Genomic DNA, 252,859 nt, shown 5'->3' on the forward strand with positions numbered 1-252,859 from the left:
TGGCAGGTTGAAATCCCCCATAATAACAAGTCTGGGGGTGTCCACCGCCACCTCGGCTATAACGTTAAGCAGCTCGGGCAGGGCCGTTGCCACGTGGCAGGGAACCAGGTACGTGACCAACAAGCCCATCTGTACTCCACTCTTGATTCTGTCCCTCAGTTAATGCAGCCTAGGATAGTGTTGGCTTTTTTGTCAGCTGCAGCACACTACTGGTTCATATTTAAGTGATTGTCTACTAGGGCTCCAAGATCCCTCTTGCAGTTACTACTATTGAGCCAGTACCACCTATTCTATACCCGTGCATTGATTTTTCTTGCCTAAATGTAGAACTTTATTTTTCTCACCATTGAACTTCTTTTTGTTAGATAGGGTCCAGCGTTCAAGTCTGTCATGATCCTTCTGTATTTTGAACTTGTATTCAAGTATTGGCTATTCCTGCCAACTTGGTGTCCTCTGCAAATTTGATGAGGTCCCCTTCTACGCCCTTGTTTAAATAATTGATGAAGATATTGAAGAGTACTGGGCCTAAGGCAGAGTCTTGGGGTACCCCACTGCATACTTCCCTCCATGTAGATGAAATTCCATGGATCACACGTTGAGTGTGATTGGTCAGCCAGTTATAAATCCATTTATCTCATTATGCTTCCATGGAGTTAGGTCAAACTTTAACTGAATGTTGTTAATCCACCACCAATTACAATATATTTTTTTGTTTATCTTTTATTTTTTACTAATTTTTTTACTATTATTGTTTTAATGCTTTCATTTAGTGGTCTGTGACCATAATAAAATTTTATATATATTTGAGTACTTCTTCCTCATTTGATCTTGGGAGTAGTCTTGTGACAAAGATTAGATTGAAAGACAGTGGTCATCAACTTCAGAGTTGGTTTGGACTTTGATTCTAGGATCTTTTGCACAACATATAATTATCTAACCTCTATGATACACTAGCTCACAAATATTTTGGTACCAATTTAGTTTGAAAGTGTTGTCTCTGTCAGGACAAGCAAATATGAATATAATTATTCTTATAATTTTATAAGAATTTACTTCTATAAAGCATTTCCAGTGCTTTGTGTCCTAGGTTACATATGCACTATATATGTGCTAAACAGCTGTCATTCTTGTGCTATGATTTATACCTTTCTTTCTCTTTCCCCTGAAATTGTTTTATTAGAAAATACAAATAATTAGAAAGTGGAAGCTATTACTATGGTGGTGATAAACTTTAATATTAAATCTTGTAACAGAAAAAATATATAAATGTTAAATATGATTTCTAAAATATAAATGAACAAATTTCCTTAAATTATACAGTGAATGCTAAATATGGCATTGATAAGATGTTGCAAAATGAATCAAATTATTTTGTAATATGAAAAAAGTTTATACTTAATACTTAACTTAATACTAAAGTCTCCATGGTATTATTATTATTTGTTATTTATGAGTACTAAAAAAAAGAGGAAAAGAGAAAAAAGAGTGGAGTGGAAAAGGTAAATATTTAATTCCTAACTTCCCCATTTTCTGTACTCAGACCAATTTGCACTGTTTATAAGCATTTAAATCCCTTTAAAAGCCATACTATAAATGTTTGTATACCAGCGAGATGTAATGTACGTATGGAAGTCATTCTTGCTTAAGTTCTTTATTTGTTTCATACTTTGGTCTAGTTCCTGCTGCTCTGTCCACATTTTCCACTCTAGTTCTTCTCCTTCTTTGCCTAATTACAATAACTGTTTTTTTCTACTGGACACTGGCCTTACATTTTTGTGAGTCTCGCAATTACTGATATTTGCATCCAGCTTTGCTAATTTGTCTTAAATACTGATTGCTAATGATCTTAGACAACTCAGTCAATGGCATTTGCCCCAGTGATGCCAATATAATGACACATGCTTAGTCTGTCATCACATAAATGCTGCAAGACTGCGCTTGTGTCCTGACACCTAATGCATCATCTAAGTATGTAAACTGTCATTTGAATGATGGCATCATCACATGTTTTGCCATTGGTTGATATAATTCTCCTGTGGATGCCAATGAACATAGCATTCCTGCCCCAAATCTCGGCCATGACTCTGCAGTTTTGTAGGACTGCATGTAAGAGAAGCTGCCAATGAATTGACTCCGTCATAACAAATGTAATTAATTAAGTCTTGGACTTTGAAGAAATGAAATTAGCCATTGGAAAAAATCCATCTTCATTACTTAAGTTCCTAATTCAGCTATCACCAGAAACTCATTCTATAGAGCATAATAGAAAATGATTTTGGCCGTTTTCTAATTGGTTTCTTGCTAAATATTGCTCACATAACTGTAGGAAGTTGCAAAATAAGAACTGATGGTAAAGGAGAAGAAGAAGGGCAAGTGGGAGAAAGTGAAAGAAACTAAAGGAGGAGATTGTTGGCTTATATGAGAAATTGTATGCATTTTTGTGATGATGTAATCGGGCATATTTTGTCTGTTGCTCTCCCTTTTGCTAAAAATCCTCAGCTTTTTCATGTTGCATTCAGAGCACACACAAATGTGTGTGGTTTCATTTTGACCCTCAGTTTCACCCAAAACCTGAAATGCACAAGGAAGAGTTTTAGTAATGATAAAGTTAGTCATGACCATTACTTTGATCTGACTTCTCCGAGCTGAAAAATAAGAGAAGGTGCTAATTGCATCTGAATATGCTTGTGTGTATAACCAGTTTCCCAAAAGTAAGATTGCTAGTTGACCGCAATCATTTTAATTAAAGAAAAACTGTTTTTTTTTGTTGGACCAATCCATTAAAATATTTACATAATGGCCAGCATGAATTGCTCAAATACAAAGAGTTGTATTAAATGTACCCCAAACACTAACCACGATGGCTTTTTTTTAAATTGCCCTCAAGTCTATTTCCAATGCTGCATCGGGAAAATGGAAATTTCTTTAGTTTGATATGTAGATTTGCATACATATTTTGAAACCTTGACAATATATCATGATTTGGGGTTATTAAAGGAAATATGTCTACTTTATATGCTAATAAATAAAACTATAGGGCATTGTCAGAAGCAGCAACATATAGTGTATTTTTTTCCTTCAATCTGCTATTCAGGTAATTCACCAGGGACAATATGGTTTTAAAAGGCAACTTATCTGATTAAAAGTATGCTTTGCTAGTCAAACAGGAATTAACCAATATAGTTACATTAATTAAACAGGAATTAAATAATCAATTTTGTTGTTTAGATTACTGATTAAAGGTAGAAAAAAGTATGTGCAGTTCTACTTACACAGGAGTCGTTTTATTTGTAAACATTAGTTTAACATTGATCTTTCTGGATAAATCACATAAAGCGTCTCTGTAATCCTGCATATTCTGAGTAACCCCACTCTTGTGATTCTTCATGCAATTGGATTAATCTTTTCTAAGAGGAGTTTGCAAACATTTGGCTTTCAACAACGGGTTGCTCTGGCTGTGAGAACATTCTCAGAGTATTCCAAAACAGTTTACTGATGCACTGGATTAAATCCTGGCAGATAGCACAAGCAGGGAGCTTGTTCCAAAACAACATCTCACATGCAAAAGGTCTTGGACACTGAAATCCTTTTGAATTGAAAAGAGAGCTTTAACTAGAAAAAGCTTGGATTTCCTCTGAATCTCTTTACCGTGATGTTGTTTCACTTTCCCAAGATCACAAGGTTGAATCTTGAATCTTGAGAAATGAACACAGGTTGCGCCTCCAAATCATGCAACTTTCCAAGTATAGTAAATTGTCCTGAAATCATTGCATGCTAATTCAGGTAACTTTTAGGTTTGCCTATGCCCAAATATACACTGAGTGTAGAATGATTGAAATGGTGGAAAAAGACACAGTAGCTATTTTCTGGAAAGGAGATGGGCATGGAAAAGAGTGACTGGAAAAGAAAGTGATGGGAAACACATTTTGATACATGTTTTACAGGGACAGACTTATTAGTCCTGAGCAGTTCCATGGCACCTTAACAATGAGCTGATTATTATTTGAAATAATTCTGCTTCCTTCCTTTATTTTCAGGATATCTCTCCAGCAATAGTTGATGCATTTTGTATTTCTCTCATAAAACTACCTTCTAGCTATCTTATAAAATGAAGTAGTCAATGGAAGCCTAGGTGGTAATACATTTGTTTATTTTTAAAGTGCCATAAGATTCTTGATCAGTTTTGACCTTTCTCATTGTTTGCACAAGTTATTTTCTCATTCATATTGAGAAACCAGTTTTAAATGTTCCTAGGAAAGGAAGAAAAAACTGGCCAGAGACTTGAATGGCAATATCAAAGCTTTAAAGTACAGTAGTTAGGATTGGACATAAGTGTATTTACTTCACCCTTGCAGAATTATTTTTGGGGGTTATATAAAATTGCTATATTCATTTATATTATTTTGGCTTCCTAATTACTAGTATATAATTCAAAGTAAGATTAAAATATACAAAAAACAGATGGAAAGTAATACATAAAACAACTTTTATCCAGAAGAACCCACTGTAGCATAAAAACATGACAAATAAACCAGTATTAAATATTGGATTATATATCTTCAACAATTATCTGGATCCATCAAATATTTTCTTTAAAAGATGCTTATAGTTGTGTTATGCTCCTTGATCGTATCTAGTTATCAAAATGATATTTTAAATAAAGATATTGTTAACTATGAAATTTTGGCAAGCAACAAGGGTATCTGATCCTACTAAAGTTCACACTTTGCTCATGTTTTCCAAATAAGCATTGTTAAGGTTAAGATTATGTCAGTTTAGCATGATAATAAACAGTGAAGTGTTTCAAATAACTAAGGAAGAAGGTAATTGTAACCCAAACCACCCTTACTTCTAAGTAATTTAAAATATACTTTTCCAAAATAACACATGGATGCCACTTTTCTGTAGGCAAAACCTGTTATTAATTCATTGAAAACTTTATACTCCCAATTGAAATCTGAAAAATGAAAATCTCCTTCACAAACTGAGAATTAAGCTGAGTAAAAAATATAGATAAGATTTTTTTCCAACTAAACCTCCAAAACAGGGCATTACATATCTGAATGTACCATAACAAAATGAACTTTATTTCATGTGCTGTGTTTAAATGAGGCTCATCTGTCTTAATATGTTGCTGTTTCTAATAACAGTCCAATAAAACTAAGTTTTATCATTTGAGATATATCTCTAAGTATTCTCAAATATAATTCAATATAATTAGCAGTCTCAGTCTGGCAAAAATAATCATATTTCATATTCTACTGAATGCATCTTTCTCATATATAATAGTAGTAAGACTACATGAGTTGGGAATATTTCCATTCTGTATTAGTTGAAATGCAGTTCTACAGTACTGGTTGTGACTGAGATTTATGATGATTTCTTTCTGGGTTTTCCCTGGTGCATTTGAAAGTAACAGTAAAAATAATCGCTCTCTTTTTTTTTAACCCCATGGTTCTCTAAAGCTCTACAATCCAGTTACCCACTGTATTTGCAGGAGCTTCATCTCATTATGTCTCCCTGATTCTTGGCTTCAACAGAAAACATGGGTTTTTACTCTCCTTCAGAAGACACTTAAAGTAAGACTAAATGAGGGAGCATGCTTTTTATTTTATTTGTCTTTTATGCATGAGTTAGTGGGAAGAGGAATATTTATTAATATTCCTTGCATTTTCTTTGTGAATCTTCTTCATACTGTTTTTTAGGGATTGGGAAATAGAAACAGCATTGTGGAATTGTTTATTGTATAAATATTATACTCATCTGAAGGATCGTTATTTTGGTCTCTGTGATATTTCCAGTACTGATTGACTTTATATAACGTGACATATAATTCAAAATTGAACATAATTATTCTGCCTCCTGTTTACAGAATTAGTTACACAGGTTGGGTTAGAGATGTGTATTAGTCACATACCAGCTGTGCCATAGTAGCTATTTTCAGTCAGTGGAATTACATTCCACTTTTTGAAGATGCCAACTTCAGAAAGATTCACCATTGGATTTGGATATATTTTAACTCTCAATGGAAACAACCAATATTAAGTAATACTTGAATATTTCTAATGTATTCTAACAAATATATATGCTTCTCAATGATAGATAGATTTACAGACAGATAGCTAGATATGCATACTCAGCAATTAATTTCTTATGTTTCTTGTATGTATATTTATTCATTTCTTTTATGGTCCCTTGTGCAGGCACATCTACATGAATTTAGGGAGTAAAATAAATTGCTAGTGCAGTCACTGCATTTTCCATTTCAATTTTCTGCTTGAGAAAGATAGCCTTATGCCAATGAAGTGGATAGTATGGTGATTGACTTTTAAATTGATACTTATCCATGCATCCCCATTGTGAATCAAGTCAGGAGAGCAGTGGAAATAAAAATGTGTAATCATCATTTGGCCTTTGTAACAGGAGTTTTCAGGATACTGATAACTCCACACAAACCGCCTTTGAGTCAAAATTTCATGGAAATTACTGGTAGGATTTCACAAATGTTTGAAATTAATATCGACATAGTCAGACTCCCACAAATTGAGGCTTTGGATTCTGACCTGGAACTTAGCCTTCAGCCATGGAATAGAATGCCTGTGACTTTGGCCCATGGGCAGAAATGACCCAAAGGGAAATAATGAATAAGAGGCCATTAAAATTGCCCTATCAGGAAAGGGAAAGGGAAAGGGAAAGGGAAAGGGAAAGGGAATCGAAGTGAAGCGAATCGAAGCAAAGCAAAGCAAAGCAAAGCAAAGCAAAGCAAAGCAAAGCAAAGCAAAGCAAAGCAAAGCAAAGCAAAGCAAAGCAAAGCAAAGCAAGTATTATGTTAAGGTTCTTGCCACTGCTCTTGACAATGTAAGGCTCTAATGAGCAATTGCAGTGTGTGTGTGTGGGCAGGGGAATATGGCAGCAACTAGTGATTCACATAGAGCCAGGTCTTTGTCTCAACCAGCCCAGTTACTCTCCTTACATCCCATTTATCTTTTAGGCAGTCTTACCTCAAGCAAAAACACCAGCGATTTCATGGTAATTACTTTGATAGCTGCCCAAGGCATTTTCTCCCCTATGGCACAATGTAGTTTGGAGATTGTAGTCCAATTGTAGATGGAGATTGTAGTCCAATACTTCTGCAGATCTCAGGTTGAAGAATGTCAAGAGGAATTCATTATAGTTGAATAAGAACAGCTTAGGATACAGATTCCTTTATACCTTGTTCATCACAAGCTGAAAGATGAATTGCAGAAGGATTATTACACAAATATGGTAGTTAAAAAGATGACTATTTTGTTCACTACAAGCTTAAACCAAGATCTGGCATGATTTGAATGGCAGACTATAAAGTGGCTACTTGTATTCCTAAGGACCACATGCCCCACTTGGCTAGATGTTGCAAAGCAACCCAAGAAAAAATGCAGAAGAAAATTTAAAAATTAAAAGATTTGCTGCTACTGGACAGTATTATTACAATAATGTTTTCTATGCTGCCAAATGTATTGTCTCTAAGCTTAATTATTAAAATAATCTGGAATATAATAAAATCCATAAGCTTCCCCAATGGAAACAATGAGAATTTCCCAAAAGCCACTAGATAACAATAAAATGTGAAAATAATTATTAATATGACCCAATTGAAATAATATAATAAGCTATAAATAAAAGCAAAATGGATACTAAAAGAGACTGAAAGGGGACATAGAGAGGGCATGTAAAGACATTCTTAGTGCAAATTTATAAACTTATCAATTAGCTCCTCAAATCAAGGCACAGAATGCTGACTGGAGTTTTGCTTACTATCGTGTGAAAGTAAGCAATTATTACTTAGTATTATTTGCATACAAGACATTATGATTTGCTCATAAAACTATGCTTTAAAATATTGACAATGTTGTTTATTCTCTTTTCCGAACTTATGCTTCCCTAGCTAATCTACATTTCTTGCTATTCAGTTTCTGGAATATTCACTGAATATTGAACTTTATTTCCCATAATATCAAAAGCCATCAGACCATGTACTATGATTAGTTTTTATATTGTTTTTTTCAGACAGTTGTAATGATGTGGTTCACATGGCATACTAAGTCACAAATGTTTTTAGAAATCATAACAGCTGAAGTCACAATCAAATTAACCTACAACTAAACAGGGGAGGATTTAATGAACACAGAGCTAATGTACAGTATAGAGTACATACCTCACAGTAATTACAGTTCCTTTGGTGGGCAGTGTCTCCGCATCATAAATGTTTCATTCAAAATTTCTCAGGACAATGTTGCATTTTTTTTTAAAAAAAATAATCTTTATTTACATTTTCCATTAAAAAGAAAAAACAACACATCATATAAATAACACACAAGACAATACAACACATAACAAAGAAAAAAAAAGAAAGAAAACAGGCATACTTCTATGTAGTACCTTAATAACCTAATATTCGGTACTATGTTTCCATATTATGTTCCGGAGAAGATAGAACAACTTATATACCTTTATACATCAATTAGGTCTATCCGACCTCACTTTACTTGTACAATATAAGTTTCTCAATATATACAATTCCTCATCTAGTGTGGGTTATAATTTCCTTTTCTCTAACCATTTATAAAAATTTTCCCAAGATAGACATATTTGTGTTTGGTCTCTGTCTTTTAGTTTTTTGGTCAATTTATCTGCTTCCGCACATTCTAAGATCTTCTTTATAATTGTCTCCTCTGTTGGGATATTTTGATTTTTCCAAAATTGAGCGTACGCCAATCTCGCCGCTGTGGTGATGTATAATGCAAGATATCATGAGTCTCTTTTGATATTTTCCAGTTTGGAACCGAGCAGGCATGTCTCTGGTCACCAGACAATGTTGCATTTTGATAACACAAATTTGCAATTGTCATTAAGGTCTCACCATGCCTTTGTGATCGCTGAAGGTCTGTAACTGGACTGGGTCTTCAGTAATAATCTCCCTGCTTATGCATAACATTATCCCAGGTACTCATAATGTAGCTGTCAGGATTAAAATGTAGAAATAAAATGGCTTATTGAAAGCCATTGTGCCTTTAAGAAATGGAATAAGATATTAGCATTTCTTAAAACCATATTTTTATAAATGTAACTAGAACTGACTGGAATCTTTTCACTCAGCTGTTCTTGATAAATGATTTTTTAAATATGTAACTACAGCTTCCTTATGGAGCCATGCTCCAAGCTTCAATGTTTCACTGAGATCAATGATTTCTCCAGGGTTTTTTTTCCCTATTTCTGCTCTATTCCACAACCCCTACATATTTTTCCCTCCCTTTTGGGGGAGAGATATTTGTAAGAAATATCTACTCTAATGGCAAACTTGGAGTAATTTTTTTTATTCTGTTTTAGAAAATCTAGAATGGTGTTTCATAGTATTTCCACACACCACGTTTGTGTTTTATCCTGCTCCAAACAAAGCCTGGTGCTGGCATAAAGAGATAAGCATAGGTCATATCTCAGGACTTCTATCTTCCAGCTTTGTAGATGAGACTCACTTTCTTCTGAGGCTTCACAACCTTCACCGTCAGATGAGAGACTAGCTGATAGCAGTGAAAGTTTCACAGATTATACTATAGAGCTATGGATGCACCATAAAGGCAGTTGGCAAGAATAATTTGAGCTCAGTATTTGTGAGGAAGTCTGATTCTGAAACTGATATTTTTAAAATGGCAAATCAAATTCTTGAGTGTGTAATTTTTAAGGTATTTCCCTAAAAATAATAAACATCATGGCATTCATTTAAATATTTGATATTTTAGATGGATAATTGCTTTTTATTGTTTTCTATATTTAAGCAGTACAAAAAAGTGATAAAGGACAGGAGAGAGAAAGATTGAGTTGTACACAGGTGAATTAGTATACACTAAGTCAGTGATGGCAAACCTATGGCATGCGTGCCAGAGGTGGCATGCAGCGCCCTCTCTGTGGGCACCCGAGCCATTGCCCCAGTTCAGCTCCGTCGCACATGTGAGCATGCTCCTGCCGGCCAGCTAGACTTCGGGGTCTCTGCCATGTAAGCATGTGGGGGGGGGCGTAATTGTGTGGGGGGGTCGCTCATGCATGTGCATGGAGGCGTGTGGGGGTGCATGTCCATGTGTAGGGGGTGCATGCAGGAGGTGTTGCACATGTGTGGGGGGTGCATGCATGGAACCCGTGTGTGCATTGCATTTGGGGGATTCAGGTGCACACGCCTGCATTCATGCGCATGCAAGCGTGCTTTGGGCACTCGGTCTGGAAAAGGTTAGCCATCACTGCACATAAGTGATCAATGACTGGATAAGAAACTATTATAGTATTTCAACATGTATTTACTTTGACACCCTAATTTTTAAAAATGTTCTTATAGTAATAGCACTTAGACTTATATACCGCTTTACAGCCTTCTCTAAGTGGTTTACAGAGTCAGCATATTGCTCCCAACAATCTGGGTCCTCATTTTCCTGACCTTAGAAGGATGGAAGGCTGAGGCAACCTTGAGCCTGGAGCCTGCCAAATTTCAGGCAGCCAACAGGCAGCAGAAGTAGCCTGCAGCACTGCACTCTAACCATTGTGCCACCAAGGCTTATGTTGGAATAGTAGTGATATATACATATGTATATATGTGTGTATGTACAAATATAGAGATAGACATGTATATTATTGCTGTTTCATCAATACAATTTCTACCTATCAAATCTGTTGAGTATTCAGTGACAGTTTAAATGAGCCAATCAGGAATTAATCCTAAAAACGGGAAATTTAGAGAAACGTCAGTAGCTGAAGCCGCGGACAGCTCCGGTTTAAAAAGGGCTGCCGCGGCTGGAATTGCCATTGCTGTTACGGAGCTTAAATAAAGCATTGATATTATACTTTGTGCCAAGTCCTTTCTTCAACCGCCTGCTATTTAACAAAATCAAATTGGAACATGTGATACTTCTTTCAATTTCCGGCCCCTCAGGTAATTCTTGTTAACAGGTGGATTAAACACATAATAAAAATTAAGCAAACAAATAAAATCATTCTGAGTACAAAATAACTTACAAGTGTTTCCTTCTGATCAAACTCATTATTGATGGCTAGACTGACATACTGAATGGTATCACTGCTTGTTGTAATAATGGTTTTGAATGCTGTGAACAGTTTGAGTGAAAAGCAAAATTGCCTGTTTGTAAGTATTTATCAAAACATTTAGAATCCAGGAAATTCTTTAGGTTAACTAGTCTACTAACTGTCAGTTCAGATCTTGAATTCAGAACTGTTCTATATCATTTTTTAAAAAATGCCTATATTACAGTATAACATGTTTTCTTTTATACACATTTGAGATATGCAGAAATTTCATTCACTTTTCACTAATCACCCTCAGCGATTAGCCCAAACTTGTAATTATTTGACAAAGGAATTCTTTAATGATATAAAAATTTCATTCTATGGGATGGGGGAATCCCATTGGCATAGGGAATCTTCTCCCACTGAGATTTCTCCATTTTGGGAGAGATACAGAGATGTCCCTAGTTATTATTTTTTTTTTTTTTGAAGAATAAGAATATAACTTTATTATGGTCATAGACCAGCAATAGACATCACTGTTTACAATACATAAAAAAATACTACTGACTTTAATAGTGGACAATAACATCCCTGTTAAGATAATACATGTTCTTTTTATATATATATATATATATATATAATTTTTATTAATATATTCTTTACACTAATACACAAATAAAATATACAATCCTGCCACCATGGTATAATATGATTACATTATCCATAAGTATAAAATCATTCCTTTATACATACATATTTGCCATCATATATATACATCATCATATATCTATTCTATCCCACCTTTTCTGGACCCAATCGTACCATACTTTCCAACTGTTATAAAATTCTGAATCTTTTTTACCATTGATCAATCTAGTTAGTCTATCTGATTCCGCACACTCATTAATTTTATATATTATTTTCAAATCTATCGGTAAGTATTGATTTTTCCACTCCTGCGCATACGCTAATCTTGCTGCAGTGATAATGTGAATCAACAAGAACCATATATCTGATTTAACATTCAAAGGTTTTGCCCCCAATAGGAAAATCTCAGGTCTTAATTCCAAATTAATCTGTGTAATTTCCAAAATCCATTGCCGTATTTTTTTCCAATATTTAACCGCCTGCGGGCAGGTCCACCATTGGTGAAAATAGGTTCCATTGCTGTAACCACACTTCCAACAGCAGGCAGATGTCCCGGGAAACATTTTAGCTAATCTCGCCGGGGGTAGATGCCACCGGTAGATCATTTTATATATGTTTTCTTTATATGAGGAGGCCATGGTTAATTTCATATTTTTCAACCAAATCTGTTCCCATTGCTGGAAGTCAAGGGGATATCCAAAATTTCGCCCCCATGCTATCATACAATCCTTCACTACATCCTGTCCTATCTGCAGAGACAATAAATATGCATAACATTTAGATAATATCCCTTTCCCTCCTTCTAATAAGATCTTATCCAATTCTTGTCTTTTACGGTAGATTCCTTCACTATGTAAATCTTTTTTATACCTGGAGTGCACTTGCGAATAAGACCACCAGTCTATCTTATATCCTTGAAGAGTTAATAATTCTCGTGACTTCGGATTACCCTGAACATCCAAGAAACCTTCATACATCAAGGTTTTCTCCCCTTTATACAATGTTGGGTAAACCTGAGCTTCCTGCGCCGAAATCCAACATGGAACTTTTGTATATACTCTTCTTCTAACCTTTTCCCAAGTGTACCCAAGCGTCCTACGTAAATAGTGATCATCAAAGTGTCTAGGACGTTATTTTTTTTTAAAGTACCCTAACAGTAAATGGTAGTGACATATGATCCTATTTTACCATCCCCAATAACTATCACGGTTTCCTGGAGTCAAGTCTTTCCCTTCTCAAGGGGCTCGGAAATTCAACCTGAAGATGCTCAAATCTCCCCCGAGTTTTGGCCTCCGAAATCGTCCCGTATTATGTTCCTTTGGGCAAATCTCAGCCCAAGTCCCAGCAACATAATCCCTAAGTGGACGCTGTGCTGCTTTATCAGAGGCTTGATGATAAATGGCTCGGAGTGGGACGTTAAATGTAATGTATGTGTATGAGTATGTATGTGCGCGGCGTGTGATGCTCCCAGGCGGGCTGACGTCACCAGAGGGGCTTCATTCATTCTTCTCTAGCTGACCAGCTGCGAGTTGACCGGGTTCCTTTAATCCGGAGAAGAGAGCCAGCTCGGAGACAGCAGCGATCCAATCAGTTCTAGGTCCACGAGGCAGAAAGTAGCTGAGAAAAGGGGTGCGGGGGTTGGGAGAAGGCATGGGACGGGCTCCCAGCAGCAGCTGCTCGGATTTGCCGTGAGAAGTCGTCTCTCCTGCCTCTTCGCTTCCCCGTTCGGTCGTTGGGCGGCAGATCGAAAGCGGGAGCCAAGCCGGGTCATTCCTTCCGAGAGGCAACTTTCCCATTGAATGACTCGCTGCCCTAGAGTCGAGGAGACCCCCTGCAGACCCTCTCGCTTGGCTGGGACGCCAGCTGGAGTGATGGGCTGAAGGAAGGAGGGATACACGAGAGAGAGAGAGAGAGAGAGAGAGAGAGAGAGAGAGAGAGAGAGAGAGAGAGTGTTAAAGGAAAATATGAGGGGCTGCCAACCAGTCTGAGCCCGAGCAGCGAATGCCGAAGCAGGAGGGAGAAATGTGGCCGAGAGGTTGAAGCATGCACCCAGCCAGAGCGTGAAGAAAGCGGAGAGAGTCCTTTGCGAGGAGCCCATGGACTCTGCCATGGAAGCCGGCAGGAGGTTCTTGTTTCTCCTCCTTTATCTTCGCCTGGGCGTCCTTCAGACTTCCCAGCAAGTGCTCAGGATCGGTGAGTGCCGGGAAATAAGGGGCAGGGAGGGTTCGTGAATGTGTTAAGGGATCTTTCCGGTGGTTTTGGTTAGGCTCCTATGGTATGGAAACAACCCCCCAGCCCACCCCCGCAAGACAAGCACCAGGAGATCAAGCTTCTGCTATCTGCTGGTTGCCCACAGGGTAGAAGGAATCGGTCCATTCCAGTTTGGCCCCAGGTACTTTGCTCCAAAGAAATGCTAGAGTACTGGTCAAGAATACCTGGACCTTTCTCTTTTTCTCTGGATTTAGACCAACCTCTCAGACACTCCTTGCTTGTTACAATTGCTGGCACTGGATTGCAGTGTGACTATCTGGGCAGGCTGCTAGTCCAAGGATGAAGCAGCTGGTTCAGACCAGCAGAGAGTGCACACTTGACCTTTTGCTCAGGGATGGCTGCCTAGGTCCCTCTTACCCAGGAGTTTTGTTTCAGTGGCTGATTTCCTCCAGAGTGGTTTTGTTTCTCCTTATTATTCACTTACTCAGAAGCTTTTTCTCACAGACAGTTGGTGGACAGACTTAGCAAAGGAAGTTTGTTTCTCTCTGTGTTGTGTATGTATACATGTCTCTGTGGGTGCACATGTGCAAGCATTTTTTCCTCTTTAAAAGAATTTTTGGAATTCTCCTCACCAAACCTTTAAAAAGTACCTTTAAAGTCACCAACCATCTTTAGATACATTTTGTGTGAGATCCTTTGCTTGTGTTTTCCAAGGAAAGAGAGAGAGTTCCTTCTCTTTAAATTTATTTTCCCAACTTGGAGCCCTTCAGAGGTATGAGATTACAATTCTCATTATTCCTACCAGCATCACCAGGGGCAGAGTAATTCAAACATCTGAAAGGCACCAGACTGGGAAAGCTGTTCTGTGCTAATTCAAAATAAACAAATATTGAGTGCCATCTGCTTAACCGTTCTTCATTTCGAAGTCACCAAAAACCAGCTATTTCCCTTTGGCCATGTCAATATTTATATTTGCTTTTTGAAGATGCCAACTTCAGGAAACAATCTAGAAACTGGAACTGTGAATACACAATGTAATAACTAAAATATTAAAATAACTTTCTGACTGGTATAAGATATTGGCATGGTCACTTAAAAATTAGGAACCAGAAATGGCTACATAGCCTATTCTTCTTTGAGACTGAAAGAGTTAGAGTTGAAATATAAAGAGATTGTCTTTATATTTTTATATATGCCATACTGTTAGATTGATAGGCAATTATGGACTATCTTGATTATATCCTCCTTAGCAAGAATATGCCACTCTATGGTTGAGAAAAAGAGCAAACTTTGTTCCATGGAAACCCAACAAAGTTCATAGGGAGGGTTTCTTTCTACAGTGGGCTTTTTGGGTCAACAGGACAGTGAATATCAGTTATCAAAAATGTAGGTAGAAAATTAAGCAGGCACTAAGCAATTACACAAAGGGAAGCCAACTTTCTGAATTCTGTTTTTTTTTTTTTTGCACTTAGTGACTTATAAATAGTAGACTAATGTTCTGAAAACCTGACCTAAATTACTATATATTTTAAATGGCTGTAAAGCTATGCTGAAAAAGTTGTTCTCAGGGTATTGTGATAAATTCAATGAAAAGAAGGAAATTCTTGATGTACTTAAGGAGAAATGAAAGTATTGGATAATAAATTGACAAATAAGATTACCAATAAAAAAAAAAAGATTTGTACCTCAGGGTTGAAATAAGGTGTCTTTGGTGCTCTCTGAGCTTAGTAGTTTTCTTGCAGACATTTCATTACCAGACTGGGCAACCTCAACAGTATGAGTAATGAAACATCTACAAGAAAACAGCCAAGCTCAGAGAGTATCAAGGACCCCACATAAATACCATGTTTCCCCAAAAATAAGACCCTGAAATAAGCGTTGGCCTTATTGCCATGTGCTCAAAAGGCCAATTGGGCTTATTATCAGGGGATGTCTTATTTTGGGGGAAATAGGCTAAGTTTATTGTTGTAATCATGTATCATAACAAAGTGATGTAACATAAACACAAAAAAGGAAAATCACAATAAAATAAAATAGAGTAAGAAAATAAGTGCGAGATACAAAGAAACAGCCAGGTTAGGGTAGTGTTTTAGGGATCAGGTTGGAAACTGGGAAACCATGAGGGGAAACTGTGGGCCAGTCACTCTCTCTTAGATCTAGGGAGGAGGCAATGGCGAAACCACTTCTGAAATCTTGCCCCCCCAAAATAGTAAGAACTTGCCCTGGTAGTCACCAGGAGTCAACACTAATCTGAAGAATGTAAGTGTGCTTGGGTGCATGGGTGCATGGGTGCATATGTGCACATACACAAACAGAGAAGTTAAACAAGATATAATAAGGCCAGAACTTTAAAAAATTCTTTCTGCGTTTAAATAATAACAAAATATAATTAGCAACCTGACTACGGTTGAAAAATTTGAATATTATATATTTAAATCTTGGGATATGATCTCTTTTTTGCCCTATAAACTATAAAATGATTTATCTTCCTTTCTAAACAGTTATTATTATTATTATTATTATTATTATTATTATTATTATTATTATTATTATTATTATTATTTATTGAATTTATATACTGCCCTACTCCCGAAGGACTCAGGGCAGTGAATAGCCAAATAAAATACATATAATACAAATGTTAAAAAACCATTAAAATACAATTAAATAATTGGCCCGAAAAACGAAATTTAAAACACCCCAATTCATAAGACAAATTTAAAATTTAAAAAGTTTAAAAAGTTTAAAAGAGAGGTTAGGCCAGGCCGGCCTGCTGGAAAAGAAATGTTTTGATGGCACAGCGGAAAGCGCGCAGGTCCGGGATCTTCCGTATCTCCGGGGGGAGCTCGTTCCAGATGGCGGGTGCCCCCACAGAGAAGGCTCTTCCCCTGGGGGCCGCCAGTCGACATTGTTTGGCCGATAGCACCCTGAGGAACCCCTCTCTATGGGAGCGTACTGATCAGTGAGAGGCCACTGGTGGCAGAAGGCGGTCTCGTAGATACCCCGGTCCTAAGCCATGGAGCGCTCTAAAGGTGGTAACCAAAACCTTGAAGCGCACCCGGAAAACCACTGGGAGCCAGTGCAGCTCGCGCAGGAGGGGGGGTCACATGGGAGCGCCCTGTCGCTCTCATAACCACCCGCGCGGATGCATTCTGGACCAGCTGGAGCCTCAAGGGGAGCCCCATGTAGAGAACATTGCAGTAGTCCAGGTGGGAAGTGACGAGGGCATGAGTGACCGTATTTAACAAGTCCCGATCCAGAAAGGGACGCAACTGGCGAATCAGGCGAACCTGATAAAACGCCCTCCCAGCCACAGCCGTCAAGTGCTCTTCTAAAGACAGCTGTGAGTCCAGGAGGACCCCCAAGTTGCGAGCCCTCCCCGTGGGGGCCAATGACTTGCCCCCAATAGTCGGTGATGGCACCAACTGACTATATTGGGATGTCGGAAACCACAGCCACTCGGTCTTGGATGGGTTAAGCCTGAGTCTGTTCCTCCCCATCCAGATCCGTACAGCCTCCAGGCACCGGGACATCACTTGAAGGGCATCATTGGGGTGGTCCGAGGTGGAGATGCCAAAACTACATGCATAAATATATATTATTTTCATATATTTTAATCTTGATTGTAGTGGATAATATGAAAGTCATACAGTTCAATTTAAATTATAAGAATGGCTTCAAAATTAACACTGAATTGCTTTTACAACTAACCTTGATCATGAGAATACTTGTGCAGTTACTTTCACGATATTGCCAGTAAGCCAATGAACTTCTTTGTATTATTAAACTAAAGCTTGATGTGCAATAATAATTTATCAGCTTTATATGACCTGCTTTAGAAATTACTCCAGGAAGAATTAAGGTTACAGCACCTAAAGTCCTTATATTTAATTATTGCACAAAAATTGCTATGAAGACTTTTTCTGATTATCTAACATGAAAATGACAGGTCAGAAGCTCAGCAATCTACTTCTTCCTAAATTGCAGAGCTTCGTTGGAGATCAGCTATAGCTATTCTTAGAGAGCAGCAGGTTCTTGTTATCCTTGAAATCCATGTTCTTTATCTCTGGGGAAAAACACATCGGCACTTATCTTTTTTTATTTTTACGGGCTATAAAAAGCTTGCCTAGTCTTAGCAGTTAAATGGCTGGATTTGAACAAAAGACAAAGTTTTATTATTTTTAAATCGATTATTTTTTGCAGTGTTTGCAAATCCATTAGTTTGAAATCTCTCTCCTGTTCATTCACCCTCATACACATGCACTCTCTTACACATATTCTCTCTCACACAGATATAGGGAACATATAGATTGGTTGTTGAAGCATCCTATGAAATAAATAAGACACTATTTAAAATAGCAGGAGGCCTTTTTAACTACACAAGATGACTAGGGGGAAATGCTCTTTTCCACTATTGCTGTTCTACAGCTAATATTTAAGATATGTGTGATTCAGGAGTTATTACAGGTAGTCGTCAACTTACAACCATTTGTTTAATGACCGTTTAATGTTACAACAGCACTGATCATAGTGACTATTGATCAGTTTTCACACTTATGACCATTTCAACATCCCCACAGTCATGTGATCAAACTCTGGGTAACTGGCATGTATTTAGGATGATTGCAGTGTCCCTGGGTTTTGGGATTGTAATTTGTAACTTTCTTAGGGAGTTTCCTACAAGCAAAGTCAATGGGGGAAACCAGATTCACTTAATAGCTGTATGCCTCACTTAAACATTTCAGTGATTTGCTTAAGAACCATAGCAAAGAAGTCATAAAATGGGGCATGATGAATTTAACAACTGTCTTCTTAGCAACAGAAATTTTGGGCTCAATTGTGCTCATAAGTTCAGGACTGTAACTATCAAAAGTAGCTGCTGTTGATAGATTAATCATCCATAAAAAGGAATGGCTTGTCACATTATCAACAAAGATTTCTGCCAATTTGATAAATGTCTCAAGCAAAAGAAGACAACATAAACTGCCAAAGAAAGAAAACGTAGAATTCATTTGTTCAGGATCCTGGAGAGCACTGCAACTACACCAAGTGAAATCCAATCAAAAGCAAAAATGATAGTTCTGCTTAAACCGCAGACATGTAATGTGATGATTTTTTTTTTTTTTTTTTTTTTTAAGAAACAGAAGAATTTGGTTTAGCTAATGATGTAAATGTTTGGAATATATAAATGAATTTGTTTTTGCATCTCTTCTATAAAGTAGAGATAGGAATAACTTGATTCCTATCTCCAGCTAGGTAGTTCAAACCAAAACATCCGGTTTTAAATTAGAGCTTTAAACTGTAGCAATAAGAGAATATTTGTAGCTCAGGGTTGAAATGAGGGGTCCTTGATGCTCTCTTAGCTTGCTTGTTTTCTTGCAAACGTTTCATTACCCTAACTAGTCTGACCAGCACTGATGATGTTACCTAGTTAGGTTAATGAAACCGTTGCAAGAAAAGTGTGGCAGCCCTGAAGATCCAAAGAAAAAGATGGCCTCCAGGACTGACAATAGTAGTTGAGCTATTGGACAGCCTACAACACAGTTCTATGTCTTCAAGGACATATGTGTATAAAATCAATCCAGTACACATTTATGAGGTTACTTCTACTTAAGGTTTGGTTGAACCTTCCTAGATGTCTGAATGATAGTATTTGAGGATGAGTTCTTAGACTCATTCATTCTATCTGATAAAATTATCACTTGTTGGAAGAAATCTCTGTTCAAAACTTTCAGCATCTTTACTTAATAAAACAATCCTTCAGTGGAGAAATCATCTCTGAATATAATGGAAATTTGACTGTAGCCAAATTTAGAAAGTAAATACAATTGCAAATTGTAGAAGGTAAAGGTGCTAGAACTGCATATGTAAGGTTTTGATAGTACTAAAAATAAATGTCAGATCTTGCCCTATAGTCATGTAGTTTAGGACAGGGGTCCCCAACCTTTCGGACCCCAGGGACCACTAAATTCATAATTTTAAATCCCACAGACCACTAATACAATCTGCCTAATGACCGGCTGGGTGGGCGTGGCTAGGTGGTCATGTGACTGGGTGGGTGTGGTCAACTCAGTGTCACTCACATTGAGGGGCGCCTCGCCAGCCTCTACTCACCCCTCCTCTCCCAGCCCCTCCTCTCCTGCCCACCCGGGCTCCTTAGGGCCCCAACAGGAAGCAGTTGTAGGAGCTAAGCAGCCACCATGAGAAAGAATTGGCAAAACAGCTGTTCAGTTCAAATTGGATCTGACCGAGAAGGAGGCTCAGCAGAAGCACCTCACTGAGGACTATGAGCATAGGTTTTCCAAGCAGAGGGAAGACCTGCGGGAGTGCAAGTCCAGGTATTGGCACCTGGAGGCTCAGTGGGCTGAGATGGTCAGCTAGTTTCAGACCATGATGCAGTCCCACTGGAATAAGGCCCTCCAGTTCTTTGCCACCAGCGGCGCTTCCCTCCAGCCTTCGCCCAAAGCCCCGCACCAGGAGGCTACAGGAGATCCCATGTCGGAATTTCTGTCCCCCTCCAACCCACACAAAAAGACCCTAAAGGGGGAGACTCTCTGCAGCAACACAAACGTTCATTGCACGTATCCGTCCCAGGGGCTGTAGTTTGAGGACCCTTGATTTAGTGCAATATAAAAATGCAAATAATTTTTCTGCGGACCACCAAAATTTTCTCATGGACCACCAGTTGGTGACCGCTGGTTTAGGAGACATGAACTACTTTGATTATCCCAAAGCTATATACAATATATTTAACCATTAAAACATTTGCAAGAAGTAGAATGCCTAGTAGTGGAATAAGTATCCAAACTGCAATTTATTGAATGCATTTTTCTAGCTTCTATTCATTCCAAATGGTGCTTGGGCACCATCTTTTTGAAAACAAAGTGAAAGGAAAGAAAGAAAATTACACTGGAATACTGATAAATATAAAGAGTGTGGCATTTTTATTATATAATATTTTGATTTCAGCAAGTATCTGACTTTATTATTATTTCTAAGTATGTTGAACAAAAGCTTTCCTTTGATAGATGAGTTTACAACACAATTGCTAGCAATAACATATTTTGTCTATATAACTACACACCCACAGACATTCAATTATATTACAAAAAAACAAAAACAGAGTTCATGCATCCAATACACTTGATTTAGCATTAAGCCATTTTCATTTCTGTTCATAGCAGGAAAAGCATTCAGATGTTATCATTTCCATGCTATGATATTTTCAAGGAGATAGACTGGGATACAATTCTATTCATTTCCTGAATGCAAAAAACTTTTATGCAAAGGATGGATGTGCACAGATTCACTGGTCATCCTGAGGTTCTGATTTGAAGCTCTAGATTTTTGCAGAAGTATCCAATTCATGACTGTTGTCTCCTGTTGTCCAGCACAAGGAAAAATGTCCATCATTTCATTTTTAGTAGAATAAAAACATGACATGTGTGACATGATATCATTACAAAGTGGTAGATTTTATAAAAACCAGTGTTAAATGCTTTTAAGTTACCCATTACATTGTTGTTTGGGTTAGAGCAGGGGTCGGCAAACTTAAACACTTAAAAGAGCCACAAAGGTCCTAACTGGAAGCCCCCCATTCAATTCTGGAGCCAACCAGAAGTCCTGTTCCCCCCACCATAGAGTCCCCTCCCAGCACGGCGTTCTTTTTCCTCTATCTGCCCTAACTGAAAGCCCCCTATCAATGGTGGAGCCAGCCGGCGACAGGGAGCTGCAGCAGAGGGATGAAAGAGCCACATGCGGCTCCAGAGCCACGGGTTGCTGATCCCTGGGTTAGAGTTTGATTAAATCTGAAGTAAAAAAATATGTTTCTTCTGTCTTGCAAAATTTCAAGCATGTTGTGAGTAGGTTCTTTTGTTTTGTTCTCCAAAGTGGCATTTATCAAGGTGATATTCTCTGAATTCAGTGAATATTTGTTTGTTTGTTTGTGTGTTGATTACTAATTTATATCCCAGCACAATGTCATGACTCTGAATGATGGACAAGAAATGAAAAGAAGAAAAAATGATTACACATTTATAATAAAATTAAAATACAAGCAAAAAAAGGAAAATTAGGAAAACAAAAATAAATTAAGGCTCACGCATACTGTAACAGTAAAACCTTGCCAGTAAAAGATGGCACAGGCAATGCAAATTCTGTCCAGGGAAGCTTAGAGAGTGTTTTCCATTATTAAGGGAAGTATCAAGGGAAATAAGATGGAAATGTGGCGGGGGGGGAAACATGTCACTTGTATTTTATTTTATGAAAAGAGTATAGAATAAATAGTTAAGGCTAATAAATAAGGCTCACAAAGCATGATAACACAGTTGCTCACTTTGGGGTATCATTTGCCTCCAAATGGACCTGAGGCAAGACTAGAACTCATAGTTTCCAGGTTTCTAGCCTAACCAAACTGACTCTCTCTCTCTCTCTCTCTCTCCCTCTCCCTCCCTCCCTCCCTCCCTCCCTCCCTCCCTCCCTCCCTCTCTCTCTCTCTCTCTCTCTCTCTCTCTCTCTCTCTCTCTCTCTCTCTCTCTCTCTTCAGCAAAAATAAAAAATGTTTAATTGTCAAAAATACACTAACGGGCAGGAAAAAACAATGAGAAATGATGAAAAAGGAAGTATGTATATTATCTATATATCTCTAACCAAATGAAACAAAATCCAGATATAGTTCTAGAGCTACTGGGAACCATATTGTGGCTTTATGTGTAGCCCTTGACTTATGACCACAATGGAGATTGTAATTACAATTGCAAGTTGTTGTGGTTGTAAGTTGAGGCACCACATAACCAGACTCAATTGTTCAACCTTTTTTTACAGAAGTTATTATGTGAAACTGGTAAAAAAGAAACCATAAAGGCATCACAAATTGCTGTGATTATAAGTTACAGATTACCACAAAGTGCTGTGATTGTGGTAATCTGTAACCTATTTGGTGACAAGATGGTCACCAAAATGTGGCCAGATGACTAGTGAAGGGGTTGGTGTGACGTTTTATGATGGACAGAAGTGCTTTATGGACTGTAAAGCACCCCTTACGAAGGTGTTGTAGCTCTAAAAGGTCTTTCAAAGGCTGGTCATAAGTCAAGGACTACCTGTAAACCTTTAATGTTCAAAATAGCAGCAGAATAGAGATAGGAGTCTAAGGGACCTCGCCTCTATTCTACATCATGAAAAAAAAAATGTAGATGGGATGATGCATCCAATGGTATCTGCATAATTTCCCATATTTAAAATGGAATATTAAGGAGAAATATGGAGAAATATGGGAGTTTCATCCCACATTCATGCTCTCTGGTGCCTCTTCTAGTTTTTTGGTAGCTGCTAGGGTAAAATATCCTCTGCATGCTTCTTTTCATTCAGACAATTCACATTGTCTTTCTGCTGTGGTCATTGTCCATCTTTGTTGCTTTGGAGCCCAATCTGGATAGCTGCCTTCTGCCGGAGGAACAATGAAGCAGCTGGAAGTTGCTGCCCTTCTCTGTTGCTTCTCTGAGTATTTCTATTGAGGAAACAGAGACATTGTAATGACAGGAAAGTTTGGGAAACACAGTTCCGGAGAACCTCCGGCCATGGTATTGACAATGGTTAGTAAGCTTCCTGTCTGTTGCCATTGCACGTTAGACTTCTTCACACATGAAACGATAAACACATTGCACAGTAGTCTATAATATGATCCCAGAAAGACATTCTGCAGTAATATACGCTGAATGCAAATTCAGTTAATTTAGTCATATTGCCCAACATTGCAGGCTATGCTTTAAAACAAATATGAATGTTTGGAATTTATATTCAGATCCTTCTGCTGGATCATCAGTTACACATACACTCAACACAACACACACACACACACACACACACACACACACACACACACACACTGCATGTTGGTTCAACTAGACTAAGAAGATCAGCACAGCACTAGGTGATTTAACAAACCTGACATCTTATTTGAGAACTACCATCCCTTCGCTTTCCTCTGATAGATGCTCAGTGATAGCAAAGCGCTGACAATGTGAGCCACCAGGCAACAGCGTACCCAGAAATCTATTTATCTGGATTGGAACTCTCCTATATCATGTTCATTTCTATAGCCCTCCCTTTTCCTTCCTCTAGACGTTCTTATACATAAAAATGACTAAAAGGGAAACAATACTCATACATTTGCTTCTTTGACATGAAAAGTACAGTACTTATCACTCCTATGAAGCTTATAAGGAAACCCAGATATTACCATAATAGCATATGGTCAGGTATTCTGCTTTGATTAAAATGTATTGTGTAGATAATTGTGTATATTTGCTAACTCTTTTTTTTTTTTAATTTGATTTATATGCCGCCCTTCTCCGAAGACTCAGGGCGGCTTACAATGTGCTCAGCAATACTCTTTAAAGTACTCCTTAATATTTCCTAGCAATGAAATCCCAATGGGATTTTTTTCAATCCAATAATAATAAAATAAATAGAATAGAATAGTTGTAATAATTAGCTGTGCTAGTTTTTTAAAAAAACTGATTTGATTTTTTTGACTTTTATAGTTCTCATTCTGTTCAATATGGGTTACATGATGTGAATAATATACTCATTTAATTCAGTTCTGTACAGTAAGTGTAAGTGGAGATATTTTCATATATAACTTTTTCTGCCTCTCTTAATGTTTAAGTAAAATGTTGATTCTGGCATCAAATTTGTCTTCTTTAGAATTCTCAGATTGAGTTGGCAATGAATTTCACTCATTTTGCAACAAACACCTGGACTAAACATCGTATGAAAAATTATTCTCAAAATTAGGGCAATCTCACATTTCTTTAAAGTTGATGCTATTCTTTGTTGCTTTTTATTATAACAAAAAATAAAAATAAAGAAGTAAACTGCCACAATGCAGTACTGTAGCCAGGTTTTACCTACATAAGATAAGATGTTCTACAGCCCTGTATGTATATATGTATGTATATAACATGTCATGGAATTCTTATATTTGTAGCTTGAATTTTCTTCAGGAAGTTGTTCTTTTAGGGAAAAAAAAGTATATTGTAACAATGCATCCTTACAATTTTGATTGCAGATATCAATGATCAGGCTGTAGTATTCCAGCTAGCATAACTAAAGATGGTCCAAATGAAAAAGCATTCCAAACAATTATGCCTACAACAAGTTGTCAGCATAATTATATGGCCATGAAAAGCAGAGGCAGATTGTAAGGTATCACAAGTCTACAACATTGAAGTAAACCACTATTATCACATCTTCCAGCTTTCATCACTGTTTCATTCAAAATTTCATTCAAGATGGACTACATCTGAAATTGTCTTTTTGCAATTATGTTTAATCATCTGTATGTAGATACTTATAAAGGGCATTCAAAACTATTTCTGAAGATGTAATATAACAAAGAACTATCTTAGCATATCTTTGTACCTTAACTACACATGCCTAGTTAGAGATCCACAGGTAAGAAATCATTAAACTCAGTATTTGAGGAATTCTATTTTACAAGTTCTTTCTTTAAGCAATTGGGGATATATATATATACATACATACATACATACATACATACATACATACATACATATAACTGTAATTTTAGTTTGGTATAAAAAAACTAAAGAACTATTAAAATCTAATTCTGTTCTTTGGATTTGTGGTAAAACAATCTAGGAAGTTATCCCTTAGAGACTTATATCTTTCACTACTCATACTATCCAGTATGGATAAGCTTCACTGACTTATGAAAAGGCAATCAGATGGTAATTTGTTTTTAGTTTTTAATCTTGTTAACACATTAAAAAAATCAACACAAAGTACTGCATTTAGAAATAATGTTTTATGTTTTCAAAGCATATTACAATGTTTCCCCTCCTAGAAACTAAAGCAATTTAAATACAGCTAGTCCTGAACTCACAACCACAATTGAGCCCAAAATTTCTGTTGTTAAGTGAGACAGCTGTTAAGTGAATTTTGCCACATTTTACAACCTTTCCTGCCACAGTTGTTAAGTGAATCACTGCGGTTGTTAAATTAGTAACAGGGTTGTTAAGTGAATCAGGCTTACCCATCGACTTTGCTTGTCAAAAGGTCGCAAAAGGGGATCACATGACTCTGGGATGCTGCAACAGTTATAAATATGGGTCAGTTGCTAAGTGTCTGAATTTTGATCATGTGACCATTGTGATGCTGCAACGGTCGTGTGAAAAACGGTCATAAGTCTTTTTTTTTTCAGTGCCATTGTAACTTTGAACAGTCACTAAATGAACTGTTGTAAGTCGAAGGCCACCTGTACATTCAAAAGTAGGGCTACCAGACCTGAACTGCAAAAACCCATGTAGCTACAGTTCTCTGTACTGTATCTGTTTAATGTCATCTGGTAGTTATATACATTTTTCATCCAAATTCTGGTAGCTTCATGTAAAAAATACAGATGGAATATAGTGCATGAAATTCTCATTGCATAGACAGATGTATGACAAATAATTTAAAAACTAAAGAGAAATTAAATGCAGAACTGAAAAAATTCTGGCTGAAGGGGAATGATTTGCTTTTAAGCCTATAAAAAACAAAACAGAAGATTCTCTAGTTACCTCTGACATAAATTACTGAGACTTGATCTCATCATAAATAAGAGTTATAAAACCACAGAAGAATGATCTTTTTTGTCTTCAATTGCATCAATTATTGATTTTTAGATGTCAGCTGAATTCCGTGTATTATTAATGAAGGTATGTATTGTAAATATGCATTTAAACAAAGTAGATTTGCTCCTTATACTTTTCCAGTTTTTTGCAGCTCACCGAAAGTTGTAGCAGGAGCATCTGCATGTACACACAAATACAGCATGGAGCTAGCAAACATCTCTATATCAATCTGGCTGGGCTACGAGCCATCTGGTGGTCCCAGGAGCTCCTTGGCAAATACATGGAAGGCAATTAGGAATGGGAACGAAATTTGCTTGATTTGCAGCTTAGTTTGAACTGAAACGTGATTATCCTTTGATATTCATAATGTTATAAATTTTGCAGTAGGATTTTGTACCATTCCCAAATGTGTCTAAAAATATTCACTCACAAAAATTCATATAAATTAAGAATCCATATCTTGATGAAAAATAATTTACAAAAATGACTTGCTGCAAAAATCTTTTACTTGGAAAAAAAAATGCAATCATAGGTGGAAACAGAATAAAATATTGGTAAAGCTGAAAAAATTGAGTAAAACCAGACTTGACGAATCTATTCACAGTTAGAAATGACCAATTTTAGTGTACTTCTGAAGATGATGTAGATTTTCAACTTGCTTTATATTTTTGCATTGTGATCTAGTTAGTTTTGCCTTGTAGTTGTTGTAGAATTAATTCATAACCTATCGCATAATACATTTCTATATACAACGTTTCTCATCAATAATTGTGCATAAACCAGTGCTCTAAATATAATACTTTCCCCACCTAAGATCAGGAAGTATCAGGAAATTGAAAGGTTAACCTTTATCTTTATAACTGATCTCATATGGCTCATTGATAGTAGATTTTGTCTACTGTGATAGAACACAGTCCTTTTTAATATGTTCTGTTCCCATTAAGGGCTGAAAAACATGCTGGACTGTAATGAATGTTAAATCTTTCCTCCATGCATTTTAAGCAACTGTCCTAATCTTCTTAGAAATGCTTGATTTGACTGACTAGTCCAGAGATTGTTCAGCAATTTAAAAAATAATGTTAAAAATCCTGTCCCCAGAACAGATTAGTTTTACTGGATGGTTTTGGAATTGTGACCTCAAAGATCAGTTTGTCCTAGTTTATGCTAAGTTTATGAATATGGAAAGGTTTAAGAAGTAAATGGCCTCATTATTTCACATTCTCCTTTCTCTGCTGATGCTAATTAAACTTTAGAAGCCAAATAGTGGCTTTGAAAATCAGTGCTGTTGGAAAGATGCTTGAATTACACCGATAATCTGTAAAGGATTGATACCATGTTCCTGCTGAATTGAACAGGAGCTCTGCAAGAGCCCTCAAATGAAATAATGCAGCAAAAACTTGCTGCAGTGCTCTTGTGCAGCTCTTCTCCTCCCATAGAAGAGTTCCCTAGGCATGCATTAATGGTAGCTAATTTTTAAACAGTTGTTTCTAACCTCTATCAAAATCATAGTCCATCATATTTTAAATAATTGTTTATGGATGTGCATTTATTCATAGACAAGTATTTGAAAAAGCCCTGAACAATCTGCATTTTACTGCCAGCAAAATCTGGGTAAGAATCTGTCAGTATTTATTTCATTCCTTTGATTTATCTTTATTTATAGATTGATATATGATTTTTCTTCAAGACATTCAAGGCACATGCAGCTTTTCTTTTATTCTTATTGAAGCTCTTGGAGGAATGCTACAGTAGAGTTACTGGTTTTTAAATAAGATAAACAAATGCTGGGCTGACTCCTATTACTTTCTTTACACCTTTTGAATAAGCATGTCTTTTTATCCCTCTTTTTGCAGGGACTAAAAAAATAAATAAAACTGAGGGATCCTTTTAAAGTAAAGGTAAAGGTCCCCCTCGCACATATATGCTAGTCATTCCTGACTCTAGGGGGCAGTGCTCATCTCTGTTTGAAAGCCGAAGAGCCAGTGCTGTCCGAAAACATCTCCGTGGTTATGTGGCCGGCATGACTAAACGCCAAAGGCGCACAGAATGCTGTTGCCTTCCCACCAAAGGTGGTCCCTATTTTTCTACTTTCATTTTTTATGTGCTTTTGAACTGCTAGGTTGGCAGAAACTGGGACAAGTAACGGGAGCTCACCCCGTTACCCAGCACTAGGGATTCAAACTGCTGAACTGCCGACTTTTCGATCAACAAGCTCAATGTCTTAGCCACTGAGCCACCACGTCTGTCTTGAGGGATCCTTTTAAAAAGTAATAATTGGAGAATGTCTATCTGTATTTTAATTTAAGGTAGCTTGGTGGTGGTGATGGCATCTTCTCTGATGCAGCTGGTGGTTCATGTAAATGTAGTCTTATTAGATGATCAAATGTTGGTCAGGGAATTAAGCAACTTTGGTGGTCACCTGGATCAGTCATGAAGGAGAAAGAAAGTACAAGAAACGAGAAAACTCCCCATTTGTTGTGGTGAATGCATATAATCGGGTGGGTTTTTTTTTTTTAAATGAAGGAACAACCAGGTAGGCAGACCTCAGTCTCTCCCTGAATATTCTGAAAGAAAATCTCACCTTCATACTTCACATTCTGATCTTTTCTAACCTATGCACAGCCTTTCCAAAAGTGCCAAATTAAAAAGAAAGGAATATTTTGCTCCACAGTCTTTGAACTTTACTTTTTTAGTCTGACACTCTGATGAAATATAGAGGAAAAGACTCTACATTAAATGGACGGATAGATAGATGGAACTTTCAATCATTGACTAATAAAAATGGAATCGACAACATGAACACACAAAACTATCCCCTAACAGCAAGAACTATTAGTAAACTATTTGTCGGAGAACCTTACACACAAAGTAGCAATTTTTTTTTTTGCTATTTTTGAAGAAATAAATTTATCTTGTTTATTTAACACATACTGCAGTTAAAAGCTGTCAGAATGCCCTGGAAATTTAAATAAAAGAAGAGAAATCCATTGGTGGCAAATGTCCCTGTAGTACTGGAAATAGAAGATGAATATAGGCAGTGGTGGGATTCAGCCAGTTCGCACCACTTCGGGAGAACCGGTTGTTAACTTTCTGAGCAATTTGGAAAACTGGTTGTTGGAAGAAATCATTAGGGCAGAGAACCGGTTGTTAAATTACTTGAATCCCACCACTGAATATAGGTTGTGGTTTTGATGGCATCCACATCACAGGAATATGGGTAAATATTCCCAATGTCAGTATTGGGAAAATATTATAGCTAACAATCTCAATGCAATACTGAAAGATATTCCTAAAAAGTAGAATTTATAATCTTATGACAAGCTTTGGTTCTATCTAGCCTAATTATGATAGCTATACTGAAATGTGGCTTTTCTTTGTTAGTTGAATTTTTTTATTAATTGTATCCCATTCTGAAATCTCTTGATATGCACTGAGTTGGGAATATTTTAACAAATAAATAAATAAGCTATGTTTTTATACTGCACTGTTTATGGATTAGGGAATGGTCCTGGGACATTCAATGAATTGAAATTGAATTCATAATCTCATATTTTATTTTTTTTAAAATATAAATCTAAATTTTAAAATATAAAATGCAGTGAGAATATACCTTTTTGTTATATAATTTTCTGTATAAACTGTAAATTTACAAATGGTGGTATACTAGAGAAAATCTGAATTTGACTCTGGTTAATGGATGAAATGGTCCTGAGTTCAAGATTCTATTCTTTGTATCATCTGGGATTAAAATATTCTTTAGCACAATTCAGGCAATTAATAATTATTCTTAAATTGCATTACCATAGAAATTACACATATTGGTCCTTGACATCATGAAAGGTAAAAAGGGTTAACACACATTCATTTATTCATTAAGATTGAATAAAGATTTTTGTAAAAAGAATAACATTTAGCTTTGTTCTAATTTATATGCATACCATCTTTTCCAAATAGTTCAATGTTCAATAGTTCAAATAGTTCAATAGTTCAATGTATTGCTACTTGTCTACAAACAAATCTTTAAATAATTTGGTTTTAATGGTCAAAATGAAGTCCTATTAAAATTAATTATAGAGAAATTAAATTAAACTAAAAGAGTCCTATAACAAATTTTTGGCATCATTTGATGCACAACCTAAAATAATGCGTTCATAGAACAAGCGACGAAGTCAACTGATCAATTATTCTCAATAAGAGGGCATCAATGGAATAATGAGAACAATAAAATTATGGATTAGGAAATCTTCGTTTCTGATATTCTCTATTTAAAATACATATGGGCATAACATATTATTAATTATGATTGTAGTCTTAGTGATTAATTATTTATTGATTAACCGTCTAAACTTAATGAATGAAATGTGATAATAATTATCAAGTAAAAATGTTTTATTAGTACAATTGAATTGTGTGACTTTGTCTCCTTTTTAGTTGAATTTCTTCTGATAGGTTATTGGGTAGTGATTAAATTAAAAGATGAACATGAGATAGCCTTTCCTTCTAATATAATGTGGAAACTTTTATTTGGTAGACTTAGAAACTTTAGTAACTGAATTGTCACATTGTATTAAACTATGAAATTTAACTGTTGCTTGCTGACTTAATCATAGTTATTAACATCATATAATGTTAAATGGTAAATAATGCTGAATCATGATTTATAAAATGCAATGGCTGTGAACAACTGTTGCACTAATGCAGTACAGGTAGTCTGCGACTTACAACAGTCCATTTGGTGACTGTTTGCCATTACAATGGCACTGACTTATGACCATTTTTCACACTTATGACCATTGTGGCATCCCCATGGTGATGTAATCAAAATTCAGATACTTGTGACGGTTGCACAAATATAGGTCATATGATCCCCTTGTGAGACTTTCTGACAAGCAAAGTCAATGGGCAAGCCAGCTTTGCTTAACAACTAATGGCTGTAGTGATTCACTTAACAACTGTGGCAACAAAGGTCATAAAATGGGGCACTTAACAAATGTCCACTTAGCAACAGAAATTTTGGGCTCAACTTGGTCATAAGTCAAGGGCTACGTGTATCAAAGAAACCACATTAAGGCTGAGAGGACTGTCTCAACTCACTACTTTATCTAAAAGAATTACATGGGCCAAATATTTAGTATAAAATATCAGTAGGAGCACAATCTGTACCACTGTTATAAATATTAGTCCTTGTGAATTTGGGTCAGTGTTTTATTTTGCTTAAAATTTGGTAAAATAATATCTCTATTTTTTTAACTAATTGTGATCATGGTTCGCATCGCACCCGCCTTTAAATAAAGATAAAATTATAGATTTGCGAAGAAGAAGAATTGCTTGGGTGTACAAAAATCCAGCTGAGAAGCCTTCTGGGATATTTGTTGTATTTTGCATGGTATCTGAACCTAGAAATCCAATTTATTGTTGCAAAATATTTTAGGATTCCTAAACAAAGCAAACCATTATTTCAGCTCATACGTCTTTACAGTCTTGGTTTGTTTAGGTACAATTAGTCTTAATTCTGGTTTAGAAAACCATCTCTTCCCTAGCTTAGATATATCAGCATGCTTTTGTTCACATTGTTGTTTATAAAGCCATAACTTATTACAGAAAATGTATGAACATAACATATATTTCAGTTCATTTAGAATACTATTTTTCCATTATAAGAAAACTGCAGCAAAAATTAAACATTTCATGAAAAGGTTCATATGGCTTTTCAAAACCTGGATGCTTTCTGAGCCTTCTGAGATATCTAATGAATTCCTTCTTATTTGATGAAATTATGTGCCTATTCCTATGATTTTAGGCACCTCATGAAAAATTTAAAAGGCCATAAAGTACAATAGGTGAAATCATAAATTCTGCCCTTTTCCCAAATACTTAAAAAACACTGCTGCATTCATACCCTTTAAGTCTTTAAACATATCCATTTGGCCAAAAGGTTACATGGCCTCCTATTATGTCAAACTTTCATGTAAAGCTTTCATGTATTCCATCTCCTTCAAAACATCTTATTTTTTTTCCTAAGGCCAAATTATTTGGTCAAAATATTTGATCATAGTGAGTAGTAAACATAAGTTTACCACTGAGTGTAGCATGACAAGAATCAAATCTTAATTACAGATTCATTTGTGATTATTTTTCACGCCAGTCTGAGTAAAAAAAAAAAAGGTATTTATAGTAGACTTTCACTAATTTAAATATTGACAAGAGCAAATGTATTCCTTGCTAGCCACCCTTGTTCTTCTGGGGTTTGTCCTGGATTAAGATCATTACAGCCCCTTTACTGAAGTAGATCTTCAGGCATGTGCTGCTAATTATACTAACTACTAACTCTTTTCAAAAAAAGAGAAGAGGAAGTTAAGTTTTAAAGTATTGGAGATGACAGCCATTATTTTGCTATGCCTCATTTAGCAAGAAAAGCTATGAGCTTCAGGGGAGTCTCCACCTTCTATTTTAATGGAAAAAATTGCATATGGTGTTTTTCTTGGCATCATTGTTGTTTCTTCTTCTCATGCTTAGAATTCTTTGGATTGCCTGATAAGACTTTGCAAACTTTGTAGACAATGGGTGTCAAACTCACGTCATCACAGCAGCATCACATGATGTATCGGGACTTTTCCCCCCTTCACTAAACTGGGCCTGGGCATGGCCAGCGCGTGACGCATCTGGCCTGTGGGCCGGGGGTTTGACAGCCTTGTTGTAGATTATTTGGAAGTAGGACCTAAGCTCAGCACTCTTCTGTGGTTCAGTAAAGTTGTCAGACTTTTTGGGGGAGGGATCCCTCATGAGCCTGAAAAAATGGACAAATGACTTGTGCAGCAGCCACAAAAATAGATTGGCTGCTTTAATGAGTAGCAGAGATATGCTGTGCACATATAAAGTCCACAACATTTCTTTCTAATTAGTCTTTAAATCACTCTATTGCCTGTTTCTTACTAGATTTCCTACCCAGCCATTATAAAATATAGTGCAGTGGTGAAATCCAAATTTTTTTATTACTGGTTCTGTGGGCATGGCTTGGTGGGCATAGCGGGCATGGCAGGGGAAGGATAATCCCCATTCCCACCCCACTCTGGGGCCATCCAGAGGTGGTATTTGCCAATTCTCCAAACTACTTAAAATTTCTGTTACCAGTTCTCCGAACTGCTTAAAATTTCCATTACCGGTTCTCCAGAACCTGTCAGAACCTGCTGTATTTCACCCCTGATATAGTGGTGGTCTTCCTTGTTTTGAGGAAGTGGCTTGCTCCCTTTAGCCTGTATGGTCTTCATGTGCCAATACAGATTATGTATATTGGAGCCTCTCTCGTATATATGGAAACTAAAAACACTTGGTGACCCAGGGAAAAGCATGCATCATTGAAATGGCTCTATTTTAAATCTACCATTACCTTTGCTTCTATTTCTTAAAATTTTAAATGACTCCTTTTAATCTAGTGCAAATTAAATAATGTGGAATTGTTTTTATTTTATATAATAAAATAAAATAATGCAATAATGACCTGTGTTGCTGAAGATCAAATCATCTGCCATGAGCTTTGTGTACTAAAATGATTGGAGAATGACATGTGGCTTTTGACATAATTTTGCTTTTATTATTTGGTAAATGAGCATATATCATTGGTATGGGCATAATTATTATGCTGAAATGCACTTTAGGAAGATATTGGAAAAATGCTAGTTTATCTTGTTCTGCTTATCTACCTGATCCTAATCTAGAGTTTACATTTGCTCCAGTTTGCATAATAAGGTTCCAGTTGTTGTTTCTTTAAACCATTTTAAGACACAATCCAAGCTATGTGAAAGAATGGGTTCTGTTCCATATAAATATTTTTAAATGGGATATTAAATATAAGGTTACTCTAAGGTGGCACCCAAGACAAGCTACGAACCATGAATGGCCTAACTGAATTATATTGATCTCTAAGCCCCACTGGATCACTTACAGCCAGCTATTCTCTCTTAGTTCTACATTACCTCCCAGTGTTGTCTGGGCAATGGAGGAGGAATTGCTTTAATACCACGTTGAGCTCCTGAAGTAAATGCAACTCGCAATCTAACAAATACATAATATAACATGATTTCCATGATTTCAGGCATTTTCCATTTTTTTTTTTTGGCTAATATTATTACATTTAGTAATCTTTCCCTGTTCAAAATCCTTCTTCATAAATTTGAGGTATTTACTATTACCATATTTTTCGGACTGCAAGATGCTCCAGACTATAAGACGCACATTAGCTTTAGAGGAAGAAAACAAGAAAAAAAATATTTGCCTCAGCCTCCATGGCCCATTTGCTGTGGCCCATTTGCCGCTGCCATGGCCCGTTCTCTGCAGCCTATTTGCCGCGGGCCATTCATTGTGGGCCATTCATGCAGGTGCGGCCCTTTTGCCGTGGCCCATTCAGTGCAGATTGCTGAGAATGAGCAGCAGTGGTTGCAATAGGCGGTGGCAGCAGTCCCCATCACCTAGAACAGCTGATTGGCGCCGCACCAACCCTCCTCCCCCCACCGCAATATTTGCTCTATAAGATGCATAGACATTTCCACCCACTTTTGGGGAGGTGGAAGTGTGTCTTATAGTCCAAAATATATGGTACTTATTGTACCTACAGGTAGTCCTTGACTTGTACATACAGGTAGACCTCGACAACAAATGATTTGTGATCATTTTTCACACTTCTGACCATTGCAGCATCCACATGGACACATGATTTACATTTGGATGCTTGACAACTGGTTCATATGGATGACAGTTGCAATGTCTCAGGGTCATGTGATGACCTTTTGTAATCTTCTGACAAGCAAAAATAATGGGGAAGCCAGACTTACTTAACAACCAGGTTACTAACTTAACAACTGCAGTGATTCACTTAACAAATGTGGCAAGAAAAGTTGTAAAATGGGGCAAAGCTCATTAAACAAATTTCTCACTTTACAACATAAATTTTGGGCTCAATTGTGGTCGTAGGTTGAGGACTACCCATATCGAGTTTCTGTTGCATGGTAATGATAATAATATACATGGAAATTTTGAACATATTAGACCTGAATATCCTGACTTTGCGCGGGGGGGGGGGAACACCCTACACGGACCTGCCTATATATTCAGACATTATCTTAAGAGCACGTATGTCCTTAGATAGGACTTGAACTGTTAAGTTTTTACCAATCCCAGACTATGACTCACCCTGATATAATAATAATAATAATGGTATCATCTTTGAAGATCAACAAGGTGTTTTAGAACATTCATTAGTCTATTAAGGTGCTACCCAATGCCTTCTGATTTTTGGATAGTATTGATTTGCATGACTTTTCTCCATGAATGGAAACTCAAATTTAATGTGTCTTCTTTGGCATGATGGACAAACAAAATTAATAAACAAAACATCCTCTGGGAAAGAATCTTTATTTCTTCCTCAGTATACAAGTTTAGCTATTTCATATGATGCCACCTCATCACTGTCATTCAATTTAATTTAATTAACTCAATTTAAAATGGCTGCTTTCTTTAGAAGTCTCTGGGTAGAAAAAACCAACACAAAAGCAGATAGTCAAGACAACTAGAAGGACAAATAATATAAATTATACCAAAAAAAAAAAAAATACAACGGGCTCAACTAATAAATTAAAGCCACATTAATTCCAGTTCTGGGAACAGACTTGTCTGTAGCTATTTGTTGTCTACAGCCATTAAATTATTTCATATTTATTTTTGAAGGTCTTGTTATTGTTTTTCAAGTCTCTTCACATTTGATTGGATCTCTACCACACTTGAGACTTCATGTCATTGTGAATTTGACTTCTGTGGCTATAATGTCCTTCTTAAAGCACTTGTGTTGCACTGTACAAAAATGAATCTTTGGGATGGAAAGCAATTACTTCCAATTTTGTTATATAAGATGATTTGGTGTCTTTGTAATATCCCAAAACACATGTGGATAAAGAGTATTAAGAGATAAATTGGATGAAAGAATAAGCATCTAGCTCTTAATCTCTCCTTCTGTTGCCCATGTTCTGCAAATAGCAATAAGGATTGGTGTTAATAAAATATACACAGAATCATCCTATTCTTACTTCACTTCTTACTTCCTATTCTCTTACCTTCCTCTGAAGTGTTTTGCACCATCATTAATGCAAAAATATACAAGCATCTAGAGAGCACCTGTGCTGTGAGAGACATATATATTTCTTACAGAATGTCCAGAGGCTCTAGAAAACTTAAGGAAGAGCTTTGCTGTGAATTTCCCAATCTTACAAGTCAGGTTTGATCACCTGAGACAGATTCCAGCAGTCAGGCACATTTCACCAGAGTGCATGAACTGCAAATGACTAATGATTAATAGGAATGCGTCAGGTCCACCATTTCTTTCTAGATAAAGACAGAAAAGGCAAAATACCAAAAAAGTAATACCTACCCCACTTTAATCACTTATTTTGTTTATTTATTATTCAAATTTGTATAGTTGCCCATCTCACACAAAGTGACTTTGGACAGGGTGCAGAAATTAAATAAAACAACAAATAGAAAAAAATAGAAAACCCACAATCAAAGCTAAATATTATAAAAATGAACATACAGACCCTAGGCAAAGAGAGGATGGAGGCATCGAAATACAGCATATCTCATTTTAACATCTAATTAAAGTACGGTATCTTGAACAGACAAAAAACATAGCTTATAAAGAAGACTCTGCTGTGATACTCTCAACTTTAAATGGTCACAGTAGAATTTTATTAATCAGATTTTTAAAAAGTATGAATGTAAAAAAAAAAAAACCCAGCATACAGAAAGAAACTAGTTTTGTAGGTAGATGAAAATATTTTTATAAGAGGCAGTCAGAATGTCACCAGAATTTATCTATTGCAGTGTGAATATAAATCAGAAGCAAATGGGCTTTTTCTTTGAGATGGGATCCTTCCCAAGAGCAAGTGTTTATCGACCAAATCATCAATGTGTCAACTATGGTTTATTCCTAGTCCAAGGAACTTGCTGCTAACCCACTCCTCAGCAGTACACCACAGTTTCCTCGTGTTTCTTAATGCTAACTGCTGTAGAAAAAAGGAAAATGAAACTATTTATGATGTGAAACACCTGAATTTGAGCAAATAAAAACTGTTATCTCCCATTTGAAAAAAAGACTATCCAGATAATTATTTATTTAGCAACACAAAGAAATTTTTGTCACAAATTTCTGTTGCTTTCAGTTGTTATTTTCACTCATCTGAACTTCAAAAGTAAATTGCTGTAATTTTTAATGTTTAATTTTATTCTGATTAGATTTACTGTTTTATCTATATTCATAGACATATTAGCTTCTTGTCAATCACAATAACATTATTGCATCTAGTGAAGAAGACTTTATGCTGCCAAGGTTTCATGAATGTCTTCCATATTTCATTTAGAGATAGCATTTTGAACATATTTCATTTAGAGATAGCGTTCTACAAGGGTAAAATGATTGAACATATATATGAGGTGCACGTGGCAGAAAAAGACATTTAAATCACTTATGTTTTCAGTCATTAACAGTTGAATTGATCTCAGAAATGGGCACCCAATAGTGAATATTCTATATAATATGTTCTGAAGGCTTGCCTCCAATCAATGGTGTCATGGTAGCAATTCACTTTGAAGGGTAGCTCCATATAGAATACATTAGGATGGAAGCAATTAGGGCATAAATGAGTACATCAAAATGTAATTGGTCCTGAAAGATTTAATTGGTTTGCTGCTCAAATCTGTAAAAAGATACGTATTGCCATCCATGCCAGCAACACACCCAAATGTTTGCTAGATCATAATTTCCTATGATTCCTTTTCTAAACATTCACTTTCCTGAAAAGAAACTATCTTTAATGCCATGTTGTCGATCAACTTGTGGGTATCATATAAATATGATTATGCTAGCCATTTGGGAAACCACAAGATATTATAGCATGCAACAGATTTTTGCTGAATTTTCCACCATGGTGAATGAAAATTCAATGTAAACTGGAAAAAATATATTGGCTCATTGTTATTTGTCATCATAATTGTGCGATGTATAATGTCTTCTGTTTTTAATTCTAAAGCACCTAGAATACGGTATCCTGGAGAATATCTATCATAATTAAATTTAAAGTATACGCTGCTCCAGAGTTATAAAATTTTAACTCAGAAACTGTATTGTATGTGAACCAGTTTGGTCTAGTAGTTCAGGCACCAGGCTAGAAACCAGGAGATTGTGAGTTCAAATCCTGCCTTAGCCATGAAGGCCAGCTGGTTGACCTTGGGCCAGTCACTTTCTCTCTCAGCCCAGCTCACCTTGTAGGGTTGTTGTTGTGAGGAAAGTAGGAGAAGGAAAGAGTAATTAAGATATATTCTCCACATTGAGTTTATACAAATAATAAAGATAGGATACAAATAAAATGAATAAATAAATAAATTCTAGCTCTTCTGGCATTTACAGGAATAATTAAGGGCATTCTATAATTGTCTCTCCATCATCCATAAGAAGCCTTGGTGGTGCAGCAGACTAAAGTGCTGTTAAGTAGCACTTAGCTGCCAGCTGCCTGCAATTTCTGCGAGTTCAAATCTCACCAGGCTCAAGGTTGACTCAGCCTTCGTTCCTTCCGAGGTAGGTAAAATGAGGACTCAGATTGTGGGGGCAATAAGCTGACTTTGTATAAAAAAGAACACCGCTTAGGGGGGGCCAAAAGCCCTACTAAGCAGGTATATACAAAAGTATGAAGGCTATTGCTTAACGCATTGTAAGCCGCCCTGAGTTTATGGAGAAAGGGCGGCATATAAATCAAACCAATAAATAAATAAATAAATCCAACAATAATATTTCTCTAAAAGGTTGGAGGATTGCAGACTGGGTAATAATAAACAAATTGTGCCTATTTAAAGTAATATTTTTCCTACTTTAAATGGGATAAACTCCAGTTTTCACTTTCTGAGTAGCCAAATAATCCTTTCCCCAAGATTTCCATAAAACATATTTTAGGACTTCTAGGAAATCTTAAAAACAAAACCCATGTACCTATTGGCTCTGTATAAGTAATGCATTAATTGGGAACTGGTACATACGATTTCATAATATAATCATTATGATGAATCTTTAACCCAACTTGCAAACAATTAATTGAGAGAAGAAGCAAACTCATTAGGTAGCATGAGCACTAGAAATATTACACTATATGTTCCTGTGGAGGCTACTATTTGGGTTTGAGATGCAGAAATGAAAATAGAAAGGACAAGCAGTGGAAACAAATATGAACAATTACATACTGCCAGTGGTAATGTCAGATAAGGGCGAATGAAAATAATGCAGGTGAAGGGCCAAGGCAATGAAAAATAACACAGCAAAATGAACACAAAGTACAAAACACAGATGAGCTCAAAACCCAGGAATAGATTCCTTGGAGACCCAATAGCTTAATTTAATAGATAAGATTTAGAACTGGTTCAACTTTCCTTGTAACAAAAGACCATAATTTCTGAGGCTTTTGTCTCAAGAGAAGCTAAGAAAAGCTAAGTGAAGAAGAGAAAGCAATTGTCAATTAGAAAACTTGAAAGCAGCAAATATATGAGATATGGGCATCAGCACAAATTTATTCATAATTTCTTGGAAGTGAAAATAGCAGGATAGATTACTAAATGAACATGCATAAGATTGTGATGTAAATGAAGAACATCCAACATAAAACTTTAATTCCACTTTAACTGCAGCTTTCAACTGCATTTTATAGGAGATGTATAAGAAGTCATAATAACACCTGCTAACGAAGGAAAGATCCTAACTCATGCACCTTAAAAGATTAGCAATGTTTGCATAGGATAAATCCTTTCATCACAGCTATGCAATAAATAATGTAAAGAATACAATAGTGCGTTCATGAATAACATCAAACCCCCCAAAAGAACAGTTCAAACATTGCATTGACGTTTAAATGTGATAAAAGATAAAATAATTAGTACTCATTCATTTAAAAAAAGAATGAATTAAAAAGTGAATTCAAGTCATAGATAACAGATCTGAATTATCTGCTAAACTGTAATGTAATGAGTTTCACATTAGTCTAGCACTGTTTTATTGGTTCACAAAACAGTACTTTAAGGTCAGTAACAGAATGGTGTTGAAAATTGAACTTTCCTCTAAATAATATGTAAAATTGCTTACTCTGATGGGTTACTAATGTACTTTCTGTCCAAATATCTGCTTGAATGCACATATAAATATGAAAACATAAAGTAATATTTTTCCAAATTATATAGCATGTACACCACAATTTTAGCACTGTTTTTCAACAAATGGGGCATAGTCATTTCTAACATAATAACTGCTTATTTCAAACAACGAACTACTGCAATTCTAGCAAAAGACGTATTTTGTGATAGTGGTGTAGAGACTAAATGAAGGTTCAACCATTTGTAGCTGCTCAGTCTTGAGAAGACAAATACACTAATTTTTCATTATTTTTCAGTGAAAAAAAATACAGTACTTGGCTTGGAATGTTTGGGAGTCTTATTGCAAAATAACTCAAATTTTCTCTAAGAAAAATTAGTAGACAATATGTTGATTGAGCTGTTATCTCTTAGCCTAACCCAGCATCATCAGAGTAAGTACTTCCCTTCCATTCAGAAATATTGAGTTGGAACAAAACTATGAAAGACAGTTCTTTGTTGAAAAGGTTTCCAATGGTTGGACAGAGGAAACCAGAGAATTGAGAATGGGGCTTTGATTAGATGCAGTCACAAGTGGCTGAGCAATCACACCCAAAGAGGGTGCATTAAAAATAAATAAATAAATAAATAAATAAATAAATAAATAAATAAATAAATAAATAAATAAAAAAAAAAAATAATTAGTGGCAACAGCTTCAAGGTGAAAAGTGGAGCCCTAGGGGACTCAGTCCCAATTTTTATGCTCTTTCTAATTTTTCTCAATGACTTGGATGAGACAGTTGAAGGGACACTTACAACATTCCAAAACTGGAAGGGTGGCTAATATTTTAAAATGAAAAAAAAAATGTAGATTTGAGCAATAGGCTGAAACAAATAGAATGTAATTTAGAGGTTTTGCAGCTAGACAGGAAAATAAAAAGCACAAATATAAGATGGGCTAAACTTGATTTAGCAAGGCTATGGATTTCCTTGCTGCTAATAAGACCAGAACTGTCTTGGAGTGCATTAAACTTAACATCATGGGAAGTAACTGTTCATATTACTCTGTCCTACTTGGACTCCTTTTGGAGTATGGTGCAGACTTTGTGACACTAAAAGAGTAATGATAGTTCAGAGGAGTGCTGCTAAGATGGTGAAAGGTCTAAAACCAAGCTCTATGAAGAATGGTTAAATGTTCTGTGTTTGCTTAGATGATAGAAAAGTTTGAGAAGAGACATGATAGCTTTAAATATATCAAATGTTTTCACACCAAAGATGAAGTAGACACATCCTCTGTTGGAGGAAACAGAACCAGAATGAATTTGTTAAAACTATAAAGAACATTCAAGCTAGACATGAGGAATAATTGTAATCTCTTAGATATGCTCTAGAGAATCATATATTGAGCAAGACACTCAATCTGTCTGTCTGTTTCTGTCGCCTGCCTATCTCTCTCAGATACAAATCAGATTAAAAACATCCCATTTTAATCAAGTAAAATTAGGAATCATATTCAAAACAATAAAAATAATGCATTATCTGGAGGATAGTTATATTGACCTCTCATTGAGAGCCCACCCTGCTAGAGATAATCAGATAAGTAGATGTTGCTGGGAAAAGGGGAAGAAGGTTTTATTTTTGACCTCTAAGATCCATTCCAATTTTATGATATTACGATTATTAACTGGTAAAATTCTTCTAGACTCAGAGGAAATGGTTTAAAGGAGTTTGTGAAGCGTGCTAGGTAGTAGGAACGTACTGAACAATTGGAGATGTCATCACTTATAAAGAAAAAAAAAATTACTTAAAGAGTTGCTGTTTTGTTCTACAGATTACTTCTTGATGATTTATGAATTGAGACCTACTCTTAGAAGTTTTTAAGCAATGGAGTATTTTAAAATATCTAGTTTTCCATTGTATTTTAAATTATAAACAGGTTTTCAGGATGGTTGATTCTCAGTAGGTACCTATTTGTTTTGATATATGGCAACATCAATATAAGGAAGACATGATAATTCCTCAAACCAAGTTCATAACTCCTCCCCATCCCAATCTAGATATATACAGCATGTACAATAAATTGCAATTTGTATAACAGATGTCTTTCACTGGAGCTCTGTGTGTAAGTGGTAAAAATTTAGTAGATTTTGGAATAGGTACAACAAAGGGAACACTTTCCTCTCCATCTAAGTGTTACTCTCTTTATGTATTTATCAGAAATCTTTCCAAGGCACTACATGACACGATGGGGATTAATTTGGATGTAGTTTAAACCAGCCTACTGTTTACTGAAAAATATTTTTTAGCAGTGAGAAGATGCTGCTGAATGTGGATCTGGGCAAACTGGTGGATCAGAAAGGCAAATTCTGAGGAGAATAACACACTTTCTCTCTAACTTTAGGGGGAAGTATACAAACTCTATAGTTTAACACAACTCTAACACATATCCTTCTTCCCCTCTACTGTAAACACCAAAGTTCATCAGTGATGGTTAGTGTATATGAAGGCTGATGGCCTATATCCTGTCAACAGAGGTCATAGAAGACAGAGGAAAGGGATTACAAATTATGAAGTCAAATGGTCTTCTTCAAATGCCAGCGTTTCTCTCTCAGATCTTCCCCAGGGTCCCACAGGATTGCAACCCAAGCCTTTACCATTGCTTATTGTTCAGTTGGTTAATTTTTTTTTTTAGTCTATGGACCTTATGATTGTTTCGTGCTTGTATTATGAATTATGCAAGCTTCCAATTTCATCGCTACAATGATGTGTCAGCAAAAGCTAGCTTTGTGGCTTTTCAGAGATGTATCTGCTATAGGATGATCCCTTATTTCTATTGTTGAGTACAGAATAAATTTTATGATATTCTCCAGCAATTGTTTTATTTCTAAAGAGCAGAGCAGCCTATGAGACATTATGGGAGTAATATTATATTTGCTGGTCTTCTTTAGTTCATTCATTCATGGTTTTCAGACAAAGAAAAAATACAGTTTTTATCAGTTTTTTCTTTAAAAATGGATATTCGTTCCTTAGGACTTGAAGTAATTACAAAATGGATTTATGGAAAATTTAGTTTGAATTTGATCATGCCATGATCAGTAGAGCAAACCTTTATGTAAAAGTAGTTAGTTACCTTCTTAGAAGATACCATTAGTGGGGATTTGTAGTCATTAATCTCCTTTTAGAAGAAATAATAAAAAGCTCCCAAGTTAAACCCCAGATTAAGGATTGTCAAAAGCAATATCACATTTAATCATTCAAGGATAGGCTTCAGTATTTAAGTACATTTCTACAGAGTGTATATTTTTAGTTTAATAAATGAGATAATACGGTATCTTAACATCAGTGTATACAATGTTATTAAATCTAGAAGTCAGTCATTTTCTATAGGCTGAAAGGCCACAAGAACTTTTCATAGGAATTGTTCAGATTTTCGTATACCAGGCTACTATTTTTAGTTTGCATTTTTAAGACATATTTACAATATTTTAAAAAGGCAGTGAATATGATATACATTGAGATGTACAGCAGATTCTGCTACACTTAGGCTACATATTTTATCTGTATGCAGATTTTGATAATGCTCCCAAATTAAATAATAGTATGAATTCACTGGAATTTCAATAACTTTAAAAAAATTATCATTCATTGTCTATCATTTTTCCATATGAAACAACGTTTTCTTAATTCATCTAAATTAAGAAAATTTTGTACATCATACAAAAGTATGAAGGCTATTGCTTAATGCATTGTAAGCTGCCCTGAGTCTCCGGAAAAGGGCGGCATATAAATCGAACCAATAAATAAATAAACAATAAATAAATAAAGCAAATGCATCTTTTTCAGGATGGATCACTTAGACAGCTCAAAAGCCATATTTTATCCTCCATGTTATTTATGTTAAACTATAAAGTCATAGATATGGAAAAAGTCCTTTTACCTTTGTAAAAGGTAAAATCCCAACTAGGCATTTAGGCAAAAAAAAAGTACAAAAGGAGAATATGTATTAACCTGCTGCCACTTCCCTTATTAATCAATCAATACAATTTAAGATGTTATTGTACCATGATCATGTACCATGAACATTTTATCAATCTGCTATATTCTTTTCTTTCAGTGGGAAATATGTTATTTAAAGACACACTTTTCAAAATGTGTACATAAAAATATTCATTCTTAAAAGAAGAAGAAACTCACATATACTAAAACATACATCAATTATTGTCCAATGCGGGCTACTTCTTATTGAGTTCAGCTTCTAAGTAAATGCTCCTTTTTAAAATATTTGCTGACTTAGTTTAACATCAGTAATGTCAGCCTTTGAGTACCTTCATGAGTGATCCTTATAAATTTATCCATAGTACAGAATACGAGTCATTCACGACTGTCACAGCAACTACAGCCCTTGCCTGAATGGGTTGATATTAGAAAAGCTAAGTGGGGTCTGATCTTATTATCAACTAGGTGAGAAACTACTAAGAAATCACAGAATCATAGGGCTATAGATTGTAAGTGAAAAAATACATCTTGGAAAAATGAAATAGCTAATACTTTCATACTGTAGTCAAAGAAACTATGTAGGCATAGACATGTATTTAGCAACTTGAGGGAGACTTTGGCTTTAATTTACGTGTAGGGATTGGTAACAGATAATGACAGATCTATTGAATTTGGCTTGAGGAGCTAGTTTAGATCAAAATAATGGGGAAAAAAGGCAATATCTACAGAATAGTTTCAGCATTGAGTTGGAACTTGTGAATCTCATTGAGAAGAGAAAGCAGACCCTTGCAAATTATAAGATACATTTGCTAACTGCCACTCTGGAAATAGATAAATAAAAAAGACTGGATCTTTTATTTAGTATAAGTGCAATTACAAAATTATCTCTTACTCTATAATTATGAAAGTTCCCTCTGAAATTTTAATTGGGACCATTTGGAGTAGACAGTTTATCGTAGATAGTACATTCATTGTGGTAATTGCAACTGATCACAACCAAGATAACTTTATTCAATTTTCAAAATCTCTTAATATTTTGCCATTATTTAACATAGTTATTTTGGCATATTCTTGATTGTTGCCTGTCAAATGAAAACAAAGGTATTTTACTGAGTGAGTTATCTGACAACCAGATTCTTTTTACAGAAGATTGATTTTTCCTTGCATTCAAAATCTTGTAATTATTTTTGGTTTCTGAACATTGATTTTATAAACATTCTTAATCTACCTTTTTTCTTCTTTATAAAAGGAAATTTGTTTATAGGCAATCATTCCATTGAAAATAAATTTATTGGATATGGATAGAATGTTTAAACAAAATATTTCCTGAATATTTTGATTTCTAGGAAACCTGAAAAAGAGAAAAAAAAAAAAAACCCTTAGGGATGAAACAATGAAAGCATACGGAAATCAGAGCAAAATTTTATGTCTCCAATCAAGCATCAATCCATTGTTATAAAGGTAGCACAGCACTTTATTTCTCCTCCTTTTTCTTCACCACTTCAACTACAGGTAGTCCCTGATTTAGAACCGAAACCAATGTCCTTTCCAAAGGATTCAACTTTGCAGTCGCTCCCAAACACATCCCCACTGAAACCATTATATGCGGAGTTGAAACCAGCCTGACCAAAATCAACCCCAACGATGCTAACAGAATCAGACTCAAAATCACCAACATCCTCTGCACCAGCAAGCCCACCCAAAAGCAACTTACCCAAAGAGGAACCGACAGCACTACTTAACCTGAAAGAAGACACCAGCATAATAATCCTACCAGCAGACAAGGGAAATGCCACGGTGGTTATGAACACATCTGACTACCAAACCAAATCAACTTACCTACTCCAAGACTCCACATACAAACCCCTAAACACAGATCCCATCACCTACCTGGAAGAAACCACTAGATCCAAAATAAAAGCCTCCCCCATCAGCAAAGAGATCCAGGAAAGAATCATTCCCAGAGAGAAATCATCCAGATGCCCTAAGCTCTATGGTCTCCCCAAGATACACAAAGAAGGAATCCCACTTAGATCCACAGTCAGCTCCATAGGCTCACCTCTACAAAACCTAGCCAAATTTCTCGCCAAACAACTACAGCCCTATGCAGAATCCATCAACTCACACGTAAAAAACTCATTCCAGTTCATAGAGATCATAAAGAAACAAAACTTACAGCCCAGTGATCTACTTGTGAGCTTTGATGTCATATCCCTCTTCACCCAAGCGCCAATCAAAGAAGCCTTGACAGCTATCCAAAACAAATATAACACCCCCAAGCACATCCTAGATCTGACCAACCACTGCCTATCCAACACTTACTTCATCTATAACGGACAAAAATACAAACAAATAGAAGGAGCACCCATGGGATCACCCCTCTCACCTGTCATTACAAACCTCTACATGGAACACTTTGAAACCCAAGCTCTAGAAAAATCTGATCACAAACCCAAACTCTGGCTCAGATACATAGACGACACCTTCATAATTTGGCCACACGGGAAAGAAAAACTGGACAACTTCCTCACACACCTCAACAGCCTACACCCCAAAATACAGTTCACCATGGAAACAGAAGCTAACAACCAACTTCCCTTCCTGGATGTCTTAGTCTACAAGAAATCCAATGGCTCCCTAGGACACACCATCTACCAGAAGAAAACACACACAAACTGCTATCTGCACGCACTCTCACACCACCAGCCAGCACAGATCAACTCTGTAGCCAAGACACTCATCTCCAGAACAAAACGCTTAGCTGACGAACAATACCTTAAAACTGAACTACACATTCTCACTAACATCCAACGGATTCCAAAGAAATAAGATTACCAACCTAATCCAAAAAGAAACCCCCACTAAAATCCAAGACAGAGAACAAGAAAATGGCAAAGCCCTCCTCCCATACATAAAAGGCACCACAGACAGAATCAGCAAGATCCTCCACAAACACAACATCAAGACAGCATTCTGCACAAACCAAAAAATATCCACCATCCTAAGAAACCCCAAAGACAAAATTGAGTTAGAAAATCAAGGAATATATGAAATCCCATGCACCGCCTGCCCCACCACATACATCAGACAAACCAACAGAAGAATAAGTGCACGCATTGAAGAACACAAGAACTCAGTCAGAAAAGAGGAACCAACTTCTTCCCTGGTCCAACACCTTAAAGCCACAGGACATGATATTGACTTTAAAAAGACCAGAACTATCGCCAAAACTGAACACTTTAACAACAGAATAATCAGAGAAGCCATCGAGATAGAAAAACCACAACTGAGCCCAAAATTTCTGTTGCTAAGTGAAACATTTGTTAAATGAGTTTTGCCCATTTTATGACCTTTCTTTTATGACCCACAATTGTTAAGTGAATCATTATAATTGTTAAGTTAATAACACAGTTAAGTGAATCTGGTTTCCCCATTGACTTTGCTTGTCAAAAAGTTGCAAAATGTGATCACATGACCCCAAGACACTGCAATCATCATAAATATGAGTCAAATGCCAAGCACCTGAATTTTGATCATGTGACCTTGGGAATGCCACAACAGCCATAAGTGTGAAAAATGGTCATAAGTCACTTTTTTCAGTGCCATTGTCACTAAATTAACTGTTGTAAGTCGAGGACTGCCTGTACTGGCAAGTGATAGCATTCTCCACTGCAGCAATTCTATCCTTATTAATCTGCTACCTAGACTAAATGATGAACTTTCATGACATAATATAACCTTTGGATTGTTTGAGATGATGGTTTGAACATGGTAAGAAAGGAACTACATTAAACATGTACAAACTCCTTTTTAATATCATTAGTTGTGGCCACTAGACTTTTTGCATGTAATTAGGTTTTAGTGCATAAATAGGGAAATAGTCTGATAAAAGTCAATAAGCTTTTTGTAAGTGTTGTGCTTGATTAGAATCCATATGGCAAATACATATATTCTTTCTTCTGCTCTTATTTCTTTTCTTTTTTGTGCTTAACAAAATGACAAAGAAAATGTTTCTATTTTTTCTGTTATAATAAATGTAGTAATGTAGGATGCACGAATCAATCTTATCTGTGCAGACCCAGCAAAATGAAAGGGATAATGATGCGAGAATAAATTGTCAATGCATAATTCATATTGGACAGTACGCTGTATTGAACTCTATCAGACAACACTTCAGAGCAGAGAGGTTTTCAAAAAACGTCTTGAATTCATCCAACATCAGCGCCTTGTGCTTCTGCTTGGGTGCCAGAAACAATCATTTGGAATGAGCAAAGTGCCATTCCATTCTGTTGCTGAAGCAGAGAAAGGTACCAGTAGAAAGGGCAGGATGTTACTAACCAAGGAAATCTTGGAGAACAAGCCAATAAAAGATCATCCCACTACTACTTTTAAAAATGCTTTATGGTCAGTAAAATGAGATAAATGATGGTACTTTGGGAAGACTAGAGAAATATTGCTTTCTAATTTGGGCCAAGGGTGATGTGATGAAAAAGTGATGAAAAATATACCTTTAGATCTGGGATCTCCAACTCAGATCATTATGAATGTTGTATAAGAACAATTACATCAGCTCAAGGTACTCAAACCCTGATAGAAAAAATTTCCATCAAGAAAATAAAGATTGTTATGGTATGTCTTAAACATATATTTATTAAATTGAAAAGACCTAACCCTAAAAAAAGTTAGCAAGGTGAAGTGTGAAAACTAGATTTGGATTAGCTAGAGATCTCTTGTGTCTGTTTAAATTTAATACTTCAATAAATGATAAAATTAATACATAGTATGTTTAAACAAACTAAGAGTCCATTGGAGTTGGGTGGCCAATACATTCAAAGAAAGAAAGAAAGAAAGAAAGCATGCTTTCTGAGTGGAGATGTGAGCAAAGACATACTTAGAAAAGATAAGAATCTACCCTAATTTATCTATCCTAGTTGGGAATCTATGCCAATTCATATCCAAAATGTATTTTACTCCATATTTCTGCACTTCCACTTTGGTTTTTCATCACCAGTTATAAAGAAGAGTGGGAACAGGAGTTTTTTGTTTGCAAAGAATTTCCTCGCTTGTTATTTCAACAAAAAAAATCTTTTTAATATAATGCCAGGGTGAATTACAGAGCAAACCTTTGTCTTAAAATCAATATATGGAAAGAGACAAATTAAGCACTTTAAGCAGCCTCTGTTACCCTGAAGAACATAAGTTGTTTTTTGTTTTTATTTGATTTATATGCCACCCATCTCCGGAGACTCAGGGCGGCTTACAATGCGTTAAGCAATAGCCTTCATACTTTTGTGTATTTATACAAAGTCAGCTTATTGCCCCCACAATCCGGGTCCTCATTTTACCTACCTTAGAAAGGATGGAAGGCTGAGTCAACCTTGAGCCTGGTGAGATTTGAACTTGCAGTAATTGCAGGCAGCTGATGTTAATAACAGTGCTTTAGTCTGCTGCGCCACCAGGGCTCTTGGAATATAGGAATAAGTTCCTATATTAACATAGGTAAATGCCTGGATTTCAATTTATCAGCACATTTGTGAGTACCACCATGCCATTAACACTATGGTTGTACTTATGTTACAGTCCTTCATGTGTTTTAGAAAGGTTTATGTTTAATTTGACCATTCTCATAAATTAAACAAAGACCAATAATTGTTACTAAACTAGGCATGTGCACATATATGTATGCCACACTTCATTGGGTTTTGTTCTATAATTCTCATTAACTCTCACATCTCTTTTTACAATTCCCTTCACACATTTGCTTTATTCTTTCATATTAACAACTATGATTCTGAATGTGTCTATATGAATGAAGACTATACAACTAATGAGTGAATGGTGATTGACAAATATTTATATGCTAATTAAGTGGTAAGATTTTTTTTAGATGCTAGAAAGTTCAGTTTAACATTTTCTAGAGATGCTAGAAAACTCTAGATATACTGGATCTAGAAAATTAATTAAATTTATAATTAAAAGTAATTAACCATTCTTAATTAATAATTAGCCCATTCTTCTCTATCTCACAATCTCTTTTCCATTTTTGTATTTACTGGTAGAATTGTTGAATAGCATAGTTTCTTTTCTTTCTTTTGAAACTGAATTCAGGATCTAATTCTTTGACCAAAAACTGCTCATCTGTGACTTCAGTCCTAAACTTCATAAATCTGAAAATATTAGTCACAATTCTCCAAACTGTGCTTTGGAGCAGAGGAGAGGCCGTTGGCCTTTAAAATCTATATGAAGTTATTGGGTGAGTCAGTTATGGTTCAGATATCTTTAGCATGCTAATTACCCCAGGTTTACATCTCCACTGTTGATCATAAAGTGATGCTGGCAATGCTGTAACCTGGGGCTTAGGGCTATAGGGGTTGGAATGGGAAAGAACAGACTGACACTGAACCTAAGTAAAATGGAATTCTATTTATACATTTGTGCTCTCTGTCAAAAGAAGTGCTATTTCTGGATGGATAGAGACTAGCTGTAAGGGAATAGGATCACAATTTGTTCTAGAGGCACCTTTGCCCAGTTTTGACTGTCTAAGCCAGTGACGGAACAAAAATCATGACTTTGAATGTTTCCATTTTAAAGGTATATTTGAGATTATAATAATAGAAAATAAGGGTATTTGTATTGTAATGTTTAATGTTAATTTATTAATGTACCTATCATCTTGCTGTCACAATTCTGAAATCAGATTTGCTGCAGCTATATTTTTGAACTTTTTAAGTTGTCTCCATATAGACGTTGTTTGCAAGAACAGCAAAACCAGGACTATTCAGAAAGTTATGTTTTACCTGAGGAAAAAAAGAAGCTACTTACACTCATAGACTTCAACTTAGATAAAAATCACTAACAATAATTTTTCTCTTCATTAAAAAAAAACAACCCAAATCCACTACAATCAATTCTAGTATTCTTCACCAACCAGTAATAAATTATATCATCACTGCCTGCCCAGCCACTGTTATTCTTCACAATTTCTATTAGTGATTTTATTGTTTTATGGTTCTGTTTTATATGATGCATTTGGATAGTATAGACTTACTGAATTATTCAAGAGCTGAACTGATCTGCATTTCAAAGGTACTAAGTAAAACAAAACATAAGAAATTACTTACTACAGGCAGCAGGAAATCAAAACTTTATTACAGAGAGAATATTCTCATTAATATGAAATATTGATTCCTAAGGCTGGCAAAACAATGGCTTACACTCTAAAAAGGACTGACATAAGGAAGTGTATGGAAGAATATGAAAAATATAAAGATTTATTTATTAAACAAAGAGATAAAAATCTATTTTAAAAAATCCTTTCAGTACCAATTTCCACTTGCATCCTTCTTTAGGTATTTTCAACTTGACCAAGGAGAGACTAAGAAGAAAAGGAAAAAGGAAATTTTTTTTCCTATGTTTATGCACGAAAGGATACAATGCAATGCCATTTGTAGGATATGGTGGCCTAATTTAAATATCTGAGACAAATTGACTTGAGCCGTTTCACAATTCAAAATAAAACAAAACAAAAATGTATCCCCAGGCTATAACTGTTTTATTTTTCTGCAAAATAAGTAAAATTATAAAAATTGTATACAGTATTATAATACAATACGATAAAATATATACAATATATATTATATTTTTGGTTAAATATCTTCAGTCAAAAGAACTGTTGTTAGTTTGTTTTGTTTGAACAGTAGAAAAAAACCAATAAATAATTTCTTCAACCTCTTTTAAGCCAAGAAATAGCAGGATTGCAGATAGGACAGTGTTGTGATGCTAAATTATTCAATTTAAATTGTTCACTTCCTGCCTGGACTACTGTAATGCTCTCTACATGGGGCTCCCCTTGAGGAGCACCCAGAGGGTCCAACTGGCGCAGAGTGCGGCCGCGCGGGTGGTTATGGGAGCAACATGGTGCTCCCGTGTGACACCTCTCCTGCGCGAGCTGCACTGGCTCCCGGTGGTCTTCTGGGTGCGCTTCAAGGTTTTGGTCACCACCTTTAAAGCGCTCCATGGCTTAGGACCTGGTTATTTACGGGACTGCCTACTACCACAAACAGCCTCCCACCGGCTGGTACGCTCTCATAGAGAGGGGCTCCTCCAGGTGCCATCAGCCAAACAATGTCGACTGGCGGCCCCCAGGGGGAGGGCCTTCTCTGTGGGGGCACCCACTATCTGGAATGAGCTCCCCCCAGAGATACAGAGGATCCCGGATCTGCGCACTTTCCGCCGTGCTCTTAAGACCCTCCTATTCCAGCAAGCCAGCCTGGCCTAATTTTCTCCCCTATTTTATAATTCTTTTAAATCGAAATTTTAATCTGTTTTAAATTATTGGGATTTTTAATTGTCTTGAGCTAAATTATTTAATCTGGTTTTAATTATGTTTCTAACTTTTGTATCTATGTATTTTATTTTGTGCCTGTTCACCGCCCTGAGTCCTTTGGGAGTAGGGCGGTATATAAATTTAATAATAAAAAAAAAAAAATGACAGTTCAGTTTTCTGGGATGCCAGGGGGGCTGACTGAGCTAATCAAACAATTCAGCCACTCCTAAAAAGACTTCTCTTATTACTGACCACACTTAGTTGTGTCAGGGTTCTGGCTTGTTGGCAGTACTCAGTTAATTATTTAGCAGAAGCCACAGAAACCAAAAACAAGAAGTGTGATACAGTGCTACAAAGCAGGTCATAGAAAAAGAGGCTGGCATGGAAAAATTGCATTCATACTTTTGCTGTCCCCAGTCTTTAGAACAGTAAATGTTTCGGTTAGGACCAGTATTAGGCTGGCACCTATTCACATATTACTGAGAGACTTGAACTTTGTGTAATAATACATAATTTGAAAGTAAGATTTGATGCAAGAGCATCCATATTGAGAAAAAGGAGAAGAACTTCTGGGAGCAAAGTGGCTGGCCACATAAAAAACATTGTGAACTTAGACACTGAAAGAATCCCCAATTAGTGTCAGCCTTATTGATCCTCAAAAGATCTCTACAAGGCAGAGAGATTAATGGTGAAACCAACTGGTAACTCCCCATAGTAATGTCAGAAAGGCCATCAAACCAGGGGTGCTATTTAGCAGGTTCTGACAGTTTCTGGAGAACTGGTAGTGGAAATTTTGAGTAATTCGGAGAACTGGCAAATACCACCTCTGGCTGGCCCCAGAGTGGGGTGGGAATGGAGATTTTGCAATATCCTTCCCCCGGGAGTGGGGAGGGAATGGGATTTTGCAGTATCCTTCCTCTGGAGTGGGGTGGGAATGGAGATTTTGCAGTATCCTTCCCCTGCCACGCCCACCAAGCTACACCCATAGAACCGGTAGTAAAAAAAATTGAATTCCACCACTGCATCAAACCATTCAATTTACCACCCACATCATGCTTAGAGACGGGGAAATATACCATTGGGTATTGTAAGAAGATGTGAAGCCCTTTGAACTTGGTCTCCTGTTTGCAAAACTGCTTCAGTGGGTACAACTTGACTGAAACCTCCTTGGATTTTGCACAATCCTAATGAAAATTGAAATACAATAGATATATGTAGTTATCATGCTTTAGGAAAAGGTTTTTCAGGATATTTGTCTGAAAAATAATGCAGTGGAATATTTAATACAGGATAAATACTTCAGAAGACTAGACTGTTTCAAAGTTACATATACGGTAACTTTTAAAATGTATCCATACAAAATAAAAATCAGTTTTGAACTTTTTTAAAAAATAAAGGAGCAATAAAAAATGGAATTACTATTAACATTTTTACATTAAAATATAGATAAGGCAGCCTTGTCAGCCTATTGTCATAAATATTTGGCTAGAAAGTCTTGAATTCTTTTATTAAACTGAAATTCTTGTTATTTTTGCCCAATTCCATTTGTAATTATTATTATTTGCCAACAGGTGTATAAGTAGAACTGTTTTTATATGTATACAAAAGCTACATTTCATGAATCTTATTAATATGATAATACATATAAACATAAATACATTCCTTAAAATCTTTAAAATATTTTCCTTTTTTAAAAAAAGGCTTTTGCTAGTCTTGGTGCATTTTGAAAGAGGGACAACAATTTGACAGTGTATTTGCATGGTATTAATATACTGTTCAGTCTAATTTAAATGAGCAATCAGGTATGTTTTAGCAATGAGTCTGTCATAAGATGCATCATTGAATGAGAGAGATAATTCATGTTAATAGAGAAAAAAAATGTAAAATAGCATGTAATGATAGTACCTTAGCAAAAAAAGAAGAAGAAAAGGAAAGGAAAAAAGAACTATAGATAAAAATAAAGATTGTGTAACTCCATAACGTGATTATCTGCTATGTATTGTTTCAACAGTAGGTCTGGTTATTAGAAGTGAATTTTGTCACTTTACATATTCTTTCATATTACTTGCTATAATTTACTTCCTTTTGGATGTAGTATACATTTGCTCACCAAGATTAGTGTTGACTTTGTCTCTGCCTGTTTTTCTCTTTTCACCCTCTCACTGACCCCTCCCGCCACCACTCCGTTTCTAATAAGTAATTCATTTGCACCATTCTAATACAAGGTACAAATAAATACCTGTATACAAGGTCTCCACTGAATTCTCAGTCTCAAGGCAACATTTACATTTAATAATCTTGAGTCAGAAGATTAATGTTTTTTCCCTTGTCTTTACCAAGGACCTCTTCACATAATTGTGGCTTTCCTATGCAGATCTTTAAGGCAAAGCAGAATCAACATTTAAAACACTGACAACAAAATTAAATTATGGGGGGTGGGGGAGAAACAAGGGAATTCCACCCATCTTTAGAAAAAACATTTCACATTTTCAAAAGCCTTTCAGCCAAGAGACTGTTTCAAAGACCATTTTTTTCTAGCCATTAGATTACAATTTAATCAACAGAAGTTTGGGTCTGCTTTGATAGGAGCAAAGCATCCTGCTTTGCACCAGGATGTAAAAAACTTCCTTCATCTTTGTTCACTTCTTTCTCAAATTATGCAAAGAAGTTTCATAGGTTACATGAAGTATAAAGTGGTGCCTTGGCACTCAACTGCTTTGAAACTCATTGGATTTGGTGCTCAGCACATTTTGATGTGAGAATTTTGTTGTGGGACTCACAGTTTGTTGGTGAATTTGTTGGTGTCTGCTCTATGACTCAATACATTATTCCTTATGGGGAAAATATGTTTGGTACTTATAACTTTTGGTATTCAATGCACCTCCTGGAACTAATTAACAACAACTACTGAGGTAGCACTGAGGCAGTAATTTTGACTGTCGTAAGGAAGTGTTTTACAAGATGAGAGGCTTAGCTTTGGATTTTTGTCCTGAACTACATGTGAACTGAAGAATAAACTTTATTGTACAAGCCTGTATTAATGCAAAACTTTTCATAATGTTATTCACGTTATAATATAATACAAATATAAATCTGTAAATGTACAATAAACTTTCTTCATCACATTCATTCTCAGTGACTTTCTTGAAAGAGCAAAATTTCTGTCTGAATATCACCTGCTCAAGATAAAAGCAAATTGTTCTTCTCAAATTCTCATTATTGCCACATTTCCCCTTTCAGAAGGAATTCTGCGAAACAACCTTCCCGTCTAAAATATTGTAACTTTTTAATCAACTCCTGCTGAATTCCCTTTCTATGCAGGACTCATAATGGCGTACTTCCAATCACCCTGCATAGATGCAGATTACAGCAGTTCTATTCTTTTATATATCCCTAACTTTTCTAAAAAAATCTCCTTCCATTTTTCCTCTCCTTTAGTTTCCTTCTGACACATTACCAATTTTTTTTTAGTTTCAGTCATTGCACTGGAGGTTTCTGTTTGCTGTGGTGTTATATATTATTTAAATAATACTTTTTGTGCATTTTCTCTGTCAGCATTTTATAATATTAACACTTGCTGTTGTTGACTACATACTTTGAATTGTCATTATTTTTGAATAATTGATTTATGTGCATTTTTTCACTCATAGCCTCTTTCATTTTATCATTCTACAAAGCATATTTTCATATTTCTGCACCTTTTCAGAAATGTTAATTTTAGCCAATCTTGTCCCTGCTTCTTGAATTATTACCAATCAAGTATATGTAATTATCACTAACCACTGACTCCCTATTTTCATAAACTTCTACAACAGTCTACATCAAATCAATTTATAATCTGACATAGCTTTTAGGCCTTTATTCTTAGTAAACTAAACCTTTGCTTCCTCACGTTCATTCATCACCTCTATTCCACAAAATCAGACTGACTTATTCACATCTATTGCATTCTTCCCCTTTCTCTTAAATTTATAAGATGCGTGTGCATGACTTTATGTTTGTGTCCATGGGTATTTGTGTTTGTGCAATCATTAAGTTGTGCTCTTTAACTATTTGTTTTTATATTCCACATTTGAATCTTCTATAAGCCATGGTCATCATGCAATCAGTATTTTCACTTAGTTTTTTAATAATATAAAGGCAGCATAGACAACGTTGGTAACTGAAATCACATTCATATAGAGTTTATTTGCTGTTTAACAATATCAAATAGTTTGGACATAGTGCATCACCTAGGAAATGTTTGGTACATTGTTGCTGTTTAAATATTATTGCTTTTTGTACTAGTGAAAAATGGTTTGACAATTAAATAAACATTTGCCTTAATTGTATTACTAATTATTAAATCATCATTAATTATTATCCTAACTTGTTTAAAACCTCAAATTGCTCTGTTTATCTCAGGAGAGTCAAATAATAATGACACATTAAAGATGATCTCACATGTGACAAAGAATCATAACACCGTAGTGTGGTATTTGTCACATGAACAGTGTACTTGCAAGGAATTATTAAGAGCTTGGTAGGTTTAATTTAAAATAGCGAAGCTATCCAAATATGTCCTAACATATCTTTATCAAACACATAGTGAGTGGCTTTGGATTGAAAGTAGCTGATAATTCTTTTTCCAAGTCTTGTTATACTGTATGTTGATGTTATATATGCTGATGGCAGCAAGACTACTCTATGCAGAGAAATGGAAGGTCACCTTGATCCCCACAATGGATGAATGGCTGCAAAAACAGATGGAGTTAGCAGAGATGGCTAAATTGACTGTTTTGATTAAAGAAAAAAAACACAAATACCTTTATTTCTATTTGGAAACCACTTCTGGACTTTGTGCTTGAGGTGGAAAAAAAAATAAGACTTTGATTTTTTGATTTTGGGTTTTACTGATTAGATAGATTGGTTGTTATAGAAATGGCTAGTTTCTATTATTATGAAAAATTTAAAAGTTGTGAGTAGATGTTAATGCATTACTTTACTGCACCAAAGGAGTCGGAAGTTAATGCCTTTTCTTTTTCTTTTTCCCTTGCTTTCCCCCACTATCTATTTCTCTTTATCTTTCTTTAATTTTGCTCTTAATTATTGAAGTATTATTTTTTTAAATTTTTTATTGAAAATTATTAAAATTTACAGAAAAAAATATAGCAATATGGATAGCATTGCAGAGAGTGATATAATACCTATAGCGTTTTAAAGCATCAATTTTCGCCTAGAGATAATACAAACCTTCATTAAACCAAATCATCAAAAAAAGAAAAGATTATCCAGAAGAAAGAATTCTCAACTGCCATGCAATGCTCCTATAAATATTTACCCACATTCACACTAAGATTAATATTTTACATTCTTCTTAAGATTTCTTTTTTTGCAGCCAAGCATACCACCTGTCCCAACTCCTATATAACCCCGATTCTTGTCTATCTCGCAAAAGTCCGGTAAGCTTGTCTGCTTCTGCACAGTCCATGATCTTTGCGGTTAACGTAGCCTCCGATAGAATATTTTTGATTTCCATTCTTGCGCAAACGAGATCCTGGCTGCAATGATAATGTGGAGAGCGAGATACCAATTAGAACTGTTTAAGTTCTCTGGTTTCATACCTAGTAAAAATGTTTCCGGGTTCAATTCTATCCTACATCCTATGATTTCTAAAATCCATTTTTGAATTCTAGCCCAATATTCTTTTGCTCGGGGACAGGTCCACCAGCTATGAAAATAAGTTCGCATACCGGCATTGCATTTCCAACAAACTGGAGAGGTTCCCGGGAACATCTTCAATAATCTATCTGGAGGCAGGTGCCATCTATACAGCATTTTGTATATACAGTATTTTCCTTATAGGAAACTGACATTGTTAGTTGTAAGGTTTTCCCCCAAATTTCTGCCCATTTTTCAAGTTCAATCGAATATCCCAAATTTCTCCCCCAGGCAATCATTTTTTTTTTTTAATTTGATTTATATGCCGCCCTTCTCCGAAGACTCAGGGCGGCTTACAATGTGCTCAGCAATCATTGAGTCCTTGATAACCTCCACTCCAATCCAATCCATTAAGAGGAATTGATACAGTTTGGATAATATCTTCTCATCCTTCCCCAACAAGATCTTATTAAGTTCTTTTAGGGAATTATAAATTCCTCCCTTGTTTTTGTCCTGAGCTGTCCTGGATTGGATCTGATTGTATGTCCACCAATCTAACTCATAGCCTAATTCCACCAGCGTATTTCGAGATTTTATTTTGCTTAAAGGATCCAACAGAACTTGGTAAGTTAATGGTTTATTTCTGTTATAAAGGGTCGGGTGTATCATCGCCTCTAGAGGGAAAAGCCAAATTATTGAATATTATTTGAGAACATAGAAGCAAATTAGAGATGATAGGAAGAAATCAAAAAGCCCTACTAAGCAGGTATATACAAAAGTATGAAGGCTATTGCTTAATGCATTGTAAACCGCCCTGAGTCTCTGGAGAAGGGCGGCATATAAATTGAACTAACTAACTAACTAACTAACTAACTAACTAACTAACTAACTAACTAAATAAATAAATAAATAAATAAATAAATAATTTTTCTTCTTCTCATCTAAAATAAGGATGGGGGGTGGTTACTCCTGGAATCTCAACAATAAAGTAAATTATATTTACTCTCTTCTTATCCCTACCTTAAAATTTATTTAACAGTTTGATAATAAACAAGATTTTTCTTTTTTTAAAAAAAGATCTGTGTTCATTGGTTGGTATTATTCCCCAAGGGCAGAGATTAGCAGAATGTTCTTTCATTACTTCTAACTTGGACATAGGGACTAAAAATAATCTCCTGTGTATAGTGATTGCAAACACAATCCATATATCAAGCCATGTTTATTTTTGGATGGACTAATGAGTGATAATCAGAAACACTAAAGTACTTGACTTTGAAAATCATGAACTAAAGTAAATCATAGTAACTATATCAAAAACAACATGGAAAAAATAGATAATTTACCTTAATCAAGTCAATCTTATGCTTCTGGGAAGTTTACAAGCAAGCCAGAGTTAACTGTTTTTTTTACTGTGTCTATCTGCAATCCACAATACAATTTATTCAGAAAGTTAATAAACATGAAAGCTTCTTTTGCTGTGTTGGAGTGTTTATGGAAAGTGTCAGAAAAAATCACTTCAGGTCTTCAACTAAAATTGTCATGACTAGGCCATGGGTATTCTATACGAAATCCAACAGTGAAAAAGATGAAATATGTGATGTGATACCACAGTGTTACTGAAGCGATTTGTGCTTACAAGTAAGTAAGGGATTTTCAGAGCCATGATGGCGCAGTGGTTAGAATGAAGTACTGCAGGCTACTTCTGCTGACTGCCGGCTGCCAGCAGTTTGGCAGTTCAAGTCTTACTGACTCTAGGTTGACTCAGCCTTCCATTCTTCCAAGGTCGGTAAAATGAGGAGCCAGATTGTTGGGGCAATATGCTGACTCTGTAAACCACTTAGAGAGGGCTGTAAAGCACTGTGAAGTCGTATATAAGTGCTATTGCTATTGCTAGTATGACATTACAACACATATTTTGACATTTGTCACTGTATATCTCTTCCATGGACATCTATGGAGATATAATGGAAAGTCTATAATAGCATCTAAAAAGCTACAGGTTTTTGTTAATTGACAAGGAACTGTGGAGCCATATTTAAGATTCTGTCACTTGGCAGAGTGTGTGGAATTTCTGACAACTAAACATTTGTCACATCAACTGCTTTCCCTAACTAAAAAAAAAATGATATAGAGAGTCACAGGAACACCAAAGGTCTGTTTTAAAAATGATAGAATCTGGAGTCAAGAATCAAGCTGAATCCTACATTAGTTATTTTAGAAAATAACTGGTTTTATCAGATGACAATAAAAAAGGAATCAATAACGAATATTTGTAGCTCAGGGCTGAAATGAGGAGTCCTTGGTGTTCTTTGAACTTGGCTGTTTTCTTGCAGACATTTCATTACCCAAAATAATGAAATGTCTACAAGAAAACAGCCAAGCTCAGAGAATACCAAGGATTCCTAAAAAGAAAAAGAGAAGAATTTGGGGTTAGAAGCTACTTAGAGCTCTGTATTCATTGCTAACAATGTAGTTATCTTTTTCTTCTAGGTATGGAAATAATTTAATTTAAAAAAATAATATCTGGCACTTTTTTCATAATTAAGGAATGGAAGTTTATACTGTATGAAGCAATAGTTTTTTTGTGATCACTAAAATTTTGAAATCAAGCCAAAGCCATTTGGTAATGAAAGGAGTCATTATAAAGAGCGTTATTCTGCATGTCGAGAAGAATGGGTAAAAAAGTAAGGACAGACTATAGAGACATGCATATGTGTACAGACAGTAGAGATCACCTTGATTAGATTTGCATTTCTAACAGCATGTACTCTTATTCCCTCTTCTTTGTCAGTCTGGAATCCATTATTAATTATTTGATGGATGATTAACTTTTTGAAGGAGAGGCTGAGGAGTGATTCAGTGTTCTGGGAACAATCTGCCAGAAATTATTGAAAACATGACATTTTAGGTGGGCTTCTGATTTGTATGCAATGTAATGTGAACATTTTGATTGGTGTACACAACATTACTCACAGTTCTTATTCAGCTGCTTAGAATAATTTGGCTAATTAATGGATTATAAGAAATACATTGTTTTTATGATGATATTAGCAACCTTTGTATAGTATCTGATTTCAGACTAACCTGGGTTAGGCGAACGTTCATAAAAAGAGACAACAAATAAAGATAGTCCTCAACTTATAAATTTTCATTTAGCAACCATTCAAAATTGCAAAAGCATTGAAAAAAGTGACTTATGGTCAGTAGTCCTTTCACTTATGAATGTTGCAGTATCCCCAAGGTCACATAATCAAAATTTGGATGCTCGGCAACCAGCATGTATTTACAATGGTTGCAGCATCCCGATGTCATGTGATATGCATTTGCAACCTTCACAACTGGGTTCCGACAAGCACAGTCAATGAAGGAATCTCTTTACAACTGCAGTGATTCATTTAACAATCATGGCAAAAAAGGTCATAAAATCAGGTACAACTCACTTAGCAACCATCTTGCTTAGCAAAGGAAATTTGGTTTCCAATTATGGTCATAAGTGGAGGAGTACCTGTAGCTCGAGAAGCAAATAATTCAAATGATGGGATAGATTCTATTAGGAAACTGCTGAATTCTACTGCAGTCTTTCATTATGCTTCTGAGTCAGGACATCTGCTTGATTTAGGATTATTTCAGCAGTATTTAGAAGACTATTGGGTTTTTATCTTCAATCTAAAATATATGTCATTCTTTTTATATGTTTACATTGAAAACATTATATAGGCTGCAGAACTAGAAGAGCCAAAATTGGTGAAAGAAATACTAATAAACTTAGATATGCAGACAATATTTCTTTGATTTTAGAAACCGAAGACCCCTACAAATGGTTAAAATTTTCTAGGTTCAAGAATTGAGTCTAGAAACTGGATGTGGAAAAGAAATTGCTTAATTTGCTTAACGCACTGTAAGCCGCCCTGAGTCTCCGGAGAAGGGCGGCATATAAATCAAATTAAAAAAAAAAAAATAAGGTAATAACAAGAGGAAAAAGACATTGAGAGGTCTAAACAAACATCAGGACAGACTAAAATATCTCAATCAATGAAAAAGCTAAAATGGTTAAGTTAATAATATTAAGTTATGATGTCTAGATTGGAAGGTCACACTTAACATAAGACCTAGAGTAAGATGATTAACTCTTGTCCAAGGAGGTTTACATTCATTGGACAGTCAACAGAACCATCTGTTCAATGCTAAAGGAAATCAAGACAGAGCACTTAGTAGAAACAAGGATCATGAAACAAAAATTCTCATACTTTGGGGATACAAAGAGGGCTAATGCATCTATGGAGAATGTGATGATGCTGGGAAAGGCAGATAGAATACGAAGAGGCAAACAGCCATGAGGTGGATAAATGGACCTCACAGAAATACACCTGCAAATATTGCATTATGTGTCAAGAGGGAAAATGGCTTAGAGAACTTTTAACCACAACAGTCTCATTGTTGTGTTTTATCTTGTTTATTCAGAAAATAAATTGACTGAAAGTAGCCTTTCTCCATGAATTTCCTGGTTGAAAGGGTATTTGAATTAAACTTCCTCCATAGATGGCCAGGGGGAAAAGAAGGTTATTTTGTATTTTTAATAGTGAAGGAGAATAATAAATTTTCACTTGTAGAATTATCCAGCTGACATATGTTGTAATTCTGTATGTGCCACCAAGAAAAGGCAGAATTCCTTATTCTTTTCCAAGACCGATCCTAACTTTGTTTCCAAATCCAATCCTCAAAGGATTAAAATGAAGCCATACATTTCTTATATGAATTTTGATTATTTGAATTCCTTTGTGTAATATGACTTCCTCAGTACCTAAAAAAATTATTTCCCTCCTTCTTTAATGAATGTAACACTGACACCATATCTTGTTCTTATCCAGTCCAACTTGATTCTATGATCATCCAATCCTAGATTAATAGCAAGGTTATAGTTAATCAGCCTCTAGTCCAAGGTAAACAAGTTACCATCAAGCATAGCCATTTTTACAACTGTTTTGTTTTAATGTTTAATTTTTTGCAGATATTCTTTTGAAAACAGAAGAGCCTTCACTGACTTACATACAGTGTAAGAACCACTGCACCACAAGGGCCACTTTTCCTACATTTACTTCACTTCAGTAAAGCAACATAACAAATGAAAAATTCTGACTGCCCAATACTGCAAATGCCAGTAGGATATTGGCAGTAAGGAGGATTATTGAGGAATCGTATCTGGTCATGGTTTTCTGGGCTACTGTCATAGAAATTATGGATTAATTTTAAGCATAGCTTCTGAAAATTCTCTTTGGAATCTGTTCATGACTCTTGTGCAATGGTTTGGAAGCAGCAGAAGCAATGTTATAATTGTGATGTCACATAATAGTTTAAAATAACACCTTCATTATAATTCTGCAGAGGTCAAGGTGTTTTAAGGTGAGAGGCTCCTAGCACTGTGATGCCATTTTTCTTCCTTATCAAATTCTTTTCTAGTAAGAGAAAAAGCAAAATGGTAAAAAAAAAAATGCAGATGGTTACAGCAGAAAGATATTGGCAAAAATATTGGGCAGTAAGGTTGTTTAATAAAATCTTTGTTTGCACAGATTCACAGTTTAGTCCCTCTGGCAGAGTTAAAGTATGAAGAGTCACATTACAGCCAAATCTTAAATCATATTAAATATATTAACTTGGAAATAATTCCAATTCTTTTGGGAACTTTCTCTTTGGAAATTGCAGGCTCTGATCAGAAAGGTGTTAGTTCAGTTGAACGAGATCCTATCAATACAGTATTGCTTAAACTCGTGATGGTGAACCTATGGCACGGGTGCCACAGGTGGCATGCAGAGCCATATCTGTGAGCACACGAGCATTGCCCTAGCTCAGCTCCAGCATGCATGCGTGCCCTAGCTAGTTGGTTTTCGGGCCTTCCGGGCCCACTGGAAGTCAGGAAACCACTGGAGCCTGGGGAGGGTGAAAAACGGGCCTACCGGGCCCACCAGTAACCTTTTTGCTGTCATGTGCCAAAAGCAGGGGGGACCACAGGGGGTTCACACGTGCATGCGCAGGGGGGGCAGGGCATGGGGAGGAATTGAATTATGGGTGTGGGCACGTGCGTGTGCGACCCCCCGCACTCCCCCTTTTAAAGTTTAGCCATCACTGGCTTAAACTGTTCCTTTCATTCAAAATTTGTTACTACCGGTTCTGTGGGCATGGCTTGGTGGTGGTGGGTAATGTGACTGGGCATTGCCAACTTTTTTTTTTTACTTTTAAAAGCATTTTTTCTACAACCTTAAGAGGTTGCAGAAAAAAATGCTTTTAAAAGCCTCTGATGATCAGGCAACTCAGCTGGGATTGTCAGAGGTTTTTTAAGGCATTTTTTTTCTACAGCCTCTCTGGCTGAAGAGCTTGCAGGGAAAAAAAACTTTTAAAAGCCTCTGACGATACCAGCTGAGCCGTGCAATCAGAGGCTTTTTTTTTTACTTTTAAAAGCATTTTTTTGGCTGAAGAGGTTGTAGAAAAATGCTTTTAAAAGTAAAAAAAAGCCTCTGATGATTGCGCGGCTCATCTGGGCATGGGGGGGGCAGGGATTTTTGCTACCGGTTCTTCGAACCACCCGCCACCATCGCTACCGGATCAGGCGATCCGGTCCAAACTGGAGCATTTCACCCCTGCTTTCATTACTTAAAAATGTTTTCCATGCTGATTCCTATTAATTGTTTGTAAGAAAAGAAATGTCACATTTGAGTGATGCTGATGTACTTATTCTGATTAATTCTAAATAGGTTCCTTATTTTCTACACTTTCCAAACTACTCTTCCTGGGCTGTTGTCCCATATTCTCTGTCCATATTACCCATGATACTTTCTTGCCATCTCTCAGATATATCTGCCTCATTGCATTCCCAATATAATATGATAGTAGATGGTTGGTTTTACTTCTCATTTCTTGAATTCCACCCTGGATTGATTTCTGAATAAAAAAACAAGGCTTATGACCAGAAGGTGAATCCAAAAACTAGTTTGGCGAAATGAAAAAAAAATGGTCAGAGTCATAGTTGTGAATGATTTCATTAATATAGTATAATATCTAGCTTGCTTCCTCAGAAATTTTTTTTATAGATTTACTTATTTCTCAAATAATGTACTTATGATATTATGACTAAAATCTGGGAAAGAAATAAGGTTGGTGTAAATTTTCAGGAAAAAATACCATTTATTTTTTGTGGCCGCTTACATTTATTCTTCCTTTTGGCTGTTCCTGATATATATGAAATAAACCATTATCTTGTTAATTGTGATTTGTTGAATGTGCCACTTTTGGCTAAGAAAAACAATGGTTCATAATTGCTAGGTTCTCATAACATGCTAAGACAGTGCCCCTCCAAATCCATCATTACTTCCCATCATGTGTGAATTTAGCTAATGAAGTTTAGTTTCAGGATTCATTAGAATGTTGTAGAGCACGGGTATCAAACTTGCGGTGTCATGTTGCTGTCACATGATGCTTTGTGACATTTTTCCCCTTCGCGGAGCTGGGGTGGGTGTGGCCTGCATGTGTCACATCTGGCCCGTGGGCCACCAGTTTGACACCCCTGTTGTAGAGTCATGTAAATCTCTTTTTCTGGATTCCATATTAAGCAAAATGATATTGCCTATTTAGTTTGGGGAACTCATCCCAATAGACCAGTTTTCCAATCTATGGCCTTTGTGTTCATAGGATTGACAGTGACCTTTCTCATTCTTCATGTTTCAGCCTGCTTAGTTTTAACATGTTAAGTTTTATCATGTTAAGCTACAGTTGGTTTACACAAGTCACTCCATGATTTACATACCTTAGCTGTTAAAGCCTAATCTCATATATTCGGCTAAACCAAAATCAAAACATATTATGACTTACTGTTGATATATAAAACCAACCATTTGAAAGTTCAGTCTCCATCTATGTTGAATAACAGCTTTTTCAAGAGAGAAAAAATACACCCTCTGTATTCATATGATCTTAGACATATTCTTGATAATATTCTTAGTTATTTGCTATAAGTATTGTGAGACTAATATCTACAGTACGCCAGGGGTGTACAACTGTGGCCCTTTTACAACCTGGCCAAGCTGTCTCAGGAATTCTGGGAGTTGAAGTCCACAGATTGTAAAAGGACCACAGTTGCCCATCCCTGATCTAGGCCATACTTTCAAAATGCTTATCTCAACTGGACTTATATAAATTGCCTACCATCCAATAATGAAGGCTACCTCAATTTTAAAATCTAGTTTATTAAAAAAATGTAATTGATTTTATAAAAATTATTGACTCTGGCAGGTTGCTTCTGGATGCTGTCATTTTCTGTACTATCAGGGGAACAATGTGTATGCCTAAAATGCAAGAATTAATTACTATAGGGAGATATGGCAGCATTTCATTAACAAGTGATAGGAAGCTTAAAGGTGCACATCAAATGATACTGAGTTAAATTAAGAGTATATAGAAATATGACTAAGCATATTGTGAGATGTAAATGCCTTATTCCCTAATGTGTAAATAATGTATATATGGGACATCGGGGGTTAACTTATTCTTTGGTTCCTAATGTATTCATAATTCACCACTCCCATTCTTGGCTCCACCCCTTGTATATATAAGGAGCCACCTTCACCATTTTCCTTGCTTCTATCTGTGAATATTCAGTGAATATAGAATGCCTGTTATAATTAAAGAGAAATATATTTAAACCTCTAACTCTTATTATCATTATTGAGTCTGATCCTGAAAATATTGCAACAAGCTGGTAGCAGAGGATGGTTAATTGACTCAATAAATACTTAAAGATGTCTAAGAAAGATAGGCCCAACACCAGGGCCTACAGCAAAGGAATAGAAACTGAACAAGAAATAATCAACGAATCCACAAACACGATTTCGAGAGAATCCGAAGAATACACCACTGAAGAAGAAGAACTAATAAATGAAAATAATGACCAGGAGGAAATCGAAATAGAAAATAACGAACTCAGGTCAGAGATATTAAAACTATTAAAAAGCCAGAAGAATGATGAAAGCCTCATCGCGAATCTCCAAGAAATGCTGAAAAACAGCGGAGCAGCGAGAGAGAAAAACATTGCTAAAGAGAAACCCAAAGACCAAAAAACTGTGAGTGATATGACTACAGAGAAAGTCGTTATGAAAAAGAAAAGATGTGATCCCGCGCGAAATTTTGAATGGCAGCCATCTTGGTTCCAACAAGCCTCCAAAGTGAGCGAAGCAGAGCCAATCAAAATGCTCAGTTCAAAATTTCTGGCGCGAAAAACGTTATCAGACAACGAAAGCGAAAAGGAAGATTCAAACTCTTCAGAAGAACCAGAATCAGAAAGCGAAGACGACTTAACGAAATCCCAAGTAAAGTCAGCAATGAAGACGCTTTTTGCTGCATTTGGGCCAAAATTAAAAATTTCCAAAGCGACAACGAAGAAGCTAGAGAACAAGCCGATACCTCAAGACCTGCACGCTCCCATCCTGACTTCGAGAGCGACGACGCCCGAGCCCAGAGAGCCATGTCGATTCCGCCCTACACCGCAGACCGGATCAAGTACCAACGCACACAAAAGAAAGAAAAGAGCAGTCGCCGCCATCAAAACTCCTAAAACCGAGCCAGAAACCGACTCGTCTGAAGAGGAGCGGAGCGAGCGAGCTGCAATGGAGAGAACCTTCCACGACGACGCCAAAGAAGAAATGAGCAACGCGCATGTGCGAAACTACGTAGACGGTCCGGAAAGACTTGAACTGGCCAGAGAACCGCGCAGACTCGTTGCGAGCATCCCCATGCCGTTTTGCAATTTCCTGCACTTGCGAGACCACGGACTACCTCAGGTTGTAAGTAATGGACAAAATAATGTGGGAAACTTACCCAGTGACTTCCCAAAACTTAGAGTTGATGGCATTAATTTGCAAGAATGGTATCAACAGCTCCAGGTTGTCTTTATGAAAGAAAATTTACTATTCTTTATCACTAGTCCTCCAAGAAGACCTTGGACTTTAAAAATAGATTGTTTACATCATAGAGCATTTTTCTTAATAATATCTAGCGTGTCTCCTGCAATGTATCATAGCATCAAACCAAACCTAACTGTTTCAGAAATAATTCAATGCATGTTTAATCTGTTTCACAGCGATAGTGTAGCTACCACTACAAGAATGTCTAAGGATTTCTTTTCTTCCAGAGTAAAACCAGGGGTTTCCATAAGTGAGCATTTGATATCTCTAAACAAAATAAGAGCTGAGCTGCATTTGAGGGGGGAAGTGATTTCAGATCAAACAATGAAAAGTGTTATTATCAATTCACTTGATTCATCATGGGATAGTTTTATGTCACACTTAGACACCATCAATCTAGGATATTTATCCATAGAAAGTCTATCTAACAAATTGATAGCAGAAGACAATTCAAGAAAAAATCGTTCCAGCAATCACACAGAACACAAATCTTTTAGGAAGGTAGCTTTCCAGGAAAAATACAATGAAGCTTTTAAATGCCATAATTGTGGGTCCAGAGAACACAATAGAAGAGACTGTCCCAAAATCTCAAAGGAGAGACATAGGTCAGAGTATAGGAGCAAATACAATTATAGACAGTCTTCCACAGATAGACATAAATATAGAAGCCCACCAAATTACAGAGATAGTAGAGGGGGTAGAGAAAATTCAAAAGAGAGAAAATCTGGTTCACTGAATGGACTAAATAAACAAGACAGCACTAAAACACAACAAAATGAGAACAATAATTGGCTTATTGATTCTGGGGCAACCAACCACACCACTAATAACAAAAATATATTGTCTTCATTTACAGAAGATAAATTTGTAATAAAGGTAGCTAATCAAGAAAAGGTTCAAGTATTAGGCAGAGGAAATGTGACCTTGCCTGGCCTAGGAAAAATAGAGGGGGTATTGTTAATTCCAGAAATACCTCATAACATACTAAGTGCCATAAAACTAAGCAGAGATTCTGACATCAATATAGTTTTCTCAAAGGGGAAAGCAACTTTAGAGAAGGACAAAACAAATGTAGGCACTGTGATGATTAAAGGAGGCCTACCCTATCTAATAACAAAAGAAAGATGGTTACATAACATTGATTCAAATATGGAAGATTGTATTGAGGCAGATGATGAAAATGTTAGTAACAGTGACAATGATGAATGTAAAATATCTCATGATCACGCAAATACACACAATGAGAAGAAACCAAGAATAGGTAAACCAATTCATGATGAGTGTGCTCACATCTTGCATAGGAAGTTAGGACATGCAAGTTTTCCTGTAGTACAAAAAATGACTGAACACGCAGAAGGTGTCAAAATAAAAAATTGTGAAAATTATTTGGAATGCTCAGTATGTAAATCCACTAAACTAAAAACTAGTCCCAGACCAAAAAAATCCAACAGATCAACTAACAAAATTTTTGACTTAGTACATATGGACCTAGTTGGTCCATTAACTCCATCAATCACTTATAGAAAACGTTACTTCCTAACAATAGTAGACGATTACAGTCGCTATGGTTTTGTTTACACATTAAAACACAAGGATGAAACCTTTCAGAAATTTAAGGAATTCTACAAACGCATAGAAACACAACATAATATCAGAATAAAACAAATTATGACAGATAGGGGATGTGAATTCATGTCTAAAGAATTCTCCCAATGGTTAAAGGATAGAGGAATGCTACATTTCACGTCTAGTCCATTTTCTGCGTTCCAAAACGGGATTGCAGAGAGAAAGAATTCCACACTACAAACCATGATTAGGTGCACATTAGAGGATGCTGGTTTAGGCAAACAATTTTGGTCAGAGGCCTTACATTATTCGAATTACACTCAAAATAGAACCTGGTCCAGTATTGTGAATAAAACACCATATGAGGTGATGTATAATAGGAAACCCAAATTAGCACACATGCACATATTTGGAGTCACTGCAGACGTACACATACCTAAGCAGTTGAGAAGAAAGGGAGAAAACGTATCCAGAAGATTAAGATTTATGGGATATGAAACTGGCACCAAAGGGTACAGATTCATTGATAATAATAACAAATTTATAGTCTCCAGAACAGCTGTGTTCCATGAACAGGCCAATTGGTCTAAATTACATCTTAATGAAATATTTCCAAATAAATGCAAAGATACAAAATCTTGTGAGGAAGGGACAATAGAAAATCAAAATATCAACAAAAATAAAAACAAAACCAAAACTTGGACAAATAGTCAGCACAAAATAAAGACAGACACATTAACAAAAAAGGAAGCAAGATATTTGCATGATAACCATAGCAAACCCGAAAGAGCTATTAGAAACAATAGAAATCAAGTACCAAATAAATACAGAGATTACATAATGCATATGGATGGTGAACAAATGACACCTAATACATATGAGGAAGTATTAAAACTCCCTCGTGAAGAAAAGGAAAAATGGGAAATAGCTATGAAAAAAGAGATGGAAAGTTTGCAAGGATTAAATGTGTTTACACCTGCGATTGCACCTAAAGATAAAACGATTATAGGTACCAGGTGGATTTATAAAATTAAGAATCTAGAAGGAGGCAATACTCTATACAAAGCTAGATTGGTTGCACAAGGTTATGCACAAAAATATCCGGAGGACTACACTGACACATAGTCCCCCACAGTGAGAACAGAGAGTGTTAAAACAGCTCTAGTAGTGGCATCTGCACTCAATCTTGATGTATTTCAATATGACATACAGACTGCGTATTTACACGCAAAACTAGATAAGGAAATATATGTAAGAGCACCACACAGTCAATACACTAATAAGAATGAAATTTGGCTATTGAACAAGAGTCTATACGGATTAAAGCAATCTGGCAAAAGATGGTACGATTGCTTGGTAAAAGTACTTAAGACCATGGATTTCAACGCTACCACTGCTGATAACTGTTTCTTTGTAAAAAAGAGTGATGATCACATTGAATTTGTGTTAATTTATGTAGATGATATTTTATATATAGGAAAACACAAGGAGAGAAGAGAAACCTTTGTAAATAAGCTAAACGAACATTTCTCGTTGAAATCTCTAGGTAAAGTAAACAAATACCTTGGTGTACAAATTAACAAAACTAGAAGGGGATTCAAACTTACTCAGAAAGATAAAATCATTGAACTTCTGAACAAATGCAATTTAAACAATGCCAAACCCTGTGACACTCCTATGCAAACTGATTTCCTTAGAAACACTGATGAATCTTCCCCTGAATTCAAGGATAATACATTTTATAGATCAGTCATAGGTTCACTTCTTTATATATCTAATTGGACCAGGCCAGATATTGCATTACCACTCAATTTATTGTCAAGATATGTTAGCAAACCAACAATGTATCATTGGGAAGCAGTCAAAAGAATTCTAAGATATCTGAAAAGTACATTAGACTTTTGCTTAGTATTAGAACCTAGTAATGATAAAGAACCAAAACTTACGTGTTACGCAGATGCGGATTGGGCTGGAGATATATCATGCAGAAAGAGCACTTCTGGTTATATTTTTCTATTAAATGACTGTCCAGTTTACTGGTACACTGGTAAACAAGAACTGGTAGCCACTTCGACCACAGAAGCGGAATATGTTTGTTTGTCCAAAGCTGCAAATAACCTTGTATGGTTTAATGATTTGATTTCAGATGTTTGGAAAAAACCTGCTTTGCCTTTTGTTATGCATGAAGATAATAAAGCAGCCATTGAAATATCCAGATCCGATGCCATTGGACAAAGGTCCAGGCATATAGATATAAAATTTAAGCATGTGAGACAATTGTCTCAAGATGGATTTATCAAAGCAGTGCATTGTGATACCTCTGAACAATTAGCTGACATATTGACGAAGCCTTTACCTTCTAAACAGCACAAATATTTAACATCAAAATTATATGTCTTATATTGTCCTGAATCTGAATGTAATTGGTGTTGTATAGCGAACCGGCATTTAGAGGGGGATTTGTGAGATGTAAATGCCTTATTCCCTAATGTGTAAATAATGTATATATGGGACATCGGGGGTTAACTTATTCTTTGGTTCCTAATGTATTCATAATTCACCACTCCCATTCTTGGCTCCACCCCTTGTATATATAAGGAGCCACCTTCACCATTTTCCTTGCTTCTATCTGTGAATATTCAGTGAATATAGAATGCCTGTTATAATTAAAGAGAAATATATTTAAACCTCTAACTCTTATTATCATTATTGAGTCTGATCCTGAAAATATTGCAACACATATGTTAAGATTGTATTATATATGTCTTCTAGAATGTTGTCAATCTAGCCAGAAATGAGAGAGTTCATTCCTAGAGGCATCGATGCTGCTTATTAGGAGCCAAAATTGTGCAGTTGTGATATATGACTGGGAACATGTTTTCATTTGAAATTGCATAGGGACTGCAGTATCCACAGTGTGACATATATGCGCTTCCTAATCTAGGAATGTTATATAAAAGAATAAATTCTCTAGAGGAAGCATCGTTCATTTAGCCTTTTGGCAGCAGCCCCTCTGATTCCTGGCACCATGTTTGGCCACACTTTCAAATGTTTATATTTTAGCAACAACACACTATTTAAAAGTACCTTATTGATGAGGAGCAGGATCTCAACAAAATTGTTAAAATGCAGTTGCAAAGCTTAGATGCTTTCTAAAGCCAATTATTTTGGAAATGGTCCCAAAATAAATGATTTGGAGAGGATCTTAAAGTTTAATACGTCTAATGCAATATTTCCAGTGGTCATGCTGAATGAAAATATTTTCCATTCTAATTTGTTGGGAGATTGGAAAGACTGGTTGAGGTTTTCTGTGTAAAAAATGAATGCACCTCCATAAAAAAGTGTCACCTTTTTCAGTATTAACCACATACACCTTTCTAGATTTTAATTTTAAAGAAGCTGGAAACTCTAATACTCTAGTTCTAAGTTGCTTAACCTCCACACTGGCATTACAAGCAAGATCAGGATTGCATGCATCAGTAGTGATCCTTGTCCTCAAAATGCAGTAAAATGCCTATAAAAATTCCATTAAAACAGGAAGATTTACTTAGGACCAGATTCATTTATGATTGCTTGCTAAGACAATGGCCTAGTGCTGTGATGGCGAACCTATCGTCATAATGGTGGGCATGCAAGCTCAGTTCCGGTGTGCATGCGCGTGCCGGCCAGGTGATTTTTGGGCCTTCTGGGCCCACCGGAAGTAGGGAAACAGGCTGTTTCCTGCCTCCAGAGGGCCTGGGAGGGTGGGGAAGGCTGTTTCCCCCTAGGCTCTGGAGTATGGGGAGTACGGGGAGAGCAAAAAATGGGCCTTCTGGTCCCACCGGAAGTTGGGAAATGGGCTGTTTCCGGCCTCCAGAGGGCCTCTGGTGGTTGGGGAAGGCCATTTTTTCCCTCCCCAGGCTCCTAGAGAGGCTCTGGAGCCTGGGGAGAGCAAAAAACAGGCCTACCAGGCCCACCGTGCCATCACATGCCAAAAGCGGGGGGAACGCAGGGGAGTCACACACGCATATGTGAGGGGGCAGGGCACATAGAATTATGGGTGTGGGCACATGTGCGTGACACACACACCCCGCACTTCCCCTGATTTTGGCATTCGATGGCAAAAAGGTTAGCCATCACTGGCCTAGTGGATCAGGCAGAGGCATATATTTCTTTAAATATCAATTTGTGTTTAATTTGTCGTCTTCTTTTGAAGAACTTGCAATAAGAGAATTTCTGTTTTCAGTAGGTAGGTCTATATATATATATATATTTAAAATAAGATCCATTTACCTGTAGAAGGATACAGGTAAATACACGTAGGCCTTGGATCATGACAATTTGTTTATTGATCATTCAAAGTTACAGTGATGCTGAATGAACGTTACTTATGATGGGTCCTCATAATTTTGGCCATTGTGGTATTCCCACAATCATGTGATCATGATCCAAGACCTGGATGCCTAGCTCACATTTAACAAGTCAATGGGAAAGCTGGTAGGAAATAGGAAGTCATGGTGATGTGGAGCTGTTGCTTAATCATCCACATAATCCTCACTTATTGGCAGCAATAATTACCATTGCTAATTAACACTGTCGCATGACATTACATTTTATGACCGCATCATGTAATGACAGCAACCAATATCAGCAACCATTGTAACTCAAAGACTACCTTTAATGATACAAGCATATGTGAAATATAGAGAGGCAGTTTGGTGTAGTAGTTAAGGCTTTAGGCTACAAACTAGGAGTCTGTGAATTCTAGTCCTATCTTAGGCACAAAGTCAGTCATTCTCCCTCAGGTATTCAAGGATTCATTTGTTTGTATTCTTGGCTGTCCATTGTATTCTCAGAAGTCATCTCAAACATCCAGTGTCAAAAGCATAAATATTTTTTCTCTCCTGGTTCTTCAGTCCAACTTTTGCTTCCAAAAAAGTTCCCCACAGGAACACCGTTTCTTTCACATTTCTGATTTTTTAGGTAGAGATACATCACATAATTGGTATGTTTTTTCCCATGGCCTTCATGGCTGATCTACCACATCCTAGGTTGTATATTATTTCTTGACTGCATCATCCTTTACTGTTGAGAGTTGATTCTATCTCTCACTTCGATAGCTCCCTTGTCACTTCTAAGGCTCATTGTGCTACCCATTGTCATTAGTTTGGTCTTCTTTATATTTAATTTTAGTCTCATATTTTCACTTTGTTCCTTGACTGTTAATATCAGAGCTTGCAGATTCTTTGCATTTTTGTGTCATCAAGTTATTGATGTTTTGTCTTGAAATGTTAAAACCAGGCTCATCTTCCTCTAATACAGTCTCCAATTTCAACATATAGGCTGAATAACAAAGAAGAGAGTACACAGTCTTGTCTCACTGCTTTGCCTACCTGGAGCTAATCTATTTCACCACGTTCTATTTATATTGTGACTTCCTGACCTGTATATAGATTTCACATGAGATGTACTTTTTTTCTTCTCACATTCCACAGCTTGATATGATCAACGTTAAAGGCCTTTCTATAAAATGCTTCGATGCTTTTCTAGTCCCACTCTTGCTACGGTTAATTGTACTTTTGTACTCATTAATGGATAGGTGGTCAAAGTTTATAATTAGAAAAGTTACCTCAGTTGTGGAAAGTACTGTAAAAATACCATTTACAAAGGTCTAAGAATGAGAGCAAAAAAGCAACTTTTACTCAACTTTTTGGGGAAAAAAATAAAACCATTTATTAATAACAGTTGTTGCTTGTTTTTATTTTTGCCAAATCAGATAAGAAAAAGCTATAAAAGTAATATTGTACACATCTGCAGAAAATTATAAGTATCCTTAATAAGTTTAAACTATTTTATCTTGGGACAAATATTTATGAATTGGGAAAGTCTAAATGTTTGGACCAAAGGGTACTAGAACAAAAGAACACATGAGCATTTAATGCAAGAAAATCATTCTTATGACTTTACACTAGGGATTAATTCATCTCCCCTCCGATATAATTCCTTTTTTGTGTTTGGGTAGGGGTGGTCTTTGTGCAATCAAGGTGAGTGTTATACATATGTTTATTAGCTAGCTGGAAGGAACAGTAGCAAAAAAGTGAGAAGTGGTAAGAACACTCATGGCACAAGTATGATACTGTAAGACTTGAGGACAAAAATATAAAATACTGATTGTGTGAAATGTCTACAATAAGGAAAAAAAATCTACAGCATGCTCTTAAACTGAAACAAAATATGCACAAGCATATTGACATGCACAAGTGGGTATCTGACATGTTTCGCTTATATTTTTTCCCCAACGGAAAGATGTGATTGTGGAAGAGTTCTATTCTTAAAGAATGAAGAATGGAAAATCCAGCTGGCATGGTAGCAGATGTTTGATGTTGTCTTTACTTGCTTCCCTTTATCCTTTAAAATTATCTAGACGGGATCATTTGTATTAGATAATAATCTAAGAGACACACTTTATTCTATCTAAAACAGATGTATAAGTAGCTAGAAAAAACTATTCTATTTCCATTCCTTTATTTGAATGTTTGCTCAAGCTTTCTTGACCAAAAATAGTAAACCAAATCGTCATTTTTAAAAATCCTTTTCTTGTCATTGAACTCTCTTACAATACAGCTAATCCTCGCCTTACAACAATTCATTTAGTGACAACAGCATTGAAAAAAAGCGACAGGACTTATTTTCACATTTATTACCATTGTAGTGTTCCTGAGTGCATGTGATCAAAATTCGGACACTTGGCAACTGGCTCATATTGATGACAGTTGCAGTATCCTGAGGTCACGTGATCATCTTTTGTGACCTTCTTACAAGCAAAGTCAACGGGGAAGCCAGATTCACTTAACATCTGTGCCACTAACTTAACAACTGCAGTGATTCACTTAACAACTGGGCAAGAAATGTTATAAAATGGGGGGAAAATCACTTAACAAATGTCTCCCTTAACAACAGAAATTTTGGGCTCAATTGTGGTCGTAAGTTGAGGAATACCTGTATATTTTGGCTTAGTGCCATGAATGAAACCAGATTCCATATGCATATGTAACTAGTTTCATATTTTATGAGATTGATTGATTTTGCATAACCAATGCAAAAAACCAAAGTGGAAATACTTTCAAAAACTTTCATCTTGCAGCCTCTGTGGAAATGGCTGAAGACAGCTCTGCAAAAATTTAAGCTGGTGATCGCAGAGAATGAAGAGCAGTGAGTAGATTGACTCTTCATTAATTCATCTCCAGATAGGTAAAAGACTTGAAATTGCTCACTAGTGCCCCAGACAGCTGCCTTCACAAGGAACCACAGGCCAGTGGTTTCCAGTGGGCTTAGAGTTCTGGGAAACTAGAGAATAGCCAGCTTACTCAAATGATGGTTTTAGAAGGCCAGATCCTGAAGATGAAACTCAAATACTTTGGCCTCCTAATGAGAAGGAATGACTCACTGGACAAGAGCCTAATTCTGGGAAAGATTGAGGGCAAAAGAAGAAAGGGACGACAGAGAATGAGGTGGCTGGATGGAATCACTGAAGCAGTAGACTTGAGCTTAAATGGACTCCAAAAGATGGTAGAGGACAGGAGGGCCTGGAGGAACGTTGTCCATGGGGTTGCAATGGGTCAGACACGACTTCGCAGCTAACAACAACAACAAGGGTTTTTCAGCTAGTAGGAATCTTTTGAACTGACATTTCAGTTCAGACAGTGAGTTTTCTACAATCTTTAGTGAAAAATGTTTTCAATACAAGTTTTAACAGGTTAAAATTAATTTTGGGGAATAAACAATAAAAGGGTGATTAAAACTTTGATTTTTGAAATTTACAAACGAATGAAGACCCCAAATAAATTTGAAATAAGATTTTGGAATTGATTATAAAGGATCTTTGTGGAAAATGCTTTTGTTTTTGTTTTTTTAAATGTAAGTTAAAACTTCAAAAATTAGATAGCAGTGGGAATTATAGATTAGGGTTAGAGTTATATGGAAAGAAATAAAATGCTAGGACATTATTTGAAGGAACTAAAGATCAAGATTACCAGAAGTAAAAGAAAATAATATAAGGTTGGTTTATTTGACCAAGGTTAAAATAGATATGTTGTTATCTCTGCTACCAATGGACTTTTGCTTTCATCAGAACAGAAAGTGATGAGGATTTAAAGATTCATAGATAAGAGACAGGATATAGGTAAAAGAGATCATTAATTGTATTTTAAAAGAAGGTGATACGTCACTAAAGTAATTTGTATTTGTGATGAAGAGGATAGTTGCTTCTTTATATATTTCTTTTTTATTGTATTCTTATTTTTTTCTTTTTTCTCTTTCTCTTTTTTCTTATCTGGAGCTATTTTTCTTCTTATTCTTTTTTCATTTATTTTTATTGTTGTAATAATTAATAAAATTATTATATTAAATTGTATTTTGCAATGGCTTCCAAGGCAGTTACTCAAGATAGAAAATATGCCCATCTGGCTAAGTCTAACCTAAGGAGAAGGTGAATCAGGCACTCTCTTTAAAATATGACCCCAAACCTCATCCTTCTGTAATGCTGCCCTAATTCATAGGATCGTGGGATTGATTCATAACATAATCTAATAGTTGCTGTTGCACTATTGAACTCTGGATTAGCAAAGTACATTAGGCATAAATTGTTTCTTGTGTGTTTTAAAGCAAATTACTTATTTTGTGATGTGCAGTTACATAGCAAATACATACATAACGTAAAATATATTTAAATCAATTGCATCTGAAATTATTTAAGAGTACAACATTAGAAACTGGAAGCAATTTAATTTTTGGCAGTCATTTCAAATAAGCACTTGGATAATTTTCCAAAGACAAGCTATTTCCAGCAAGTGCAAAGGGCACAGTGAATGAGAGAGTGTTATCCAACCCAGTTTAAGTGAACGTTTTAATTACGATGTAATGTATGAACAAATGTAAATCTCTGAGTGAGAAAAATAAAATAATATTGGCAAAGCCAATAAAATAATTTGCTATAAACCAGGGGTGCTACAAAATTGCTTGGATTTAGTTTGCAAGCAATTACAATATAGTAATTTTTTTGAAATTTACATAGTTATTAAGGTGCTAGAAATGATAATTTCTGCACCATGTACATTTGTGTATAAAAAAAGTGTTACACAAAAATTTTCATAATTAAATTGTGCCTAAGGAGAATGACTGATTCAAAATTACCCCTAAACATCCATGCATCAGCATGGAGTTGAACCTAAATCTTGTCCATCCAGTGCTTAATATTGGATCACACTGACGATAGATAGATAGATAGATAGATAGATAGATAGATAGATAGATAGATAGATAGATAGATAGATATTTTATATAGCTTGCTTCAACATTACTTGTGAATGTATTTCATACTGCCCAAAAATTTGCAACAAAATGCAGCAACAAAAAACTTTCCATCAAAATTACTTAACATTTTGAGTAGAACAATGTACTTATTTTTGGATGCAATGATAAATAGCAAGAGCCAGCTGCTTTAATCTATAATCATCACAATTGCAGCCAGGATTTTATTATTGCTACTAATTCAGCCATAGAATGGGTGTCTTGAGGCTTGGAAATCATGAAAAGATGGTCCGCTGGCTTCAGGTTATTTTGCAAAATATTACTTTTATTTTGGCAGCCAGCATACAGTGGAAAGCATTCGGTTAAAAATTAATCTTAGTACAGATTTATATAATTAATTGTGACATTGTCTGAGAAGTTCCCAATGCATTTGTTTTATTCTCAGCAAAAGAAGAACATTGTGAAATTTGCCGATAGTATGAAGTTATGAGGTGACAGCTACAATGTAGTTGTAGTTATCTATATTGAATCTAATTTCCTTTCTGGAGTTAGCCTAAATATCATATACTATAAATTGAATCATTAAATTTTGCAAGATCCTAACATCATTTAACAATGCTAAGAAAGCTGTTATGTATAACTATTTTTAGCAAATTAAGCTAAAAATAATAAGGATAGAGTTGTAAGAAAAAGATTGTTTGCAACATTTTAATAGATTATTTTGAAGTAATAGTATAAAATAGGAATGTAAATAATATTGCTAGCGACTGGAGTTGATTTGAGAAAGAAATGGCTGAAGCTGTAGAGTCAGATTATAAAGATAATCTCTGGCTAAATTAAAGCTCTGGGAGAAACATAAGATTCAATCAACTGCTGCAGATAATTTGATCTCAGGGTCATATGTGCCTTAAATTAAACTCCTCTGAACAGGATCCAATCTGAATCATTAAAACATTTCATGCACATTCTGTAATCATGGTAAATACCCCCCATTTGCGCTGGATCTACGATTAAGTACAGTGGATGGTAATCCCTAATTGCCTGTTTTAAAGTACTAGAATTAAACTAGAAAAAAGATCTTATTTACCTTGCCAAATTATCTTATCTTGGCAATGAAAGAATTTATCCCAACAAAGTTGTTTTAGCTATTCTCTATTCCGGTGCTTTTCTTTATCATGAATTAAACTTGTATTTGCATTTTTAAAAATGTCCATGTTTGTATATTTATGTGGTTTTTCAACTTTGTCAGGCTTGCCTGGAATGCAAACTGTTCACTAGTTTTGTAAAAGCTTGTAAGCTTATTATCTTTTGGAAAAAATTACCCAACTATAGGATTGGCACAACCTGTCATCCACACACAACATGCCGGAGGCTGTGGTCTGTAAGTGATTTACATTCTACATGCCCTCATGATTCTTAAATCTACAAGTCACTTTAAATGATTATTTAAAGGTTATATAGGTAGTCCTCATTTAGTGAATGCCTCAAAGGTGATCATTTGCAGTTACAATAGTAATAAAAAAAACATTGTGATCAATCTTCACATTTATTAGCTTTACAAGTCTGAAAAACAAAGGAAAGTTGAAGTAAGATAATAATCACAGTTGTGGTTTCACTTAGTGGCTGCTTGGCTTAATGACTTAGTTGCTGGTCCCAGTTGTAGTCACTAAATGAAGACTACCCGTAATCAGACCATGAAGACATACACGTTCTACTGGGTTGGAGAACTCTGAAAACTGCTTTATAAATATTTCAATAGTTTGATTGATTATGTGCCATCAAGTTATTTTTGACTTCTTACAACCTTATGGGTAGATTTTTCTCAGCCTGTTCATCTGCTGGTTAGCTTTTTCATGTCTTTCTCTCCACTTTTCCCAGCATCAGAGCCTTTTCCAGAGAGGTGGGTCTGAAGCAGTGGTGGGTTCCTCCCAGTTCGGGCCGGTTTTGCCGAGCCGGTAGCAGTGACAATATAATATCACCGAACCGGTTCTGCCTCCCCACCACCCTCACCCTCCCACCCCCACGTTATTCTTACCTTTTATTTGGCCCCACCCCCAATCTATTGCTGCCTCCTGAGTCCCAGCTGATGGCTAGAGGGAAAAAAACTGTTTAAATTCTTGCCGCAGGGCTTCAAAGGGCCGCCCTTCAGCTGATCAGTGTTAAAAGAAAACAAATGAGTAGACCGGTGCCTGCAAAAATACATGAGTAGATCAGTGCCTGCAAAAATACATGAGTAGATCAGTGCCTGCAAAAATACATGGGAAGACTAGTGCCTGCAAAAATACATGAGTAGATCAGCGCCTGCAAAAATAAATGGGTAGATCGGTACAGTTCTGCAAGCAGTTAAAAGCCTGGTAGACCAGTACCTCTGCTAAATCCTAAATAATTGTCACATGACCATCAAGCCACGCCCACAGAACCAGTAGTAAAAAAATTTAGAACCCACCCCTGTTCCGAAGTAGGATAATTTGAACCTGGATTTATTTGATGGCCCATTGGTTTATTTTCTTGGCAATCTGTGACATTTCCAGTCTTTTCCAACACCAAAGTTCAAAAGTGTCAATAGCCTTCATATCCTGCTTCTTTAAAGTACAATTTTCATTTCGACAGACGGTCATAGGGAATATCATGATTTGCATGATTCTCATCTTTATAGGTATAAACACACCATGGTATTTTAATATCTTTTCCAAGGCTTTCATAGCTACTCTACCAAATGCTAATTGGCAACATATTTTTTGATTGTTTGCTCCTTTACCATGCTTGATTCTAAAATATATATCCATCATTTTAATATCTTGACTGTTAATTCTAAGTTCATTGTTTTACCTGTTGCCATTAGCTTGGTCTTCTTTATATTTAATTTTATAATCCCATTTTTTTCACTTTGCCCTTTGACTTTTATTACTTGGACTTGTAGATTTTTTTTTACATTTTCATGTTCCAAGTAATAAACAGTGTGATTTTCTGACAGAGAGAATGTAATGCCAGTCTGTCATAATTTTCTGATGCCTAAAATGTCAATTATTAGTTGTTCCTTTCACTGTGTTGAGCCTTCTCTGTGGTAGCACCCACCCTCTGGAACAATCTACCCCCAGAGATACGAGTGATCCCAGACCTCCAGACTTTTCGTCGGGCTCTCAAAACCTATTTTTTTCAGTTAGCCGGGCTGTCCTGATTTTATGATTGGTTTTAAATAATTTTGATATGGTTTTAATTGGAATGTTTTAAATTAATGGGCCAAATTTATTTAATTATTTTAAATTTATTTTAACTTTTGTATATAAAATGTTTTATTTTTTGGCTGTTCACCGCCCTGAGTCCGAAAGGAGAAGGGCGGTATAGAAATTTGAATAAAGATAAAGATAAAGAAAGTTCATCCTTCTTACATTTCTACTGTAACTCTATCTTTGCTGCTTTTCCTACATGGCAACATAATCTAGATGTCCCAAAGGCTTCAATCTAGCCATGTCATAAACACTCTTACACAACTCCAAAAGATCATCAACTTTTCTTCAGGAGCATGTTGAGTGCCTTCCAACCTGAAGGGTTCATCATCCAGCACTATATTGTCATTTTTATTCCCTGCTCATGTGGTTTTCTTGGTAAAAATACAGTAGTGGTTTACCAGTGCCTTCTCCCACACAATATGAATGGATGGCTTTGACATTGTCACTAAAGTTATCATCTGGCTCCAATATTTTCCTATATCACTACTGCACAGTATAGGTGTGTATTTGCTTTAGCTGGGCAGCTGGGATGAGTTTCAACCTTGGGTGATTCTGCAGGAAACATGTGCTTTTGGCATACACTCATGACATTCTTTTCTCATTCCTCCTAGGAACACACACACACACATGGATTTGATAGCAGGGACTTTGATAGACATAGGGAAAAAATTGTAGATGTTGAACCTGGAAAGTAAAAGATGGCAGAACATAAATAACCTCTCTGATTTTTAAATTGAGGGTGGTTGTAGGAAACATTGTGATTTGTCCATAGGTACTGCACAGTATATTCAGCCAGTAGTACTAAAGTCTTGTATTTTATATTGGGAACTACATAAGAAAATCTATAGTTAACTCACCAACACTAAGGAGTCTAGGGTATTGCAAGAGGAAAGAAAATGTCATTGTGTTAGTACACCTCTTAGATAGCATGGATTAGGAAGGATAAAATAGCCTGTTTTAACATGATTCTCTCCATATATATTTGAATACTGTTGCTGTCACTCCCAGTTAGCATGATCACTGGCTGAAATAGTTGGGAGTTGAGTTCAGTACATATAGATTTACCAGAATAAAGAGGCCTGTCACATTTTCTAAATAAGATTCATAGCAAATGATTTTAGAAGCCCATTTAAGTCATTCATTTTATTCAACTTTAACATAATTATTTCATCAGTTTCGGTATGTAAGAATTTGAAGACTGCTTTCATGCCTTTAAATCACATTGCCTAAAACTGTAGGATAGAAAAAGGCAAAATTACAGTTTCTCATACTTTCTGATTATCCAGAAGGAGTAAATAAACTGTATTTACTGTAGGTACAAGTATGCATGTGAGGGAGAAATAATTTTACACAACACGGTCTGTCAACATAATACAGAATGTAATTGTATAAAATTAGTTGAACCAAGCATAGAGGAGCACAAACCTGTATTTAATAAATATAATAGTCTGAATGTTGAAATGGCATTTTGAGGCTGCAATAGAAAAACCAGCTCCTTGTGAGTATTTTGATAGTCGTACAGTTTAAAAATATATAAGAGTGTACTACATGTCTCAAATTACGCAATATATAAAAAAGACTCCTATGTAAATGAGGAGAAGTTTTCAAGATGTCCATTCAGATGTGGAAGAGACAAATTTACATTGGCTTTGGAGGTGGAAGATGGAATGAAAGCCACTTCACTGAAAATATATGTTCTCAATAATTTATCATAAATTTTACAATCTGAATTTCTCAAGTTGGTGCTGCTGTTGTGAAATTATAGTATTATAGTGGGTACAAGCCAATTTTTTTGCCTTATACTGTAAGCATTTACTTCTTTACAGTACTTCTATAAATGGCTACTTCAAAGTTATATCAATGAAATTTTGTTTCCTCATAGCTATCAACAATATTACTGGACTTACTTTTTTTTTCTTCAGTTTCAAAATGCTTTGAAAGATATGTTGCAGAAGTTTGATCATAAAAATTTTCTTTTTGAGCATTTTTAAAAAAGATAAACCATAGGCATTCTGTATTAGTCTTTTTCCACTAATGTTAAAATGGAATGTAAAGATTACATAGTTTATGAACAAATACTGTACATAATTTTGATTTAGTAAATTATTTGATGCCCTAGTCAAGAAACTGGACATTATAATTCAGCAAGCTAAGCCCAATCTACCATACTATGCACACAGCCAATGAGTTGAGATTACAAAGAACAAAGCATTCTCTAGGTTTTCCAGTTACATTTCCATTTTTTTTTTCATTCCTGACCAGTCCTAAAACAGAGATTTAAATGAAATTTTACCCCTTAGTTTTCTTTACTGAACAGTTTCTTCCATTTTTGAATGATAGCTATTGCTTACAGGTGAAAGTTGACTTCTTGCTTGTAAAATTCTGACACTATTTTGAACAATAGTTGTTTATTGTTCTTATTTTTATTGTCTTTATTTTCTATAATGATTGAAGATCTTTACAGATCAAGTACAGATCAAGCCTAATCTATTGTTCATTACAAAAATGATCATGAGTTATACATTTGTAATTTCCATACATGGTTGAACTCTTTTTGCTCTGTTATACTGAAGATGACCGGGACTATAAGAATTACCACATAACTCATAAGGGTTACAGTGGGATCAACCATTACTTATTAGCATATTGGTATTGGCGAACTGATTTCTTTTCCCTTTTGCTGTGATCTGCGAAAGTGCTTAGACCATTCAGATGTGTGTTGCTAAAATCTTAGGCTGAAATTGTAATTTCTAATTTAGAAATTAATTTGCATAAAATGTTTGTCAAATTTCCCAGCTAGACTGATTGGATACTGTCATGCACATTATGTAAATACTTATCATTAAATTAACCAAATGTCTGTTTGAATTAATTGTGAATTAATTTCTACTAAGCATATGTTTGTATTTAATGCTGATTATTATTACCATAGAGTGTATTTATCTTTCTTAAAACTGAATGTAGGTTAAAAAGAGAATTTCCATTGACAACAATGAAGGAAAGGAAGAATTGCAAAACTTGAAACAACAATATGACTGTAATCCCATGACACCCTAGACCCGTGATGGCGAACCTATGGCACCCATGCCACAGGTGGCATGCAGAGCCCTCTCTGCAGGCATGTGAGCCATTGCCCCAGCTCAGTTTCGCTGCGCATGCACTCACGCCTCCTGCCAGCCAGCTGGTTTTTGGGTCTCTGCCACACATGCGCAGGAAGCAGGGTGCATGTGGGAGAAGTGCGCACATGCATGGAGGGCAAGGCGCATGCATGGGGGTCATGCGTGCATGTGGGGGGCACATGTGGGGGGTTCATGCACGGGGAGATGGGGTGCACATGGGGGTCATGCATGCATGCGTGGGTGTGGGGCACACATGGGCATCACACGCACATTGCATTATGGGTGTGCGTACGTGCTTTTGGCACTCGGTGCCAAAAAGGTTAGCCATCACTGCCCTAGATCCTAACCTAACTATATTGACTATATTTTAGTCAAGAGTGTTGACGAATTGTGCCTGTGGCTAATTGGTGCCATAATCTATTATCCAATCCCAGAAATGTTGCTTTGATGAACCATAGCTAAACTAACCATAGATAACTGTGTCATATGCAAATAATAGTAATTGCATAAAAGATTTAATTAAAACTCTATACCTTGTGCCCAAAAATAAATACAAAATAAATGTAAAATAAAAAATGAAGCAGGGAAGAATTGCCAGTTTACTTTGGTTCCTCAATTAATGAATTGCAATTCTTTTAAAAAGGAGTGAATAAATTAATATCTAGGCCAAACAACCATTTCCATTGTTGTTCCATTAGTTTCCATATTTGTGTTGTTTGTGTTGTGTGTCAAGATACACACATACATTAGTCACCCTCAAAATAAGCATTTTAAAATGGCAATAGCAATAGCACTTAGACTTACATACAGCTTCACAGGGCTCTACAGCCCTCTCTAAGCAGTTTTACAGAGTCAGTATATTGCCCTCAACAATCTGGGTCCTCATTTTACCGACCTTGGAAGGATGGAATGCTGAGTCAACCTTGAGCCTGATGAGATTCAATCTGCCAAATTGCAGGTAGCCGGTAGTCAGCAGAAATAGCCTGCAATACTCCATTCTAACCACTGTGGCTCTTCCCAATAATTTCCCCCAAATACTGCACATATATAAAACTATGAATTGAAACTATATCATAACTCTGGAAAATATTCTTATGCAAGGTATCTTGCTTATTTCAGAATAGTCATCAGATAAAGAGAAAAACAAAAAGAAACTACACAGGCAGGATCAAGACGACATAGGCTCACAGCTGCAGAAGTCAGGCACAGCTGGATTGAATGATTAAAAAAAATGATCCCACAATTTCAGGCAATGATTTCCTAGATTTCTCAGAAAGTACTGTATTACTGGGAAAAGATGTCTTCATTAAACCTGAAAATCTTATGTGTTAAAAATGTTAATGGTCTAGAAATATTTATATGGATTTATCCAATACTTTGGATATTGCAATCAAGTTCCCATCAGAGGAAATGAACATTGACCCTTTGATTAAATTAATGTGTCACCTCTATTGATATACTAGCCATTAACTTCTGAAATGACAGGAACATGCAACTCAGGACACTTCAGAGTGACCTCATCCAAGTCAAGTGCTGCTGAGACAGAATCCAATATATTTATAACAAATTAAACTATACCAATTATAAAAATAGATTTTTATGGCAGTTTGGGTATTCAAGTAAATGTAAAAGCAGAAGCATTTGGCTCATCTTCCATGCAGTTCCTGTATAATATGGAATTAAAGAGTTATAAATTTGTAGTGTTAGAGAAGCATCTCGTAACATTTCATTTGGCACTTCTCAAAATATACATGTTTTTCCTCATCACATGAAAGATAAACAGTTGCAAGGCTGCCTCCATTAATCCTATGAGTATTTAAAGTAATTTTGCCATTTACATTGCACACATACCCATACTAGTTTAAAATATTACCTTTCAATAAGTTAAAGGTTATTAACCAAATCACATTTTACTGTATGAACATAGAACAAGGATTGGGCCTCTTGAAATCTAAATCAAATGAACCAAATCCCTGCTTTAAGTGTGCTTTGACTCAGATTTGTGGGAGGACACAATCAGAATAAAATGAAATTTGATGAAATCAGTAACTTTGGCCTAGAATGATTGCTTGGAGCCATGGCACAATCCACAGATTGTTTTAAAAGGATCTTAAAGCTTTACTATGGTCTAATAGGATTTGAAGATTAGTAATTCCTATTGGAGTTTTTTGTTTTATTAGACTTTCAAGCCTGAAGATATTTCCCAGTGGCTCAACTGACATAATTAATGTTCCTAAATTTCTCAGCAGTGCTTTTTAAAAAAGGATAATGAACTTGCTTTATGTCATTTCAAACAGAAGCTACTTGTCTGTTACTCATTAAAAGAACCACAGACCATAGACTTCCAGACAATAAAAATATTGCTGGTGAAGTTTAATAATGATCAGTTAAGTAGGGGAACATAACTCAGTGAATCTCTAACATGTATCATTTTCATTCATGAATACAGTTGTTCATACTGTTTAAAAAATTTTGTTAGATAATATTTAGACTTCAACTTCAAAAATGAATAGAATGGTAAAATTCAATCTGGAAGAGAAAAGGACAACACAAAATTCCCAAGATATCTAGCAAAAAAGGCATAGAATAGATGGTTGAATCAATTAAAAAGTATGTAATATCTGTGTAAAAATAAAAAAGAACAATTACTTAAGCATCTTGTTTCTCAGTAGTAGGAGGAGCTATTGACACCTCTGTAGTGTAATTGCAATAGACCAATCATTTGGTCTCATATCCTTTACTTCTGACCTCTCATATGCTAGTTCTCATAAATCTGAGAAGGGCTGGTTATTATCCCTTGCTCTAACTTGCACAAAAACACACAAATCAATCATTTCCTTTTGTTTTCAAAAAGGAAAATGAAGATAATGTCTCAAAGGAGATGAGCCCAATTTGAGAGCTAATTTTGTCCTTTGTATTGTTTACTTCATAAAAATATTAGGCATGATCATTAAAAACTTTGGGATGAAGTGCTCTATTGTTTATTACCATCCAAGGCTTTCAATGTACCTTTTAATGTTGCATGAACTCAATAATGGGTTGGATGAGGGAGAATAAGCTGAAATTAATCCAGATGAAACAGGTGATGTTTGTAAGGAGATAGATGTCTTGGAATTGAGCTGAAATATATTTGAAGAGAGTTGCCCTCCCCTAGAAAGAGCAGATTCACAATGTGGGAATGTTTGACTCCACCTATCACTGGACTTAAAGAGGATAGCTACATGTTGATACATGTATAGCCATACATGTGCTTGTTCCTGAGCCAGTGGAATTAGTAAACCAGCTGCCAACCAGATACAATATAAAGGGCTGATGTTGACCCTTGAAGCCATAAATAGCTTATAGCCTGACTGAGAAGTAGTCAGTGAACTTGTCTATCTAATTATAGCACATGGGTAGGAGCATTATATATGATACTGAGTTATACAAACCACCGCAATAATAATAATAGCCCCTTTTGAAGAATCTGCTGCTGCAGAATATTCAGTATGTGAGACAGATCCTTCTTTTGTGAGATGTGAATTCCTATGAAATGCATTCCTAAAGGAAATTACTTAGTCCACCACATCTTCAATATTCAAGAAAATTATGAAACCCTCTCTCTTTCACCAAGTTTGGTTAATTTAATTTTTTTTAGCATTACTGTATTGATTTTAGTTTTAATTGTGCTGTTTCATAATTTGTATTTTTAATTGCTGTAAGTCACTTGGAGTGCTATATGCAAAAAAAATAGATATAAAAAATAAATGATAACATTTATCTTCTCACCTTTGAATTAATATTACAAATATATCTATAGCCATGTACAGGCAAGAAAATTCAGTCCATAACTTTTTAGACTTGTTTTCTCCTATGTATTATTAATACTGCTACTATTAAGTTAAGATATAGAAGACTTACAATTCTGTTATGCTTTTCTTTTTCCTGCATCAGTTAATAATTATGCTACTCTATTCATGGGACATACTGAAATCAAAGCCCATTGCAATATATTACAAGATTACTTTTTCTTGTCTGAGAAATATAAATTATGTCAATCATAAATTTTACATGGGGAATCAATGATTGAAAAATTCCATTTATTCTTTAGTGATTAACATTAAATGAGTAAATGATATGTGAAAATCAAAAGCAGCTTCTGGAAGCCACTTTTATTTTTTCCTTTTTAATTTGGTATCTTTATAGATATTATAGATATTTGAATTATATCTGGTTATGGGTACCACCGTTCAAAAAGGACAATGACCATTTGGAAGAAGTTCAAAATAAGGCCATTAAGTGAGAGGCATGAAAGTTAGCTCTGTGAGGAAGTGTTAAAAGAAAACAGTATTTTTAGCACGTAGAAGAGGAAATATGTTAGCAATCTTCAAATACAAGTAGTTCTTGACTTATAACAATTCATTTATTATCATTCATATAATTCAGATTATCATTCATATAATATAACAATTATAATAGTGCTGAAAAAAGTAACTTATGACCATTTTTCAAACTTACAACTGTTGCAGTATCACCATAATCACCTGATCAAAATTCCGACACTTGGCAAATGACTCATTTTTTTTTGAAAAAAGTTTTTTATTATTTTTTTAAAAACATAAACATAAAACACATCTTTTCCAAAACAAAGCATTGATCCGGTCACAGATTAATACAAATCACTAACAAATCTTAATTTTCAATTAACACAACTTAATATTTTACTCAGTTATTTCCCTCAATTCTATCTATTTAACTATGCCATTATCCCAAAAAACCATTACTTAAATCTTAAAACCTAACCAAATATCATTCCGTTTTTCTCTTTCTTTTTACTTAGATGGACATATATTTAAAATATAAATCATTACCGCTATTATAAGCATTCAAAAAATATTTAATTCCAACATAATCATTTTATTTTTACTATTAAACTCAACATTATCATCTTTGTTTCTGTTATTAAACCTAACTTATTTGCAAATGACTCATTTTTATGATGGTTGCAGCGTCCTGATGTCTTTCGATTCTCCTTTTGCAACCTTCTGACAAGCAAAGTCAAAAGGGAAGCCAAATTCATTTAACAACTGAGTTCCTAACTTGACAACTGCAGTGATTCACTTAACTTAAATTTAACAACTTAACTAGCAACTGTGGCAAGAAAGGTCATAAAATGAGGCAAAACTCACTTAATAAATGTCTCACTTAGCAACAGAAATATTGGGCTCAGTTGTGGTCATAAGTCAAGGACTACATGTATCTGTATAATTATCACACACAAGATGTGGACTTAGTCTCTATTGTCCCAGAGAGCAGGACCATAATAAATGGGTAAATCTATAGGGAAGAATGCTAATGCGAGACCATCATCTGGTGGAATTGGCTGTCATTTTCAGTGTCAAAATGCCCCCTAAAATTGGGTTTGACTTATCTATGGATGGGCTTATCCATGAGTATATATGGTATTTTTTTAAGTACCAGTATTTACCATATATGCTTGCATTGCAAGCCCATCTGCAGATAAGCAGACCTCACATTTTTAACCAAAATACAATGAAAAATGTGGGTCAGTTTATCTGGCTCATTTTCCATGGTATTTTGAGTAAAAATTTGAGAATCGGCTTTTGTGTGGATTAGTTTATACACAACTATACATGTTATACATTTTATGATTCTGTGAAGTTATACATTTCCAAGTGGATCATTTTCAAAGATTTAAAAAATGTTAAGCTTAAACATATCAAGGTTTAAGGCAGAATTGTTGTACTTTAATCAACCAACTAACCAACCCCCAAGTGCAAAAATATTTTAAATATTTGGCCCCATCACTCTAGGGATGTTCTCGAAGGCTACAACAGGTGTGCTGATTGTGTGTTGCATATGACCCTCTAGCCATGCTCTATCTTGAACTAACTAGTGCACTGTTTCTCAATCTCAGAAACCTTAAGATGTTCCCCATGTTGGTTAGGGAATTCTGGAAGGTAAAGTCCATGCATCTTAAAGTTGCTGAGACTGAAAAATCCTGTTCTGCTCAACACTTTGATACCCAAGGATTCCATATTGTTGATTTTATAGCAAACTAGAATTAGGATAACTTTTTTTTTCTTGTCTCTCTATTTTTGCAGGGGGGATATTTGAAATGGTGGAAAATGAACCTGTTAATGTTGAAGAATTAGCTTTCAAGTTTGCAGTCACCAATATTAACAGAAACAGAACACTGATGCCGAATACTACATTGACCTATGACATCCAGAGAATTAATCTCTTCGATAGTTTTGAAGCCTCAAGACGAGGTAACTATCTCAGCTTTGTAATGCCTTATTGAGTCTGCCCATTTTTTCTCTAAAATTTCTCAGTTTTTGCAATAGTTAATCCACACATGATAACTCCATTTAGTTAATTAAATGTCTACTTTTCTCTTCCTGTGATGGAATCATATTTTTTCACCCATATACTGAGCATTAATTGTGTAATTATCTGAAATGATTCAATTCTTTGTGTAAGAGTTAAAATAGCTGCAAGTGCTTCAGTATTGAAATACCTAGAAAGCCACACTAAACTTATCTTCTTTGCTAATGTTTAGCTTTGTGATAATAATAGATTGTGACAGAAATTCAAACATTTCCTTACTTGCAAATGGATTTTTTTCCTACTATTTTGAGTATGTCGGGATTTTAAACCGTAATTTACATTCTTAATAGTGTCTACATTCCAAAGTTCACCACCAGAAATATGTCATTTTTTAAAGAGAGATATTTAATCTTTGTCATACTTCCCTTTGCCTGTGGCATTGTTGTGAGGATTTGCCATATATTTTCAGTTAAGCCCTTCTAATTAGATGAAAGTATTGACAGAAGCTTTCTTAAATATAGACCTGCTCATAATGATAAGGGCTAAAGTTTATTTCACTTTCCTAAGTGTGGCATTTTTTAGGTATATCACATCCCCAAATCCTGAGCTAGCAAAGCCGTTAAGTATGCTGGATAAGAATTATGGAAATGAAGACCAACAATTCTGGATTCCACAAGATTGGAGAAGATTGGTCTGCATTATAAATTCAGACTTAAGTGTTTTAATCTCAAAAACATAAAATTTAAAAGTAGAACTGAAAGGTTTAACATTTAAATTAACAATTAGGTAATAAAGTAAAAAGTTAGATTTAGCTCGTTATTTTAGAAAAATAAACTGTATTACTATAAACTAAATAATAGTTACATGCCTCACAACAGCCTAGCAAACATGTTAGATATAATTGCTTGTAAAACTATTGGATATGCAGAACTTTAGAAGCCATTATTTATTGAATAAATTGGCAAGCAGATCCTCTGCCTCTGTATTTTACAGTTTCCATTTTGTTTTTTTGATGATATTGTTGGATCCTTATCCTACAGTTGGGTAGATAATATGTACTGTAACTTTAACTGCTACAAGATGACTAATTGATTAAGTGGTTAAAACAGAAATAAAAGGACTTTTGCTGTATTGTTACCTTTTTCAGAAAAAGATAAATTGATTAATTGCCTGTTTGTCAGGCATCCTGGAGAACAATATAATAAACACCTAAAGGTGTCTAACAATTTGGAAATGAAATATAAATACTGTGTGAACACACAATTATTCTCATATCTTTTATATCTAATCTTCTCTCTACCCACTCTTTAGTGATTGCAAGTACTTCACTTTTGCTTATATCATTATATAAAGTACGATATAAGATTATGGCAACAAATAAATAATGAACATGTTAAATTTTTTTTTAGAAAAAAGTAATATTGAAAGGAGATAAAATTACAAAGTTTTATAATTCTATTGAATGAGCGGCTAGGCTGTCATTCTTGGCCAATAATCTGCTATAATTTTTTTAAACATTTGTATGCCTAAACACTTGGCTTTGGGACTTCATATTGTAGAAAGGAAATGTAATAATGAACATTGATAATGAACTTTTAAAATAATAACCTGGAAAACAATGATTATAAAACATTAACTAAAGACTTCAGACTATAAACATAAAGTGCAAATCGTTAAAACTTGACCTGATTTAAATCCTTTCAGCTTTTAAGGATCATTTTTCACAGTTAAGACTCCTGGACCATGAATGTAATTTGTCACAAAAAATACCCATAAAAGTTCTAGCACTATCTTAATTCCTGTTTCAGTACATTAACTTTATATGTTTTTGGATTAATACAATATATAATTCATTGAAATAATTACGAATTCAGCATATATTTTAAAATGCTAGTAATAGGTTGCTCTTTAGTTTTTTGTTTTATTTCACTGCTTTCAATCTAAGAATTGTTAAGATTATTAAATTCATATTCATTATTGTTATAAAGGAGTGCTATTGAGCTGTTATTATTAATAGATTTGTTTTTTTTATTTTTTAAAAAATTGATATTTTTCTAATATGTTTCATTTCCTAATACATATCATTTATACATTCAGATTGCTTAATAACAGTGTAATTGTTTTTAATGTTGAATATGATACACTCACTTTCTTGCTGTAGTTGAACATTTGACTTTTACTAGTAGATTAATATATCTTATTAAAAATCAGCCATTTCAATCTTTTTTCCATTTTCTACTTGCATCTCCTTTGTCAAATTTGACTTTTCTTATTCCCTTCATACCATATTCTTCTAAAATGAAGAGCCTGCGATTGCTATATTATACTATGTACTATTTACTAGTACAATTATTTCAGTTGCTTTATTCTTACTCTTGTTTTGTCTTCTGGTTTTTACAGTTGTAGAGCTGTAAAACTTCTAAACAGTACTAAGTTCATTTTCCTCTCTGTAAAATTAAGGATTTTCATAATTGCAGCCAAAACCATTTGTATTTCATGAAGGCATTGCCACTGTGCCTTCTAATTTACAGTATAGTTGATTGCTTATTTTATTGGTTTATGCTCTGAGATCAAACCATATTTTTAAGCCATGCAGAGTCACTTCAAAATAAATTTAATAAATAAATCTGAAGAAGGATCCCTATTTTTATTGATTTCAATTTTTTATTAGTTTCTCATTAGAGGAATAATTAGGGGAGGGTTGTAAATTAGTATTTATCTTGATAAAATTGCACTTTAAAAAAACTTCTCAATTTATTTTTTCCAAAGTACATGCTTTTTGAAGGACATTTTTCCTAATTTAGCTTTACAACATTAAAATGCCCCTTAGTTTTAGCATCTTAAGGATTCTAGGATGTGTGTATCTAATATCCTTATCATATTAAACAAAAAAATCATTCAGACATTTAATTCAAACACCCTAAATACCTTTATTCTCTCTCCCCCTCTCCCTCCCTCCCCTCCCTCTGTGTGTGTGTGTGTGTGTGTGTGTGTGTGTGTGTGTGTGTGTGTGTAATGTTATGAGCTTTACTGGCAATAACACTAATGTAGAACATTTGCTTAGACATTTCCTTAATTTGATCAGACATACCTGCTATATTTATCATAATGAAGATACATTATTCTCCCATTCTTTTTCAGCTTTTGCTTGAGTGGTTTTATTGATGACTTAATTGTGTCAGGATCTTCTTTAGAATTATGAGATGTTTGAAGTACAGTCGTATGTTCTTAATTATCTTTGTTGTCTGGAGATATATAATAAATCATTTATTTTGATTGCTTTTCAAAACATGAGAAATAGCTCTTTGATCCAATGTTGAACTGTATCTAATTTATTATATTTATTTATTATTTATTTATTTATTATATCATCAAAAGTATTTTGGCTCAGATAAATACAAGTTAAAAGAAATGCTAATGTTTCAGCATGCTATCAGTTGGGAGACTTAGCTATTCCTTTATTTTATGTTTTTCTACTAGGGCAGCAACTATATCTCTACTATACTTAAGGTAGCTTCCCTATTATATGAATCCCAATCTCGTATTTATAAAGATGATCAGTTTCTATATGTCATTCAGTAAAAATTTGTTAGAGCATCTTTAGGCTACTAAAGTGTACCTCAAGTGTCTCACTGAAGCAAAAGGTAAGGTTAGACCTTAGCTGTAACATTTAAATTATTGTTCAATAAAATTATTAAATAATAATTTAATAATTTAAAATTATTGTTCAATATTATAAATTGCTGAAATTGTAAACTTTTGCTGAAATTGAAAACATAGGAAGAATAAGTGATAGGCTGTATGATAAAAAGGGCTATGAACTTTGGTTATAACATATTGTTTGAACAGTAGTTGAAAGAATCACATTACCTTATAATTTAAAAGAGAAGTTTTATAAAATGATATATCATTGGAATATGACTCCCAAAATATTATCTGGAATGTATAAAGGTATTTCAAATTTTGTTAGAAATGTGGAAGGGTCATTTTATCATGCCTGATTGCCTTGTAAAAACCAAAAAATTTGGGGTTCAGATACATATAATGATACAAAGAATTTTAAAGACTAATATTAAATTAGAACTTTTTTGCTGGTACTATTAGACAATTAGAAAATGCTATGGAAGACTACTTTCATATACAATTACCTCTTTAAGACTACTATATGTGCAAAAATAGAAAGATTCAGAAATACCTTTAGGCAAGAAAAACAAAAGGCACAGGTACAGTATATGTGGTACCTTGCTCAATAGTAGTAACTGTGAGGGGGATATTGGAGTCCTAGTGGACAACCATTTAAATATGAGCCAGCAGTGTGCAGCAGCTGCCAAAAAAGCCAAAACAGTTCTAGGCTGCATAAACAGAGGGATAGAATCAAGATCACGTGAAGTGTTAATACCACTTTATAATGCCTTGGTAAGGCCACACTTGGAAGACTGCATTCAGTTTTGGTCGCCATGATGTAAAAATGATGTGGAGACTCTAGAAAGAGTGCAGAGAAAAGCAACAAAGTTGATTAGGGGACTGGAGGCTAAAACATATGAAGAATGGTTGCAGGAACTGGGTATGTCTAGTTTAATGAAAAGAAGGACTAGGGGAGACATGATAGTATTCCAATATCTCAGGAGCTGCCACAAAGAAGAGGGAGTCAAGCGATTCTCCAAAGCACCTGAGGGTAGGACAAGAAACAATGGGTGGAAACTAATTAAGGAGAGTAGCAATTTAGGAGAATTTCCTGACAGTTAGAACAATTAATCTGTGGAACAACTTGCCTGCAGAAGTTGTGAATGCTTCAACACTGGAAATTTTTAAGATGTTGGATAATCATTTGTCTGAAGTGGTGTAGAGTTTCCTGCCTAAGCAGGGGGTTGGACTAGAAGACCTCCAAGGTCCCTTCCAACTCTGTTATTCTATTCTATTCTACCCACAGTGGAGGAATGGTTGGTGAAGAAGATGGAATTAGCAAAGATGGCAACTTATTTGCTTAGAGAAAGATCAATTACTACAGTTATTAGTGATTGAAAGTCTCTAAAGGACTTTTTCTGAAAAGAAAAGCAAACTGGTGATTTGTGGTTTCAATGATTCGAACGGGTAGAATACAGAAATAAGGGAATTATGACATCTTAGAAAGGATAAAAATATAAATGTACTTAAAACTGCTTGTCAGGTGTGCTTCCTTCAAAGTTCAGGAAAGAATGACCCAAACTCCATGTTTTATAGAGAAAGGTACTTTCACTAGAAATGAAGTGAACGCAACCACGGCTAAGCTGAAATTAAAGCAATAGGTGCAAAAAGTGCATATAGAAAGCATCCCCTCCCACTGTCCATCGTAAATCATCCAATCCAAAGGTCTCCCAGGGTCAGGTGGAAGCACGTCTGGCAGCGTCATCAATCAGGAATGCCACGACGGTTGACCCGATAGCCACTTCAAGGATTCAGTTTCGTTTCTTCCGAAGCCACGCCCCTCCTCCAGCACGCTTCCCCCCCAAGCTTCCTAGCTCTCCCCCCTCCCGGTTCCTATGGCAGCCAAAGCAGCAAAAGTGGGGGCTGACATTGATGTTAATATTGCCACTTCTTTATTACTTTTTTCTTTCTATCTTTTCTTTCTTTTCAGTTTCTTATTACTTTCCCCTGTTCTTTTTGTCTTTGCACCGCATTCTTTTTGTCTTTGCATTTGCATTGTTTTTATTCTGTTTAAAATCTCTTGAATAAAAACAATAACAAATAAAATAAACATAAATAAATAAAACTCATCTTTTTAATCTCCTCCAGGGCAAATACAATGTTAGGGGTCTTCTTTCCTATATTTTATCTCATTTGGAGTATACTATTTGTTAAAGATCGTTTTCAAATGCTAAACTTTTGAAAGATAGAATCATGGTCTCCCACTCATTAGATTGAGGTTGGATAGAAAACATCTAATACTGGGTAATTATTTGCTCAATCTTACCTGTGTAGATTGAACATAGACAATTTCCTTAATTTTACTCAATATCTTTTCTTGATGCATATATTACAACAGGACTTTTCACTTTTCCACAGAACTCTGGAGCTCCACAAGAATTTGATGGGTTCCATGAGAGACTAAGGGCAGAAGAAAAAAGTTTGCTTAAGCCCAATTTACTTTCTATCACCAGAGATTGGATTTGTGATCTGAATATCTTTTAATGAAGATTTTGAGATTTGAAACAATTTGAAAATTCCCTTATTATTTCATTGTACATGTAAAAGAATCTCTGATTTTTTGTGCATAGCCTCCAACTTTAATAAGATTAGTCTGCTGATATTCCCAAAAACATTGCCAAAATAATTTAATATGCTCTAGGTGAATAACTGTCCTATGTCAATCCTCTGACAACCTCCTGTAATTTGTTTCTGAATCATCTTGAATAATTGTATTATGCTGGCTGATCTTGGCTCATAAGAAAAAGTCAGGTGTCTCCTGGATTATTATCTATAATATCCTCAATACAGGAAAGGACAGCCTACAGACCACATACAACCCTATAGCATCCTTTCACTGTACTGCCAAAATTGGGAAATAATAGTCTAATAGTCTCCAAAAGTGCCTTCCTTGGTTAGATCAAGGAAACAAAGAAAAAAGGGGAAGAAGGGATGATAAAATAATGATGAAATGATAGTATATGTTGATTTTCAGAGGGTTTTGAGTGTTTAAAAGAAGGAAAAATAATAGTCAGGCTCAAATTATCCTTCTTTGGACACATTATGCAAAGACCTAACTTTCTGGAGAAGGCATTAATGCTGGGAAAGAAAGAGAAGAAGACAACCAAAGGGAAGGTGGATAGATTCAGTTACACTGGTAATGAATACACCAGTGGAAGACCTGAAAGACTAGGTTAGGGATAGGTTGTCATGGAGAAAATCTATCAGTGTCTCTAGGAGTCAAAAATGACTTGCACCTAAGTCACTCAGTGCATATTGATTGCACATAATCAATTCATCAATAAGTCAAAATTGTAGAGTGGTTAAATAAAATCTTCCTAAAAAACAGGATGGTATCTATTTAGAGCTGGAAACAGTATGTCAGACAAAAATGTTATTCATAGTTATACCTATAAATATTTGTGTGTGTGGAAAAACTGTATATTTCCTCTGATGTTTCAAACTCTTGTTAACCTTTTTAATATATTGTGACTGTCTGTCTGTATACAACACATAAAATGTGTTTACATAGGATAATCCAGACAAAATAGAAATTAGAATTAATTGGAATTAGTATATCTATAATTAAATAAAAATGACAAAGCAATTACTCTCATCTGTTCATTAAGTTGTATTGAAAGCTTTACTCATAAAATTATATTCAAAATAATTAAATTGTTTATTTTGGGTTTTATATAATAAAAAAAATAAATATTTGTTATATAATTCTGAGCTTAAACCTATCTTGAGAAATTCTCAATAAACATAGCTGATTAAATCAAACTACAATTACTAGATATAGGCCTTTTAAAAACTTGATTCAATGTTTAATAACAACAGCAATAGCACTTAGACTTACATACTACTTCACAGTGCTTTTACAGCCCTCTCTAAGTGGTTTCACAGAGTCAGCATATTGCCTCCAACAGTCTGGGTCCTCATTTTACTGACCTCGGAAGGATGGAAGGGTGAGTCAACCTTGAGCCTGGTGAGATTTGATCTGCCAAATTGCAGGCAGCTGGCAGTCAGCAGAAATAGCCTGCAGTACTGTATTCTAACCATTGCACCACTGCGGCTCTTGTTAATATTAGTATACCTATAATTAGTATGCCTATGATTTTCTGGTTTTAGTTGTTGTTTTTAGTTCCCTTATTTATTTTGTATGCTGAATTTTGTAACAAGAAGCCTCCTTATTGGTTAATTTAAAACAGTGAAGCATTGATGAACACATAATTCCCTTTTTTCTGCCGTGTAATTATTTTTCCACAAATGAAACAATTTATTCTTATTGCATTTTTCTGTTTAGAAAAAGCATTACAAATTAGAAATGTTGTTACAACTCCATCTCTCTCTCTCTCTCTCTCTCTCTCTCTCTCTCTCTCTCTCTCCCTCCCTCCCTCCCTCCCTCCCTCCCTCCCTCTCCCTCTCCCTCTCCCTCTCCCTCCCTTCCCCCCTCTCTCAGCATGTGACCAGCTTGCTCTGGGGGTAGCTGCATTATTTGGACCATCCCACAGCTCATCAGTCAGTGCAGTACAATCTATTTGCAATGCTCTTGAAGTTCCACATATTCAGATACGATGGAAACATCCAACAGTGGACCTCAAAGACTCTTTTTACATCAACCTCTATCCAGACTATGCAGCCATCAGCCGGGCAGTTTTAGATTTGGTGCTACATTACAACTGGAAGATAGTAACAGTTGTATATGAAGACAGTACAAGTAAGTATCGTGAAACATTTAAAAATATTATATTAACAGAAATGCTCCAGATTTTCTGCCTGCCTAATTATTAGATTAGAACTTCAGAAGCACTATGCCTTCTTCTTCTGCATTCACCTAAGATACTGGACTACAACCAAGAAGACTAGGTTGAAATCAACCTTCAGCCACAGAAACTCAATCGGTGACCTTGGGCTAATTATTGACACTTAGCCCAATCTATCTCTTGCAAGAAGGAAAAGAACTCCCCCCCTCACCTATCCCCCTCATCTCTACCCTTTTGGCTGCCCTCCACTCTGCCACTGCTGCCTAGCCATGTTGCCCCCCACTATCACCAGCTTACCTTCTCTGTCTTCTTCTTGCTACTGATGAAGCATACCCAGCTGAGGCAACTGCTGCTGTTTGTTAGGCCTTCATCAGGTCTTTGTGACGCCTCACCTCACCTTGCAAGGCCTCCAGGAGACCTCCATGATGCTTCCTAGTACCTCATCACAGAGGTCTCATGGAGGTGCTTATTGTTTAAAAACGTGCATAGTTTTTCTCATTATGCTTTTTGTTTTATCTCATTACTATTTGATGCTGGTTATATCTTTTTATGGAAATTTTGTCCTTTAAATACTTGCCTGGGAATAAGGTCCATTGACCTAAACAGAAGATGAACATTTATAGGATTAGGGATGAATTGGAGGTACAGCAGGGGTAAAATGCTCCTGGTTCGGACCGGCTTGGGCAAGTAGGTAGCGATGGCGGTGGGCAATTCGGAGAACCGGTAGCAAAAATCCCTGCCCCCGCCCCCCATGCCCAGCTGAGCCGTGCGATCATCAGAGCCTTTTTTTCCTTTTAAATAGCTCTGACGAGCCAAGCTCTGACAAGCCAAGCTCTGACGATCCCAGCTGAGTTGCCTGTTAATCAGGCAACTCAGCTTGGATTTTCAGACCCATTTAAAAGAAAAAAAGTTTCTTTTTTTCTCCCCCCCACCCACCCCAGCCTCCAGCTTACTTACTTTAACTGCTGGTCGCAACGCCTGCCTTGCTTCGCTTGCTGTAATACCTGCAATCCATTGCATCAGCAAGCACATGAATCTCTCTGCCTGCAATCAAGCTCATCGGTGAGCAGCTCTATCTGCATTGTGGACTTCAACTCCCTGCAAAGCTGGCTGAGGAATTCTGGGAGTTGAAGTCCACAAGTCTTAAAGTTGCCAAGGTTGGAGACCCCTGTTCTATTGGGTAAGTTTTTTTCCCCTTTGGGAGCTTTAAAAAAAATAGTTAATTGGGATTTTCGTTAGTTGTTCTTTTTTTAGGCCTAGCCATTTAAAGTTTAGGAAGTTTTAAATTTAGCTGCTTTTATATAAAAATAAAAATAAATTAAAATAAAATAATATTTGTGCAGCTTTCTGAGATTTAGTGTGTTTCTGTAGTGTTTCACTCTAACTACACAAACACACAAAATCTCACAAAGCTGTATGTGGAATTTTGTGTGTGTAAAGTGTGAAAGTTGGTTTTTTGGGCTTTTTGTGGCTGTGTGAGGTTCCTGCTTGTTGCAGGGGCCATTTTGAGGCTAGCACAGCTGCTTTTACATTGTGGGTGAGCCAGTTGTGTTGTGTTGTGTTGTGTTGTGTTGTGTTGTGTTGTGTTGTGTTGTGTGTGTGTAAAGTGTGAAAGTTGTTTTTTTGGCTTTTTGTGGCTGTGTGAGGTTCCTGCTTGTTGCAGGACCATTTTGGGTCTAGCACAGCTGCTTTTACATTGTGGGTGAGTCAGTTGTGTTGTGTTGTGTTGTGTGTGTGTAAAGTGTGAAAGTTGTTTTTTTTTGGGCTTTTTGTGGCTGTGTGAGGTTCCTGCTTGTTGCGGGGCCATTTTGGATCTAGCACAGCTGCTTTTACATTGTGGGTGAGCCAGTTGTGTTGTGTTGTGTTTTGTAGGTTAAAAAAGGGCAAAGAAGTGACATTGACTTGGCCACGCCCACCCAGTCACCTTACCACCAAGTCCCGCCCACTAATTAAGCCACGCCCACAGCAAAAAAATTTAGATTTCACCCCTGAGGTACAGTAACAATAGCAATAGCACTTAGACTTATATACTGTTCCTTAGTGCTTTACAGCTCTCTCTAAGCGGTTTACAGAGTCAGCATATTGGCCCCAACCAATCTGGGTCTTCATTTTACCAACTTCGGAAGGATGGAAGGCTGAGTCAACCTTGAGCCGGTGAGAATCAAATTGCTGGCAGTGAGCTGAATGCAATACTGCATTCTAACCACTGCACCACCTCCAATAGAAGAAAATGGAATAGACATTCAATCAAGTAATCCATGGGATTCTATTCTTAATTTTTTTCTGTAGGTTTGCCAGCCTATTTTTGTTTCTATTGTAAGTAATTCTTAGATTAATTTAAAAAATATTGAATTCTTTTAATGATATTTTCTGTAGGTTTGCCAGCCTATTTTTGTATCTATTGTAAGTAATTCTTAGATTAATTAAAAAATATTTAATTCTTTTAATGATATTTTGCCTACATAGCATTTATGCATTATATATTTATTACTTTTTTTTAGTCCAAAGTAGGCATTTGAATCCAAACTCAGACTCTATCCTTGAGACAGGAAGCTATGAAATATCAGGGATGCATATCAAGGGACGATGTGTCTGTAATTTATCAGAGGGGGAAAAAACCACCCAATGATCTTAACTACCATCTCCCTTCCCAGCATGCAATTTATAGGAGTGGGAAGCCCTGTTCAAACCAAAGCTAGAGCAGATAGCAAAGACTTAGATCCCTTCTAATCCTCATGACAAGATCATTTTTGCATCAGATGGGTTCCCATTTATTTTGGAGCTAAATGGGAAAGGAACCAAAAATGATAAGGGTTGAAAAGTAATATAATCTCTTCTTCCTTTTGACATATTTTCTTGTCACCTCACAGAACATATTTGTAGATATGAAAAGAGATCTGTAGGCATTATGGATTAGACTTTTCCTTAATTAATCCATTTCCCCCCATTAAAATTCACCAGCAGCTATAATGTGAATTTTTCTTGCTGAGGACACCATATGATACAGGATCTTTTTGAGCCAAGAAGTTTTAAACCATAATTACAGCAGATATTATTATGCATTTCTCTGTTACTGTAACCTTCAGGAATGACTGAAGAAGCTTCTTTGGCAATAGAAGCTTAAGTTAGCCAAGCTGTCGATTTACAGCCAACTTACATATCTACCTTTATATTCAAAGTCTTTTCAGGAAGCCCACAAACCTGATTCAGCCAATACCAGATTTGTTTAGTGCTTCTACAATTTTCACTTCAATAGTCATAATGGTTTATATTTTTTATTGGCTTGTGGATGTTTAAAAACTGAAAGAAGAAAATCAGTCTACCAGGAAAAAAGTCAATTTTATCAGGCCTTGAGCAAAGACAATAGCTGGCAAGAGAGCAATCACTCCTGCACATCAGAGTAACTAGAGTGATGCTTTATGCTGTTTTATACATCAGTTTGCATTCTTTCAGTGCAATTCTTATGCTGCAGCTGTTATAGGGAGCCATACAAAGCAAAGCAAATGGGTCCATTCACAAATCTGCTGAAGATTCATTACCATAATTACCATTTGTTAGAGGGTTCTTTTAAGCAACCCTTGCTTGTATTCAGATTCTTTCTTTGCAGGCTCTCTTTTGACTTAATAGGAAAAATTCTTAAATATGTATATGCACGTATATGCATAAAGGAAGAATTATTTGCATACATGGTTGGAAGGCTGATAGAGAGTACTATGCTGGTACTCCTTGACTTATAACTATTCATTTAGTGACAGTTGGAAATTACAATGGTAGTGAAAAAGTGACAGGGCCATTTTTTTGCACTTACCATAGCAGCATCCCCATCATCAATTAATCAGAATTTGGATGCTTGGCAACTGGCATGCATTTATGACAGTTGCAGTGTCCAAGGGTAATGTGATCAGCTTTTGTAACCTTTTCACAACAGCTGCAAGTGATTCACTTGACATCTGTAGCAAGAAAAATCATAGACTTTTCAAAACTCAAATAACAGCTGTCTTGCTTAACAACAGAAAGTCGAGGATTACCTATATATATAGTCCTATATACTGAATTTAGCAAAACACATCCATTCATACTTGTAACAAGGTTATTACACACACACACACACACACACACACACACACACACACACACACACACGGAAGCATCTTTACTTTTTGAGGAAACAGAAAATATTCAACTGTATGTATTTTCTCCAGCATCCTGTACCACTTTAAATTTCTATGTTTGATACCTGTGCACTATTTTTCATGTGTAGCACCTCATTATGTTTTCATTTCTTATTTAGTTATTTACAGAAATGTGATAGAAGTAATGTATAAAAAGGGAAGTTGTTTGTCAGCTCTGGTACTGACATAGTCACCTTGTGTAGACCACCTTTTACCTTGTGTTTCTGTCCTTGGCCAAAGCTAGGAAAACATTAGGCATTTCTAACCCAGTTGTGCCATATTTAAATATATCTCCCATCCTTTATCTTGCTATGTAACTTCAACTTTTCTGAGTTTCATTCCCTCTACAACCTTGGAATGACTGTCTCATTTCTCCTTTGCCAAATCCACCACAATTCTGTCTCCTTCACTTTGATATCTCCTTCTGAATTTTGGATTACAGGGGAGTCACTTGGCTGGTTCCCTCATCTTGCTGCCTATCTCAGCATTGCCAAACCTGGCCGTCTTTTAGGTGTATAGACATCAAATTCCAAAATTCCCATGGTTGCATGGACACTGTCCATGGTACTAAAGGCAACATTTGGAACATGTCAGTGCTGGTGAAAACTGACCAGCAAAGAAACTGACCAGCAAAATATTTTCATATTAACAGTATGCAGTTGGTAATGTTTAACAGTAAATTAATTTTACGTTTCTCTCCTCAGGATCTTTTTTCCCCCTTTTCTTTAGTTTATTTTAATCAATAAATAATTCTTTATTCATTATCATTTTTTTCCCTGTTCGCTTTATGTCTCTACTGTAATAAAAAAGTATAAAAAATTAAAAAAAAATACTGCTGAATATCGCAACAGTTCACTGCTGAATTTTTTATGAAACATTATTCCATTTGTGCACTATTTAATTGTTCAGTGATCTTGGATATTTAAGAGGTTTTTTTTAATGGCAATACTTATACCAGGGTATACTTACATGAAACACATGGGCTCCTGAAATATTTTCCAAAGTTTGTCATTAAATTTTAATTTTTAATGTGAAATAAAATTATGAAATATACAACTTGGCTAATTACCATTCGTAATGCAAAGATAGCAAATTTTGTCCTAGATCTTCCCACTGTTTGACAATGCCTTTTTATATATTATTCAAAGTCTACATGTGGATTGGCCTTGCACACCCCTGTTTTAAATAATAAAACTCATTTAACAACAACAACAAAAACCACTCCCACAGGAAAATGTGTCAATTTATTTGATGACTATATAGTTTCTACTCTTTTTCTAGATAAAGATTCTATAGCACTAACATACAAATACATTTTTCAGCTTTCCCTCTTAATTTATTTTTCTTCTTATAAGAAAAAATGGTAGTAAAACAAAAAAAAAAAATTCCAATGACCCTGGTAAAACTCTCTGATGTAGGGCTGTCTGAAAAACCTGGTTTGAAAGCATATCATAAAAGTTCAGAAAAGGAAGGGAAAAAAGTCTATAAATTTTCTCAATGAATTGTGTGATCAATTATAGTTTATCAAATTAAACTTTTAGTTGGTGCAAACTTGAAATTTGTTGCAGAACAGTCAATTTAAATGTTGAATATAAATGGCAGCAAAGATTCATTGAACAGAAAGGACATCTGAATGATTGGATGTCATTTTCTAGGTCTAATTCGTCTGCAAGAACTCATCAAAGCCCCTTCAAGGTATAACATTAAAATCAAAATACGCCAATTGCCCTCTGGAAATAAAGATGCTCGGCCATTACTCAAGGAGATGAAGAGGGGCAGAGAGTTCTTTGTGATATTTGATTGTTCACATGACACAGCAGCTGAAATCATGAAACAGGTAAGAAGGAGTGAAAGACCCACGTCATCTGGTTTGCAGTTGCTAGAAAGCACAGCATCATTTGGGGGAGGTTTAAGCTTTTGTTCATTACCATAATCCCTCTCTGAGAACAGAAAAGTTCTTTTAGCCTTCCTGATTGAAGGAGAAACCCATTTAAAAGTTATGATCAGCATCAGCAATTGGCCTCTGGGATAGCACTCATCTCAACCAGATATAAAGATTATATGCATGTCCTAAGCTTAAGCACTATCTAAATACCCAATTTCAAATGGCAGACATCTGATATAAAAAATGATGGATGGCAATGAATAATAAACTTAATTTTGCCCAATTGCTAGTGACAGCTATCCTAATGTATAACTTGTTCCCCCATGGAGGCATACCTGACACCTTGAGCAATGAAAAGTTTAAAAATATCCCAGGATTTGTTGCATCCTCCTAACATGTATTTTTACCAAAGCTATATCCTAGGTTTCAGTTTTATGGATACAGTTTCTTGTTTTATGAAGAATTATATTTTATTATTGTTTGCCTGGGAGCTGCCAGTGTGATCGAGGTAAAAGCTGCAAATAAATTTGCTCAAAATTGTGACAGGTTAACAATCAACGACATAAACACAACTGCAATAGGTGATGTGGGCAAAAGCAATAATTACAATGGGAGGTCCCTTGGTCAAATAAACGTTGACATCTGGTTGAAATCTTATCTTTAGATCAAAGGGTCAAGACCCATGGATCTGAGATTCAGACAGTTGTTTACAGTTACATGTTTAGTTGTCTCTACTGAATCCTACTGTATTTTGTATTATTAGAATCCTTTGAACTTTTCCCAAAGGTGCTTTTTCAAGAGGCAACTGGACTTTCTGGGGTTTTTTTTGAAGACGTTTCGCTTCTCATCCAAGAAGCTTCTTCAGCTCTGAAAGTCCAGTTGCCTCTTGAAAAAGCACCTTTGAGACAACCATGACCTGGATAATTGAGTGTCTCCTTAGACCTTTGAACTTTTGAATCTGTAGGAAGAAACTAAAGCTATTTATACACAAGCCTGTTATTCAGACATGGTTGAGGCAATATGTATCATCACTGATGTTCTGTCAGCACATGATGTTGTTTGATGACTGAAAAAATGCTGTAAATTACTAGTGAGGAAATGAAATAATATTACATTTGGTGTGTGTGTGTGTGTGTGTGTGTGTGTGTGTGTGTGGGTGGGTGCGCACGCGTGTGTGTCAGTGGTTGGTTGTTACCGGTTCACCCCAGTTCAGGCGAACTGGTAGCAGCGGTGGCGGGAGGCTATGCCCACCCGCCTGGACATCATCAAGTACAATCTGCGCATGTGCAGAAGCTTCTGTGCATGTGCAGAAGTGGTGTGCGTGCGTGCAAACCCGTAGCAAACGTAAGTGAAACCCAACCCTGGTATATGTGTGTGTGTATGTATAGATACATACATACATACATACACACCTGTTGAAATATTATTAGTGATTTAAACCAGGGTTGAAGCTAATCAAAAACATAAAAACTCATTCAAGCAGCAATGATTTATCTATCTAATGTAAACTAGAATAGAGGCCTCATTAGAAATTTCTTGAATTTTGTTATGGACAATGATTATAAACAGATGGAAGGTTATCATAATGTATTGGAGTTATATATCATCTAGACAAGACTAACCTGTTCTGTACATTTTCAAGGTAATATGAATAGCTAAAGGAATTGAATTTTCTATTGAATTAGCAATAACTTATTGATACAGACTGAGCGCAGCCACGTGTTTATTGGACCCGTGTCCCTCCTGGCTGGTGCTGGCCTCTCAGGAGGTTACACGAGGCTGGCTCCAGGGGATTATAAATGCTTCCTTGAGAGAGGGTGCCTTCCCCGCCGCCTTGAAAGAGGCGGTGGTGAAGCGTCTCCTCAAGAAGCCTTCCCTGGACCCAGCAGTGTTGGCTAATTACCGTCCAGTCTCCAACCTTCGCTTCGTTGAGAAGGTTGTTGAGAGTGTGGTAGCGCGACAGCTTCCTCAGTACTTGGATGAATCAGCTTATCTAGATCCGTTCCAGTCGGGCTTCAGGCCTGGATACAGCACGGAAACGGCATTGGTCGCATTGGTAGATGATCTCTGGAGGGCCCGGGACAGGGGTTGCTCCTCTGTCCTGGTCCTATTAGACCTCTCAGCAGCTTTTGATACCATCGACCATGGTATCATGCTGCACCGGTTGGAAGAGTTAGGGGTGGGGGGCACCGTGTTGCGGTGGTTCTCCTCCTTTCTCTCTGATCGGTCGCAGTCTGTGTTGACAGGGGGGCAGAGATCGACCCCGAGGCCCCTTGTATGTGGGGTGCCACAGGGGTCGGTTCTCTCACCCCTTCTGTTCAACATTTATGTGAAGCCGCTGGGTGAGATCATCCGTGGTTTTGGGGTGAAGTATCATCAGTATGCTGATGATACTCAGCTATACATCTCCTCCCCGGACCACCCCAATGATGCCCTTGAAGTGATGTCCCAGTGCCTGGAGGCTGTACGGATCTGGATGGGGAGGAACAGACTCAGGCTCAACCCATCCAAGACCGAGTGGCTGTGGTTTCCGACGTCCCGATATAGTCAGTTGGTGCCATCACTGGCTATTGGGGATGAGTCATTGCCCCCCAGGGAGAGGGTTCGCAACTTAGGCGTCCTCTTGGACTCATGGCTGTCTTTAGAAGAACACTTGACGACTGTGGCCGGGAGGTCTTTTTATCAGGTTCGCCTGATTTGCCAGTTGCGTCCCTTTCTGGATCGGGACTCGTTAAATACGGTCACTCATGCCCTCGTCACTTCATGCCTGGACTACTGTAATGCTCTCTACATGGGGCTCCCCTTGAGGAGCACCCGGAGGCTCCAGCTGGTCCAAAATGCGGCCGCGCGGGTAGTTATGGGAGCAGCATGGCGCTCCAATGTGGCTCCCCTCCTGCGCGAGCTGCACTGGCTCCCTGTGGTCTTCCGGGTGTGCTTCAAGGTCTTAGTTATCACCTTTAGAGCGCTCCATGGCTTAGGACCGGGGTACTTACGAGACCGCCTTCTGCCACCAATAGCCTCTCACCGCCCAGTACGCTCCCATAGAGAGGGGCTTCTCAGGGTGCCGTCAGCCAAACAGTGTCGACTGGCGGCACCCAGGGGGAGAGCCTTTTCTGTGAGGGCACCCACCATCTGGAACGAGCTCCCCCCAGAGATACAGAAGATTCCGGATCTGCGCACTTTCCGCCATGCCCTCAAAACATTCCTGTTTCAGCAGGCCGGCCTGGCCTAACTTTCCCTTTATATTGCTTTTGATTTTATTTTAAACTGGGATGTCTTGAATTATCTAGGACCAGAGTGTTTAGTATATTTTAATTGGATTTTTATTAACGTTTGTATTACATGTATTTTTATCGTTCGCTGTTCACCGCCCTGAGTCCCTCAGGAATAGGGTGGTATATAAATTTAATAAATAAATAAATAAATAAATAAATAAATAAATAAATAAATAAATAAATAAATAAACAAACTTGACTGATATCTGAAATTAGCAAAGCTATACATTGCAAAAAGCACTATTCAGCTTTTGGTATATATTGAATTCTGAAACAAATATTTGCATAGCTGAATCACGTAATAAATAATTGATCTCTTAATCTTATAACTAATTGCAATCATTCTAAAATCCTAATATAAATAATGTATAACTAGACTTCTTAGCTCTCGTGTAGATTTGTTTTTATTTTTAAATTTCATTGGTGTACATTTGTTTGTTTTGCAACACCAGCATATAGTGCATATGGAGTCTTTCTCCGTAGATGTAGCTAACTGAGGATTATCTTAATTAACTCAGACTGAATATATTATTTCAGAGTATATATTGTAACAATTAGGGAGATGCTGAAAGTACCTTGAGATGTTGGAAAACTGAATCTTTAGTAATCTTAACATATGCCCAGATAGAAAGTTGCTATCAAGATTAGTGCATACTGCGAGCATTCATTCAGTTGTGAATGTTCATTAAATGGAGAATTCATGATTGAGTGTCATAGTATGTTCACACTTACTCAGATGGAGAATATAGAATACTTGTGATGCAATGCATGGAATCAAGGTTGCAGAACTATTCCCAGTCTTTGACTCTGCAGCTGCATCTCAGTGTCCACTGCAGTGACACCTCTGCTAAAGCAGGAACATATTTGAAGCAGTATTTTGAGGAAGCCAGAGTTAGTTCAGATAAATACAGGCAGTCAAATACTGAAGGTCGGAAATTCTAGTCTGCAAGTAATTGGCTCTTCATTGTGTAATAGATGCCTGTACCAATAAACCAATGTTAATAAAAGGGACTAATGTCTTTGAGGTAGTGCATTGGACTGAAAGTTAAGTTATCAGAATTCCACTCGAGTAAATTCTTTTTTAAAATCCAGGACTTGTTCTATTGCAATTAGGTTGAGAATTTTTAGTTCAACCTGACAGAAAGCAGATTGGACACATCACAAAAATGGCAGATTTTTCCACACAAAGAAAGGGTTAATTGGGATTTTAGAATCCTATCAGTTAGTACTTCCCTTGATGGAATTCAACTTCTCTGATATTTAGAAAATTGCCTAGCAAGAATTGTACCAAAATTTATCATTGACATCTTATGCATTCTGACTTATTTCTTTAACTAACTTTTTCTTTAAACCACAAGTTATGTAAAAATAATTTATTATTGATGAAAACTGTGCTATATGAGCAATTTTAGCTTATATCATTTCAGATTCTGCTTCCAGGTGAAAACTGTGTGCCTAAATGTTCTGGTTAATTTGCCAGTCACTGTACTGTATTGAGTACAGAATGCTGTTCTGTATTCTGCTAGTATCTCATGGAAGAAAGAAATAAGTTGAAGGAAGCCTGACAAAAGTAATAAAGGAGTGCAAGGGAAGTGAGAGAATTGGTACTTGATAGTTTCAGCGGGGTTTCAACTTTGTGCAGATAAGTCAGGATGAGAATATATATAAGAACAGAATATATGGGGGGGGATCTTTCCAAGGATTTCTGCTAAGCTTTAGCAGACAGAAAAGAATAAAACACATATATGTGTACTGCATGAAGAGACATGTGTCTATAAAGAGGAGAAAAATTTGGCGCATGATAGGCTTACTCAACAGATTAACTGTCCAGAGAAATAGACTAACAAATAGGAGAATGTAATATAATGAATGAAATATGAAAAAAAATCTCTGGGAAGGGCAATAGTTATACCAGAAGTGTAGCCAGAAAATGATATTAAGAATGCCCACAGGTAACTTTAATTAGAAAAATTAGCCTGGATGTTGGTACTCTGGGACGAAGAACTAAAGTACATTGAAATAATTCATAATATTGATATTCAACATTTGGAGGAAAAATTCAACATTTCTATCCAGAAATTTCAGGCAAAAATCCAAATGAATTACAACTAAATGAAAGCTGAAAACTTTTGGTTAATGCTGATAAGTGAGAATAGTATCAATAAGGGCAGGACTAGCTTCTCACTCTCTCTGATTCATGCCAGTAAAACATAACATATGCCCTTTCAGGGTAGGGAAGGAGACTTACATGTTTTATCAGAAGGGGGGCTGGTAGAAAGAAAAGACGATGTTGGTCCATTTGGCATTGTTCATGCTTATCATTAGCATGCTGTGCTTGACAGAATACCTTTGAGAAATGTGACTTCATTCCAAAGCCAATCACTAGATGTTTCTATGAGCATTAGAATGACAGCAACTTCCTTCCTATTCTTTCCACAAAGTGCCAAAGGGATGCCTATGTTAAATTGGTTTCTGTGGGCAGATAATAAAGAAATGCTCTCTGTTATTCTTCCATCATATGGGGATATGGGATTACTAAGAGAATGCTATGAAAATCAGTGACCTGCTGTAATTACCTGAGACAGTAGGAAAAGTCTGTATATGCAGGTAGATATTTTGATTGATAGTACTTGAAGCAACTGCATGATTCATGATACCATTATTATATTATTGTTAAAATTTAAACCTCATTGTTCGGCTTTGTTTCTTCTTATGAATACCCAAAATGGCTGTTGGAGTTCCAAGCTACAGAACATTTCTGAATTATTATTTTTGGGGGTGCTTATCCAGTTATATATTTTGTTCAGAAAGAAAATACCTGACTTTTCTGTCAAATGGACTGCCATATATTTACATTAAAAGCTTGTACTTATAAAACTATTCCATGATAATACTATGAGACTATGTTTAGTTAGTTTAGTTTAGTTTATTTGATTTATATACCGCCCTACTCCTGAAGGACTCAGGGTGGTGAACAGCCACAAGATAAGAACACATAAATACGAAATTTAAAAACAGAATAAAACTGAATTAAACAATTTGGCCAAAGACAGATTTAAAACACCCCAATAAATTAAGAATGAATTAAAATTTGCATTTTAAAAAGGGAAAAAGGGAAAAATTAGGCCAGGCCAGCCTGATGGAATAAAAAGGTCTTGAGAGTGCGGCGGAAGGTGTGTAGATCCGGGATCCTCCGTATCTCCAGGGGGAGCTCATTCCAGATAGTAGGTGCCCCCACAGAGAAGGCTCTCCCCCTGGGGGCCGCCAGTCGACATTGTTTGGCCGACGGCACCCAGAGGAGCCCCTCTCTATGAGAGCATACCGGCTAGTGGGAGGCTACTGGTGGCAGCAGGTGGCCCCGTAGATAACCAGGTCCTAAGCCATGGAGAACTCTAAAGGTGATAACCAAGACCTTGAAGCACACACGGAAGACCACCGGGAGCCAGTGCAGCTCACGCAGGAGAGGTGTTACATGGGAATGCCATGTCACTCCCATAACCACCCGCACGGCCACACTCTGCGCCAGTTGGAGCCTCCGGGTGCTCCTCAAGGGGAGCCCCATGTAGAGAGCGTTGCAGTAGTCCAGGCAGGAAGTGACAAGGGCATGAGTGACCATGCATAAGGAGTCCCGATCCAGAAAGGGATGCAACTGGCGAATCAGGCGAACCTGATGAAAAATCCTCCTGGTCACGGCCATCAAATGCTCTTCTAAAGACTGCCGTGAATCCAGGAGGATGCCCAAGTTGCGAGCCCTCTCCGTGGGGGCCAGCGATTTACCCCAATGGTCAGTGATGGCACCAACTGACTATATCAGGACGTCGGAAACCACAGCCACTCAGTCTTGGATGGGTTGAGCCTGAGCCTGTTTCTCCCCATCCAGATCCACATGGCCTCCAGGCACCGGGACATCACTTCAAGGGCATCGTTGGGGTGGTCCGGGGTGGAGATGTACAGCTGATAGTACTTCACCCCGAAACCACGGATGATCTCACCCAGCGGCTTTACATAAATGTTGAACAGAAGGGGCGAGAGGACCGAACCTTGTGGCACCCCACATATGAGGCACCTCGGGGTCGATCTCTGCCCCCCTGCTAAAACAGACTGCAATCGGTGGGAGAGAAAGGAGGAGAACCATTGCAACACAGTGCTCCCCACCCCTAACTCTTCCAACCAGTGCAGCATGATATCATGGTCGATGGTATCAAAAGCCACTGAGAGATGTAATAGGACCAGGACAGAGGAGCAACCTCTGTCCCGAGCCCTCCAGAGATCATCAACCAATGTGACCAATGCCATTTCCGTGCTGTACCCAGGCCTGAAGCCCGACTGGAACGGATCCAGATACACCGTTTCATCCATGTGCTGGGGGAGTTGTCGCGTAACCACACTCTCAACAACCTTCGCCACAAAGCTAAGGTTGGAGACTGGACGATAATTAGACAACACTGTCGGGTCCAGGGAAGGCTTCTTGAGGAGACGCCTCACCACTGCCTCTTTCAAGGCAGCAGGAAAGTCACCCTCACTCAATGAAGCATTTATAATCCCCTGGAGCCAGCCTCGCGTCACCTCCCAAGAAGCCAGCACTAACCAGGAGGGACACAGGTCCAACAAACATGTGGTCGTGTTCAGTCTACCCAGAATCATGTCCACGTCATCAGGAGTCACAGGATCAAACTCATCCCAGATAACATTCTCAAGACCTGCCTCAGTCATCCCCCCTGAAACTACCCAGTTGGAGTCCAGACCTTCCCGAATCTGAGTGATTTTGTCATGCAGATACTGTACAAAGTCATCAGCTCTACCCTCCAAGGGGTCCTCCCGCACTCCCTGGTGGAGCAAGGAGCGGGTCACCCTAAACAGGGCGGCCGGGCAGTTCTCTGATGATGCAATAAGAGCAGCAAAATAATTACACTTTGCTGCTTTTATCGCCACTAGGTAATTCTTAATATGAGATCTTACCAGTGTCCGGTCAGATTCAGAAAGACTGGCCCTCCAACTACTCTCTAGGCGTCTTTTCCGGCACTTCATCTCCCTTAGCTCCTCAGTGAACCAAGGAGCCAGATGAGATTGGCGCCGGGTCAGAGGCCGCAAAGGCACAACCTGATCCAGAGCTCCAGCGGCCACCCTGTCCCAGGCGGCCACTAGGTCTCCAGTCGAGGCGTGAGCCAGACCTCAGGGAATGGCCCAAGCTCCATCTGGAACCTGTCAGGCTCCATCAGGCGCCTGGGGCGGAACAATCTTACCAGCTCCGCCTCCCTGCAGCGAGGTGCAGCGGTTCGAAGGTCAAGGCGAAGGAGAGAGTGATCCAACCATGACAAGGGCTCGGTGACTATATCCCCTATCTCAAGATCACTCAACCACTGTCCAGAGACAAAAACCAGGTCCAGCGTGTTTCCCCCCGTGTGGGTAGGGACATGAATTAGCTGGGTCAGGTCCATAGTTGTCATGGAAGCCATGAACTCCCGAGCCACCTCAGACGTCTCACCCACGGACAGCAGGTTGAAATCCCCCATGACCATAAGTCTAGGGGTGTCAACCGCCACCGCTGCGATAACGTTGAGGAGCTTGGGCGGGGCTGCTGCCACATGGCAGGGAGCCAGGTACGTGATCAGCAAACCCATCTGTACTCCATGACCCCACTTCACAAGGAGGGACTCACAGCCGGCCGTCTGAGGAACAGTGGCCTCCCTCAGTCTAAGACCTTCTTTAATAATAACCGCTACCCCCCGCCCCTCCCCTGTGACCTCAGCTGATGGAATGCATGGAAACCTGGTGGGCACATTTCAATGAGGCGAATCCCCCCTCCTGGCCCAACCAGGTCTCTGTAATACCTGCCAGGTCCGCTCCCCCCTCCTGAACAAGATCACAAATGAGGGGGGCCTTATTTACTACAGACCTGGCATTGCACAACATCAGCCGAAGGCCCAGGCCCTGAGCGTCTGTGCAACCTGGGGAACAAGTGGAGCCTTGGGGGCCGGAGCACACCACTGCTCGTAAACAGCGAGCACGCGCTCCCCTAACACAATATGGCCCCCTGCTCCTGCCATATCTGCTCCTCCTACTCACAGTATTGATGTTAGAAACACTATCTGGATAAGCTCTAGCCCCCCCCTTGACCCCGGGTCCCCCACCCCCCATGCCGCACTTCAAAGCCAGACCCAACCCTCCCCTTAATGGGTTATCCCCCATACCCACAGCCCAAATTATAGTCTGACCCTTCCCCCCCCAGAACCCCTTAAAAGTTTAACTAAAAATTTATGTAAAAAACCCCTCAACCCCCTCTTCACAGCATGCCACCTCTCTGGGTTCCAAAACCCATCATCGAGGTAGGCCCTCGATAACATGGAGGGCCAGACCTGCGAGAGGGGGGAGTCTCGCAGCGCAAGAAGTTCAATGGTTGAGTACATCCACAAAACGGGACGGGTGAAGATGACCTCTGGCCATGGTTCCATAGAGTCTAAAAGTCCTAAAGACAAAGAGGCAGCAACAAAAGCATGGGTAACTGGACTCCACTGTCCTCCCATGACAGTGGGAGGAGTCCTATGCCATTTCCGTAAGTCTAGGGGATGTTCCTCCCAGGCATCCTCTCACGATTTCTGGCCAGATGGAATATGCTATGGAGAAGTTCAGAAAGCTGTCCCCTCTGGTAAGGAATGGCAGTAGTAACCCGGACTCCCTCAGAACCCACATCAAAGCTGTCCATTTGTCCTATAGTCCGCGGCATAGATGGAATAAAGCCAGTCGAGGAGGCAGAAGTAAATAGTAAGCCCGGGGGCAGAATTCGGTGACACACGGAAAGACGGAGAACATGGCTTACGAGGCAAAAAGGCAGCTGGGGTAATGACCATAATGAGGCCTGCACAGGCCAAAAAGGGGGGGAGGGTATGGCCCGAGGCAACCCAAAAAAAATTGATCATGAAAATACAGTCAGCCTGCAGTATACATGCAGTCCTCACATCAGTACATCAGCCAGCTATTTGCTGTTTTGGGGGTTAGAACTGGTTGCTTCCCCCAAATTAAATATTATTACTCTGATAACGCTTGTTTTTAGGTAGAAACAATGACATTATCAGCTGGTTCCAAATCTTAACTTAATCACACATAATGGGAGGTTAGCATCCTGTTGTGGATTTTATATTTCTCATGTTGATTTTCTTATTATAATACAGAACATTATACAATGTGCACTAAGGATTTTGTCTTATTTCATTGGTGTTGATTTCTATGCCTCTAATTTAGAGCAAACTAGACTGAAGAATAACAAATAGCAGCTTCCCTTGTTATACAAGGCAAGATACACCAAAGCCAGTCAAGTTATTTAATATCTGGTAGAAGGGCTCCCAATGACACATTTTCCTTTTCCTGGCAGTGTAAATGCAATGACAATAAATTTAAAATCATTGCTGTGGTATCTTGACATTCAAAATCCACTTCCTCTGGCAGCTGTTTCATTCTGCCAACCATGAACTGCATCAAAGATTTTTACTTTGATATTACTATACTCCACACCAATTTATTTACCTTAAAATTATATCAAAAAGCCTTCATCCGAAGGAGAGGCTTGCCTGTGGTTACTGTAATTATTGCAAAGCTATTACAAGTATAAATAAATAGGCATCTATTCTTCTGCTTCAGGCATATGGCCCTCCACTACTGCTTTGCACTATTTCATAGTCTATGAAGATTTTGTCACAGGTATATTAGAGCAGCATTTTTCACATTGTGTCGTGCACAACCCTAAGTTTCCAGGATGTGTGCTTTCTGGGATTCCTTAGGCTGAGGCTCTAACAAAGAAAAAAAGAAAGGAAGAAAAATAAAGTGAATGCAGACAATTTTCTATGATTAGAGCTTTGCTTCTGGCTCAGGAGAATTTTTTTAAAAAACTGATAGATTCTGCAGTCTGAAAAAGTTTGAAAACTGCAGCATTACAGAATCAATTATTACCTATGCTGTGTTTTTTCACTTTGGTTCATCTCCCCACTTTGTTCTTTCTCAGATTCTCTCCATGGGAATGATGACTGAATATTATCACTACTTTTTTACAACTCTGGTAAGATACTTCGGTAATTATTTGTACCATTACCACAGAAATAGCTGAAGAGCTTATTTTATGGCAGTGTTCTATGTATAGCCATGCTAGATTTCAAAAAAATAAAATTCTGCTAAAAATGATTGTAGCTCGCAGTCAGATCTTGTAAACAAGATGGCTTGGCGTATCCATCTCAATCAGCAATTCACATACTCTCTTTTCATCTCTCTTCAATCTGCTAATTAATTTAGTGAAGAACTCACACTTTAACAGCATATTCTTGAAAATGTTGGGCAGGAGGAAAAGATCAAAGTTACTAGTCTATTATGAAATTTGTAATTATTTTGTCATAGAATAATTATCTCCAACCAGGAACTCTGGGAACTTGTGATCATGTTGGCTGTAAACAATAGATTTTTGTAATCAACATAGATGGAGTATGTCCAGTGGGTGAATGCTGAACTAGTCTTACTTAAGGTTTCCATAGGATTTCTCTAAAATGGAGGAATTGGTCACAAAATCAAACTAGTATCCTTAATTGTTTCTGATTATATTTTAACTGAATCAAACACATTTGTTTAGGCTTTCAGGATGTTATTGATTTAGAGCAATCCATATTATTCAAGGATTTTATTAAATGAAGCCAGAGATGTTCCATAATGAAAGTAAGGGCAACTTCTCAAATAATTCCTATTATATCAGTGGATTATCTTTTGTGTACAAAAGTTGACCATAAAATCAATATTGTTACAAAAAACTCTACTTTAACATCCTTGAAAATAAATTATTATTAATAATTTTCGTAAATGTTACAGTCTCATATTGAGAAAACATTTCAAATATACAGAAAGAATTTTTTTCCTTTTTCTTCCCTCACTTAATTATTTCTACCATTATGAAAGATGAGAATGTTCTAATTAAAACCAGAGTATACAGTAGTATCTGGATGGATGGATGGATGGATGGATGGATGGATGGATGGATTTCACATCCTGACAAATGATTTATACTCTTTCATGTTATGTTATTTATGACATGATCTTAAAATGCGCCACACAATCACTCAAATTAGCTCTTATATTCCTGCTTTGCAAACCTCTAATTTACATGGAACTGCTTCTTCGCTGATGTAATACATACATCAGATAAAATGACAGCAATTTACCCCAGGTAGCAGGCAAGAGAAATACCAAGCTTCTAAATTGTAAAATTATATTGTTTATGTTGTTGACTCTTTCAAGGGATGAAACAATCAATTTGTCATGATTTTCTGGGTAGGTTCCCCCCCCCCCCCCGTGTTTGTAGCAGAAACATTATTACAAAAATATTATAAATCAGCACATATACTCCTGGGCACCTTTCTTAGAATATAATATTGCAAATATCTGGAGTTCTGTGTTAACACAAATCATACCTATGATATCTAATAAATCATATTCAGCTCATCATTATTTAGATTTAATAATGTATGCAGTGTCTAGAAACCTGGACTTAAGAAGAAAAATATATATTCAATACCAATAGGGATTTGGCAGAAATTGTGAAAGGCAAAGATAAGATTTCACATTCAGCTGTATTATTTCAGCTTTAAGTCTACATAGATGGTATTTGTTGATACAAAATACTATTTTCCATATTGGACTATTTCAGTTTCTCTGCTCAAAGAATAATACAAGGATAACTAATTGGAAGCTATATAATTGATATAAAGTTCTACCAACCCAGTGTGGCACTTTCATGTTATTGGATTGAAGTAATACAACATGATTCATTTTATCTTTAATGCCCTTGTCTTTTCTTTTTGTTGTTGTATTACCAACAAAATCTTGGTAATACAGGATTTGTTTGCACTAGATCTGGAACCCTATAGGTACAGTGGAGTCAATATGACTGGATTTCGTCTGCTTAACATTGACAATACACAAGTGGCTTCTGTTATTGATAAGTGGTCAATGGAAAGATTACAGGCACCACCCAAGCCAGAGACTGGACTCCTGGATGGCATGATGACTGTAAGTGACAAAACACCATTTGAAATGAAATAAGAAGTTATATTATTTTAATGACAAGCAAATTCTAAGTGAGTTGGTGACATAAAATCAATAGAGTATTGCAGCTGCTCTATGTTCATATGCAAAGATATGGTTATATTAATGAGCTGCAGAAACATGGTACATTTATGCCTCTATGAGATCTGGAACATCTTTGGAACCAATCTAATTGCAATCATTTCCCAGGTTAAACCAATTGAAATCAGACTGCAAATGGATTCCTTTCAAGATGCAATTAGCCCAACATTTCTCCAGGGCAAAGTGTTTTGTACAGGAAGAAACTTAGGAAATTCTAGTTTAGGTAAATGAAGTTCATGCCATACTTTTATAGATAGCCACAACTGAGTGGAAGCCAAGGTAATTTTGGAATAAGTAATGCCTTTGAATAATTCTGTAAGTTTTTTGTTTTTTTTTTGAACAATTCTGAATTTTCAGAAATGCCGTAGAAATTGAGACAACCCAGAAACCTGCTCTTTACAGTGCAAGGCAGTGTTTACCTGCAAATGCATTGAAAACAATGAATTTTTGTTATCGTAAAAGCATGATGTTTCACTTAATGACTGTGCTTAATGATGAAGTTGCTGGTACCAATTGTGATCAGTAAGGAGAACTACCTGCAGTTGCTATGGTATTGATGGTGTTCTCATATCCTAAGGTCTCTTCTTTTACATCCAGTATTCTAAAGAAAAAAAGTAAGAAACTATGTTGTTAAACAATTCAAAGCGATTCTCGATGTATGGATTGTGGCTAAATTTCTGCTTGTGAGAAGTTTGGAGTTTATGGTATGATGATAGTATATTGAATTAAGATAGGAAGATTAAGATTCACACCCACCCACAACCACGGAATGTCACTGGATGACTTTGGGCCAGTCTTCAAATTCAACCTTGTGCTTCTAAAGGAAAGGCATGATATAAATACAACAAAGTACAGGAATAGTTCACATGTAATACTAATTAGTTGTATTGATTGAGACTTCAAAGGGATTCCAGAGTTGTGCTGCAATTAAAGGTAACTGATAAATTCACATTGCCTATGTTTTGCAATGATCTATGTAGGTTAATGAAACAGAGAAGTAATCTGTTAATTTCCGGAAGGATTTATAAGACTGGCATAGACATGTAACTACAAAGTGGATTAGCTTAGCTGTTACACAATACTGTTATTATCTCATCAGGATAATCATGCAGCTTTCTTGCTTAATTCATTAAATTTTGTATGTCAGGGAAAACAACACTACTTTGTACTGGTAACCTACCAGTACATTTTTCCCCTTTAGGAAAAAATGTTATTTAAGAATTGGAAAAAAGTCAGAATAGCACAACAGTACATATTAGCTGGTTGTTATATAACAATCTGCCTCAAAAAAACAATCAAAACCATTTTTCTTCTTCAGGTTGAACAATTAACTTTTGAATTAACTGTGAAGCTTAATAATAAATAATGCTACATTTCACTACAGGTTTTAGTCTTTTAACCAAATCACAAGGTTAGACCAATTAAACATTGTAAGGCTCTCATCTCAACAATTTAATGTTAGCAAATTTTAATTAGTGACCTGATTCAGGGACTTGCTGGTCCAGAAAACAAATGTCTGAACTTAGGCCTATTGCTGTTTTATCATGGATAATTTATTGTAAAGCCATAAATGTATTGCATAAAGAAAGCATATGCCTACACAGAAATTCACGAACCATAGGAAGAAAATTTTGCAGTGAATGTTTGGGTAAGAATAAATTGAAAGAGAAACACAAGTGATAACTTCATGGAAGAGCCTTGATAGTACAGGGGTTTAGTGCACCCTGTTATTAACACAGCTGCCTGCAATTTCTGCTGGTTCGAATCTCTCCAAGGCTCAAGGTTGACTCAGCCTTCCATCCTTTCTAAGGTAGGTGAAATGAGGACCCAGTTTGTGGGGGCAATAAGCTGACTTATAAAATATACAAAAGAATGAAGGCTATTGCTTAACGCATTGTAAGCCGCCCTGAGTCTCCGGAGAAGGGCGGCATATAAATCAAATTAAAAAAAAAAAAAAACCAGCAGAAGATATTGGTCTCTTTCAAAGAAGTGTGTGACAGCAGGAAATTTCAGCTTAGTTTACATCTGCTGAAAGTCTAACTCTGCTAAAAAAATCATTGATCGAGTTTGGAGCTACAGTCTGCCTCAGCTTGTCATGATTGTACATGGCTTAGAAAATACAAAACTAACCACAAAAGAATAAAAGCAAAGAAATCACATGGGAGGAAAAAAGGCTGGGAAAAAAACCCCAACCATTCAAAAGATTTTTTTTTAAAATACTCAAGGGATAGAATTCTCACCCTTGGGTAGAACCAGGATTTCATGGCTTGCTTAAATAGAATGGGGGCGGGGTACTGCATGAATCATGGGGAGAATGGTTGAAAAAGGCCATTTCCTGAGACCCACCATGTGACATTGTTTAATCAACGGCAACAATACTGTTTGAATCCTCAAATAACCAACCCTTATGCCATGAACTGCTTTATAACTAGCATCGTGAATTAACTCAGAGGTTCGCTGGCTGCTAACACAGCTCACAAAACAGAGGTGTCCTTTTACTTTCCAGAAAAATAGGGAGGGTCCCTTCTGAAATGCTTCCCACACACACACCTTTCTGTGGGCTAAGATATCCTTTACATGATGGTAGTCCAGCCCATGTCTCTTCCTCCTCTCTCGTAATGTCATTCCTACATACTATTACGAGGATTCTGATGACTTCCTCAGAAGTCAAGCTCAGACTCTTCCCAGATAATCTGATAAAACCACATTTCTATCTGACAGGAAACAAACTCTGTCCAGTCAAAGTTTAATTGTGTAATAATCTAGGAAATGTTATACATCAGATATTAGATTACTTGCAAAAGCAGCCTAACTCTTTCAAACAAGGAATGAATCACAATATAAAATCATTTGCTAAGAGATCGGCGAAAAATTCAATAAACGACCAAACAAATAAATAAGACTACCAGTTTATTATCTGGTGGTTTTGACAAGGGTGGCTAAAGGGTAGATCCCTTTATTTATAAGGGTAGACAAATAGCCCATTCACAGTTGCCATTGTGGTCATAAACTCTTGAGAATAAGGTGGTTTATTATCCATGGCCTAATTTTCATCAAAAGGGGGAGTTTCAGAGGTGGACTGCTGCTGGTTCAGACTACTTCTGTGCTATCCTATCTTATATCGCCATGATTGTGAAGCTACGCACATGCGCAGAAGGCCACACACATTCACATTTTTGGTGCTGGGAAAACTGGTTGTTACAACCAGCAGCAGCCCACCCCTGGGGAGTTTGTTAAAGGAAGTGACAGGAATCTTGGGAGAACTTATCCATGTTATGGTAAGGAAAGAAGTAATAGACAAGAGTCACCTTCTTTATTATATTTCAAGATTGGTTTTATAATATTTTGGATGGAAGATAAGCCAGATCTAATAGTTGAAAGGGTGATGGAGAAAAGTATCTGGAAAGGTTAAAAAAAGTTAAACAAGATACTTGAAGGACAGTTGCAAAATTCGTAGCAGAAAGAAATGAAAAACATTTAAAACTCTAAATAGATGCAGAGTTTTCTAAAATTCATGTGTGTGTGTGGAATGGAGAGATATGTATAGGAAATATATTTTCAGATAGTTTGTGAAAAGTGCTCAAGCAACAAAAAAGGCTTGAAGGGTATGAGAGATACAAAAGGAAAATAAAGAAAGCATAAGCTCGTTGTAAGGACAAGGGGCTGAATTGGTAAAGCATGATAGTGGGGAGGAAGAATATTTTAAAATCAGTCTGTCAACTCGCAGAGCATTCCTGACCTGCTCTCGAGTTGCCATAGGCAGGGGGATGGGGAACCAAGCCTCGCAAGTGAGGGAATTGCACTTCAGTCAAAACAAAAGCACATTCCAGCCATCTCTATGTCAAGGCTATCTCTACGGAGACCCACAGTGGCCGGAGGAAGGGACTTCTACAACCTGTGAAATTGCTTTGTAGGGAAATGTGACTGATGACACACCTTGGGGGGAGGGGGGAACAGGGTCAGAGCCAGGGCATGAATTAAGTGAGGTCAGAGTTGGCTTCACTTGGAATGTGCTGACATGAAGCTCCTAATAAATAACTGGATTTCTTTTGAAGCTTGGCTCAAGGCTCATGATTTAATTAGGGCACCAGTCAGAACCCTGACAAAGTCTTCTTTCAGAAAGGAAATGAAGCCATAGTTAGTCTTAATTATGCCAGTAGTGAAGAAGAGATATACAACTGCAAACAATGAAAAGTGAAAAGAACAGTTAATTACTTTCTATGAATTCAGGTAGGTCATTACAGCCAAATGGAAGACAGCCAATTTGGCATTGTGCTTAAGGCAGTAGACCAGGGGTGTCAAACTCAAGGCCTGCAGGCCGAAATTGGCCTGTGGGGTGCTTAAATCAGCTTGCAAATAGCAAAGAACTGGCATATGGTGCCTCTGGCAGATAAAAGGGAGAATGGGGGGGCCAGGTGTGCCCCCCACACTCCACTTTTGGCCTGGAAGACCTCCTGCAATGCTCTGCTGGTCAAAACAGGGTGCAGGAGGCCATCCAGGGGTACAGGGGTGCCACACGTGCCCCCACCCCATGCGTGGCCCATGGAGGGGAACTACAATACTGATCTGGCCCTTGAAGAAATCCAGTTTGACACCCCTGCAGTAGACCAAAAACTGGGAGACCCTGCATTCTAGCAATAGCAATAGTGCTTAGACTTATATACCGCTTCACAGTGCTTTACAGCCCTCTCTAAGCGGTTTACATATTCAGCATATTGCCCCCAACAATCTGGGTCCTCATTTTACTAACCTTGGAAGGATGGAAGGCTGAGTCAATCTTGAGCCAGTCAGAATTGAACTCCTTGCAGTGAGCAGTGAGTTAGCCTGCAATATTGCATTCTAACACTGCGCCACCACGATTCATCCCACATTGAGCACAAAAGCCAGCTGGATGACTTTGGGCCAGTCATATTCTCTCAGTGCTCGAAAAAGGCAAAGGCAAAGCCCTTCCAAACTATTGCTAAGAAAACTGCTTGGACTGCCAGGCAGTCACCAAGAGTCAGCAAAACTCAAAGGCACCAAATTCAGTGGCGGGGGAGGAGATGAATTTCATCCTAAGGAACGAAATTGGGCAAGTTCCTCCAGCAGATTATGAACTAACATACTTGGGAATACTGTGATAGAAATGCAACAAGAACCATAACGTGAGGCATTTTAGCTTACTATCTTTGAAAAATGCAATAGAAATTGTGTGCCTGACCTTACTATTCAATAAAGTTACTCATCATTATTTGTTAAATTGCAATGATATAACTATTAGATGACTTCATAGTTGGCTGAATGACAACATCCAGAGAGTTGTCATAGATAGCTCCATAGCAACTTGGATATAGCAGTGGGACAAGTACCACAAGCCCAGACCTCTGTTTGGGCCCTGTCCTATTCAAAATTTTTATTAATTATCTGTATGAAGAAATGAGTTACTGTAGCCCTCACAGCATGGAAAAGACTGGCCAAGAACTACAACTGACCCCATCATTCCTTACATCCAGAAAGGCTCTGAAGACAGTTTGGCTAAAAGTGTAAAGTTTTAAAATGTAAAAGTTAGGAAACCTCTATTTCTTTTATGCTGTTTCTATTACTTTTTCTACTTCTGCTTTTCTATATACTTCCCAAAGTCTAAGCAATTGGTTTCAATGTACAAACAAACAACAAACAAAAATCATTAAATTGGCAGAAAACCCAAAATAGGAGAAATAACTAGCATTTTAGAAGAAAATAAGATTTCGAAAACATGCTATTCCTCTCATGTTGTTGGGTTTTTTTGTCTTTTCTCCAAAACAGACAGAATCAGCTTTGATGTATGATGGCGTTTACATGGTAGCAGTGGCGTCCCAACGGGCCTTCCAAATGACAGTCAGTTCCCTCCAGTGTCACCGGCATAAGCCATGGAGGTTTGGAACTCGCTTTATGAATCTGATAAAAGAGGTATATATGGTTGTTCTTGGCATCAAAAACGATGCTTTCTTTACCTTTACTGAATATGGTCTATAATGTTCAAAGTCTCTCCAGTGTCCCAATATATTCAATTTCCCTTCTTTGACAAAGAAGCATCATCTTAGCATTGTTTAGTTTGTTTTAAAGGAGAATTAAGTTTTAAACATCAGTAATTCTGGCCTCAGAATTAATCAAGAAACTATTAAATTTCAACTTCTAGTAAATTTCTATTTGTTCAGCTTGGGAAACTGAAACAATTATTCTTTTTTTCAGAATTCCCTCAAAAGAATGTATTTGCTGAAATGCAGAGAATGAATGGCCTTGTTTTCAAGTATTTTTTCCAAAAAGTTCATTCATTTTTTCTCACAAAGAGGGCAACACTGAAATTTATCTAGCTTATGTCTACAATTGTATTACAATTCTTATGTACTAGAACTGCCATTAATTGCCCTGTGTGTTATATCATACAGGGAAACTTCCTAACTTCCTTCCTTCCTTCCTTCCTTCCTTCCTTCCTTCCTTCCTTCCTTCCTCCCTCCCTCCCTCCCTCCCTCCCTCCCTCCCTCCCTTCTTTTGAGAAGGCAGTGCTTTCAGCTAGATTTTATACACTTAGCTAGACAACTGAATGCTATAACAGCATTGGATATCTAGAGATAAAATTTAGATCCTCTTCTGATCGCTTCAGAATCTTTTCATACCACAGGACTTTGGAGGGGGGGTTGGGTAGTGTGTGTGTGTGTGTGTGTGTATGTGTGAGTGAGTGAGTGAGTGAGAGAGAGAGAGAGAGAGAGAGAGAGAGAGAGAGAGAGAGAGAGAGATAAATGCATATTATTTTGCTAAATGGATTTGTTTCTGACCTTAGAATTTACAGTTCATCACAATAGCCCTAAAATTTTTACAGATGCTATGAATAAATTATGAATACACTAAAATAAGAAGATGGAATAATCACAGGGTAGAGCAGATTTCCCATTTTAAGAATATGGATACAATTTGGAAAATTCAAGAAACAGAATTGCCCATTCAAATTGTATCATATGTTGTACTATTGATCTGAAGGTAATCCATTTATTTCTATTGCAATAAAAATATTATTTTTAAATCCTATTTGTGTTATAGTTACCATAAACAGGCCCATATACTAACCTGGCAAGAGTAGTCCCATATCCCATAAATCAGATCTGTAGTTGAGCAGCAACCTATTTTGGGATTATTACGAACTTTAAATACCACAGAATTTTTCAATGGCCTTTTTTGATGCTTTGCATATAGAAGAGATCGAACAATGTAATTGTCTATGGAGCACAGGAAATATCAAAACAGGGATCCATATTGTTTTAAATTGCAATTTCTATGAAGACAGCCACCCTCATTATTTGTTGGGTTATCTGGTAAACGTCCAAGAAATTTTATATAACAACAAAATAAAACATTTCTACATTCCACATACAGCAAAATAATTTTCCTAGCTGAAAATAGTCTGTTTTAAAGTTTTATATTTCTGGTTAATAACCTAAATAAATAATGTCCACATTATTAAAAATATAAATTCAGACTTACTAAAGTTTTCTTGATAGAAATCACCGCCATCACCATCTCTGGGTTGGGAAACAATTTTGTTTGTTGTTTGTTCATTCATTCATTCATTCATTCTTTCTACAAATAACTCAAGCTGGCAAGCCTATCCAACCAGAATGGGACTTTTTGTCTCCGATTGTTCATTCTCCTGGGGCGATTCTCCCCCGATTTATCTCCTCAGCTGACACACCTCCATTCATTTGCCCTGGGCAATGGGCTACTGGCCCCTGCGTCCCACACCCTTTGATATGTCCCATTCGCAGAAAGAGGGTTCCTCCTGGGTGTTCCACCCTCCGTGACAGTTAGCCCTCATCCAATTGGCTAGAGTGGGTGTAATAGAAATCCAGCGAAAAGAGAGAGGTATAAAAGAATTTGCCAAAATGCCTTCCTCCCTCTCTCTCTCTCTTCCCCCCATCAGCCTCCTCTCTACCCCACCCCACCCCAAATACAGGGAGGAACAGTTGGTTTACTCGGAAGTAAGTCTCACCAAATTCAATGCTAGGATTGCAGCGTGAAATATTTGCCTAGTATTTCAAATGGAACAGTTGGTTTACTCGGAAGTAAAGAATACACTGAACAGTCAGAGACAAAAAGTCCTAGACCCTATCCAACATACTTTTCTCGTCCTATTTTCCCCACAACAGCAACCCTATGACATAGGTTGGGTTAAGAGAAAGTAACCCAAAGTCAAAAATTCAAAACACCCTACAATTATTTCATAGCACAAGTGAAACTTTCTGGTATATGTAGGAGAATTAGAAATCAGCCTATGATTTCTCTATTGATTTAATATAACAGAATTAGAGGTCATCAACTAGTTTTCATGTGGATTGATATGATATACCATGCATTCAGGTTCAATCAGTCATGGAGATTAAATCTTTTCCAAAAGGCTTCACCCCTGTAATCTTATGTCATTTGATATCTAAATCAAATTTAGATTAATGCTTCACTCTCCCTTTGAAAATAAGTATATTCCTTAAGAAGAAGCAGTAATTTCCTTGCAAAAACAAGGGTGTATTTTTTTCTTGAGTAATAAAAGGAGGAACTAATGGCATTTTTGAGAAGAAAAACTATCTCTTTCCTCACATTTATTTTCTTCCTCAAATCAATTAGCCTCAGAAAATTGGACAGGATCACAAGGTCACTGGCCATCTTTTCTCAGTATATTGTATAATCTTTTCATTTAGCTTAAATAATTATTCCTAAATCTGTCCCCTTCAAAATATTTTCCTAAAACAGCTGCTAAATAAGGATTAATAATAAATAAGGAGCACATAAAGATATCTCATATACACCATTTGATCTACACTTAGCTATTTCTCTTAGCATGGCAAGATAATTTGCTAGGTTTTTAAGAAAAGCTGAATGCTGAAAAGAAAAGAAAAGAAATCCCAATCCACCCACATGCAGAAACAGAAACACCAGGCTGCAGAAACAGATTTCAAGATGCTCTTTATAATTTGTAACAAATTGTTGGTTTTAAAACCCTATTAAAATCAATTTTCCCATAATGTTAGTGACAGAATTAAGTCATTTTGTCTGCTTGTTTGGAACACTTATATGGTTATCCAATGAATGAACAAATAAAGATTTGAAATTGGAATTAGGAGCTGCCAAATGATACAGAATAAATAGGTTGCAATACAACATGGTCACAAATGAGTAAAGTTCATCTTCACTTTCTACACAAATGTAGGCAGAGTTTATTCTGTTGTGTATACATGTGCATTCTTTATGCTCTCATCATATAAGTGCACAGCTGCTTTCTATGTGTTCCATGTCAGAATAACAAGGACACATTTTTACATAGCGGAATGTATTATGGATGCTGCATTTTTATATATCCTTGTTTTCAGAAATTCAGCACGCATCCATCCTAAACTGTATCATAACAGCCATTTGTCTAACAAAAAGTAATCATCAAATAACTTTCAGTGCCTGTTATACGTATCTTTCTGTGCGTGAATCTCACTGGGATACATCACATTGCTTTGATGTGGCAAAGCCTTCTGGAGGCATAAGAATGAATTCCACTCCCCCTCCCCCTCCCTCCCTCCCTCCCTCCCTCTCTCTCTCTCTCTCTCTCTCTCTCTCACACACACACACACACACACACACACACACACATCGGGGTGGTATTTACTTACCTTCGCTACCAGTTCGGAAATGTGAACGTGCACGCAGAGCTTAAAAAATGAGACATGATGACGTCTCAGTGGGTGGGTGGAACCTCCCACAGCCACTACATATATATATATATATATGAATCTACGGATATATATATTCGTAGATTTTCACGGGTAGGAGTATGCAAGTTTTTGTGTATTCGGGTCTTTTCCCATGTAAGATTGAGAGTATCTTGGCAACATTTCAATGAGGTCCCACTCGTCATCTTCAGGCTGGTGTCTTCGGCTTCGTGCTTGTGCGAGGAAACTTCGCACAAGCACAAAGCCGAAGACACCAGCCTGAAGATGACAAGTGGGACCTCGTCAAAACGTCGCCAAGATACTCTCAATCTTACACAGGAAAAGACCCGAATACACCAAAACTTGCACACACACACACACACACACACACACGTGCTTTTTAATTAATTACAAAGAAGGGGAGCAAAACACATAACAATGTTATAGTAATGGAGATGCATACATAAAAAGTGCTCTAAAAGTGATAGAAATACAACAATAAAAAAATATACAGTATGTCATTACAATAACGCTGTTACAATTCTATATATACTTTTCTAATGAAAATATTATTCAAATATGTATACATTTCTAATACATTGATATAACTATCATGTTTTTAAAACACCATCAAACAACCTATCCCAGGATTTTGGTAAGGACTTGATTGATGGATAAAAATGCCAAATTCAGTCTAAACATCTGGCTGATTAATAACAGAAAAGGCATGTATGTGCCTTGTCCTACCTATATGGATTGAATGAGTATTATATATGATTTATACTCAACATTAGTGATACGAAATTGAAGATTTGGGAACAATATAAAAATCCAATATAAAAGTCCATCAATATAAAAATCCATGAATACTATAAGTTCTGTAAATATCTGTAAATATTTAAAATGTAGTAATGTTACCATAAATAAGATAGGAATGGAAATATTATTATCTCAAGTCATAAATTTCTGTCGTAAATTATGTTAATAATTCCAGGAGTTGAATAATACTGTGATAAATGGTAATTCAAAATTCCTTGAAATTCTTTTCTTTCAATTTCATTAGTGCATAATCTGCTTTCTGGCTTCAATATTTGTATTGTTAAGTATCATTATTACAGGTATTACAGACTTTCAACCAGTTGTTTAATGACCATTCAAAGTTATGATGGCTGAGGAAAGATTTGTAAAACACTTCCGATGTCTGAAATGTCGCTCTGTCCCCCATGGCCACATATCGTGATCTAGGTGCTTGGCAACTTGCTATCAAGCACTCTGTGAACATGTTATCGCTATTTGCCAACTTCCCTAGAAAGCCAAACTGTTGTTACCTGCTGAAGGATTTCCCCTCCCCTCCATAAACAGGGAGAAGTGTGTGCAAATCCTTTTGTCAGACTGCAGAAGGAAAGTTTGGCTCATTTGCAGAAGTTCCCTTTTGTGGATGGAAGGGAGGGGAAATCCTGAACTGGGTTAGAGAAACAAAGAACTGAGCTCCATTCCTGCACTGTTCAGGTTCTTCTGTGCATGTAGTACTTAGTTATTGATGAAATACTAAATTAAAGAAAAGTATAGAATTAATGGGGATGAGGTGGCTCAGTGGCTAAGACGTTGAGCTTGTCGATAGAAAGGTCGGCAGTTCAGTGGTTCAAATCCCTAGTGCCGCATAATGGGGTGAGCTCCCGTTACTTGTCCCAGCTTCTGCCAAACTAGCAGTTCGAAAGCACCTAAAAAATGCAAGTAGAAAAATAAGGACCACCTTTGGTGGGAAGGTAATAGCGTTCCGTGCACCTTTGGCATTTAGTCTTGCCGGCCACATGACCACAGAGATGTCTTCAGACAGCGCTGGCTCTTCAGCTTTGAAACGGAGATGAACACTGCTCATCTCCATTTATATAGAGTTTATATAAACTATATAGATAGATATAGATATAGATATAGATTAGATATAGATATAGATATAGATATAGATATAGATATAGATATAGATATAGATATAGATATAGATATAGATATAGATATAGATATCTGTTTATATAGAGTCGGGAATGACTAGCACATATGTGCGAGGGGAACCTTTACCTTTATAGAATTAATCAAACAAAGCTACATTAACCACTTTCAAAAGTAATTATATAAAGGAATAGAAATTACACATCTATTTTTTATTTATAAAAGATGAAGCTAAACATACTGCACATAATCATATTTCTATCTCCCTTTCAATCTGGTTTTTTAGGGCCACTGGAGTGGTTTGACAGGACGCATTTCTTTCAACAAAACAGATGGTTTAAGAAAAGATTTTGATTTGGATATCATCAGCCTGAAGGAAGAAGGAATGGAAAAGGTAACCAGTTTGGTACCACTGTATTCCTAATGTGACCCATGGTACAGTCAGCAAGGCTGTAGATATTTAAAGGCCTAGTTGACTACAGGTGGCTATATTGTTATCTATACCATAAGCTGACCAAGGCACATTGAAATGAATATTCAAGGCCTTTCTCCACCACTTTCTTCTCATAGCAACCTATGCAAATTGAAAGTATTTTTTCAGATTGAAAAAAATACTGCTAGAATCATATCATCTTATTAAAAATTATTTACATTGGCAGCAAAATTAAGAGAATAATGTATTAAAATAAAATACCCATAAAATTAAAGCACTACTATTGTTTTCTTCTGCAAAAGATAGGAATCCTGCAAATGGTGTTATTTTTCATATTCCATATGCTAATATAAACAAATTTAGATATAAGGGCAATATCTTCCTTAGTACTTACCATCATGCCGGGTAGAGACCATGACTATTTTAAATTGAGCCTACATCCTGTCATCATTATATAAATTATTTTTAATATATTTCCTGCAGCATTATAGACCGTAATACTTTTAAGTGGGTTAGTTTGGAGAAGGCTCTATTTTGTTCATAATTTGAAGTAGGGATAGTAACATTTCACAAGTGCCTTATTATGAACAATTTTCACAGTATTGTGTGTGGTCTTAGAATTATCTCATCCATTTCTGTTATCTTAAAAAAAGAAGGAAATGTTTTCATTTTAAAGAAAAGTAAATTTGATAAGCTTTGTATCAAGCTATCCCAAGAACATTGCCTCCTCTTGAAAGAATCTTGTTTTTCAGAAGCCTTGTGCAAGGTCAGCAAATTAGATAAATTTGTTTCTATTATATATGGAGAACATTTTTTTGAACAATCTTTAATGTAATGTAATAGATTTCCAGCCTAAACTTATCTTTTCTAGTTGGTTTGCAAATCTCCTTTTTACCTGGAAAAATTGATTTGTGCATTCATGTTGATCTTTCATCTAAGCATGTGGTTTCCCTCTGAGGATTTGTTATCTCTTTTATTCTTCCTCAAATGTTCAAAACTGTTATAGCTATCATAAACAAAATGATAAAAAAACATTATTCTCCCAAGATCAGAAAATGACTTTTAGAGTGTTTTGCTAACACAGTAAAATCCAAGTCAGGACATTGCTTTACTGTCTTATTTACTTATTTAGTTGTTACCAAAGAGTTCCTTCTATGTTCTCTACCAAGGTTATAAGGAGTCTTCTCTGGACTCATGGTAAACATCACGTTCCACCATATGTGATCAATAGTATCTATATTTGAGAAACAGTACTGTCTTCTGCCTGAAGCTTACATACACAAGTTACTTTTGGAAACAACAGGAAGCAATGATGGCATAGTACTGGATGTTCTATCAGTACAGGTCTGGCCTGCAAGAATTAATATCCTCTAAATAACAGCAAAGAGTTAAGTATTCAGGTATCTCTTTGCTACTGCTTAGTGGTTCCACCTGGTGCTCTGACCCACTCATTGGGCCACATAAGCAAATTCTGAAATTATTGTATGCTGGCTGCAGCAGACCATGATCTGGTTTGTTTTATTCAAAAGCTATCACCATTATAGTTCTGCCATTGTTCACCATATTTTCTTTGCAATTATTAACAAAGCTTTCAAGAAAGCAATCGGTTTATATGGGCTCTTCCATGCAGCCTTATCTTGATGGTGGATTTTTTAAAAAAAAGATGCTGTTTGGTGTACTATAGTGCTTTTGTTCAATTGGTCCAATAAGCCCCAATGTGTTTAAAGCCTCTAAACAAAGGTTGTTATTTATACTATTACCCCAACCAAGTTCAGAGAATATCCAACACAAGTGGCAACAGAGTGTGTTGTTCATGCTTTTTAGATGAGCTGGGAAAGACCTGATATTGCTGTCACATGCTTTGCATTATCTCACCTATTTGTGTCCTATGCAGTTCTTCATTTCAAGGTCATTGATCTGGGTTTCTCCAGAGGGGCTGTCAATTGGCACAAAACATAAAAGTCAGTTCTTCAATGAAACAATACTGAAAAATGCATATCCAATCTTTATAAAATAAATGCCAGGTATAGGATTAATAAGAGATAAGTTCTACACATTTTTAATTTCCTGAATTATTTTTATATATATATAAAATATATTATTTTTATATATATCTAATTCATCTTTAGTTCAATCTGCTTACCACAGAAATGTGAAAAGGTGTATGAAAGGTTGACTTTATTTTCATGCTCTGTCATGCACTGACCAAGAATAAGATCCAACTGGATGCTAAGATCCAGTGGTCTAAGGTAAGATCCATTATGGAGAGATCCCAAACTTGGATCTCATCATGGAAAGGAACCCTTTTTTTTGTAAGAAACTTTGTAACATAATTATAGCAATAGCAATAGCAATAGCAATAGCACTTAGACTTATATACCGCTTCACAGTGCCTTACAGAGCACTGTAAGCGGTTTACAGAGTCAGCATATTACCCCCAAAAATCTAGGTCCTCATTTTACCCACCTCTGAAGGATGGAAGGCTGAGTCTACCTTGCGCTGGTGAGACTCGAACTGCCGAACTGCAGGCAGCCAACAGGCAGCAGAAGTAGCCTGCAGTACTGCACTCTAACCACTACATCACTGTGGCTCATAATTATAACTCACATACATTAGACATAATTATGTATGTCTAATGTATGTGAGTTCTCTGCATATTTGTTCTGTAAATGCTAGGCCATACCTTTCAAAATACAGTATTTCATACTTGTTCATATTTCTTTCCCTTTAAAAAATCCCCTTTTACAAAAAGATATTTTATATTTGTGAATCAGTAGAATTTTATAGGCAAAACAGAAAATATTTCCTATTGATTTAACAGCCATTTCTAGCTACATCTCTCTCTACTTTTTAATGTTCAGCCCATTACAGAGGATGCCAAATAATGTTTTACTTTTGAAAATGTTTGCGCTACCCAATCCTATTCTGATTTTTCATTGAAGTTCTGAAAATAGTCAGAGTTTCTATCAACATATACATTTTACATTTCTTTAATAATTCTTTAAATGAATTTTTGTCTACAAAGGTTAGATGATAAGAATATTTTCTGCTGATACATTAGGTTCTTCACTGATAGACAGCCTGGGTTCAAGACCAGTGGTGGGATTCAGCCAGTTCACACCACTTCGGGAGAACCGGTTGTTAACTTTCTGAGCAGTTTGGCAAACTGCCAAATCATTAGGGCAGAGAACCGGTTGTTAAATTACTTGAATCCCACCACTGTTCAAGACCCATACGATGGGGTGAGTTCCTGTAACTTGCCCAGGTTCCTGTACACCTAGAAGTTTGAAATCATCAAATACAAGTAGATGAATAGATTTTACTGCTTTGGGGAGCATATCTTTGTTTTTCATTACTCTATTTGTACAATAATGTGAAGATTTTATGGGGTGTCCCAAAGGTGCTTTTTCAAGAGGCAACTGGACTTTCTGGTTTTTCTTTGAAGATGTTTCGCTTCTCATCCAAGAAGCTGCTTTAGAGCTCAAGAAGCATCTTGGATGAGAAATGAAACATCTTCAATGAAAAACCAGAAAGTCCAGTTGCCTCTTGAAAAAGCATCTTTGGGACAACCATGACCTGGATGACTGAGAATCTCCATATACATTTTATGAAGTGTTACCTGTTTTATGGAGTATTAGCTATACTGACTTTCCTTAGTTCTTTTGTTTCCTTAGTTCTTTGCAACTGAAGTGCTGATATTGTAATGTGTATGTGTATGCGTGTGTGTGTGTTTCTCATCATCAGCCACAGATGGAAGATAAGACACTAATAGGTCCTAAAAGTTTAATCAGAACCCATATTGATATTTTATATTTTTATGTTTTCAGGAGGTTTGTTGATTTGATCTCGAGTTAATTCAAGTGAATTCAAAACAGGAGGAATCAGTTGCTGGTTATTGATCGTTTGACATCAAGCAGGGATTTCAAGAGGGGTAGTTCAGTTTCAATAAATACAGGCAATTTTTTTGTTGTTGTTATTTGAGATTTTATAGATTTAGTTTGCTAGTAATTTTCATGCACTAAAATTTTAATCTAGAATTATGTGTATCAAAACTAATTGGAGCCAGAGCCAAGTGTAGAATTATAATCTCTTGGACAGCCTTGTTTTTTAAAATCTATAATATAGGATTAGATGTAATAGAAGAGCCACTTTATATTTTTGTTGCTGATTTATTGGAATAATTTATTTCATATATTAGAAAAGGAGTGTGGTATAGTTCTTATTATTGCTGCTCAACTGTAAAAGTAGCCCATTCCATTTCCAAAAAATTAAGTTTAAAGACACTTCCACCTTGTATCCCAGACAGTGAACTATTTCTGTGATTCCCCCTCCCCCCTTTTATTGAATAGTTTCTGAACATCAGTTTTTTTAAAACCTGGGTTTCTATTTTAAAAAGATAAACTTTAGCTGATTCCACAAGCATTCTGTAAGCTAGTTAAGGATGGAAAGCTTCTTGAACTGACTTTGAGGCAATCTACCTTTCAAGCAGGCCTAGAGAAAAGAAGCCATCAGAGAATACATTGATGAAACTGATAATAAGTAAGTGGACCGATAACAGGTAAATGGAACGTTTGTGGGAAAACACAAAATACAGAAAAAGTTCCTCATCTTGGTGTACTACAACTTGAATAAATGGCATAAATCTGATTTTTTTAAAAAGAAAGAAAAGAAGAAAAGCATTGTGTAGTCGGGAATGGTTTCCACCTTGCTCCCTAAAAGGGTCTACTTGCAAGGACATTCTTCATTCCTATGAATATCCTATTTATTTCACTATTTCTGTAACAATATACATTTCATGGTTTGTACCAATTGACAGCATTAGTGTGAAGTTATCCAATTATTTACTTGTAACATTTGTCTTTAATATGTCTTGTACAACTTCTTACAGCTCATGTAACTTTTATTTTTAATGATAAATATGATAGCTCCTACATAATTAGAAGCTTTGTGAATTTGCAAGAATGACTAGGAACTACATGCTCAAAAAAATCTGAAACAGGTGACTTTTTTCAACCAATCTAAACATTTATGCACACGTTTTTCTATAAAACTTGTTACAAATATACTGATATTTTGGCCCTTTATTATTCTCTCACTGCCAAAGAATGGATATAAATCGTTATAACTAGTTTTGAAGAGCTGTGTGCATGCTATTTCAACTATTGCCATTGATATTATTAACACTAAATGTTATTTGATTTGCTGAGTGTCATTTAATATCTGAATGCTTTTTCACTACTCAAAGTGACATTTATTTCACTTTCCTTCAGCTAAATAAAACAAACTTGTTTGCATCTGTATTATGTTTATAATGAATCTCTTTTGAAACAAATATGGAAAAATAAATAAAAATGAGCCTTTGAATTTAATACAGACCCGGTGTGTAATAGGTAACCTGTAGATTCTTGTAAGCTGCCTTGAACATTGGAATATAGAAATTTATATAAACTATGAATCAGTAATAAAGAAATAAATGTATTAGCAATATACAGTCTATTTACTTATTTTCATGTTTTAATTTTAATAAATCAATTGTGGTATATGTTTGAAAGGGAATGGATATACAATACTTTTTTTAAACTTACAGTATATCTAAGAGTTTAATAATATATGTATGAGCAAAAAATGGTTTCTTCCAGTCTATGATAATTTATATTTACAGCTGTCCAAATGCACAAATATATTGTACATTCTGCTGTATGTAGAAAAACATCAGTTTAATTGATATGCCTTTATATCTAAGAATTGATGTAGAATTCTAATTAATTATAGAAAGCCATAGCATGTTGTGTAGGTAGACAAGGATCTACAATATCTGAAACTAGGAATTGTCCATGATCTTGTGCTGAGGTTCAAAGGTGACAAATTTGAAAACATAAGCTTAACTTTGGAGGCATATATAGGATTTTGACAAACTAACCCCAAGATCAGTCAAATGTATATAAACTGAATAATAGATATATTGGTCTACATTTGAATCTGGAAACCAGTATCATTCTGATATGCCACTTTATTGTAATGCCACAATTTATGTAATGCATGCACAGATGAATTTAATAGATGATGGTGCTCACATATAGCTCCATATCTGAAATGGAAGCATCAGGGCTGGTTTATGTTATTTCATAGCATACAAGTTTTTACTCCTCTGCAAACTACCCTTATTGGCATAAATATGATCATATAGACTTCATCTTTCCTTATAAGAAATAAGTGTTTGGGAGTCTCTTTGGGAGTTTACACAGCCCTACTTCCACATCCATCACAAACACACACATAGCTAATGCTCACAATTATATACAGTATGGACAAATCTCGGAAGAAGAAAAAGATATGTGTTCAGGGCAAGAGACACAAATATTTTATTTTACCAAATTACTTTGGTAAATCATTGCATCTGTGTGTTCAGACTGAGTGGACAGAGATTTTTCTTAAACCCTCTAAATATATATCCTTCACAAACACTATATTTGCATGAGATGACATCATGTCATTTGTTCAAGTTCATATTTTGCTAACTTTTTCAATAAGATGTCCATATATAAGCAAAACTATCAGATTATATTATTCTATCAAGATGGACTTTAGAATCCCATAAGATTAGATCTGGTTTAGAAATTAATAGTGACCATATAGTCCAGTTTGAACCCAGTTCAGCATTATGGATTCAATTTTACTTGTTTATCCCCTTCTCTCCCTATTTTGGAAAAGTGACAGACAAGGGTAGAATCTTTTCGCATGCATAGTACTGTATATCTGCAATATTCAAATGTTATACTTTTCACAAAGCTTTACTTTGTGGTACATACAAATTGGTTGGAACCACATAATAGAAAGTTAATTCAATTTCAAATTCAGCCTTATGTGATGTATATTCCTTAGCTTGATTCATCTCCTCATTTAGCTACTTTATTGATGAGCCAACTTTTTTCAATAAAAGAATTCATTCATTAATTAGTCAATTCATTATGTCAAAATCTATTTCTAGTTTACAACAGAAACTATATAACTATTAAAGTGAAAAAGATTGTCCAAGTTATTCCTGTCACCATATATGATAATTGTACTGTAGTACTTACTGTATGTATATATTACAAGAATAGAACAGAAAAAAAATGCTCAGGTCTAGTACAGATCCATATATTAATTATAAGCAAAATACATTTTGTGAAGTTTCCTGAAAGAAAGGGCCCACAGAAAATACATGTAAGAAATATGAAAAATTGAAATAAAATCAATATGAGGGCATTTCTAATTTAGATAGATGAAAGATCAGTACTATTAATTATTAAATATAATAATCCAGCAATAATTAACTCAGTAAATCTTAATGCTATTAGAGAATTATAATGAAAATCTAAGTATACAATTATAATAGTTTTGCATTTTATTTTTAATGAAGAATTGTTATGTATTCTTTTTTGTTTTTTTATAAATTAAGGTTGCTGGTGAAGTTTCTAATCATTTATATAAAGTTTGGAAGAAGGTTTGTATCTAGACAAGTTGTGTAAGGAACTGTTACTTCAAGTCTCAAACTATTCCTTGGGATTTTGAAAAATGGTATTAAATTGCAGTTTAGAGACAATATATTGGAATGTGTTTTCCTGTGCAAAACAGATTTTTGAGCATATAGGAAGTCTTGCTACACAATAGACTGGGATGAATGCATAATAATTACAATTTAGAACACAATGATGTTATCAATCTGATTTAATCCAAATCATAGTCAACCAAAGTATTAGCTGTACTGCCAAAAATCAAAATTAAATTCTCATTGTGCTTTTATGAATGAATAAAGATCTCCCTCCTTCAAGGATTTGTAATAGTTAGTGAAAGATTTAATAGAAAGGGTGCTACATGCATTTCAAGGTATTGATTTAACATCAATTTGCACCTTATAATGATTGGATCAGATTCCTTTAATGTGATTTATAATCCACCTTTTTGTTCTACTGAGCACTGGATGTAGATACAAAGATGTTTTGATCAATGCAACATTACTGTGGATGATATTGAATAATATTTTTGGCTTAATATGGACTAATATAATATATATGGGCATGTGCGTGTATAAAAACCAATATCAGTTATAATATAGATGTAAATTTTTTTTATCAAAGAACACTTCTTTCCACATAAGAGACATATTGAGAATTGTTCACTGGAATGAAAAGTAATACATCCATAATAAATCCCCTTGCATATTGAAAAAGTCATTAAATAGAATCACTCCCTGTTTCTTAAATCCCTTGTATCACATATTTTTGTACCACAAATAAATTAATCAGGAAACATAGTCTTTTTTATAATGCACCAATTGGCTCAGTATATTTAGTTTGAGCTATATTCCTAATAAAATATCTAATTATTAAACTTTTTATAACTGTGAAGCTAATTAATAAGGAACAAAAGTTTATTTGAAGCTGAATGCAAAGATTCAGTTTAGTAAATGATTCAGATCATTTGAATTCAGTAATGAAGCCAAATAAATCTGAGTCAAAGTCTCAAATTCAGAATCAGAAACAATCTGCATGCTCTTAATATTTTTATTGTCAGTGATAACTATCATCCACAATCTGACATGTAATAATATATGTGAAGGGAGTTTATTTTAAATTAATTTAATTTGGTTCTTATTCAGTTCATGTGTTGGGACGTATTTCTCACAGTGAATTGTCACTAAACTGCAATAAACCTGAATTCCCCTAGTGATGTGATCCGTGATGTTATTCCTTCAAACACAATTATGATCTTTCATTGCTGTAAAACTAACTAACACTGTCATCCCACTAATATTAATGTATTGTAGTTCTATATTTTATCTTGTACTGTTTGTGACTGTGCTGGTTGGTTTTAGTTTTTGTTTTTATACTGATGTTTCTATAATTTCTCATTGCCTGTATTTCAAACACATTTTAAAATATTTTAAAATATAAGGTGGCAACTTGTGAAAGCATAGAATCTTTACAACCAAAAGATTGTGGCTTTAACACTGTCAGGGTAGGATTGGAGCCAGCGGAACAGCATATCAGACTAAAGAAAGAGATCAGGAGAGAAAACGTATACTAATAAATGTGCCCTTCAGTAGAAACAGAGGAAAATAGAAGTCTAGCTTCCAGGGATGGAGAAAAAGAGGAAATAATTTGCCCAGCATTCTCAATTTATTTATTTATTTATTTTTATTTATTTTTATATGCCGCCCTTCTCTGGAGACTCAGGGCGGCTTACAATGCATTAAGCAATAGCCTTCATACTTTTGTATATTTTATACAAAGTCAGCTTATTGCCCCCACAAACCGGGTCCTCATTTTACCCACCTTAGAAAGGATGGAAGGCTGAGTCGACCTTGAGCCTGGTGAGAATTGAACTCACAATAATTGAAGGCAGCTGGATGTTAAATGCTGCCTTAGTAGGAGGCATTAGCCTCCTACGCCACTCAGGCTTCAATAACCAGTAATTTTGGTTAAGTCAGTACATCTCAAGTAGCTGGGAAGCAAATCTGAAATTTGCTGTGCTGATCAACACCAGAGAAATTAGATGATTGGTCGAGGTTAGTATACAGCTAACATACAGTTAGCATCTTCTTATTTTTATGACTTTACTGCCCAGAGAAAGAGGACGACCATTAATTTATCATTTATAAATGGACTATCATTTTAATTTTCCCTTTCCTGGCCATTTTGGATAGAATATATGGAACTTGGATTCCATCAACATCTAGAGGTTTTCCTCTCTCTGGTTCTTGTATAATGGTATACTTCTCGGGGGGGGGGAGAAATAACCCTACTTTATGATATAATTTAGAATCAATGCTGTTGAATTTATTTCTTTATAAATGCATATAATAATTATCTGAAACAATGGCACTGTTATTCTGGATTTGTAGAAGTAGAAAATAAGTATAGTTCTGCTTTGAGTTTGCCATCAGATTTTGATATTTGAGAAAAGACCAACCAACAGACTATAAACTACTTTTGAGAGCCAACTCATAGATGGTGTCTGTGAGATTATAATCTGAAAAGACTTCACCAAAGTACTGTACTGAATCCTGGAAAATCTAAAGATGTACCCATACCTTCAAATATGTACTGTATATGCACATATCCTTTGGGGCATAAGTGGTATCATACAAAGCACAGAAAAGAAGTAAGAAATAGAAAGCAAAATTAATTAAATGCAAAGACAAAATATAGCTGAACACCATTTACTAATTCAGAAAAAAAGCATCTCTACATAACTTAACCTTGCAAAGCCATCTTTGCCTCCTCCCTGACCATGCATTCCATTATGCACTCCTTTCTGTTATTTAAACTTTTCCTCCTTCTCCTTCTGAGAATCCCATCATCACTGTCCAACCAGAACTATTTTAGTCTTCTCTTTTTTTTCTTAGTTCATTCACATATTCTTCATATATTCATGCCTAAAACATCTCATTAACTTTTTTTTTCACATTGGTCACTCATTTTTATATTTACATAATTTATATTCATTCATCATCCATTGACCATAGATGACACATGCATGCTTCAAAACTCACCCTTTACCACCACATTCACATTATTTTTTTGTTTTTTGTGACATAGCTAAGTCTCACTTCCAGAAACAAAGGACACAGAAGCACACAATTATATATCTTGAATTACAAAACAAAAACTGGAAATGAAGTCGGAAATTTTCCTATTGGGAATGATCACAGCACAATACACCAAAGAAATAAAATATCTGATTATTCATATCCTCACAGCAGCGCGTATACTATTTGCCCAAAATTGGAAATCTGAGCAGTTACCAACAAAAGATAAACTAATCGACAAAATCACTGAGTGCGCAGAAATGGATAAGCTCACAAAAGAACTACAAGAGAAGGATGATACTGATTACTATTTAGTGTGGCAAAGTTGGTACAGCTGCCTGGAGGGAAAAATAGGAACATAAAAACAATTTTTGAATATTCAATAGGAATGTATAGAATTAAACAAAGAGTGAACAAAATGTCCTGTATACAATCATATAAATATGTGAACATATAGATAGATATGAATAGAGAAAGATAAGAGAACTTGATAACCCACCGATGTAGAAACTGTAAGAGTCAGTCAGGGGACTGAATTGATGTTGGTTTGTTTTGTACGTTGTATTTATCTTTGTTTGTATATTTTCTATCAATAAAAACTATTTTTTAAAAAAACTTTTTTTTTCACATTGGTCGCTCATTTTTATATTTACACAATTTATATTCATTCATCATCCATTGACCATAGATGACACATGATGCTTCAAAACTCACCCATTACCACTGCATTCACATTATTTTTTTGTTTCTTGTGACATAGCTAAGTCTCACTTCCAGGAACAAAGGACACAGAAGCACACAATTATATATCTTGATTTTTACTTACTTTGACACACATTCACCCATGTCATCAAACTACATGTTACTTGTTATTTTCCTAAAAGAATTGGCACATAGTGTATTAAAATGTCTGTAGCCATGTCCCCATCATTAGTAAACATTTATCTACTTGTTCCAATTTATGTATAACTTCTGTGTGTGTTCAAATATACACACACATTCACATTTCCTGCCAGCATACCTCTAACATCATCATAAACATTCTTTGTACATTGATCCATAAATACATTAAATGTTTTTCTCTCTCTCTCTAACTACTCAGTGTTTAATTATTTTCTAAAAACGTAATTTACTTTCATTCATGTTGAACTTCCATCATATACTACTCTTAAGCCATTTAGCAACAATCATTCAACTCCATTTTCATGAAAAATTCCATTATTTTATCCAGTTTTCATATACTTTCTCTAAATCAAATTAAATTATCTATTGTCTGTTGAAGAGCAAAAGATACAGTTCAGCTTGTACTTCTTTCAATCAGAATTCTGCGAAACTTAACTGATTAATTTTTCAAGCTGCTTCAGGGGAAAGAAATTCAAAATCTGATTCCAATCTTACTTCTGGACTCCCAGCTTCAACCTGGGAATTAGATTACTGGATTGCTAGCCATTCCAGACTCAGGATGATTCCCTGTCAGGTCTATTTGTAATAAATTATGAACAAGATGATAGACCCAGTAAGAGTGTGAGTTGTAGTCCCACTAGGCATGATAGCGGACTAGGTAGCTTTGGGCCAGTCATTCTTTCTCAGCCCAATTTACCTCGCAGATCGCTGTTGTTGGGAAAATAGGACGAGAAAGGACTATTGGTATGTTCATCATCTTGTGTATTTTTTCTAAACTTTATAAAAAAGGAATGGATGCTACTGGGAGTAAAGTGAACAAGGTCAATCTCACATTGAAACTGATCATCAAATGGCAATTAGTACATCAAACAAGAAATCTTTTTCCTGGTCTACCTAAACAATCATCTTCATCTGAGGGGAAATGATAATAATTGAGCATTCTCTGTAGCAGCTCCCCTTTGGAGTAGTTTTTCCTCTAAAGTTCATATGACTCCCACTCTCATAGTTTTCCAGAAGCAGGGAAAAAAAGCTTTTATATTTAGCCCCTACTTTATAGAATTCTACTTTTTATTTTATTCATTAATTTAATAACCTTTATTCTGATTTTGTCTGTTTTATTATGCAAATTCTGTAAACTGCCCAAACTCTGTTTCTTTGTTAGCAGACATATAAATAAAATAAATAAATCTGTCTATGATTTCTGTATTCAACTTTGTGACATTTTGCTTCATGTGAGAGAATAACAGCATTTTTCTAGTTATCAAGCATAGATACAGGCTTGAGATACATGCTGAATAATCTCTCCTTAAGCAAAAATATTTTAACATTTCTCCAGTTACACTGTCAACACATGCATCCTTAAATTATTTTAACCTGCTCACAATATTTATGACTATTTTCATCATTTTGTTTTGACATTAACATTTACAGAATTCATTTCAATTAGCACCATGCTAATCTCTAATATACTTTTTCCACCATTCTGAAATCATTTCATTATGTTTTTTCTTAATTATATTCACTATGCTGGAGGACCCTTGTGTAGCGCTTTCTATCCACTTCCTATTTTTTTTAAAAAAAATTACTGTAATATTTTTTTTGCAGTTTCACTGTCTTTTTTATCCTAGTAATTTGTTGACAACTATATTTTCTGCTATATATACATTGTATAATCTCATGATTTCTAATTCTGGTGTTATTTAACTTGATTTATACTGAATCTTTTTTGTGATCAGTCAAGAGAGCCATTATGTCATTTTCCTGGTGAAAACATTAAATAATGATATTCTTGAAGATCTACTAGTGTCTTATGTTACTTGTTCAACAAAATGTACTGTATTTTTTGGAGTATAAGGTGCACCTTTCCCCCCCCCCCCAAAAGGGTGAAAATTTGGGTGCGTCTTATACATTGAATGTAGCCCACCCAGCCTCTGAAATGGAGGTTTCAGAGGCTGAAAAAAAAGCCCCTGAAATGGAAGTTTCAGAGGCTGAAAAAAGCCTCTGAAAGGGAGGTTTCAGAGGCTGAAAAAAAAGCAAGGCACAGAGCTCACAACCAATGAACTTGTTGCTAAAGTTCACCTCTGGAAACAGCTGATTGGGGGTATTCTGGGAGGCCGATCCACCCACCAATCAGCTTTTTTCTTATTTTCCTCCCCAAAAACTAAGGTGCGTCTTATAGTCCGAAAAATACGATAGATTCAGATGTGTCTTATTTGACGGACTTACAATGATTTTCTGGAAGCTTAGAAATGAGTCTATCACTGGTTATCTCAGTAAAGATCTCATAGGCATGAAGTATAAACATATAAACTATAAACCTGATCAGGTGGGTGCTCAGTGTTTTTATGGAAGAGATATGTTCATTGTCTAATTTTAGCATTTATAGGTTTGCCTCCCAAAAGTGATTCCATTAATCTGCTTTGGCTGTGGCAATAGGCTGATCCTTGAGGGATCTGCTCTAATGGTTAATCATGAACTGGATAATTGTCATTTTTCACTGTAAATTTCTGAAAACATTTCTGTTTTTCTGATTTCTTTCTTTATGCCTTGCTCCAGTTTCTCTTCTAACTCTTAAAACCTAGGAATGATTTTGACAGATTAATTGCCCTTTCTTATGTAGTTTCCCTATTTGCTAGGTAATAAATGGTTATTCAACTTGTTTATATCTGTAAAAATTCACCCACTCACTGAAATATGACATTTATGAAATCATGGTATTAATCTTTAAAGCAAATATAAGTCATGGAAAATTATTCCTTTCATCTGAACAAAAAGACCTCCAGTCTTGTTATTTGTATTAGTAAATAACCTTAATGGAGCCTTTTCTGTCAATGTAAATAGTGCCTGGGGTGGATCTCCCTTATCTACTATAACCAAGAATAGCCAAGAATAATCACTTTTTCCCCTAATGCTGCTCAATCTCCCCTGAAGCTGGTGTTTACACTGCAAAAAGAATAACTGACTAATAATTGCCAACTATAGTATACTGTGGTTCCTGTGCTACAATTCCATTATACTCCAATACCATTAAACTTAAAGATGAAATTAAGTAAGGTTGATTTTATAACTATGCCATTCCCATTTTGTAATTTCAATTAACACAACTAGATAGTGTCATGTTCCCTTGAAATTCTTCAGGGCCAAATCATTTATAATGTTCTGTAAATATTAGTCAAGAAGTTGGGAAATCATCTCTCTTTTTTAATTCGGCTTCAATTTTCCCACTCAGCCTCAATTTTCCAAGTGTCATTGATCAGTGATCATTTTATTAATTCCATCATTAGAATAGTCAAGTAATCACTGCTTTCAGCAGAGAAGAAAAAGATTAGTGATTATGCCTGTTAGCATACTCTTAGTGTGTTTTATGAAAACCAGGTTTTCATTTTTCCATTTTCAAAACATTCATTAAAAAGACAAAAGTAACATGTAAAACTCATGTATTCTAAGACAAAGTAGTTCTGGTAACTAGTATGCAACTAACATCACTCCCTTATAATTAATCCCATCTCAGCAGTGTATTTCATGTAATTTATTGTGTTGATAATCCATCATTTTCTAGATTGGTAATTTCAAATATGTCTGGTCCATGCCTTCAGTATCTGTTATGGCTGCTGTTTTAGTCTGCTGCTGTGATGTGAATCATAACATTTCCACAACAGATCCATAATACATATTCATTTGTATAAAGACATTTTCCTAAAATTACTGGTTAGCAGTCATATATCCAATTTCTTCTATATAGATTGGGATTTGGAATTCAAACCGTGGCCTTAATATGACTAACAGCAATAAAGACCGGTCTACCAATATAACAGATTCACTAGCAAACCGGACACTCATAGTCACCACTATTTTGGTAAGTTCTGGCATATTTTCTGGTTAGTTTTCTTTGCTTTTCTTACAGATAATATTTGCTTTGCTAACAGCCTATCTAATTAAAAAAAGACATGTTTTTTAATTAATCACAAACTTATATTACAGATGCTCTCAGTACAATGTACTGTAGTACCAGCGTCACAAGAATTGGGGATTTAAATAGTGTAAGCATAAACCCTTGTAGATGTCACAAATACAATTTAGCAGCACATATACTCTGAGGTAATCATCTAAATCTTGTCACAGATGAAATTGTTCTATATTTTATAAACTCCACATTTCTAGAGCATATGTTCCTATTTTTCTTCCTAACTTCATCGTGTTTCCAAACTATTTAGGCAAGTTCACTTATTTGTTTAAAGCAAATGCATTATAACATAGAAGTAGTGTTTGAGTCTGTGATGAAATGTGTTCATGTTTTATTTCGAAGCCAAGTTTGAGAAACCAATCTTGAGAAGAAAATGAAAAGAAATAGATGTGTCTGTAATCTACCTCTGAACAATAGTGGCTATACACTATATATAAAATTGAGGTTGACAGTCTGATGCCCAGGAATATCACTGGTTACTATATCCCTTAAAAAAAACAACAAAGAATGTTAAGATGGTCAATAACTCATAAATTACCCAATTCTTGAAAGATTCTCATATATAGTATGATCTCGTCAGACTTTGGCTATTTTAGAATTTAACTCATTTTATTTATTATGTTTTTAAAATGTTTTAAACATTGTGTGAAATGGCTCAATGGTATCTTGGTACTAAAAACATATAACTTACTGCAATGTCAAACAATGAATCCATCTAAAACAACAAGCTTAGATCTTTCATGAAAGATCAGCAATTCTTAATTATTATTATTTTCTTATTACTGGAGGAACTGACAAATTAATGTAGGATTTTCCATGTTATTTACCAGGGTGATATGGTTGCACCTTAATGTGAGTGAATGACCACATGCTGTTGCATCTTGGGCAGCAGTACATCTTAATACCACAATAACAATATTAATCTTAGAAAACACTATCTCAGTGTTTCCTATTTAATTATCTGTTCCATATACTGTACAACTAGGCAGGAAACCTCAAGGTGGTTTTGAGTATGGAGTTTTCTCTTGTTTAATAGCTTGGGTTTAATTACCATACTGTGATCCTAGCAACTGTATGATTTAGTATATCCTAAAATTTTCAGTTGTTTGTTTTTAGTGTGTGAATAAATATATTGAGCAGTGAATCCTTGCAAACTGGTTTCATTTTTACTATCTTAATCAGATTTAGCTATGTGATGACCTCAGAAAACAAATCAAGCTAGAGTTACTGTTTTACATAATTGATTAAGATAAAATGTTAATATTAAGCTAAGCATATGTACTTTTTAGCATATCACTAATCTTTTTCTGTATTTCAAAAATAGCTGGTTTTACTTATGTATTTTTATACAGGAAGATCCCTATGTCATGTACAAGAAATCTGACAAACCTCTCTATGGTAATGATCGATTTGAAGGTTACTGCCTGGATTTATTGAAGGAGTTATCAAGTATTTTAGGCTTCATCTATGAAGTAAAACTAGTATCTGATGGAAAATATGGAGCCCAGAATGACAAAGGAGAATGGAATGGGATGGTCAAAGAACTCATAGATCATGTAAGATTGAATTGTCATCTTGGTCATTCTTTTCAGCTTGCATTGATCACTAACAGAAACATATAAACTGACATTGGTCACTAACAGAAGCATATAAACTACTAGACTTCCATACTTCTTTTTCCTCTGTAGATTAAGTACTTATTTGATACAAGAACAAAATTAGAATGGAGATTTTTTTTTGCAGAAAGTCTGCAATCTTAAAAATTTACATGCAATGCAATTCCCTTACTATGAGCCAAGCTATCATGTGATAATTAGTAAACCAGGTATTTTAAGAACTCTGAACATTCTGCACCCTTAACTATAGATATAGGAGGAAGAAATGGCTGATGGCCACTTTTCTTCTAATTTTATTCATATTAATGGTTTATATTCCTTGCTTCTATGAATCAGAGATGATCAAAATGTTGTCCTTCATATCTTGCTGGAACACAACTCCTATCATCCATCAGTTTGACTGTGATCCTTATAGTTGAGTTAACATTTGGGAAGGAGAGGCTATACTCACTCATTGAGCATAATGTTTTGTATTAGCCCATTCCTTACAACATGAACATTATGTGCTGTTAAAACGCAGATGAAACAGCCAACTAATATATGGACAAGGAGGCATGAAGAACTGTAGAATTAAATCTAAGTAAATTGCACTTTAAATCTATATTTGTATAAGAAAATTTCCCTTGAAAAACATCACTTTTGGAATCTCTCAGAGTTTCACTTTTCCTATTACACTTTAATGGATTCGGTATACTCAGTGTTTACCAAGAGCACTTCATCATAGCAGCTCAAGAGGCACCTAAAAGGATGACACACTAAATCATATACTGTAATAATAAAAATACATTATTTACAAAGCATCCTTGCGCTATGTGTTTTTGAATAAATAAACAGAAGATACCATAAGTGTGTTTTTCTTATAGTGTATCCCTTAATACAATGGCAACTTACTGCTGAATAGACATGTATACAATAACGTTGCACATTTCCGTTTCTTTCTCAACAACCTTTAATGAGAAAAACATTTTTGTTTAAAATTTGTTGACCTATACTGATGCTTGAAAGAGTAACTGATACAATAAAAATATGTTTATTTGTTTTTACAGTGGAAATGAGTAGATAATTCTTCAATTTGTATTCCCAGAAAGCTGACCTGGCAGTTGCTCCCCTCACTATTACCTACGTAAGAGAAAAAGTAATAGACTTTTCAAAGCCATTCATGACGTTGGGAATCAGTATTTTATACCGGAAGCCTAATGGCACCAATCCTGGGGTTTTCTCCTTTTTAAACCCTCTTTCTGCTGATATTTGGATGTATGTGCTGCTAGCCTGCCTGGGAGTCAGCTGTGTGCTCTTTGTCATTGCACGGTGAGTTTAAAGGCCCCACTTGTGTAATAGCAAAACACATGCATTCCTCTGAGTGATACCTCTGGGCATGTAAATTATTCTTGGTTCAGAAATGATAATCTAGTTACATCTTCTGCATCACTACCCTCTAATAATGTGAATCTGCCAAGCTGGACACTGTAAAAGCAAATAATGGAAGAGAAAGAATTTGGGAAGCTATCGGAGTGGCTGCAATCTATGCAGAAAGAAAGGAAAGAGGCCTGCTGGATCAGTGACAGTAGCTAATTCATTTCCTGCCTGGGACAAGCAGGCACACAACTAAAGGTTCAGTTAATTTCTTTGTACCCTTGTATTGCCACGTTTTTCAGGTTAACACTTTATTTGGTGGTTTTCAAATTATATTCCAAGGAACCCTTAGATTTTCTGGGTCAGGGGTCCCCAACCTGTGGACCATGAGGGGATTGCAACCAGGCCACAGAAACAGTGAGTGCACGTCCGCATGCACACATCTTCATTTGCGCGAACAGCAGGCAAGTGCATGCGCGCAAACTCCATTTATAAGAGTGGCAGGCACAAGTGCATGCCAGCTGCTGGTGGGGAACCATCCCCTCTCCATCCCCCACTGGTCCGCAAAGTAGGAAACATTGGGGACCTCTGCTCTGGATGGATGACAGAGATTTCTAACCCAAAGCTTGATAGATATCCCATAGTCATAAGCAAATTGTAATCTTGCATATTTGGTCTAGCTGTTCTTGCCTCTCATAACAGAAAAGAACAAATATATCATGCCAGTTCAGGTGGAAGATGTTTGAACAATCTGTCTCTGTCTAGCTTTGGCACTCTCTTTTCCTTATTTCTCCCTACATATCCCATGTTCTCCTTAACCCAAAGGAGAAGCCATTGGATTTTTGGTGAAGCAAGTGGGAGAGTTGGATGGAAAAGTATAATGTATACCATGCAAGTTCGATAATGGTAGCCAAAACTATGTTTCCAAGATAGATAGATAGATAGATAGATAGATAGATAGATAGATAGATAGATGATAGAGATATATCAGGCAGAATTTTTATTTGCACTCGGAGGCTCCAACTGGTCCAGAATGCGGCCACGCGGGTGGTTATGGGCGCAACTCGTGCCCGCGTGACACCCCTCCTGCGTGAGCTGCACTGGCTCCCAGTGGTCTTCCGGGTGCGATTCAAGGTTTTGGTTACCACCTTTAAAGCGCTCCATGGCATAGGACCCGGGTACCTTCGAGACTGTCTTCTGCCACCAATAGCCTCCCACTGACCAGTCCGTTCCCACAGAGAGGGTCTCCTCAGGGTGCCATCAGCCAAGTTATGTCGGCTGGCGACACCCAGGGGGAGGACCTTCTCTGTGGGAGCCCCAGCCCTGTGGAATGAACTGCCCCCGGAAATACGTAAGATCTCGGACCTCCGGGTGTTTCGCTGCGCACTGAAGACCCTGTTGTTCCGCCAGGCAGGGCTATCAACATAATAATTTTAAATTGGGGTATTTTAATTTTTGGGGTTTTAAATCAGCCAAATCTATTTAATTATTTTAATTTTTAATCATTGTTGTGTCCTGTGTTTTTAAATTATTATTATTATTATTATTATTATTATTATTATTATTATTATTATTATTATTATTATTATTATTATTATTATTATTATTATTAACTGTCTGTAGAACATTTAACAAAATCTCCAGCAATGTAAAGTCCATCTTGAAAATGTATTGCTATGGACAGATTTTTGAAGATTAAAAGTTTGAAAGCTACAGAATAAATAATTTTAATAGCACTGAAGTGATTGTAAAAAGCACAGGTACTATCAAGCTATTATTTTTTGGCAGACCAAACTGCATATTTCATGTAAGGCAATGAAAGAACAGTTGTAACAAAATATCTTAGACAGATATTCTGCTTAGCGCTATGTGTCAAAAGCAAGGCAGGTAGTGAATTAATGCCTTGATTTTCATGCAAATCTGATACAATGCTCTTGAAAACTACCATTTGCAGCAATAAATGCTTATGAACTATGCTCACTGTACTGTGAAGCACAATTTGGCTATTTGTAAATCAACAACTTTGGAATGACTAATAACCATCTGATCATCATTGCCAGATTTTTTTCCTCTGTGCAATGAGGCAAGACTGAAAACTATTCTGTTTTCCCACTGTGAGAAAGATGGATAAAAATCAGCTACCTGGAACCTTTGCTAACAAGGGCTTGATTCCACATTGAAGAAGTCTAAAAGGAATAATAATCTCAAAAGGTTGCCATGCCAATTTGCAGAACACTTTTGGATATCTAAATAGCTTCTTACAAGGTGTGTCCTGGCAAAGATAGGAATTTCCCAAATAGACTTTTTTTCATGGCAGAGACATGAAAAATATTCATTAAAAACTTCATTTGCCATATTTCTGACATAGAGTGGGTTTGGGGATATGCAAATACTGCCCAAAAAAGTAAAACTGGTATATTTAGTGTTTTCTTTCCTTTCGATAATGGATAAAGATTTGATCATTTTACAATTTTCACTAGATGAGTAAAATATTCAGTGAGGCCAAATTAAAAGCATTCACACTTTTTATTCTTATTTCTAAACGTTATTTTTAATGATCTTCATAGTTAAAAGATTTGGGCTTATATTTCTATGATGTAGCTACAAAAGCAAACAAGGCAGCTTTAGCTTATTATACTTTTGTTCAAGGATTTCTCTCTCATCAATTTTCTTAGTTTAATATCCTCATCCTTCTTGTGGAAGCTGTTTTCTAAAGGTCTTTCATTTGTAGCCCCTGATATGAATTTTGGATTCTGTGTATAGAAAAATGTATCGAGAAATGGAAAATAAAAGTAGTTCTACTAATAACAAATATATCTTTGGCTTATACAATTTCTACTGATTGCATATTCAAATGATATAAAAATCAGGAACCTTCTACTTAGTTCCAAATTGCCTTTACATTTCATTTTACATAAGGTTGTCAAGTTTATAATTGATTAACAGGCTCTACTGTGGAGAATAAATGAGTAACTGTGAAATTAATTTTAAAAAATAGAATTAGAAATATTTTTAGAAGATAGAATTTTAAAACAGCAGAATTAGAACACACAAGATGTATTGGCAATTTGAGACATTAATTGATGATGTATCTGATGCCTTGAACTACAAGTGAAAGTTAGAATTTATTTTACATCCTACACCCAATGCAAAACTTCATTCTGACATTTTCTTAATACCTCCAAAGGAAATTATATATGCATAATTTTGTGCACAGCTGCAACTGGTGACTTCAGAATTAGATTTTAATCCAATTTTATTTGTTTCTTCCATAACAACTTCAATAAAATATATTAAAATCCTCAGGCTTTCATTAGAGTGAATAAAAAAAGAAAGATAATTGGATTAGGCATCATATTTAAAAGCTGTTCACATAATATTATTTGTTTTATTTTATTTTATTTTCTGCAATTTATAATTTGTTATAAATTATATATAAACCAATTTATGGTTTGTTTTTAAATAAATAAATAAATAATGTATTTTATATTTTTAAAGCTAGGAGCTGGAATAATTGATAGGGAAATATAACCCCTATAAAAAGTCAGCACCTACAAGAATTTTTTCCGATATTTATACTAGGCTTCAAAATTGTGCCCTTTGGCAAAGAGCTTTTTTTTTTTTTTTTTTTTTTTTGGTGTAATTGGATAGTTCTCCATTCCATCCTTCCATTTTGCTGTTAGAAACCAACTACAACATGTGCACTGTAAATATTATAAATCATTGGAAATACCCTAAAATCTAAAATTTTGCATGACTACGGCATAGGTTGGTATGGACTGAGGTCAATTTCAAATGTAGATCCATAGCTGATCTAATTGGCAAGCTAGTAAGATCTAGAGATGAGATGACTTAAACTTTCTAAATTCTTGAGTTATGGCAACGGTAACTGAGGACTGAAGGCCCCAAGGTTCGAAGGGTGCAATAAAATATGTGTATATGCATAATTTATTTATTTATTTATTTTATTGTCATATTTATATGCCGCCCTTCTCCCGAGGGACTCGGGGTGGCTCACAGAATAAAACAACCCAACAATAAATAGAATTAAAATGTTAAAATCCGATTTAAAAACCCCAAATCTCCCAAATTAAAATGCACGGCAGATCAGGGAATTTGCTGAAAGAGCCATGTCTTTAGGTCAGCGCGGTGCATTTCTATAATAAAGGTTGACGCGGTGCATTTCTATAATAAAAATAGATGGCCCCCATCCCTTCAAGTCCTGAAAGGAATGTCTCCTTATTCAGCATTACACTTTGTAAGCACAGGGTCAAGAGCAGAATAATTCATAAAATACTATACTGTAAAATAATAATTTCAATCTAATTTAAATTTGGATGTTTTCACTGACTTCTTAAAAAACCTGCTGGAATGAGGATTGGTTATGCATGGAAATTCCACAATTATTTTCCAGCATATACTATAGTATGTTATGCTTTGCTTTGTTTTATTTTGCTTTGTTTACTTCCCTTTTTTCTTTAAAGTCATTTGGTTGAGTTGGGTGGTGTTAGAAATTAAATCAATCAATCAATAAAAAGGTAACTACTCAATTACATTTCAGTACCTAAGTCTTGGCCAGCTTGGTTGCATAGAATTACTGCAGCAATTTTTGTACTTCTTTTAGGCTTTTGCACCAAGATGGTGTTCACAGGAACTCTCCTGCAAAAAGAAATTCAGTCACATGATTGTCAGGACGCTTTGTTTTATTTTCTATTTATTTTTGCAACAGATGTGTCCACTGAGGAATTGGGTAGCTACTTACCCTTCAGTGCTTTTTACTCTTTTTTTCCTTCTTTGGGACTCTTTGAGCTTTAGTGATTCTGCCTAGTTTTTTATTAATTTCCTTATTTGGCTAATAGTTCAGTAAGGATATAAGGAAATTCATTAAAGGAAAAGAAATTTCATTCAAACCAATATGCCACAAGAATCTATCTCTTACTCAAGATGTTATTTCTTTTCTCTCTTTTTGAAAGGCAAACTCGGTTTTTGAATAATTTCTTCCACAAACCTCAAATATTACATATTGACAAAATGCTACTGAGCATATTCTCTTGTGTACAGGTAGTCCTTGACTTAGGACCAAAATTGAGTCCAACATTTATGTTGCTAAGTGAGTCATTTATTAAGTGAATTTTGCCCCATTTTACATTCTTTGTTGCCATAGTTGTTAAGTGAATCACTGCAGTTGTTGATTTAATAACATGGTTGTTATGTGAATCTGGCTTCCCCATTGACTTTGCTGTCAGAAGGTCATAAAATGTGATCACATGATCTTGGGACATTGCAACCATCATAAATATAAGTCAGTTCCAAATGGCTGAATTTTGATCATGTGACCATGGGGATGCTGCAACAGTCATAAGTCTGAAAAACAATTGTGTCACTTTTTTCAATGCCATTATAACTTCGAATGATCATTAAATGAACTGTTGTAAATCAATGATTCCCTGTATATGCATTATGATTACACCTAATTTGGTTGGTAGAGTTTATATATTTTATCTTAGAAGATTTGGTCCTACTGACTAGAATTTATACAGTCCTATGTTCTACAGAAGAGTTGAGTTCACTTTCAGTTTCAGGATTTTGGTATGATGAAATTTTCTTTCTCAGGTACTCTTACATATAGTGCCACTAATTATTTTGTCCATCCATTATCTTCTGATCCCAAAGCATGATTACCCAGTCCCAATATTGCCTGTGGTGCTATTTGTTTAATAGACATGGAAACCTAAGCACGTAACATTCTAAATGGTGGTGCATAGATTAAAAATCTCAATATTGCCTTTTAAATTGAAGCATATTCTGCCTCAATGCTGGCACAGTCCTGTTGTTACCATAATTAGATCCTGTGTTGTTGATTAAAATGTTTATTTTAATTTTGAATTTCAAATTCAAGAGCTTGATGGAGTATTTTTAAATGGTACTTTTCATATAATGCATGTGAGATGTTTTCTTGAATAACCATCTTGTTTTGATTTTTTTAATTAGCTATTATACTGATGATTATATTATTTAACTAACAGCATCCTAAACTACAAACTGTTTCAATCAGTACCTTCATTATTATCAATGTTCATTGCTTCGTGTCTAACACAATGCTCAGTAACAAGAATGCTTATAACAAGAATGCATATATTCAAAGCTTAAGTATATAGTTAAGTACTGTTGTATTGGCATGATATTGTCAATTAAGGCCATATTTATAATAATGAAAATATGTCCTGCAATTGTGAAATTATCCATCTGCAATCATCTATAGGTAATGAATTTAAAATAATGTTGCTGATTTTAATATAATTTTGCATAACAATTCTAAAAATTAAAACAAAATATTAATGCCATAGACATTTATAGTTCTTATTCCAAGAAGATTTGGGCTCTGTCCTTAGTAATTGTTTGTTAAGAACTGGTGCAATTGGATGAGCTAATGGATCATGTGACAGAAGTAATACTCCAGCTTAAGTGTTGATCTTGACAAATATAATATAACCTTATTTACATGATTGGTTGCAGCCAAATGGATCTCAAGAAACTAGGGAAGGTATGGGGAGCCTGTCATTCCTTGGATAGTTCTACAAGAATTGTAGAAGTCAGGTCAATTATGAGTGATAATGGGAACTGTAGCATCTGGCACGACACTAATTCATTCTTCCCAACAGCCAAGTTTGAAGAACTCCAATAATTAAATAAGATATAAAGCTTGCCTGATGAGAATCCTGATTCATACATCTCCCCCATTTCTATACTGTAGAGGTGGTATAAAATATTTTATAAAGTTAAAATTGTTCTAAAATAATGATGCTAAATTGAATAGAGTGAAAAATCATTCATTGAGGTTTTTTCCTGATAAATGATTTGAATCTGGTTGTATAATTTCCAGTGATAACAAAAGAAATATAAATTAAAGGAAGTCGTAGATGGGGCAAAATGTACTTCTGAATGCTATTTGTTAGTTTTTTAAAAAACATTAACAATAAGAGTTCACGTAAATTTTGTGGGTTCATCAATGGAATTCAGTTGAGAGTACAACCATGTGCTGAAGAATTTGCTATCTCTTGTCTTCCTATTGAAATTACCCCTGATCGTTTTCAATCAAACCTTGCATAGTTCTGTTTACCTGTACCAGTTGAGGATAAGGAAAGTATCTTGTACAATGAATGTGCAGCAAATAGCACATAGGCCACATCCATTTGTGAATTTGCTTTCATGCATCCAACCTACGCACATAAAAATTCTGACAGATACTTGGCAAATACTATTATTGTATGGAAGATTGTTCCAGAAATATACAGACACATATTATTGACATAGAAGATAATTCATATAAAGAAAATAGGTGACATGTAACTGGAGCACCTTTATCAAGACCTGATATCTGGATCTATTGCAATTGGTTTCACTTTTATCAGTGTCTTACAAATTGCAATCCTTGGTCTATAGAGATTCTCAGTCATCCAGGTCATGGTTGTCCCAAAGATTCTTTTTCAAGAGGCAACTAGACTTTCTGGTTTTTCTTTGAAGACGTTTTGCTTCTCATCCAAGAAGCTTCTTCAGCTCTGAAGAATCCTTGGTCTACTTTTCTTTAGTCTAAAAAAAGTGCATTGTGGAATGTTGTCGTGTAAAAGTGGTTTTCCTAATTTTTACATGATGCATGGACTTACATGCTGGCTATGAACCAAAGTTGAATAGACTTTAATGGAATTAGTCTTTTTATTGAAAAGTGTACTCTAAAATGCTTTGCACTGCAAATTTGCTTTGGATCTCTTATGCTGTGATTGCATATTTATGAATATGGCCTTAATTGATTCCTTTTTTTTTCCTTTTTCTCATTAATCTTTGGATTTTGTTCAGTGTTCGGCATATTTTTATGTGATGTTTACCAACTCTTTCTGTTAACTACCACAGGTTTACACCCTACGAGTGGTATAACCCCCACCCATGCAATCCTGACTCAGATGTGGTGGAAAACAATTTTACTTTACTTAATAGTTTCTGGTTTGGAGTTGGAGCTCTCATGCAGCAAGGTACAGCGGTTACCCTTCACTCCTACACATATCCCACAGTTTGATGGAGGGCTGCTTTGCTGGTAAACTCCACCATTCGTAGCTATAGCAAAAACTTGAAAGCCTAATTTGGAAGGAAAAATATAATTACATTTGTTTATGTCCTGACAATTTAACGATGCACTTGGGAAGAATGACCATGGAACCCAACTGAAAAGAGCCTTTCGTTTGAAAATACTTGTCAAACTTATGTTACTTACCAAAACAGAATTAAGACTTCTCTGCAGATATTTAAGATGTTTGCCTCTTCTAAATGGATCCAAGCTTTGATGCTCACAATTGCAGTTGTTTCTACAAATTGCACAAAAGGCCCATTTGGTTGTGAAATTAATAGGATGCCTTTGATACTGTATGGTATTCACTGGGAGACTTGCATTTTTGCCTCCATATGACACATACATTTATATAAAGTTTATGTTACTGTGAATCCTTTCAATACTGATCACACATTAAGCAAATTATTAGAGTAGACAACATTTTAAAAAGCTTTGCTAGTATAAAACATTGTTAAAATCTGGAAAAAATATAAGCCAATTTTTTTTCTTGTATTCATCTAGCTTTTTTGGCATATGTAGGAAGATATGCGTACCAAAGTATATTGTACACAGGGTAAGGAAATATAATTTCATTCATTAGAGTAAGTTCTTTTTGTCATTTGGTGAATATAGCAATTAAGATTTCTCACTACTGGACAGGTGTATACTTCAGAGTACTTTATGTTTAAATTTGGTGTTCTTAATCATCTTCTTTTTTTGGAGTTTACCAACATCCACAACAAACTGTGGGATGTCGTGTCTGCAAGTTACCACTACCTTGGATACATGACAGTCAGCCCCAACCAGACTCTGCTTGTCTTTGAAGAAGCATTAAAAAAGAAAACTAAACTCAAACATTTGTAAACCGCAGCAAATATTTCCATGTACAAACTTGTGGTACGTGTGGACTATAAGGGCAGCATCATTAAGATGAAGTGTTTGAACAAGAGATGAATGGCTTTAACCTCTGCACCTGTTGGTATGCTCTTTTTCTGTTAACAAAAGCTGCTGAATCATAAAGCATTGTTTATTAAATTGTAAGTTGTGATCATCAGACTTTCTCTTTTCTACAGAGGTTGAGCAAAGTCTGGATCAGGATTGGCTGTCATGTCTGCCAAAACAAATAAAACAGACCCTAGAGAGTCTTCAGCAAGTATTGTCACTCATTTGTAACATTTATTTCCCTACCATTCCCTGATTTTTAAATCAGATCAATTTTTTCTTTGAACATGCAATATAATTAGAGATTAATGTATATAGAAAACAGAACAAGTTAAAATCCCCTGCTTACAAGCCGATATAACCACAGTGAAGTTGTTATTCTAAGCCAGAAAGCTGTCATGACTAATCCCAATTCTCTGGGAATAACTTCCTTGAATTCAATGCACCTTAGATTTTAGTAAATATACTGTACTTACTCGAGTCAATATTCGGCATGCAAATAAACCAGTAGAGTTATAAATTCCAACGAATGCAGTCTTATAAGAATCAATGATGAACCTGTTAAGAATAATAGATAAGATTCCATAATGTACCATAAAAATCAGACACAGCAATTTTCTGCACATACCACAACTATGCACATATAGAATAGACAAATTTATTTCATGTATTTAGCAGCTAAATAGACTGTATGTAAAAGTATCAGTACTCTTTTCCCATAATATGAATTGGGAAGGATGCTCACGTAGCAATTGTAAGGATTAATTATATCTGATCATTCATTTTTCAAAGAAGTCTGCATTCTGCTCAATATCAGGCATTTGTTTCTTTTGGATTTAATCAAAACCAGGGGAATATCATTCTGTCAGCCAATGGTATGGTTTCAGCTTTTCTGTGGTTGAAGTGATTGTTCTTGGTATCTTCTGATACCTTGTATGGTTGGCAACAAGCAGATGTCTAAATGAAATGCATTCTTTCTTTTCACACCAGCAATGGGCTTTTCTTATAAATCAAAGGAAATTCAAAATTAACATTAAAGAATGTAAGAATTTCAGAACCTCCCTGTGTAGAATATCTATATTGGAAGCAGAAATCATATCATTTTGGCAAGTTGCAATGCTATAACACGGTGAGCTATTGAATTATTATTCAATAGCTGTTATTACAGCTATTGTAATTACAGTAATATTGACAGAGCTAAGTTCCATTGACTGTCTTATATAAATACAATTTGCAGCCTTAAACCATACATAACACAAGATTTTATCTGAAATATTTAATTTGGAAAATGGTCGCAATAAGTCGGACACGACTTCGCAGCTAACAACAAAAATATTCAAATTAGCTATTTTCCAATATTTAATTTGGAAAATACAATATTCAGTTTACAAATAAAGATATTTTCCAATGTCATAAATCATACTTTTTCCTTCTACATAATTGTTTTAGAAGGTATAGCACCTCAGTACCAAAAAGATTTGGTAAACAAATCAGATCAGTTAATACACTTGCATGATAGTCAGCGTATAAAGAGTTTGACCACCTGCTGAGGTGTTGTGAAGAGGAGGAAGTTTAATTGTTGATGCTTTTTTAAGCATCACTGGAAATTCAATAAAAATTTGAAGGATTTTTTTATCTCCTTGATAGAAGGTTTGCTTGGGTTTTTCTGCAATTGTTTATTGACAGATCAGAAATTATGCATTATATGCAGCTCAAAACTCCAGATGCAGCTTGAATGGTATTGTTTTATCTAAGTTAGATGTTGCAGGGTAGTTTTCATTCTATGTAACATGGAAATGAGGAACGAATAAAGGAAAGTTGAAAGTCTATTTAAAGGTAGCAATGGCAGCTTCAACAAACTAATTTGCTTATACCCTTGCCTAATATCCAATTTATAAAATAGAAAGCTGAAAAATGTGTATCGAAATCCAGAGCCCAATTTCCAATTAAAATTTTGAATTCAAAAGATTTCCAAATGATATAAACTCCCAATTTCATGTTTGAATCAGATGTTGTGCAGCTAAAACAATATTTCAGGCTTGGAGCAAGATGTCTTGAGTTCAGATCATTTTGCATAATCCTAGTCTGCAATAATATTAAACCAGTATTCACTTTTAACAAAATAGACAAGGTCAAAGGACAATTAGGGAAGATTACACCAGAACATTTTTGGAAATGCTAGAGTAAATCATTACTTATAATAAACTGAACATTTATTGAAAATATTCTGTTTTCTGAAAATAAACAAATGACAAGGTTCTCCCCAAATGTATGTACAGAAGAATTTCTCACTTGATACTATGGGGTGGGAGGAGCAATATGAATATTTAGAACGAATGTTGATATTTCCCAGGGTGAGGGAGAAAAATGCTTTAATAATTAAATAATATGCAATTATCCATTTACCTTCCTGACCTTGCTATATTTAATATTGCCTAATTTTTCATATATTTTGAGGAAATCAGTAAAGGAAAAGTAATATATCCTCATATTATAGGGCATAATACTGAAAGTTCTTTCATTCTGATTCTGGTCCTATTTATTACAGCAACATCAATAAAACTTACTTCCAAAAAAGAATATCCATCATCATACTTCAGCTGTTTTACTTCAAAAAGCAATTAAGGGATATGTTAATCATTAAGGGGAAAAAAAGTAAATGGCAGTTCTGATCCAAAGACATCTATTTGTTTGTCATCTAGCACTGCATTCATCTTATGAAAAGTATTTGAGTCTATCATTACTCTACACATCTAAATTATAGCATCAAATCATTCTTGTTCTGTATTCCTAATGTAACATGTTTCTGAAAATAACATTCCATAGCGTGATCTTAAAATTTCTTTTCATCCTATTGTAATAAAATTGTTTTGATGGTGTCACGCAGGATCAGAGCTGATGCCAAAAGCTCTTTCCACCAGAATAGTAGGAGGAATATGGTGGTTTTTTACCTTAATTATAATATCATCCTACACTGCTAATTTGGCTGCCTTCTTAACGGTTGAGAGGATGGAGTCACCTATTGATTCAGCAGATGATTTAGCAAAACAAACTAGGATAGAATATGGAGCTGTTAGAGATGGATCAACCATGACATTTTTCAAGGTAAGATGCTAAGAAAGCTTTTTGTTGGTGAAATGTTAAGATTTTTTAATACTGTGTTATACATTGAATAGTACATTTGGACGATGAGAATAAATTATGCAGGTAAGTCAAAACTGGATATACATATTGGATTTCTGATTGTTGGATCTTTCTGACTCTAGGTATTTACTCAAAAATATGTTGGTCAGCCTTCAAGGAAAATTCCAACTTTTTCATTTGTCCCCCTGTAAATAGGCATGGCCAATATCAATTTGGGATTTAAGCCATAATTTGGAAAGAAAAAAAAGCCCAACAGAGGTTAAATAAGCTGTTTTCTAAAAAATACATATCAATATATAGAGCCTTGGTGGTGCAGCAGACTAAAGTGCTGTTAAATAGCACCAGCTGCCTGCAATTACTGCAAGTTCAAATATCACCAGGCTCAAGGTTGACTCAGCCTTCCATCCTTTCGAGGTAAGTAAAATGAGGACCCAGATTGTGGGGGCAATAAGCTGACTTTGTATAAAAAAGAATACCGCTTGGGGGGGGCGAAAGCCCTACTAAGCAGGTATATACAAAAGTATGAAGGCTATTGCTTAATGCATTGTCAGCCGCCCTGAGTCTCCGGAGAAGGGGCGGCATATAAATCGAACCAATAAATAAACAAATAAACAAACAAACAAACAAACAAATAAATGAATAAATAAGTAAATAAATAAATAAATAAATAAAATATGATGTTACATTTAAATTATATTTAGACTACAATTCTTTAAATTTATTATCGCAGTTGATTTGAATGTTTCTGGGTTTTCACAATATTAAATACACTTAGAAATATGCAGTCTCACCAAGAGTTTTAACTACTAAAAGTTAAAGTACAGTAAACTCTACAATTAAGTGATAATTTAAAGATACATGTAAATGTTGATCATTCCAATAGCAACTCTCTGCCTTGGAATCTTTCTTTCTTTGTAAAAAGATTTCAGATCCAAGTAGCTATTTCTATTCTTCTATTCTCAGATCGAAGTAACTCTTTCTATTAATAAATGATTTAAATATAACGTGAACAGACAGGAATATTCCTTCACATAATATGCTGTAAATGGAACAAGCTTGAAATATAGGCATCAACATAGGAATGTTGTTATCATCCTAGAGGCTTTTCATATGCATGCTTCTCAGTTCACTTTTATTTAATGTTTGAAAATTTGTAGAAAGGAACACATGTTTTTCCTATGCTTGACTAACTAACATATAGGTCAATTTCTAGCAATGAAACAAAAAGATTATCTTTCATTATTCCAAACCCACATTTCAATTTCCTTCCTTCCTTCCTTCCTTCCTTCCTTCCTTCCTTCCTTCCTTCCTTCCTTTCTTTCTTTCTTTCTTTCTTTCTTTCTTTCTTTTGTTAGGCTTGAACTTAACTATCAGACACTTGATGTGACACGGCAACAAAAGAAACGTTATTATCTCCTTGGATGAAGTTTTTTGTTGACATAACTAACAATTTCGCTCTATTAAACTCTAGCTACCTATCTGACTCCCTTATATATTTTGTATATCTTCTTTAAAAAAAACATTAACAACAATCTGTAAAATTCGTAGACTTAGCCTTAAATACAATCTACCATAGTCAAGCAGAGGAACCACTATTCTGTTATGCAATGCATTCTAAAATGCACACCCCCAAAAAGGACATTAGAAGCCACATGAACAATCTATTGGCTGATGCAAATTCTTTGAATGTAAAAATGCTGTCCACAGAACTAAATTTAGCAGAAATCATTTAAAGACAACTGGGTCCTTTTTTCCTGAGGTCCAAATCAAGGATAGTGTCATCTTGGAATGCTTAGCAATTAACACGCATGAAGAGTACTGATTTCTACTGCTTATAATTTCTTTCCTTAGAAATCCAAAATATCAACATATGAGAAAATGTGGGCATTTATGAGCAGCAGGCAACTGACAGCTCTGGTGAAGAACAATGATATAGGCATCCAACGGGTGCTCACTACTGATTATGCTCTGCTGATGGAATCAACCAGTATAGAATATGTCACTCAGAGAAACTGCAATCTCACCCAGATTGGGGGACTCATCGATTCAAAAGGTTATGGCGTAGGAACTCCCATTGGTAAGAAAAGTGATACATATAATTATTGGTAGATAGCTGATGGTAAGCACTTTGGAATACTTCGTAATACTTCGTAATACTTTGTAATATAAAACATATTTTATTTAACATAATGTCAACAAAAGTTTTGCAGGTTGAAAAGCAGGAAAAATTATATTATGTCCTATAAATAAATGCAGATAGTTCACATAGAGTATTGTGCTACCTCCTGACTTGTTTTAATCAATTTAATCCAAAGAATTTAAAGCATCATCATTGCTGCTATTTTTAATCTCTGATTGTTTAAAATCGTTAAAGTATATTTCTTTTTTTTTTAAGAATATATAAAAGACAAGCAAAGTATCAAGGTACACAACAGTAGCAGTGGTAAACTAAATAAACCATAAAACTAAAAATGATTTTTAAAAAGGAAAGAAAAGAAAACTGTAAAAAAGGAAAACAAAATTTTATATTGAACTTGTAGCCACTGGTTTACAAGATGTAGCATATAATATTATAATGAAAATATTATTGTAAAATATCATAAAATCTACATATGCCAAACATCAACTTCTTGCTTCATCTTTTCAGTAATAGAAAATAATGCCTTTTGAAGGACAGATAAATCACATATTTCCAAATGCCAAACCTCAATATCTGGAATAATATCACTTATCCAAATTCTGAATATATTTTTTGTAGCTCCAAGAGATAAAATGTTTTTTTAAAAATAGTTTTAATTGAAAAAATTTAGTAATAATAATAAAAGACTGTGCAAACTAAATTCAGAAAGAAAAAGAAACAATACAACATGCAATAAAAGAAAGGAAAAAAGAGGAAGAGGAAAAAAGAAAAAAGAGAAAAAATATTTAAAGAAGCGAGTTTGATCTTCATCACTACACATAAACTTAATGATCCTTTATCCTCCCACCTACCCCACAAGGGCATATGCAAATATCTCTTCTTCCTATACCTTTTATGCTAATACTCTTTATTAATCTTTAAAATAACTTTTATACTAACTTTAATCATTATAATTTCCAGTAGAGTAGAGTAGAGTAGAGTAGAGTAGAGTAGAGTAGAGTAGAGTAGAGTAGAGTAGAGTAGAGTATAATTAGAATTAGAATTAGAATTAGAATAGAATAGAATAGAATAGAATAGAATAGAATAGAATAGAATAGAATAGAATAGAATAGTTCTTTATTGGCCAAGTGTGATTGGACACACAAGGAATATGTCTCTGGTGCATAAACTTTCAGTGTACATACAAACAACAAAGTAATATAATAATAAGATACCAATAGTAAAAGGCAAAAGGCAAAATGAGAAGATTAATAGTAATACAGCCCTGCTACATGGCTAAACATTTTTAGACATAAGACAGTCCTGCAGAAATTAGATGTTCAGCAAAGTGATGGCACTAGAGAAAAACTGTCCCTATGCCTAGTTGTTTTGTCATGCAATGCCCTACAGTAGTGTCCTGAGGGGAGGAGTTGAAACAGTTTATGTTCAGGATATGGGAGGTCTGTAGATATTTTCTCAGCCCTCTTTCTGGCTCATGCAGTATGCAGGTCCTCAATAGAAGACAGGCTGATTACAATTTGTTTTTTCCTGCGGTCCTAACTATCTATTCAAGACTGTACCCGTGTTATTTGGTTGCTGTACCAAACCAGACAGTTATAAAAGTACAGATGACCGATTCATGCATATATCCATGCACATCAACATTTCACTCCTAAAAGGATTCCCAGTGTTTTATAAAAACATATTTTATTTTAACTTTGGTCAAACAAACCAACTTTGCACTCCTTCCTTTTGCTTCTAACAAGCTTGATATTTAATTTATTCAGAAGTTGTCATATGATTTTAGCTCCCTTTCCATTTTCTTTTTTCCATTTCAAAGTCTTTTTGAAGGCTTTAGGAAAACCTTTTTTGTAAATCCACTAAGTAATCACTATCCAGCAGGATAATGGCTGTTGGCTTATCATTTGTATTTCCACTTTAACTGCCGTCTCTGTGTTGTAATCTGCCTTTTTTTTTTAGTTTTCCAATATTTCAACATATTTTTTGTATCCTAATATTTTTGCATTGGGTGAGGTTTCTTTCAGTTCTTGATCCTGTAAATCTTTCAGAACATTCTCTTTCGCATCTGTCATTTCGTATTTAACCCCTTTTGGAAATAAACTCTCAGGCCCCAGGAACCAAGAACAACTTATGGAATTACTTCTCAGCAGTTTCCTTTATTATTCCTCACTTGTAAACAGAAATATTGCCAACTAAACCAACTACTTGAGCCTGCTTAACTCTTGTTCTCCCAAAGTATCTAACCTTAGCTGCAACTTTGTCCTCTGGAATGCAGCCCCTCCCTTCTGGGAATCCAGACTACATTCCACCACATCAATTATCTAAAGAAGTAGACATTATTGCTGACATTGGAGCTGCTATAGTTTCTGTCCCCATAATTTAAATATCTCCTGAAACAATTCAAATGTCATATCATTTTTTTGTCATTTTTGTCCCAATGCTGACCAGAAACAAGACAAGCCTCTTTTTTCTTTTATGCCTGAATACTTAGTCCCCTCTAGTGTCCAAAATATGAAATCATAAAATCTCAAATTTGCCTTTATCTCAAAACTTCTGTTTTTAATTCAAATACACTAAATAATTTAATTCCCACAAAGGTAATATTTATTTATATAATTATAATTCAAAATAATTATTGCCAAAATCTTTTAGCAAAAATCCTAAAATTCCAAATTCATCTGATTGCTTAATTTTTTTATAACTTTCTTAGTCTTACTCAGCTTTTTGCCATTTAATTCAAATACTCTAAATTTTTAAATTTATAATTTTTCTTTTGTTCTAGATGAAAGTAAACTCAGCAAAATTGTCATTTTAAAGATCTCTACTAGCCTTAAAATAGTTATATGTAATTTCTGAAAGTGATTAGAAAGTGAGGTTAGCGAACTCAGTGTCCTTAAAAAAGCTTTCTGTGGTTGAGAGTGTGATGGTTCTCCTTTGTCTCCAAAAATTGCCTGTCCTGCAATTTCTTTATGAGAAACAGCCATCCAGAATACCAGTGGATGATCTCCCATTCTCTCCTTAACCAGGGAAGTACTATGGGATAGTCTACTTACTGGTATTTTGGTCAAGACCATGAGATTGTTTCTGCTTATTCAGAAATGTACTACTCCACCATTCTTCAGCTAGTAGTCAAATCCTCCAACAGAGAAAATCTGATGTTCTTGCTTTGAATCTATTCTTAGGGGAGTCTAATACAATCTAAATATATATTTTTATTAATCAGTTTTAATCTCAAATCCATCACTACTATTTAAACTTTCTTAAGAACATGAAACCATTTATTGGGAGCATTGGTGGAGATTCCAATTCTATGGTCCATGTTTGATCTACTCCGGTACTATAAAAATATCCTCAAACTTTTAATAACGATATGTTGAGAATATGTTCAGTCATGGATCTCAGGTGCCTTTGAAGTGGCCAAAGCATCTGGCCCCAAACTGAGCTATTAAAACTTACTTAATCTGGGAATATTGGCATTGTTGTGAACTACAAAAGACCAAATTCAAATCTTTAAAATAATAATTACACAGTAATTGATTTAAAGTCACCATCCCAGATTTTGCCAATATATGCACAATCTGTTTGTGTCAAAATGTGCGCTGGGGAGGATTGCACCTGTGTGACTGTTTTTAACATGGTCCTATATAGCCTGACATATTCAATTTTGTTTTACTCCTATTCCTTTCCTTCAGGCTCTCCTTATAGAGACAAAATCACCATTGCCATTCTCCAGTTACAGGAGGAAGGAAAATTGCACATGATGAAGGAAAAGTGGTGGCGAGGCAATGGCTGCCCAGAGGAGGACAGTAAAGAAGCTAGTGCCCTCGGCGTGGAAAACATTGGGGGCATTTTCATAGTGCTTGCGGCAGGACTAGTTCTTTCTGTGTTTGTAGCTATTGGAGAATTTTTTTACAAATCAAGGAAAAATAGTGACATTGAACAGGTAAGTCCAGCTGCATTCAGTCTGGGAAGTACCTTCACATAAAAGAATGGGATCCAATCAAGCAGAGAAAACCCACTTTTGCCTTATTATTGAATTCCGGAAGAACTGCCTTCTGCTGATCAGGCCTAAAGCCTTTTGTACTAAGATAACTGAAATAACTAATAATGAACCACTTGTGTCTTTTTATCAGCCACTCTGCCCAACACCAGCCTTTTCCCAATGATCAGCTCTATACAATAGGTTCCAGCTAGTGCGATGGGCACTTCTATAAAGCTATAACTGTCAGCAAAGTCAATGTGTCATTGCTTCATCATCATTATAACAATACCGTTAATCTCGATAAGACCTTTCCACCTAGTGCAATGAAAGAAATGCAGAGTTCATGCTTTTTATCTGCAGGAGAGTATACTGGGTAGTAATTAAGGGTCAGCTGAAAAGAAGTTATAGAATTTCAAGAGTCAAAGTGAGGATACGACTGGGGCTTTTTTCAGCGTCCACTGCTTAAATCTTTTGTCATTATTTGTGTGAGGCAGAGAAAGGGAATGAAACTGTGGTATTTCAACAAAGAATTCCAAGCCTTACTTGGAACAAATGACCCTGCTAAGTAAAAAAGGACACAAGCATCTTCCTTACCAATACTCCCCAAGCCATTCCTGGTGCAAGCAAAAGTATAATTTAAATAGATGACACATAAGAGCGATTTTCTCTAACATTGGAGTTGCAACTTAAGTTGGAAGAGAGACATATCAGGAGACTGATCTGAAGGTGTACAATCTTCACTGTACACCTTCAGTGTAGAGTGCACAGTCCAAGTGGTTGATGTTAGGAGAGTGAGGGTTGCAAAGAATGAACATCTTTGTTCATTGGAATGGTGGAGTGCAAAAATAACTCGGTGTGAGAGAATGCAGGGAATATAAAATATATATAATTGAATAAATAAATAATATAAAGGGTATTACGATCTATGATAATATGGGCCCCTATGTGCATAGTTGCATGAAGATGAATTAGTATGTGTGAGTATAGCCCCATATCATATAACAACCACGTTTGGCCAAACCATGCTAGAAAACACCATGATTTACAGCAGGGTACATACTGTAATGTGCAGCATCTCTTTGCAAACCCTAAATCCCATTTGGCTCTTTTTATTATTTTTGAGGTGAAAAGTTAAGAGGCAGACTGATTACCTTAACGTTTGCAAAGGATTAACTATCCTTTAATCCTCCTCTTCCTCACCTCCAGGAAAAGGCATCCTGCCTTTTTGAAGATCTGACCCTCAATATGCAAAGCCTGGGGTTGCCCTCAAAATTTTCCATATAAATACTTGTTATTATTGCAATGATCTCTTATTTTTATGCTTACATGTTGGGATTGGTTTGGATCTCTGTTACAAAATTATATGAGGTACATGAATGTTACCTTCTTAATGGTCTAAAGCAGATAGAGATCAACATTAAAGCAAAGTTGACTCAAATATTGTGTATATATATATATATATTCCTGAGAAAATGGATTGATTCTTGTCAGCCAATAAAATAATAAGAAAGTAAAAATTCAAATTCTTTTCTGCAATCAAGTTTTAATAAAAGAGATGATAAATATGAAGGTAGTTGTTAATTTTTAATATATTAACACATTTTATATAATACAGTAAAATCTACATATGTATCCTAGAGAAGTTATATATTATTAGATATGTTTCACAAATTTCATTTTCTATAAGTATATTGTTTTATAAGTTTTGGTATCATTCTCTTTAAAATTTTGTTACATTAGTTAATATTCTTAATTTTTCTTTTTCTTCCATCTTTTCCTTTCTGCATGCAACAAGGCCTTTTGTTTCTTTTATGGACAACAATGTAAACAAACTCATCCATCCAACTCCACTTCTGGAACTACCTTATCTACAGAGTTAGACTGTGGCAAATTAATTCGGGAAGAACAAGGGATTCGAACACAACCCTCAATCCATACTGTATAGTTACCATAAAGGAAAGGTGTGTTTAGCTAAGAGCAAATTCTGACCACAACATACATTAAGGGGGAGAAACTCTAAGGTCAGAATAACTTATTTTTTCATGTACCCAAGGATGTTTGGGGTTGGTATTTCCAATAGAACCCTAGCATGTGAAATAGCATAGGAAGAAGAAATAAAACAAGTAATCCTTCAGCCTATTTGAGAAAATGTAGGTAAATGTCTTACATTGTCCATACTACAGTAGTGGCCAAAATTGTGGAAACCTTTTGGGAAAAATGTATTTTTTTAAAAACTAGCTAATAACACCACTTTTTTTTTTAGTAGTACCAAAAAATTATATATCAATGGAAAGATAATTGAATCAAGAATGTAATGCAATAAGTTTCATGAAGGATTTGCTATTAGAATAGCAGTTACAGTATAAAGAAGAAAAGTGAAACACATAGAAAAAATGAGATATACAAAAATTATCACCATAGAAAAAACAAGATATACAAAAATTATTACGTCAGTTAATACTTAGTTGGATAACCTTTAGCATAAATTACGGCCTTACAGCATCTTCCCATGGAGTGAACTAAGTCTCTTAGTTCTGCAGCTGTTATAATGTGAAACAAAATTGAATGATTGCTTCTATTAACTGAGTTTTATTGCTGAGTCGCTTCTGACTAACAAGTTTCTTTAATCGGCTCCATAGATTTTCAATTGGGTTAAGGTCTGGGCTATTCCCAGGCCATTCCAGCTGTGGAATATGACTGTCTTGAAACTCCAAAGAAAGTGATGTTATTAGCCATCAAACCTCAAAAATTCACGGTTCCCAAAAGGTTTCCACAATTTTGGCCACAACTGTATAGTAGAACATTATGAATATAATATGACAATAAGTTGTTTTCTTTTCCAGAATAGCAGACTAGTGATGTTTGCAAGATTGGGATAAGGGAACAATTATAAAAATAAATAAATATAACAGTTGTGACAATGTGATCAAAGTCCCATCCTCTGTGCACTGATATAATTATGAAAAATGGTGGGGCATTGATTGTGCTGCAGCAACCATCATCCTGTACTTCTGTACGGATATGGTAGTTAGGTCTTGCATGGAAATGTCAAATTACTCCTCAAATGATAAGTTCTGTACAGAACAAGTGTGTGTGAGCGTGGCTATTCTGAAACACTCTAAAACACTTTAAAATGGCCAATAGCGATCAGATAGAATCCTCATCTGTAATGCAGTGCATGGGCCTTATCATTTATTTAACCATGTGGAGAGAAATACGAATCTTGTTCCATTGCTCCAGTGGGAATGCTCATTCGTGCTGGCCCTGCATGACTTAGAGCAGTTAACAGTTACTATCTTGCTGCTTGCGTCTGTATTTCCATTGGGATCAGTAACTACTATGGATTATTTTTGTATGATTCATCTTTTTTTCAGATATGAATAATTTGCCTTTATTTTACTTCCCAGATGGAATTAATTAAAATCATACTTTTCCTTTGGAGTGAATGTAAAAATGAGGTTTTAAAACATTATCTTTAGCAATAAGTTAATGAGGTCTTTCTTTTCCAAACAAGAGCCTGCAGGAGCCCGTTAACATTGGCTGTTAATGGTCTCAGGGATATATGCAGTAATGGGAAGGGGGAAGAATCATAGTTATCTAATCCAATATATTACACCGGCTGTAAGATAAGGAATAATTAAAATAAACTAGATGAGCTAAGAATTAATCCTATAACTAAAATACTCTACGGTGAATCTTATAACCTACTTTATTTGTATTCTGTAGTCCATTCTTTTGTTCTACCTGAGTTCATTTTGCCAAAAACCTACTGTTTCTGGCCTTGTGATAAGGCCTTGTAACCATAGTTTAAGATATCACCTCCCCTACAATCCAGCCAAGGAAACTATTGAATCAGGCTTCAATGCGTGAGATCTTTAACAGAATGCCAGAGTTCATCAATAACTTGGTACTTGCCTACAGTTTTCTCTTCTCTGAGCCAGGAGCTCAGCACTTGGAAATATATGTTTAAAAATCCAAAGTCACAGCTGTTAGGTAAGTAACTTTATGGTGGCACAACTAGTGATTGAGTATGTTGTGGCCAATGTATATGGTTTCTTGCTGTCTATAATGTCTTTTTCAAAATGGATAGAACAGGAACAAAAAGAAAGACATAAAAAGAGCAAAATAAAAAAATTCTAAGAAAAAAGACTTTTTGGGACAGGTTGACATTAAATCAAACTGAACCTCAACAAATAGATTGTGTCTACTATAGCATTTTCCACAGCTTCTTCATGTTTAGTAGCACTTTGTTTTAAACTAGGAACTCCCATTTTTCCACAGTGAGAATTATAGCAGAAATGGCAGTACTGTGTGAGAGATTGTGTTGTAGTGGATAGTCTGGAAATCTTTGGCTCATTCACCTTCTAACTCCTAATACCATGGTCTCATGGCAGAAAATGAGGACTGGGTACAGGGTGCCCCAATACGCAGGATAAGTGGATTGTACGCAAGTACACAATATATCTTTTAAATTTATTATTAATGTTACTTACGGGACCACCTACTACCACCAATAGCCTCCCACCGGCCAGTACGCTCTCATAGAGAGGGACTCTTCCGAGTGCTGTCAGCCAAACAATGTCAACTGGCGGCCCCTAGAGGGAGAGCCTTCTCTGTCCAGGCACCTACTGTCTGGAATGAGCTCCCCCCGGAGATTCGGAGGATCCCGGATCTGCGCATCTTCCGCCGCGCTGTGAAGACCTTTTTAATCCACCAGGCGGGCTTGGCCTAATCTTTTCCCTCTTTTTAATATGTAAATGTTAATCTGTTTTTAAATATTGGGGTGTTTTAATTTAATAAGCCAAAATGGTTTAATTCAATTTTATCTGGTTTTTTAAATTTTTGTATATAAGTATTTTATTGTTTGGCTGTTCACCGCCCTGAGTCCTTCGGGAGTAGGGCGGTATACAAATAAAATAAAATAAAATAAAATAAAATAAAGTGGAAAGGGATTTATCTTGTGGTACAAAATGGTTAGGGTAGAGCAGAAGTCCTCACTGCCTCATAGCATGTTTGGCTGCCAATTGCTGAGGACTGCAGTACATTTACAAAAAAGTAAACATGCCCATTCCAGCAGCATTATAAATAGGATTCTTAACTTGTAAAATCAACTCAACTTTTGCTTGGTTTTCATTGTGAAATTAAGTAATAGGAAGCCCCCAAACTTTCATTCAGTCATTTTAGGTACAAAACTGCTCAGATATAAAACTGTTTAGATCCTCCTCTTTGTGTGAATTTGAATGTAATAATTTAAGGTCGTTCAGATTATAATTAAGGCCCTTGATTTGTTAATATGTTTATATATGAAATAACATTCCAAAAGTGATTGCAATTGTTTTAGTCTTCAGATTCAGACATTTAATTATTTTTATATTCTCTGTGAGCCATTTTTCCTTTTATCTAAATTGATATATTAAGGTGTTAAACTATGCTTAATATTTTTACAGTGAGTTTCTGCACTGGTTTCATGCTTATCTTAACTATTCTGAATATAACCATTATTCAAATAAATGAAGATGTAGGGTTAAGAAGTCATAATCTTATTACATTTTTAAAAATATTTTCTATATATAAAAATATGGGTGAAGAATATTTTTTGCATGTTTTATACATACTGTATAACCTGCCAATCTGACCATTAGATCATTATACTCATTTATTGCATATTTCTGTATTCTACATCAGCCTTTCCAACTTTTGTGTCTTCAGATGTATCAGACCACAATTTTCATTTCCCAAGAGAGCACAGGTATTAGAACATCTAGACCGTACAGGTGGTTTTTCCTTGATTGTTGTTTTCTTGTTGTTTTCATTCCCCTGATGTGAATATTTTGAGCGTCCTATATTTTTATCTTATTATGTGTTAAGAATATTGTCTTATTATATAATGGTACAGATTTCTGGTCTTTACATTAGTTGATAATGTTCTTGGGAGGTGACCTTATCAAGAACAATAAGGACTTTAAAAAAAACTTCATGCAGGTTTCTACTTTCACAGACATTGACTTCTACACAGAACGTATAACAGAAACATGGAAAAATGGCTTGCTACTCTGACAGGCAGCAATTCTCCAAAGTGTTTTTTTATACTATTTTCAGTTGCTAGGAGTTGAATTTGGAACTTACTGCATGCAAAGCATGTTGCGTTCTACAGAGTAAAGGTGTTTTCTTGAAGATAAATATGAGAATCGTCTATTCATATATATACACCTGCCTACTTGCTGGAAAGTTGCATTTTTTTCCTACTCCAGTCCTCAAAAACAGTCATACTGCAGGTGTTTTTGGAACAACAAAAACATTTTATTCATTCTCAATAAAACAGATGGAATAGGGGAAAAACAAGTTCCCTATTGGCCATGAACAACCTTGTCACTTGGCTTGTTTAATTACGACTTTTTCAGTTCCTTTCCTACAGCATATTCTTTTTTTTTTTTTACAAGATACTAATTGACCAGGACTCTAATCTTTAAAAATGGTATAGAAAACTAAGGTCTACAATTTAAAGACTATCACTAAACATATGGTTTTGATTATTTACAGCTATTCCTCTTGTCAAGATACAGATGTATCTTAAAATTGCTCTTTAAAATGAGCATTGCAACTTGAAACTGACTCCTAATTTGTTTATCAAAGAAACAAGAATCTGGCTTGCATTGCAAATGACACAGATTTAAATGAAGAAAACAAAACCTTCTTTCCACACTGCTGTAATTCTGTTGCTGGGTCTTAAGTACTAATCTTGGTATAGTTAATTTTCTTTTGTTTTTCTCATGGCTGTACCACTATAGTTTTAAAAAAATTATATTGGTTTTATTTACTTTTTTACTATATATTCTGAGATTTATTAGCCACAGTGCGCCTCATACAGGGTGGAAAAACCATAGCTAAGTCAAGAGCTATTGAAGGCTGAAGAAAGAACTGACTATATTTTCTGGTCCAAAAGTTAATAATATATAATCAATCAGTAACAATAAAGATGATAATCAAATAATTATCAGGCATCAAGAGTTTTCTGAAATCCACCAAAATGATGATTTGTATTTAAGAGGAGGTTATTTTATTGATATCAGTGGACAAATTAATCACTATTATATTCATAATTACTTCCACAATATGTGACTGTCACATTTACAGCTAGATTTAAATTCTATTAAATTCATGGTAGAAATCTGCTGTTAACTCCAATAAATTTTTCTCTCCTATTTTTTATCAGTGTCTTTCTTTTAATGCCATAATGGAGGAACTTGGAATTTCACTCAAACATCAGAAGAAATTAAAGAAAAGATCAAGAACTAAAGGGCGTACATCTTTCACAAATATCCTTACTTGTCATCAAAGACGGACTCTTAGAAAAGAAACCATGGCTTGAATAAATGCAATTTTCCCTGTAGGAAATATCAGGATAGAAGGCAAAAACAAACCTTGATGCCTACTTATGAAAAGACAACTATTTTATTTCATAGTCTGATTTTCTTCTTTTTAATCCAGAGGAAATACAACAGATTCAGTCTTCACATATGACTCATAGACTACTAATCATCCCAAAGCATTTCATTCTTACTTTTGGAATAATATCACTATTTTGCATCCCTTTGCTCTTCCCTGTTCTTTGCTGTATGTGCTTTATACATAAATAAAAAAAGATTTTTGGGGATTGGAGTATCAATTTCTTCATATCAGAAATCATCAAATATTTATTTCAGTTATATGAAACTTTCTTCACATATAAGTATGTCTACATACCCATCTATCCTCATTAGCAAGCATTTTTATACAGTCTAGTGGTACCTTAAATTAGATTAGTTCAGTGATTCCAAGATTTGTTTTGTTATCGTTGGTTCCTCAGACACCCAGTTGTTTAGAGTTGATTTAGCATGTTTATTTACCTACTGAGTCCTTCTCAAGGCCGGGATAGGCTTTAATTATTGTTGTATTATTTATATTTTTTAGGGCTTCCCATCCTAGCAGACTCTGGAGAGTTTACAAATATAGTAAAAAAATAGTTAAAAACAAAAAACTACACAGGCAACCCAAACTAAAACAATTGTAACTATACAACAGGGACTCCACAAACCCCAGGCTGTGGCCAAGAGCCAGGTCTTACAAGCTTTCCAGAATCCCAAGAGATAGATTGCAGTCTGTATGTCTGGGGGGGGATGCTGTTCCAGAAGGTGGGGATCGCAACACAGATGGTACATTTCCTCAGTTCTGCATGATGACATCATTTGATAGAGGGCAGGCAGAAACAACTGGACATAAATGGATCCTCAGATACTAGGTTTTATGTCACAGGTAATAATACTCCCAGCAACTCTGGGTGGCTTACAGGTACATGTAATCCTTGAATTGTACCTGGAAACTGACTGAAAACTAATTCAGCTTCTGTAGCATCAGTGACACATGGACATAACCAAAAGTGCCATTACTTCTCACACTGCTGCATTTGTAGCCTCTTGATGTTCTCCAAGGCCAAGCCCATATAGAGTGCAGTGCAATAATAAAATAATCTCCATGCAGAAAGCATAATCCAATCTGTGAGGTGATCAGGGCCTAAGTAACCACCTTAGAGGCCTTCCAGTTGAGGAAAGTGTAATTGGTACACAAGATGAACCTGTGCAAAGGGTGTCCTGTCACAGCTGCCACTTGCTCTTCAAGCAGCAAATCCAGGAAGGCCATCAGGTGTGGTTTCATGTAGATGTTAAACACAGTGATGAGAATACTGAGGTCTATTTGATATGGGATCTATTTTATCAATGGATGGACAATAAAATCTGGAGATAATTAGTAAATAAGTGGAAGTTGAGATAAATTAAGTGAAATTATTATGGAAATAAGATGGGATGTTTAGTGATAATTTGAAGAGAGGAGGAGCACAAAAGAATGTCACCAATCGATATACTGTCTGTAATTGTTTGGAATGATAATGTTTTTATGTTTTGTTTTTGTTTTAAAAGAAAAGAAAAGTTGATTTCAAAGAGAAGAGAATATTGAGGCCTGAGACATCCCACAAGTGTAGGGATGTCAATGCAATTTCCCCCCTATCAACACTAACTGACACCAGTCACTTAGAAAGAAGATGAATGACTTCAACAGAATGCCTCACGTTTCCAATCCCTGCAGCCAGTCCAGAAGGTGGTTTTGGTCAATGGTATCCAAAGTTAGTGAGAGATCAAGAAATTCAAAGATGGATGCCCTTTATACATCTATAGCAAAGGTTATAAACAAACATAACTAACACTGTACTATAGCCCACTATGAAATCCAGATGAAACAGATCCAGAAAATCCATTTTCTCCAAGATCCTCTGCAACTGCTATCTAATCACCTCCTCTACAATCTTCCTCAAAAATTGTTGATAATTGTTCAGAATGAACAATTCCCTAAATGAATGACTTTGGTCACTTGATACTTGCTTAGTCCACAGATGAGAGTAGGTGCAAAATATGATAGCAGGTCCATCAATATTCATTAATGATTGTTATATACCTGTGTTTTCCCGAAAATAAGACCCTGTCTTATATTTTTTTGAACCCTGAAATAAGTGCTTGGCCTTATTTTCAGGGATGACTTATTATTTTGGGGTGTGTGGAGCAAGATGGGGCTCTTCTTGCCATCTTACCTGATTTTCAGCTCTGTCTCCCTAAACCTAACCAGAGGAAATGGTGGGGACCGGCTGTGAATGCATTTAAATATTTTTGGGGAGGGCTTATTATCAGGGGATGTCTTATTTTAGGGGAAACAGGGTATAAAATATTGTTATATTTCCTATAATACAGAAAAGCGACCTCTTGAATTTTTAAAATGCATAAAACAGCAAATTTATTACTGAATTTGATCAGACAAAATCAGTGATTTCTGTTTATTAAGGCAATTTAGAAGGAATGCAGAGATACTTTATAAAAAATTATTTGTTGGGAACTTTATGGCACAAATCTTTAGGGGAGTTCAAATATTTCTGCATTGGCAAAATATTTATCCAGTGATTTCAAGAAAATGAAGACTAAGTAAATATAACAAAATTGAGCCAGAAAGACAGGTATTAATAGAAACTAATAGAGTTTTGAACTTAAATTCCCGCTTGGATGCTCTCTACATGAGGCTGCCCTTGAGGAGCGCCCGGAGGCTCCAACTGGTCCAGAATGCAGCCGCACAGGTGTTTATGGGGGCGACTCGGTGCTCCCATGTAACACCTCTCCTGCGCGAGCTGCACTGGCTCCCAGTGGTCTTCCAGGTGCACTTCAAGGTATTGGTTACCACCTTTAGAGCACTCCATGGCTTAGGACCCGGGTATTTACAAGATCGCCTTCTGCCGCCGGTAGCCTCCCACCAAGAGGGGTTCCTCAGGGTGCCCTATCCACTAATAGGGAAACAGCAAACCATCTTATATCTGGTAAATTTTTCTGTATAATATTGGCAGAAGATCTAGGACATTTTTTACTACTCTTATAAAAACATCCACCTTCTCCCCAATGGAAAATTTGCTCAACTGGAGCTGGTGAACAATCATGAGTTCCATTTAATTAATAAAAGGAATAAAGGAAACAAAAGTCTTCAATTTTGGGCAACTTGCACATTTTAAAAACCAAGTGGAATATTGTTCCCTATTGGACAAAGGTAAACCAAACCTGGAATTGAATCAGTTTCATTCCTGATGGAATCTGGAAATTATTTTTTAATTCCTATTTATAGTTAATGTATGTTTCCCATATTATTCTCATATTATTATAACCAAACTTTTTCTGAGGAAGGAGTTTGTTTGATTGCTACCATAATTACACTGATACAAACTGAAGGGTTTTTTTTTCTCTTTAAGTATAAATCCCTGCCTTTTTTTAATCCCATGATCACCCCTTTCTAGCAAGTTCAAGGAATCGTATACTCTATTCAACAACAAATATTATATTTTCTACTTACAAATCCCAGGTACAGTGTACAGTCTAGAAAGACAAGAATTTTGCTAAAAATATATATATCCGAACAATATACGTGAGCGATGTATGCTAGTGAAAGTGACTATTTTGGGCAGAGAACTCTGATCGTTATTTTTAGCCTTCTGCCTCCTATATGTGCATTACACGGAACAATATGTCCATCAATATGCTTTATAATCAGTTGATTCTGATGGCAGAAGCATTTTGCAATTCATGGCACATTTCTATTTTCAGACATTTTATTTCAAGAAAAATGCATCCACCATCCCCAGATTAATGCACTTGAATGACATGTATTAGTCGAGTACTAAAAATCACAGAGGACTGATTAAGCCTATTCACAGGATGCTGAAGACTATGCTCTTGTAATGCATTATGCACATTAGTATATGATTGAATAAAAACAGATAATACTACTAATCATCCACTCCACCTTAACGTTCAATGTATCTGCTGGGCTGATACATACTAATTTTATGCATACCGACCCAGACTTTTCTGGATTGGTGATTCAGCTGGTTCTATATCTTTCAGCACCCATAATCCTTATCCTTGCAGAGAACAAACTGCAGGGTTTAAAGATAATTGGACTTCCACTGTTGTTGTTTTCCAGAAATATCCAGGAATGCACAAATATGTGAAACATCTATTCTATATGGGTTACTTTTTTTCAATTTTAAGTTAATTCCATTCTGTTTCTTGATCAGTTTCAGTTTTTTTATAGAGTGTATAAACTTTTCTTCTAATACAGACACATACACACACAGAGCGGAAGAGAGATAAACTTGTTTATTACAAAGCATGATTGCCAATGATAATTGTGTTTTAGTCTGCAAAGTAGGTCAGTTGGCATTTTTAAAAAATCTCATAATTGATGGATGCTGGTATTTTTCTAAAAATCCTCTAATTTCCATTACAAAACTTTCTAAGCTAATAGCTGCATTACTTCGTGATAATGAATTGTGCAGTTTTTTTTTCTTTCTCTGCTGAACCGTTCATCAATAGATTTCATTTCAAAGCCTATAGCAATATTATTAAAAAGTTATATTCTGTAAATATACTGTTCATTCTTTTCTTTATCTTTTAAAGTTTTACACTATAAATTTTGAGATGAAAGAGGTAAAAGTAAATACAATATTCCAGAAACACTGTAGATTTAGATAAAAAATAATGTGTATGTTTATTTTCAACTGCTTTTCCAAGAATTACTAGTAATGAACTGGCGCTCTTTACTGTTGCTACATGATAAATTAGTATGTTGCTGAATTTCCACAATATGATGCCAAGATTTGGTTTCAAAAAGTCAGTCAGTTTATATTTCATAAGTACACAGATACGCTGATTTATATCTTTATATTTTGCATAAAAGTGTCATGTTTTGGTCTTATCGGGAATCTTCATGTTTTCCGTATTATAAATTACTTGTAATTTGGGTGTAAGTTCTACAGCAGCAGTTTCAATACATGTACAGTATTTATTTTGTTACTTTGTCTTTTATAGTACCAAAATGCTGAAACATTAATTCAACCATCTTATTTCTGTGTAAACTAAGTCATTACATTCAGCTTCTGCTTCTTGGGGGGAAAAAAAACACTTTGCATATTCATTGTTTCAATTCATTACTATGAGAAAAACTCACAGCCACTGACAACACATGATCATATTTTAAAACTTTATCAAAGTAATCTTGAAGATGAATAATGTATTGGTGTTCAGTTATTTCTTTTACAAGGTAGAGCTCAGGAAAAACAACTAATCTTTTTGCTATTCATGGTGATGCCCATCAGTGCAAATCAGATCATGTTTCAATGTTTAAGACATGCCATGATTTCATCACAAATTTCTTTTCCATTTGTACAGCTAGCTGTGGAGCACATCCCAGTAATTTCAAAATGTGTTTTCCTCTGATTCCTCTTACAAAAATTAGTAATTGTGCTATCTCTTTTAAATTAGTCCTTTCATCAAATGCTGTTGAATAAAAGAGAAATTCTTTAGATTTCTCAGCTAATTGATCACTAAAATCGGAAAAAATGTCATCTATACTTCTTCGAACAATCATTTGGAATAAACTAATATTGAATGTTGCTCTTTTTTCTGCGCATAAGCCAAACATACCAATCTGCATACATTTTTTTAAAAAATTCACCTTTTGTAAAATATTATTTAACATCAACAATTTCTCTTGCAATTTTAAAGCTGCTTCATTTTCTGCATGTATATTCTTGAAAACCTGTTGTTTTCTAGAGAGATTTTTTTTCATAAACTAACAACTTTAAATTTTTCTCATTATAGTCTAATGAGAGCATGATGTTTTCCTTCAAAATGTTGTTGGAGATTATATATATATATATGTATATTAATTTGATTTATATGCCGGCCTTCTCCGGAGATTCAGGGCAGTTTACAATGCGTTAAGCAATAGCCTTCATACTTTTTGTATATTTATACAAAGTCAGCTTATTTTTGGGGGAATACAATATTCTTTTGGGATACAACACAACCCACAATTATCTTTCAATAGAGAAAAAAATTCATTTGTGCATCTTCATTAAAAACTTAAGTTCTAATTCAGTTTTCCTCCTTTTGTGTTCACTTACAATATCTATGAACTTATAATTAAAAATCACTCAAAATTGGGTTTTAATTTATTTAAGAAAAAGAATAGTTTTATTAAGCCCATGGATGCATAATCAGTAGCATCATAAATGTAAAATAAATGTTAACACACAGGAAAATTAATAAGCAGACATTACTGTAGAAAATTGTTAACTGCACTTCAATACCACTACCAAGTTTAATGGAGCATATACTTGCAAAACACTTGGAAGAAATGAGAATTCCCAAGGCCCATAACTGCAACAGTTATAAATAATATCTAAATTGGCAGAAACTTGCAAGTGTGAAAGTTCAATTCTCTCCTTTCGATCTCCTTTACATCTCAAGAAACTAGGGAAGGTCTCTTCTGTCCTGCCCACAATCTAGCTGCTGGCTATATTATTTCTTACCTCACTATTTCCTTGGCAGCATCTCTTCGCCTACTCTCCCAAGCTGTTTCTTACATACCATTACATTCGTGCATTTTACAGTAGTCATGTCGAAAATACTTTTGTATGATTCTTTTCCAAAAAAAGGGGGGGAGGGATATAATTAATATTTGTTGAGCTTTCAAAAAATTCTGGCAGTCTGCACAACGCTGTTTGGCAGGCTGAATGGTCCTGAGTGGTCCATGTGATATGTATGCTTGCTGTAGAGAATAAACCATACTGAAGCTACAACTGTAACTGTTACCTGAAAAATCAATTTTTCCTGAAAATGTCAAATATAAATAAGAAGTTAGAAGAGAATGGAAGTGGGTAGAAGATACATCCAGGCAGAGTATGTATGCAGATCTTTGATCCCAATACTTGTGCAACCCGTATTGGCCGTATTAAGCTTGGGGCAAACCTTAAGCTTAACATTCTTTAACTGCAAAATAGCAAATAAAACACTAGAAATAGGCTGTTGGTTGCTCAACATCCTAAAAGCTGAAGTTAAACTGTGTTGGAAGAAAAATCCAGTCTGATTCCAATCCAGGAGAAAGAGGCTAAAACTAAAATGGAGGCAGGCCACTGCAGCTCAGGTATAATCAAAATAAGTTAACAGGGTTGGACCCAGTGGTGGATTGCTCCTGGTTCGGACCAGTTCTATAGAACTGATAGTAAAATCATCGGGAGGTTCTGCCCACCGACCCCAATGTCATCAGGACGCTTCTGCGGTAGTAAAGTAAGTAGAACCCACCCCTGGTTGGACCTGGTTAGTACTTTAAAAGGAGAACATTGGATTGTGGACTAAAGACCCAGAAAGAAAGATAGAAAGAGTCAAGTACTTCCATAATGTTGCTAAGAAAGCCACATAAATACAAGAGTGTAGTTGCTAGGATCCTTTTAAAGCTTGAGATAAAGTTTCCTTAAAAAAACTTTTAAAACCTATGTTTGTCCCTGGGTTTTTATGTAATTATGAAGTGTAGCATGCTCATGCAGTTAGTTACATTCTTTTCAACCTTCCTTTCCATTAGGAGTTTCAAATTATCCTTCATATTACAATTATCACAACCAAATAAGTAAATTGCTAAGGTAGCAGAAAAACTGTGTTTACTCCAAAAGCAGCAAAGTTAACAGTGTAATTATTTAAAGAGGTCTTCTTCTGATAATAAACTCAAGATGGAGTTGTGTAATCTTAAACTAAACTAATGTCCATTTATTTTCTAAAACATTTGGTGACAAAAAGGCAAGCAGGGAATAGAATGATTTTTGCTGGACAGCAGAAAGTGGAATACCTCGCTCATCCTTATAATTGGCAGCTGCTTAGTTGAGTTAATGGTGACAAAACTTTCTTACCAGCTGAATTGTTTTTCTCTTACACAGCCATATAGAAATACATATATCAAAGGCTAACATTTGTATTCAGTCTTGTGCTGCTGATAGTTCATGACAGCTGAGGCAATAGAATAGGAGAAACATTTGATAAAAAAAATTAATCTGACTTCATAAATTCATTTTTTTAAAAGACATATGGCTTCCAGCATTCTAACTCTTAGAGACTTTAATCACTTTAATTCTCAGAATCTTAAATGTAATAGCACTCTGGTTTTCTGGCTGGCTGGGAAATTCTAAGAGTTGAAGTCAATACTTATTAAAGCCAAAGTTGAGAAAGCCTGCTCTAGTACTTCCCCTTCATTATCTTTCCAAATTTCCATATCAAAATAATTATGGAATTATTATGAAATGATATATTCCCTAATACAATATACATAAACATTTGTCACAATAAATAAAGTATTCCCACTTTAATTACTAAAATTGACTGTTCTAAAAATGTAACAAAACCACACAAAAACCTGAGACAAAGGAGAAAGAAACAAAACAGTATGTGCAGGAAATAGTACAATAATACTTACCACTACATAATTTAATATTGGGGTGAAAAAATGTTTTCAGAGACCTAGCCCAAAATCTTGTCCCATTTAAAAACAACCAATATTCCATGAGTTTATCTGAAATATGTGCTGATAGCTTGAGGGGGGGAGGGGGTGTTGTATTGATTAGAATCTTTAATTACCAAATAGAATTGGCTATTTTTAAGTTTCTCATAGCTTGACAGATTTTTAAAATAGTTAAGCCCAGGGAATTATATCAGGCACATAGCATAAGAACATGAATTATTAGAAAGTTTTGATTTCTTAAAACAGCTAAACTCTAATATATGTTAGAGACAAATCCCAATCCAGATTATGTTACTACTGCTGTTAAACTGGCAATTCACCAAAAGTGTTGGATATTTAAACGGCAGAGTCTAAGTGTCAACAAAAAGATGAAGACTTAAGCCATCAAATCAAGATTCAGGAAGGCCTTCCACAAATCCTATATTGCAATGACACACTTTAATATTTTTGCATGTTGATATATTCCAAGAATGGTTTTAAATCTTTTTAATCTTGGTTTGCTGATAATCTCTGAACTGTGAGTTCTTAATCAAAATTCAAAGCAGGCCTTAATTCACATTTATAAAATAAGAAGATTACAGTCCCTTGACCTGTTTCCAGTAAGCAGTTCTAGTGCTTCACTTTCTTCCTTTAAAGCACATAGAAAAAGTAATTGAAAGCTCATGTAAAAATGGTCAGATGTTCTTTAATTAAACTTGATGTTTAATGACAGGCTATGAGGTATTTAATTCAGAACACCAAATATATTCCAGCTGCTCTAGCTTTTCAAGATAAACTAATATTGTTGAAATATTATAGAAACAAATAGGACTCTGCAACACTCTGAAGAGATGTGTCAGGTTTTAATTCCTTTCTTTTATCATTTTCTTTTTCTTTTGTTCTTGTTTTGTGTTTCACTAATAAAAGGGGGAGGAGAAAGAAAGCACAGGAATACAAATACAGAACTTTCGTATGACTCTTTAAAGATGCAGTGCCTGTTTCTAGGATTCTATATCCCAAGCAGGAAAAAATCTCAGGGGAAAAACAGGTAGTGAGCTGCATCAGCACTGCACTCCAACTCATAATGAAGTAGATCTTCCAAACTGAATCCAAGTCATTGCATAACCCTAGACACAAGATTACAGATAGTCCTTGACTTAGAACAGTTTGTTTAGTGACCAAAGTTATAACAGTACTGAAAAAAGAAACTTATGACCGTTTTTCACACTTACGATCATTGCAGCATCCCCATGGTCACATGTTCAAAATTCAGATGTTTGGCAACTGATTCTGTTCTGACCTAGTCTTCCCCAAGCCTCAAATCAACAGCCTATTTGTGAGGAAAAACCCCTTTTTATTTAGAAAGACAGGAATTCATGGTCTCCATCTCCTCTGAATCATCTGACTCGACTGCCATCTCTGCTGGCAGTCAATGAACCACAACAGATTCATATTTATGATGATTTCAGTGTCCTGGGAATCATGTGATCATCTTTTGTAACCTTCTGACAAGCAAAGTCAATGGGGAAGCCAGATTCACTTAACAACCGTGTTACTAACTTAGCAACGGCAGTGATTCACTTAACAACTATGGCAAGAAAAGTCATGAAATGGAGCAAAATTCATTTTACTAATCTCTCACTTAGCAACAGAAATTTTGGGCTCAATTGCGATCATAAATCAAGGACTACCTGTAAATGTTTGTGTAAAAGTTCTGTTCTAATGCAGAAATACACTGTGTTTTCAGACTACAGAGTGGACAGTGGTTAGAATGCGGCATTGCAGGCTAATTCTGCTGACTGTCAATTGCCAGCAGTTTGGCAGTTCGATCCTGGCTGGCTCAAGGTTGACTCAGCCGTCCATCTTTCCAAGGTTGGTAAAATGAGGACCCGGATTGTTGGGGATAATATGACTCTGTAAACCACTTAGAGATAGCTGTAAAGTATTGTGAAGCAGTATATAACTCTAAGTGCTAGTGCTACTTTTAGAACTTTGGTATGAGTTGTTGAAGAGCAAACCAAATTGCGGCCATATTACGTTTGCCTACAATTGCCATAGCATGACCTCCACTTTAATCCAACCACTCCCTAAAGTTTTCTATTACCACAATTAACTTTGCTTTCTTTTTTACAGGCAAAGCACAGGCCTCTGATCCAAAATCATCCCACCAATGTCCTAAAAGTGCATGTTTAAGTCAGTGTTGACTCCCGGTGACTGCCTGCACAAGCCCCTGAAGTTTTCTTGGCAAGATTTCAGAAGTGTCTTGTCTTCTTCCTAGGACTAAGAGACTGTGACTCCCCAAAGTTGCCTTTGTGTTTAATACGAAACTAAAATCAATAGGTCAGAAATCAGTCTTCTGTTTTATAACCTGTTGCCTTAATCATTGCATCATATTGACTATCACTTGGAAATGAAGTTGATGCTATTATGTCAGTTAGAGGGGGGGAAAGCTGGTGGATGCTAATAGAGTTGTATTTCTATATTCCTTCAAATGTTTTCAAAATAACTGCAGAAGTTCATTCATATAATTCAAGCAATTAGTAGAAGTTATTTCTTTCCTATGTAAAAAAGGGAGATCAGTATCTAATCTTATGTTATGTGCAAACTTGTCTTTTTATTTTTATTCAGAATTAGCCATACCAGAACATGAATGTGGAAAGGTTTGATTTTTTTCCCCTTCCTTCAGATAAGACTCTCTTTAAAAAATTCTTTCATGTGTCAGAGATACCATTATCAAAATTTCCAATAGTGCCAATGGGATTATTAAAAAAGCTAACTTTGTCACACAAAGTAATGGGAAATTCTGTTTTTATGTGTTTGGATCTTAGCAGATAGCATATTACTTTTGATCATTAAAAATTCTAAATGTAATATCATGCAAATGATAAAAATATAATGGGAAAAATTATCAGTTCACCAACATTCTTCAGTGATAGTAGCAAGATGGCTTCTAGATCAAAGAAATGTAATTTAAAAAGTAGCCCTTGGACTTAAAAAATGAGCTGTTACATTTATGCCTCATATTTTTCATTTATACTTTAGATCTACCGTATCTTAAACATTCTAACAGAGAATTTTATTCTTTAAAGGTGGAAAGAGCTCACCTTTATTCATCTGAGTGTATGATAAAAAGCATTATTTTAAACAACTGATAATTTATTATGTTATTTCTACTGTCTATCTAAAGATTTATAAACTTAATATCTTTAATACAGCATCTGCTGGATAAAAAAATTCCCAGGGATCCTTGGCGCTCTCTGCTTGGTTGTTTTCTTGCAGATGTTTCATTACCTAAACTAATATCATTTTATCAGTAAAAAAATGTCATTATTATTATTATCAAAATTATTTGTCACCCATCTTGAGATTCAAAGTGACTCTGAGATTTATTTATTTTTTTAAATCCTAAAAAAAGCCTGCAGGTTCTAAGATAACAATTCAGATATAACTGCAACAAACAAAGAAGGACAAGCACTGGGTTTTAAAAAGATGATCCATTTTTTTTTTCTCAAAATGAAAAAAATCTTTTAGTCATCATATGATAAACTTGCAGAATATTAAACATACTCATGAATGTTTTGTTTGGGGAAAACTGGTTTTGAAAAAATTAAAAGTGCTGGCTGCCATGTGTGTGTGTATGTGTGTAATGTGTGTGTAAGTATGTATATGAAAGAGAGAGAAGGACAGACAGACAGTTTGGGGTAGTGGTTAAGGCACCATACCAAAAACCTGGAGACCCTGAGTTCTAGTCCCACCTTAGCCATGAAAGCCAGCTAGGTGACCTTGACCCAGTCACTTTCTTTCAACCCTAGAAGGAGGTAATGGCAAGCCACTTCCAAAAACAACCTTGCCAAGGAAACTGCAAGGATTTGTCCAGGCAGTCACCAGGAGTCAAAACCGACTTTAAATCAGATACATGTGTACTTACATATGAATTCTTAGTTTGTATGTATGTACACATACATAAAATACATACAAAACTGGACCTCACAACTGTCATACTAATAGGACCAAATTCTAACAATTTGCATATTTCCCCCCTACTGGTATCCCTCTTGATCCTGCTGAAACACAACTTATTACAGCAAATCCTAAACAGCAGAACCATAAAAAGAGAATTTGAGATGTATAGGTCAGCATCTGGAAGTGAAAGGATTCTGCTCTGAAAGAGAGAAATATTCTCTTCCAAATATTAGTGCATATGGTTCTCCTCAGGGACATTCACAGGATGCCTTTGTAATTTAAGCCCTGCCCAGTGACACCCAGTATGTCAGACCCAAAGAATCAGGACCATTCGCATAGATTGCAGCATTAATTATATGCTTAGAAGCATAGATTCTTACATATTGAAGCCAATATGTAAGAATCTGGTCAGCTAATGGTCAGTATTAAATTGGAACTACCGTATTTTCTGGCGTGTAAGATGACTTTTTAACACAGGAAAATCTTCTCAAAAGTCGGGGGTCATCTTATACGCCGGGTATAAGCCTACGATATCTACCTTGACAGACTGACGGAAGCGGTAAGAGCAGCTACTACCATCTCTAGTCATTGCTAGAGATTTCTAACCCGAATCTGAGTTGCCGGCGCTGACCGATGACGCAACGGGAGCGCCGACAACATTGAGAGGAAGCTATGCCGATCTCGTCAAGGCTGCATGCCACTGAATGCTGGACCCACCTGGTTGCTGCACGGAGCTTCCTCCACTGTCCCAGGCATCCAGATGGATATTACCGACGCTCCGACTTCCCCAGACAGCTGGGGCTCGCCATCACTGGGGGTCTGGGGAAGTCGGAGCATTGGTAATATCCACCTGGATGCCTGGGATGGTGGGGGAAGCTCCACGCAGCAACCAGCTGGGACGAGATCAGCACAGCTTCCTGAATCTGAGTTGCTGGCGCTGACTGATGGCGCTATGGGAGTGCCGACAACATTAAGGGGAAGCTGTGCCGATCTCGTCAAGGCTGCATGGGTGACAGGACATGGGTGAGAGGACAGGGTGACAGGAAAAAAACCTGGTACGAAATAGCCCTCTTGCCGCTACACGTGGCCCGTTACCTTGACAGATGGGCAGCCTGGCTCATAGGTATCTGTACTAGTTCTGTTAGGTCCTCAGGGTTACATCCTACCCACAGTCTTCCTATCCACCCTACTCTAATTGGCTAAGACGCTTTGTTCTCCGAATAGAACAGGTTCATACAGTACAGCACCAGTACATACAGTACAGTATACAAATGGCTAACAGTCAAGACCCCATCATGGCTCCACCAGCAAGAAGAAAGAAATATGAAGCCAGTTTTAAACTTAAAGTTGTAAACTTTGCCATAGAACATAATAACTGTGCTGCTGCAAGGCAATATGGAGTAACAGAAAAGATGGTTCGGGACTGGAAAGCAAATGTAAAAGCATTAAAGAGTATGCCAAAGGGTAAGTGTGCATTAAGAAGAGGCATGCAACATTGGCCAGAACGCGAAAAACATGTAGCAGACATGGTGAATGAATATCGCCAAAACGGTTATGTAGTGACACGAAATAAAATACATTTGTTTGCACTTCAGTGGGCCAAATCTAACCCAGATCACAGCAACAGATTTAAGGCCACTGTATCCTGGTGTACTAGATTCTTGGAAAGGCATAATATGGTACTGAGGCAAAAGACGAAAATTGCACAAAAATTACCTGCAGATCTTGATGCCAAAGTAAATAGTTTCCATCGATACGTAATACAACAGTGCAATAAACATGGCTATGCGTTAAGTAGTATCGGAAATATGGATGAAACTCCAATGAATTTTGATATGATTGGAAATAAAACTGTCCATCCAAAAGGTGAAAAAACAATTTTAATTAAAACAACAGGACATGAGAAGTCCAGTTTTACAGTGGTACTAGCATGCACAGCTGATGGCTCCAAACTGAGACCAATGATTATTTTTAAAAGAAAAACAATGCCGAAACTCAAGTTCCCTGTTGGTTGTTTTGTACATGTGAATGAAAAAGGCTGGATGGATGAAGAAGGGGTAAAGCTATGGCTTGATAATGTATGGAGCAGGCGACCAGGTGGACTTATTCAAAAACGTAGTCTACTGGTGTGGGATATGTTCAGAGCTCATTTAACTCCCAACACCAAGCAAAGGCTTGCAAGAATAAACACAGATGCGGCAGTTATTCCTGCAGGATTGACATTGTTGGTACAGCCACTGGATATGTGCCTAAACAAGCCATTTAAAGATCACATTCGAGAACAGTGGAATGAGTGGATGGTTAGTGGCAAAAAGTCATTCACAAAAGGAGGAAACATGCGTGCTCCAGAGTTGGATGTTTTGTGCAAGTTTGTCATAAAAACCTGGAATGATATTGATGCAGAAACAGTAATCAAGTCTTTCAAGAAGTGTGGCATATCAAATTTATTAGATGGTATGGAGGACGACTACTTGTGGCAAGATGAAGAGGAAGCCGAAGCTGAGACCACACCATCTGATACGGAATTAGATCCATACGATGACTGCCTTACAAATGTATCACAGGATGTCATTGATGTACTTATGATATCAGATGATGAACAGGAGGATTTTGAAGGCTTTTAAAGGGAAACTGTCACGCCAGCAAAACCTGTAAAAATAGCTTGCAGTTATGATGGGCATTGCTGACTCGCCAGGGACTTGCCCGGCACTGGCTCTCTATTGTTTGTTATCTTCTCCTATCATCATCAGTTCCAGTTTGGTTGACAGCTTAGAAAACAAACAGCATGGCAGCTCCCATGGGTTTATTGTCTTATCCTTCTTTTCAGCTTTAGAGTGAATTAGGAAAAGTTTAATCCAATTGCACTGTTTTATGTTTACATGTTTGATGACAAACAGCCTTATGTTTATAAGTGACAGTTTTCCTGCTAAGTACCTGCATGTCATAAGCATTTGAATTAAAATTACCATATTGAAATCAAATCTGATGTTTTTTAAATTTTATTTGGTGTGCGTTGGAAGAGGGGTAGTCTTATACAGCGAGTATAGCCCAAACCCTATATTTTAACAGGAAAAGTAGGGGGTCGTCTTATATGCCCAGTCGTCTTATACGCCGGAAAATATGGTAGATAAGTGTCAATGGAATATAAGACAGCTGGACTGGATCTGTTATGGCAATGTAAGGACTCTAAATTAATGACACGTTTTACTCCTCCCTCCGGGTCTGACACTCATCATTTTGATGCTGTCGATTAGCTATGGTTTGTCCTGTTCAAGCAAAAAAAAAAAAAAAAAGCAGTTTCTATCAAATGTCTAATATTTACTTGTTCATTCCTTTTGAGTGTAAAGCAAGCAAAAACCAAAACACTAAAGAAATGAACATTTATTTTACACATTTCTTTTGTGTTGGAATTTTTACCCTGTTCTTATAATCTTAAACTAATATCCACGGTCCCCGATTTAACTGAATTTGCTTTTCATAAATGTATAGCTAAAATTAAGTATGTTAATTTAATGCTGTTTTTAAAAGACAGGCACAAGTTAAAAACAATGGATCTGATTAATATAAATCCATAGCTTATTTCATATGCACCAATTATGCTCACCAAAGTTGGCAAAGCAAAATCATTGCTACTTAATGCCTGTCACATTTAAATCATGCTAAATGGCTTTTATGTAAGAAGCAATATGTTGCTAAATGGCAATTCTGCTTCATTTTAACAGTATGAACATACACTACAAAATGTGAAAATCACTTAATTCTTCAACCAGAATGAAAATTTAATAAAATATTGGAAAGTTGCTTTTTAAATTTTTTTTTTTTACTAAATTTGCTATTGTATAAATAGCTTTGTAACTTCTTTTATATTAATAGACAATATTTTGCACATGTTAATTCTATAAGAATGGAGATAATGCAGTGCCCTGCAGTCCTTCTCTGGCAGCTTCCCACAAGCAAAGTCAATATGGAAGCCAGCAGGGAAAGCTGCAAGTCACTCGCATTGTGCCCTGCCTGGCAGCAGCCATATCTGGCCCAGCCATAGTCATGCCATGGGGACTGGAGACTAAAACATACGAAGAATGGTTACAGGACCTGGGCATGGCTAGTCTAGTGAAGAGAAGGACCAGGGGAGACATGATAACAGTGTTCTAATACTTGAGGGGCTGCCACAGAGAGGAAGGAGTCAAGCTATTTTCCAAGGTACCTGAAGGCCAGACAAGGAATAATGGATGCAAACTGATCAAGGAGAGATTCAACCTAGAAAGAAGGAGAAATTTTCTGACAGTGAGAACAATCAACCAATGGAATAGCTTGCCTTCGGAAGTTGTGGGAGCTTCATCAATGGAGGCTTTCAAGGGGAGATTGGACTGCCATTTGTTGAGGATGGTGTAGGGTCTCCTACTTGGATAGGGGGGTTGGACTAGATGACCTACACTGTCCCTTCCAATTCTGTTAATCTATCTATCTATCTATCTCCCCTGAACAGCAACAGCCACTCTACTCTGCTCATATTGCACATCAGTCCATGCTTACCAGAAGTGGGCAGGTTCTGACCAGTTCTGGAGAATTTTGAGTAGTTCGGAGAACCAGTAAATACCACCTCTGGCTGGCCCTACCCCCATCTATTCTCTACCTCCCAAGTCCCAGCTGATCAGGAGGAAATGGAGATTTTACATTATCCTTCCCCTGCCACGCGCACCAAGCCACGCCCACCAAGCCAAGCCATGCCCACCAAGCCACACCCACAGAACCGGTAGTAAAAAAATTTGAAACCCACCACTGATGCTTACCTGATAGCTGACCTGCTTTCAAGCTGCATGGGACTTGCTTAGCAACCTGCAATACTCACTTAAAATGGAGATTTCTAAGCAATGCAGCCATGTGACATTGTGCTTTATGGCCACATCATTTAGCAGTGGAAATTCTTGACTCAATTATGCTTGTTAACTAAGAACCATCTGAACTGGATTTCAAATATTGGAAATACCCTCAATCTAGAGCAAAATTGTTTCAGTTAGTTTGGATATCGGAACACAATGTCATCCACATAAAGGAAACAATCCTAAAGCAATTGCATGAAATAGCTGTATTAAACCATTCTGGATTAAAGAAAAGTGTTACATGTAATTCTTACTGTCACCTCTCAATTTATTGTTTTCCATTCTTTCTACCCACCAAAAAATATTTGTCTATGTACAGTATGCTATTATCGTAGCATAGGGAGGAAGTCTTTTTATATATATACAGATACACATCAGTGGTGGGCTTCAAAATTTTTTACTACTGGTTCTGTGGGTGTGGCTTGGTGGGCATGGCATGGCTTGATGGGCATGGCAGGGGAACATACAAAATCCCCATTTCCTCCTGATCAGCTGGGACTCAGGAGGCAGAGAATAGATCTGCAGGAAAGAAGCCATGTTGGCTTTGAAATGTGTCATTATATTGGTAATTTGGAGACTTGGCTTGTATGGATATCAACAGGCATGCAAGTATATGCTTGTAGGCTTTCTCCTGCAGAATGTCACAGTGAACACACAACAACCTGCAGGAAGCAAATGTCATTCAATTGAAGTTGACTGAAGGTTATGCAATGTGATCCTGTGGTGAGCATTCCAGATTATAAATGTCACTTAATAAGGTAAGCATCTCTACTGAGTAATACAATAATTTCCTAATGGCAAATGTAAACATGAGCTTTGCTTAAAAGGCCAAGTGTTTACTACTGAAGTTGAGAAGATAGAGATACCAGGTACTTCTTAGGAAGGCATTCATTAAATTAAGTAGCAATAACTATACAGGAATCAACATTCTTGGGCTACTCAAGTGTAGCCTTTCTATTGTCTGTGAAAAGTTAAAACTGGAAACTGGTACAAAGAGAGCTAAACACTTTGCTTTTTAAAAAAGTTTTTTTCTCAAGTTTATTTCTCCAACCCACTCACAAAAAAAGGCAACTTCAGTTGTGTAATCTTTCATCAAAATGTCATTGAAAATTAATCTAAGTGAGAAAATTAACACTAAACAGTAATTATTTGTTCAATACCAGATGGAAGAGGTAAAGTTCATTCCATTTTTTATGTCAGATGTAAATGCCTTATTCTCTAATGTGTAAATAATGTATATATGGAACATCAGGGGTTAACTTATTACTTGAGCTTTAATGTATTCATATTTTACCACTCCCATTCCTGGCTCCGCCCCTTGTATATAAAAGGAGCCATCCTCCCCATTTTCCTTGCTTCTATCTTGAATATTCAGCGAATATAGAATGCCTATTATGATTAAAGAGAATTATATTTAAACCTATAACTTCTATTATCTTTATTGAGTCTGATCCTGAAAATATTGCAACAAGCTGGTAGCAGAGGATGGTTAATTGACTCAATAAGTAATTAAAAATGTCCAAGAAAGATAGGCCCAACACCAGGGCCTACAGCAAAGAAATAGAAACTGATCAAGAGATGATCAACGAATCCACTAATGCGATTTCGAGAGAATCCGAAGAATACACCACTGAAGAAGAAGAACTGATGAGTGAAAATAACGACCAGGAAGAAATCGAGATAGAAAATAACGAACTCAGGTCAGAAATATTAAAAATACTAAAAAGCCAAAAGAATGATGAAAGCCTCATCGCGGACCTCCAGGAGATGCTGAGGAACAGCGGAGCAGCGAGAGAGAAAAGCGTCATTAAAGAAAAACCCAAAGATCAAAAAACTGTGAGTGAAATGACTACTGAGAAAATAGTTGTAAAAAAGAAAAGATGTGACCCCGCGCGAAATTTTGAACGGCAGCCATCTTGGTTTCAACGAACTTCAAAAGAGAGTGAAGCAGAGCCAATCAAAACGCTCAGTTCAAAATTTCTGGCGCGAAAAACACTATCAGACGAAGAAAGTGAAAAAGAAGTCTCAAACTCTTCAGATGAACCAAAATCAGAAAGTGAAGACGATTTAACAAAGTCTCAAGTAAAGTCAGCAATGAAAACGCTTTTTGCTGCTTTTGGGCCAAGATTGAAAATCTCCAAGACATCGACGAAGAAGCAAGAAATCAAACCGACAACTCAAGACCTGCACGCTCCCATCCTGACTTCGAAAACGACGACACCCGAACCCAGAGAGCCATGCCGATTCCGCCCTACACCGCAGACAGAATCGAGTGCCAGCACACACAAGAGAAAGAGAAGAACCGCCGCCATCACCAAAGCCCCAAAAACCGAGCCAGAGACCGACTCATCTGAAGAGGAGCGGATCGAGAGAGCTGAAATGGAGAGAACCTTCCACAACGGCGCCAAAGAAGAAATGAGCAACGCGCATGTGCAAAACTACGTAGACGGCCCCGAAAGACTTGAATTGGCCAGAGAACCGCGCAGACTCGTTACAAGCATCCCAATGCCGTTCTGTAATTTCCTGCACTTGAGAGACCACGGACTGCCTCAGGTTGTAAGTAATGGACAAAATAATGTGGGGAACTTACCCAGTGACTTCCCAAAACTTAGAGTTGATGGCATTAATTTACAAGAGTGGTACCAACAGCTTCAGGTTATTTTTATGAAAGAAAATTTACTATTCTTTATAACTAGTCCTCCAAGAAGACCTTGGACTTTAAAAATAGACTGTTTACATCATAGAGCATTTTTCATAATAATTTCTAGCGTGTCTCCTGCAATGTATCATAGCATCAAACCAAACCTAACTGTATCAGAAATAATTCAATGCATGTTTAATCTATTTCACAGCGATAGCGTAGCCACAACCACAAGAATGTCTAAGGATTTCTTTTCTTCTAGAGTGAAACCAGGGGTTTCTATAAGTGAACATTTGATAAATCTAAACAAAATAAGAGCTGAGCTGCAATTGAGGGGGGAAGTGATTTCAGATCAAACTATGAAAAGTGTTATTATCAATTCACTTGATCCATCATGGGATAGCTTTATGTCACACTTAGATACCATTAATTTGGGATATTTACCAATAGAAAGTCTATCTAACAAATTGATAGCAGAAGACAATTCAAGAAAAAATCGTTCCAGTAACCAAACAGAACACAAATCTTTTAGGAAAGTAGTCTTTCAAGATAAATATAATGAAGCCTTTAGATGCCACAATTGTGGATCCAGGGAACACAGTAGAAGAGACTGTCCCAAAGTCTCAAGGGAGAGACATAGGCCAGAATATAGGAGCAAATACAATTACAGACAATCTTCCACAGATAGACACAAATATAGAAGTCCACCAAACTACAGAGAAAGTAGAGGGGGTAGAGAAAATTCAAAAGAGAGAAAATCTGGGTCACTAAATGGGCTAAATAAACAAGACAGCACCAAAACACAACAAGATGAGAACAATAATTGGCTTATTGATTCTGGTGCAACAAATCACACCACTAATAACAAAAGTATATTATCTTCATTTACAGAAGATAAGTTTGTGATAAAGGTAGCTAATCAAGAAAAGGTTCAAGTATTAGGCAGAGGAAATGTGACCTTGCCTGGTTTAGGGAAAATAGAGGGGGTATTATTAATCCCAGAAATACCTCACAACATACTAAGTGCTATAAAACTAAGCAGAGAATCTGACATCAATATAGTTTTCTCAAAGGGGAAAGCAACTATAGAAAAGAACAAAACAAATGTAGGCACTGTGATGATAAAAGGGGGTCTACCCTATCTAATAATCAAAGAAAGATGGTTACATAACATTGATTCAAATATGGAAGATTGTATTGAAGCAGATGATGAAAATGTCAGTAACAGTGACAATGATGAATGTAAATTAACTCATGATAACAAAAATACACACAATGAGAAGAAACCAAAAATAGGTAAACCAATTCATGATGAGTGTGCTCATATCTTACATAGGAAGTTAGGACATGCTAGCTTTCCTGTAGTACAAAAAATGACTGAACACGCAGAAGGTGTAAAAATAAAAAATTGTGAAAATTATTTAGAATGCTCAGTATGTAAATCCACCAAACTAAAAACCAGTCCTAGACCAAAAAAATCTAACAGATCAACTAACAATATTTTTGATTTGGTACATATGGACTTAGTTGGTCCATTAACTCCATCAATTACCTATAGAAAACGTTACTTCCTAACAATAGTGGATGATTACAGTCGCTATGGTTTTGTTTACACATTAAAGCACAAGGATGAAACTTTTCAGAAATTTAAGGAATTCTACAAACGCATAGAAACACAACATAATATCAGAATAAAACAAATTATGACAGATAGGGGATGTGAATTCATGTCTAAAGAATTCTCCCAATGGTTAAAGGATAGAGGGATGCTACATTTCACGTCCAATCCATTTTCTGCCTTTCAAAATGGGATTGCAGAGAGAAAGAACTCCACACTACAAACCATGATTAGATGCACATTAGAGGATGCTGGTTTAGGCAAACAATTTTGGTCAGAAGCCTTACATTATTCAAATTACACTCAAAATAGAACATGGTCCAGTATTGTGAATAAGACACCATATGAGGTGATGTACAATAGAAAACCTAAATTAGCACACATGCACATATTTGGAGTTACTGCAGACGTGCACATACCTAAACAATTGAGGAGAAAGGGAGAAAACGTATCCAGGAGATTAAGATTCATGGGATACGAAACTGGAACCAAAGGGTACAGATTCATCGATAATAATAACAAATTTATAGTATCCAGAACAGCTGTGTTTCATGAGCAGGCCAATTGGTCTAAGTTGCACCTTAATGAAATTTTTCCTAATAAAAGCAAAGATAATATATCTTGCGAGGAAGGAACAACAGAAAATCAAAATATTAACAAAAGTAAGAACAAAACCAAAACTTGGACAAATAGTCAGCATAAAATAAAGACAGACACATTAACAAAAAAGGAAGCCAGATATTTGCATGACAACCATAGCAAACCTGAAAGAAATATTAGAAATAATAGAAACCAAATACCAAATAAATACAAAGATTATATTATGCATATGGATGGAGAACAAATAACACCTAATACATATGAGGAAGTATTGAAACTTCCCCGTGAAGAAAGAGAAAAATGGGAACTAGCTATGGAAAAAGAAATGAAAAGTTTACAAGGATTAAATGTATTCACACCTGCGATCGCACCTAAGGATAAAACAATTATAGGTACCAGGTGGATTTATAAAATTAAGAATTTAGAAGGAGGTAATACCTTATACAAGGCCAGACTAGTTGCACAAGGTTACGCACAAAAATATCCAGAAGACTATACTGACACATATTCACCCACAGTGAGAACAGAGAGTGTCAAAACAGCTCTTGTAGTAGCATCTGCACTCAATCTAGACGTGTTTCAATATGACATACAGACTGCATACTTACATGCAAAATTAGATAAGGAAATATATGTAAGAGCACCACACAGTCAATACACTAATAAGAACGAAATTTGGTTACTAAATAAGAGTCTGTACGGATTGAAGCAATCTGGCAAAAGATGGTACGATTGTTTGGTAAAAGTACTAAAGACCATGGATTTCAACGCCACCACTGCTGATAACTGTTTCTTTGTAAAAAAGAGTAATGATCATATTGAATTTGTATTAATTTATGTGGATGATATTTTATATATTGGAAAGCATAAAGAGAGCAGGGAAATCTTTGTAAATAAGTTAAACGAACACTTCTCATTGAAATCACTAGGTAAAGTGAATAAATACCTTGGTGTACAAATTAACAAAACAAAAAGGGGATTCAAACTTACTCAAAAAGATAAAATCATTGAACTCCTAAACAAATGTAACTTAAATAATGCCAAAACATGTGACACACCTATGCAAACTGATTTTCTTAGAAACAATGATGAATCTTCCCCTGAGTTTAAAGACAACACATTTTACAGATCAGTTATAGGTTCACTCCTTTATATATCTAATTGGACTAGGCCAGATATTGCATTACCTCTCAATTTATTGTCAAGATATGTTAGCAAACCAACCTTGTATCATTGGGAAGCTGTCAAAAGAATTTTAAGATATCTGAAAAATACATTAGATTTTTGTTTAATATTGGAACCCAATAATGACAAAGAACCAAAAATTACTTGTTATGCTGATGCAGATTGGGCTGGTGATACATCATGCAGAAAGAGTACCTCTGGTTATGTTTTTCTATTGAACGATTGTCCAGTTTACTGGTATACTGGTAAACAAGAACTGGTAGCCACCTCTACCACAGAAGCAGAATATGTTTGCTTGTCTAAAGCTGCAAATAACCTTGTATGGTTCAATGATTTGATCACAGATGTTTGGAAGAAACCTACTTTACCATTTATTATGCATGAAGATAACAAAGCGGCCATTGAAATTTCTAGATCCGATGCAATTGGACAAAGGTCCAGGCATATTGATATAAAATTTAAGCACGTGAGACAACTATCTCAAGACGGATTCATCAAAGCAATACATTGTGATACTTCTGAACAATTAGCTGACATATTAACAAAACCCTTACCTTCTAAACAACACAAATATTTAACTTCTAAATTATATGTATTATATTGTCCTGAATCTGAATGTAACTGGTGTTGTATAACGAACCGGCATTTAGAGGGGGATTTGTCAGATGTAAATGCCTTATTCTCTAATGTGTAAATAATGTATATATGGAACATCAGGGGTTAACTTATTACTTGAGCTTTAATGTATTCATATTTTACCACTCCCATTCCTGGCTCCGCCCCTTGTATATAAAAGGAGCCATCCTCCCCATTTTCCTTGCTTCTATCTTGAATATTCAGCGAATATAGAATGCCTATTATGATTAAAGAGAATTATATTTAAACCTATAACTTCTATTATCTTTATTGAGTCTGATCCTGAAAATATTGCAACATTTTAAAACTTGCCTTAAATTGGGCTTTCAAAATTCAAACCAAAGGGATTTAAAACAAGGGAAGTTCAAAGGAATTCACTCTATTTAAAAAGAGTATAATATTATGGAGACCAACTAGCATTTTTATCCAAGAACGGTAGATGGCAAATGACAATTGGAGACAAAAGACTCAAAAGGTAATATTCTAGTTTATGCATTGTGGTAAACTAAAACCACAAGGATTACTGGCTTGTGAACAGCCATATTGCGATTAAACAGAATTCTTAAGCCTGGGAACAGACTGATTCAAACAGAGGTGAATTCCTTGCTGGAGGTTTTGAAAAGAGAGTTGGAAGGCTCTCTGCCGATGATTGTTTACTGGATTTCTACAAGGAGCAGGGGGTTGAAGTAGATGAACTGAAAGGTACCTTCCAATTTAGGAATACAGAAAGTCTGTCAGATAGCAACCCAAAGAAAATAGAATACCAAGCAATTACAAGATTAAAAGTTTTATTACTATGCCATAAATATATTGATAACAACCATGAATAAGATGAGCAATTAGCCAGACAACACTTAAGATTTGGAAATATCACAAAGTCCATAAGTCACTTTGACCTTGAGCCATGTGCAAGTACATGTAGGTAGTAGAGCCATTAAGGTTTTCCATGTCAGTCCTGGATTTGACTCCCAGTCAATCCAAATGTTAAATTTAGGGGCCAAATGCAGGGCAAGTAGAAACAAGAGCAGAAAATTCAGAGATTCACAACAGCCAGATTCAGAAAGCAATTTCAATCAGAGGGGAAAGGCCTGGGGGCTACTGCCATGATTAGACACCTGCTTATCACTTTTTCTCTTTGCTCTATAGGTGTGTTGGAAGAAATTTCCCTGGTTCGTTCCCAGCTGGGAAGCAGTCACCAATGCTTGAGAACCAATGAGAAGAAATAGACATGGAAGCAACTGCCAGAAAAAGGATTCTTTAATTCAGGAAGGCAAGGCAAGTAGTGACACAGCTCGAGCGTCCCTGGCTTGCAAGCAAGGTAGCCTGATAAGGGTATGGATTTTTATACCCATCTTTCCTTTGAAGTTGATGTGATTTGATGAGATTTTGTATGTGCCTTTAGTTAAGGTGAGTGCCCTGGATCCTATCTTCCTGCCTTAATGGGTTAATCCTGTTCCTGGGGCTTTGTCTTTCCTATTCTGGGGGTTAATTCTGCCAGGAAAGAGGAAAAGGGAAGTTCCAGGTGAGTTATTTTTAGCCTGATTCCCCTTATCTTAATGGCTCTACTTAAGTGTTCCTTTCAGCTGGTGCTTTTGCCTGGGGTTTTCTTAAAGGGGGAAAGGCTGGCATGAGTCTCTTGGCACTGTTTTCTGAGGTTTCTGATGCTATGAGGTTTTTGGCACTATCCTTTTGGGGTACACTTCACACAGCTGTCAATGTCCCATTGGGCCAGGTTCCCCATCAAAAGCTGACTCTTCACTACCTGAATCCAGCCTCACTGGTTCCTACTTATTGTCTCCTGGAGCTGCAAAAAGCATCTGATTATTTGCAGGCTCTTCAGGTTGATAATCTGTCAGGTTTGATTCTTCAGCCTCTGACTCATAGGATTCAGAGACCATAACATCATTGATTTGATTAGTGTTACAGTACATTCAAACTCGAATCTCTCATCTGCCCCCTCTTAACAAGCCATATTCATGAATCAGATTTGGTTGTTTGATTTTAAGTTCTCAGAAGAGGAACAAGCTAGTTATCGGCATCATTCTAGCTCATGACTTAGCAACCAGCCCAGTTTTGGAACATAAATCAAAAGTTACAAATCTGATTATTAGTTTGAGATTAGCTGTAATAAGAACTGAGATAAATGCTTTCAGTTTACATTTCAACAAAAAGCATACCATTTTAATTCTACAAGTAATTCCTTTGTTTTATGTAACCATACACTGGAATGTAATGATGCTATGTATGATTTGCTAAATCAAATAAAATGTCAAAAGATTGAGCCTTCATTCAAGTTCAACGGACATGCTGAATTTAAAACCAGTATTCCTTTCACTATTTATTCTTCAGTATTTTTCTATGTTCTTTGTAAATAGCATACTAGATTCATAACTCAAGTTGCTTCATATTGCAAATAGTCTTGAACATGCAATTGACCCACAGAGTGTAACAGCACAATAATAAATCATCTAAATGTCTCCAGTTGTGCTCAGTTCCACTAAAACCAGAAAGATATTGCTTTCAATCTAGAAGGCTACAAATCTAGACCAGCACTACTAATTTAGGATATGACATTATCAAAATTTATTAAGCCTTTCTTTTATAGGAAACCTGCTTAACTGCTAATTCCATTAATGCATTTTCTAAGATTAAATGCTTCTCTCCCTTGGGTTTAGCTAACACAGTTAATGAGCTTTTTGCCAGGTGATTTGTAGCAAGTGTCTGCTGCCATCTATTGTCTGAAGATAGCATGACTACAAAAAAGCCATCTTTTTTGGCTAAAATTGTCAAACTTCATAGTATATCTGTGGTTCTAGAAACAATTTCTTGTATGTTTGCAATAATTTGGGCCAATGAACACGAAACGTCTCACTTGCTTATAGTAAAAACGTATGCTAAACTTTTTAAAAACCGGTTATATATCCTGTTCAAATGAGCAGAGTTGCAAAAGAGATATGGCAGAAAGGAATATCTGACATCCTTTAATTTACAACCTGATCTGATTACTATCAGCTAAACTTTAAGTCATGTTAATGTGATAGGACCCTCATTATTCATGGGGTTCTAGATTAACAGCACAGATAAAGAAACTCTGGATAAAAAGCTCAGCAGCACATTTTGTATGTGTGCAAAGGCTGTCCACAAATTTATACATGTATAAAAATTTCCCTCTAAACAGAACTATGCACCAAAGACATGAAATACATGAAATCTTTTTCTATAGGTAATGTGGTCTGCTCTGTATTTATTAATTGCATATACAGGGAACCATGGGTAGTAGAATGTTCAATAATGAGATTCTTTTCTGTAGCTGTAGAGAAGCAAACAGGTCTTAATGCCTGTGGAAATTCTTAATCATCCAGGACATATGTGGTAGTTGTCTCAACAGTGCTTTTTCAAAAGGCAACTGGGCTGTTTTTTCCTTGAGGAACAAGAACTTTTTCTTCCTCAAGGAAAAAACAGCCAAATTGCCTTTTGAAAAAAGACCTTTGAGACAAACAGGTCTTAAATTAAATCTGTTCCAAGGCAATCCGTGTTACAAGAACTTGTTTTTACGAGTACCTGGGAGAGGTACTCCTAACTGAATAAAATAAATAAATAACTTTTAACTTTAGGGAAAATGTGACATGAAAGAAGAAAACAGTACAACAAACATATGCATGAAGACATGTGATGTGTAAGCAAATTACCATATTTTTCAGAGTATAAGACACACTCCCCCCCTAAAAGAGGGTGAAAATGTTGGTGTGTCTTGTACACCAAATACAGCTATTTTTTGCCACCCGAAGCCCCGCCCACTCATCCCATTTTTGTGAAAAATGGACTCGTTTTTTGCAAAAACGGAGCATACAGAGGGTTTGGAGGCCTGCAGATTGCTCCTGGGGGCAGGGGAGGGCAAAAACTTTTTTTTTCTTACTTAACTCCTCAAAATCTTGGTGCGTCTTATACACCAGTGTGTCTTATAGTCCAAAAAATAATTAGATCTTTGTAGGTTAACAGAGACTCTCTGTGTGCCGGGTCCTCTTTGAGCAGTTTGTTATTGTATAAGATCCTGAACTTCCGGTCTCCAAAGAAAGGGTGAATATATCCATTAATGCATTCTTCCCTCCTTCTATGTCTATGGTCAGTACTTTGGAAAATTGCACCCTTTGAAGAGATTGGGAGAATTGCAACTGCTTCCAAAGTGCACCCACCTCAAGAATGGTGTGAGGCAACTTCTACAGGAAGGTATTGGCTGGGCCCTCTTTTGAAAAGGTGTTCTTTCAAAAAGATAAGTAGAGCAAGGCATGTTGGGGCACAAAGCAGGCCTAAGGCCTCTGCAACCAGGCAGGGCAGAAAGAGGGGGGAAGATAGGCAGGTGGGTGTAATTGCAGTGTCCATATGGTTGGTCGTAAAAGATGTGCAGATTGCCAAATATCCAAATTTTCATCACATGACTATAAAGGCATTGCAGCAGGCATAACGTCAAATACAGGCCTATATCCCTTTTGTTCAACATTGTTGTAATTTTGAACTGTCACTGGATTATTGTTCATAAGTGAAGAATTACCCAAACAATACAAAATAATTAAAAACATGCAGCATAGCCTCAAAAACGAAACGGGTTAATAACAAGATGATTACAGAAAAGCTAAACCACTCAAGCATAATGACTTTGTGCCTTGAGTAAAAACTCTTGAGTTGTTTGATGATCCATTTGTTTTCCTGGCTGTCCATGATATTCTTAAGAATTTTTTTCAACACCAAAGTTCAAAAGCATTAATAGTCTTCCTGTCAGAGCTTCCACGATTTTGATCTTTGTGGGTATAGACCAGTGGTGGGTTGCTCCTGGCTCACACCGGTTCTATAGAACCAGTAGTAAAACCGGCGGGAGGCCCCACCCACTGACCCTGATGTCATGAAAACGCTTCTGCGCACGGCCCCATTGCAAACCGGTAGTAAAGGTAAGTAGAACCCACCCCTGGTATAACACATTGTGGCATCTGAGTATCTTTTCCGAGGCTTTCATAGCTGCTTCATCAAGGGCTAGTTTGCAGTTTATTTCTCAACTATTTATTCTTTTACTTGAATAGGCTATCTAGCATTCAATATTGTCATTATCAGGCTGTTCTACATATTGTCAGCTTGGTCTTCTTTGTATTTAATTGTATTTAATTGTATTTTAGTTCCATTTTTTCACTTTGCTCCTTGATTTTTATTACTAAAACTTGCAGTAATATTTATATGCTGCTGGATGTTGGGCAGCATACTGTATGCATTTAATAAATTATTATTCATTAAGCATTGTTAAATACATATTCCCTCAAATATAGCGACTAGGTGGAGATGAAGAATAGGACAGGAAACAGCATTTTTGTTGTTCTTGTTGTTTTTTAACTTGAACACTGACACCTGACTGGAATTGCTCATTTTCAAACTTGATCTTTCTTTTGCCAGCCTCTCCTTCCATACCAAGTTTGGTTACTTTCTGTTTCCAGAGATTTCTCCTACTGAAATATAGATTCTGAAGTCTTTTATGTAATTTCTGCCCAACAGGAAGAGAACAAAAATATCTATTTAAACAACCTCATTTTAAAAATTTGCACTGCATTGTTCTTAGGATAAACTCCTCTGAATACACTTCATACAATTGAAGTAAACATTGTTTTGTGTAGGAAAAAGAATACAGGGACTCAACAAACTTCATTTCTTATTAGTTATATGTGTTTTGAAACACCAAAATGTTATTTCCTTAGTTATTTCAATTGTTGAAGCATGAAAAATAAATTGTTTAAAAAGTTTAAACTTCCGTGATAGCAGCAGATCAAACTACACCTCAAATATTAAAATTCAGGCTGAATTATTTTGTTTCAAAATTTGCAGTTTCAATTGTGAAGGTGCTGATTTAGGGGAAGGGAAGAGAAAACCAGGTTCTAGTTCAGTCATAAAACCTCAGTCAGTCTCTCTGCATAACTAGCTTGCAGGGTTGTTGTGGAGAAAATAAGAGAGTGCTGGTAACTTCTGGTCTGAAAACTGGATAGAAATGTATCAAATGCCAGAAACTGAGCTTAGGGCTAAGATCTTATGCAATTATAATGCAAGTGCATGATTCTGGAAACAGAATATATGACCAGAAGTTGGCATAAATCTGTCAAGGAAAAAATCTTGTCAGATTTTCTTTCCCAGGCACTGAGTACATTAAAGCCATCTATTAAGGATGCTTAAAATTGGACTTCGCACTGAGCAGGAAGTTGGATTCAGTGGCCTAAACAGTTCTTCCAATTCTTTTAGTTCTATCATTGACCAATAAACCCTTCAGAACTTGCTATGCTTTATGGAGATTAAGTGATATTTTTTTAAAAAATACTGCTTGCTAAATCTCTTATATACCACTTCATAGTGCTTTGAAGCCCTAAGGGGTTTTACAGAGTCAGCATATAGTATTGCCCTCAACAATCTGAGTCCTCATTTTACCGACCTCAGCAGGATAGAAGCAGGGGTGGGTTCTAACCGGCTTTACTACCGGTTCTCTTTGTGCGCATGCTTCACGCGTGATCGCCTCAAGTCACGTGCTTTGCGCAAGCGCATTGCGAATCTGCCCAGCTGAGGTGCAGCAATCCGCTCTGCCGCACCTTTCAGCTGGGCGAAAAAAGAAGAAATATAAGGTCGGAATAACGGAATAACTAACCAGTTCTGAACCATCTTAACAAGAGTTTTACAGTATAATATAAAAATCAGATTATGAAATAGCTTGGTCAAAACTTCTAAACAGCATTTTCCCCCAAAGAATAGAGGTTGACAAAGTGAAATTACAATTGCTTCTAGCTACTTGTTCAGCTAACACAATTCCACATTGCATGAACGAAATGAATAATGGTTTTTCATTTCTTCTCCAGATATTTCCAATTGTTAAACAAGTCAGACTCAGAATTGAGGCTTGTAATAAATCAACATGAAACAGTTCTTTTATATCTCACATTGCTCTTAAATATGGAATAAGCAATTCATGATGATCTGCTCAAATTGAGATGATTTAAAGAATTATTGTTTCATGAAAAGTGTGTCCAAATCTCTTATAACCCCCAAAGAGAACAGCGGAGGAAATGTATGAAATAAGCATGCTTAGATTTGTGCATGCACCTACATATTTATACGTGTTGTGTAGTTAAAAATTTAACTTCAAATTAACCATTAAAATACCCAATAGTACAATAATAGACACATTTATTTTAAAAAATGATAAATGCAAAATATGAAAGTAACCTTTTAAAGAGTTTTATTCAAAGTCAATATTTGTTTCTTTAATATATTATATAAATGTATAAATAATGTCATTTCCAGAGTTCTGCTTTAATAGTATGAATCAGTTGGTATGCATCAATTTTACAATGCCAAATTTATATAAAAATGAAGATATCAGAAAGGATAGTTTTATTGCATTAAAAACACTGGACTATGAAAAGTTAAAAAAAATCAACTGGAATTAAGGGTTGTTTTTATACAATCTTTATGCTTTTACGTTTGAATTTCTAACATTCTGCCCAAAATATTTAAAACTATTTTAGCATGCCTTGATGCAAATATTGTTCAAAGTCAGAACTGAATTCTCAAATTTTACCTGAGTTTCTTATACTGTATATTGTAACTGATATATTTCAAGTTGATGATTCAGTTTTTCAATGTATGCATGCAAAGCAAAAACTTGACACAATCTCCTAGAGATAGCTATTTAGGTGTTAAGCTACCTCAGATTCTCCCACCCCAAAATTAGATAGTAGAACTTAGACTTGACAATTCCTGTAAAAATAGGAATTAAACCTGGGAGTCCCATTCACAAGCATTGAAGTTTTTAATCAAGATGCAATAAAGGTTATTTTCATTGCTTTCCTAGTCAGTGATCCATTCTTTCATATACCTTATCAATAAATTTTTGAGGGACAGAAGCCCCAACCACCAGACTGTGTTAATTCAGTCACAAAATTAGCCAACCCAGTTATATAAACATATAATTTAGAATTTACAGCGAATAGTTTTTTAGAAACAACTATATCAATTGTTTCAAAATAGGCTTAAGTTATTTCTCCAGAGCAGTTTTTTATATTGTATACCCAACAGATTTGGCACTGTTAACTGATTTGTCAAACAAAAAGAAAGAAAGAAAAAAAAGAATGAGGTGGACCTAAAGAATCAAAACGTGATTCTCAGAAAAGAAACACATTTGTACTCTTCAAGAGCAAGAGTTTCATTAAATGCACACAACACCTATAATGCCAGCTAAAGGCTTTTAAGGACTCATTCCCTATATGATCAAAAGAGAAATGAATACATGCAAAAGAATTCATGCATATTTAGAGGAAACTTCCACAATGAAGTTAAAAGTCTGTAAGCGTTGCAATTCTTAATGCTAGTTTGTGACAAGTATTTGTGAACATCACTGCAGCTTTGAATGATCTTGAAATCACTCTATGAGGTAGTGTAGTTTTCTGTTAATACATGCTGGTTGTTAGTAGCACTGCTTGGATGGTGTATTTGGCCAAATATTTACTATGTAGATTGACACTATATATTAGAAATACAAACTTACTTTTCTAGAGGCTAAATTGGTTGCTAAACTTAACCAATATCTGAGCATACCAGAGAAGATTGCAGGGTACTCAAATAGTAAATATGCTAGGCAAAAAGTTGTCACAGAAAGATGATTGTGTTCCAAACACAGTTACAAAAACTTATATGTTCTGAGGTAGGAAACAAAGAATTCCATTGGCTTTTAAATTTTGTAAACCAGAAAAAGTATTTGAGGTTCAGTAGATAAAGCTTCTATTATTAAGAGCACTATAGTATTACAGAATTTATACAGACTTTCTGTAATTAATACAATGCAGCATTGGCTACAGTAAAATGTTCTAATTGCTTATTTTAGTAGTTAAAATTATTGAAGCTTTAAAGTGGCTTGTTTTTATAACTGAACTGTAAGATACTGAATTTGAACAGCTACAATTAGCTTTACCCATAAAAGTAATTTATTTAAAAGAGGATTTTCCCAACATGCCCAACTTGGTCCCACAATTAATAATAAAAGTTAAAATCCTTCCAGAATATGTGATCATTTCATTTATCCTTATGAAAACCACATCAAACTTTAAGTAGGAAGCACAAATTAACATAGTCTATTATAAATATTTTTATCTGGAGATCATGGAAGGACAGCAAGCTGTCAAGAGTAAGCACATCTGTAGCATAGTGAACTAACATTCTCAAAGATTTAGATTCTTGAAGTGCTTTGTTTTATTATCAAATTCTTAACACACCTAGACTGGAATTATCAATAAATGTAAAGTACTGGATGAAACAAATTACTGCCTTCCATGGCACTGGATATCTGGAGTAACAAAACTGTGTGGATTTCTTTCTTTTACACTAAGTATATTGCATAATTTTTACATTAGAGAAAAGCCCATAATTATGTTTAGGTTTGCTTGAGGTTGATGGATATGAAATGCAAAATTAATGCAGCTGCAGTTCTACCTTCTTACTTGACGACTCAGGCCTCAATCATGCTAGGCTGAATTTTAAAAAGGATTATTCATCTGTAGTGCATTTATCAGTCATTTGTTGACAAAAATCTGTGATACCACTACCACTCTGCACACACTGTTCCAAGCACAGTGTTTTCTCTGATATTCTTATAGGAACTGGACATAATTCTTGTGCTTGATCATATCCCGCATCATAGCCTCCTTTCATATGTTGATAGCTAGAATGCTGATCATTAGATGATATAACAGAAAGACCGGCAGATAATTCAACACACAATGGTACTGTAGATGAAATATCAGAAGGTGCTGCTTGTTCCTTCTCAGGAACCAAAAATGAAAGTGGACATTCAGAGGCCGAGTATTTTGCAAGAATCTGGATTTGCTCATGACTCAGCGCTGCTTCCTTGAATACTTGCTGGCAAAGTCCTGTTAGATTCTGTTTTGTCTCAGCCAGTGTGAACAAAATGTGATCTTTTTCCTTCAATAAGTTCTCTTTTTCATTTTGCTGCAAGAAAACAAAGAAGTTCTGAGTTTGGTACTGAAATATTGAGTGGGCAAGTTTCCACTAAGGCAGAATTATATTTTAGTTTGTTTTGGATTTGAAACCAGTGATAATAAAGATTGCTTGGAGTACAGGTAGTCCTCAACTCACGACCACAATTGAGCCAAAAATTTATGTTGTTAAATGAGACATTTCTTTGGTGAATTTTACCCCATTTTACGACGCTTCCTGCCATAGTTGTTAAGTGAATCACTGTAATTGATAAGTTGGTAATATGGTTGTTAAGTGAATCTGGCTTCCCCATTGATTTTGCTTGTCAAAGGGTTGCAAAAAGTGATCACATGACCTTGAGAAACAGCAATGGTCATAAGTATGAACCAGTTGCCGAGCATCTGAATTTTGATCACATGATCATGTGGATGGCTGCAAAGGTTGTAAGTATGAAAAATGGTCATAAGTCACTTTTTTCAGTGCTGTTGTAACTTTGAAGAGTCACCAAATGAACTGTTGCAAATCAAGGACTTCTTGTACATACCAATTCCTTTTCAAGCACAGTATTAATCTCACTTAACTGTACAATAAGAATATATAGTATTAACACAATTAAACCATAGAAAAGGAACCCTAAGTAAATACAAGGCAGTATAAACCAAACAGTTCATTGGTCATCAACATTGAGCATTGTTATGTATAAAAAATATACAAGCACCCAAGATAGTTGCTGTCAGTCATGTCAGTAGTATTGGACTACATGGATCAGGGCTTATATGAAAATTTCTGAAGCAATTCTAGAAAGCATATGCTTAGCAACCAATCAAATAAAAATATATCTATATTCTGATAGAAATATGATCACTAAAAAGCTACTTACTGACATTTTTATATTGAAAAGCCAATGTCATAATATGGAGCAAAGGCATTATTACTTGTTTACATGATATTTAGTATATTATTCTAAAGTGTGATGAAGCTTTCTATTAAGAACAAAAGCAAATGAAACGTTAACGATTTTCCTTTTTTGAACAGTCAATATTTTAACTTTGATATGGGGATTATATAATGTAGCAAGTATCACCAGCACCTCTTTATTTAACAGCTGTCACTTTGCTGTCAGCCCCATGGAATCAGGTCCATAACTGAATATAAAAGTTATGTAGGCCAAATTGTTTTCCCAGAAAATCTTGCAATTTCTTCAAAATATTAGTAAAAGAGAGAATTTATATACCTCAACAAAAGAAAAATAAAGTTAGACATATTATCTAGAGAAACTGCTCTCTCAGGCCAATAGTTTTTTTCCAGATTTTTGTCAATAAATGAGTTACAAGTCAAGAAACTTTTTGAAAAATCTTGTGCAAGTGAAAATAATAAAAACGCTGGCAGGAAAGTAAACTATTTCATTTCAATCAGCGACAATAAATGAAATCAGTGCAGATACAGTGTTAGTGCCAAGTAAGCAAAATATATTCAATATTTTCCAATAGCTTGAGAGAGGGGAAGGAAGAATCAAAATGTTTATTACCATAATTAAAGATAACCACATATATAGTCAATTTACACAGAATCAAGGATTTATTTGAATTTTTAAATGAATTTATTTATTCATTTCACTTTGGCAGCTACTAATTCCAGGCCCACTATGGATGGTTCCCAATATAAAAACAGTACAAATACAGTGAATAGAAATGCAAGGGAAACAAACAAATTGGCAAATTCAGAGAACTATGTCAGAACATACATCACATATAACAAACATATCTTAATTGAACAAAACTATCCATACATACCAATTTTTCTATTTCTGTTTCAAGGTTTTGTATACAGTCTAGCTTTCGTTTACGACAACGCTGTGCTGCAATTCTATTTTTACTTCGTCTTCTAATATCATGGATACAATCTAGCTCTTCTGGAGTCAATTTGTGCATTTTCAGAAATGACTGGAAATCATTTCTAGAGAGTGAAATGATCTTCTGTGGATTAAATGGCAGCTTTACCTGGAAGATATAGATATTTGATTCAAGTTTCACAACTTAAAAGCATTCAAATCTGAAACCCTGAAACCCTATTCTTTTGCAATCAGACTCATCTCTCAAAACATTTTTCCAAAGTCATACCACTAAACATTCTATAACACAATAATAGTTTTTTCTTTAAAAAAAATCCAATTCCGTTACAGGTAATTAACCCACTAGTACATTTTAAAATGTACTAAGATGCTGAGCTTGAAGATCAGAAGGTCAGCAGTTCAGTGGTTCGAATCCCTAGTGCCACGTAACGGAGTGAGCTCCCGTTACTTGTCCCAGCTTCTGCCAACTTAGCAGTTCGAAAGCACGTAAAAAATGCAAGTAGAAAAATAGGGACCACTTTGGTGGGAAGGTAACAGCATTCCATGCGCCTTCAGCATCAAGTCATGCCAGCCACATGATCACAGAGATGTCTTTGGATAGCACTGGCTCTTTGGCTTAAAAAACGAAGATGAGCACCGCCCCTAGAGCTGTAAATAACTAGCACACATGTGCGGGGGAACTTTTACCTTAAATGTTTGATTTGTCAAAATCCATCTCCCTGCCACAGATAAATAATTAAGTCTTGCTGATTAGAACGATCATATTGAATTGTTCCCTGACCTTGGAAGCCAAAACTGGAAATGTTGTTGTTGCTGGTGAAAAAATGTGCCTGCCTCTATTTATACATACCTTTGCAAAGTCCTTAGAACACAGCCACCACAAACATAAGACCAGTTGCTCCAGTTTATAATCATAAATAAAAGGTATACAAATGAGGAGGGTAGACTGTATTCATATTCTTAAAAGAATGATTGAATGAAGAACATAAAATTGAAAAATCATGCAAGGGTAATATGAAAGCTGAATATGTAGCTATGTAGAAAGATTCTGGTAAGACAACAAATGCATATTTTAATATTCAAACTGACAAATATGTATTCAAACTGACAAATATGTACATCAATATAACGTACAAAAAATATTGAAAAACAGAAATTTTATTCCATTGGATAGTTTGTGTCATAGCAATGTTACACCCCGCAAAACCAGCATGTAGTGAAAACCCAGCTTAAATAAGAATGGATTTTTTTTTTAAATCTCCAATCTCTTTTTTCATAGTGTTTTTTCAATTTCCACTGTGTTGGTTACCAAAATTTCAGGGACATCTTCTTTTCAGTTTGAATACATTTCAACAGCACAATTTTTAACAAAGAAAAAGAAAGACTGTGCAGCCTCACCTCACATTCCTGTTCTCTTGCAGAAAAAGATTCACTGTCGCCCTCTGTATCCGTTTCAGAATCCTCTTCCAAATTTATCACACACGAATAAGGACACTGCTCAGGTTGTTGTTCTGGAATACAGTCTCCACTATTAACTTCAGTAGTGCCTTCAGTACTGAGATTACTGATGAAGGGACAAGTGACAGAGCTCAATGTTGTAAAAGTTCTTGGAGGGCCATTCTCTGGACTGTCAGTGATTCTGATTCCTAACCAAGGACATTCAGTTTTCTTTTCTGAACAGCTTTGTTCTGAAAATTCTTTTGGCAATGCAGGAGACAAGTTTATTTGATATGCTGTATCTGTGTTGTAAACATCACTCCAAAATCCTTTTGCTAACTGTTCTGCTATCTCTCTCTCCACACTGCTTCGATGGCTAGGTGATGTACTGTTCACATTTCCCTGCTCGTACAAATTAGATTTTGGAGTTGGGTCCTCAACAGTGTTTTCACTTATTGGTTTGCAATTTTCGGCTCCCACAGCAATGGCATTTTTTTCAACCACTGCATTGCTCTGCATACCATTTAAAGTTAAATTGCAGTATTGATCATATGCGTTTAAGAAAGAAGCAGAATAAAGTCCATGAGTAGCCACAGAAGAATTATGGTGGACAAAGTGAGAATCTGTCTTTTCTGCTAAACATTCAGCACTCTTAACTGGAGGGGCCATTTCATTCGTGAAATCTTCGTTTCCATTTTCTTCCATTGCTACCTGAGTATCTTCACATTTTGCATCTGAATGCACAACTGTACATTCAAGAGTTTTTTGTATAGCACCAGTAATATTTGATTCAGCCTGATGAATAGTAGTACCAGATGTTACCTGAATTTCATTAATACTAGGAGGACTGGCTTCTAAAAAAGGGATTTTATCAGTCTCCAAAGCTTTTTTAAATTTCCTGTATTTGGGGCAGAGGGACTCTACTTTAAAAAACTTATCCTTTTCTGATACAGGGTCATGGATTCGATTAGAACTATCTTGCAGTTGGGACACTGCTGAATTTTGTTCAGTACTGTATGCCTTCAGCTGAGAATTTTTGCCACATTCATTTTGCATGATTTCATCCTCCTCATCAATTTCTAAATCTCTAGCATCAACGCTTTCCATTTTACTGTATTGTTTCTGACAACTTGGTTTACAACATTTTGGTTTTCGGTATTCCTGCTGTCCTGATTTATGATCCAGAAACTTGAATTTAAGGAACTGAAAACAAGATTCTTCGATGTCATGTATTCCCAAGAACTCAGCACATTTGCAAACTTCAGCCACATTGTCCTTATCTAAAATAAGTTTGGAAGTATAAGCGAATTGAAGTAAAGGTTCAAATCCTTTCAGTGTAACCTGTTCAGTTGAAGAAAAGACATATGCATATTTATTATGAAAATGATAAAAGATTATGTATTTGTACATATTAAAAAATGGAACAAATAATAATATAATAACATAATATAATATAATATAATATAATATAATATAATATAATATAATATAATATAATATAATACAATATAATAAATACAATACAATACAATACAATACAATACAATACAATACAATACAATACAATACAATACAATAATATTAATTTGTCCAGAAATAAGGATAGGTTTGGTCTTTCTTGGTCTGTTTTCTATAAGCTTAAGTATAGCTAAAAATCCTCTTTCATATTGCAGAACTGACCTAATTTCTGGCCAATATTAATATGGAGAAATCCAAGAAAGTAATCAGAGACCAAATCTTACGAAAAAACAAATGATACTTTTTTTTTATTATTCCAATTACAGATTCTTCTACTCTGACCTGGAAAATGAGTATGTTAAAAACATTGTATGATTCCATAGCTAAAATTTTTGGTTATAATATAATGTATAAACAATAGGAAAATATGTCAATTAGACTGTAATTTACATTGAATTATAATCTAAAAGAAAACTTTTATAAAAATGAAGCGATACCTAATTGCTGAGAAACTGTCAAAGACATGCAAAGCTATTTCAAATGTTTGTTACATAGTTTAATTGTAAAGAATGTCATCTTTGGTGGACTTGTGACAAAGCAAAAAACATTCTGGACAGATTTATATTTTAATTCAGAAGATTTTTAAAACATGTATAAAATTGAAACCAGAAGTGTTTCTTTTAGGTTGAAAAAAAGTACAACTTTGTTAATATACATATTGAGCGCAGCGAGAATTGTATATATGCAAAAATGGAGGGTTTTATCACTTTCTACCATGGAAGAATGGATGGAAAAACTGATAAGGGTGGAAGAGATTAGAAAATTAATTGTGTTAATTGAAGAAAAGAATGTATCCTAGTTTTGTTTCTACTTGGAAATCACTTCTGGACCTTATGATGGAAACAGGAAAAAAAAGGAAACTTTGATTTTGGGTTTTGATGATTAGTTTGTTGTTATAGAAATGGCTGGTATTTACTATATATTTATAGTACAAAGTATATAGTATATATAGTACAAATTTAAGATTGTAACTGTACTTTGTATTTTACTGTACTGAAAACAATTGGAAGGCACTGCTTTTTTCCCCTCCTATCTTGCACCTCCTTCTCCATTCTTTTTTCTTCCTTATTATCTTTGTTTCTATTTGTACGTTATATAATAAACTCTAATAAATAAACATACACATAAAACAAGCTACTTCTACTAAAAATGATCACTGCACTTATTTCAAGGCTCTTTAGAATAGTTTGCAAAAAAAAAAATATTCGAACGTCTTTCTAAAGCCAATGTAGAATAAACATTCAAATGACATTTCAAGTTTGTTTCCTCACTAGGTTCCTCCACAACATATGGAGGAGAGCTGAGAAACTTTTATTTGGAAAAGATTCTATAAATACAAAATACAAATTAACTGTCTTTCAAATAGATAAATTGCACAATAGAAACCCAAAATAAACCTGTGACCGGAGCCTATATATTTTGGATTATATATGAATTCCAAAATACCAGTCATGGATATGCAAAACAAGATTAAAATGGAAACTTTGGGCCAAACCTTTTGTTGTGGCTCTGTCCTCCGAGCCTATCTTATCGGAGGAAGAAGGCTCCGAACATGAAGGAGAGGAGACGGCCAGGCCTCCGTCTCCAGGACCCTCCTCTCTGGCAATGCCTCAGGTGTCTCCCGAAGGAGAAGAGATTGGCCAGGAGCCAGGTGTTTCCGAGCCGTCAGATAGTGACGAAGAAACATTGTGGTTGGACCCACGCCAGCGTCGGAGAGACAAGCGTGAGCAGCAGAAAAGGAGGCATGCCAGAGATTAAGCTGAGTCACTGGACCACACCCCACAGGCTATAAAAGGGAGTGTGGTGGCCATTCGGACTCTGTGACGGACAAAGCTAATCTCTGGCGAGGCACTTGCACCTTCGGACACAACACCTATTTGTCGTGGATTTAATTACAAACTGGACTATTCAAACTGTGTGTATTTTTGTCTGTGTTATCGGAGTAAAAGCTTTTGGCAGGCAGCCACAGAGTTGCTGCCAAGTTCCTTATCACTGACGTTGTGTGTTTGAAGAGTTTATTTAACCCTCAGCTGGCTGGTTGGGTGTGTGCGTGGTACGGGGACAGAACACCTTTTAAATACAGGTAGTCCTCCACCTACGAACATAATTGGGACCAGAACTTCTGTTGCTAAGCAAGGCAGTTGTTAAGTGAGTCACGCCTGATTTTATTATCTCTTTTGCCACACTTGTTAAGCAAATTACCATTGTTAAGTGAATCACATTGTTAAGCAAATCTGGCTTCCCTCATTGAATTTGCTTGTCAGAAGCCAGCTGGGAAGGTTGCAAATGGCAATCACATGATCCTAGGACACTGCAACTGTTGTGAATACATGCTGGTTGCCCAGTGCCCAAATTCTGATCAATGATTGCAACAGTTGTAAGTGCAAGGACCAATTGTAAGTCACTTTTTCAGTGCAGTTGTGACTTTGAATGGTCACTAAATGAACAGTTGTAAGTGGAGGACTACATGTAGTCTAGAAAGCCTGACCTAAAGTATCAAGTTTATTTTAAGTTCATACTGAGGAAAACTCCATACAAAATATTTATTCAAAATTAGGGTTTGCTATTTAATCCAGTCCTTTAAAATCTACTAAGAGCTGTCACAGAGGCTACACAATTACACATTAAAACAACTTTTTCTTTCCAAAGAAAAATTATAAGTGAAACAGAAATATTCAAGCATTAACACCAATAGTCCACATCCATTTTTTTATTAAGAAAAAAAAAGTCATTCCAAATATTTGACTAAGAGAAAAGAAAGTAGTTTACTCATTACCTTTCTAAACATTGAACATCCGTAAAAGCCTTATGTGATTGAGAATAGTGGCTCATATGGCACAGTACATCCACACAATTATGACTATATTTCAGACAAATAGATTCATACATGGCACTCCAAAGTTTTCCCAAGCACAACCTGTGAGATAGGTTGGGCTAAGAATGTAAGTTTTCATGATTGAAAGTAATCTTGTTGCCCCAATCCTTTAAATAAGAAATGTTGGTACCTAAACAGCTATAGTATATAGGGTCTTCTGAAAGCAAAGACTTTACCTTTGAATTATTGCTTTTTTCAAGGATTCAATGTCATATTTATCATCCTTCTACTGGTATGTAATTGCAGTTTAGTAATGAGTTACAAAAAAAGGCTATAACTTATCAAAAAGCAGGCTAAATTGTGCTCTGAAGATTTATATAATATTTTGTACCTTTATTTATCACATTTCATGTCAGGTGCATGGAAATGCACCGCAATAAAATAATGTGTATTGAATTGGTTATATGTTTGACAAACAGCAATCCAAAAAATACTAAAAACCACCCAATTATTTGATATGAAAGCTGCTAGTGCTGATACTATACAACAAATAAGAGATTGAACAGTTACCTAACAACTGAATGCACATTTCCCTTCCATATTTAACTGGAAGGCTTTGGAAACCAAATCATACCTTAGCCCCCCGCTTCCCATGTGATATCCACACCCACTCATTTGGCCTTCCGAAACCTTTGCTCTGTCAATTGGCCTGGGACCCCAATGGGGGAGTGTCATAATGGAGGTGAGATAATGTACTGAAATAGTCTATCTCTACTCCCTGTATATCTTCTTCCTCCTTTCTTTCCCATCTTTCCTGACTTTTAGTAAATTTTTAACACTAATATTATTTTAATATTTTATCTTGTTTTTACTTGGTTATAAGTTACCTAAAGTTGCTTCTTGGCAAGATTGGCGGCATAGAAATTTAATAAATAAATCTCAGCTCTAATATACACAGGGATTTTTTTTTCTTAATTGTAAATAGTTGCTAGAATTCCTGTATCTTTATCTCATGCATTAGAAAAAAAATCTTACTAAAGAAAACTGAAAATTATGTTTGGAAAATTTTTTTTTTTATTTAGGCTGCTGCCAAACAGCCTTTTAATAAGACAAATATTTATTGCTGGTGATGTTTTAGCACTTAGTCATTTATTACAATACCTCATTTTTTAAAACTGCAACTGTTTTATTTATCTACAATGCTTTAAGAATTGTATATACAATGTGTATGTGTGTAAGAGGTGGGAGAGAGGAAGAAACACACACACACACAATATGCTGAATACTAGTAATCCATTATGGTTTCTTTTCAGGCCACAAAATACTGGAACTGTTTCACTTCAAAATTCTATACCACTGGACTCAATCCTAAATAAACCCAGTAAGTTTCAGCATCTTTTTAATGTTCCTGTTGCTTCCCCTTTTTCATCTACCAAATTGCTTTTCTCAAATAGATCCATGTTTTCCATTTTTCATAGTACTATGTTTCTTCTGAAATTAAGTAACAGCTAATGCCTTCCATTTTGAAAAGTATTTGTTCCAAATTCTTCCTTCTCAGTGCACTCCTGTGTTATTTAAATCAAAGGGCAAGAAGACTTTAGAAAAGTTTATCTGGAAGGCAAAGAATAATTTTAATTCTTTTCCTTTAGTTTCTCTTCATTCCTGAGGTACACTTGTGGTTTTCCTTTTCACCTAAAACTCTTTTGTTTACAAATTATTCAATTACAAGAGAAAAAACTAAAACAAAACTGGTTGGTGAAAGAAAGCTAAGGCAAGGAAGGAATTAAAATTGGAAACGAATTGCTTTGAGGAAGAACAAACTGTATCTCCCACCTATTTTGATCCTGATTTGGAAAACACAAGTGCTTGCTTAGCTCTGGTGGAACTTGCCTGAGAAACTTTCATATTATTTAATATAAAAAAACAGGCATTTGGTGCAAAACAAATTGTACAAATGGAACTGCAACACAATATTACAAACTGGTTTTGTCAAGGGAAAAAAAGGGGGGGGAAGCAGAATGATCTCTCTTAAATATACAAACTAATAACCTTAAAAAGAAAACAAATTTCTTCTTTTGGTCTTGCTTCAGTGATTATTATATTATTTGCAAAGACTTTATACTGAAATGGTTGGTTTGCTGAGAGATTAGGTATGTGGGGCATCTATTTACATTTTATGAATAATTACGATCTGCAATATTAATTCTTTTCCTTAATTCTGTGTTGGATGGGGAATAGTGTCTAGCTTCAAAGGAACATTTATAATGTTTTGCTGGAAATAGTATTTGCCTATACATTTCAGGCACAATTTGTGGATTGAGTTATTAATAATATGCATATTATTCTGAGTAACTTTAAATGTATAACAAAGTAAGATTATATAAGTACAAGTAAGTGTACTTACCTCTTCAGGTAAAATTATTACAAGATCTGATTCTAACTGACCCACAATTCTTGAACGAAAATAGACACTGCAGGCTGCAAGCACTGAACGATGGGCTCGAAATCTCTGGTCTTCTACTAAAATAGTAACATCACAAAAAAGATCTTCCTTTCTCTGTTCATCAAGACTAAGGAGAACATTGGTACTGTGTACTGAAGATTCATACGCAAAAACAACACTGTTCCTTTCACTTAAAGGCATTCTGTACAACAAACGTTGATTAAGGTCTCAAAGGAAAACATGCTTAGTCTCTTCACATCTGAAATAAATAAAATTTACAAAATGTTAAATATATTTAAGCCAACAAAGTGTGTGACAAAGTGATGGTGAATGCCACTTCACAAAAGTTTAATATCACCCAAGTCAAAGCATACCATTTCCACTCTGAACACACAGCCTGGAGAAACCACTCATTCTTATTATTATCACTATTTCAAAAAATATTTTTTCTTTCCTTGGATTGTAGGAATTTGCTAATGTTAACATTTTTAAGTTGGAACAGTTTTAATCTTGCTGCCTGTTTGTACCTAATCAGATTGTGTCCTTTTATTTATTTTAGTGCACTTTTTATTATTCTGCTTCGACGTTTTATATTTAATTATGTGGTGTGCTTTCCTCATAACGTTAATCTATTCATTTTTTTTAAAAAAATAAAATCTATGTTATAACTGTAGAGCGTGTTTTATATTTTTAAATCCATCCGAACAAAGGCTTGTTTTTTAAACATATCCAAAGTCTGATCAATTTTCATAAACCTTTGTTTGCAACCCTATTATTTAAATTTAATACTATCCGCTGTTCCTGTTTTCACCCTCTGCATAAAGTTAGTTGTGTAGCAATAAGGGTAACATGCTTGTACTTATTGCTATCCTATAGATTACACTCACTTAGATACGAACAGATACAATATTTTATACACAATTCTGAAGTGGTAACCAGAATTAGCAGAACTGAGTAATATTGGATGAGAATACATTAAAGTGGCTTACTGTTGTTTCATTTAAGTTACATTGTACAAATGAGGTTCTGACTTATAAATTGTTACAATAACAATTGCCTGTTTCTATCAATTCTATCAATAATGCTGCATTTACACTGCACAGACTTATCAATTCCCACAAAGCATTAGCCATTTTGGCTAGAAAATTCTGCTGATGTAAAATCATATTGAAATAGAACTAAATATGAAAGACTGTTTCACTTCTCAGTGTATTTTCTTCCATCTATTCATCATAAACAGATATTGCCAGACAGAATTGCAGAAGCTAATCAGGAAATGTACCACTTGATAGAACTCTCTAAATCTAAATGAAGATCAGTGAGGCACAAATCTGTCAATAAGCTATCTAAATGCCAGATACATGAAGAGCAATTTTGCTCTATTTTCTAGTGAAGATATATAAAAGCCATACCCAATCATTTTCTTTCCTGTTCTTTCAAACATAATTATGGAATAACACTAGTGTTTTTCCCATCAAGAAAAAATTGCATTTGCCTTTTCATCACATGAATTATAAAGACATATTTCAATTTATAGGCAAGTTGAACCACTTTTTCCTTCTGAATCATCCTAGATAAATAAATGTTGTTGATGCAGAACAAATTGGGCAAGTGGAACTACAATGCAATGTTACAAACTGGTTTGTCAAGGGAAAAAAAGGGGGGGGGAAGGGCAGCAGAATGACCTCTCTTAAATATATGGATAAATAAGCTTCAAAAGAAAACAAATTTATTCTCTTACTCTTGACTTAGTGATTATTATACTGTATGGCTACTTGCAAATACTTTATACTGAAATGGTTGGTTTGATGAGAAATTTGGCATGTGGGATATGCATTTGCTTCTTGTTGATGCTGAGTTTAGGGATGCATTTAAAAGTCTGAAAATACAATTTGTGTTAGTTTAGCTGGGCCCAGTACATATGGAAAGGACACTGGTCATGTTGGCAAGCTTTTAATAACTTGGCCCCCAGTGGGAGCAGGTTGCATGCTATTTCACTATCCATGCTATTCATTCATGGATTTCTTTTCCCAGCCAGCGTAGCAATTCCTTTATAAACATCAAAAGAAATCCTAGATATACTATAGAAATGGAAAGAAAAATCATTTGAGAGGTGACAATCATCTGAACACAGGCTTGGTTTTTAAACATTTGAACAAATGAAGAACAAGAATATAATATAGTGTAAACCACTGTGATTCTGTCTCATTCGGTGGTATAAAAATATACATTAATTTAATTAGGTTCCATGTCGGAGACTAGAGTTCTCTATTCTATCAGTGTTGCCTAGGATGCGACTGAGTGCTTTTCTGGTTAGCTGACCTTTCAACAATTTTTCTGCAATATCACTAGCTGGTATCAGTAGTATGGATTTATAACCATAACACTAAGATTAAAAACAAGTTAGATCGGAATTTCACTGCCCAGAATCTCTGAAGCGTTTCATGGTTTGTTCTGATAAAACAGAACAAATTCAATGTTTTTAATGTTGTTCTATTGCAATGCAGCCACAACTTAGAGCACTGCAACTTTCATGCTTATCCTCAGATGGACCTTATATTCCTCCATATGACATTGTACTCCAAATCCTATCATTCATTGCCACTATTATTAAAGATAACTGTAATGCAAAATATAGAACCTGCCCCGCATCCTACTTTAAACTGAATATTCAAAGTCTCTTAGATGCGAAAGAGAAACAATCTTGAATGCTTTGCTAGACCACATATTCTAAAGTGATTTGATGTATTCTGTATTTTTATACTGTTACTAAGTTACAGAAAATAAAAAATGAAAGACAAGGCTAAGAAGAATCCAGAAAAATATGAGATCTTGCAGTTATCATTACTGAGGTTAAGAAAAAATCCAAACACAGAATAAACTTTGGATGACCCCTGACAAGAGTAGGATGAGACTTGTGAAACTAATGTACAATCTGGCACTTCTGAAGGTTAACTCACAACTCTTGCTCAAAGAGCAGGTGGTACTTATGGTTAGGAGGGCCTTTAACAGCTTCCTCTGTGTGCCACTTGCACCCGTTCTTAGTTTGAGATGCTCTATTCACAATCGTTTATGTCATAATCATCTCCAGATAGGACTATTGTAAAGCACATGGGTCTACATGGGTCTGTCCTTTAGGAGTATCTGGCAGCTTCAACAATTGCAGATTGCAGCTGTAGGACAGGTATGTGTACCTCCAAAACAGCACATGCCATACCTCTGCTGTGTAAGATGCACTGGCTCCCAGTTTGCTTCTGGTTCCTGTTCAAAGTGTTGGTTTTCATCTTTAAAGCCCTTCATGGCATGGGACCAGGTTATCTGAGGGACTCTTTCCTCAATTATTGTTGCTCATCCCATTAGATCTGATAGAGAGGGCATGCTATAGATTGCATTGGCTAGGGACTTACACTTGGTGGGCTCCAGGAGGCAGGTCTTTCATGGCACTGGCTAATGGAACATTCTTCCCCAAAGAGAGGCTAACTCCATCCCTGTTAATGTTCTGAAATTCCCTCAAGACCTGGATAGATCATCAGGAGCTCCCATGGGATAAGTAACAAGAAGATGATTCCATCACTGCAGTTAATATTTACTCCCTTCTGTGCCTTTAGTTTTTTAATATCTTGATTGTTTTTACATTTTTAATAACGACTGCTTTATATTTATTGTTTTACTTCATTGTTGTATGCTGCCTACTGGCCAGAGTCACTTCTTTGGGAGGTGGCCCGCCATATAAATTTGATAGGATGATATATTATTATTATTATTAGATTATAAGTATTGTACATTTTGACTACCTCTGGAAAGCTTAAATATTAACTCTCTTTTTTGAACAAGCACGTTGCATTGCAAGATTATGCATATATTCACCATGAATCATTCAGTTCAGAAGAAAATCCCAATCATGCAGTATTAAAATGAAATAATCAATTAATAAGAGATTGACTGCTTGGTATCAGCATTCGAAATTATAAACACAATGAAAGTATCCATAAACCACCTAGACCTGTGATGGCGAACCTATGGCACGTATGCCACAGGTGGCACGTGGAGACATAGCGGTGGACACACAAGTGTTGCTCTAGTTCAGCTGCAGAGCGCATGTGCACACCGGCCACCTGATTTTTGGGCCTTCTGGGCCCACCAGAAATCAGGAAACAGGCTGCTTCCAGCCTCCGGAGGGAGGCCCATTTTTTGCTCTCCCAAGGCTCCAGAGGCTTTCTAGGAGCCTGGGGAGGGTGAAAATGGCCTTCCCCACCCCCCCCGGAGGCCCTCCGGAGGCCAGAAATGGCCTGTTTCCCAACTTCCAGTGGGACCGCAAGGACGAAAAACGGGCCTACCGGACCCACCATGCCATCGTGTGCCGAAAACAGGGGAAGCGCGGGGGGGGGGGTCACATGCACATGTACGCATTGAATTATGGGTGTGGGCATGCACACGCATGACCCCCCCCCCGTGCTCCCCCACTTTTGGCACATGATGGCAAAAAGGTTAGCCATCACTGACCTAGACCCTCCCCATGGATTTATTCAGAGAAGAAAATGCACAAATAAATAATAAAGAAATAAACAGCAGTCTTATCATACAAAGTCAGAAATAGTTTTGAATATAAATCCTTAAACAGATATTCTGCCAAGATTAAACAATTATCAGCAGTTTCACCCTGTGAACCTCTATATAGCAGTTCTCTTTTCTTTTGTTTTTTTTTACAAAGCTTAGCCTTTGTTAAGCTTAGCTTAAGCAAAGCTTAGCTTTTGTTAAACTATTCTGTTTAAAAAAAACTATTCAAATTATATTTAAAAATACATAGGTTTCTATAAATATTCCACAATGTTTTTTTACCTTTCATGAAAAGTAGGACTTAACATTTCAATAAACCTAATTACAAAAGCTTGATATCCAGATCATACTAGTACTGCAATTGATATTCTTTTCACCTTTTACGCTTCTGTTTGTCCAAAAGTCAACGGATGTTAACTGTTGATGAATTTTTAGTACTGCTGCCAGGGAGGGGGGGGGGGTTCTCTCATTGCCAAACTGTGTAAAACCCAAGAAACTATTGGTCATGAAATCTTACTTAACAGTAACAAAATTAGTAGAAAAAAGTACTTATTTCAGCAGCTTTTTAAAGTCTAAATTAAAAATATTTTCTTTGTGATACAACTTATCATCCCAGATAGACATAGCATATTAATTTTATAATGAGAAAAAAATGCTCATTTTATAAATTCAGATAAACAACAAGCATCAGCCTTAAATGACTGTGGAATATCTAACCCCACCTCCAACCACCTTCCCTTTTATGGACAAATAGATATGTTCCAGTTGAGTGCTAGCAGTAGTTAAGAGTTGCTGATTCATTATGTTATGCTGACACGGCATGAAACAGCATTTTACTAAAAAGAAAAACAGACTTGGCTACTGTGCCACCTTACAATTTAAATGCAGTCAGTTAATATGACAAGTAATTTGGAATCAAAAATATTTTGCTTATTTTTCTCCTTATATATAAAATGTTATAAACATATTTTTAATAAATTCCTTCTGCTACTGGAAGACAGTCACTGCATGACTGCAATCTATATTGCAAAACCTAGACTATACTAATGGATTTAAAATATCTGATTTCTCATTAGACATTACTATCTACATATTTAAGAGATCAGAGGTATTGAATTCAGGAGAAAAATGGTGCAACAGAGGAATTAAAAGTGTCCTACTAATGTATGGGAAATCACATTCAGCTACAATGCTCACTAAATCTTTCAACCTAACCTACTTTATGGATTTACTGTGAATATAAATAAATAGGAGAAAATGAAAAAAATGTGTTTCCCTTAAAAGAAAGATAGGATGTCGCAATTAAGAAGTAGGGGAAATAGCACAGATTAAAATGGCAAAACTGCTATGCTTCTGAAATATAAAAAGAGACAAAATACAATTTGTTCTTGGCTCCCAAATATAGATAGTAACAATTGTTTAAGTGACTGGAGGTCAGACTGACATAGAAACCCAGCTTTCAACTTTCAGTGTAAAACTCAGTGAATAACACTGGACTAGTTACTTAACCTCATCTATTACACTGAACTGTTGTAATACAATGTATATAAAAGTGATGGTTTATAAAATATATACCACTTTGAGGTCTTTTTAATAAAAGATATATGTGCAATCATAAAAATATCTACAAATTATCTCAAAATATATTAAAGTTTTTACCTATTGGAAAAATGCAGAATATTAGAAACTTCATCAGGAAAGAAAAGAGTACTTTAAAAAAAAACCCTATCCCAGAACACAACACAGAAATTAATAGGAGAAAAATAAGGTTGCCTTTCCTCATTTCCTGCTAATCAGTAAATATGAAATATGGACACATTGGGCATACAATTTAAAGAATTGTAAGCCCTGAAGGCCTGAACGTAAGTTCTATGCCTAAAATCATTACATAGGAAGACATCATCTATTTATAAGCTAAAACCCCTCAATCATAAATGGGTAGGGTTTTTTTTTTGCCGGTCTCAAAAAAACAGCCTTCTGTTTAGAATTATAGTTGTAAATATAGAAAAGAAAAAGGAATATCTATAGGAAATGAGAACAATATATAAAATGAAGACAAGGTAGTTATCAAGGTAGTTAACAATTGATTAGAAATAAAAATAAAGCTAAGGCTTGTAACAAATGCCCAAAGCAATGAAAGTCTTTATTGGATATGTCAGAAGATAAAGAAAGACCAAGAGGTTGTAAGGTCTATTACCGTGATGGCGAACCTATGGCACGCATGCCAAACGTGGCACGCAGAGCCCTCTCTGTGGGCACGTGTGCAGTCACCCCAGCCCAGCTCCAATCACGTTTCTCCATCACGTTTCAATCAATTCCAACTTCTCGCGAAAGAAAAAGATCTCACGAAGTTGGACTTGATTAAGCTTTTTCACTCGTGCGCTTCACAATGGGGAGACAGGATCCCGTCCTCCTGAAACCCACTATGACGCTGAGCCACAATGTGACCCTGCGTCATCTCGGCTCGGCAAAAAAAAAAAGCAGTTTCTTTTCCTGCAGAACTGCTGGTGTTGGGATGCCGTGCCTCCCCGCTGGCCAGCTGGGCTACTCCAGGCACTTAGCTTGGAACCTATTAGCTCCATCCCACCCTTCGCCTCAGCGAGTGGCGCGCAAAAGTTCAGGTGGGCTCCTTGAGAGATGAAGTTTTCAGGGGGCTGATCTAGAACCCAGGCTGGCTACAACACAAACCTTCATTCTCGGCTTTGAGATTCCTAGCTACAATGAGCAGCAAAGCTAGGTTTATCCCCCTGCGCCGATCCGGCAGACAAAACAGGAAAAGGAGGCAGAAAGAGTTCTGCTGCCAAGGTACACGTCGGAGAGGGGCAGAAATTCCAACTTCAGTTTCCTGGTGCGGCGCGGGGCTTTGGGCGAAGGCTGGAGGGAAGGACTACTGGCTCGTTCGTGCTCTCCTTCCCCAATCTAGCTTGGCACAGGTGACAGCGCAACTTACATTGCTCTTTCCAAGCCCACTGTCAATGAAGCTGGGCACCAGTGAGGGCTGGCTTTTTACCTAGCTTTGTCCAGCTGTCAGAAGGAAAATGGACAGGGGCTTGGGGAGGAAGTCTGCATCAAGCTAGACTGGGAAAGCTGGCCATGAGAGGAAGAGAAGCCAGGTGAGCCAGAGCCAGACCCTTCCCGGGTCCTCTCGTCCCAGAAACAGCAACCTCGCACTCTCCCCTTCTCTGCTAGCTCCCTTCTTCACATGGGATCGCCCAGCATGGGGAACAGAGAGGGAAAAGGCGGCAGCATTCCTGCATGCTGCCGTTTCTGTGTGGCATTCTCCCCTCAATGCTAGCGGCTGCAGATGCCCCCTTCTCCCTCTCTGTTCCCGCTGCTGGGGGATCCCGTGCGATGAAGGGGCCTAGCAAAGAGGGGAGAGTGCAAAGTTGCTGTTTCTGGGACAAGGGTACCCGGGAAGCATCTGGATCCAGCTCACCCAGCTTTTCTTCCTCTTGCAGCCAGCTTTCCCTGTCTAGCTTGATGCAGGCTTCCTCCCCAGGCCCTCATCCGTTTTCTCCCCCGACAACCAGACAAAGCTAGGCAAAAAGCCAGCCCTTACCGGCACCCAGCTTCACCAACAGCGGGCTTGGAAAGGGCAATGTGAGCTGTGCTGCCACCTGCGTCAAGCTAGACTGGGGAGGGCACCGTGAGCGAGCACCGAAGAGACCGCGGAGGAGGGAAGCCAGGCAAAGAGGCGAGCGAGGGGCATCTGCAGCATGCCAGCCCTGGCAGACTTTCTAAGCCTGCCTAAAGCAGGGAGGGAGGGAGGGAGAGCAAGAGAGATCTGATCTAACCTCTATATGTGTGTGAGTGTGAGTGTGAGTGTGAATGTGTGTGTGGGGTGTGTGTGTGAGAGAGAGAGATATCTGATCCAATCTCAGAATGTTATATCAGGGCTGGCGGCGATGTGCTCTCTCTCTCTCTCTCTCTCTCTCTCTCACACACACACACACACACACACACACACACACATGCAGGTTGGATCTTTCTTTCTTTCCTCCCACCCCACTCCCACCGGAGACCCCTGGATTCCCTCCCCAATCCTGCCTGGCCCATACAGGCACCACCCACGAGTGATGTAGAGTTGTCCACGGCCAGTCACATGACACCCCCCCCCCGCCACACACCCTCAGTCATTAGGAAGAACTGGTTGTTAAATTATTTGACTCCTACCACTGATAGTAAAACCTTATTATTCAGGTTAAATTGCCGTGTTGGCACTTTGCGATAAATAAGTGGGTTTTGGGTTGAGTTTGGGAACTCGGTCCCTAAAAGGTTCACCATCACTTGTCTATTATGAATAGAAAAGGGTAAAGTAAATAATGAGTAATGGCAAAAAGGCAAATGTCTTAACTTCCTACTTTAGATTTGTCTTCTCTCAAAAAAGAAATTAAGATCTACCTGGCTGTTACTAGGCCACTGATGGAAAGAGAGAATAGTAATTTAGGACAGAAAAAAGCATTTAATTTAAACAAATTCAGCTATCCTAAGAGAGGAGACAAACAGAGTTGATCAAGGAATAAATGCAATTTTTGAGAACGCCTACAAAACAGGTAAGGTCCCATAATATAGTAGAGAAGAATAAGCATTGTCCCAAGGAGGACAACTGGAGAAATTACAAATTTGACAGGGCTAAAATAGTGACATTTAATAGGAATAAAAGTAACATTTTAGAAAGAAAAAAAAATGTCAGGGACGAGTGTAAAAGGAGAAAGATCTAGCTTGGCAGTCATATTTATGAAAAGGATGTGGATATTGTAATAGTTTAGAAGTTAAGTATGAACCTACTGTGTGATGCAGATGCTAAAAAGGAAAATGTTATTTAAGAATGCATTAACTAAAAGAGTTCATATCATAGGAATTAATTACCCTATTTCAGTCTGATTTTATTAGGCATCATTTGGAATACCATGTCCTGTTTTGAGAACGAAAATTTACTCTACACTAATTAATTTCATAGCTACCAAAATAGTGGAGACTAAAGGTAACCTATGAAGAACTATCAAAGAGGTGTTTAGCCTCCAAAAGAAATTACTGAGAGAGCCATAAAAGTAGGTTTCATATATCTAGAAAGCTGTCATACATAGGAAGAAGCAGACTTCTTCCCTGTGACCCTAGAGCAGAGGACCAAAATCAATTAATTTTAACTATAGGGAGCTAGATTCAGATCAGATATTAAGGAATAATTTTCCAAAGACAAGATCTGTCAACTAGTGAAATAGATTGCTTTATAAAGTGATGTACTCTCCTTTAGTGGCAGTACAGGTAGTCCTCAACTTACAAAAGTTTGTTTTAATAACCATTCAAAGTTACAGGGGCACTGAAAAAAGTGACTTATGACCGTTTTTCACACTTATGACCATTGCAGCATCCCCATGGTCACGTGATCAAAATTCAGCCGCTTGGCAACTGGTTGATATCTATGAGAGTTAGTGTCCCTGGGTCATGTGATCCCCTTTTGCAAACTTCTGACAAGCAAAGTCAATGGGGAAGCCAGATTCTCTTAACAACTGTGTTACTAACTTAACAATTGCAGTGATTCACTTAACAAGTGTGGCAAGAAAAGTTGTAAACTGGGGCGAAAGTCACTTAACAAATTTCGTACTTAGCAACATAAATCCTGAGCTCAATTGTGATTTTAAGTCGAGGACTATCTGTCAAAAGAATATTTGCGGTTCCAAAATGCACAGGTTCAAACTGAATCCTGAAGTACAGGACATTCACTTTGTGAATCTGTTTCTTCTGCAGGAATAACCGCATTCAGTCCAAATTGAAAATCTATTCCACAATGTTGACCAGATCCCCTTTTCTTATCATTAGGTTTAAGTTTATATTTCTCCATGCAATCTCTCACCATTAATTCTGGTTAATTCTGAATTACAACAAGTGATTTGTGTTTAATTACAGAATTGGAAGCTAATAGAAAATAAATATAGGGACAGATAATATTGGACCATTAAATTCCAAGTAACTACTTCCATCTATTAATGCACACGTTGAATCTTATGCATAAAATGTGGAATCCATTGAAACACAATTTTGCACTGAAACTGATTCTTTGGAATCAGCTTTGAAATTAATACTCTAATAAGGCTGGTTCATTAGTGTCATAAATTTTCTCTCAACCAGGTAGTTTAGAATAATATAGTTTATGGTCCTAAAGGCTGTTGAAATATCTAGTAGAGCCAATAGGATTAAATTCTGCCTGTCAGATTTCAACATAAACTTAGATGTTATCATACCCTGTAGCATATTTTCTCAAATATAGACTTGTGGAGACTGGCTATAAATTGGGGGGCAAGGAACGGGGTCAGGAGTTCAAAAAAATCAAACATTTTACTACCTCTTTTTTGAAGCCGAAAGGAATTGTTGCAATGAGGAACTCACCACTATTCCTATTTATTCAGCCAGTCCACCCACGCCCGACTTTTAAAAGTAAAGGAGAGCAATGGTCAAATACACATATAATGTCAAAAAATGATTGTAGATGAACCCTATTTTTAATTTAGTTCACTGTCAGGCCATGTACTTTACAGTCACCAGTCAAATTTGGTCAGATCAAGTAGAAGAAAGGACTCATGAATTATTGTTAATTACCTGGGGCACTTCTCCATTTTAGAGGTAAACATAAATGACAAGTAAATCCCCAATAATCAGCAAGAAGCCATTCAAATCCAACAGCCTTCTGGGTAAACTATCTTAATTAGTTCTCTTGCTGTAGTTTTGCATATCTTAGTAAGTTCAAAACCTAGATATAATGATAAAAAATTACAAAAATGTTCCTACATATACAGATTATTTCTATGCAGCCAATGAAGAAAATAAAACACTACGTGTACCCTATGATTTGTATTTTGTGCTTTCATGACTGGACCTGGGTTTGGTCTTGGCTGCCATTGTTTTATTCCATTGTATTTTTGTTTGGTTTTCATACTACATGCATCATCCAAATGTGCAATTATGAGATATGCAATATAAGTTGATAGAATAATAAATAGAAGAGACTGACAAATGTCATAAAGTCCATAAAATGCTGGGTAATTCACAAAAGAATTGCTATTTTTTATGTTGAATTACTCAAAAAACATTCTTTGCTTTCAAATTATGCTGTCCAGTTTGGGATGGGAGACAGTTTAATAAGACAGGTGGTATATCAACAGACTATGTCTCCAGCACTCACCTCCAGATACACTCATTAAAAATTGGAATATTGGGCACCTGACTATAATGGAATATTATATCTAGAGTAGTCCCACTGTGCTATAGGCAGCAAATCAATTTAATATATTTTGCTGGCCAGATCTTTGTCTGTTATGTACGATCAATCACTTCATAAAAGTTAGAAGTTATTGGCTCTCCAATATCAGCCATTCATGATACAAGCCAAGCTGACATACTAATCCAACATTAAATCTTGAATCATCTCTTTCTTCACATTTATCAACGGTCAGTAGCAATTCAAGAAAACTCTTGTTGTCTTAGGGTTCTTTTGTAAATAACAAAGTATTCCTTACATATTGCCAAGCTAAGCAAAATGATATTTATAGTTATTGTTTCAGTAATAATAAAAGATAGGGAACATTCAAAATATGGTTTGTCAGAATTAAATGCTTTTTTGAAACTGCTAAATGTAATATGGAAAAGTGGAGAAATGCAAGGAAGTGGTTCCTACATTTATCTTGACAAATTTTGCATGAATCTGCTAATTTTTTTACAAAGCATACTGAAGCTTTGTGACTCAGTGATCATATAAATTAATCTGAGTCCCCACTTACTTATAAATCGACTGATCATATCTTCATATCATATAGCATCAGATCATTTTAAACAATCACATTTCAGCTGGACCAAACAAATTTTCTCCCACGACAGATACATTTTGCTATTTTCTTCATAGCTTAATCAAATTGGCACCCAGGTTCTTGAATTAGTTATTGCTACATACCAATTCCTCAGAAAAATCTCCAAGCTCCAGTCTCATTGCACAGTGCTCATTTAGTATGATGGTATATTTCGTTTCTTTTCAAACTTGTAAAGAAAACTGCAAGACCTAAATTACTCCCTCTTTGTGTAAAAAAAAATAAATTTCTGTTGACGGCAAATACACTCACTTGGAAGCAGCCTAATTCTTTTGTCGGAACTGAAACTTAATGTGTTTAGGATCATGCCCATCAAAGCTGCTTTGATCCTATTCGCCTCAAAGCTAGTTAAAATGAGTTATATGAAACCTAAGTCTTGTTTAGACGGCGATCTGCACCAATCCTCTAGTTATAAGGTGGCAGGTTTTACTTCTTTCCCAGGCTACACACAAAACAGTGCATCCGCTTTTACAGCCGAAAGGGCTCCCTGTGAATCCCTACCGCAGTTACGTTAAGAGGACTCAAAACGGCTATACCCCACAGACAGACCCTCCACAGTAACAAAGTTAATTTACGCGCGGTAACTCAATCCTGGCACTCAGGGCTTTTTTTTTCTTTTCTCTTTTTAAATTAACGCGCTGTCCTACAGTCCTACAGTTTGCCCCCAGCAGACATCCGAAAGACCACAAGCGCACAAAACCTCGGACGCCACCATCCCTTCTCTGCCCAAAGCCGCCTTTCCCTGCCGCCGGTCCGCCTTCCGCTAAATCTTCCCATTCTTCAGCGGGCCGCAGCGGGGTCGACCTTTCCCAGCCAATCGAGAAGGGGGTGGGGGGGGAAGCAGACGGACAGGCAGTGTAACGATCCGATAACAGGCGCGCCTGCGCTCTACTGGTCCTCTCCTCCCCTTCTCTTCCGTCCCTCGGCCATCCAGGGAGCCCGTTTTGCCCGCGCGCCAAAACCCCACGTCCGTCTGTCCGTCCCCCACTCCGGCCCAGCCCGAGCTCTCCAAAGCGAGCGTTTCCTACCTAAACACTCCTCCTCGGACAGCTCCGCCGTGCCTTCGCTACGCTCTCGGTCAACCGACTACAGTCAGGTGACAACATCATAGCCTCCTCCACCCTCTCTGAGCCGATTGGACGCCGATTCCAGCTGACATCACTATTCTCAATTCCCCCCCCCCTTCCTTTCTTTCCTTCCTTCCTTCCTCCCTTCCTTTCCCTGGCGTTAAAGTGCCCCGCATGCGCGCATGTGCCTGTTTTTGCTTCCCGCGTCCTCCCCTGAGTCCTCCCCCGCCCCCCCCCCGCCCCCGTTGGCCTTCTGGGCGTGTTTGAGATCTCTAGACTTTTTTTCTGAATGGGCGGGGTTGCCCGGCCAGTTCTGCGTAAACGTCGGTTGGGGTTGTTGAGTGCTTTAACTGCCTTTCCCCTCTGCGGAAAACACAAAACTCCTGGCTACTGTCAGTCAATGCAAGAGAATCAATGAAAGAGCTTTCTTCTCGGTAGACGTATTCCGAAGCTATGGCAGCAATATTGTACCTTCCCCCACCCCCCACGTTTTATGCTCTGCGCTGATGTGCTTTTCAATATTTCAAGTACTGCCAAAGGGCATTACAATTGTATTTTAGCTTGACTTCCCAAACACTGCAGAGCGGGGACGAGACTTGTTCAGATTTCAGGAACCTGAAGACAATCTATATGATGGCAGCAGATCAAGAGGGAAGTTGGTTCCGGTAGGTTCGGATCCGGATCCAGATCCAATAAACTGGTTTGCAGTGGAACGACGGAACAGTATTAATATTGTAAACAATGTAATATTGTAAACAAGGTCTGTCTGAATATATTTGTGTTAAACTGGGGTTCTAGTTTGCAAAACATGAGTAGCTATTGAAAAATTATACCACTGTGCCTCTGATCAGCTTTTGCAGATGCTTTGAACATAATTCCCGTTTTCATAGTTATCAAAATTTTATAAAGAAAAATGCACATACAAATGATGAATAGAATGAATGCAGTAATATTTATTGTTTTGTAGCAGCAGTAAGCTACAAAACCATTAACAAACAGTAAGTTGATGATGAACAGCCAGTATAATATGTGCAGAATAAATTTTATAGCCCTAAAAAACTGTCATGGCTAATGTAAGTCTCCATGGATCACAGTAGCTCTACTACTGTATCAGCATACTTAAACCTGGTTCTAACTTGAGCATGCGACTGTGATCCAAGCATAATAAAAGTTTCAACTTGTTCAGGTTTCTGCAAGTTAATAAAAAGTCATTATTTGTTGTATTAAAGGTAAAGGTTCCCCTCGCACATGTGTGCTAGTCGTTCCCGACTCTAGGGAGCGGTGCTGATCTCCATTTCAAAGCCAAAGAGCCAGCACTATCCAAAAATGTCTCCGTGGTCATGTGGCCGGCATGACTAAACGCCAAAGGCGCACAGAACACTGTTACCTTCCCACCAAAGGTGGTTCCTATTTTTCTAGTTGCATTTTTTATGTGCTTTCAAACTGCTAGGTTGGCAGAAGCTGGGACAAGTAACAGGAGCTCACCCCAATAAACAGCACTAGGGAATTGAACCACTGAATGGCTGACCTTTCGATCGACAAGCTCAGTGACTTAGCTACTGAGCCACTGCGTCCCCTATTTGTTGTATTAGAATGTCAATAAAGGGTTTATTGCCAACTACTTTATCAGGAAAACAGCCATAAAACTAAGACAGTTGACAAAAAGTGGGAAAGGGTATCTAAATCTAAATCTAAAAAGAGAAACAATTGTAACTTCTTATGACAAGCTAATTTTCATTCTGTAATTAACCACATAGGAACAATTTTGTTAGGGAACCTCATTAAAAAGCCATTATATATAGTTTTATTCTAGTATTAAATAATATTTGTTAAGGATATTGTTGTGTTACCAACCAGCAGAGTAAGTGCACAGAGAAACGATACTGAGAGCAATGAATACAATACATACAAACTGGTTTAACAAAGCTTTTACTTTGTAGTGAGAAACAATTGCGTAGTCTTTTAGTCAATCCAAGTCTTTAGCCATTCAAATCAGTCCGAAGTTACAGATATCTTCTTACCAGACAAACAGCAATTCAACGCTGGTAACAAATCACGATGATAGCAGATCCATCCACTTCTTCACACAGACGGTAACAGTTCCAATCAACAGTTCCAGTCAAGCAATGATGAGAGCAGGTCCAACAATGACGATAGCTCGGCTTCCTTCTTATATACAGTTTATACTATTAATTATCCACTTAAGATAAGTGAAGTCAGCAGTGCAATGACTCAACAGTACAATTATGATAATTGCAGTCAGCATTCAGTCAGCAGTCATTAGTCATTACAATGACTCAGCAGTACAATTACTCAGCATTACATTTAAAATTACAGAATACATTTAAAGTTATAGAACACATATATTGCCTGGACAACTTGTTAGATTTACACCATATCCTAACAATATTTTAATTGATCATCATCAACTTGTCCACTGAGAGAAACTATGCAATAACTGTTATCATCGATGTCTTCTAACAGGAAATAACCAATGCATGATTCAATTAGGTCAAAATATCAGATTTCAGTAACTTTATGTAGTTAGAGCTATTACAAAATTGAACAAATTCTAAAGCTTATACCTATGCCATCATTAAGTGAACAATGAATTTTTTAAAAAAAAAACGCATCTGATTTCTACAGGGTAGGGTGTAGAGTTTTGCAGACAAAAGCAGATTGCTTACTAGTGAATCTTGATATTCCGGTGATACGGTTGTATGATTAGATGGAAACCATCCTAGACAATATAGTTGTTGATGTTAGTTGTGAAGTCTTGTCTGACCCATCGCAACACCATGGACAACGTTCTTCCAGGCCTTCCTGCCCTCTACCATCCTCTGGAGTCCATTTAAGCTCACACCTACTGCTTCAGTGACTCCATCCAGCCACCTCACCTTGTTCTCTATTGTCCCCTTCTTCTTTTGCCCTCAATCTTTCCCAGCATTAGGTTCTTCTCCAGTGAGTCCTTCTCATTAGATGGCCAAAGTATTTGAGTTTCATCTTCAGAATCTGGCCTTCTAAAGAGCAGTCAGGGTTGATCTCTAGGACTGACCCGTTGGATCGCCTTGCAGTCCAAGGGATTCGCAGGAGTCTTCTCCAGCACCATAGTTCAAAGGCCTCAATTCTTTGGCACGCAGCCTTTCTTATGGTCCAACTAATAAAACTTGTTTTCAATTAGCAAAAGCCCTTAGATTGATATACCGCTTCATAGTGCTTTATAGCCCTCTGTAAGTGGTTTACAGAGCCAACAGATTGCCCCAACAATCTGGATCCTCATTTTACCGACCTTGGAAGGATGGAAGGCTGAGTCAACTTTGAGCCTGGTGAGATTCAAACTGCCAAATTGCAAGCAGCCAGCAGTCAGCAGAAGTAACCTGCAGTACTGCATTCTAACAACTGTGCCACCGCAGCTCTTTAACACATGAATTAAATATTAAAAATAGAAGATGGGGCTGATAAAGTAAAACAAGGATCTGAGATTTCCATTACATTGTATAGAAAGAAATAATCTATAAATTTTGGCTAACCTAAGAAAATAAAAAGAACTATTACTCAATCCACTGAAAGATCTATAAATAAAACCTTTTGCTGTGAAAAGGCAAAGAAATTTCAGAGGAAAGGTAAAATGTTATAATTATTTACCACAAATAGTGATTTGTTAAATAAAAAACCAGGGGACCTTGGTAACTGAAATATTTTGGGAATGGTGCTTCTTTATTCAGAGTTGGTGTACAAAAGCAATATTATCCCTAACTGAGCAGTGACATTCGTAATAAATCAGGATGCAGACAAAAAGGACATTCTCACTTGCATTCTGACAACTGAAGCAATATTTGCAGGGGTCCTTGGTTTTCTTGCAGATGTTTCAGTACCCAAACTAAGTAACTTGATCAGTGTTAGTAAGGAGTGCAGTTTGCTGTCAGTTTATATTCTGGTGGCTTGCATGTCAGTGTTGGTGGGGTTGGTCTTAGAGATTCTTTACTTGGGTTGTTTCCTGTTGGTTTCTTTGGCAGTTTCTTGACTGACAACCCCAGGGGGGAAAAAAAGAGAGTCATCTACAACAGTGGTCCCCAACCCCCGGTCCGCGGACCGGTGCCGGGCCGTGGAGTACCTGGCACCGGGCCGCGCAGCGGCCGGGGGCCATGATCGATGCAGCGGCCGGGGGCCATGATCGCTGCAGCGGCCGGGGGACATGATCGCTGCAGCGGCCGGGGGACATGATCGCTGCAGCGGCCGGGGGACATGATCGCTGCAGCGGCCGGGGGACATGAACGCTGCAGCGCAAAGGCTCCTGGGCCGTGCGCAAAGGCTCCAGGGAAGAGAGCCCCGCGCAGGTACGCACGTGTGGCCCAAAGCTGACGTGTACCTGCGACCCTGCAGACGTCTCCCCAGTCTCCCTGCGGCTCTACAGAAAACGCCTCGCTCAGAAGACGTCTCCCCGGTGTTCCTGCGCCTCTACAGAGCGCTGCGGCGACAGATAAGGTCCTGCAGTGATCTACCATCCCGCACAGGCCTGCTAGAAAGGGTGAGTGAACCTGCCGGGGGTATATGTGAGGGGACCACGGGATGAAGAAGGGGAGGCGGGTGGGGGGGTTCGGGAGTCGATGAGAAGGACCCCGATGTTTTTTTTGGGGGGGGGGGTCCTGGTAATTGACTGAGGAGGTCCAAGTGTTTCCCAACCAGGGTGCCTCCAGCTGTTTCCAAACTACAACTTCCAGCATGCCTGGAGGGCCAGAGGTTGTCTGGGTATGCTGGGAGTTGTAGTTTTGCAACAGCTGGAGGCACCCTGGTTGGGAAACACTGATATAGATAGATGCATAGATAGGCAGAAAGAGAGGACAAGCATAGCTCCATTTTTCCCAAGCAGGGTGCCTCCAGCTGTTGCAAAACTACAACTCCCAGCATACCCAGACAGCCTCTGGCCCTCCAGGCATGCTGGAAGTTGTAGTTTGGAAAAAGCTGGAGGCACAATGGTTGGGAAACACTGACATAGATAGATGGGGGGGGGGGAAATACGAACAGCACACTATAGCAGGTTTTGGTACTCTCCAAGTGTGAGCCATGGCTAGAGGCCCCAAATTATCTCTAACATTATACAGTGAAATTACATATAATTTATATTAATTCTACCAGTGTCCAAACATATAAAGTGCATAAGTGCATTAATAATTCATAACATGTACCCAGGTGCTAGCTCTTCTCGCTTTTCACTGGTACTTTCTCATTTTTACAGTAGTTGGTGTAGGTGTATATTGTTTTTGCTCAAATTTAACCCACAAATTAGCAAAGATGAGTACGAAACAGATGTCGTCAGAAAGTTTCCTTGGGAAAAAGAAAAGGCCCAGTGAAGAGACAGAAGAAGAGCCTTCAGCATCAAAGAAACATAAAACTTTTAACAGACAATACAATGAGTCCTACTTGAAATATGGATTTATCGGGATAGGTGATTCCCACGCGCCAACCCCGCTCTGCATAGTTTGTGGTGAGCGGCTCTCTAATGAGGCAATGAAACCCTCAAAACTGCTTCGCCACTTGAATGCCAAGCACCCTGGATTAAAAGACAAACCCCTGCAGTATTTTGAAAGAAAAAAAAGGGAACACGAAGGACAGAAGATATTTCTGAGGGCCACCACAGCAATAAAGGAGAATGCTCTGAGAGCATCATATTTGGTGGCTAACCATATTGCTAAGGCTAAAAAGCCATTCACTATCGGTGAAGAATTGATCTTGCCCTCCACTAAAGACATTTGTCGTGAACTTTTAGGAGAGGCTGCTGTAAAAAAGGTAGCAAATGTGCCTTTGTCGGCTAGCACCGTGACTAGGCGCATTGATGAAATAGCTGAAGACATTGAGACACAATTGTTGGAGAGGATTAATACTTCACCGTGGTACGCACTACAGGTTGATGAATCTACAGATATCGACAACAAGGCAATACTACTTGTTTATGTGCGATATCTTTATCAGGAGGATGTGCATGAGGATTTATTATGTGCACTATCTTTGCCAACCAACACCACAGGAGCAGAACTGTTCAAGTCACTGGATGGTTATATATCAGGACAACTAAAATGGTCCTTTTGTGTCGGCATATGCACAGACGGAGCTGCTGCCATGACCGGACGGCTGTCTGGTTTAACCGCTCGGATTAAGGAGGTTGCACCTGAGTACGAATCTACACATTGTATCATTCACAGGGAAATGCTGGCAAGCCGAAAAATGTCACCAGAATTTAACAGTGTATTGAATGATGTGGTTAAAGTTATTAACCACATCAAAGCAAACGCCCTTAACTCGCGTCTATTTGAGCAGCTTTGTGAGGAGATGGACACAGAGCACAGATGCCTTCTCTTATACACAGAAATAAGATGGTTATCCAGAGGAAAATCACTATCCAGGGTGTTTGAATTAAGAGAGCCATTGCAAAGATTTCTCTCAGAAAAGAAGTCACCACTGGCAGCACATTTCAGTGACAAGGTATGGCTTGCAAAACTGGCTTACCTGTGTGACATATTTAGCCTGCTCAATGAACTCAATCTGTCCCTTCAGGGGAAAATGACAACTGTTTTCAAGTTGGCTGACAAAGTAGCTGCATTTAAAGCCAAACTGGAGTTGTGGGGACGGCGTGTGAACAGAGGCATTTTGGACATGTTTCAGACATTAGCGGGGATTTTAGGAGAGACTGAGCCTGAGCGTTCATTCTCCCAGTTGGTGCACGATCACCTGTCTTTGCTTTTAGAAAAGTTTGAGCGCTACTTCCCAACCACAAAAGACCCACGAACTGGTAAGGAATGGATCCGCGACCCATTTGTCAACAAACCAGATGAATGTAGCATGTCTGTACAAGAAGAAGATCAACTGCTGGAGATTGCAAATGACGGCGGCCTTAAAACTGTATTTGAGACAACAACTCTGCCGGTGTTCTGGATTAAAGTCATGGCGGAATATCCTGAGATTGCCACTACAGCTCTTAAGTCCCTTTTGCCTTTTCCAACATCCTATCTGTGTGAAGCGGGGTTTTCTGCAGTGACAGCAACCAAAATAAAACAACGAAATAAACTGGACATAAGCAAGACACTTCGGGTGTCATTGTCTCCTATTACCCCCAGATGGAACCGTCTCGTTGCAGAAAAACAAGCTCAGGGTTCTCATTGATTCACTAGATTCTAGTAACTAGAGCGCTTAGTTAAAGTTTAACTGTTAAAATGTTAAAGCACTTTATATTTATGTAATTGTATTTTATTTTGTAAGGCATGTTTAAATACAATAAAATAAAAGTTGTTTAATCAAAACAATCTGATATATAAACAATCAATGTGTCGTCGCGAACAACGCCCCCCACCCCTGCGCGCGCTCAGCGGGCCACGGTAAAATTATCAAAGGCTGATTGGTCCGCGGCGATAAAAAGGTTGGGGACCACTGATCTACAACATACAATGTAAGGACTGCAACAACCACTATGTAGGACAAATAGGCAGAAGACTGACGGAATGCATCCACAAACACTAACTAGCAATCAGAAGACATGATGAAAATTCTTTAATTTCACAACATATAGACAGATTGAACCATAGTTTCAATTGGGAGAATATGACCATCCTAGGCCAAGCCAAATCCAAAAATGCCAGGGAATTTCTAGAAGCCTGGCACTCTGACAAATCAGCCACCAACAGACACATAAACATTAACAACATGTATAAATTATGCAAAAGAGGCTACCACCCACCCCAAAAAGGAAGAAAAAGACCCAAACTTCTCTCCACCAGCGATAGGCGCCCAGATCAGCATAGATTAACTCCAAGTTAACATCAGACTAACAATCAAGTAAACAATACCCCAATCAAGAAACTGCCAAAGAAGCCAACAGGAAACAGCCCAAGCAAAGAATCTCTTAAGATCTTCCCCACCAACATTGACAGGTAAGCCACCAGAATATAAACTGACAGCTAACTGCACTCCTTACTAGCACTGATGATGTTACCTAGTTTGGGTAATGAATGTTTTTTGCAAGAAAACAAGCTCAAAGAACACCAAGGACCCTTCATGTCATATGGAATGTACATGGGTAGCATTTACTATAGAATGAATCATAGATTCTACAGTACATATTTATTTCCTACATTAGAGATAAAGACAACAAAACTGGAAAACAGTATTTGTATCCTGTTGTTAACTCCGATACCACCTAGGATAAAAGTGTGTTATTGAGAGAGGTAGGGACAAGAAAAGCCAACAGTAGCAGAAAAATGAAAGCATTGCTGTTAAGAAAGCACTGATTAAAGACAGAGCACCTGGAAATATAATGGCAGAAGAGGTTTGAATAAACAGATGGAGAAGAGATTATATAAAAATATGTGGCTGCAGAGGAAGTAAATACAGAACTGGGAAAAAATGAAACCAGAGGAAGAAAGGCTTCTAATTTTGGCTACAGAAAATGTCCAGACACAACAATAGAAAATTCAATGGTAAAAGAATTAATACAAGTTTTAGTTGAAGCAGTGGAAGGAAAAAACGTCGGATATTGTAAAGAAGGTAGAACATTAGTTATAGAAAGTAGAATAGTTGTTGAGAATATGGAGATGACCACACAATAACAGATTATAAATTTTAAACAGAAGGATTTTTTTCTTGGGTGGTTTTTTTTAAAGAATTGCTTACAGTTCCAAAAAAACTCATTTCTCTAAAGGATGTTGAGAAATCACTTAAAGTAAAAAGAGAAGAAAAAGATGAAGTTGCTACGAAGTCAAGAAAGAAGGAAGATAAAGATGATGAAGAGACAGAAATATTAAGTAAAATCCTTATGTTAAGGAAATAAAATTATGGCTGAAGAAGAAAGGCGTGAAAAACTGACTCAGGATATGCTAAGAATTGACAAAAGCAATGTGGACAGGATATTAAAGAAGTTCAACTTTATCTTGCTTAGGCAAGATAAAATTACTGAGTCACAAACCTGAGAACTTCATCCAAGTTGTTAGTCTGTACTTTGGATTTCATGGTACAAAGCTATCCATGTGGGCAGATATGTATACCTGTCAGGAGGGATTGGAAAATGTAAAACCATAGCATTCCCATATCTCTTGTCAAATTGGAAGAAAGAGGAATCTAGAGAAAGAAGAAGCTCAGAAGCGTAAACCAGAACAGGATGTCAGTGGTGGGAAATAAGATTGCAGAAAAATGTAAGAAAAAAAAACAGAAGTGGATATATAGGAAAATTTCTTGATACTTTATTTGCATATAACATTACAGTATTCTTTTTACATCCTGGAAGGATAGAAGTGTTATACTTGGGGTGGAGAAGGGTACAGAAGAGAAGACATGATGATAGGATATTTTGCTATAAATAAATAAACAGTTAACTAATGACCCAACAGGAACCTTAAGCTAGGCTTAGAGAAGATAAACAGAGGGAGGAGTTAGGACAGAGTACAAAGTGTGAAAAGAAAAGAAGTACTTGCATTTCCAAAACAAAAATTAGTAGCCTTTGCAACAAGCTAAACTTTAATTCTGTAATTAAGCACAGTCTTTCTCTTTAAAATGAAACAATTTATCATATTCTACACTACCAATTCATGCACTTTTATTATTAAATAAAATTTTTAGTTGATACATTTTTGGAAAACAGAATATAATTTCATCTTTTCACATCTATGTTTCACATCTTTTCCATGGAAAAGAAAATAATGTTCTAGAAAAAAGATGTGACCACTTTAATATAGGATCAAATTTCAGTATATGAAATATAGCTGTATCATATTTTGGATAAGGTGCAAGAGATTATAATACTTCTCACCAAATATTTGTTTGGTAGATGGACACACTGCTCATTTTTCCAAATAGCAAGTTGTATTAGTATACGAATTTCTGATTTTAAATACTTCAAAATAAAGTTGCTGTAATTAAAAATGTAGTAGGTAAAATTTTATTTGTCACCATATGGTAAACAACTCCTCCCATCTTCCATATCTAATGAAATACATTTTTTTCTACCCTACTTAATTACTACTGTATAGACAAAAAAAATCCCATCTTTCACTGGTTTATATATCACAAGTCTTTGCCAAAATTGTATGTTCTCTACCCACATAATACAAAATAAACAAAATAACAAAATAAAATGCAATACAGACATTGAGACGTCTTCCCAATTCATATTTTGTGAAAATTTCGTAGTGGACGACAGATGGAAAACAAATTCAGATGATCCAATTTAGGTTATATACTACTCATTGTTTAATTATATTATAAATTAAATTAAATTGTTAAAATTAATACTTTTAATATGCATCCTGGAGCTGAACTTTTGTTTAATTCATCAAGATTCTAGTATTTGAAATAATTTGAATTCAAAATATGCTGGCATTGAATCTACTGTACATTGTAACAGAAAGATTTATTGGTGTCTGTCATCTCAAAATATACCAGAAATAGATTTGACATGCCAGATGATTGTCCAGTAAACCACCAATCTTTCATTTGTTCATGACCAAATATTCCAAAAATGCCACAGTGCAAACAGAAGCTTTTGAAGCTCAATTGTTAACAAAGATGGTTGTCTAATTGGTAAAATATTGGCCCAGGTTCATTCACTTCAATTTATTCACTCATTAATTTCACTAGTGACACTTTAACTGCTTTTGTCCCATATCCTCAAAAAGATTGTTGTGAGGATGAAAGGAAATATGTTTTATTAAAGGGAGAATAAACACAATACTAATGTTTAAAATCAACAACAATTTTGCAAAAATGCAAAAATGTTGGTATTAATCAGGGGTGAAATCCAGCAGGTTCTGACAGGTTCTGGAGAACCCGTAGCAGAAATTTTGAGTAGTTCGGAGAACCGGCAAATACTACCTCTGACTGGCCCCGGAGTGGGGTGGGAATGGAGATTTTGCAATATCCTTCCCCCAGGAGTGGGGAGGGAATGGGTATTTTGCAGTATCCTTCCCCTGGAGTAGGATGGGAATGGAAATTTTGCAGTATCCTTCCCCTGCCACACCCACCAAGCCACACCATGCCCATCAAACCAGGCCCACAGAACCGGTAGTAAACAAATTCCACCACTGGTATTAATATATGCTTAGCCATTGTTTGAGAATATACCGTATGACTGGTCAGTTAAAGTTATCTTTTTTAACCAGACAATTCACTCTAATCAGCAACCATCCAGCATAGAATGGATATGAGATTCTGATCACTGGGATACATGATCACTACTTTATTCCAGGGTCTGCTACTAGGAAAGCACCTTTCTGCTACTGCCAGAATGAATACAAAGACTCTGAGGTACTTAACATCAGTAAGTAGATCCAAGGATACAAATGATCCCATCCCCAAATCGAATTCAGGCTTGACAGTTATTGCTTTATAATGAAATATTGGACTAAGAGTAGGGAGAACCAAATTTATTGTTTGTTTATTTATTTAATTTTTATCTTGGCATAATCTCACAACTCTGTGTGTCACAGTAAAAGCAACACTAAAGGAATTAAAGCAATATAAAGAATTAAAGAAGAATTAAATGGAATTAAAACAATATAAAGTAACTGTACAAACAGTATACAATCCAAATTGCAAAAACAAAACGAAAGTGGGAAGGAAAAAAATAATAGGATCAACAAGAGTTGCTACTAAAAGTCTCCTTAAAAGGTTTAATAACTTTAATAACTTTCTAAAAGCTACCATGGAAAGGGTCAGTTTGATTTCAATGAAGAGCCCATTTCATAGTGCTGGTGCTTCTACAGTGAAGCAGCCATCTTCTAACTTCATCTTCCCGGTATTATGAAAGGATGGCACAACAAGAACATTATAATGGGTCATTCCAATAGGTGCCAAACCTTGACGTAGGTGATTCCAGAAGGTGCCAAGTCATGATGTACTTTATAGGTGAACAATACCAGCTCAAGCTCATAATCAACCCAAGCCCTACACCGAATTAAGTTAGCCCTGTTAAGGTAGTGTTCTTACCTTTGTCCTGACAAGATTTTAATATAATCGGATGCATTTCATCCAAACATTCTGGCTCCAGATAATCCACTCACTATTGAGGACACGGCTTCATAGTAGAGCCTCCTTCTTGGGGAAAGCAAATAGCTGAGATGCATAAAGAGGGATTAACCCAGTATCTGTTGAACACTTCAGACTAGTACAGAAATATTTTACTTTCCTATTCTTGAGCTGTTCTTCCAAAGCTATTCTGCTTTCAACAGTAAGGCTTTCTGATTTTTTCAAATCGTATTTGCCAGATCTCTAAGCTGATTCTTTGTTTATAGAGCTGGATCAGCTGGGAAGCAAATGACCAACAAAAGTAATAGGGAAGTGGAAAAGAGGGGGGGTGCTGTCAAGTGGTGGATTGCCCCCGGTTCGCACCGGTTCTATAGAACTGGTAGTAAAACCGGCGGGAGGCTCCACCCACCAACCCCGTCATCAAAATGCTTCTGCGCATGTGCAGAAGCTTCTGCGTGAGTGAGGCGAGCGCGCGCGCGGCCCCATTGCAAACCGGTAGTAAAGGTAAGTAGAATCCACCCCTGGTGCTGTCCATACACCTATCACTTGTTGTTTAGACTGCTTTTGAACATAGGTTTTGTGCTTTTCTGGAATAGCAATAAACCAGTATTGAAAAGCAGCCCAACTATCAATGGAATGTTTTGAATAGCAATAGCATTTAAACTTATATATCATTTCACAATGCTTTACCACCCTCTCTAAGCGGTATACAGAGTCATATTGCCCCCAACAATCTGGGTCCTCAATCTGAATGCTCATGTAAAAAAAAACCTGTGCAAAACCAGAGTGAATTCTGACAATTTCTAAACCTCCCAACCTGGCCCTCAGTCCAAACTCACCTTCTCCTCCACCTTCATCCCAAATTCAGGGATGGAGGATAGATGATGGGTGGATGTTAGGGAGGAGAGGAAAGGAGTGAAACAAAATTGAAAAATCCATTTACTTCTGCTGTGGTTGATTTATTAAGTGTTATGGATAATAAGATATTAGTGGTATTATTCATGACAAGAAATCCTAATTATCCACTTACGTATTACTTAATTCAAGAGACTTTGTGTCACATATTTTAAAAGAATATAAGGTCCTTCTCATTAATGCAAATTGTGCTAGCTTGGAATATTCATCTTGCTTTGTCTTTTGTGTTTTTTTTAAGCAGCAAGAAATAGCGGAACAAATGTATAGTATGTAACATTTACAAATGTAAACAATGTTTACATTTAGAGAATATACATAGAATATGATATACTTTAACCAGAGATGAGAGGAATAAAAAAAATCCAATTCCCTTTCATTTTAAAACAATAGTAAACTGCCAGTGGAGGGAGCTCCAGTGCCACTGTGCCATATAATCTGTCCTGCATCATTAGATGTGATACTAAAATGATAATCCTAAAATTAATATAACTTTAATGGAAAGGCAAAGGGAAGAATATAAACAAATGGAGATCAGTTATTATTAATGTTAAAAATCAAAAATATATTGTTTAGAGATGCAGAAAAATTAGCATATTTTAAGAAATAAATGAAAATTTGGAAAAAAAGATTTGTGATTTCTGACAAGCCATAATACTGGCAGTAACTAAAAGCATTTATATTGGATTATAACTCTTGGACAACAGGATGATGATCTGTTCAGTAAAAGAAGTAGAGACAGAAACTGATTATTTCTCTTTATGAAATGATTAATATTGATTTTTGATGTGTCTTTAAAAAAATCATGCTTTATAAAGAATAAAAATGCTGAGTTTTACTGAAGAATTATTATGTACTAAATTCTAATTTATTTCTGAAATTGCAGATAGTTGTGCTTATTCTACCTGACTGAAATCACATTAGCACCTTACACTTTACACAATTATGGTAGCCTTGAATCTGCAAAGACCAAAGATAATTGTTTCTGCTGTCATCTGTTTCTTTGGCATTAATACACTATACCCAGTCTGGAACTGCTGCACTTCGCTTAATGAAGGCTTATATTAAATAAATGAATGGATAGGTGGGAAAAAACAAGAGTGTATAGAAAACATGAATGAATTATAGAGAGACCCAAGAAACAATGAGAATTGTGATTGATAAGTGTCTGGTTAGAAAAAGGATATGTGGTTTTAAATATAGTATTTAGTTTAAGTATAAATCTATTTCATATTAACATGTAGAAAAGAAATAAAAAGGATGATTAATTTTATCTTTATAGTGAAAAACTACATTAGCAATTTATACAATGGTAATTAGAGGTTCTGAATGTGGGACAATCCATTATTCAGATCAGATAGTTTAATACAGTCATGATTATAAAAAATCATTACTCCAACACACAATCAATTCTTAGCAGGTAGTCAATTGACTAAAAACATTTATACAAGATTATGTTAACAATAACTGTCCTGGGCAACTTTTAAAATGCATTGAAATAAAATAAATAACTTGTCAAATAAGTTGTCAATCATTTGTCTCCACACATCAAAAAATTAAAATTTATTAAAATTTAACCATTTTGAAAGTGACATCATCACTTGAATCTGTGAAAGAATTGTGATATAAAATCTATCAGATCTGTCAGGAACTCTACTAAGAACTGAAGCTATATAAAGCAATAAATTTCATCATATAATGGACATTATAGCAGCAGATGAGAGACAGATTCAAGTGCTTCTGAATGACAGAAGCAAAACCTTTCAGCAAAGGGAATATATCAGTATCTTTCCTGATTCAGATGCTGAAACACTGAATTGAGTGAAAGTGAAACTTTTTATCAAGATTTTATATCAAATTTTGATAACAAAATATCAAGATTTTTAGCCAAGATGAATTTTATTTAGGTTTTCTTTTTGAAAACAAAAAGAAAGGCATTTTTTATAAATCAATATCCATTATTTGTTATATTCTAATTTCTTTAGTCTGGAAACATTCAAAGATGTAAGACGAATGTAAACATATCACTATTGATTGGTATCTCAAATTCTTGAGTGATGGTATCCAGGAGAAACTGGGCTGGGCTATGATGTCCTCAGAACAGAATGTCCATTTAAGCCAATAAATGGTTTTGCTTGTTTAGATTCTACTTCAATAAATTGTCTCCAAACATTGAGGACATAACAAGGAATTGTTATACCATTATATTTGCCATTATATGCACACATACTTTGGCATAAACATAAAAATGTAAAAAAAATTTTTAGCAGAACTAATTTCCTGATAGTATTCTGGAAATGTCTTTGTAAAGCTTTTTAGCAACAATACAGAGTGGTTTTTCTGGGCTGCTCCTACAGCTTTAGAGTTTAATATATAACTATAGCATTCTTTAGTGAATTCCCATCTGAGTATTAACCAGGCCCAACTCCGCTTGATTTCTAAACCCAGAGTGTAAGTCAGTTACTGCTACTCATGGAGACAACTTCATAACCAAATCAAATAATTTATTACTTGCTTCCTTGCTCACAGAACAACCTCGATGATGTTCTGGGAAACTGAACAATTAAAATGCACTGATTTAAAAATGAGGATAAATTGTTTTGATATGTGCCAATTTCTTCTTTAGATCGCAATGAAAGATAATTGGATAGCCTAAACTGTTTAGCACTTTAAAGTTTTATACCACCATCATCTTATGTTGTGTGTGGTAAATATATTACTATCAAGGTAAATGTTTCAGTATAAACATTATACAGTTCAGGCATGAGTCAGCAGTTACCAGTTATATCTGGATTAGGCTAATATTTATGATTTTTAAAACTCTGGTCCTTATTGTAATTATTAGAATAAATTATTTTAATCTCTGTTAATTCTATGAAATTGATGCTAATTTAATTATCTTATTGCATCAGAACAATTAACTATAAATTTTTAGCGATATTAGCACATTATTTTTTAAAAATGGTTTAGAAGTGACTATTCCTTATAGTTGTTTCTATACCGATCTTACTATTTATTGAATTGCTGTGTCAGAAATATTTAATTGACAATAATTCCACAAAAGTAGGACTAACAAAAATTGACCCTTTAAAATGAGCAAAGTATTGTAAGAGTAATCTTAGAAACTATTTTGTGCCCTCAAATAAGAATTATTTTTAATGCTTTCATTTCAGTGACACATGCATTATCCTTTTTAATCTTTTGATTTTTTTTAATGAAGTGTTATTTACTGTATATGAAACAGTTTTCTTATAAAGAGTGACAACCTTATTTTGTTCTTATTCAATGCTTTCTAGCTTCTTTAACTTTAGTCTGATATTAAATAATGGCAACCCTTAAAATAGGAAAGTGCATAAATAGATGACAAGCTCCAAACTGAAATATTTTTTGTTCAGCTGCATGTATCATAGTAGGTCTGAGCTCATTGCATATTTGGTATATTTATAAGCCACTCCATTTAAAACCTTATATTTCATAACTATGCATTATTTAGTATTGGTGATCTTTAACAATTGAGAGTGACTGATTTTTATCAGTGTCAGAATGGTACAAAGGAAATTTCTGTAATTATTCTGACACTTCAAAGGAAGACTTTCACAGCCATTATGATTTCACTGGTTCCACTGTAACTATCTCTAAACTATTTCACAGATGTGGGACTTTTGATAAATCTAACCCATGTAAATACTACAAATTATTCCTTCCTTCCTTCCTTCCTTCCTTCCTTCCTTCCTTCCTTCCTTCCTTCCTTCCTTCCTTCCTTCCTTCCTCCCTCCCTCCCTCCCTCCCTCCCTCCCGTGGCAAGAACTGTAGTTCTTACTTTCATTTTCAACGTCTAGGTCATTTTGGTTTCATGTAAATGTCAAAAAGGAGTGGAGAGAGTACTGAGCCCTGTGGCAGGCCACAAGATAGCGGCCAAGAGCTGGACCTTCCCCTATCAACACTGATTCGCACAGGCCTTGGAGTAAGGAGCCAAACCATCACAAAATTGTGCCATCAGTCCCAGCCCCCGTAACTGACCCAAAAGTATACCATGGTTGATGGTATCAAAAGTCGCTGAGAGAGTGAGGGTGATTGCACCACCCCATCCCACTCTTGTGAAAGATCATTAACAAGCGTGATTAATGCAATTATGATTTTGTAACTGGGCCTGAATCCTGACTGAAAGGGTCCAGATAATCTTCATTCTGAAGCTGCCAGGCTACCACCTTTTCCACCACCTCTTCCAAAAAGGGGAGATTGGAAACTGGACAAAAGTTTGATTTGCACTTAGCATGTATGAACACTATTCATAAACAACTGTTTGTGATTATGGTTATATGAAATGACACAGTTTTCATTGGTTCATGACCAGTGATTAAAGAAGCTATGGCCTACTGCAATCCTCTATTGGCAGATGTTCAATTTATTTAGTTTATTTTTTTATTTGGGATATTTATGTGGCCACCCAATTCAAATAATATTTTAAGCATCCTTTGAAATGATTGTTGTTGGAGAATAATAGCACTCATACTAAAAACAAAGTTTCAATGAGATTAATTATTTTCTACCATGGTACCATTTTTAAAGATCAAAGTTATGTCTATTCTAGCTGTGTAGATGATTAGCTATCACAGGATTTTCAGCACTGGAAATTGAAGAGCAAGGTAGGCTGGGAAATGCTGGAATAAAAATTTTAAACGTTTTAATTCCTCTTTCTCTTTTGCATACCATCTCTTATTATTAAGGAGGCTCCCCCAAACTATTCAGACAATCTAGGCATCTAAATTGGGGCTTGATAGAAAAAAAAGAGGATGAAATAATACTTTTCATGAATTTTATTACTTCCTTTACGTACCTATAAAGACTGATTGATTTTGGCTTGAGGTTCCTTCAAAATCACTACAGGACCACTTATTCCTAGTAAAATTAAAGTATCTGATACATTATTCATTATATTTATTATCAATACTCATTTTCAGAGTATTATTAGTATTATCAGAAAGTAAGAAAAACAGGGAAACACCCAGCCCTGGGAGTTTTTGAAAAGCTGGGCTTAGCATATTATTATCTCACCCTCATTAAAATCCTGATAAGTTTTGACCTCCATTTTTGTGTCAGATAAGTTTCAACGTTTGTTTTTAATGTTACTATATGGATAATACTGGAATTTAAATACAACTCTGATCCATGTAGCCATGAGAATTTTATAATATAGAATCATCCAATTTAAAAATACATTTTAAGTAAAATGTATATTTCACATTGTCATTGCTTTGAATCAATCAGTTTTAAGGAACCGCTTTTAAAATTTTTGCAGTTTTTTAAAAAGACATTTTAATGTGAATCAAGCAAGACAGTATTCTTAGTGGTTTACTCAATCTTAAATATTTATTTGGTTTATTATGGCCCAGGTTTCATAAGTGCTTCTGAATTTCCACAATGATAGTATATTTCATGTTTACTGGATGCATAGGAGTTGGTTACTATCACTCTGCTTTTGAGACATAACTTGGAAAATGGAACATTAATCCATATGATTTGGTCTTATTCTATTATTGTTGCATTTTAGACTTACATAAACAAAATGATTAATATGATTCTGGATCAAATATCATGTTAAAGATGTATGTTCTCTATGTTATTTGAACTATTGAGATACCAAGAATTATGCATTTTGGGAACAAAGGGCTGAATAAAACAGTTATTATACAGTGGTAGAAAAAGGCTATAAACATCTCTGTTAAGCAATTAATTGCTGATGTATGTAGTTTATCAACATTAAGATTATTAAGATTGTATTGGTTCTTTAATACTATGTACTGTATGCATCACTGCTTTTATTTTGTTATTATTTAATATAGTCAAATAAAAATTAAAAGAGCATAATATAGTCTGGCATCAAATCATTTTAAACAATAATAGAGCTTAGTGCAGTTTAATTTGATTTATTTTTTTAAAAAACCTTCGTATTGCAATATATTAAGCCAACTAAAGTGAATTTAAATGCTGGCTTAATCAATAAAATATTTTAATTTTTTATCAATTTTATTTAATATGTATTACAATGGTATAAGCAAACTATGCGGTTCAATGGTTCTAATAGCATCCACTAACTTGATTGCAACAGTATTAGAA

General features: G+C 36.1%; 3 protein-coding genes across 5 annotated transcripts; 2 read left to right on the forward strand and 1 right to left on the reverse strand.

The window, feature by feature from the left end:
- Window positions 1–13,790: 13,790 nt before the first annotated feature.
- On the forward strand, window positions 13,791–176,223 carry GRIK1 (glutamate ionotropic receptor kainate type subunit 1). The gene is made up of 17 exons (XM_070943569.1): window positions 13,791–13,887; window positions 91,908–92,075; window positions 100,259–100,516; window positions 106,390–106,571; window positions 117,891–117,944; window positions 119,762–119,935; window positions 125,837–125,980; window positions 131,990–132,097; window positions 139,578–139,622; window positions 147,355–147,468; window positions 148,929–149,132; window positions 150,277–150,500; window positions 158,454–158,572; window positions 162,476–162,693; window positions 164,584–164,809; window positions 168,565–168,815; window positions 176,068–176,223. The coding sequence occupies exons 1-17, from the start codon at window positions 13,791–13,793 to the stop codon at window positions 176,221–176,223; spliced, it is 2,742 nt and encodes a 913-aa protein (XP_070799670.1).
- A 31,283-nt stretch (window positions 176,224–207,506) lies between these two features.
- Window positions 207,507–233,962, reverse strand: BACH1 (BTB domain and CNC homolog 1). 3 transcript variants are annotated; one of them, XM_070942623.1, is made up of 5 exons: window positions 233,786–233,962; window positions 220,303–220,600; window positions 213,527–214,906; window positions 212,070–212,276; window positions 207,507–210,288 (listed from the first exon to the last, which is right to left on the reverse strand). In XM_070942623.1, exons 2-5 carry the CDS (start codon window positions 220,540–220,542, stop codon window positions 209,827–209,829), a joined length of 2,289 nt encoding a protein of 762 aa, XP_070798724.1. In that variant the 5' UTR covers window positions 220,543–220,600; window positions 233,786–233,962; the 3' UTR covers window positions 207,507–209,826. The 3 variants fall into 3 exon arrangements, with proteins under 3 accessions (XP_070798724.1, XP_070798725.1, XP_070798726.1); XM_070942624.1 differs by having other exon boundaries at window positions 232,844–233,962; XM_070942625.1 differs by lacking the exon at window positions 233,786–233,962 and adding an exon at window positions 231,496–231,569.
- Window positions 233,963–239,131: 5,169 nt separating this feature from the next.
- Window positions 239,132–240,982, forward strand: LOC139316789 (SCAN domain-containing protein 3-like). The gene has a single exon (XM_070943632.1). The coding sequence runs from the start codon at window positions 239,132–239,134 to the stop codon at window positions 240,980–240,982; it is 1,851 nt and encodes a 616-aa protein (XP_070799733.1).
- Window positions 240,983–252,859: the final 11,877 nt, after the last annotated feature.

Source organism: Pituophis catenifer, unplaced genomic scaffold (genome assembly GCF_029215685.1).
Source record: "Pituophis catenifer annectens isolate HBS135680 unplaced genomic scaffold, rPitCat1.0.hap2 SCAF_4, whole genome shotgun sequence".
NCBI lineage: Eukaryota > Metazoa > Chordata > Lepidosauria > Squamata > Colubridae > Pituophis > Pituophis catenifer.

What these genes read in the sequence shown, in the direction of transcription:
- GRIK1 (XM_070943569.1), top strand. Translation starts at nt 13,791, where the DNA reads ATGGACTCTGCCATGGAAGCCGGCAGGAGGTTCTTGTTTCTCCTCCTT. An exon ending in TGTATATGAAGACAGTACAA is followed by an intron (nt 100,517 to 106,389) that starts GTAAGTATCGTG and finishes GTCATTTTCTAG; the next exon opens with GTCTAATTCGTCTGCAAGAA. An exon ending in TCATAGTCACCACTATTTTG is followed by an intron (nt 147,469 to 148,928) that starts GTAAGTTCTGGC and finishes ATTTTTATACAG; the next exon opens with GAAGATCCCTATGTCATGTA.
- BACH1 (XM_070942623.1), bottom strand. Translation starts at nt 220,542, where the DNA reads ATGCCTTTAAGTGAAAGGAACAGTGTTGTTTTTGCGTATGAATCTTCA. An exon ending in CAAGAGAACAGGAATGTGAG is followed by an intron (nt 212,277 to 213,526) that starts GTGAGGCTGCAC and finishes TATATCTTCCAG; the next exon opens with GTAAAGCTGCCATTTAATCC. An exon ending in AAACAGAAATAGAAAAATTG is followed by an intron (nt 210,289 to 212,069) that starts GTATGTATGGAT and finishes GTTTTCTTGCAG; the next exon opens with CAAAATGAAAAAGAGAACTT.
- LOC139316789 (XM_070943632.1), top strand. Translation starts at nt 239,132, where the DNA reads ATGTCGTCAGAAAGTTTCCTTGGGAAAAAGAAAAGGCCCAGTGAAGAG.